Genomic DNA, 288,358 nt, shown 5'->3' with positions numbered 1-288,358 from the left:
TTTTTATGAATTGACAAATTATGTATCTTGACGAAGTTATCTCTAACGGATTATTTTATATGGATAGCTGTCATAACGATTTTTTTCAATAATTATTGTAGCACTTCAAAAACTATTTCTGATCGCCTCGATGATGATGATGGAATTTTAATATTTGATTTAATAGTATATTAATTTTAAAAAAGTAGTCTACAAAGGTTTGAGCCTCGCGCGCGTATTACGGATATAGAGGACTGAATTTAACATTTGATAAAAAAATGAAATTTTGATGTTCATTTGGAAGATACCTTGAGTTAGTAGTAAGTTTTCTGACAAATGTTGGGGGTTCGTGAGCATTCCTGACATTGCTGAAAATTATGATAGCATCAGATTGCGGGATTGCTAGTGTAATAGGATGCTTTGTTGATTGTTCATTAACTCTTGATTGCTTGTAATACTTATGAATATTTTAGGTGGACAAAAAGGTGAACTAAGAGGTGGACGCCTGAGCTTTTCCACATTTATATCGCTGTGAAGCAACTGTAAACTCTAGAGAGAATTTATATCTGTAGCTGAAAACAGTTCGATTTTGTTTGCTAATCTGGTTAAAATGTATATTTAATTAACTTAAAGATAAATTGTCCAGCTCAAACCTTTGTAGAGGTGGGACCATCATCATCATCATCATCTCTGATTTTCAGAATATACCAAACAGACAAGAAAAATGATGGAGGCATATCTATAATTTTCCAGGATGCTTTCAAGATTAAATAATATTAGATTTTTTTTTATCTAAAATTATGAAATAAAGTTGTGATTTTAATGTTGGTACTGAATTTTTACTTTTAACTATCCATCATATGGATGAAAATTATGAAACAATCTATTGATTTTCAACTTCCTTTTTTCGCCAATTTGAATACTATCATCATATTCATCATTGCCATCATCACCCCTACGAGCCAACCTGCACACATGACCGTCGCCGATTGGGCAGCCTCCAATAAGTTCCTTCGAGCTGGACATGAGCGTGATAATTGAATTTTGTAATTTTACAACAGCTTACAAAAGGATCCAGCTGGCATGTGCTGTGTGTGGTGGAAAGCTGCTAATGTACAAATTTCTCTATAATCTACCACCAACCCATTCTAGTAGTTCTTCAAAGTAAACCCCCTTCTTCCCTTGCCCCCTCCCCCTCAGTCAGGGAAATTGCGAAACGAAATGGGAAGCACCCAACAAGCTTTGATTTATGTAAAGCGCACTCAAAAACATTTTTGGGCCCACCCATCTCACCCGTTGCTCTCGCTCAAGAGTAAAAGTTTGACTCGAGCACACAATTCGTAGAGTAACCGGAAGTAGAGGGCCATTTTGTAACAATTTAATAATTTGCACATCATATATCTACGTTGCCGTCGGGACCGGGACCCGACTGCAAGAAAGCAACAGCACCAAAAATAACAAGACTTTGCCTGGCTGGCTGGGAAAACTTTTGTTTGCGTGATCACTTGAAGTATATTTTTTGAATACTCACCCCACACTTTTTTTTTTTTGGTCGATGAGAAGTGATGCAATCAACATCACCACCCTGGTCGTCGGCGTCGTTGTCCGTTCCGATAGTAGTAGCAGATTGCATGCATGTGCTTTTATTGTAACAGGCCGAGTTCCATCACCATCAGAGGATCGTGTCATAACTCTGGTTTTTGCAGCCTTCACTCTCTCTTGCTGATTCTGGTGATGAGTGGTGGAACCAATTGAAAAGTTTTATAAAACTATTACCTATAGTAACTGTTTGCTGCTGCTGCTGCTGCACAGTAGTGGCTAATTTGTGAGAGATTCGGAAGAGTTTTCGGGGGTTATTGAAAGTTGTTTTCTGTGGAAAGCTAACAACCGAGCTTGTTAGGTTGATTACTTGAACTGACGATAGTGAAATGTATATAGGTTAAAAGCGCTAAGAGGGAGAGTATTACATGAGTTAAGTGCGTAGTACGTTTCCATTTTCTCTATGTTTACTATGAACTTAAGAATTAATGTTAATATTGTCTTGTATGATATGTTGTTCTTTCGCTTGCTCCTAATAATGTAATAATTCTACTTAATTGTTCACCTCGTTATGATTAGAGATTGAGGAAGAGAGTTTAAAGCACTACTACTGCTACCGAAATTGAATGTCTATGAGTAGGTTGCACGCAGGCTGTGGGATTTCCAGGATGCTTTCTGCAAGTATCGAGTGTACGTTATACAATTGACGCCAATAATTGATCGAAGATTCTAGTCTATGTTTCATTCACACGAACTGTAATTTGTATAATAATAAAGTATAATTGAATGATATTTTTCGATTCCATAATCAATGCTTTTAAAATATTTCAGATATTTCTATAAATTGACATTTTTAAATGCAAATTGACACCGTGAATTAGCATGGAGTTAATTAAAAAATGAAGCGTTTCTTAACATATTCTACTGCTAGATCCTCTGGTTGCTTGATTATTTTTACAAACTGTTTATTTACTGTTAGCAATCTTACTCCTTGTATGGTTTCAGTGAATTTCATAAATTTTCGACCTAATCTAAACGACACTTCATTCATGTCAATCATTTTTAACTTGAACCTCTAGTACCCAAAATATCAGAAAAGCGAGTTTTTGGTAGCCTTACCTTATTTGCTACTTTGTTTCGTTCTGTTCCATGCACTAATTGCACTAAATGACGTTTGGTTCAAATTAAAAAGTGTTCAGATTAAAGACGGTCACATAACCAGGTGTCTTACTGCGCTACGGAGAGGCTGAATTCTCTTGTAGGACTTGTTAAAATTTTAAAACGTCGGATATCCCCATAAACTGCTCCACCTTTTAGTAGGAACTGACTTCCGCATGACATCTTCAAATTATATTGAAAATTCCTACTGAAGTGTTCTTATATTGAAAATTTGTTTGAATTTGAAAAAAAATCATGAGCAGTTTTTGAATACACAAATACATTTACGAAATTTTCAGAACTTCCGGAGCAGAACTGTCATGGTAGTTTTAAAGCTGATTTCTTAGAATTACGTCATGACCATGTGGTCTCATTCAGGGCTAAAATATTTCATAGAGCACAACAAATCAAATTACCATAGCAAACCCATTTGAATATTCCAATTCGAATCATTCAGGAAATTGGAAACACATTCCTTCGTACGGGATCTGATACAGGTTCTCCGAAAGTAATTTTGAACTAATGGTCCTGGCTGAAATATTCCATGGAGTGCAACATAAAAAGCCCAAGTGAATATTACAATTCCAACGTTTCAGCTGGTTACTGGCGTCAGTAAGCAACTGTCCAGTCGCGTCTTTCATAGGCATCTTTGGATTCATTCTTGCTCCAATCAGACGTAGTGATATATTGTTTATTGTTGTTTTACATCAACAGGCTGGATGAAGCCCCAATGATTTTAACCTTATCAACTATGGTAAAAAAAATACATTCAAGCATGGTCATAACATAAAAAAAACATTAAAAAACGTATATCTTATAGTCAATATCTTAACTCCTGCCGGCGAAAAACAGAAGAAAACTTTCGACGAAGCGCATCACGGGAGAGATGAAAGTCGAAAACAGATGCAACTCTGTTGAATGTTCTCTGCAGTCCGCAAATCGCACCGTACGCTCCATAATTTGTGCGACGTAGAGGCAGTCTTAGCATAAGGTTATTACGAAGCGGTCGGGGTTGAACATTCAGGTAAATTTGCCTCAGGATAGCCTCACAATCTGTCCTTCCTTGTAGGATATCGGCCACGGTTAGGGCCCTGTTTGTGTCTCTTCTAGTCCGGAGAAGTTCTAGGTCGATAAGTTGACAACGGCTTTCGTAACTTGGTAATCGAAACGGATCATTCCAAGGCAATCTACGCAACGCAAAACGAAGAAAGCGACGTTGAACAGATTCAATTCTCTCGGCACCGTTGTTGTAGTTTGGGTTCCAAACCGCTGAACAATACTCAAGCGTCGATCGAACAAGCGAACAATAGAGAGATTTTAGACAGTAGATATCAGTGAAGTTTTTAGCTATCCTAAAAATGAACCCTAAAGTTCTTGACGCCTTATCAACAACATATGCAATGTGTTGCTTGAATGAAAGCTGCGAATCCAAGATCACACCCAAGTCTTTCACCTGATTCACGCGTTCGATTGTCGAGCCAAGCAGGTCATAGCTAAATATTATCGGTTGTTGTTTTCGTGAGAACGTAATAGCGGAGCATTTGGCTGGGTTCACTACCATTCTGTTTAACTTGCACCAACTAGCGAATACATTCAGTTGACGTTGAAGAAAGTGACAGTCAGCAATGGAGCAGATTCGTAGGAAGATTTTAGGTCATCTGCATATGATAACCGAGGAGCTTCGATGACCAGATGCACGTCGTTGAAGTACAGTATAAAAATTAACGGTCCCATGTGGCTTCCCTGAGGTATACCTGATGTGGCGAAGAAGCTAGCTGATCTGCAATCTCCTATGGCAACTTTTAGTTGCCGACCGGTAAGATATGATCGAAATCAACTCAGAAGATTACCGCATACACCGAGCCTGCCGAGTTTAGCAATCGCAATAGCATGGTTCAACTTGTCGAATGCTGCGGATAGGTCTGAATAAATAACGTCCGTTTGAACCCGATCCAACATGCTTTCGGTTATATACGATGTGAGACACAGCAGATTGGTAGTTGTAGAGCGGCCGACAGTAAACCCATGTTGATCAGCACTCAAATACTGCTTGCAATGGGACAGCAACGGTTCCATAATCACTAGCTCGAATAGCTTCGAAACGGCACTTAACGATGTAATTCCTCATATATCGCAGAGGAGTTGGATATCGCCGGTTGTTGCGGCATTCTCTCCTTCGTCGGTCAGGGAGTCCACCCACACTTGCTTGTCCCGTCTGCAATTGCGGCTTACTTCCTTCTCTAGAGCCGACTACCGTTGAAAGGCTTCGTTGTTGGCTCCTCTGGTTCTCACCCGCTCTATCGCGGTTTTTGCTTCTCTACGCTCCACAGTACTCTGCCAATTTAACCATGATCCATTTTTTTTTTCGCTCACCTAATGCAATGTATTCACAATAGGCAATATAATTTCTATAGTGATTTGATGTGTCGCACTCTATGCCACACTCATTGGTCTGGAATGATTTACAGGGAACAACTTTTTCATACAAGCGATCATATGGAAAACGATCAATTTCGACTTCCCCAAAGAGGCCCTTGAATCAGATCCCGGAAGGTGGCAGTAATCATCAGGGTCATAATTATATTGGCATCGTAATAGTATTCAATTGGATTTGATGTGGTAATTTAACGTGTCATACTCAAACCAAGCAGCCTGTTTATGACTGATACAAGTCATATAGAAGTTGCCACGAACGATTAGTACTAGGGTATGGAGTATTTTAGGCATGACCATAAGTCCAAACTGATTTCTGGAAAACTTTGGAACAGATCCCGGAAGTTGCAAGTGTCCTCAGCATCATGTTTGATTGGAATTGTAATATTTACTTAACTTTGCTGTAGTGGGTTGGAGTGCCACACTCCATGGAATATATTAGTCAGGATCATAAGTCCAGAATGACTTCCAGAGAATCTGTATCAGATTCAGATTTCCGGAATATTTTAGCTCGGACCGTTTTGTTTTCCTCTGTTCGGGACCTAACACCACTGCGACCAGTAATTTGATCTAATGTTGTATATCCCGTGTCCTTAGTTTAGTGCATGTTCTATTGCTCCATCACTATTGAGAGATGCTGAAGTATACTTTTTTTTTCAGTTGTCATTCTTGCATTTATCGCAATGATTCGACTATAATTGAAAGGCCTCACTATTTATACACAGCATTTTGATTTACGGTTTAGCGACTTTGCAGTCAATTTAATTGTTTATAAGAAATCTGCTTACCTCTCAGTTTATCCAAACTTTCTTATATACACAGCAATACATAAAGTTTTATTATTACATCCAAGAGGTTGCACTTGAATCATGTTGAAAATCTCATGTAATTTTTATGGCCACAAAAATAAACAAATGCAGTAAAAGCAGCGTAATGTGCTTTTTGGCAAGTAATATTACACCATATTTTTGACACGATTGAAGTGCATCCACGTGATATCAAAATTATGTTTTTGCTATGTATCTTTTGGAGAGTTGAAACACCCTCCAAAGCGCCCCTTTGTCAGTGAAACTTGCATTCCTTAGCAACAAGATTAAACAATGACATCGATAATGACCATGCATCAGAACCCTAGTCTTAAGCACTTCAAACTAGGGAACAACGAATAGAAGATTAGGAATCACATAGATGAAGACTAACTAACTAATTTTTTCCTTGTTTCATGATCATCCTCGGTAGACAAAGCCGACCCAAGTAACAATTCAGTAACGATTTAGCATCCACTCTGATTTATGATGGTTTTATAACGGCAATGAACAATCCATTTAGTTTAAATATAGCATTTCAAAGTGTAAAACATTCCTGCTTAGTAATTCAGCTTTTTGCTGTTTTAAAAACCTTTTATATCCTGGCAAGGAAGTCAAAAACTGTCTTGTTTTAAAAATAAATTTAAAACAGTTATCAATCCCTCCTTAAAACTGTTCTGTAATTCAAGCATGAACGTCCAGCAACCATAAAACCATTAGGTTTTGCATTAGAGCAAAAAGCATTTATTGGTGCTTTTTAGGCTTTTTAAGTGCATCATTAAATCCCCTATTACTCTGTTTACAAATTGAGCTTAAAAGATGGTTCCTGATAGTTAATAAATGCCAAATTTATGACAAGGAAATCTCGAAGGATAGACAAGTAGGATGAAAAAATCAAGTTAATTTCAGATAAATTTACTTCTTTAGAAGAACCAGCACTGACCACCTGGCGGAGAAGAGCAAACTGAGCGGGGCCCTCGAATTCATAAAACATTGTCGAAGGTTAAAAAAACATACCAGCCTTCTTCAGATCTTGCGAAAAGATGACAACCGACAGCAAACCACTGAAACTGTTAGTTAGCGGAGATTAGCTGGTTTCCGATCATCCGTAGCAGCGATTTTATTCGGCGAAAGAATCAACTCTTCGAAAATTTCATTCAAGCGAACATCCCTGCACTTCTGTAACCATCCGGAAGAAGGGGATCTTTTTCGGGAACGATTGCGCTTTCAGCTGTTCGAAATGCGAAATGTTGTAACTTTGCCTCCCTAAATGCTGCCATAAATCTGAACGGGTTAGGATCAAGCAAAATGGCTTTAGATAAATACAATTCAGCCTGCAAGTTTTCTTCATAAAAGCCATTTTAAAACCTTATTAATTTGTTAAGGAATTCTTGAAGGCAAAACAACTTTTTCACAAATTACCCATGAAAATCAACTTTTATGCCACCGCTATGTTACAATTAGTTTGCTTGTTTTTTTACAATCTACGATTTTCAATCTATATTTTCTTAGATATAACTATATTTTGGTAAATCTAGAAATAAGTAAACATTTAAATGCGAGAATAAAAAAAAAAAAAAATCTCAGCCAAGCTCGATCTGAAGAATATATATTTTTTTCAATGTTAAATAATTAGTCAAATCGACGTTTAACGAGGGTGGGCTTAATTTTTTCGATATTTTCACGTACATTTCACACAAAATTTAATATGGCACTTAAAATTAGCCCACTTAATGAGAACTATATTGTAATACATTTGGATATTCAACAAGATTTTTATACCATCAGTTTCTATTTTAATTATTTTGATAAGATCGGATTCATAAATCATTTTCTATCTTGATTGATGCTTTCCTAGTGGATTCAGCATGCGGCTAGGGGAAATGGCTCGGAAAGGGTTTTTATTGTTGCTAAATAGCTTTTATTGTAGCTTAAATACGGTTTTGTAATGGTTCTCAATGCGTTCGTCATACAACCTTTTGCAGTAAATCAATCTTGAAGAGCTTCGAGAATACACCCTTCAGAACCTTCTCCAGGGTGGGCCAACTAGACATATTCTAGTCTTAATGAGGTTTTGATGGATGCATTAATGACAAAATAGCCTTGACCAGGGTTTTATGAATGTTGTTTTATAGTTGCTTTCAGCGTTGGAAAAGATCGCGATATTTCACGAAGTTCACCAAGGGAAAAGTTCGCGAGTGGATGTGTGATTGTTTTCTCAAGTATATCTGTTGCGTATAAAGTGATAATGATTGACAATCGGAGCAATCACAAACAAGTAAGAATCTTGCTATCGCAATATAATGATGATGACTTCAAGGATGATATCGTCCTTGGCTGATCATCAACGTCCGCGTTGGCATCTGTCATGCTGACACCTGTCAGTTATTGAGCCCTCGTGGTGAAGTTGGCGGGGAACACCCAACAGTTTCAATGTGCACTCAACAGATGGAACTGCGATCACATAAGGGTAGTAATTATATGCCTTGTATGAAGTATTGATTAGTGGGATATCTTGTTAATTAGATATCTTTGCTATGGCCTAAAGAACTGGGTTTCAGGATCACAGGTAGCGATGTCAATGTGACCATGTATCACAGGATTCATCTCAAACTGTTTTCATTAGGCATACCACCACATGATATGGTTTTCATGAATATGATTATACCTTACCGTATCGTATTTTGGAATCTATGAAATGGAATTCCGGAATCCTCGAGCCGATGCCAATGTGCCCATATTTCATCAGATACACTACAACCTGATTGATTGATTTGTCTTTATTTAGGAGGATTTCAGCCTGAGGCTGGTTCGCCTCCAAGACTACAACCTGATTTCATTGATCATAGCTTGTCATTTTGTCATAATATGATATCATAACCTCAATGTAAATATATTCCAACAAACCGTTCGCCGGAATTCACAGATCCGCATTCCGGAGCCGATGCCAAACTGGCCAAAATCATCTCAAATCATCTTCATTCACTTGATTCTACCTATTTGACATGATTTTACATGCCACAAGATACTTTTGCCTAAGATATTACTATGTCCTACAGAACCGATTCCCGGGACTCCCGGAACCGATAATATCGTAGCCATACGTTATGGAAATATCTAAATTCGGTCTTACTAATCATGTTTCATCTATCTGATATCATTTGCTACACCAGACAACCGATTCGCGTGAAAATTTAAAACATCAAACTGGTTAAAAATGTACAAAAAACACAGACATATTTGCATCTCCCAAGAACGAGGAGGGTTCTAAGGGGATGGTACATACGACAAAAGTTAGTGCAACTATTCCCCTTGAATAAAAATCCAAGTTTATGAAAATCGGATAAGGCATTGCTAAGAACGAGTTTGTTGAAAAAAATTCGTTCGTCCTTGTACTTTGCGGGTTAAACGAAGCCCCAGAAAGTTGATTTTCGCTAAAAAAATAACTTTCGATTTAACATTAGATCTCGACGTTTCAAGCATTTTCAAGTAATTTGGTATCAACATTTTTTTTCCGATTTCTGAAATTTTTCCAAGTTTCAGATATTCGATTTTTGACAATTTTTTTTGAGATAACACTAGATCTCGACGCTTCATGGCTTTGCAAGACATTTGACTTCAAAAAATAATTTCATTTTGCAAAATTTCATGTATCCTTGGGATATTTTTCAGATGAAAAAAGTTCAGAATTTCACTGATGTTTTCTGATCTTTCCTGGTTCCTCCGGAATTCTATGAAACTCCCGCAGTTTTCCTGAAATTTCTTAACTTCCCTTAAGTTCTTTGGAATTTGCTGAAATTTTTGTGTTTTCTTTAAGTTCCCTGTGAAAACGAAATAATAAACATCGTTGTTATTAAATTTCCAGTTAAGTTCTCAAAATTTTCCGGAAGTTAAAGAAAACGCGCTAAAATTATGGAAACAAATTCATCATCATTTTAAAGCTTCCCCAATAGTAACTTTTCTGATGTTTAATGTGCTTTCCTTATATTATTGGGACTATCAGAAAGATCTTTGATCTTCACTGACGTTCTCTAAACTTCCCTGAATTTATCAACATAGTTTTAAAAGTTCCCGTTACTTAACTGAAGGTAATTTCATTGCCTTGAAGCTTCTTGATGTTTCTTGTAATTCCCGTAATTTTTCTTAAGTTTTTAAAACTTCTTAAAAGTTTCGGCTAAAATTCAGATTTTCCTTGATTTTTTCTGGACATCCATTAAGTTTTTTAAGTTCTCGGAAAATCTCATTATTCCTTGAAGCTCCATGAAACATCCTGCGATTTTCCTTAAATTAATTCTGAATATCAGGGATGCCAGAGGTGAAATCCCCCACTGATTCTCCCTCCCCTAATATTCAGGATTTTGTAAAATTTCACAAGATCCCTGAATTTATTAAAACTTGCATGAGGTTCTCTGATCTTCCTTGAAGTTCACGAAACTTCTCCAAAGTTATTGAAATTCTAGTGTTATGAAGTTCCCAAAAAAATTTCTGAAATTTTACACACATCTCTGAACTTCTTGACAATCAGGGAATTTCTCCTAATTTCCCGCTAATTTTCTGATATTAATAGATTTGCAATAATCTTCCGTGACGTTTTCCAATTCTAGATACAGCCCTGAAGCTTACGGTTTTTGCGTTTTCCTGATGTTCTTAGAATTTGTCAGAAGTTTTCAGATCTTTCCGGACATTATCCGGGATTCTATGAAGCGCTGGCAGTTTTCCTCAATCTTTGGAATTCGCTGAAATTTTTTAAATTAAAATGAAATAATGAAGTTCGTTCTAACATTTCCACTTAGGCTCTCAATTTTTTTTTCTGAAAACGCTCTAAAATTTTGGAATCCAATTAATCATCATTTTAAAAATTCACCAATAGTGATTTTCCCAATGTTTAATGTATTTTCCTTATGTTTTGCGGACTTCTAGAAAAATCTCTCGTTTTTTCTAAGTTCTCTGAACTTCTATGAAAATCAAAAAAAAAAAAATTCTAAAGATTTTTAAACATCTCTAAAGTTCTCTAAACTCCTTGAAAATCTCGGATCTTCTTCAAATTTCCTACTATACTTCTGAAATAAATAGATTTGCAATGATCTTCCGTGACGTTTCCTCAATTTTCGAACAGCCCTGAAGCTTACGGAACTTCGGTTAACATGTTTTTGTTCTTAGAATTATTCTGAACTTTTCTGTGCTTTTCTTATGTGATGGGGACTTGAAGAAAGATCTCTGAACTTCCTTTAAGTACAATATAGTTTTAAAAGTCTCCATAATTTTACTGAAGCTCAGTTCCGCGCTAAATCACAAGAAGTTTAAAGTTATGACCAAAAGATGGTGTTCTACGATTTTTGTAAATATTCTTTATTTTAGAAAAAATATTACAAAGTATAAAATACTTATTGAAATATTTAAGTGTTTAAATATTCCGGGTAAAATTAAAATATAAATTTCTGGATGTCAAAAAATAAAAAATAAATTTAATCCTCCTCCAATTGGGTCAAAAGATGAAGTATTTAAATTTCGATCTGTTAATAGTGCTGTAATAGCTCCAGCTAAAACTGGCAATGATAAAAGTAATAATACACCTGTAATTACAACAGATCATACAAATAAATAATTAAGTATGCAACATTTTTCCTGAATTTTTATTCAAATAAGTATACAAAATTTACCGTGTAAATTTTCTCCAGAAAAACTTTAATGTTCTAGAAAACTTTGTATCGGAAGTCATTTCAATCAGAACTGACGATTTCGTGCTACAATTTATAGACAAATTTCAAAATCGCCGTTTAGAAAAAAAAATCTAGGTTTTGGCCAATTTTTTGTAAAAATGTGAATGATTGTTAATAACACACAATTATGCAAAGTTTCATGCCAATCGGAGAAGGTTGATTCATTTTTTGTTGTTCCATTTGGCCTAGAGCTGGTCTGAAGTTAATTTCATTGCATTGAAGTTCCTTGATATTCCTCGAAGTACCTTAAGTTTTGAAAACTTTTTAAAGCTCACGGAGCTTCGCCTAAAATTCTTATTTTTCCTGAACTTCTCTGGACACCCATTAAGTTTCTTAAATGCTCAGAATATTTCACAATTCCTTGGAGCTCCATGAAACTTCCTGTAAACTTTCCTTTAATTAATGAGACTTCTCTGAAGATCAGGCATGCCAGATGGTTTTAGAATAAGATTGAAATAATATCTTCAAATGTCTTCACCACCAGTTTGTTAACATGGTGTCTGGGGGCGGGACTCAGATGTGGTAAGGATAGGTGATAATCCCACCCTCCCCCTACTTCTGATTCCCCCCTAATATTCAGGATTTTAAAAAAACTTCAAGATTCTGAATCTTGAAAAAGAGGTTGTCTATAAACTACGTTGACAGCTGAAGGGGAGAGGGGAGGTCTGGCAATTTTGGAAATATGCACGGGATAAATCGAAAATCGAAAATTGCAACCGTCACGTAAACGTGTTAGGTTTTGAACGGTTATAACTTTGTCATTTATAGATGAAATTTTAATCCAAATACTCCAACCATAGTTCTGCTTGAACCTGTAAAGTTATAAAAGAGCGCTGCTGTCGTACCTCCACTTGCTATCAAAATATTGAACTTGTAGAGAACCTGTAAATGAGTTTTTGCTCTGATTTTGAAATTGAATAACTGATTCCCCCTAATTTTCAATTAATGTTGCATTAAGCAAATGCTTATTGGAAAACAAAGGTTTGCTTTGAGAAAAGTCACTTCTACTTCTACTGTATTTTGAATCAATATCAAGAAAAATGCACAAGATGTTCAATAAACAGCTTAAAGTAGTCTACGTCAAGCATGCAGTTGTGTCTTGTACACAACCCCACATTTTTTTATGAATCACTGTCTACGGGTTTAGTTTGAAATCTCTCAGAAACAGTCTACATACTTTATAGACTTAAGATAACAGCAAATTATCTTACTCCTTGACAAGTTTCTTATGGGCAGCTATGGAAACGTAATTTTAAAACGATGAAATGCTACTTAAACCTTGGAAAAATGCGCCTTTATTGCGTAGCTACTCAGAATTACTGTCCTACCCGTGTTTTTTTTTCTTTAGAAACTTATTCTAGACGTTTGCCCGTCGCTCCACTCCTCTGACTATACAAAAATGGGCAGGACTGTCAATCGGAGCATTTTTACTAGGTTTAAGGAGCCTTTAATCGTTTTAATATTGCAAAACCCATTTTCTCGCTGACAGAACTTACGCTTACGCCTATAACTTCCCTGAAAGTCTGGAATTTCCTGAACTTCCCTGAAGTTATTGTAACTGCTCATATGATCTCTGTAATTTCTTAAACATCTCTAGACCTAGCTTCTCTGAGGTACTTGGAATCCACAGTTTTCTTTAAGTTATCTCTACATCTATGACTCTTGACATCCCTGGAGGTATTTTGACTTCCTTGAAGTTCACTTGACTTCCCTAAAGTTCTCAGAATTTCTTAAAAGTTTCGGCCGTTTTCCTGAAGCAAATGAGCCGCTTTGAAGTTCATTAAATTCTACTGAAGTTTCTAAAATGCTCTTGCATTTTTTTGAACCTCCCTTATGTTTTCGCAGCTTGTTTATGAAAGTTCCTTTAAGTTATCAGCATTTCATTTAATTCCGCAGAACTTTTTCAAAATTCCAACATTTTTGTGTGAAGTGGAATGGTACTACCCTGAAGATCTATAATTTTCTTCCAGTTCACGAACCTTTCCTAAACCCTTCCCTAATTTACTGATGATTATCTGGATCTTTGGATCTCTAAGCCTCCCTGAAGTTTGCTGGTCATCCGTGAACTTCTTGAAATTTCTGTGAAGTTTCTGAAATTTTTCTTAAGTTCACTAAACTTCCCTGATGTTTTATGGACTATACTTTAATTCTTGGAACTTCTCGGACGTTCCCGATCTTCTCCTGAAATTAGTAAAACTTTTCTAAAGTTCTGGAAATTTACCTTAAGTTATTAGAACTTCCCTGAAGTTCTCGCAATTTTCCTTATATTCATGAAACGGTCTTGACACTTTCAGAACTGTATCAGACTGTAACAGAACAACTGTAAAGTTCTTGCAATTTGCAATCTTCCTGAAGTTAATAAAACTGACCTGAAGCTTTTTGATATTCGATGAGTGAATTTTTGTGAAAACTATGGAACCGTGTTGCTATCGGAACTTACCCTTGGAGATGCATATTTAAATTTGCCCGTAGGTCTTCTAGACGTTCGTGATGTTCTCGGATATTCCCTGATGTTCCCGGAACGTCCTTGAAGTTGTTCAGTAACTCATTTTGTACAATATGTATTTTGGAGCGCAACTTTTATAAGGGAACCGAATATTGATCGATATTTCTGCCCCAGTTTATATTTATTAAAGATACTATAAATAATAATAATCGGCTTTCGAAGGTGGTTACTCATAGTCTAACCATGAGTAACTGGCATGACAGGCCTATTCCGGAGACTCAACGTTTTGAGCAAAAACATCAAATTTATTTCAAACCGACTGTCATATATTATTCATTTTTCAACTTTTAAATCCATAAAAACCGAAAATATTTACTCTCCGACCTACTCAAACGACCCCAAATCCAATCTGTCGTACCAAAATAAAACCCATCACAGAGCACAAACACACAATGCATTGAATCAACAGTTTTCCGCAACCGAACCTACCGATATCAGATAATATTTAGATTACGCGTTATAGGCTTAACGCACCATCAAAAATTCAAATTGTCGAAAGCGATTGCAAAATGCAAGCCCCAATTGCCATATAGGTATGCGCACAATAGCTATTCCGATGATGACCGACTATATCGTACACAGCAGGGTGAAGCTGTCACCGCTGGCCACCAAGCGGGGATCGTATTGGTCCGGCTTAAAATTGGTTCCGAGTAATTTTCCAACACTCGATCCCTCTGTACCCCAAATGCCACATGCCAAACGACCACCCACTCAACTCTAGTCCATTGAGGCGAAATTGATGATTTTTGTTACGGACGCAACAGCTTATCGGGATTGACCCCAGTTGGCGCTCCCGGCTTCCTTCTCCAGCAGGCCTCCCAATAATGCAGTACGGTTGTCGGCAACATAGGAAAAAAACAGCTTTCAGTGTTGGAATGGAAATTTCATGCTACCAACTAGATTCTGGAGCAGTTAATACTTTTTTTTTTATTTTTCCCGTCAATTGCGAGTGCTTCGTTGTTTTGATTCAATCCGTATTAGCATTGCAGGGATATTTGTTCGTCTGAAACGGGCTGTAGTTTTCATTTTCCGCTCCATTTTAGATTTTATTTATTGTTGGAACGGAAGATTGGACGTTTTGTATGTTTTATTTAATAAAAAATGACGATCTCGGTTGGGTCAACTGAGTGACAATTGGTATTTGGAACGATGTGATTTTGCAACTAGTTTTCAGCTATCAAACGCATTCATTTCATGTTAGTAATCAACTTGTCAAAAAGGTTTTGATATTTGTAACATGACTAATTATTGAAAATGTTCTGTATTAACGTTGGTAACACTTTCACAAGTCGATATAGGCCCATGAATAATGCCAGCACCAGACGAACTATAATGGAAAGGCATTATCTGATAAGCACACGATTGATTTCGACAATTCCGATACACAGCAAAAAAACAATAGTGATCTGGATCGCACTATTAATGTGCCAGTAACGTTCTGCATGCTCAATGGCGTAACCAGGTTTATAATAATCTCTAGGATGTACTTAGACTTTTTTGCTTTATAATTATTTTATTGAACCTTTTACTGTACAAAAAAAAAATATAAAACATACTAACTTTAGAACGAGAAACGAAACATGTTTTATGAAATTCAATACCCATGTCATGATGATGATCATGATGGAACTATCACTCATTGTAGTAAGACACCTGTCAGTAGCTGTGGGCTGTCCTCACTGTTAGACTTGATCAAGCTTAATAACTTCGAATTGTACCCAACCTGCTATTGTATGAAGGGCAAATAACGGTTTTGGTAGATCAAAATCGCCTACGTGCATCTACGGGATAAATGAGAATCTCCTTCCAATAACAGGATCATACAATCGGACAAAAAATTAGCCATCTAACAGAAGGATGCCCCAATGAGTAAGGAGAATAGCCCGCCCTCTTTTCACGATATGTTAGCAACGAGGAGTTGGCATTCTCACTATCCCCGTCAAAATCGCTTCAATTGGGTGCCCTGATGGTCCCTCACGGTCCCCGATATTAAATAACATTTTGTTTAAAATTCTACGAAAAGCAGCCAGCTGTCACTGCAGTATTTTTTATGTTAGAATTGTCGGTTATCGAAGAATAATTCAATAATATTTTGGAAGATGTCAGAATCCAAGAAGTACACTTAAGGTGAAAATTACTCACTATTGTATTAAGAACAACGCGCTAGTGCTCATGTTACAAAAGTTGGCGCGAGTTCTGAAATGTTAATAACCAGAATTTTGTCAGCTGCTTATGATACACACTTAGAAATAACTAATTTTACACGTGACGCAATCCGTCTTTGACATAAAAGATGAGACGTAAACAAACATGTCATGTAATATTAAGTGCTCCGAGACTGAAAAGATCGTTGCTCGACGAAAAGTACGTTTGATTGAGCTATATTTCGCGTCTGTTATGACTCAAATTTATGTCAAAAATGACGCTCGTATATGTCACTCTCAGAGCACCTAAATTTACATGATTTTTCTAAGTGTGTAGTGAAATTCTTCAAAAAATTGAGTCCTAATTTTCTACTGCAACTATTACTGCCAAGGTAAAGACAGAGGAAAGTAAGTCGAGAATTATGTTTCACATTGCAAAAAATCTGGAACTCATCTGGATTTCTACTCACAAATCGGATTTCTCGTCACAATTCTCATAGAGTTCTCTTCAGAATTGTATTGAAATTCTTCTAATAATGCACCAGGGTTTCTGCTCGAAATTTACAAGGATTTAATTGTTTTAATCACTTGGAATTATCCTTTGAATTGTTTTTAAAGTCTCCTCAAAATTCCTTTGTAATTTTTCTACTTCTGCATCTCATAAAAATTTCGAGGTTCAGAATCCGCGAATTTTTTTTGGTACATTGCCGGACTGATTTGAGTAACTGTTATTGTAAACAATGGCTTCATTCACCGATTTCTTGCGAATAAAAGCTCGGTTTCACAAACAAACCATACATTCTGCTAGAAGAGTCACTGCCCTTCCCCTGGTTAAGCCCTGCCTTCCACTGGTTACGCCTATGAAGCATGCTAACTCACCTAGCGTACAAAATTGAACCGTCTAGCTATAGGCAACTGCAATTATCGGTGAGGCATTATCTTACTCATCCTCATAAACGCCACCGACACTTGCACACAATCTACATAGCGACAACACACCAATCGATACGTGGTAAAAGCTCCACCTACCGATGGAACAGTAAAGTGTAAAACAGAATAAATTGAGGCCTCAACCTCAACCAGAGCAGGGCTAGCGAAGGACGGAACAGGGGCGAACGGAGATGGACACAAATCGAAATTTCACTACTGGATTGCTGGCCGGCTGAAATTGAATCATCATTTTATCGGAAATATTATCTTCATTCAATTTCCGAATGGGATTCGGTGTGGCGCATCATTGCATCGGTTCGTCAGTCGGGCTGCGATGGATTTGTGGGGTATTTAAATGAGTGTTCGTTTTGCGGTGTAGTGGGATTACGGTAGCTGGAAAATATTTAAGACATTTTTTACTGCATCAAGTTCATCAAATTCATCAAATTTTGTTTTTTGATTTTTTTTCTCATCTTAAACCACAATCACTCAGTAGTTTTGGGTTTATTCAATCCATCCGGCAATGAAAGTTTTAAAGTTAATTCTTTCAAGAAAAATTAATTGAGTAATCTTTTGAAGCCAAAAATTCAACAATCAAACTTTAGAAAAATCATGAACTTTTTCTGGATAATTCCAATAGAGTTAACCACCATACTATCTATGGATTATGAGCGCATTTCCATGATGTTCCTAACCTGAAGAGGCAAACAAAACGATGACATCGTAAACCAACATAACGCCCTGCTGATGGAAGACATAATAGCTCTATTGTAGATCCAGCGACCTATTTAAACTTCCGGGTTCGAATCGATGCAAGATCGTATTGATAAGTTGCTTACTTACTTAAGGGCCCTGTACACCCCCGGAGGTGCAAAGGGCCAACGTGAAAAGGCCGCAGATAATGCATGGCCTAACTGTCAAAAAACCTGAAAACGTATCTATTGTGCGCCGGCCTAAAGACTTCCATCCTGGGCGGCTGCTCGCTTTTGCCTTGACCTGGGCCCATGCTGGCATATTTCTCCAAGGAGATGGCCAGCCTAAGTCCGTTGACAAACTATTCTATGCTCAAAACTGCAATTAATATGAATCTTTGGTGGTTTCATGAAGTTGGTGTCATTTTTGAAACAGAAATCGAACGGCGACGGTTCGAAAAAGTCGAAAATTTCCACCAAGGAAAACCTTTTTCAATTTTTGAAGAACGCCAATGATAACATATATTTAGCGACGAAGGAAAGGGGTATTCAACTCTGCACACCTTAACCGGTGCCGAAAGATTTAGTTGTTGAGAAAACTGTGCCAAGCGCTATGCCGAACGTGCCGAAGTAGGCCGAAGTGTACCAACATAATGACAAAGTGTACCAATTATAATGACTTTTGTGATTGTGCTTATTTACAATTCAACAGTAAGTACCTTCCACAAAGTACTACCAACCTTCAAATATCCCCCACACCAGATCTGTCATACTTCGGAAATGGTGTGCGATCCATTGCTTCTGCAGTTCTACTGCAGGTAGGACCCTGTCGATGTTGTTGCTCATCTTGCGGGAACCTTTGACCCAACCTAAACCCCCTTCTGTCGCGAATCAAATTTTAGATAGCTGGACTGACCGGTAAGCCTCTTGATCTACATCAACAGAAGGATGATGACAGAGGTTGCCGTCGTACAGAGGATTTGCATCCATACAGTTCACCGTTCGCATTTCATATCGTACTATCGTATCAGACGACCACAGTCATTCGACCAACCGTCGCTGGAGGTATCCCATTTCAGCCGTCTTGACTGCCGTATCAACGAGATCCTCTCGACCGACCATAGTGTGGAAGAACTCTGCAGGAGTGAGGCCCGAACAGAAGCTGTTCTGGACGAAACCACGAGTCGCTGGGAGTTTTACTATGAATCGGATAAGATTTTTTGGCAGAGTTGCGACCTATCACAATCACGATCGTCAAACAGCTGATGGTAGTAACGCTTAGTACATTCCTATCAATGTGTTTGTCAACTGATGAATGTCCTCTTCGGTGTTGATCCATCACCGATCTGGTCATTCTCGACAATCACGACACTCATTTGTGCTCGTTTTGAAGCAGTTGCTGCTTTGCTTGCTTATGTGAGTGTGTTGGTGAGTGAGCCAATCAGCTTCCATTTAATTTTCCCAGCTTTTACTTTGACTTTATGTTTAGTATTACTTCTGCGTGAAGTCAACGATTTACATAGTTGAAGATGCTAATTTCAAATAACAGACTAAAGTGGTAATTATTATACGATAGATGAGGAGGAGATGAAAGTATAGAATTGATAGTTCCGTTTAGAGTACGGCAGTGTGAAAATTGCATATAGAGAGTAGACAGCGAGCTAGGACAACTTTTAGGAAGGTACAAATCAGTTTATCATCTCTCTTTACCAAACTCCCCCTTTGGAGGGAGTCTGGCAAAAAGTGATGATCGCCGACCGCTCAAGTACCAACGATGATTTGTAGATATAAGCAATAGGGGAAATGGCTCTAATGTTGACCTATGCATCTAAGATTGGGCCCATCGCTAAAAATCTGCTATTTATCAATTTTATCTAGATGCGATTATCTAATGGATATTTTTGGTCGCTATCGAAAATTTAGTCGATTGCTGAATTCATGTATGGGCCGAAATTAGGGGCATTTAGGCCGACATTACATCCATTTCCCTTATGTTGTTTTTTTTTATATGTTTCCTTGACAAATCAGCGATGTTTTTTTTTTAGTTATATTTTTTTGAAGTAATCAATTTTTGGATTTTCACTCAAAGCTCCTATGGGACTACACTACCATGCGTCGTGACCATGTTACAGTCGCTATAAATCGTAGAAATTCACATTGGTTAAATGTTGGCTTCGGTACCCAATGTTGATTTCGGCATCAAAACACTTCGCTTTATGTATTTAAACGATTCCCTAGTCTTTCAGCTTACATCTGATTAGATTTTTACGACTAAGCAGGGTTTTCTTGAAATAAAACACGCGTACTATAAAATGCTGCTGATTTCGAGTTGTCGATAATAGTACAGCAGGTTAACATGCACTTCAAATGGAAAGTTTGCCGACGAAAAAGAGGTTACCGACAATATTCACACTCACCTGAGAAGTTTGGAGCGTTGTTAAACCGTTTTAAAATAGTTTTGGACAATTCTATCGATTGGAATTGATAGAACAGCAGGCAACAGATCAATGTAAACAAATAAACACTGCAAATGTGTGCGTTAGGTCGTGGCTGCTTAGATTGACGAGAATACTTAAATTCCCGAACATTTTCCGAACGGTGTAGTCCAAAATTTTAAACATATCCGCATGCCAATAAACATCTTCAAAGTATGGGAAAACCTTGTTGCATTGTTCTATTGTAGTATAATGCTCGTGCATTTTTTTTTTCGTTTGCCTTCCATCCATGAAGCAACAGATTGCTCGGTATTCAAATAAGCATGGACACGAAACTGAAAAACTACACCACCCAAGATGCAAAACCCCCGAAACGAGAAGAGGGCACTTGTTGTACTTTCTTTCTCTACATTTGTAGGATCAAACCGCCCGCCCTCCTAGCAGCTCTCAACAACCATTAGGGTCACAGTTGGGGCTGTAGCTTGCTTCATCCCCGCGAGTCCGCAAGGCTCGAGGCCAACCAGTTCACGACGACCCCCATTGGCAGCAACACTTGTTTCTTGTTGCTCGCGCGGGCACCAGCAAATAGCGAAACTTGGCCCGAACAAAAGAATTCCTACCCTTTCCCACCCTCACGCTCGTCTGTTTCACATCTTGGGATGTGTTTTCTCGTCTTTGGCACCATTGTTTGATATTCTTCCCGCCCGCCGCCGTGAACCATTGTGTAAGACACTATTGTTTGCACGGATGCATTTTCTGCGGTGTGGGTATAAGTGCCACGACCACCACCATCAGCCCTCGGTCCGCTTTCAAGTTCCGGCTTTTGCCTTATTCCTCAAGGGGATATCCGTAGAAAAAAGGACGGAAATGCTTGCTTCTGCAGCGCCGCTGAGGTACTAATTTAATGAGAAAACAAAAATTATTATTGTTTTTAATCCAATTAAAACTGGAAGGGCAAGCGTGCACTTGTGTGCAGGAGCACAGCACAAACAGCGACGATGGTCATGGGAAATGGTTCTGACAATGAAGACAATGCTTGAGGAAGATGAATGTCACCGGTTGGAAAATGATAGAATTTTGGTTTTGGTTTAGTTGGATTTTTACTGTAAAAATGTGAAGGTCGTGCTTGAGATAGACTTGAACTGTAATAAACAGTGAATTCAAATTCCTGGGTAATTGCATTACATCATTATCGAATGTACTATTTTTATACGTTTAAGCTTCTTCTTTCTTCTTCTTGGCATTTCAAGCTTACTAGCTTATTGCGTGCTCTCGACTTAGATGCACTTCCACAGTTATCAATTGAAAGGTTCCGAGAAATTTACCAACACCTAAGAATTCCTAGACCGGACCGGGAATCGAACCCAGCCACCTCCAGCATGGTCTTGCTTAATAGCTGCGCCTGTGCTGACTGCGCAAAGCCATAAGCAAAGGAAGTTTAAGCGAACAATTATAAATAAAACAAGGTTTGTTTTAAAACCATCATTTCTTATTCACAATTCTCATTAGATTTTCACTATGCAAGAATGTCTTGTTCCAGCCCCGGTTATTGTTTCTACCATTAAACTCAGAACAAAAGTCTGCTGACCCCCTTCTCCCATTTCGTTTTATAATAATTATTTAACTGCCTCAGTGGTAAAACTCGTCGAGCTCCAATTCAGTCTCACTTTTAATGAGCCTCTCCTGGAGTCATGCAAATTGAAATCAAGAATCAAAAGGCCATCGAAGTTTCCCGCCTCTACCGCAAAACAATTGTTATTGTTGTGCTACGGTCCTTCAGAATCTCGATGCTTCTGGAGGGTTTTGTCCTACACTCCAAGACGCGAACAGCCGGGTTGATTCGGAATTCAACGAAAAGTGGCGAAACACCACCGTCACCCACTCGACTTTGCTATTTCCATCCAACAATAATAGGACAATCGCACACAATAGAGCAATTCCGAGTTCCATCGATGTGCAACAGCCGAAAAAAAGTCCGGGTCCAAACTCACGCTCTGGGACAGAGGAAGCCCAGAGCAGCCAAATTCAATTAAAAATAATTACATAATTTCTCTCCTTTCACGAGCAACAGACGGTGGAGGCGAAATTGCGATTTTATAATGAAGAGCAAAGAATGGCATCCAGAATTGCAGCACCACAGCGCCGACCGACGAACGATGATGGGAGCTTAGTGGGGTGGAAATGGTAGTAGGACAACCGAAAGGAAGCATCAAATGGCATCTTTTCCTATCCGACGGTTGTTCCCGGGGATAGACGGGAGCAACAAAAGCAACAGTCGAGGAGAAACAAGTGCATCTCTCTCAAACTTAGCGGAATCAATGGAAAAACAGAATTCTTTGAAACCGGGACGGTACTGCTTAAGAACAATTGAAGCACACAAAGTGTGAGAAGAGGAAAAAAACCCACCGAAGGATGAGCGGAAATTTCAGCTTGCAAGGAATTTGGTTTGCTATGAAATATGTTCGGTGTGTAGCTATCTAAAGACTTTCATAAATTAATCTTAATCCGGAATCTCTAACCGGACTTCATATTATTGCTCATAAACATTCAAAGGTGAATATCTCAATAAACATAACTTAAATCGCGGTGTGGTTTTCAGAATTTTAAGCTGCAAATGAGCTGTTCCACGCCAAATTACGGATCGATAAAATGTGACCTTGTTTGCTATGGGCAATCGTTCACATTTTTGCTAAAATTCGCAATTTGTTTCAAAAAGACGCCTTTGACGTTTTTCAATAAATTGTAGCAAGCGGCGCAGGTGGTGCGTGATTGCCTCTAACTCCAAAGGGACTGGGTTCAATCCCAGTCGGCGCAGTCTGAGGTCACGCCTTTCTTCGAAAGGAAAGTAAAGCCGTTGGTCCCCGGTCCGTGAGTTGATGGGTCACGTGAGAAGAGGAATAAAATCTCACCGTAGGATGAGAGGCTTGCGAAGAATTTGGTTTGCTGGGAAATATGTTTTTTTGTATATTGCTACCTAACGGTATTCATAAATTAATCTTATTATGGAATCTCTAACCGGAGATAATATTGTTGCTCTTAAACATTCAAAAGTGAATATATTAATAGAACTAACTTTAATCGTGAGACGGTCTTCAGCAATTTAAGCTACAAGTAAGCAGTTCCACGTCAAATAACGATTCGGTAAATCTCGACCTTCTCCGATTTGCATAATTGTTTGTAATGGACAATCATGTACATTTACATTTACATTACCGATAAATTCATGACTTCTATTTGACAATCACATGCAGTGTTCGAAAAATATTAAAAACTCAAAACTAAAAATTGTTAGAATCCACTAAGTTTAGTCAAAACATGGAACGGAACATATCAAAAGTTTTAAGATATTGCTTTTATCCGTTTTTTTTTGTTGTTGTCCATCATCGCCAAATGCTGACACACTGACATATCAGCATTCATTACATATTTGCCCACCAACACACACCATCAATACACTGGAACCTCCATTTACGAACAAAACCGGGGGTGCTTAATCGAATTAGTTCGTAAAAAACTATTTTAAAAATACTGTCAATACCCTACAACATGGGTATTTTCGGAATCAGGGTGACGTGTAGGAGCTGGAAATCCATGCCTGACGCCATTTTGAAATCCAAGATGGTGGCATCCGGTTCATGAAAACCTGGAAAATACTGTCAATACCCTACAATATGAGTATTTTTGGAATCGGGGAGACGTGTAGGGACCGGAAATCCATGCCTGACGCCATTTTGAAATCTAAAATGGCGGTATCCGGTTCATGAAAAATTGAAAAATACTGTCAATACCCTACAACATGGGTATTTTTGAAATCAGGGTGACATGTAGGAACTGGAAATCCATGCCTGACGCCATTTTGACATCCAAGATGGTGGCATCCGGTTCATGACAAACTGGAAAATACTGACAATAGCCAACAATGTGGGTGTTTTTGGATTTCAAAATGGCGTCAGGCATGGATTTCCGTTTCCTGCATGTCACTCCGATTCCGAAGATACCAATATTGTGGGGTATTGTACATTTTTTTCCAGATTCCGAAAATCGCAAAAAAATCGTTATTTAGAATTTACTTCGTAAAAAGAAAACTCGTTATTTAGGATTGACTTCGTAAAAAAAAAACTCGTTATTGGGAATTTACTTCGTAAAAAGAGGGACGTAAATTGAATACTGCGCAAAAAAAAAAAAAGATTTCGTAAACTGAGGTTTCAGTGTACAGACAAAGATCTCAAGAAATATTAAATTCTGAAATAAATTGATTGGGACCGGGCTGCTGAGCCAAGACATTTACAAAAATTCCTTCGGGAAATTATGGTCATAATGTTTAAAGACTGAAAGTCTTGATACCACTCTGATGTGGGAGTGGGTCATTTTACCAAATCCAATTCACCGAATGGGTCCTTTCGTCGTAGGATATTTTGCCATCAAAAAAGGTTTTTTTTTCCGTGTTGGGTATATTCAACACTGCGACCATCTATTGTGATATTCCCCGTTTTTATATTGCTTTATCAGTTATGTCGTATCACTATGTTGTGAAGGGACCGGCATTGACTGACCAAAAGCATTTTCCAAGCCAGGTATTACATTTTGAATGAAATGTACTACTTGACTGGGACCTGCATTCCAAATATCAAAGGGTTCTGCCAGCCCCTTATCCAGAAAAATACGCCTTTTATTGAAGATTGCTGCACAAGAGCATAGCAGGTGTTCAGAGTCTTCCTTTTCAATGCCACAGAATCGACACAAATCCTCTTGAAGTTTTCCTATTCACTTCAAAAACCAGTATAGACACTGAGATCATTCTTTGATAATTTAAGAATTTTGCTAGTCATTTAAATGTTCAGAATTATGAACCGTTTCGACTGCCTAGCAATGGAAGCGTTGTTCCAATTGGTCTCCACTTTCATTTTTTTCCATTTCTTGATCTCCATTTTAAGAGAACAAGCAGAAACTCTGGTTCCGGATTTTTCATTCCCTTCAATTCCACAGTGGCCAGGAACCCAATATAGGTTTACTTGGTTTTGACAGGCCAATTTCTGAAGTGACATCGCACATTCGCATACGAGTTTTGAATTGCATGTTGCTGATTTTAAAGCATTTAATGCTGCTTGACTATCAGACATAATGCAGATATATATTACAGAGCATTCAAGAATTGCTTGGAACACGGTTGGCCAGTAACTCATAGATATTGAGATATCCCTGGACCAGTTACCCCTGCTCCCACACGATTGTTCAATCTTGAACCGTCTGTATAAAACAAAACAGTTGAACCTGGTCTGATGTTTGGTCCCAAAAATGTTTGTTGGCATCCTGATTTTATCCTAGATTGACATTATACATTCTTTGCAAAAGCAGGATTCAAAAGTATCATGAGATTAATGTTTCCAGTTTTTTTAAAAGTGGTACGGTAAAACGGGGTATCTTCGATAATGCGGGTAACTTTGATAGCAGAATATAATGATTAAATTTTTTCTCTGCACTTATTCCGAATTTGAAACATCGGTTCCATATTGTAGCCTAGGGTATTTCCGTTGATATTGTATATATTTTGTATATAGTATGTATTACATATTTTCCAAGCATATTAAAAAACAATTTTCACTTGTTTGAAAAAGCACTCAAACCATCACTTATGGAATGTATTTCCGATATAGCCATTACAAATTCAATTTCGTCTTCTTATTGCTTATGATGTTCTCTGATTGTATAATCATTCAAAGATTCATATTTCTTGAAATAAATTGATTGAGTTTCACACATTTTCTCCTACATTCATCGAGCATTAACAAAGTAACCCAAAAAAAAAACTGATGTTAGGTGACAAGACACACAATAATTTCCCTTAAACATATTACTAACGAATTGACTTCAGTAACCTCAGTACTTGCTTAAAAAAATAAAATTTGGAAAACCTTCATTGCTGTAAAAATATTTAGAATATGCTTCAAAAAACTATCAATGTTACCCCGTTTTACGGTACTACTTTCATATAACATCTATACATGTCTTACCTTTATAGACTTGAAAACTACTGAACCGATCGGCGTGAAAATTTGTATGCAGGGGTTTTTGGGGCAGGGAAAGGTTCTTATGGTGGTTCGAGACCCCTCTCCCCTCTGTAAAGGGGGGCTCCCATACAAATGAAACAAAAATTTCTGCATAACTCGAGAACGAATTAAGCAAATGGAACCAAATTTGGCATGTGGAGGTCATAGGGGGTAGCCCCTTAGATAAGAGGGGGGATACGTACAATATAGCATGTTTTTTTTATTGGCGCATAAACTCAAGCCAATGTTGAATCCCGAGCAAGGCAGGGCACACTCAGCTAGTTATTTCATAAAATGTATAATGCTTTAGGAAGTTTTCCTTCTTATAAATAAGATCAGTTCTTCCTAAATTTAATATTCTTGTAATTACTATTTAGACCCAGCATTTGTTAAATTAAAAGCTGTCCGTTCTTTTCATATATTTTTTCATCCCAAATTTAATGGTTTATGAAATTTCTCCTTCTCTGTCCAAACATCAGCAGTTATTTTGGAACTGACTGTTCTCGTGTTAACCTTTTATTTGATAGTTTTAAAAAATATAGCTACTCATTCCTTTCTTAAAATTTGTTCGATCAGCATTTAATTATTTATGATATTGTTCATTCTTTTAAAAATGAGCTTTTCATCCAAAATTGGATATTTTTGTTTGAATTAATTGCATCCAAATTTGAATACTTATTAAATGAAGCATCAGATAGCGAGATGTCGGGAAACTCACTAGGTACAGATGAATCATCAAACGAAAGCGATGATGGTTGGATGAACATTATCAATGGTTGAAGCAATAAATACGATGGAAACAATAATGAAAATCATTAATTTATATTGAGACGGCTGAGGTGTTAAAGTAAGGCTCATTTCCGTATTTCCTTTTCCTCTCCTTCCCTTCCCTTCTTTTCTTTTCAGAAAACGAGTAATGGCGCTATAACCATATGCCATATAGGGCTAGGACAAGAGTTAGTGCTCAGGTCCCAACCGCTAGAAGAAAATGAAGCATCACTTAACTTTTTTAGACTAGATGCTCCCAACGACAAATGATTTATAAATAACAATACAACGGAACGTACGGTACGAGATGTCCACGTTTCATCCATTTATTGGATTTTGAAGCATCGTGTTTAAGTCTTGGATTTAAACAGGCCCGATGTTTCTAAATCATCTTGCCCCTTAAATGCTGCACAGTAGGCCTGGCCGTTTTGATATATTTTGCGCATTATGATGTGCGTGTTATGATATACCAAATAGAATAAAAGTGATGGAGATATATCTATCATTTTCCAGGATGCTTTCATGAACTGGCTGTGTTGGTGTTAGATTAGATTAGATTAGATTAGATTAATTGCATCCAAATTTGACGTTCATATGATATTTTTCCTTCGTTCAAACATTAGCAGATCTTTCTAATTTTATTGTTTTGATCTTTCTAGCATTGCAGGTGAAACATGAAGTCAGACTTCTTTTGAAAGGTGTTAGTTTTTTGCATAGCTGCACTTGTTAATTTAGTCGTTGTCGACATTGCCTCTTGATTGAAGTTGGCCGCTAATTTGTTGGCTATTATATTTTTATATATATCCCGTTCATAAAAGAGTTCATATTTCAAATTGCACTTGGCGAAATGACCCATTCGGCGGAACGTCCTTCGGTGAAATTACCCAGCCCCAGTATTTCTTCTCACAGTTGCCGTAGGCGTGTTAGTAGTTTCGACAAATTGACGTTTGCTACTAGAATTTCGCCTAGAATGGCTTTATTTATTTATTCGTCAATCAAAAACGTAGACAACATAATAACACTATAACTTATAATCTATGATTTCGCAGTGCTTGGAAATATTTTTCAGTTTTAGGGGCGACATATAAAAGACGCCATTTGCCGCCATTGCACAGTGGTCCAGGATGGAAATTTAGCAAGAAAAAAGTCCTAGTACTTTTGTCTTAAGTTTTAGAGGTTTAGTGTCTTCTGAGAGCTTAAAAGGATCCTTTTTTGATGTACAGTCAACTCTCCACAGCTAGATATTTTCTATAACTCGATGGATTCGGTGGACGCTTAATTTTTCGATGTATCTTACTCTCCATAAGTCGATATTTCCACAAGTTGATGCCTCCTTTGGTCGATGTTCTATGTAGTGTTATTTTGATTCCATGATTTGATACGTCAAAAGCAGAGGTTCTGAATTATGTGATTTTGATGTTGAAATCAAAAAGGTTTTGAAAACATGATTACTGGTGGGCATATTGAGTACCCAGAACCCATCGGCCCACCTGTTTCTAGTGTCCATTTTCCCAAGGTCCTTTATCTTTAATTATCACCTGAATCTATCGTGAGGTAAATCAAACTTGAGTACTCAGTGATTTGAGAAAAAGACTTCAACGAGATCAAATAAATCTAGATAAACATTTCAAAAGGTCCTATCTGCATTCATAGATTCTCTTCATCGACTCGCTTTCGTTGATAACTCAGCATTCCTTGCTGTGTTCAAAGTTCTAAGTGCAAGACAATAACATCTGCTATCAAACTGTGAGCACGAAATATGTAGGCGTGGTTATCAAAAGAGAAATATCTTCACCGCATCTGGTTCAAGTTGATGGATGGGGGAGTTTGTCTTTTAACGTATAGTGGAAATGGATGTAATGTTGTCCTAAATGCCCCTAATTTGGGCCCATACATAAATTCAGCAATCGACTAAATTTTCAATAGCGACCAAAAATATTCATCAGTACCGTCCCAATGACGCGTTCATCTAGATAAAATTGATAAATAGCAGATTTTTAGCGATGGGCCCAATCTTAGATCCATAGGCACACATTAGAGCCATTTCCTCTGTATCATCATAAAATCAGAAAAGAGGGATACAGCCCAAGTAACAATTCAAGCTGATTATTGGTTGATTTAAGGTGTACAAAGGTGATTAACACCAGGCTGAATATATAGTTGATTAGTAGTGCATAAGGCGAATTGTATCATTATAATTCAACCTCAATAAGTTAGCTGAACTAAAGACTGAACGAGGCTTATTTAAGCTTAATATTACTCAGTAAAATGTTGATAGCCTGATAGAAGAATATTAATCTATTGCACAATATTGTTAAATGCCATCAGTGTCAATTGTTGCATTTCCGGAATTTTAGTTCTTCTAAATTCACTGCCTACCTTACTAATACCAAGCAGCACCAGCAGTAGAGACAAGGAAGAGGAGCCTTTTGGGAATATCTTCAGGTAGAAGTGGACTGCGACGACGCATTCCTGTGTTTTTTGACTTGGTTATATAAACTCACTGCACTAAATTTTCAGACCACCTTTCAAAAATATAACCCAATTATGGCACTTAAACAGCATTCAAATGACCATTAAAAGAAATCGCGCACTTGTTTACTGCACTTGAATTTGAGAGGAATGTTTTATTCAATTTAAATTTGTAGACAACACATATGCCACAACAGTAGGCATGGTTGACGCCTGTAAACCAACAACTGCCAGTTGGAATCCCGAAATGCAAAGGTAATTTTAAGACTTATAATAACAATGTAAATATTTTAATTAAATTTTTTAGCAACAAGGTAAAGCAGCCCCATAACAATTATAATATATGACGAAGTCTTCCATGAATTTTTTAAAATTAAAACTAGAAGGCTCAACAAGGTTTAAAAAATACTGTCAATTTATGCCTTAAGAAGCTTATAATTAAAATTATATGCTGAATGCTTAGGCTGACTAAAATCACCAGATTAAGATGTTTAAAGGCTGAACAAAATACGGCTGGTAAAATACGGTACGTGGTGATGTAAAACAATTATTCAAACTAAGGCTGAATTAAAATCGGGGAAAAAGGGTTTGTTAAGCATTGCTACCTGGGAGGGAGAATGCTATCCCTAAAACTTAATAAATTTTCAGATTTATTTTTAAATTTCGGAAGTTCAAGAATCTTAAAACATTTTATAATTTTAGTTAGGTACCTACATTTGTTCGACCTCCAAAGCATTTCAAAGTCTCTGATATTTAATTTTTCGAAGTCTGTGAACGCTACTGGGATAAATTACGATTCTCAACAACAAACATGAGTTTTGCTAATAGAAGGAATAAAGTTTGAAATTGTGTGTGACATTTTGGAATTGAATTAATTGAGATCAAAGACAAATTTTTCAGATTTGATTGAATGAAGAATCTTCTAGACTGTGACATTTAATGTAAATTTCAAAATCATGAGTCAGATCTGAAATAAAGAAAAATTTATAGAGCTGAAGGACATGTTCTATTCCTGGGAACTAAAAAAAGAATAATCCATGCTTGCAGAAATTTTCAAGATTGTCGAACATAGATTCAGGTGTCGGATCTTGGTTTTTTTTCCAAGATTTGAAAACAAATGTCAATATAATGGATCTTAGAATATTTGTAAGGTTAATGCGCATGAAAAATATATTTATGATGGCCTTACCATGATAATTTGTGAAGAGTTTTGGGGTCAACTTAAAGGGAACTTTAAGGAGTATTCTAAGTTTTGAGGAGAACCTAAAGCGAAATCCATGGAATGCTTCCAAGGTAGTTCTGAGGACCTTTTGGTACATCTAAGGAGAATTCAAATGAGCTTCGATTTAATTCAGGAATTCAGGTGAGAAGAAAATTTAAAATTTTATTTAAGCATAATTGCTAACCAAATGTGAGAATTATTCCAAGGGAATTTTGAGAGCGTTCCAAGTGAATTCTGAGGAGTAATTCAACATGGTTAAACCAGAGAAGAGAGAAAGAAAAAAAAAAACTTACTGAATGCCAAGGAATTTTAAGGAAAGTTTTAAAAGAATTCTGAAGAAAATTCCAAGGGAGTCCTGGCAATAATTTCAGGAGAAGTATAGTAAGAATTTTATGGAAGTTCTGGGGATGAATTCAAATAAAATTTAAGGTGTATTCCAAAAAATTTTTGATGAGATTTTCAAGGGAATTCTTACGAGAACCCGGAAGGAATTACATGGAGTATTCCAATGCAATTCATATGATAATTCTATCGAAACTAGAAGTGGAATTCCATGATAATTTTGAAGCATGTTTTAAGGAGTTCCTAACCAGATTTCAAAAGTAGTTTAAGGAATAATTCCATCGAAATTTTGTTGGAATACTAAGAAAATTCTGAAGTACATCCCAAAAGAATCAGAAAAATAGTAAGGTAATTATGCTATGGAAATTCGAAGTGCATTGAAGACCGAATTTCATGAGTTTTCTTTGGATAATTTCTAGAGTGTGGTGAAAAAAAAATTGTGGGTTTTACCATTGATGGATTTTAAAGAAATCGTAAAGAAATCCTGTGAAAGATTCCAAAATAAATCTCACTTGGAACAAAAATTAAGATTCTGAGACTTCAGATAAGTTTTTACTTAAAAAATTGAGATCCTATATGAATATACTGAAGATGGATGATTTATTGAAATATTAAAAATGCTGGACTTTTTAACATCACACTAAAAAAATCTGAATTTTACTGGTGATGTAAACATCCATGCATGCAAACATTCATGCATGTAAACTTCCTTTTCACGTAAACTAGCAGCTTGCAAGAAATGTTGCAAACAAAGGTGGAAAGTTGCATACAATATATGGAATATTGCATGACATGTCTCATAAATTTACACGATTTATAATGTAAATTTGTATGATTTATGACGCTCCATTTATGTGCATCATAGTAACGGAAATTTACACTACTTTTTTTTAGCTGTGATTGCTTATTTAAAATGAATCAAAAACCTTAGCATTTTAGGGTTCATGTATTAAAAAAAATATGAAACTGAACTCAAACAATTTTTCGAAACTCTCGGGCACGTATAATTTTTAGATCGGAGATTTAAAACAATTTTCAATATTTCGAAATTTGTGCACATTAAAAAATTCAGACTTAAAGAATTTCTATTCAAGTCTCCGAGACAATGAATTGATTTTTCGTAGCAGATTTACCTTCCTTTGAAATATGATCACTCCATCACTGAAGCTGCTTAAAATATGTAGCCAAAATCTACTTCAATCTCCAAGTGTCTTCATATGGATTTAATAGTCTTCACAAAACATGGAATATCTTCAAAATGACTGCGGAAAATAAAAGTCTTCACAGGATTTCAAATAGTTTCAAAATGAAGAAATGTTTTCAAATCTGGCATCCCTGACTCAGGGCGATAGAGTCACCTACACTCAAAAAATTCCACACGTCATCAGCATGTGTCTCACACTAATTTTTCCCTTATTGTGAAACACATCCATTTTATGTGTGGACCATGCCTCAACACTATTGGTTCGAATTGCGACACACTTGGAGTCTATATGTGCCTCACATGGTGATATCAATAGCTTTGCACATCATAGTTCAATGTTCTGCAATATTCTACCTTATTGACGTCTTCTTTACCGACTCCAAAATTGAATCGACAAATATATAAACAAAGCTGCCAGAGGACAAAGCTGCCAGAGGGCAGAGCTACACATACCTTTTTTTAATGGGTCTGATTTGAGAATTTATCCTGGACTGTTGGGGGTGTGCTGCTGCCATTGTCTACGTTCGATCTCACTGGGCCCCAGTCGATGTTTACCTTGTAGGACAAGCAATTCACATAGCATTGAAATGCAAAACACTTCAAATCCATCTGTTTTGAACAGAAGTGTGATTCAATGTGTACACTTGGATTGATAGAGAAAGATTATCAACATTTCAAAGTTTGAAACACTAGAAATCAACGTGTAGAACACATTTTACTGCTCCTTGGTTCGTAGCGTTCTTGATATGGAGTACAAATCTGGGTTCATATCATGCTGTGCACCTATCGCGCATCGAAAGAATCCAGAAACCAACGACGACGTTGCCAAGCGAGCCGAACTGATCGTCGATCAGTGGCGCAAAAAGTCCGTTCTCTACAAGACGAAAAGCGTTCTTATCCCGCTCGGCGATGACTTCCGGTACACTCAAAGCAAGGAGTGGGAAGCCCAACGCGTCAACTGCGAAAAACTGTTCGAATATATCAACAACGAACCTTCGCAGAACGTGGAAGCCAAATTCAGAACCCTGCAGGACTATTTGATGGTGACGGCCTTGGAGAATTGCAAGCTGGTGATGCAGCAGACGGTTTGAAGGTGAGTTAGTTTGAGTCAATGATGTTTATCAAGCATGTTACAAAAAAAAAAAAAGACGTTGTGTGATTGTACATTGAGCGGGAATTGCAAATTGGGTGTAACTATGGGTAATGTAACTGTCTGAATCCAGGCAATTTCAAGGCCAAGGTTAGTGAATCTCAGATGTAAGTCCCGAGGACGTAGTTGGAAAATTTGGAAGTCAGATAAACTAAAGGATCTCAGAGGCAAAAATATTCAATGCTCAAGGAATGTAAAAACAATGACCTCTTGAGTTGTTTAAAGAACTACGTGATAAATCTCTGGAAATTCAAAAGGTAAGTTTAGTTGATCGTGAAGACTGAAGTCTTCACATGCAAGCCCAGAGGACTTAAACCCAGCCTTAATATGCAACACGATAGACCAGTTTGAAAATCTCAGGAATAATTCTGAAGAATATCAAAGACAAGTTCAGGTGCAGGTGCAAGCCTAGAATTCTCGCTTAACATTTGAAAAGGGCCTATCCTATTGATCGATTCTCTTCATCGACTTTCTCTTTGGTTGAACACGGCAACATAAACGAATTCATCGCTAAGCTCGCAGCACAGTTCGACAGAAGATGATGTTAGGTTGCACCTGAAACATTACACTCAATGGGAAATTCATTTGGAGTCGGGTTATTCGCGAAAATCGATCAACAATGATAGGCCCTTTTCTCGTGTTACGCGAGAATCTCTAGAGAAACTTTAGAAGATAAGCCAGAAGAACCTCTAAGACAAATGCAGATGACTTTGTTGGTGGACATAACTTTGTGTTGTCAGATCCAAATAGAAAGTATTTCCAAACAATCGTAACAGGCTTCTCCCAAGCTAGCCTTTGAGTCCTGCATATTAAATTTGGCTTGAAACTTTATTTAAAGTTCTATGCACCTTCTCATATATTGCACAGTCAATTTCGCATTCTGCTGTGGCGGACGAATACGAACGGAATCGAATGAACGCGTTTGTGTTTGATAATAACTTTCTTTTTATTCACTGCAAATTACGCGGTTGTTCTTCTACTCTCATACCATAGACGTTAACGACTTTGAGTCGTTTTCGCGAACTGTTTTGGTCTTGACCTTTTCTTTCTTCTGCTCTGCCTTACCGCTGCTCTCCGCTAGAAACGCCTTACGTTCCGTGATTCTAAAGCGGTTGTCAGAGGATTGAACAACTCTGGAAGACCCCGCAAAATCAGCGCCACTTTAAGGCCCTCCCCTTTTCCAGACGTGCGTACTGCTTCTCAATTTTTTCCAGATAGGTCTCCATGTTGTCCCCTACCTTAAAGTTCTGGTTCGTGGTCTGCCGCAGTAGGGTCACTCGGTGCCCTATCGTGGTCTTCTCATGGTGCTCCTTCAGAGTCGACCAAGTGTTCTGCGTGGTCGTTTTGTCACGAATCAGTCTATATTGGCTCTCACCCATCATCAAATGAATCGTGGCCAGCGTTTTCTCATCGCCGTCCCTCCAAGCGTCCGTCATCGGTGCCGTATGAGTACCTGGTTCGACATTCTGGAACCATGTAGCAACGCTTTCACAGAAAACGACCATGCTTGGTAGTTCGAATAGGTCAATTTGACAATTTTTGTCCACTCCATCACTTCGAGAAAAAACAGCAAACTTTTCACGCTTCAATTTTCCGATCAAGAGCTTCCGCCTGGGCCTTGGTTGTTCGAGGTTTCAGACACAAGGAATAGACTATTGGGGAGAAATAACTTAAGACATCTAGTCGAGTGGAAGGTTGAACTGCTAATGAAGAAACACTCTCTTTCAGGTCAGTATAATATAGCAACGGAATGATGATACATTTCCATTGCTTGCTTCGACTCTTCAGCAGAATTTATAGTTGTTTGGTCACAATTTCGAAAATCAAACTGAACATTGCATTAAGTCCCAAGTAACATTGACAGACTCTCTTCGTCGACTTTCTCTTTGAATCCCCACGGCTATGTAAAGACATTCCCAGCTATTTTCAGCACACTGATCGATAAAAGCAGCTTTTATCTAGCATCTTATATGAAAAACATATAAAGAAACGGTGCTGTGCTCAAGTTATTAACGAAAGAGAAAGTCGATGAAGAGAATCGATCAATGTTACTTAGGACCTAATGCAATGTTCAGCTTGAAATGTATTCAGTTTGACAGATGATTTCGGACACATTAAGGTTCAATTTACTTTCATGCTTTTTTGAAAATTTCAAAAGCAGTTTTTTTCTGACGCATTATTTCAGATTGCAAAAAGCTCGCACTATTCGATTCCTTTTGATATTTTACACAAAATGACGCGAGCTTTTTGCAATCTAAAATAATGCGTCGAAAAAAACTGCTTTTGAATTTTTAAAAAATGCATCAAAATAAATTGAACCTTAATAATAAAGTTTACACGTTCCATTCACATTTAAATCCAGCCTAACGACCGCTTGAAGCGACCTGTACTTGCTTTAAATAAAACCTAATTGCATTTTATGATTCCCATAACTGACTCTTTTCCGTATCTTATCTCTTATCCCCATCTCACAGGCTCCTCACGAAACCTCAGTCTACCAGACGGATCCCACCTTCTCCTACCTGAGCATTGATGATTCGCAAACCGTCGACGGAGCCGACACGTTCCGGCCATCGATCATCATCGGTGACGAACTCCCAATCAAGCACGTAGTCGTGCACATTTCCCTACCCTACCAACGCCAGGAACTGGTCGAAGTCTACATCGGGAAACCCTTCGTAGCCATCGTGTTTTTTTTTATGGTTTTCATGGTTTGTAGACAGAAGGCGCAATATGTTTTGATATTGTTCCTTAAAATTTTAAGCTTTCTTACATGACATATCAAAAATTCAGTGATGTGTTTTTTTTTTTCGTTTTTGAGTTATAATTTTTTGAAGTTATCACGATTTGGATTTTCGTTCAATACTCCTATGCAACTTGACTACCATGCGTCATGACCTTGCAAAATTCCCATTCCGGGCTAACTGTGGATTGTTGTTTGAAGCTTCTGGCTTCCAAGCGATAGCTTAATTGCACAACAAAATAGATTAATATTGTTTTAGGTGTTCGTGCTTCAAGTGCTGCGGTTTAAATCTACTACATAAAACATCTAAAAGGGTACGGAATCTAATCTTGGCCCATGTTCCTAATTTGAGCCTATGGTTAAAACCCATGATTTAAACAACTTATCCTATCATGCTATCTGTGTCAAAGATATTCTGAAATCCCTTCATCCTAATTAAAGTAAAACAGCTGTAGTTATGAGAAACATACGTTGTGATATCACGAATCTAAAGACTGATTGATCGTGAAAGTTTTTCCTCCCACGACTCTCTGGAAATCCCTAAAGTAGTTACCCTTGTTTGGAAGATTTGATTGAATTGCTTTTAGTTGATTAACCACGCTAGCTATTTTACTATTTGGTTTCAATTTGGTTACCAGCTATTGATTATGGAATCTGTATCGCAAACATGGAAGGAACTAATAAATGTAACTTTGTAACACTTACCTTCGTATGGAATTGACTGCGGTTGTTTCTGGTGAAAGCACCTGGCCTGGCCACACCACCCAACGTGCAACCCAATTGACTAGAGAGACTCGTAATAATCACTACCATATTGACTGAACTAATGGTGCTACTGTCGCACTTGTATTCTGGATGACTAGCAGTAGACTTATATTTAGCAGAACAGTCGTAGTCTCAAGCTGCGTACGGTATAATGAGCTACTTCCTGTTAGTAGTATATTCCTTTAAAGAAAAATAAACCTACTACGCGCCTTGGAACCTAATCAAAACTAGATTTATGAGTATAGTTTTCTCTAGGAGTCAGTGTAGTAATAGTAATAGGTATTAGGAGTAATGCTTACTCGATTCGTCTCGCAGAACTGCTACGATACTTGGTGATAAATATGTAATGATCGCATTATAGTCACTTTTTTAGCCTTTTTCTATATAGGTTTACAATTTTTAAACATCCGAACAAACAAACTAATCGTGAGAGTTTTTCTTCTTCTCCTTCATCTTATAAAATCAAACAGGATCTATCATCAACTAATTTCGTTGCATGCTTTTTGCCATGTACATGTGGTATTGGTATTGCTTCAGGGCGTGTGAGTATGTCATATGCCGGTGCTCGTTTAACCCACTTTTTCTCCGCTGCTGTCCCTCAATTTTAATGTCATTTCTCACTCACGTGTCAATCAACATCCCTCAACACTGCCGGCCGGAACCACTTGAGTGACCATTTATCTTACCATCATTATGGGGCGTGGGTGTGGGTGCTTGCTGCTACACTGCTACTGCTGCAAGTGTCACATAAACTCTTCGGTTCGACCCGCTTCTTGCATGTGCGGTTCTCTGCTGCTGATGCTACTTTTTTTTGGGATTGAAAGTGAATGGTACTTGAAAGTTTTTTTTTTGTTGGTTTGACTTTTTGCCCCCGGGCCAACTCTTGGGTCGGGAAGCTTGTTTGGAGCAGTTTCAAGTGCCGAACTTTGCACCCGTAACGAACCCCGGGCTCGAGTAATGGGTTATTAATTATCCTTGCTTGTCAGGTTTTTGTTCTCATATTATCGTTTTTTTTTATATTTTTGTTATTTCTACACCATCTCTGGTAAATGACCTAGATTTCTTAACAGCTAAAACTGGCGCGAATTTGATTAAAATGATAAATAATCGCCACCCATCCGGATTGTTCTACGGTACTGCGCTACAATCCTTTATGTCTACAGCAAAATGGGGGAAATGTTGCATGTGTATGTGGAATGTATTGCTTTTACTTGTTTGTTTGTTTTTGTTAATCTACTTGGTAGCGGAATTGCATTTACTTCTTTTTAGAGTGTATTTTTAAAATACTACCATTATCACCTACTATGTATAAGAAACTGAAAAAAATGGCTTTATAAAAATAGCTTTCATTTGAATTTCTTTTGTTAGTTATCGTCGATGCATTCTTTTTTTTAATTACATTTATATTGCATCTTGCAGGATGATCTTTTTTCCCGTTGAATCTTCTTCTGTTGCTTCAATATCTTCGATTGCTCTTACTATATTCATCAAAAATACTACACTTTGATATTCATGCTGTTTTTTTTTCTGGTTTGCAATCGGAAAAGTACATACATTTAATCATTGCTCTGTTTTTCTTTTATTTTGAGGACTGCTGAGATGTACCATGGTAAAGTGCAGTGGTGCCAGATAGCTTGAATTTATTTTGAATGGCTTGACCATAAGACGTTCAACTAAAAAAAAATATCCGATGGTATTCCGCCGTTGGAAGGAAAGTCTTATTCGAAATTGGGATCTCTCGATAGTCTAGACAGTATTGGCGGAGGGAATTCGTGTTTTATTTTTTTCCTTGAGAATTGGGTATGATTAAGCCTGTCACACAATATGTAAAATCTTGCCAAATCTTAGGCTTAGAAGGGCTTCAAATGTATTCAATTAATAGAAAAGTTGGTTTATTTTGTGAAGTGACATTCTTTTTCGCATCTTGCATGGCAGTTTAGATGTGGTCTTGTTTAGTTGTTTAAGTGTTTCCAGTGATGTCAGATTTCTTAGAAGTCAGTGCTGTAGATTAGAGGTATTTAACATGACTACCCCCGATGACTTGGGGATACCCAAGGATTATTTTAAGGGTGTCCAAGGATTTTTTTTGATGGAACACTAGAATAAATACAGATAACTTCAAGGCCGAGCTCACAGGGCTATATTCCATATAACCTTAAACAAGACAACGTGGGGCTTTAGGTAGTGATAAACGTCACTAGAACTATTCCACAGCCGCAGACAGTATATGAGTAAGTCAAACGTTCCCTCTTTTGCCTGTAGATTTGAGAAAATACCTCAAAACTCCTCACCTATCAAGTGAGCTATGTGAAAGAGTGCGCATTTAATTAGTATTGTCGCACACTCACTGCCTTAGAGTACGGGACTATCAATATATCCTCTTCAGAACTTTATAAATCTCAATCTAGCTCGGTAAAATCTTCAACAGTCGATGTGCTGAGTCTCAACAATTGTTTTACTGAATATCAGCATAATCAATTGCATTACTACTCGGCTGTTGGATTCTCGGCAAACAATTTGAGTGTGAAAACTTCATGTTGATATTAGTATAGCATTTTCTACTAACTCTGAAAATCGTAAACTTCACGTTTGGAGGAAAAAAAAACACTTTAATTGAATCACAAACAAGGGCTGATGAGAGGATTAAGCTCTAAGCTCAGTAAATGACGAATTTCAACCCAGCACTCTCTCAGATTTCAATGAAACATTGTGGGTGTGAAGACTTCATCTAATTAGGCATCTTGTCATGTCCTTAAAACAAATCGAGATTACCATTTGAAAAGAGCTGATAATTTTTTTTTATAAATTTTGCTTACAAAAAATTATTACTCAATGAATATTAGGCTTGCAATGATTGGTAAAAGAATTAATTGCAGGAAAATGTCTAAGCTTTCATCAACAAATAACAACAACATTATTCCGTTGTCTTGCCTTTCAATTATACTACTATTGCATTACTTTCATTTTCACTAAGTCACTAGTCATAGACACTGAAGAAGTTAAAGTTTATTTATAAAGTAATATTGAAAGTGATACAATAGTAGTAGAATTAAAAGGAAATTTTTCTCAACTTCTAAGACGTTCCATCAACTTCTAAGACGTTCCATCAACTTCTACGAAGCTGCATCATTCTCTACGACGTTGCATCAACTTCTACGAAGCTTCATCGACTTCTACAAAGCTTCATCGACTTCTACGAAGCTTCATCAACTTCTACGAAGTTTCATCAACTTCTACGAAGTTTCATCAACTTCTACGAAGTTTCATCGACTTCTACGAAGTTTAATCAACTTTTACGAAGTTTCATCAACTTCTACAAATTTTTATCAACTCCTACGAAGTTTCATCAACTTCTTCGAAGTTTCATCAACTTCTTCGAAGTTTCATCAACTTCTTCGAAGTTTCATCAACTTCTTCGAAGTTTCATCAACTTCTACGAAGTTTCATCAATTTCTACGAAATTTCATCAACTTTTGCGAAGTTTCATCAACTTCTACGAAGTATCATCAACTTCTACGAAGTTTCATCAACTTCTACGAAGTTTCATCAACTTCTACGAAGTTTCATCAACTTCTACGAAGTTTCATCAACTTCTACGAAGTTTCATCAACTTCTACGAAGTTTCATCAACTTCTACGAAGTTTCATCAACTTCTACGAAATTTCATCACTTCTACGAAGTTTCATCAACTTCTACGAAGTTTCATCAACTTCTACGAAGTTTCATCAACTTCTACGAAGTTTCATCAACTTCTACGAAGTTTCATCAACTTCTACGAAATTTCATCAACTTCTACGAAGTTTCATCAACTTCTACGAAGTTTCATCAACTTCTACGAAGTTTCATCAACTTCTACGAAGTTTCATCAACTTCTACGAAGTTTCATCAACTTCTACGAAGTTTCATCAACTTCTACGAAGTTTCATCAACTTCTACGAAGTTTCATCAATTTCTACGAAGTTTAATCAACTTCTACGAAGTTTAATCAACTTCTACGAAGTTTAATCAACTTCTACGAAGTTTAATCAACTTCTACGAAGTTTAATCAACTTCTACGAAGTTTCATCAACTTCTACGAAGTTTCATCAACTTCTACGAAGTTTCATCAACTTCTACGAAGTTTCATCAACTTCTACGAAGTTTCATCAACTTCTTCGAAGTTTCATCAACTTCTACGAAGTTTCATCAACTTCTACGAAGTTTCATCAACTTCTACGAAGTTTCATCAACTTCTACGAAGTTTCATCAACTTCTACGAAGTTTCATCAACTTCTACGAAGTTTCATCAACTTCTACGAAGTTTCATCAACTTCTACGAAGTTTCATCAACTTCTACGAAGTTTCATCAACTTCTACGAAGTTTCATCAACTTCTACGAAGTTTCATCAACTTCTACGAAGTTTCATCAACTTCTACGAAGTTTCATCAACTTCTACCAAGTTTCATCAACTTCTACGAAGTTTTATCAACTTCTACGAAGTTTCATCAACTTCTACGAAGTTTCATCAACTTCTACGAAGTTTCATCAACTTCTACGAAGTTTCATCAACTTCTACGAAGTTTCATCAATTTCTACGAAGTTTCATCAATTTCTACGAAGTTTAATCAACTTCTACGAAGTTTCATCAACTTCTACGAAGTTTCATCAACTTCTACGAAGATTCATCAACTTCTACGAAGTTTCATCAACTTCTACGAAGTTTCATCAATTTCTACGAAGTTTAATCAACTTCTACGAAGTTTCATCAATTTCTACGAAGTTTAATCAACTTCTAAGAAGTTTCATCAACATCTACGAAGTTTCATCAACTTCTATGAAGTTTCATCAACTTCTACGAAGTTTCATCAACTTCTACGAAGTTTCATAAACTTCTACGAAGTTTCATCAACTTCTACGAAGTTTCATCAACTTCTACGAAGTTTCATCAACTTCTACGAAGTTTCATCAACTTCTACGAAGTATCATCAACTTCTTATAAGTTCCTTAGCGTTTTTTTTTTCAAGTTATTCCAACTCGACCATGATCTCAGAACATCCATGACCTTCTCCAAACATCAGGAAAGACCTTGGTCATTTTTGACGTATTTTCTTAAACATCTGCGTGAAACTAAGCTCCCAAAATTTCCTAATCAAACCCTGAAGTTCTAAGAAGTATGCTGATTTTACACAATGCTCCCTGAACTCTTACGAAGTTCCTTGAAATTAAAAATACACTCAGCACTTCTATAAAAATTTCTTCTCGAATTGCTACATAATTTGCTTGACTTTTACAAAATTCTCAGAGTTCCTATGAAATTTTCTGCACTCCTAGAAAGTTCCTTGAACTTTTTACAATTTCGTTGATTTTCTACAAAATTCCATGAACTTAAGTTTCCTGAATTTCTAAGGATCTTCCTTATCTATTTTAAGTCTTAAGAATGTTTTAAGATATGCCCTGATGCTGAAAGAAGAACTTTTATGAAGTTTCTTAAAATAATCCAATCTAACTTCAACAAAGTTTCCCAATCTTGTATTAGGTTTCCAGTTATTCATAGTTTACCCAAATCTGTACAAAACATCATTAAATCTCGAAAATTTTCGGAATTTCCCATAGAAATGAAAACTAAGGAAATGAATTCATTCAATCTGGCAGCACTGCTTTCAGCTTTAGCGCTTCCGCATCCGTTAGGCATCTCAAATTTTTCTGTTGATTTTTATCGTCTTCAGTTTTTTTTATCATCTTCTTTCATCAGCTGTGTTACGTATGTACTTCTTCTGATAAACATCCTCTCTCATCCCCGTGTTTCCCCCGCTAGGGGCTGATGAGGCACAACAAAAAGTAGCATTTCCACTTGAATGAAAGTGGATTTTTTACAACCGTTTCGCTTCTTTTTTCTCCGTTCATCTTGTTTTCCCCGCGGTTCCCTCTCGTCCGAATTTAAATCTCCTATCAACATGACGACGAGGACGTCGCACGGTGCCATGGTATGATGACGACGACGATGATGATGATGATGGCGGCGTGTGGTGCGCGCGTGTTACCGAAGGAAAAACTCTTCTCCTACCGGGGGGCGGTGACGACGGGGCGATTTCCGAGGGAATCATCTCTTCTTGGTGCCTAAATATTTATTTTTACAATTTTGCCTTTTGTTGTTTTCCATCGTTTTTACAGCGGGGATGGGCGCGAAAAATTGTTCCAGCTTCCGGACTTATCGATTAATCGATTAAAAACGTATATAAAATAATTGACATTTGCGATAGCACTTTTTTGTACTTTGCTGCTGCTGGCGATCATGATAATGCTGCTGCTGCTGATGATGATGATGATGACGATGACGATGGTGATGATGGAAGATGATGCTCTTTTTCTTTCGTCCGTAAAAAAGCGCGGGTTCGGGAGTGGGTTTGGTGTTTTTCTTACGATCCTATTCTCTTGGATTGGTTTTGGTCCTGTTTGGTTGATAATGGTGATTGATAATGACTTGAAGGTCCAGCGATGGCCGAAACAGTGTGGAAGGATGGCCGCGGCAAGTGTTTTCCAAAGCGAGCCTTCTTTCGGCTTTCGTCCTTTTTTGCATCTATGCCATCCTCCTCTGTTTGTTATGGCCAGTGCTTGGATCTTCAAGTGTTCGGTTCTTCTTCCTTTTTTTTGCGCTTAAGGACTTTCTTTTACGTGGAGAAACCGAGAATGTCTATGGCAAAGAGAGGACAAGTAGCTGAAGATTGATGAGATGTGTCATTATTTAGCTTTTTCCCATCGTTTCAGGCTTCCCGGTGGGGGGGGGGGATATCGGAGAGATGAGGAGGGTGTTGTGAGGATATGGACTTTGGAGTTTTGGTGACTACCGACGGGTGGCTGTTGTTGTGGTTGTTGGCGTTGAGTGGAGCAAGGGGATTGACTGAGAAAAAAAAAGTCCGGGATTGTAATGTGATGATGGAGCGTAGGATTTCGGTGGACGGATATAAAGTAAGGATTGAGGGCTTGAAAGACGAGGCTAGACAGATATATCATTCGTGGGGATTTGAATGTTGGAGGAAGGTTACGCGTTCATTGTCGGAGGGGATTCAGCACTTCATGTGGGAAGAGCAATGATCATTTTATTTTTGGTAAGATAGAAGAAGCAAGGAATTTCCGTAAAATTATTTTCATAGCACTAAATCTTCTAAGGATTTTTTTTTATTGAAACCCAAATTTTCAGAATAGAGAGTTGTGATGTGTTATATGCGGGTTTTGTGATACTAAAACAATGTATCGAAATTGTTTTTGTGTCACGAAAACCTTTTTTAACGCATTACAACTCTCTAGTTTGAACATGGCATAATGCTACAATGTGAATTCCGACTTGAGATTTGGTTATCTGGGAATGCTATATTCATATGTAAAGTCTGTAAAGAGCCCACGTAACAATTTTGGTTTCATGCGGCCTCTGTAGACCATGAATTACGTTAGTAATAGTAGCAAATTAGGTTGAGAGTTGACTCAATTATTAGTAATAAATCATTTCAAATTGAACTCTCGAAAAATCCAGATCATAATTGCATCCCAACCTAAGTTGAAAGTGAATAAATCCAAATTCCAGTTGCAGAGTTTTTCATTTGAATAGAACAAGTGACTCCTAGTGGTGGTTGGTATTTAAATCAGTAGTTATGAAGTATCTATCGTTCTGTATGATTACTTATCCTATTGAGTGTTTTGTTTATTTTTAAATCTGATATTTGAAAAATCGATATGGAGTGAAAGTGATCAACCCCTGAAGCAGGCTTCCGATGAATTTTTGTTTTAAAATTTTAAGCTGGCATATGAAGATTTTTGTTAAATAGGACGGGGAGGGGCATAGTGAACAGGTGGGGCATAGTGAGCATCCCGCAGTTTGGCCCTGGATCTCTAGCTGCATGAAACAAATCAACTGTTAGTATGCTCAGTATCATTATGATGTTGATCCTACCACCAACCAATTTGTTCCGAACGGCCGGAAGTCCAAGCTGTACACGGAATGCTCACTATGCCCCATCTGTTCACTATGCCCTTCTTAACCCTAAATGAAGTTTTTGACTTCATATTTTAAGCTTCTTCCTGAATATGTTGAATATGAATAATGTAACCAAAATGGGATATTTCGGTATAAAACTTGATCCAATTGAATATTCACAGGCAGGGGTTGAAACGGTTGACGTTTTTTACTACACTCGCTTCGTTGCTCTACCGTCGTATCTCTTACACAACACAAATGGTAGAACAACATTCGAGGAAAAAGAAAATTATCAAATAACTATCATATTTCATTCTAATTCCTCCATTTGCTGTAAATTAAACCATTTCTGATCAAAAATGTTATGACTAGGTCATCGTTGCTGGCTAGTTTCAGAATTCACACAAGCACAACATCAGTAGCTCTTATTATGAGAAAAACTTAAATGCATACATTCGTGACGGTCTTCGGCAACAGTGCCGGATGACAGAGCCTGTCATTTGACATTTTAGTTTGGTACTGTAATTTGATAGCTTGTTTTGCAAGCGTCGGAAGCAAACGCAGTCGATTATCATAGAAAATGTGTCGACTACGGTGACCGCTTGCAAAACTGTTCACAGGACTTCACTGAAATATTCAATTAGCTGGAGATTTTTTGAATACTCCCTGATCCACGTTCAGTTTTGGGACAATATTTTCACAATAATACTTGATCAACCTGAAGCCTTGAAAAATATCCAGAGGACTTAATTGAAATCTTCGATCAGCTGGAGATCTTTTAAGTACTTCCTAACCGATCTGCCATCTTGAGAGAGTCAATTAAATGTTTGACCAGTTTAAGATCTTCAGATATCCTGGTTTGAATTTTCTAAGCAGTTGAATATCTTATGAATAATAATTGATCAACCTGAAGTTTTGAAAAATATCCAGAGGTCTTTAAATCTCCAACCAGCTGTATGTCCTTTAAATACTCTCTAATCAATCTTCCTTCTGGGAAGGATGTCGAAAAGACGTAGTTTGAATTTTTGAACACTTGCAGATCTTCTGAACATTACTTGATTTAGTTGGAAAGTCTTGAATAATATCCAGAGATATCATCGCAAATCCGTGAATATCAGTTATACGAAGATTGCTGTAGTTTCAAGAAGTTTCTTGAATTTAAACTTAGTTCCATGAACTCAAAGCCTGTATAAAGTTCCATAAATATGTAGAATATTCGATGAAATCCTGCGATTTTCCGTCAAGTTCTTCGAAGTTCCCAGCACTTCAAAGATTTTTCCATAGCTCAATTTTTCGATAGGTACAACTGAATTTCTGCCCAGCTTGCTGAACTTTCAAATAATTCATGCGATGTTCCGTAATCATCGTCCACGAAGTTGTTTAACATTTTACGAAGTATCCTGAAGATCTATGATGGCCCCTGAACTTTTACGAAGTTCCATGAACTTCTATGAAGTTCTCTGAAAAAATGAATGTCTCTTGACATCTAAGAAGTCCCCTAATGTGACGTGATGTAATGTTTGTCAGCCAAATTTCACACACGCGATCCCGCCAAACATCAAACACGCGATCCCGGGATTTATAAATTTATTTCCCGGGATTCGGAAATCTCGGGAATTGTCACAATCCCGGGATTTTCATCCTAGCTCTAGATGATGGACAGCTAAGTTCAGAATTCACTCACCATGTGATGCTAGTGTGCAATTTGACATCTTATTGCTTGCTTTAACTTGACAGTACGACTAAATAGAAGTTTGCTGTCTTCAGTTCTGAATGACAAGACCTATCGTATGTGTCTCGAAAAAATCACTAACCACTAGTGCAATTTGATACTAATGGCTTGCTTAAGTCGACATCTCGAATAGATAGAAGGTTGCTGTTAGTGCGCAAAACAGTCAGGTTCAATGAGTCATTTTCATGTGAATATGAACAGCCATCCGCCTCATCACTCACTGCCCCGTGTGAGTCTGAATGATTGGGAAGTAAACGAGTCACTGACAGTCGAGCACTCAGTCAGTAGCTCAGTCATCTCGTTGTTTTTTCCATGATGGTACTCAACCCTTGTTTTCAATGACTGAGTGTATATTTTATATGGAAAAATGCCTCAATTACATGCTGTGTGAGTGAAGGCAAGTGGGGTGGGTCGCTTGTTGGTGAGTGACTGAATGTTTTTGTTGGATACGGTTGTGCTTTAAGTTTGTTCTCTGTTTTGTGCGTGCATTCGCTTTCATAGTTTTCGGCTGCATTTACCGGATTAGCGCTGGCACTCTGCCTCCCGGACGGTTATACGTGTGTGAGTGGTGGTTTTCTCGCTTTCCGAGAAGTTTTAGAATCGAGAAAGAAAACATGATTCATCATGTTTGCAAGTAACAGAAGATTTGACGCTATCTGCGTTGTTTGATTTTTTCTCCCGGTCCAGAAATTTGTGGCATCGCGAGTGATGATTTAAATTTTAGTTTATTTACGCGGAGATGATGTTGGTTCAATCGCAACTATTTTTGAAAAAAAAAATAAGTGTTTTCGAACGAAAGTGTACGGAAAGTGCTTCTGAACGTGTTTCGCAGTTGGGTGTGGTGAAATTCGTGCATTCCCGGTTGATTGTGGAAATCCGTATCATAAAATTTCCCACCGATTCCTTTTTTTGCCGTTCGACGACGACGGGTGTGCTTTCGCGAGAGTGACGTTTATTGGATCCGTTTCTTTGCACGGGTGTGTTTTTTTCGTAACTAGCGTAAGTGTGCCTGCGATTTGCATTGAGTGTCGGAGATTGTGAGTAAGCTGAAGGATGTCTCGCTGGATACGCCCAAGACTGGAGGGGCGGTAGGTGGTGGCCGTGAACGGTTCACTAGATGCTACCCTCCTCCCAGATGACCATGGCAATACAGGAAGTATTACAACAAAGGTAATTGCTATTAAATATTTTGCAAACAGTGACAGATAGCGGCCCAGTGGAGGTGCCGGGCAAAGGTGTTTATCCTAGACAAATGGTAAGTTACAAATTCGCTATTGTCGTTATCGTAGGCGCCGTCGTAGTCGCTGTCGTAATCGCCGTCGTAGTCCATCAACCGCTGAAAATATGAATTATCGCGTATTTCTGTTGAACGTAATTTCATTTGAATTTCATTCGGTCATAGCTTGTTATGATTGCCTGAACCATGCGTAAAGAGAAAATCGAAACATTGAACGTCGCGTGAAAGTGGATCTTAATGAAGGCCTAAGTACTCTTTCGTAGCTTTTAGTTTTAGGATTTCAAAGATCGTCGGTTTGCTTACTGAGCAGAAAAACGCGGTCCCAGGTCCTCTCATATTAAAAATGTATGGTAAGATCGCTTGTTTATCGTGTATTTTGTAAAACTTTTCGTTGTCGTCGGTGCCGGGTGTGAATAGTTATGAAAACTTGAGTAACGCTTTAATGTGATATGAGGGGCTCGGTGGCCTTAGAGCAACCGGTTTTGCTTACTGAGCAGAACATCATGAGTCTAATCTCAAGCCCATCCACATTCAAGATTCGTCAATCGTTTTATTTGTTAACATGACTACAACAGCATAACATAACAGCAACTCGATGATTAAAAAGGAGCTCGTCTGCCTAGTGTCAAACGTTTTTGCTTACTGAGTTGAAGACCGTGGGTTCAATCCCAATCTCCTTCGCGTTTTATGATTGTTAGGACATCAATTCAGCTTATCGTTTACCAAAACGAACCCTGCTGCAAACCCAACCCTATTACCCAATATCCCAGTGATTCCTCGTGGAAGTGCAGAGGTGTTCTCGACTTCCATCAAAGCGAGTGTCACGTCAACACATTCCTACCCATTCCTTTCTTGACCTGCGTTCAGGCGCGGCTGGCGCTGGTATTGCCTAATTCGCGATCACCAGTTTTTACACATTGAGGATGATTGCTAGTCCCAAGCATCGTCTGTTGGTTCTCTGTGTAATTACAGCTGGTCTGGCAATAACAGAATAGCAACCGTGGGCGGTCAATCATGCTCATGCTCATGCACAAGACCTATTGGATGACGCACAGTTTAGTTCAGTTTTCTGTCACCAGGGAAGTAAAGGTGCCTTTGAAGTAATAATTCTTTAAATCGAAATTTTGATAATTTCTTCCTAATATTCATAGTTATTACGTCCCAACTGGAACTGCTTTTGTCTTAAACTTTCATTTCATCTGCAGTTTTGGGACTGCCGTCGTTACTTATACAATGGAGATTATACGAATGTAACGTATTGAATTGTCAGTATACGATTTGCTACTTTCATGGCATAATCAGCGAAACAAAGCCGGACAATGACTTATCAAAATGGTACCATAATGTTTGCAAATTTAAATACAATAATGACCCGATTTTGACAGCCGCTCCGTGCATCAGACTCTTATTTTTCAATAGTTCCACGTAACCGTAATTCCAAATCTTTCTCATTGATCTTCAAGATGGATGCTTAAGGTATGCTTTGGTGCAATAAGACGACTGAAAAATCAAATGAGTGTCGTAGAACATTAGAAAATGTTTTCAAAAAGGGGGCTGACAAAATCAGGTCATTACTGTACAGTCCTATGCCTTGTGTAAACGAGGATTCATCCGTTCAAACTCACAAAAATATGTTAATATGAATAAATTGATTTAACATAAAATTTATTGAATTACAGCGTTCGCTATTTGATAGATTTTTGTTTGAACACAGATAAAGGACAAACTCAAACGAAATTCAGTTTATCCGTCATAATTTAGCAACATTAAAATGTAAAAATACGATGTGACGTACTTATTTAAACCGGTTTGTTATATGAAATGCATTTCAAATAGCGAATTTTCAGTCCAGTTATTGTAAATAAACATTATTCAACTGAAAATCGGTTGTACATCTTTGGAACCTAAGTTTGAATGGGATAGGAACTGAATTTTGAAATATGAAAATTGAATTCAATTAAGGACATTGAATGTCCCCTAATTTCAAAACTTTGAATTGAATGTTTGTTTATTTTAGAATAAAATTTATAAATTAATATTTTTAATTATTAAGTAAATTACTAAGCAAAATAAAAATCTCGTTGTCCTACGCTTAGTTTAACGACAAATACCGCTTTATGATTATGTTGAATGATATTGAACGTCAGTTAAATACAATTTATGCATGCATATATGCAATGAAAAACTCGTGAATGCAATCATTGGTAATCTCATGATGAGATTCTATCAAGATTTATCTTGATATTCGTTGAAAATTTTCTACGTGACAACTAAAAACACAACTCCATAATGATCAATTTCACCCCGGGTGATCAATTTGTCCCCGGATTGCGGTACAATGCATTCGAACCGTCTGGCCACGTTAAGATCGAACCGTATTGGAAAGAATACTATCGCATTTCAGAGCACCTTGAACTCAAATGATGAATGACAAAATCTGTGTAACTGTTACGAATAAATTTGTTCCCCTCTCTTCGCCGCATCACGGAGGCTTCGGGGGTCTGGTGGGGGTGTGAACAGCCCCCGACGACGATCCTAAAATAGCTCCCGCGAGTGGTTGGGCCAGACACAAAAGGGCTTCGGCGCGAGTCATCAATTTCCAATAACGCAATTTTTCAAAACCAAATTGAGGCGAGCGCTTCGTAGGATGGTTGTCGGGGAGTTTTATTTGTCCCATCACGATCCCGTTCCAAGCGAATAGCGATTTTTTTTTGCGTTCTGCGATTCTAATATTGGGTAGAAATATGGAAGCCCTTTTCTCGTCGTCGTCGTCGTCGTCGTCGTCGTAGCTTGAAACTCCCCCTCAATTGGTATGGTGAGAGGCTTCGAGGAAATTGAGTAGTCGCTTATACCTACTTCGTTCGGGTGGGAGGAAGGAGGGTGAGCTTTCAGGAAGGTTCATTAATAACACTGCTCGCGCTCCCATCCTGATTTGGAAAGTAGAAAGTTTGAAGGAATGCTCGGAGGCAGGTGGATGGGTCTTCTATCTCCTAGTTCGGTGGAGTGCAGATTCGCGAGAATTTGCGCGAATGGCCAGCAACTCAAGCGGGCTGTAAAATAGTGCCTGCTCCACCGGAAGAGATTCGAAAGTCAACACCGAAAAACCTCGGCAATGAGTCATCATTTAAAAGTAATTTATTTTCCTCCTTAAAATTACTTTTCATCGAGTATTTTTTCGTTCCTGATCGGTTCGTTGTCGGAATGTGGGTGGGGAATGTAAGGGAACTGTATGATTGGAAAGTCCTACGCTTTGGAGCGAGTGATTCACTAATGCGTTCGATATTTTCCCGATGATGGGATGTCCTTCCTTAGGCGGAATGATATTGGATCATTTGGCGAAGTGGAAGAGGAGGCGGAAAGGACAAAGGGAAGCATGAACGTTGCAAAAATAGAAAGTAGCAGATATATAGCTTATGAGGCGTGTAGGGTAGCTATAGTGTGGCAAAGCTGGGCTTAGGCTGAAAGCTATTTCGCGTTTCCGGAGAGGTTTTTTTTTGCAGAGTAATGAAAATTTTCCAACGCGTTACGTGTGCTTTGCTGGAGGCGCATGTCACGTTGATGGGTTTCTTCAGAAATTTCTAGAGGAAAGTGTAGTATAAGTGATGCAATATGATGAAAGTTGAAGAGATCCGACGATCTTACCCTGTTTGATTCCAAAATGGATCAAGCTCGGAGATGCCGTACAACTGCAATAAAATTAGCCTAAAAGCAACCTTACGCCGTAATGACATCGATCACTTCATCCTCGTCGATATCATCATCATCATCATCGTCGTCGTCGTCCCCATCACCGTCTTCGCTGCGAGCCGTACTACCGCTTCTTGCGGTCAACCCTTCGAACCCACTGCAAGTATTGGTCGTCGTCGTAACGACATCGATCGTCATGCTACTATTCTCGTCCTGAAGCTGCAACTCCCTTTGCCGCGCCTCATCCCGATCGATATCCTGACTACTGTGGTAGATCTTCCGCCCGCCAACCATGTCGTCTTCCTTGTAGCACGCCGACTCCAGATGCTTGTTCAGGTAGGACTTCAGCGCGAACGTCTTGTGACACCGTTGACACTCGAAGTTCTTGTCGGTAGAGTGTGTCTGCATGTGGGCCCGCAGATTTGATCGATCGGCAAAGGCCTTGCCACAGTGGCCACAACCGTACGGCTTTTCACCGGTGTGTGACCGGAGGTGACCCTGAAGCAGCCACGGACGGGAGAACAGCTTACCGCAGACGCCGCAGCTGTGCGACAGTTTGTGGGTGAGTAGATGCATTGCTAGGGCCGGCATGGAAACGTACGCCTTGCCACAGGTTTGACATTTCTTTGCGGACTGGGAATCTAGGCTTCGATGGGTTTGCTTGTGACGCGAGAGATTACTGGAAGTGGCATAGGTTTTTCCGCACTCTGGGCAACGGTATTTGCCTTTTGGGGACGTGGCTACCGGAGCCGGGTTGGTGTCCGCTGGAGGTTGATTTTGGTCGACGATGGGACTGGATAAATCCTTGGGTGGTGAGTTCGTAGGCTTCTTGCGATTTTTGGACCGTCCATCACTGGAAATGAGATCATCGTACGTGTAGAGCTCTGCTGCTACCGGTTTATTCTGAGGTTGATGGTGAACGGTTGTAGAAGACACCGATTGTTCCGATACAGTAAGATTGGCTTTTTTATTGCCTTGTGCGACCAGCGTTGTCGAGGGGCAAGCTTTTTTCCTCTTGATGAGCTGGTTGGAAGACGATACGAATGAGACCACCGACGTTGGAGCGGTTGGGGAAGAACCGTTGCTTTCCGTGTCAGACGAATGCTCCGAAGTGGGTGGAGTCAGCGGGGCGGCCGAAGCGATGGTCTTCGCCACAGGAACTGTCGTGGTTGTAATTTCGTAGCACGGTATAATCATCGATATCGGCCCCGATCCTGGGGGATACTGGTAGCTTCCGTCGACGATGTTTATGATACTGCCGTTCTGGACGAGCGTCGCTGCCGTTGGTTGGTCCGTGGCTAGCGGGGTGTGAGTTGTGGCGGTTGAAGTGCTAGACGTGACAAAGTTCACGGTCGGTTCCGAGCTGGGATGAAGGATTGTCACGACGCACGGAGCCGGAAGTGGGGGCAGGCTCTGCGATAAGGACAATAAATCATGAGCGGCTTCCGTTTCTTCGATGCTTCGATCGCGGAATATTGGCGAGGTGGTATCGTACTGGAATGGGCCACCCGAGCACGATTGACGACCTGTTGTACTGCTGCTGCTACTGCTGGAAGATGAGTTGGTGCCCACGGGCATCACAGGCGAGGGTGATTTATCTCCTTTCTTATCTGATGGGGGCTGCGTGTAAATTAACATCTGTTGTTCTCTTTTATTCGGATAATTATTATGGCTACGGCCGGATTTTAGCACCGTCGTCGGTACCGCTATGGCTGCTGCTGTCGATGATGCCGAAGGCGACTGGTTGACGACGGAATGGTTTGAGGAAGCACTTACCGTTAAATGTCTTGAGGAATTAGCTTTCACGTGGCTAATGCCGTTGCTGTTGCTGTTGCTGTTGATGGTGTTATTGTTGTTGTTATTGTTGGTCTTGATATTGGTGGTTGGTTCACATTTTACGCTCCGGTAATCGCTTAGCTGAATCGAGAATCCTGCAAGAGAGGAAGAAGAAAGGTAATTAAAATTAAAGCCATCGGGTCGGAATCCAATTAGTGTGCCGGTGTAAAAAAAAAACGGACAGGCCATGATGGTAACAAATTAGTGAGCCAAATTAATGTAGGGAAAAGATTTTCAATGGGTTGCCATTTTGAAGATGGATGTCGCTGTTGGCAATGATTAAGAAGGGTTGTTAGCAGAATTATTTCGATACGTAAATCACAGCTTTGAGCTGAATAAACATAAAATAAAGCCAATCGGCCGAAGGTCTAGAGGACTTGGAGTGTACTTTGGAAGTTGAAATTTTCATTAGAATGCAATCAAACTCCTGTCCTGGAAGCTGCTTGAAATCCGCCTTCACATAAGTTTCGCTGCCACGTCCGGATTACGATTTGGCCACATCCAGCAATTTGGCCAACTCGGCGTGTGAGAACGTCGGATTCTCTTGCTGCGCGAGCAAAATTTTGACACGCTGCTCCTCTTGCTTGGACGTCATTTTGAAAACTGGAGAGCAAACGGTGAAAACTCCTCATAGCAACCATTGTAGATACACTCAGCTTCCAAATGTAGCATTTCAGGTTTATTTTATGCATTTTTAACAGAAGTACACCAATTTGAAGTTGACCAATTTTTGCGCGTTCCAGACTTTATGACGTGTTTGCATTCATCTGATGCTTGCTGCTCTATCCACTTCAAACGATCAGAATTGTCCAAAATTGTTCGAAAATGTTTTTACAACGCACCAAACTTCTCAGGTGAGTGTGACTATTGTCGGCAGGCAGCAGCCTCTATTTCTTCAGGAACCTTTCCATTTGAACTAAGTGTCAACCAGCTATTCTATTATCGGCAACTCAAAATCAGCCGCATTTTGTAGTGCGTATATTTAATTTAAAGCAAAATCTGGCATAACAGGAATGCTCAGTCGTAAAAATGTAATAAGATTGAAGCTGAATGACTAAGGAATCGCTTGAATACATTCAGCGAAGCGTTTTGAAGGGAAAACAGTAAAATTAACGTTTAAGTTTTGGTTGCCGAAAACAGTCAATGGGTTGATTTATTTTGATTTGTGAAATTGTGAAGTGTAATGTAAAAATGGACACTAAAAGGAATTAAGAGCACGGATTGAATCTATTGGCGTTTTTTGCTTCAAATCATTCTGGTTGAACCCCCATTTTTTTTTCAGTGTGAAACTGGACCCGAGTCAAATTTCAAAAACTGATTTTATACGAGAAACGATTGGAGATCTATATTCCTGCGCCAAGTTAATTTTGATTAAGGTGATTTCTTGTTGAGTCCACAAATGACCACTACGTAGGCTATACATGCACTTCCACTTCAAATTTTCAATTACACAAATCTCGGAAATCAGTGCTCAATTTCACCTGAAATTGCTACTTCATGCATGCTGCAGTGCAGCAAACGTGGAGTAACAATTTGAATGTTGCACGTGTCGTAGAAGCTAATATTTGTGCACTTAATGTTTCGAAGTGGTTCCGAGAATAAGGATGTCACAGCGAATCACCTTAAATAATCGGTTTTCGGCGCTTATTACTCATGGAGTAACCAGTAGACCTGTTCATTTTAACAGAAATGTTCCGGATGCACCGGGTCAACCGTGATTACTGTTCGTCATATTAATTTGAACTTCTGTGCAAATTTTCAGCAACATCGGTAATGATTTAGAGGTGCTTCAAGTTAATTTTATGTTTTTTTTTAAAGTAATTTACGGCTTATATTATTTGTATCTCGAAACTGAAACAACGAAAACTGCTGTAACAACTTTCATAGCGAAGCTTAATGAGTTATCTATCAACTTTGTGATTTGAGGTTGACTATTCAAAGTGATTTAATTGAAGTTTGACTTAGTTTCATGCTCGAAGATATCTTAAGAAGTGAAGAATTTTAAAGTATTTGTTCTACGAAATTTTCACCCATATGATATAAAAATGTGTAGTCTACGGCATAATGTTCCTTATACTGTTTTAAAAATTTCGTTCAAATATAGTTTTCGTGTAGATTCCATAGATTTAGAGATGAAAATCAGGAAATATGCTAAAATAGAGACAACAGAGCCAATAAAAGTTTCATTTAGATTGACAGAACAAAGTTGCATTGCTTTTCAATGACGACCGATGACTGTTTCATTGATAGATGATATTTTTAGAAATATGAATCCTCAGTAGACGTGTTTTTTTTTTGTTTCAAAGGCAAGTGTCACTCGAGCCATCCAAAATGGAAGGTTTGGAAAGGGCTACAATCCCTCGAGTTTGTAGTTTGACCCACTATGACAGACTTGATAGTTGAGAGAAAGTGTGCTACCTGGGTACTAAATTTAGTAACATCATCCTGCACCAACCAAATCAACAGCATAAACTATGTATTTTTTCAGCACTGAATCAAACTAGATTGTCCTTTGCTACATTGTCGAACATTTCCACTCCACACAAGCCTACAGTTTCTCACTGCTGCACTACCGCAGAAAAGCATAAAAAATAAATCCAAACGAATGTCAGTTTTGGCAGAACCTTGTTGTATGCCTTCAACGGTTCATTTGTTGCCATTTATCATATGGTTTTCGTTAGTACCTAGTTATTGCCATCGTCGTCGTCGTGGTCGTCGCAGAGGTTTGAGAATCCGCATGGCGCGCGCGAATGAAGAAAATCGAGAAAATGTAGCTCCTCGGTATCGTCGTCTCGTAAAACATATCGCTTCAACCGCCAAAGACCTCATGTGCCAACCATAAATTGCCGCCAAACACGCGCGTGGCCACCCCCAATCTGTCGACCGGTGGCGGCGGTGCGGTGGTGCTCAACGATGGATGTGTTATTTTGCCTACCAACAACTTGCTCCCACCAGGCTTCTCCCACAGACAGAGAGCAGCGTTGAAGCGTGCGGCGAAGCGGAAGCCCATCGGCATGCAACACATACGGCCCTACGGTTTGTGATTTGAATATTTTCGGCATAAATTCTGATTATTCAATCAGATTTATTATTGAAATTCATTCATTTTATAACTATATGGCTCATAATTTCAGCAAATAATAACATCCAACCGCGAACTGGTTTCCTGAATCGTGGAGGAACGGAGCGCTGCTGTTGCTGCTGCAGGTGGGCGATCCAGGAAATAACAACCGGCAAAAAAAGAAGGGTAAACAAACGGAAATGATCCACCGGTTGTGATGATGTTGATGGAGTTGTGAGTCGTGCCAGCCCTCGGCGGCCGGACCCCACCGTCGTCGGAGTAGCAACAGCGCGCAGTGAAATCAATAAATTCATTTCCCGAGCACATAAATTTCGTGCTAATGGTGTTTTCTCCGATTTTTATGTCTGCTCACATCTGCAACTTGTTTGCAAGGACGTGGTCACTGCCCTCTTGCAGATGTTGGGACTCTGTTGTAATGGGTTATCCTATTTGAACTCAGGATGACGCGTTTTAGAACACCCAAGCTTAGGATGCAGATTTTTTTTACGGTTTTGTGTAAAAGATATCTATAATAGATTTACACATAAATTTTCTATATTGATTATGTACTGTAGTCTTCCAAAGGCTCTTCAATTAATTATTTAAAATTGCATTAAATCAAAGTGTTTTGATACTTCATATGTGAAGTTTAAAATTTTCAGAGTTGGGAGGAAACGCTGTACTAATATCAACATGAAGCTTTAGTGTGACAAGTTATTAGCTAGAGACAGTTCTGAAGAGGATAGATTGATAGTTCCGCTACAGTTCGGCAGTGTGAAAATTGAACAGTAGTTGAAATTGAGCGAGGGTCCATTATTTCGACAATACTTATCAAATGCGCACACTTTTACCTACACACTTAGAAATAAATAATTTTACACGTGACGAAATCCATATTTGACATAAAGGATGAGACGTAAACAATCATTGAATGTAAAATTAAGCGCTTCGAGACTGCAAAATTCATAACTTGCCGTAAAGTTCGGTTGATTGAGCTGAATTTTGCGTTTGATATGACTGAATTGTATGTCAAAATTGACACTCGTATATGTCAGTCTCAGAGCACCTAAATTTAGCTGAATTTTTCTAAGTGTGTAGCTCACTTGATGGGTAAGGGGATTTGAGGTATTTCCATTTCCATTTCTATGCCACAGCCGCAGACAGTATCAGAGCAAGTCAAGCTCGCACTCTTTCGCCTGTGGATTTGAGGACATATCTCAAATCCCCTCAGGAGTGCGCATTTGATGAGCATTGTCGCATTAATGACCCTTCACTCAATTTCAACTACTGTTCAATTTTCACACTGCCGCACTCTAACGGAACTATCAATCTATCATCTTCAGAACTTTATCTACCAAATAAAATATCGCACTAAAGCTTCATGTTGATATTAGTATAGAGTCTATACTAATATCAACATGAAGCGTTAGTGCATTAATTTATTTGGTGGATAAAGTTCTGAAGATGGTTCGATGGAAATCGAGCATGATCCGATTTTCAATTTGTCGTAAACTGTACAGATCGTGATCTGTACAAACTACGACCAACGATTAGTCCTCTCCCACCTTGAAAATACGTTATTGCATAGGCAACTCACAGATAACAAATACATTGTTAGATTGTGTCAAGCTCAGAGAAGTGAGTTACCCTTTTCGCTCATTATATCCACAAATCGCAACATGTGCTTATTTTACGAGACGAGAGTGAGTGTCTTTCTGTGAGTCGCATTCTTTGGGGTTACAGAGCAATAGCGAATTTGTTTATTCCCAGGTAGGAACCAGTTCCAACCCAGTGCAAGCCCGAACTTTTTGTCAGTGCGAAAGTCGACCCGTGCCAGGTTATAACAACAAACAATCAAACTGACGTTTGCTAGAAAACAAGCCCCTAACTTGATACCCAATCCAGGTTGGAATTGGATGATAAACAAATTCGCTATAAGCAAGCATCAGCAGATAGGGGCTGAGCAGGGGTAAAATGGCCCCGTGCGGTTTTTCGTTGCTTTCCCATTACTAATTCTGTAAATATCATGCGCCAGAATGTTAGTTCAAGAAATGAACTAGCAATGCTGATTGTTAAATTCACGAATTGACAATCGGAAAGCTATGAAAAACAACTCAGGGCCATTTTACCCCAGGGGTGCGTTTTTCACTCCACCGAAAGGACCAATTCCGTCAACGCGAATACATGCGTCTTTCATAATTGACTACTTTGTCAAGCAGTTTTGGCGTGACTTTCTACCAGCGATTTCACAAAACTGAACAGACTAATTTCTATTTTTTTATGAAACGCACAAATCTTGGCTACTTTTCTCGAGGTTCTTGAAGAAAAAATCTCAAAATTATGTTTTATTTCAAAGTTCGAGTGGTAGTAAACGTCATTTCGACTGCTCGAATTAAGTGGTTAATTCACAGACTGAAAAAAAGCAAAAAAAAAAAAAAACATGATCATTATGGCAATGATCATAAGATCACGGTTGTTCATCAGTTGTGCATAATCCGAACAACTTCTTGTACTCAGCTGTACGCATTGAGATCTATAGTTTGTAGCGTGCACTTACAACAAGCCTTGCGTAGTATAAGTAATGTATCGTCAGTGCATACAGCTCGAGACGGTTTTATGATAGGTGTGCAGGAACTCACGGTCTCCCAGTGTTAGTGAGTTCTTTGCCGTTAATTTTCACAAAAAGTTCACTATTGTGCTATACAGAAATTCAAAACAAAATTTTTTATCTGCGGATTTGGACTGTTATGGACCTGTTTCATACCACCGGAAGGTGTATGCTCGTCACAAAAGCCGTGCCAAACTGATTTCCTACGCAATTAATCTAGCTTTGATGAGAATTTCGCTAATAAACACGAGCAGCATTTCTTATAGCAAAACTTACCATAACAAAATGGGCGATTCATTTTAGTAAACAAACTAACACTTCTTCCGACTGTGGCACCTATGTATTAGGCGCCGAGCATACAGCTATGATGTTGTTATCGTCTTGCTCTCTTGAGATCTTGGTAGCTCACTGTTCGAAATGCTCTCTGCGTATTGGTGTTAAGAGTCAGATTCCATCGCTAGATGCCCTTATGGGTCTTATAGCAGGTGTGTGCGTATTAATTGATCGACTATTTTCCCATCGCGGTAATAGAACAACAGCAATGCGTTTGCAGTTCATTCTTCGTGTGTGATCGCTTATATTGACGTAGCAAATCGTGTTATTTTATTTCTCCCACCTTCCCTTCATTCGCTGAGTGACCACATGTACCCATTGAGCATGGGTCACTCACTCTCAAATTTACAGCAACGTGATCCCAACAGTCGTTCTTCGCGCGCAATGCCACTCGTAGAAGAACACAGCCGGATTGATCCTCTTCATGAAGAGCATCATTGCTATTATCGTTTCTCTCACTTACGCTGTACGCGTTGACGTCATTAATTAACTCATTACTGGCGTTAACGAGTGTCTTGATTTTGATAATGGGTTTACGTGAGCTAGTGCAAAAGGGATTTTTTTTTGTTTCATTTACACAAACATTAATGAGAAACACCGTTAGAGTAAAAATAGCTTCCGAACGGAGAGTCGATGTCAGCGCCAATACGCTTCGTGTGACATCATTAGAGCATATTAAATATTACGAAACGCGTAGCATTCAAAAACTATTCAATGAACAGTTTTACCGGGGTCTTCCCGGTTTTATTTTAAACGAATTTCTATGCACACATTTTCAATTACCACCATTTGTTTTTAAATGTGTTTATTTTCCTGGCTGTTGCAAAACTTTTGTGAGATTCCTTTCCGGATACTACCCAGTAATAGTCTGAAAATTTATCCTGAATATACTTCGTGAGGATCAAAGCATGAGCATCGCGTTGATGCGAAAAACCATTCGCATCGTAATGAAGACTCAAGCATACGAAGAACGCTCTCCACCGCTCGCGATGCGAACGACGAAGAGAAGAAGAGCACGCAGCCCGAATATTTGAGTGGTGCACTGGTACTCACACTCCTCTCTCACAGAGCATTCTTTACGATTTGCTTTTATGTGGGCATCTACATCATTCAAGAGTTTTACTGAGATACCGATGCTTCGAGTACCGTCGTACACGATGAACAAATATGTGAGAAATCATGCGAATATCAGTAATCTGTTGCATTTATTTTATTTTGCTAAACTACGGTTAAATAAAAACTCGCGAAGATGTTATTCTATCAAATTGCGTCAAGGCAACTTTTTGTTGGGTGTGACCAAAAATATGACATTGAGTTTGGTGAAACAATAAATTTGATTATGTGTATGTCATAACAACAACTGGGACCTCATTTGGGAAAGCCTTAAAAGCTTACTGATTTTGAACAAGCAATGATCGTTTGTTCATGCTTTTTGTAATGAAATCACATAGCGTCCGTAGGAGTTTTGATCTAATTTCCATCCTACAAAGCACGACCCGCGCATTACCTTTCATTTTTGAATGGGTTTGAACAAAAAATTGAATGTTTGTATCAAAGATGACTTCTAAATTTATTCACCTTTCCATACGTACCATTGGATTTGATAAAGAGTCACAAATGGTTGAGATATTGTTTAAAATCTAATACTGCTCCTTGATTCTAAATTCTTTCTAAGAGTTTCAATTCCGTCCTAACGCATTGAAACGCCATTAGATTTTCTTCGTTCTACGGATAAACGTAGAAAAGGGGCAATCGATAGGAGCGCTTCTTTTGTTTTGAGAACAATGAGCGTAAATATTCATACAATGTGCTCTAATAGGATTTATGTTGTAGCTAATGAACTAACTCATCGGAACAAACCTACTATTGATTTGTGCACGGTGAAATCATTGATATTATTGATCTTTTCTGATCGATAGAACGGAAATAGGTGATTACGACGAAGTAGCGCTCTACCCTATGTCATAATACTAAGCATCTCGAACTTAAGAAAATTCTCAGAGTTAGGTAATCCCATGAATTTTGTTATTAGGTTTTTATTTAGATTTTGAATATTTCATTATCAGTTAAATCTCAGACATAGGAATCAAAATTAAATTGTAAGAGTTTGAATTTTATAATTTTATAATGTTCTGGATTTGAAACACAGTACAGTGCACACAGAATAAATTTCATACATTTTGGGCTTAGGAAAATGTTCAAGATATATGTCGATGCCCAATTTTTAACATTCTGAATATTAAAATAAAATAGTTTTGAGATCCCACACCCATATGATTTCATGATTTTGTAACTAAAAAAAAATCTCTGATTCACGTTTTCTTTTTAATAATTCGTTTATTTTTCCAGGCTCATTTGCTGTAGCTTTGCGGAGCCGATATTTATTGTTTAGATAACAAAATTACTTAGAACTAACAGAGTTGGTTGGAAATGCTAACATGAAGCTTTAGTGTGATGATTTATTAGCTAGAGAATGATCTTTAGAAGAGGGTAGGTGGATAGTTCCGTTAGAGTACGGCAGTATGAAAATTGAATAGAAGTTGAAAATGAGCGAAGGGCCATTAATACGACAGTTTTTTTAAGATCGACGCACATTTTTGCCTAACCCGTACGATGTACGCGGGGACTTGAAGTATGTCTCCAAGTCCACAGGCAAAAATGTGCGTCCCTCTTTTTGCTCATAAACTGACTGTGGCTGTGGAATAGTTCTAGCGACAAAAATGTGCGTCGATCTTAAAAAAACTGTCGTATTAATGGCCCTTCGCTCATTTTCAACTTTTATTCAATTTTCATACTGCCGTACTCTAACGGAACTATCCACCTACCCTCTTCTAAAGATCATTCTCTAGCTAATAAATCATCACACTAAAGCTTCATGTTAGCATTTCCAACCAACTCTGAAAATCGTTAACTTCGTGTATGAAGTAACATAAAAACACTTTGAATGTTAAAACTAACGTTAGTAAAGCGGGGGCCGATTACTCGCGGCTATCTCGAGGCTAGGGGTAACACATTGTAACAAATGGATGGCAGGGTAGGGATTGTGAACACAAGGTTTGGAGAGCAATGTGCTCTTGATCTCGAGCTAGGCGACACTCTGATGAAAAAGACAAACATGGGGGTACACTGATGGGCAGCTAGCAACTTGGGAGAACACAAGATGACACTAACTAATCAAATCTATCCGTTTTAAAAACACATACATTAAATTCAAATAGTTGAGGTCTCGGCTCGCCAAGACATCTCTAACGGGTATCGCGGGTTGTTTTCCTCGGGCCCTGAGGGATGTAGATAACTCAGATCTGGCTTTGATATAGGTTGTAAGCATAAATTCTTCAACTATAAATGTAAATAAAAGCCAACGAAATTAGATCAATTGTCATAATTCTAAGGCTAAGATAAAATTGAGATCCTTCCTAGACAGTCATTTCATAAAAATTCTAGTACATAAATATCAAAAACAAATGAAATGAGAATTTCTATAATTATAACCTAATCAAAAGATTCATAAAAACTCCAAAAAACAAATATGCCCGAAAAAAATTTGATGAAATTTTGTTGAAAATAAATTTTAGGTATTGAAAAAAGATTTCGATATCATAGGCTTCGACAAGCTTTGAATCTCCTGGACTTCAAAATTCGCAATTCACGATCTTGGGAAACTTACCTAGATTCTGAGACTTACAACATTTTTTGAGGGGAAAATTCTTAGCGATAAAAGTAAAAAATAAATAAATTGCAAACATTTCGAAAAATCTAGACATTTCCTGAGCACATTGTGGTTAGGGTGAAACTAGCAAAATGTAAACAATTGGAGAAAAATCGAGCAAGTTTGCACGTATTGATTTAATTTTTAATTGAATGCTAAGCCATATTTTTTCTATTGGAATTACATTTATGATCGTAAAATTGATCCATTTTTATTTGTGTTGAGTGTAAAATTTCCTTTTTATTCATTTTCTCTTAAAAACTCATCATTTTTATAATTTGGCCCATAAATGCGGAACGTTAAGAATACGCCCTCATTAAATCGCCCCGAACATGTATGACAGCAACAATTCGCCCAATACTATGCGCCTTGTTTTGATTTCCTTTAAAGTTTCGCCCTTCACTTTTCGCCGTGTTTACGTTTCAGCTAAAGATGAGCCTCTTACTATTTTCGCTTTTGTTGGTAAACAACTTTGATTTCACCCGTTCATTGAAATGTTTCAAAATTGCGCCCTGTACTATCGTAAACAAAGGAAAGAGCGTAATCTATTTTAAAGCTTGTTTTGAGATAAATTTTTTTTCGCCTTTCGCTTTGCATGGATTTTTCGATAGTGTAACATTAAAAAAAATGTTTGTGGTTATTTGTTAGTAGATTTTTGCCTGTTTCATCTGATTGCAGTAAAATTTCCGTTTGTTTACATTTAGTTAGTTTCGCCCTAATCACAACTTACTCCGGATTTGACAAAAATTATGATAATTATTTCATTTTATAAGGTTTTTAAGATACCAGATTTCGAATGTCATTAGCATTAGATTCAATTAGCTGGAAAACTTTTGAATACTTCCTGAACAAGTCTTGAAAGAATATTTGAATGTTTAAACAGTTAGATATCCTCAGAACTTGATCAACCAGAAGTCTTGGAAAAATGTCCAGAGAACTTTACTAATATCGTCGTCTATATGGAGATCTTTTGAATATTTCCTGCTATCTAGGAAGGATGGCTCGAAGAATATCCTGTAACTTATACAACGTTTCCTGAACATCTACAAAACTCCCTTAAGTTTTACAAAATTTCCTCATCTTCTTCAAAGTTCCCTGAATTTATTCCAAATTCCATATTTTCTTTACATTTTTCGTAATTCTAAGAAGACTTCTGAACATATTGGCACTTCTGAAAAGACACCTATCATCTACAAATATTTTTGAACACCTGGAAAGTTTGTTGAAATTGAATGAAGTTCCCATAACCTCCAGGAAGTTCATGGAGATTTTTTGAAGTAAGATCTCTGACAAACTGCAACGGAGTTCCCTAAACTGAAGCGAGGATCCCTACAAATTTCTACAAAATTCTCTGAACATTTTCAAAATTCCTTCTTCAACGTTTACTGCACTTCTACGTTTCTCGTGAAGTTTCACGAATGAAATTTCTTGAATTTTTACATAATTTCCACAACTATTCCAAGTCAATGAGACTTCAAAAAAGTGCCATGGAATTATATAGAGATTCCCGAAAGGACTTTAAAAAAATCGTTATTTGAGGTTTAATTTTATCAATCGCTGTCAAAAAGTAACATCGAATTTGACAAGCTTGACAAAATACCAGCGAGTCAAAAAAAAAGGTCAGAGGTTGTATCCAATCGTAGATTTGACAGGATTACGAAAGGTAGTTTTGATGTCACAGCAAAAGTATAGCATACATTAAATTGATTTCTTAACTCGTTATCAGAGAAAAAGTTCGATAGGTTGAAATTCAGAAGCAATTTGAGAGTTCTGAATGTGAGGTGCTCTGTTGATGTCCATGTAGTACAAGCCAATCCTGGACGATTTGTCTTGGATACAAGCTCTTATTTGAACTCTTTAGTTAACTCTTTTATCAGTTATTTGTGGTCCTGAAAAGGACCAATGGGTTGGAAGTTTGGAAGCCAGTTTTAAACAATGCTGTGGAAATTTCCTCGATGTTCTTGGAGATGATAGCGGTGCGGAAATGAAATATGTATTAGGGAAAACTTGTTAGGGAAACCACTTTTCCCATCACGGAAACGCGTCGTCTTGTGATGTTAAAATTACACAATTTCCTGCACAAAACGCACAGAACTTTTATTTATTCAATAGATTGTAAAAAAAGCGAAAATTAATTGGAGGAATTTCTTGTTAAAATTTTTCCAATCGCTAGATATTCGCGATCAATCATATAAATTCGAGATTTTTTTTGCTTTTTCTAGCGTCCTGGAGAAAACCTTACAAAGTTTTTTTCTGGTTCTTTGACATGGTCATGTGGTATTCGGTCATTGCGAGAATATTTATGTGCCACTTCAATACTTCACGCATTTGACCACAAACGTTAGGTTGCTGGGTACATTATCAAAGAGCTTTGGGAATGATATGGCTGGCAGAAAGGTGAGCGAACGTGCAATGAAAATTAACTCTTAAACAACAAAATTTATGGTGGTTTTATGATCATAGCAACATTTGCACATTCGTGCAATTTTCAATAGTGACATTTTGAAATATGATAAATCCTTAATTTTAATAGATTCGTAGAAAAATTGATGACGCTTGACAAATGTCCAATAAATACTCTTTATCAAATTTATGGTGCTCCTGAAAAGGACCGCTGTGCTATTAGGGTGTTGAACATGGATGAGGCTGGCGAGCTGTACGTTGTTTGGAACGAGGGTGACGTGTTTGGCATAGATGGCCCACAGCGACTCACGAAGATGGATCCCGATTAGTAGCCGTGAGACTTTTTCCTCCTTCTTCGGTGAATGGACGCTCATATGGGCTGCAGCTCGCTGCTGCGGGCAGCCTTTCGTTGTGTACCATGTTCAACGCTACACGCCGAAAGCACTGACGACTGACTGGACACCACCACACACGGGGATTGAATAAGCACTAGACAGGAGACAGGATCGAATTCGATTTTGAAATTTGCGTTAGGGAATTCGCTGTTTGCAGGCAATCGGTGATAATTTTGATCACTATTGCAACAGTTGAACATTTGTGTAATTCTCAGTAGTAAAAATTAAAAAAGTGTTCAATTTAGCAGATTCGTAGAAAAATTTCTAATCGATTGGCTTGTTTAGAATTAAAATCCATCCGCTATTGATAGAGTTATATGTGGTCAAAACCTGACCACTTTTCGTAATGCGGTCAATTTTGGTTTTTAGAAATTGCACCCCCTATATGCTGCCGAAAGACGTAATCCTACGTCAAAAATCCAAAAATCCTGGAGGTGCCTAGATAATTCTGGAGGGGGACTGGCCCTCTTGGCACCCCCATTAGCTACGCCAATGGGGAACAGGATTTTTCAGTAATCAAAGGAACACATATTAGTCCTTGTTGCTTTTTATGCCTTGTTCATACCCAACAAACAATTTTAGCTGCAGACTAGCTTATACAGGCAAAAATTAGCTGTATAAGCCAATTTTTGGCTGTATAAGCCAATCTGCAGCTAAAATTGTTAGTTGGGTAGTGACAAGACTCGGGTAGTGACCAACCCCGTTATGAATTTTTATATTGTATATTTCAAATTAAAAATATTATTCATAGAGTATATATAATCATTTCCCTTTGTCCTTCTCCTTTTCCTTTTCTTTTTCATTCCCTCTTCTCTTTCCAGAAAGCGAGGAAAGGCGCTATAATCATACGCCAGAAAAGGCTAGGATAAAAGTTAGCGCTTATGTCGCCACCGCCAGAGGAAAATGAAGCATCACTTAACCTTTCTAGCTTATATGCTTTCAACGACCAATCAATCACATGATTTCCAAAAACGTACGATACGGGACGTCCACGTTTAATCCTTTTTTTGAATTCTGATGCATCGCGTTTAAATCTTCGATTTAAATAGACCCGATGTTTTTCTGGGACTTTGGAAAAAAAACCTTGAGGTAGTTTAATTAGACTACCAGGTCCCAGGACTGATCTGAATCTTTACCACATTGCAAAGTTGCACACTAATGTTGCCAGATCAGTGTTGATGCTTACCAAAAGTGCATTTGAACCCGTTTGTAAAAGCATATTAAAAAATTAATCATCACCCAGGGCTGAGATTTGTTATTGTCATTGACAGACTTTCGCGCGATATTGACAAAACTGTTTTTCACATAGTCACTGTCAGACTTGATCCTCAAAAAAACCTTCGTCAAAATCTCATTCATTTTTCGTCAATGACAAAGATTCACCTGGTAACAAAAAGTGTAATTTCGTGGATTATGTGTCACATTATTGTTATCCATGCAAATCAGGACGTACATGCTTATTCAAACGGCTCCATGTAACTGTGTTGTGTCCCCAAGTAACCAAAAGTTCTGATAAAACGCTATTTGTGCCTTAAGCAGCTTGGTTGAAGGTGGTCTATAGAATTCTAAGCAGCCTCATTTTTAAGTCGTTATAAGAACTTCAATGTTCTGGTACCATAAATGAAGAGCATTCTAAACAGCTTCTGGCGGAATTTGAACGGAACTTTTAGAAAATAAATTAAAAAAGGTACACCAATTTCATATTTAGTTCGCACTTTTATGAAAGTTAATTCTAAAGTCCTTCCCAACAAACAATTTGAACTGATTAAAAGCTTAATAAGCTAAAAAAATGCTGAAGAAACTAAATTTTGTATCAACAAGCTCTTATTCAGCTTTCAATGTTTGTTGGGTTCTGCGTGAGAGCCCCAGCACGAACCGCTACCTCATCTGATATATTAAAGTGAGCTGATATATTGGTGCTTGCCCGCATGGTATTTCAACATACTTGTGGCGCAATGTTTAGCGTTCGTAGATCGCATACCGAATACACGGGTTTGAATCCAGGAAATCACTCTTTATTTTTTTTTGTTTATGTTTGGATGGAAAATTGATGCGCTGCATAATTTTGATTTATTTGAGCCACTGATCATTTCATATTTACGTACATTAATTTTTGTTCTTAAAAAAGACTTGTGCGGATTACTTCATGTGGGCTATGATGGACCTTTTTAGAAACTTTAAAGTTGCCAAGAAGTTCCGCAGGGAACTTTTAAGATACTTTAAAGTTGCTAAGAAGTTCCGCTTGGAACTTGTTCGGAACTTTGTTGTGGCCATGTTTTCAGCGTTGCCTGAAGTTCCTAAGAAGTGCTTAGAGCGTTGTGTTGGAACTTTATATGCACTTTATGGAACTTGTAAGTGGGTTTTATCGTTGAATCCGTAACATTTGGTTGCTTGGAAAGAAAGTACGGTCGGAACTTTAATTGAACTTTATGGAACTTGACAGTTCTGTCAGAACTTTATTCGAACTTTATGGAACTTGGAGGTTCTGTCGGAACTTTATTTGAACTTTATGGAACTTGGAAGGAAGTTTTATCATTGAATACGGAACTTTTGGTTACTTGGGTCAGGTCATTTAATTTCGATACAAACTTAGTTAATAAAAAAATCTACACATGTCGCTCACTGGCAGCATTGTCATTGACAATTGACATGGTTTGCCTTGACGATGGCTGTTAGCTCAAAAGAGTGACCAAAGCAGAATTGTCAATATCACCGTGTATCGTCGAGACTTTGCAGCACTGAGCGAAACGTATTACACCAAGCAGATGAAGACGAATGAATGTTGCACCATAAAATGACACACAACAGCGATTCCATTTGGCGCGTATTCTTCACGTTGGTTACTGTAATACAAGCTGCAATAGGAATTCTCGTGTGACTTTTCAGAAGGTTCTAAGTAACAAATGTAAACAAATCGAGTTAAGCGATACAAACTATTGCTCTTCTATCATGGTATGTGATACAAAAACATCCATCCAAATTTACTTTCATTTATTTAAGATAATCATAGGTCAAAAATTGTCCAATGTAAAGTTTGAAATGATGGGTACATGATTGTTACTTAGGTCATTTGAACTGCCTAACATGATTAGTGCTCATTTTTCAAAGGCGGGGCTAATTTAAAGTTAGGTACTCTACTCTGAAATCTGTGAAAGGGAATCTAGAATCATGTAATACTAATTGATAATGTCATTGGGAAAAATCGTCCAATGTACAACTTGACTTGTCAAAACGTCCTATGTGTTTTTTTTTTCTATATTGTAGCATGAAGTTCAAAGTAAAATTGTGATTTTACCGTTTCTACTAAATTTTCAATGTTTTCTCTGACTACATTAAAAAATAGTATTGCAAAATGTATTGCTTCTAAACAGTTTAAATAATAATCTGTCGAATTTCAACTTCGATTTTCTCAAAATGGTGGATATGTTACATTGGCCTATTTGAAAAGTGACGCGAGAATTCCATTCCTACTGTAACCAAAGTATGAATACAACGCAACGTTGAACACTGAGCTCGGAACAATAACCAAGTTGGGTGGTGGCGCTCGGAGAGGCTTTTCGCATCGCACCATTTTCCACCACCATCACCACCAGCGAACCGAGGCAATGATGTTCAGTGAATATCTGCACGTGAAAAATAGCAGGACGCGCACTAATGGTGATAATTTTCAACAGAACGAAAAACCCATCCTCCGTGAATAGAGCCTGCTGCTGGGATCAGGAGCAATTCGTGATTTCTTGCAGGCCGCTGAACCCAGCGTAGTTCCGCCGTACATAACCCCACTGTCGTAGTGTACGAAAGAGCAGAATGGGTTTTGCGATGCTATTCGTACGTGCGTCATGAATCAAATGGCCGTATGCAGTCGTCGTCGGTCGTCGTCGTCGTCGTCGTCGCTTTGCAGGCAGTCTGGTGTTGGCGTTGATTTAAACAGTGTTTGCCGGCATCAGCAGATTGGGGCGCACTGGTGCTCGGCGTTGTATGCTCATCCGGCTCCTCGCGATGAACAGCAGATAGTTTACGTATCGAGGGGATTCCAATAGGGGCGGAAGAACGACACGAAAGCACATTGTCGTAATTTTCCGATAGGTTTTCAATTTGTTACTCTTTTCGCAAAAGCAAATGGGATCGCTTCAAGCCGGATGATTTAGGATTCCGAAACAAAAGACAGTCGGAATCGATTATTGGTTGGATGCAGGATGCGATTTGTTTGTCAGATTGTCGTATTTTCTGAGGAAATTCTTTCAATTTTCATTTCACGAGTGTTAGCTTTGATAATCAAGAAAACTTGACCCTGCGGTAGAATGAAACAATTATCATAAAAACTTAACACTGTTTCGAAACAGAAGCACTTTGCTCCCTCGGGCCATCGGCATCGTCAAAACGGTACCTATACAAATTAAAGCAGCAAATTAGGAAATTTGCGCTAAATTTATTTTACGACAGCTTCGCGATGGCACCGCGGCCTTTCGTGGCGAGAGAAAGCTTAGGTTTGCCACCTCTCAATGCCGCCCTAATTTGCGCGGAAATGGCATAAAAATTATACCACACTATAGCGTGGTACACTGCGAGCCAATTTTGGCTGAATGGGAGACAAAAGCATTGAGATTTCAACCCCCCAACATCGTTTTGGAGTGGTGCATACTACACATAGGTTGCTGCTGTACTTAAAATACTACTAGAGCCAAGCAGTAATTACCGCGTTCCAACCAAAGAAAGTCAGTCAACCAAGCCACCAACGACGACGACGACGACGGCGACCGAGTACTTGCAGAGTAGATCAATTAGGACTTTATGGGCTGCCATAAAAATTTATTTTACTTCAATTTTGATAGCGAATTAATTGCTTTCTGCCTCTTGGGGGCGCTTGTTGGCTGTTTGGTACAGCAAGGAGGATGGTTTTTAGGGTGGTGTGTTGCTGGAAGAGCTGTTTTTGGTTGTTTTTTTTTCGGACCGAAAATAATACAGCGATCGGTACATTGATCTATTTGGCGTTCGGCTATCGAGAAGCAACGAAGCATTCAACCAAATATACAGAGAGGTATCGTTGTTTATGGATTTTTTTTCGATATAATGATACCTGTTTTTTGGTAGTAAATTTACCTTACCATTCTTACTACCAAAGATCAGGCAGCTATAAATTGGGAAAAGGGAATGTCAGCTAAAACTCTAACTCTAAAACGAATACCTTACAAATATGGTTATTTTATAAACAGGGACGTCGTGTACAGGATGGAAATCGATAATTGAAATCATTATGGACTCAAGATGGCGACTTCCGGTTTGTGAAAAACTATCAAATACCTTACAATCAAGGAATCAAAAATATCTCAAAATGACAAAATAACAAGCGATCAACGAACCGAATGATAACGCTATATCAGAAGTGGAAAGCAACAATGATATAATCTTCTTCCTTCTTTTTTCATGACAAGCAGCCCGTGCGACACAGCTCACTCAGGGCGGTAGAAGGAAACAAACAAATTGTTGGCAAGCTGCTTCACGAAGTAAAGCCGAAGATGATACACGTGTGTTAATGGGATTTTTTTTTTATGTCTTTTCTCGATTCAGATCAAGCTATGTCCTCATCGGTGTATATTTCAACAAAGCAGGCAAGCAATACAGTCAGGAATCCTTATTGCCGGGGTAATAGGGGCGTGAATAAGGAACCGCGAATATTATTATTATTTATCTTTATTAGGGAGGCTTTCAGCCTTGGGCTGGTTCGCCTCCAAGTGGAACCGCGAATAAGGATACCCACAGCTTAAGGGATTTTCACTAATAGGGGCTGTGGTGGGTTATCTCATTTGTTACAATATATAGAGCTATACTGTCTTGGACAAAGTTGTTGTACTGAGATAGACCAACAAGCCTGTGTCATTGCATTCAGGTTTAATTGGGAACTACGCCGCTAGGGACGCTTCACTTTTATGTTACTTATGACGGATACTGCAATATATGGATCTTAGGTCCAACATATAATATTTCGTAATCCTGGCCATATAGAACGTTGCTGTCTTCAGCAAAGTTGTTCAAGTGACCAAGTTCTTTCGGATGGTGGTCATATTATTTAAGAACTCTCTCACTACGCAGCGCTAGTGTGCACATGAACTTCCTTAATATGTTATTTCTGGAAAGCTTGTCGATATAAGATGTTGCTGTGCAATTTGAGAACACAAAACGGAATAGGGATGACGTGTAGAGAGGCTGTAAATCGATTTCGGACGCCATTTTGAAATCCAAGATAGCGGTCATCGATTTAAGAAAAACTGTCAAATACCCTGCAATATGGGTATTTCCGGAAAGGGTATGACGTGTAGAGTCCGGAAATCGATACCAGACGTCATTTTGGATTACAAGATGGCAGCCATCGGTTCAAGAAAAACTGGCAAATACCATACAATATGGATATTTCCGGAAAGGGGATGACGTGTAGAGTATTTCCGGAAAGGGTACGACGTGTAGAGGCCGGAAATCGATTCCAGGCTACATTTTAGAATCCAAGATAGCCCAAGTAACAATTTCAGTTTTATCATGGTCTTGTAGACCATGCTTTAAACTTGAAAAATGCTTTGAACCCTCGAAAAAACTTGCAATGTTACTTGGGAGGGGCCATCGATTCAAGAAAAACTTTTTAAATACCCTACAATATGGGCATTTTCGGAAAGGAGACGACGTGTAGAGGGCGGAAATCGATGCCGGATGCCATTTTGAAATCCAAGATGGAGGCCATCGGTTTAAGAAAAACTGTCAAATACCATACAATATGGATATTTTCGGAAAGGGGATGGTGGTCATCGATTCACGAAAAACTGTAAAATTCCCTACAATATGGGTATTTTCGGAAAGGCGATTACGTGTAAAGACCAGAAATCAATGCCAGACGGCATTTTGGAATCCAATATGTCGACCAAAAGTTCAAAAAAAAAAAAAAAACTGTCAAATACTCTACAATATGGGTATTTCTGGATAGGGGATGACGTGTAGAGACTGTAAATTGATGCCAGACGCCATTTTGGAATCCAAGATGGCAACAATTGGTTCGAGAAAAACTGTCAAATACTCTAAAATGTGGGTATTTTCGAAAAGGGAATGACGTGTAGGGGACGACGGAGGAGTTTTGCGCAGCCAAGAACATTAGCTTCAAGGCTTTGCTGCTCCGTGATAACGCTCCGTTGCATCCGCCCACCATAAGCAATCCCACCATAATGGTTCTATACATGCCACCAAAGATCACGTATTTGATTCAACCCCTTGATCAAGGCATCATCAAAAATTTCAAGCTGAAGTATGTCAAGAGAAGCTACAGTTCTATTCTGGAAACAGCCGAGAATGAAGGCCTTTCACTAGCGAATACATGAAAAATTTCAGCATCAAGAATTGTTTCGACTGCTTGGATTTGGTTTTAAAGGATATTAAACAAAGCACGTTGGTAAACTGCTTGAAGAAAATTCTTCAGTCGTATTTCGCAAATTCACAATGCAATGAAGACGACAACGAGGATTTGCAGATCATGTGTGAAATTCAACAAATTCACGGAAACTTTGGTGCGCCGGGATAAGAAACACGGTGAAATCAACGAAATCATAAGAGATGCACCGACTACAGCAGATGAAATTGTTAGCGAACTGGACCCATCTACAATGAATATGGATTATATTTTCATCCCACCATGGCAGAAATCGAGTTCAAAATAAATCAACTCTCCGAGTTCGAAACATTGGACAGTAATATCATACAGAGTGCAAAAGCTAAAGGATGTCGAAACGTTGCCATCACGTCATCTCCATTAATAGCTTACGTTAAAGCAAAGGCCGCCATTTTCAATTTCAAAATGGCGGGTGGCATCGATATCCGACCTCTACACGTCGTTTCCTATCCGAAAATACCCATATTGTGGAATTTGACAGTTTTTATTGAACCAATGCCCGCCAGCTTTGATTCCAAAATGACGTCTGGCTTTGATTTCCAGCCTCTACACGTCCTTTCCTTTCCGAAAATACCCATATTGTAGGGTATTTGACAGTTTTTCTTGAATCGATGACCGCCATCTTGGATTTTAAAATGGCGTCCGAAATCGATTTACAGCCTCTCTACACGTCATCCCTATTCCGTTTTGTGTTCTCTTATTGCACAGCAACATCTTATATGGACAAGCTTTCCAGAAATAACATATTAAGGAAGTTCATGTGCACACTAGCGCCACGTAGTGAGAGAGTTCTTAAATAATACGACCAGCATCCGAAAGAACTTAGTCGCCTGAACAACTTTGCTGAAGACAGTAACCTTCTATATGGCCAGGTTCTCGAGATACAGTTTATATAGGAAGTTCACATGCGCACTAGCGCTGCGTAATGAGAGAGTTCTGAACTAATATGCCCACCATTCAAAAGGACTTGGTCACCTGAACAACTTTGCTGAAGACAGTAACCTTCTATATGGCCAAGATTTTGAGATACAGCTTATATCTCTCTTATAATAGCAAAGCGATATAGTTGTTCTCAGAATTTAATAAAAATTTGTATTTTTTATTTTGTCATTAGGGTGATCATTTCCATGTAAGGGTGGATCATACAATTTTTATCAAAAGTGATTCTTTAAAAAAATCACAACTTCTTTAAAAAAAATCACAAAGATAAAAATATCGAATGAAAGCAAGTTAAAAATACTTAATAAATCAATAGTACCTTGTATAACTGGAACTGGAACTCACCTAACATAACTGGGACTGGAACATAACTAAACTAGGTTCTTTAGTGAAACAGCGAAATTTATTTTGAAGCTTTATTTAAAGGGTCTACTTCAGGACATACCGCGCACTGGTAGTTGCAGTTGAAGCGTTCATAACTTAACATCCACGATGTCCAATTGGCTAATAACCGATTTCAGTAACAAAGTTTCTTCAATCACTGGGTTTCATTACCTTTGAATAAGGGCCCATGCATTAATTATGTCACGCTAAATCGAGCAAAAAAATACCCCCTCCCCCCCTTATCGTGACGTTTTTCCTATACCTAATGCATTGCTTGTCACAAAATCTTAGACCCCCGCCCCCCTTAGAGCGTGACATAATATATGCATCAACCCTAACTATTTGGAATTTCAATTCTAGTTCCAGTTATGTTAGGTACTATTGAGGCCATTACCACTAGTTAGAAAACCTCTAGTGCAACATGCATTCTACAACCTAGTTGCTGGTAATGCTGTTAAACATTCAATTGAAACAGCTTATGGCCCCGGAATCGCTTAGTCCCAGAAGGGAACCAGCCTAAGCCTCGAGATGATGGTATTGAGCCAACGGCAGCTCCTGGGGTGGGCACTCAAGGCCTCTTTTGGTTCCGGGTCCCATGGCGTTTTTGCGTGGGGAAGCTTTCGGATTGTGGGGAAATTCTATCCAACTATAAAAGAAGAATTTACCTTACATTTATTTGTTATGCGAACCAATATGATGAGCTTGGCATTGTCTAGATAGTGGCGGCCAGTTACTGACAGCAGGATGTTGGCGGCTAGATGGTGGCAGCCCAATACCGTATGGTCGCAGCCGAAGGGAAGCACCCCTATGGTGGTAGGCCGATGGCGGCGGCTGGATGGCGGTGGCTGGATGGCGGTGGCCGGATGGTGGTGGCCTGCTGGCGGTGGCCTGATAACGGTGGCTACATGGCGGTGGCCTGCGGACGATGATTTAATAGTGGCTGCCTGATGGCTTCGTTCCGTTATGAGACCAACGATGATCATCTTACTGCAGTGACGCGAACCTCGTGTTTCGCATCTCACTTCCATTACCGTCTCTACCATTTTTCCACCGAACGTCTGCCCAGAGGTATCGCTACACACCGCCTCCTCCGAACTCTCTAACCTCCTCACCATCCACCCATAGTCACACTCACACCACTCAGCTCTCTCGTTCGCTACCACATTTCCGTTCCAATTACTGCAGCCGACTTCACTCGTCACCCACAATAGTTATCGGTGCTACTGTTCGCAATTCAAATTGGAAGTTTGCTGAACAAATGGTGCCCTACGTTCCCACACAAAATAAAAATACAAAATGTTACCATTTAGCATGTTTGTTACTTTCAAAATTTCAAAAAACATATTTCATGGTAAAATGCTTGATATTCGGGACAAACAGAGTTCTTTGATATCATACATAATTGATCCGGTTGTGATTACATAGTAGTGTCAAAGGCAAACATACTTTTGAATATAAAAACCAATAAATGATCCATAAAATATTGGAAAACGTTCCATAAAAAACATCCAAATGATCCATAAAACATCGGAGAAAATCCTTAAAAAAGTGTGAATGATCCATAAAAAACATCAATATGATACATATTTTATGTAAAATTTAGCAATACAATTGTAAAAATGTGCCGCTCAATTTCTAAAGAATGAGCATTGAAATTAAACGAATTACCCATAAACATTAGAGTGATGCAAAATTTGAAATTTTCGCTCTACAATACTTAAACGATTCCAAATCGGATCCAGACTAACCTCTCAAAATTTGAACCCATTTGGTGAGAAACTGAGATGGCACAAACCATTTTAAGTTTGTATGGGAATTACTATGGTAAAACCAAGATTTTTGTTCATGTCTATCTAAGAATTCACCATATCGATCTGCTTCAAAAGCTTTCAATTGTACTGGTATGAAATTTTTCCAGCTACAACTTTGCTCAAGACCACTTTTTGATTAAATGCAAGGATCGAAAGTTATCAATGGTTCAATGCGCTGATGTATTATGATCATGCTCAATCAACTGCTCAGCAGGCAACATTGGTGGTTCTGGGGCGTTGAATAGGACACAAAAATCATGGCTACTATGTCACACTGCAAAATACAGTGTTGCCTGCAGAGCAGCTGCTTGATCATGTCATAAGTTTACCAATCTCTCAAATAATTAATAACTTTTTCCTGTCTCGTTTTACATAAAAACGATTTTCAGCAAAGTTGTAGCTGAGTTTTCTATCAGAATGGCAAAAGAAACAATTTCGCAGCTCAATAAGGAAAAAGACTAGAAGGCAATGAACAAAAAGTTGAGATTTCCCATAGTAATTTACATGTAAACTTTAAAAGGCTTGTGCGAAATCTGTTTCTAACCAAATGAGTTGTAACTTTGGAAGGCTAATCATTACCCGATTTGAAACCATTTAAGCACTGTGGAGCGAAAAAGTCAAACTTTTCATCAGTCTAATAAATATATTGCAATTGATCCATAACACATTCAGCAGTAAACCTTAAACTAAAGAAAGTGATCCATAGAAAATCAAGTTCGCGCACTTAAAAATATTGCCATGTTCGGATTAAACTAATATAAAGTCTAAACTAATCTTATTTTAATGCTTATAATAAAACCTATTTCAGCTTAAAGCTGTCCAAAACTAGACTGCTCTGAGGAAGTTGCTTTCATTAATCTGAACATTCTTGAAGAACAACATCGGATATAATCTCAAAATGTCAGACGGATCCAACACCAACGTTGATTGAAGAACAGAACAGTGATCGAAACTGTACGATCGGTCCAGTGTGATGTCTGCGATTTCTGGACCCATTAAAGTTGTGCTGGTAAGACAACATCTGTAAAGGAAGTTCCAAAGAAACCACCTAGCAGAAAGAATAGTGCGAGGAGTGATGCCGGATCCGAATCTGGAAAAAGGAAGAACCAATGAGGTCAGGTTGGAGGAATCCCTAGACCAGTTGCAGCAGGAGAAAAGCGCAATGGAGAAAGCGCTGGAGAAAGAGAAATTCCTCCATGAAAAGCGATAGGAGGCTGAGCGGGAGATTTTTCAAACCGAGAGTTATCTTCCGTCACTCTTTCAACAAAGATTTGGCTAGATTAAGGATTCAATTATTATTTTAGTTAAGAACGCAAACGATGTAGAATGAGCTACTTATAGTTACTTAGGGTAAATCAAGTATATAGCGTTTAGAAACAAATTGTAGGTTACCAGATTTTAGGTTCAAATTGTAGTATCTAGATTAAGCAAATATAGAATTGTGAGTTCACAGTTCCGTTGAACCAAACCTGACGTCTGTAATTTCTGACAGCGACCGTTACCGCAGCTCTCCAAATCTCCCACAGGGTTGTCGCTAACGTTAGATGTATACTATTCACGTTTGAGGCACTATATTATTATTGTTGATCCATAAACCATGAAAAATTGCTGTATTACTGCGTAGCTACTTAGATTTACTGTCCTGCCGTGTTTTTCTAGATAGAGGTGCGGATAATAATCTTCTTAAGAAAATATTAAAAATAAATGTTAATTTTATGGATCATACCTAGGGTAGGTGTTCCAGTTATTGGTAGACGTTCTTATTATGGTGTGTTACAAATATAGTCAATGGAATATACATTAAAAATGATTAAACCTTGGAAAATTGCTACATTACTGCGTAGTCACAACTTGAATGATTTGTCCGATTGAAAGTTGTTGGGTTTCATGCTTGAATCGAAAGTACCTGATGATGTCTAACTCCGACGACAAACGGTTTCTGGGCAAATGCTTCCTCGCAATGCCGGTGATGAGATCCGACTTGAGCTTGGTTTTTGGTGACATGATTTTCTTTTTTCGTTCAGCTTGCTACGGCAATCAAATGGAAACTAATCAATTGTATGATCCCTCTCTGCTCATATATCCTCCTATTGCATTCTAGAAACTTCGAAACAAATTTTATCAAGTGATTTGCAACAAAGTAGGTGATTTGTATTTATCGATTTCAATCATAGTTTGATTTGCTGGTGGACATACTGCAAGTATTGAAATTCTGAACTTTTCTTTCCACAGTAAATCACGAATAACTTTTTAACGGTTAAAAATGAGGTTAAAGTGTTTTGAGCAAAGTTTTTCCTTAAAAAATTTCCCATATTTCTGTTGCACTTGATTGATAATAACGCTATGTTTGATACCCACTTTTGATGATAGAATGCAGTGATGTACAACAAAAAACATAATTTTACAGAATTTGAAAAATTGTAACTAACAAATTGGACACAGAACATGCCGTAGCATTTTTTTCTCTTATAGTTTTGACCCTTGGTAATCTGCGAAAAGTATAAAAGGGTGAGATTTCACAGAAATTTAAAGAACTAAAAATATTTATTGGATAATACCTATGAAAAAGGGACTTTTTTTTCAAAAATCTCGTCGGAGCGACCTCTAAACAACATTTCCTAGAGTTGCCGCCATACAAAAGTTTGTTTGTAACACCCTTAGCTATCATTTGGAGGGTGAGCCCCCAGATTTCCAGACATAGTGCAATTTTGGGACACCCTAGTAAATACTGATGATCTAAAACTAGGCAATAGCAGCGCCGGTTACGTCCGAATGCTGGTCAAAAAAGGAATTAGTAGGAATATGTTGATGTAATACTCGCTTTAATGAAAGCCGAAAACACCTCTGCACGTCAGGGTTGCTTCCACTCACTTGCTATAAAAACATATTTTTCGGAATTATGCAATCATTAGATGATATAATGATATGTTGTACTTGTATGCAGGGTTGCTTCCACTTACCTGCTATTAAAACATGATTTTCTGAATTTTGAAATCATTAGCTGCTATTATTATATTTTGTACTTGTTAGATACAAGAAAAGGTTGAAAGACAAGTGTTTGACACATGAAACCTTTCAAATTCGCTTTCAGATAGTCACAATCAGCGATTTTCTGACTCGCGAGCGCTCACTCTGAGTGAACGCTCACGAATCATAAGATCGCTGATTGTAACACTCTGGTAGCGAAATTGACAGGTTTTATGAGTCAAACACTTGCATTTCAACTTCTCCTTGTATCTAACAAGTACAAAATTTCATTATAACATTTAATGATTTCAAAATTCAGGAAATCGTTTTTTTATAGCAATTGAGTGGAAGCAACCCTGCTTGTAAGTATAGAGAAGAGGGTGTAAAGTATGTGTTTGACTCATAAAACCTGTCAATTTTGCTTTCAGAGCGTCACAATAAGCGATCTTATGATTCATGAGCGTTCACTCAGAGTGAGCGCTCACGAATCGTAAAATTACTGATTGTGGCGCACTGAAAACAATATTGACAGACTTTGTGTGTCAAACACATACTTCACTATCTCTTCTTGTAGCTTACAAGTTCTAATTATCACTATACCATCTCATGATTTCATAATTCTGAAAAACATTTTTTTATAGCAAGTGGAAGTAACCCTGCTGCACGTCCACAAAAAATCACTGGGATGTTGGATAAAAGGGTTGGGATTGCAGCAGTATTCGTTTTGGTAAACTACATGCTGAATTAATGTCCTAACGATTCAATTGAATGAAGGAGCGTGGGATTGAACCCACTACCTTCTGCTCAGTAAGCAACATCGGCCGCCACTAGGCCACCGAGCTCCTTATATCACAAAACATTTACGATCAAGATTCCGTTCAACTGGTTGTTATTCCGGCGGCGACCTTACCAACGACGACAACAACTGCTCTTGAAAGGAACACGTCTTTTCTGAAACTCAAATATTACTTCTTATAAGTACTCGGCCCTTCAACCGAATTTCTTTACGCTTTACATCATATGATTGAGAGAAAGACGATTTAAAGTATAACTTTATAATGTGAAGGAGCTTGAGATTGAACCCATGATTTTCTGCTCGGGAAGCAACATTGATCGCCACAAGGCTACCGAGCTACTTATTTCGCAAAAAAAAAACGATCAAGTTCCCGTTCTACTTGCTGTTACTATATTTCGGTCCCGGAAGCGACCTGACAGACGACGACAACAACTGCTCTTGAGAAGAATTTGGTATAGATTTCCGATCAACACATCTTAACTAAAAAGTTAACTTTATTGCGTTTATGAAGAGCTTCGAGTGGGTTGGTTTATTTCCTTTAAATTCCGTTATATTTGTTTATCTTTTGACAGATACGCGTATTTCGTCTACTACTTCCACACAGCAAAAAAATAATTTTGATATCTCGTCAAAGTGGATGCACTACAATCATGTCGAAAATATGGTGTTATATTACTTGCTAAAAAGGACAAAATTATCATTAATACAATGCATGAACTGACATTACGCTGCTTTTACTACATTTGTTTATTTATGTGGTCATAAAAATTACATGAAATTTTCGACATGATTGTAGTGCATCCACTTTGATGTGATATCAAAATTATTTTTTTGCTGTGCAGACTTCATGAGTGCCAAGTACTCAACACCACTCACGCCTCTAGAGAACATTGGTGCGAAGTTTCATGGAACTCTGAGAAGAAAAATCTAAAATTTGTTTACTGCTCTAATTTTACAGTGACAGTTATTCCGAATTACGCTGTATGAGAATTTTTAAATGTTAATTTCCAGTACCGAAAATAACGAAAAACCACCCGCGGGATCGTATACCTTGTCTAATTTTACGTTCATGATGCTATGTGAAATTGGACGACGTAGACGATCCCGCAAATACAAAGTATATTTCGTCATAAGTCTGTGTCACCAAGTTGTTGTTGATCTGGATAATTACAAATTTTAGATTAATTTTCTCATTTAAAGTTCTGATTGTAATAGTTTGGACTTTTCGCTCAAACTTAGGCTTGAACTTGTTTGAAATTCTGGGACTGGATGAATTGTACATTCTTGTTGGAAACGCTAAATATGAGCAATCCTCAGTGTTGGGGTTGAGTATAGATCCCATAAGTCTTGCCTAAGATAAATCAAATCCCACACAAACATGCAATATTCGGCCCTTTAAATTGCTTAAAACCATTTCAAATGGGGCATTCCTCACACGTGAATTCTTGCCATCCAAACTGGATTGAACAATACGTCACGATCAGACAATTGCCATGGAACAAGGAAACCGTTGTAACGAGCAGTGCAATAGCAACAGTAGCAGAATGAAATAAGTTTATCGTTTATTGCGGCAAACACGCAAAGCGCACTATTTTATGCGCTAGTATGGCAAAAATCAAACCTCACACTGCTGCTGCTCCTCCCATATGCGGCCGAAAATTTTCACATGAGTCGTACTTTCAGCACCGTAAAATATTACTCATCGTAGCAGAAAACGTTATAGATCAGCAACTATGGTAGCAGCAGCAGCAAGCAAGCAACAATAGACCAGCAGTGAATGCGTACATCCGCCAGGGCTTCCGCTTCTATGGCCACAAGAGAGTATGCCCTAGCAAACACACGCTCGCGCTGGAATCCATTCCGGCCGAGCCGTCACCATCACCAAAACACCACCACCACCACCACCACCACCACCGCTACTAGTGTTGTTGACTGCAGCAACAAACCGCATGCACTCATCCCTCCACCCGCGCTGTCATGGACGATGTTTCCTGCCATGGACTGGGGGTGGAAAACATCCATAAAACAAAAGCATCCGAAATCAGAAGGAAAGATAAAAATAACCACGTTTTGTTTTCTTATGTAGCAGCATGTTGAATGCTTTCGCGCGCGCTCTCCATCGCATTGTGGCACACAGAAACGGCCTTTGAGCTTGCTGCTGTCGCTGCACCACCACCTCTCGGGTGGTTTAGTGGATTGGCGGGGGCTTTTGGGCGAGAACAAAGAGAGCATATAAAATATCTATTTAATTTAAATGTGCAAAAACATTATATTTATAAGCATAAATCAAAGCATTGTGCTCGCGCTAGGCAGCAAAGAGGTACCGTGGCTTTGATAGGGTTACAACCAGAATGTCGGCAGGGCAAACAAATTCTACGTTCTAAAAGGTAAAGCAGATGATCCGGTTTTTTTTTGGGAAAACACCGATCTACCTACCCTTGCTTGGTCCCGAACTGTCCGTGCTACACATTAGGATAGGAAGAACAATGGCGAGATCGGCAAGTACATACACACACAGTCTACTGTTACCAGTGCAGTATCAGTGCGTTTCTGCTTGCATGAGCTCGCTCAGCCGGATGTGCACGGTGGGAAGCGTAGATTCAAATACATGGCGCATTTTCCTTTGTATAAGAAACATCAGCCCACAGTGTCACACGGAATCCAACAAGTCGACACATTCGAACCACGGACGCGGAACAAAACGCGTGCAATATAACTGTGTACGACGTGCGATATGGATGCTCATAACAATGGTAGATAGCTATGCACGTTGCATTGGTACCAGGGTAGAAGCAACGGCAGTAGATAGCTGTAATATCTACCAGTGGTAGTGATAAAATAACATCATGTACAATCACATTCTTCGACGTGAGTCGCATCGTCGATGCGAGACTGACTGCTGCTGGTGCGCACCTCGCACAACCTCTCAACCGTTTTCATGTCAGATTTGGGCGAAAACCGCTGTTGAAATCAGCGGTAGGGTACTGCATTTTAGCACTTGGACAAATAATAGAGCATTATGTTATGACAACAGCGCAACACAAAGCTGGCAGGAGTAAGTGCGGTGGAAAAGTAGATGAAAGGTGTGCAGTAGATTGTCACGTTTGAAGGATTGCCTTTGTAAAGCTATGTTCGAAAGGTAGTTACGATCTGAATATGGGGATACATGAGGTGGCGTAGCGTATTGAGATTCCTTCAATACCCAATTGAGGTAGACAACCGGTTACCGAAAATTATTTGATAGTTAGGTTGATGCAAATTTTAGTTTTAATATTTGTCACCAAATATTGAACGGGAAAAACAAAAATGTTCCCTATATTCAATCAAAGTATTAGTGATTTTCAGAGTTGGGAGGAAATGCTATACTAATATAAACATTAAGCTTTAGTGCGATAGTGTATTAGCTACAAAAAAGTTCTGAAGAGGATAGATTGATTACCGTTAGCGTGCGGCAGTGTGAAAATAGAACAAAAGTTGAAATAGAGCGAAGGGCCATTAATGTGACAATACTAATCAAATGAGCACTCCTTTACCTAGCTCACTTGATGGGTGAGAGGATTTGAGATATTTCCTCAAATCCACAAGCAAAAGAATGCGCGTTTGACTTGCTCATATACTGTCTGTGGTTGTGGAATAGTTCTAATGACGTTTATCACTACCTAAAGCCCCACGTTGCCTAAATCATTGTGTCATGAGTCATGACCATCGTAGTTATCTCAGAGAGATGCAGTAGGGTGGTATTGCGTGCTATACCATCATCAGCATTGCTAACGGTAACTCCCACCCTGAGTTATTACATTCCATCAAAGTGTTTTGTTACTTCGTGCTATGTGAAGTTAACGATTTTCACAGTTGGGAGTTTGCCTGTGGATTTGAGGAAATACATCAAAACCCCTTTCACATCAAGTGAGCTAGCTAAAGGAGTACGCATTTGATTAGTATTTTCGCATTAATGGCCCTTCGCTCAATTTCAACTTCTGTTTAATTTTGACACTGCTGTACTCTAACGGAACTATTAATCTATCCTCTTAATAACTTTCTTATAGTCAATAAATAATCGCACTAAAGCTTCATGTTGATAATAGTTTAGCATTTCCTTCTTCTTCTTCTTCGCATTTCAAGCTTATTGCATATCGCATACTAGCTTATTGCGTGCTCTCAACTTAGTGTTCTAAATGCACTTCCACAGTTATTAATTGAGAGCTCTCGATGCCTGTACCATTTTTGCATTAGTATAATTGTGTGGCAAGTCCAATCATACTTCTATGCCCAGGGAAGTCGAGAAATTTTCCAACCCGAAAAATTCCTAGACCGGACCGGGAATTGAACCCAGCCACCTCCAGCATGGTCTTGCTTTGTAGCTGCGCCTTTACCGACTGAGCTAAGGGAGGCCGCATTTCCTAGCAGCTCTGAATTTTTCCTATTCCAAATCGTCTTTCGCTCTGCGCTTTCTCTTAGAACTACACAAATTTAAATTTTAATTTATGAATTTATCATTTAATGAGTTGTTTTTCGTTCCTTGTTATTAATTTGTCAGATTTATCTGTCAGTAAAGTACGGGCAGAAGTGGTATGCTGATCATACGGCGTGATTTAAGCACCACTTTGTTCTCCAATTAATCATATCGTCCGACCATTTTCCACAGAGATGGCGCTGTTTCGCTGATAGGAAGTGATAAAAATCCCCATATAGTATTTTAGAAGAGTCTAGAATCTAACCTAACCTAACCTAACCATATAGGATTTGAGAGAAGTGGGAATAATTCGCTTACGGTGCATATTCAGGTCAAAAACGTAAACGACAACCTAAAGAAATTAGACAGGGACTTTGTCGTAAATTATTGTAAAACAAGCTACAATTAGGCCGGAACAAATCACAAGTTTTTCTTTTTTGACTCGATGCTCGTACTAGTAAAGGGGTGGGGGAGGGGGGGGGGTGTTTGACTAAAAAATAAACTAAACTAAATAAAGCATTCAAAATTCGTTTTACATCACATCTAAACCGTATATTTCAAGCGTTTACATTACTTCTTAGCCTTCACTTTAGTCTTATACTTCTTTGAAGCCGTGATTTTTGACAATAATGAATAACAGAAGCGACAAATGTTGACTTTATTATGTGCAACACTCGAGTTATCAACAAGACATTTTGCGCTTAAATGTGATTTTAGGGTTTTGATAAATTCCGGGTAAACCATCGAGTGGAATACCACAAACGTAATAGTTCTTATAAAAAAAAACGTTCTAATTTCGATAGTTCCTCTTTATTTAGATATAACATGGCAGAACCCAAATTGATATGAAAATACCTACTTTGTAAATCTAAACTCAGTTTTCTCAACAATTCCGCGTGCTTCAAAAAATCTAACAAGACGCATCGATTCAGGAAGGTCAATTGAACAAAATCCAAGCCTAATGTTCAGAGGAAGGAGCCAAAATCCATCTTGGCTGAACATAAAAACCAATTAAAAATAAATACGTAGTTTTGTCAATTTAAACCTGGCTTTGTGAGTGCTTAAAAAAATAATCATCACGCATGAATTCAGCAAGGACAATAACTTTCATAGGACGGTATCAAAATCCAACTTAGCAGAAAAGGAAACCCAAATTTCTAAAAATATACTTTTCGAATTACAAACCTGGTTCAACCTTCACGTAGGGATTCAGCAAGGTCCATTCAATAAAATACAAGCTTATTTTTCAAAGCTATGAGCCGAAATGCAATTTGGCAGAACCGAAAAACAACATTTCTATGAAAATACGTATGGACTTAGCAATTTTATAAGATCCACGACTTTTTGCAAAGGAAGGTGCCGAAATTCAACTTGGCTGAACAGGAAACACAAATTTCTTTGAAAATACGTACTTTTGAGATTTTAAAGTTTTCTAAAAAAATTGCATGCTTCAAAAAATGTACCATTACGTATATATTCCTTAACAGATTACAAAATAGAGTATCTGACACTACAACAGTAGTAGTAAAATTATGTTTATTTCTGTTGATTATGGTAGAACATTGATTTATCATTTTAATTGATTAGCCTACTTGGCTCTTCATCTTTGTTTAATTTGATATTCTAATTTAATATTTACGTTTTTTCAACTAGTTTACAGAATATCCCTTTGGGGATGTGTTTCATTTGATTTGAAAAAAGTGATAACCTACCTAACTACGAATATAACTTAACCTAACGTGCTAGATCACGTATGATCTGATGGTTTGATCTCAGACAGGTGTCTCTGAACCTTTCCAGGATGAATACTCTCCGTTCTTCTAATGTTTGAATTCCAGCCAGGAAGTGGATATCAGAATTTCTAGTCCGCGGGGGACTGTTTAGGACCATCCTAAGGATCTTGTTCTGGATCCTTTGGAGTTTAAGGTGATGGCATTTTGCGCAACTCTCCCAGATTGGTATACGGTACTCGATTACAGGAAGGATGATTTGTTTGTAGACAGCAAGCTTATTTTTCAGGGACAGGGTTGACTTCCTGTTGATAAGTGGATACAACGATCTTATCAAGATGTTGCACTTGGTTTTCGTTTTGTCAACGTGCTCCCTGAAAAGAAGCTTGCTATCAAGTGTTAGCCCAAAGTACACAACCTCTTTGGACCATTCCACCACTGTGCCGTTCAGGCAGATCTTGTTATTCTCCGATGGAACAAGTCTAGGAGATTTAGAGTGTGGAAAGATAATGACCTGGGTCTTTGTCGCGTTGATACGGATCTTCCAGCTGTTGAAATATTCAGACAGGACGTCCAGGCCTCTCTGAAGTTTGGCAGTCAGAGCTCCGATGACCCTTGTAGACGATGGATGTGTCATCTGCGAATAGAGACAACGATCCACCATCAGGGAGAGCCGGCATATCGGAGGTGACACTACAAAACATGTCTGGTACCTCTATATATGCATTTAGATTAACATTCTACTCCTCCTTGTTTACATATTCTGCACAAAAGATACTTTCTGCCCCGCCCCATTCATAAAAATCGGCGGAAAATTATGTGAGGGGTGAGCTATTTTGTGTGCAGAATGTGTAAAAAAGGAGGGAATATTAATCTAAATGCATAGGGTAAATTATGGCTTCGGCACCCATTGACTGTTTTCGGCAACCGAAATCGAAACGTTTATTTCACTGTATTTTCCCATCAAAACTCTTCGCTGAATGTATTAAGCCGATTCCTTAACTTTTCAGCTTCAATCTGATTACATTTTTACGACTGTGAATTCCTGTTATACCATATTTTTCTTTAAATGAAATATACATACTACAAAATACGGCTGATTTCGAGTTGCCGATAATGGAACAGCTGGTTAACACGCAGTTCAAATGGAAAGTGTGCCGAAGAAAAAGAGACTGCCGACAATAGTCACTCTCACCTGAGAAGTTTGGAGCGTTGCAAAAACATGTTCAACCCGTTTTGATCAATTCTGTCGATTGGAATTGGTAGAACAGCAAGCAGCAGATAAATGGCAACAAACAAACCTGTCATGTATGTGTGTGACGCTGAGAAATCGCTAATAGAAGTTCGGACGCTGCTTAGATTGACGAGAATACGTAAATTCCCCTATATAGAGGTACCAGATATGTTTTGCACTGCAGTGTCCTCTGTGAGCAAATAACGGAAAACAGATTGTGTGTTGTTTCCGATAGATGTCTCCGCAACCAACAGCAGTAACATCTGATGGAACATGAATGCAGAAGCTTGACAAAATGATTAATTTGGAGGACAAACCTAATAAAAAAATTATCATCGTTCGTAGTATCATGCAAAATATAGGTAGAATATGTAGTCCATCCTACTTGGAGAGTTATGCAATGGAACGGCTTGCTTTGCTCCACCCCCATCAGGCGGGACATTTCAAGCCGTTACAATGCTAATCTAAAAGCTTTAATAGAAGTACCAGCTGATAATTTCAGTGCTTTATACTGAACTCTGTAATCTGTGATACGGAAATGACGTTTTTCCCATCACATGAACACCCCGTTTACTTATACCAAATTATGAATGTGCGTTCACAAAACGCACGATATAAAAAAGCAATATTTAGTGATTTTTTTTTTACTCAATCGGTAGATAACACTAGTTTACAGCATTTTTGAACTCGGTAAGGTGATGATCATTTCCAATGCTAAATCCTACGCTAAATTCAATGCCGTGGTCAGAAAAAATTAAAGTAGAGCCATTTTTGAGATATACAAAAATTTTGATTTTTTGAATTTTGGACAAAAGTACGATTACTAAAATGTCAATATCTTTGGAACTAGTGCACCAATTTTAAATCTTTTTTTTTTATGAAAGTGAAGCTAAATAAATTTGCTATCGTTCACTAGAATATTATGTCTTAATTAAAAATTTAATTTTGAAGTAATTTAAAAATTTACAGCAATTTTTTTTTTATTTCTCCTGCAAATTTTCCATAAAAATCTTGTTTTAATCAACTTTTTTAATGGGATAATAAGATTCAAAAAATCATTCCATAACTTATTCTTAAAGTCCATTAAAAACTGGAGAAAACAAGCCTTTAATGAATGAAGACGGTTGGAAATTGTCGAAGTTATGAGCATTTTTGTAAAACACTTAAAAATGTTGCTGAAATACAACAGCTTTAGAGTTCCTTTTCTATGTGTCGTTGTAAGCATCCAAATCGCATGTAAAGTTTTCATGGGATATTCTTTTCTCTACATATCAATTTGATTAAGGCATATCAGGATTTAAAACCGAGTTGATACAAAAGAAATTTATTTAGGTTTTATTAAAAATGATTGAGAATCGAATGACTTTGTCTTCGATGTTTTGAACTTGTTTCTCGAATCAGAAACCAACAATAGTCACCCATCATTGCTTCATCCCAAAACCCTTGGTAACGACGTTCCATCATCTTCATTTGTTGGTGAAAACGTTCGCCGTGCTCATCACTCTCGTCACCAAGATTTTCCGGGAAAAAATCCATGTGAGAATGTAGGAAATGTATCTTCAAAGACATATTCACACCTGTGTTCAGTGAAATAAAAGGATTTGAAATTAATTATATATAACAAACACAATATTTTTGATTTATACCTATTTTCTCATAATTTTTGAGCAATTCATCGACGGCTTCCTCATAATCTGGGCTTCTGAAATTTCCTGAAAAGGTTGTGACAACACGCTGGAACGATTTCCACGCTTCTTCCTCATCTGGTGTCAAAACTGTATTGAATGCGGAATCATTGAGCAGTTTTACACCTTCCTTTATCTTTGCGTCAGATAAATTTGGAAATACTGATTTCAAGTACTGGAATGCCGGCCCTTCTTTTTGCAACGCTTTGACGAAATTTTTGAATAGCCCAAGTTTTATATGTAGTGGTGGAAGTATTATGCGTTCTTTTACCACAAGAGGATCATTTTTAACGTTGTCTTTACCAATTGTGAAATTATCCCGTTTTGGCCAATCTTTTTGGACGTAGTGTTCCTTACGAGCTCGACTGTCCCATTTACACAAAAAACACATATATTTTGTGTATCCCTGTTGCAATCCAGTCAACATGGCAACCACTTTAAGATCGGAACAAATTTTCCAATTGTGTTGATTGTAATTTATCAAATTGAGCAATAGAGCCATTGATTCATACGTTTCCTTCATATTAACGGCATGAGCTAATGGAATAGAAGGTTTCTCATTCCCTTGATGCAGTAAAACGGCTTTCAAGCTCAACTTGCTGCTATCGATGAATAAACGCCATTCAGCTGGATCATATGGCTCACCAAACTCTTCAAACAAGCCGTTTACGTCATGGCAAAAACATGCCTTGTCCTTTGTAGAATAATATTTGTCAAATTTCTTGTGACGATTCCTGTGACAAGAAATTTTGACCTCCTTGCTCAGCATGTTGTGTTCTTTCAAGCGTGATGCCAGCAATTCGGATTTCTCCTTCGATAAGTCGAGATCTCGCACCAAATCATTAAATTCGGATTGTGTAAACAGTTTTGGGTTTCTTTCCAATTCCACCTCGAAGTCTTCCTCGCATTCCTCCTTGAATTCCTCCTCACTTTTTGTAACGGTCGATTCAACAGAGGGCGCTCGTTTCCGCTTTGGATAAACAGGATACGGGACCGAACTTGAATGTGGAACAGGTTTGGTCATAGAAGCCACTTATGGATACTCAACTGTTTTGTGACGTCCTTGTTGCTTAACTTTTGTCAAGCAGAAATAACAATCCGTTGCATGACAAAACGGTCGACGCCATATGGTGGGCATGTCAAAGGACAAATAGCGACTGACAGATAACAAATAAGTGAGTTAGTAAGTAAGACATTAACACTTATCAAAAATAGATGAAGTAAGATAATGTCGATCAGGAAAGAACAAAGCACTACCATGCTGTACATAAATTGTTTATATGAAAGTTATTCAAAAAATAAATTTACCTTGCGCCTGACATCCACCTAGCCAAGCACGTTTTGCACGAACTACATAATACTTTTGGAATCCACGGTTCGTCAAAGTCTCCAGGATCAATTTTAAAATAAAGCCTGTATGCAGTTTGCAACGAAGCAGTGAAATTGACCGATTTTGTAAATATATAGTCGCCACACGCGTAACAAAACTTTTGAGGATCATTTTTACACTTGAATTCACGTTTTGTCGTATACATCGTTAAGCAATGTTAAAGAAAGAAAGCTGTCAAATTGAGTTGGTTGCGTTAGGTTCTCGCCGAGCGGTCTCACAAACACTAGCGTAAATTATATTGTTGAAAATATCCCATTTAATTTTGCGTGACAGCTGGTAGTGTTAGTGAAATGCACCATATGCGTACACGTCCGCAGAAAGGCTTACTGGAAGTGGTGCATGAACCTAGGAGCGGGACAACGGCCAATCTTGAAACATTCAATTTCCATGATTTTACAAAAAAATTAATAACTTCGGCAATTTCCAACCGTCTTCATTCATTAAAGGCTTGTTTTCTCCAGTTTTTAATGGACTTTAAGAATAAGTTATGGAATGATTTTTTGAATCTTATTATCCCATTAAAAAAGTTGATTAAAACAAGATTTTTATGGAAAATTTGCAGGAGAAATAAAAAAAAAATTGCTGTAAATTTTTAAATTACTTCAAAATTAAATTTTTAATTAAGACATAATATTCTAGTGAACGATAGCAAATTTATTTAGCTTCACTTTCATAAAAAAAAAAGATTTAAAATTGGTGGACTAGTTCCAAAGATATTGACATTTTAGTAATCGTACTTTTGTCCAAAATTCAAAAAATCAAAATTTTTGTATATCTCAAAAATGGCTCTACTTTAATTTTTTTCTAACTACGGCATTGAATTCAGCGTAGGATTTTGCATTAGAAACGTTGGTCAACTACTAAAGTTCACACTTTTTATGTTGTTTTGTAAACTAGTGTAATAGATGTACCAAGGATTTACTGTTGAGATTTGAAGCTGATATGCTCTGATCGCGATTAATTACGTTTTGTGTGTGCTTTTTTATCGTTTTGGAGAAATCCCTACCTGAACTACCTTGAAATTTTACTCAAAACGCTTTTACGCTTCACAGGATTTTATTAGAATGTTCCCCAGCATTTCCTTTGGAACCATTTCCCTTCATAGAGATTATTTCAGATTTCTTCTAAAATAAGTTTGAGATTCTCTCTGGGAGTCCCTAAAAAATATATTTATGACAGTCTAGAAATTCTCTGCAGCTCAATCCAAAAAAGCATGGTAATGGATGGATGTAATGTCGATGCTCCTAATTTGGGCCTATCCATACATTCAGCATTTATCTCGGTAAATATGGCTCTAATCGTGAAAAGAGGGGTGTTCAGATGCTCGAAATTTTTATATCCGGATTTCCCAGTATAAAATATTCCAAAAACTTTTATTTATCGGCTGGTGGGCCAACCAAAACTTTAAATCGATTTATCTCCGTAAATATGGCTCTAATCGCGAAAAGAGGGGTGTTCAGATGTTGTATAATTTTATAGTGTTCTTTAATTTATTTAAATATTCTAAATATACATCAGATATTTTTTTTTAAATATTCGATACGTAGCAAAAACAATCTGGAGGATCATGGAGATGAGCCGAGATACTTTTTTCTTTAGAGGAAGAAACTGATTGACAGCTTGACATCATTCTGTTGAGCAAGATGAAACAAACAGTTTGTTTTTGTTAAAGAATATAAAATGTTATACTTACATCTTGCCACTACCGAATACCGAACAAAAGCACATCATGATGCCGCCATGATTTGCAACGCTCTTAGTGTACGTAGCACTCTTTTTTTAGATGTGAAATCACATAAGCTTTACGTGAAACGCACATGGAGTCAGTGTTATGGGAAAATCACGTACATTTCTTTGATCATGAAGGTGTGTTAAAAAAGAACTTCATGTGAAATTCAATGGACATCACATAAATGAGAGCTTACGTGATTTTTCACGTAGCTTCAACGTGTAGATTATTTTGAGTGTAGATTTCCTCGAAGTTTCTTTCCGTAATTCTATTTATATTTCACTTGAATTATCTTTGCTCTTCAAACTTTGTTCAGAATTATCTTGGAGTTCTTCTCTAATTTTTCAAAATTTTTGCTAGGAACTTTTCATAAAATTTTCTAGAAATCCGTTTCATGATGCATTTGCAATTCCCTTAAATTCTTCTCAGAATTCTTTGGGAATTTTACCATCAACATTGCATTCCCTTTGTATTTTTAACGGATCCTGGGATCTTCACAATCGACTTGGGATTTTCTACAGAGCTACCAAAAAAATCTACTCTGAATCTTAACTCACACAAGTGGTTTGGAGCGAAAATCTTAAATCTCTATGAGTTCTTTCTAAAACTCCCTTTAGTTTTCGCTGAATTACCTTGGTATTATCCTTGTCCTTAATTCTAAAATCTAAATCTAGTCTGGTCCAAGAATCTTAAAAAAATTCAAAAGCTCAAGATCTAATTTTTATGAAAAAAAAGATTAAGTAATGTTTTTCTCTACTTGTCAACGAAATTCACGGGTTGTTCCCGGTGACTTTAAATTCCCGGCTTTTTTACAATTTTCACGGTTCACTGGTCTTCCTGCTGATCCCACAGCTTCTCAATATAATCCGATCGACTCTTCGCAAAAGAGAGAGCAAGACATGTAGCCGGATTCGTGCAATACTGACACAATTCAAAATCTGTGTATTTTCACAAGCAATGTTTGAAAAGTTGGATTCTAAAACCTTTTGCATTTCTGAGTTAAATTTCAATTTAATGAATCTTTGCATTTTCATTGTGCTGAATCGAGTGTATTTCATTCATTCTATCAATTTTTTTTAATTTTTTTTTTTATATATTTAATATCCGATTAAAAAATAGACAGTTCAACTATTTAAACTGCTTATTTTTCGAGTTGTGTTCATTTGTCGTGCAAACTGGGTTTACTTTTTTGAGTTGACACTCACGTGACACTCGTCTTCGCATCAACCGACTATCGCTGACAGAACGTTTTGTCACGCAGTGAGAGGTAGAGCCATGGCTAACAACAATCACCAGTAATGGTCGCTGCTCACAAGCAAAACGTTACACTCGCTGCTGATGATGAAAAGCACAACGAAAACAGTGAAGACTTCTGCAGTACGATCATGACAAAAAGCGAAACGACAGAAGAAAATGAAAACAGTGCCTACCCATTCCAAGTTCGTCTCGGCAGGCGCGATTGTGTGAGTTACAAACAAAATAGGCAACATTAAACGGAATCTGTTGGGCTCACTCACCAACACACTCACATAAGCAATCAAAGCAGGAACTGCTTCAAAACGAGCACAGATGAGTGTCGTGATTGTCGGGAATGACCAGATCGGGGATGGATCACAACCGAAGACGACATTCACCAGTTGCTTTTAACTTCTTTCGTCAACTTGATGGAAAAACTCAAAATGTGCCTTTGATGCCACTTTAATTTTGGCTTTTCTGAAAAAAGTAGCAGAGACATACCTATCTTACCTATTACCACATAACACATGTGGAACATCATGCAAAAAGCTGACCCCTTTTTTGTTTTGCCTCAATGGCATAAACTGGTATAGTTGGACATCGATCCATCAAAATAAAATTTTCGTAATATCGACACTGAGCATTCATAAAGACCTATAAAGACCAATGTCGAAAACATAAATAATGGCTTCTTTCGTAAATGTCTCGTAGGTCAAAGTCAATCCATGTAAGCCACTAATTTTATCGGATAGGAGGACTCTTTCTCTACACAATCATGGTATTCGTTTTCTTGAGTGAGTTTTCTTTTTTGAGAAATTGACGCAAAAAGTAATTTTGCAGCGTTTGCAGCATTGGCCCTTAGGATAGTAAGCATTGACGTTGATGGCGACTCTGCAACTCTTTACTCCTGGTAAAATCCCATAAGCATCTGACAATCTGTGCATGAAATCTAGCGGACTTTGTCTTACCTCTTCATTCCTCCAGCAAGCCGCCGTTTATTCACGCAAAGATTGACAGATTCATATGGGATTTTCATAGGAGTGAAAGGGCAAGGAAATGGTCACCAAGTTTCACGCACAGACTGATGTTTGCTTATGGGATTTTGCAATAGGAGTGAAGAGTTACAGAGTGAACGAAGAGGCGAATTGTCAATAGTCACGGTAATGCGTAATGAGATGGTGTTCGTCCGCTGTTTAAATTCTTGATGGAGTTTGACGTGATTCTTTTTTCGACTAGCTAGACAGGGGGCTTTTCAAAGGATTTTTTAGCTAATATTTTCAAGTCGGTCAGAAGCCAATCAAGAGCGTTGTTATTCAGTAATATTGTCGATTTATAGATGCATTATTTCTTCGTCTTATTGGTTTGCATTGGATTCATGACGGAAATTATTTTAATTGAATATAGTTTAATGAAAACAATTCGATTTTTTCGACAATTTTGAAAAGGTTTAAAACCACCGACAAACAGACGTAACACTTCATTGTGTATCTTCGTTTACGCATCTAACGGTTGATTTGAATATTATCAGTTCCGCGAACTTCTCGTCGCAGCGCTGGTATCGGATCACTTTGACGTTTCATTCTATAGAACTTGTATGCAATATTGTTTGCGAGTTAGCGAGCAAGATTATTTTCCGCGAGAAGCCCGAGCGATGTCGTTACTGAGGTTCTGTGTTTTGAGATACTATGTTTTAAAGAAAAACATTGTCAAAGAGTTACGTCTGTTTGTCTGTGGTAAAACTATCATTTTGTCCGTGGTATGTTGAAATATTGTTAACTGTGCTTTTAGTGATTCAACTTATGATTACATCATGAAATATCGAGTTATTTCGTTAGTAAATAGTGCCTAACTTTGATATAGCTAGCTAGGAGTCTCACCCTGGGACCTTAGCCATAGTGGTCGAAAAAAGTTTGTTATGATTGTGTGTAGCTCCTTTTTGGCCTTTTCAATCAACAAGAATCAACCTTACCATGTTTTTTTAGTTAAAAATTAATTGGATTAGTTATTTTTGTTGGGATTTTTGAGGAAATTTTCATTTGACGGCTATTGAGAAACATAGGGAAATCTTGGATATTGCAGGTATCGATAAGCACTCGATTTCATTTATCGTTCTGCTTACAAAATTCAGCTCAAAACAATGAATATTTTTCAAATGGTACTTCTGACTCTGGTTCCAAATTTTGCTGTTTCTCTCTAGACTTCAAAATGTAAACACTTTATTCCAAATTTACGCGGTCATGTTTTTCCTCTTACGAAACCTAATGAAATCAAAGTTTGATGCAATTGGTCCCAAAAAAATAGAAAGTGTTCAAAAGTGTAACATACATGTTTCTTCTAAGTTAACCACAGTTTTGCTGTGTGAATCAAGGTGATGAATTTGTTAAAGTTAGCTATATAATTATAAATAAAGCACATAAATGGTTAATGAAATAGTAAGACATGAGTTCAGGAGCGCTAGGAACTCATAGAATTATAAACCACTGTAGAATCATTGAAAATAATTGAAAAGCCCCGTGATCCCCTTTCTAATTTTACAGCTGGTATAATCAATTTGAAATGGGGTCGATTTTTGATGATCGAGTTCCATATATGTTATATGCTATTACTTTCGCTTTTTCACGGATTTCACATGGGTTTTTGTGGGATGAAACTTCACACTATTTGCCGTCATTTGCCATCAAAATCTCAAAAATGAAAAATTTCGACTTGCGACAGTATTGCACGAAACCGATGATAAATAGAAAATCGTCAGCTGGATCGGATGATATCGGGTAGATGCGAAATGAGTTCAATACAAAAACAGCTCATAGTAGAGGTGAGTCTCCGCTGACGCCGTCCGCTACGAGCAAGTTTTTCTGCACAACGGCAGAGAGAGGGAAAAATTCCACCTTTTACCGCTGGCGTGCTTATTGCTGGTACCTTGACTGATCAGCCGTCCGATGCAAAAATGAGTGGAGGTGCGACAGTTTTTAAATGAAAAATTGCAAATATTTTTTTCCCCTTAGATTTTTTATATCAGCCGTATTATTATATCCGTAGCAGACTAAAGTTACAGCACGATCCCTTTTAAATAATTTCATTAATGCTAACTGATAAGTGTTGACAATTTGATGGAACGGTTCAATTAATAAATGTTAAAATTTAATCTTAAAAATTATGTCTTATGGAAAAACCATTCTGATTTACAAGGCATTGCAAAAAACTGAAAGTTCAATTCAACAGCTACTAAGGAAAAAAAAAATGCTCTAGCAGCATCAAGATCACTTTTCCAATTTAATCGCATAAAAGCTTCTAAGTGATGAGAGCACAATCCTACCACCACCCCGGCCCCAACAGACAATAATCCTGTGGAGCTTGCACCAACGCAGTTTCAACAGAACCCTGCTGACTGGAGGAAGATTGTCTATTTAGAGTGAGAAGTGCAACACACCGAGCAATTAAAAGAAACCGTACACAAAGAAGCAAAACGCTTGTTGCGAACCATGTACTATACTCTATGCTCGGACGCACTTCCTTCCATATACTCTACCGCCGTGGCTTCTGCGTCGGAGCAGGAGTGGAGGTAAACTTTTTGCGTTCACCCAGACGTGTGCATTGTTGTACGCTTTTGTAGATATGTACGTGCAAGTCTCGGTTATGCGATATATCTCTTGGAAGAGTGCGGAGATGCAACATGCTGCTCATGCTTGGTCCACGGGGTGTGGGTGCTGTTCTAGCTCCGACAACAAGCTTTCGCCCTGAGTCCATGGTGCTGGATCTTGTGGACGTTGTATTTGGAATACAGGATGCTTGAAGGCGAACACGCGTGTAGCACACAGCGACCGATTCGGATGGACCACTTTATGGTTACGAATAAGGTGCTGGCTGTAATCTGCTAGAAGTCCAGACCAAGGACATGCACAGACCGCAACCATCGGAGGCGGAGGGGAGGGCGTCCGGCTTTAATTGTTACCTTTATGCTGTATCATCGATGCTGACGAGCTACCATAATGGAACTCCACCATCATCGGATGGGTTTGCAGCTTAGGAGGGAAAACATGAACACGGGATATTGGAGCGTTTTGCGTGCTGTGTAGCACTAGACGCGATTGTGTTCGGTGAAGATGTACAAGTGCTTGTACAAAGCTTTTTGTTTCAGGTCGCAGGACGAGCCGGGCCGCCGGGATGGGTTAATCTTAATTGAGTAGTTTTATGATCCCATTATTTCAGACAATGATTAAGGCATCGATAGCAGAGTAATTTATGGTTAAATTGACCGAGCTTAGTTCCCGCACTCAATAAAGGTCTGTATCTAATCGTATAGCTGAAAAACGGATTAGGGAGCAGTAGTGGAGTGGTTGTCCTTGTCCATGTCTGTGTGTTTTGGATCGCCTGGTTCTCGGTCGGTGTGGCTTCGGAGTCAAATGTATAGATTGATTGTACAGTCCAGAATTCAACCAATTGGATGCGTGTGCAAGGTTAATAGCAATGTGTTGCGCCCGGAACTGCAACCGATTACACACCCGACATATTTATTTCGTACATGTTTGATCAATAAATTTATAACAATTTCACTCGTATTTATTTGTACGCCAGTTTTCCCATTGCCCTCTGTTTGATTTGACTTCCCCGTGTATTGTGTGAGTGCTGCAGCAGTCTCGACCTCGGCCTGCAATAAAAATTCAACTTTCGACTGACAGCTGCATTCACGCTCCCGGGTTCTACCTGCCTGATGCCTCCCCCTCCTCAACTGCAAGTGTAGTGCTGAGCAGAACCCTGAGAAGAGCAACAGTAGTGAGTGGCAATAAACAGGCAATTGGTCCTGCTGCCACGCTAAAAAGCTGTCCGTGTGTCGGTACTGTGAGTTTGCCTGAAGCGCCCAAAAGTAGTAGAATGAAAATATTTACTATGGCACAGTGGGGGCCAGTAACTGCTCAACTGGAACGGATGTTGCAGTTTTTCTGCGATGGTATCTAAATATACCTACTTTCATTTCACAACCGCCATTATAGGATCGATTTCCAATTCGATTTCAACCAAGAGAATCGACTTGAGTAATTTGTCAAATTTTAATTAAACCCTCGTAGCTTTTTCAACAACAACCAATATCGCAATTCTAAACCAGGGAAGTCATTTTCGACTTCTACAAAATATTGCCACATAAGCTACATAAGCAAATTAACCTTTCTCTCGGCATAATCGGAGAAAATTGCATCGAAATATGAGCCTTGCACTTATTGGCATTGGCATCATATCCTGGCCGTGTAGAAGTATGGTGCTCATTTTTGTCAGATGGCTTCATTAGCCGAGGAGAAAGTTATTGGAGTGTAAAGTTCATTTAAAACATACAAATATTCAGCCATTCCATACCATATAGTTATCAAGTTTCGAGTTTTCACTCAATACTCCATTGTGACTAGAATACCATGCGTCTCCATTCATGCATAGCACAGAGAGAGATTTGCACAGCCGAGCTCGGTAGAAAAAACTTAGGGGAAATGGATGTAATGTCGGCTCAAATGCCCCTTATTTGGGCCCTTTCATAAATTCAGCAATCGACTATATTTTCAACAGTGTTAAAAAATAGCCATAAATACCGTCCCAATGACGCGTTCATCTAGATAAAATTGATAAATAGCAGATTTTAAGCGATGGGCCCCATCTTAGATCCATGGGCCAACATTAGAGCCATTTCCCCTATATATTAATTTTCTAGTCGCAAAGGAGAGCGAAAACCCAAAACTTGATAACTTCAAAAAATATATCTCAAAAACGGAAAAATAACACATCGCTTATCTTTTGATACGTTGTGTAAGAAAAGCCTAAATTTTCAAGAAAAAATTTAAAAACATTTTGCGCCCTTTGTCTGCAAACCACGACAACTATAAAAAAAAACAAACACAATCAATGTTTTTGTATAAAATTCAAACTTAATATCAATATATTTTTTCCTGAAAATTATTTGGTGGTTCAAAAGTAATGCATTAAAAAAAGTTATTTTGAAAAAAAAACGATTTTTTGGACCACCCTATATTTTGCAGTAAGGATCAAAACAACTAATTTTTACGAAATTCTGAGAACCACTACATCGTTTTACTATGGAATGGCTGTATTATTAAAAATATAGTTGGATTGAAATCTTATTTTCCATTTCAATTCCAATTTACATTTAAATTCTGGCAAATTTTTAAGGAAAAATAGATAAAGTGCAATTAAAAAATAATAAGCTGTATACAAATTTATTCCAGCTTCAGACCAACTGAGATCCAAATCCAATTCAAATATAATCGAAATACAATCTAATTCCAATCAAAATCCAATTCTAATTCAATCCAAATTCAATCGAAATCCACTCCAAATCCAATCAAATTTCAATCCACTTTCAATCCAATTCCAATCCAATTCCAATCCAATCCAAATCCAATCCACATCCAATTCAAATGCAATCCAAATCCAATTTAAATCCAATCTAAATCCAATCTAAATCCAATTCAAATCCTATCAAAACCAATCCAAATGTTATGCAAATGCAATCAATCCAAATACAGTAAAAATTCAATCTAAATCCTATCCAAATGCAATCAATCCAAATACAGTAAAAATTCAATCTAAATCCTATCCAAATCCAATACAAATCCAATACAAATCCAATGTCAATCCAATCCAAATACAGTTCCAATCAAATTCCTATCCAATTCCATTCCAATTCCATTCCAATTCCATTCCAATTCCATTCCAATTCCATTCCAATTCCATTCCAATTCCATTCCAATTCCATTCCAATTCCATTCCAATTCCATTCCAATTCCATTCCAATTCCATTCCAATTCCATTCCAATTCCATTCCAATTCCATTCCAATTCCATTCCAATTCCATTCCAATTCCATTCCAATTCCATTCCAATTCCATTCCAATTCCATTCCAATTCCATTCCAATTCCATTCCAATTCCATTCCAATTCCATTCCAATTCCATTCCAATTCCATTCCAATTCCATTCCAATTCCATTCCAATTCCATTCCAATTCCATTCCAATTCCATTCCAATTCCATTCCAATTCCATTCCAATTCCATTCCAATTCCATTCCAATTCCATTCCAATTCCATTCCAATTCCATTCCAATTCCATTCCAATTCCATTCCAATTCCATTCCAATTCCATTCCAACTCCATTCCAATTCCATTCCAATTCCATTCCAATTCCATTCCAATTCCATTCCAATTCCATTCCAATTCCATTCCAATTCCATTCCAATTCCATTCCAATTCCATTCCAATTCCATTCCAATTCCATTCCAATTCCATTCCAATTCCATTCCAATTCCATTCCAATTCCATTCCAATTCCATTCCAATTCCATTCCAATTCCATTCCAATTCCATTCCAATTCCATTCCAATTCCATTCCAATTCCATTCCAATTCCATTCCAATTCCATTCCAATTCCATTCCAATTCCATTCCAATTCCATTCCAATTCCATTCCAATTCCATTCCAATTCCATTCCAATTCCATTCCAATTCCATTCCAATTCCATTCCAATTCCATTCCAATTCCATTCCAATTCCATTCCAATTCCATTCCAATTCCATTCCAATTCCATTCCAATTCCATTCCAATTCCATTCCAATTCCATTCCAATTCCATTCCAATTCCATTCCAATTCCATTCCAATTCCATTCCAATTCCATTCCAATTCCATTCCAATGCCATTCCAATTCCATTCCAATTCCATTCCAATGCCCCTAATTTGGGCCCATACATAATTTCAGCTATCGACTAAATTTTCAATAGCGACCAAAAATATCCATAAGTACTGTCCCAATGACGCGTTCATCTAGATTAAATTGATAAATAGTATATTTTTAGCCATGGGCCCAATCTTAGATCCATAGGCCAACATTAGAGCCATTTCCCCTAGTTATGGTTGCGAAAAGAGATGCACACAATAACAGAAATTTCGGTCGTTCCACAGAAATGGATGGTCCAGATAATAGTAGAAGATCGCAATTAATGGCGATAGAATTTGGTCTGATTTGGTGCGTGAAATAATTAATATCCAATAAAGGGCGAACACGAAATTATTGCGACACCGAAAATGTCATGCCAATTTTCTTATAATGTTTAGAATCAAACCAAAATTTTAGGGTAGTTTTATACATATATTTACTTCAAAAATCAAAAGAAAAGTTAATCGATGGAGCCTTGAGTGTAAAATTGAACGCATTTTTGCTTGATGCCCTCCATCAAAGTCTTTACAGTGTCATCCGGTACCAGTTTCTCAGTTTTTTTTTCCATTTTCTTAACATGTCCTTCTCGTCTTTGACTGTCTTCTTGCTCTTCCGAAGTTCCCGCTTCATTATTGCCCAGTACTGCTCCACCGGGCGCAGCTCCGGACAGTTTGGTGGATTCATGTCCTTTGGAACAAAATGGACAGAATTGGCCTCATACCACTCCAGGACACTTTAAGAATAGTGGCATGATGCCAAATCTGGCCAAAATAACGGAGCTTCGTCGTGCTGCTGCAAGAACGGCAAAAGGCGCTTCTCGAGGCACTCAGATTTGTAGATCTCGCCATTTACTGTGCCCTTTGTCACGAAAGGCTCACTCCTCAGTCCGCAAGAGCAGATGGCCTGCCAAATGAGATATTTGGAGGCGAACTTCGACATTTTCTTCTTCTTAAATTTGTCGTCCACATCGAACTTGCTCTTGCCGGTGAAAAACTTCAACCCCGGAATTTGCTTAAAATCGGCTTTTATATACGTTTCGTCGTCCATCACACAGCAGCCATATTTTGTCAGCATCTTCTCGTAGAGCTTCCGTGCCCGAGTTTTAGCCGTCGATTGTTGCCGCTCATCGCGGTTTGGGAAGTTCTGTACCTTGTATGTATGTAGTCCAGCTCTCTTCTTTGCATTCTGGACGTAGCTCTGCGACATGCCGATCTTTTTAGCCAAATCACGGCTTGAGACGTTGGGATTTGCTTTAATCATCCGCTTCACCTTTCCCTCCGTCTTTTTGTTCTCCGGTCCCGGTTTTCTTCCAGCTCCTTTGCCGTGGTCCAACGTCAACCGCTCCTGGAACCGCTTCAACGCTCTGGAGACGGTTGAATGGTGAATGTTCAAAATTTTTCCCAACTGCCGGTGCGACAGGTCAGGAAATTCCAGGTGTTTGGAAAGAACACGACTTCGAGTTTGACAGCATGTACACAATACACATCAATGAGAAAGTTTGCAAAATTTGGTTGATTTTTACCCAATGGTAAAAAAGTTATGCCCTGTTGAATGTGTCGCAATAATTTCGTGTTCGCCCTTTAGAAAAAAGAACCTGTTCTAGATCTCTGATGACTAGCACAGGAGCAGAAACAATGGCCCGGCTTGTGGATGGATTAACTCTTCATCAGCCTTGATAAATGCTGATAAGTTTCGGCTGTCATCGAATTGGAAAATCGTCACGAGATTACTTAAAATATTGTATTTCGAAGTGGATTGTACAATAGTTGGTACAATTAGGGATATCAGGATTAGCTCAAATAACCGAATTCAGAAAAAATATTAGGATAATGCAAAATCAATAAATCAATGCATTTAATAATAAGGGACGATTAGTACGATTAATAATAAAATCCACGTGCCCTTAAATTTAATGCTTTTGAGACGGTTGGATCATATTAGCTCACCTCCTATAATTGACTGAATAAAATTTTATGACAAACCTCGATTAATTTTTTGTAGGGACGTATTTGCTTTTGTAAACAATGCACTTGATCGCCGATTTGGCGTTACTGGTAGATCGCCCACGTATACTAACATCACTAGCGTGGGTGAGCTAAATCTTCGATAAAATGCATTGTTTATAAAGCGAGATAGAAGGATTAGTAATTTAGATTAAACGGAAAATAGCGAAATGAAGAAAATTGGAGAAATCGTGAAGACTTAGAAGAGAAAAACAAGGCAATGAAAATAAAGTAGGATTAAGAAATGAAGAAAATAATCAAAAGTATGGAGAGAAGAAAGAAGAAGATAAATTAAATAGTGAATGTAGAAGAATACCAATAAGCAACAAAAGATCAGATAGCAGAAGAAGTGAAGAAGATACAAGAAAACGATATAGCCGATTCAGCTAATCAAGGAGCTGAAGGAGACCCGTCAATAGGATGTCAAGATAAGTGATTATCACAATGAATAATTTTTGCCATGATTTTTTTTTCATCGATCTTGTTTTCCGTGCTGAGCACCAATGCTATCGACGTGCCAGGAAGGCAGCTCCCACACCTGGACCCTACCTATCGACTAATCAACTTATGAACCGGGGACCAACGGCTTTACTTCCCTCCCGAAGGAAGGCTTGATCAGAGATGTTATGCCTCAGAACATCCCGGCGGCGCCGACTGGGATTGAACCCAGGCCTGTTGGGGTGAGAGGTTATCACGCTTATCACTACACCAACGGTGCCGCTACAATGAATAAATGAATATGACAGAAATGCATGCATGCATGTAAAATGTCAATAATAAAAAAAAACTTGTCCACGGCTTTAAAAGTCATGGGGGAAATGGCTCTTATGTTGGCCTATGGATCTAAGATTGGGCCCGTCGCTAAAAATTTGCTATTTATCAATTTTATTTAGATGAACGCGTCATTGTGACGGTCTAATGGATAATTTTGGTCATTATTGAAAATTTAGTGGATTGCTGAATTTATGTATGGGTCCAAATTAGGGGCATTTAGGCCGACATTACATCCATTTCCCCTTTAAGTCAAATATTAGGGACATATAGAATGACATTAGAGACAATATCCCTAATTGCCGTGAATGTATGCTCATATTCCACCATTGATTAAAATTAGTATTAAGAATTAGTGTCCGGATACTGACTAGCACTGACTATAGAATTACATTTTGGAGCGATCTCTGGACTGAAAAAAGTTTTCACATAGTTTCTATTAGGAACGCACATTATATTTTTTCCGATAGGAAAATTAATGATTTTTATCCGAATATCACATCACATAATAAATTCTAATAAATAATAATTTCAAAGTAGATTTCATTGGACACATAAGGTTTATTTGTTTATTAATTATAATTCAACTGATAGTTTATGTCTAATGAATCAAACTCAAACTAATTAGTTAGGACAACGATAAGTATCGCACTCCATCGTAGTTGTTTTCAAAAATTAGTGTGCTGCATGCCTATATTCCGTTTGAGAGATTTCACTGATCACTGGTCCAGATTTCATCTACACAGCAAAAAAAGTTGTTGAATATTACATCGAAACAGCTGCACATAGGTCAATCCGTCGGTTGTGTAATATTACGATGAGTGATGCAATACAAAAAAAAAAACCGATATTATTTTCCCGCTGTAATAAATTTGACGTACACGAAGCGATATACTCCAGGGTCTTTGGTACAATTCATAAAACCGACGTAATTTTCCCGATGTAATAAATTTGATGAACACGAAGCGATGTACACAATTGGACACTTAAAAAATTCCACACGTCATCATCATGTGCAATTATGCACTTATTGTGAAACACATCCATTTCATGTGTGAATCTTATGCTTTGAGCCATGCCTCAAAACTATTGGTTCGAATTGTGACGCACTTGGATTCTATGTGCCTCACATGATAATATCAATAGCTTTGCACATCATAGTTCAATGTTCTACAATACTCTACTTTACCGACTTCTACTTTAACGACTCAAAAATTAAATAGACAAATATGTAAACAAAGCTGCCAGAGGGCAGAGCATAAACATGCCTTTTTTAATGGGTCTGATTACACTAGTTTACAAAACAACATAAAAAGTGTGAACTTTAGTGGTTGACCAACGTTTCTAATGCAAAATCCTACGCTTCAATGCCGTGGTCAGAAAAAATTAAAGTAGAGCCATTTTTGAGATAAACAAAAATTTTGATTTTTTGAATTTTGTACAAAAGTACGATTACTAAAATGTCAATATCTTTGAAGCTAGTGCACCAATTTTAAATATTTTTTTTATGAAAGTGAAGCTAAATAAATTTGCAGCTTCATTTTCATAAAAAAATATTTAAAATTGGTGCACTAGTTTCAAAGATATTGACATTTTAGCAATCGTACTTTTGTCCAAAATTCAAAAAATCAAATTTTTTGTATATCTCAAAAATGGCTCTACTTTAATTTTTTCTGACCACGGCATTGAATTCAGCGTAGGATTTTGCATTGGAAATGATCATCACCTTACCGAGTTCAAAAATGCTGTAAACTAGTGTTATGGAATTGATCCTGGCCCACGGTTGTTCTCATATATGAGGCTGGTTGACAAGTATGAAGTCACAATTCATGTTTTCAATGTTTACCTTGCAGAACAAGCATTTTACATCGCATTGAAATGCAAAACACTTCAAATCCATCTGTTTTGAACAGTAGTGTGATTCAATGTGCAATAAACTTGAATTGATAGAGCAAGATTATCAACATTTCAAAGTTTGAAACACAAGAAATCAACGTGTGGAACACATTGAACCATGGTGAAATATACTTAAAATAAATGTGATTGTGCTTATGAAATATCAAGTGTTTAAACACTTCGATCAGACGTGTGGACTTTTTTGAGTGGATGTAATGGCAAAACGATGTACACGGCCGTTCAATGTTACTCTCTATAGCTTATCAACCATTCTCATTATAGATACTATAGATTCCACAGATAAGCGGAGGCAAAGTAGAATGTAGCCAAACGAACTGTCAGTTAGTGCAGCCAACCGAGCATGACGTCATCTTGGTGTTTTTTACGGGAGAAGTATTGTAATATTATGAGCACAAAACGCTTTCCACACTCCACATTCCGATTTATTTCGTGTAAAACGAAAGAAGGGAATATAACACAAACCACTCCTCGATTCATTGTTGTAAAGATTTGCTTTGCGCTTAATTTTGAACTTTTGCGCTAGAAACAAAACAAAACTGCTCAACGAAGAGCTCTATGATGGCATGAACATTTTTCATGGATGCTAGTAAGATCATTTATTTTGCATGGTTGCTAAAACAACGTTTTGTGTCTCCGAAAAACTCCTTTGCCACATAGAATTAACTGATGAGTCTCTCGCCATGTTCCGTCGGAGAGAAAAGTGGTCTTCAGAAACTGTTTAGAAAACACCCGGTAAAAGGTTTAAGATACGCTGATAGTTTTTTTTAGATAGAAACTTGATTCATATGCAGGATTTCAGTTCTTAAACATCAATTCAATCAGATGGATCAGGTGCACGATTCCAAATGTTTTTCTTGCTTGGAAGGCATCTCGATCAGCGTTGCCAGAATGTTTTCAAGCTTATCGGTATCAAAGGTTTTAAAAAATCGGTATTTATCGGTATTTACTATTTTAATTAATTTTATATTTTCACCGTTTTTGAAAGTGAAAATTTTAACTTTTGGACTATGATCGGAAAATTCCGGAAGAAAACTCCGGGGAATGTTTGAATTAGAGGAAGCTGAAAACAACATCCAGCGAAAGAAGAAAGAAGCTCTCCTGGAAGAAATTTGAGGAAAGTTCTGAGACAAGTCGGAAAAAACATTCGCGGAACTTCCAAGACATAAATTGAGAAACTTCTGTCGAAAATTTAAAGAAACTTTCAGAAAAAATCAGATGTGATTTACAGGAAGGCAGAAAAGTTTCGGAAATCGGAAGTAAATTCCAGAAGTAGTCATTTCCAGGGGAAGCCAAAAGAAGCTCGGAAAAACCTTCGAATAGAAGTTCAAAAAACCAACTGGACAAAATTCCAGAACTAGACGAAAGAAATTTCTGGGAGAATTTAATTGAACTTCCAGGGGAAGACGGAACAAACTTCCTGGAGACGCTGGCAGAAACTTCCTAAGGTAGATTGGAAAAAAAAAATTCTGGAGAAGTCGGAAGCCAGATCGCTTACGGAGCAGTCGAAAGAAACAAGGAGATAATTCCGGAAGAAATAGCTCCTGTTCTAATGATCCAGAAAGTGTTCCAAATGGTCATAAACATCCCTGAAGACCCAGCAATGCCCCTGAAGTTATTGGAACATTCCTGAAATGTACTTAGGGATTTTAGGCTGTTTTGGAGTACTCTGATCATTTTTGAAATACTTGAAACTGCCCTAATTATAATGAGACTACCGGAATATATCTAATCAACTTTGAAGGTCTCTAGACTTTCTTGAAGATTACGAAATTTCTAAAGCGCAAAATTTTCTTGAATTTATTTTGACATGAGCATTGAAGTTCTCTGATCTTCCCGATTTTCCTAATTTTTAAAAGTTATCGACACTGTCATTAATAAGCACTGAACTTCCCATAAAATGTTCTCACAATGCACTAATGTTCATGTAACTTCCCTTACGTTTCTTAAATTTGCATGAACCCCTCGGAACATTGCTGAAGTTTTCGGAAATTGCCTGAGTTTCTCTGAACTCCTTTAAAATTTCAGCGATATCATTTAAATTTATTGATCTGTCCTGATGTTCTCGGAGCTTCCTAAAGTTCTCTCAATTCTCTTGAAACTAATGGAACTGTCCTGAAAACCTTAAATTTTCCAGAATTTCTATGGACTTGTGCAGTATCCAAAATATTTATGATGTTTCCTGGAGTTCGCTGGACCGGGTTTTAGAATTTTAACAGAAGTTATTGAAACATTCTTCAATTTATCGAAACTTACTCAAAAGTCTGGACTTTTCCGAAGTTTCAAAACTTCTTAAAAGTTCCTGCAGCTAGTGTGGATCCGCAATCAAAATCTGGAAGCATCTCTGAAGTTCCGGGAAAGTTGAAAAACTGGCGGGAGAAGATGGAAGAATCATTCGAGCGAAGGCTGAAGAAGCTTCCAAGGGAAGTCAAAATAAGTTTTCGAGAGGAATCGTAAAATAATTTACGATGTAAGGAAAGTTGGAAGAAAATCCAAGAAATAATGTTTAAAAAGTATTTCCCGACTCCCCAGGAATCACCAGAAAGATCCATCGACTGTTTATCGATTCATTGGTAGCCAACAGCGGTGAGGAAATTAAAACATTAATCGAAAGATTTGAAAACATTTTTGAAAATGATTTTTTTTTTAATTTTGAAGGTTTAAAAAATTTGAGATATTCGAAAAAATACAAGTCTTACACAATAATTTTCTCCGAAATTCGAGAGCAGGCAGGCAATAATCATTTTGATTATTTAAATAAATCGGTATAAAGCGGTATAAAACCTCAAAAATCGGTATTCTGAGGAACCTTATCTGTATATCGGTATCTAGTTCGGAAATCGGTATAAATACCGATAAATCGGTATATCTGGCAACGCTGATCTCGATAACCATTTGACAGATTATGACGAAATTTTGTTTTTTACACTCTAAACTAGTTTTACTCAAAATTTCATCAATTTTTACCAATGCAATAAAAAGTTATACACCAAAGAAAGTGTTGCATTTTTTTCGAGTACAATCTTTAGTTGTACAGATAGGTACATTAGACCTTTTGGCTGACAGATAGGTTAGTTCACAATTTTCCCGGTATCCGACGCTAGTGTGTTTGCTATACCTCGAGATCCCAACCATTTAGGAAGTTTTGGTCTTGGGCAGAGTTGTTCTGGTAAACAAGTACTTCCCAATTGTCCCACACCACGACGTTAGTGTCCAGTATGTGTTATATCTTGACATTCTGGCCTGCTGGGCATGCTTGGCATGCACAGTTATACACACCAACTGCTCATTTGTTAATAACTTTTCACTCAGTTATTGAAAATTGATTTTCTTTAAAGTAATTGACGGATTAGGATCATAGCTTACTATAGATATGCAAAGAGTAGGTAAATCTTAACATTTGAATCAACACTTAAAGTCCGAGATGTGCAGCGAGCATTTCTCACTTGATTTTTACAACACAAAAACAAAAACAGTTTATTACTAGAACTAAAATCTACCTTTTCTTACGTACTTATTACAAGCTTAAACTTCATTCTATCAACTGCTTCAAAAAGAACTACGTTTTTTCTACTGTGTGCAAGCATGCTGCTGGAATGTGACTGTCTTCGACAAGCTTGTTCTGGCTTTTCGAATAGCGAACAGGTGTGTGCAAAGATCTCTCACAACGTGGCGCTTGAGTGCATATGATCCTCCAGTATATGGTATAGTTCGTGATAGTGACCGTCTCGTTCTTACCAGTAGTAATGGCGAAGGATTTGTATTTTGGGGAACCATTTCCAATAATTTTCCTACCCTACAACATGTCACAATGGCACATCTCGCACCACCCGACAGCAACTATAGAGTCATCCAGCATCCACCGTTCGAGGGAGGCGGACCAGCCGGTGGCAGGCACTCGAGAGCAACCTCATTCGCCACTGTTCCAATTTGGCTCGTCTCATCTTTACGGATTATATTTATAAATCGATGCTGATGTACATACTAATGCCACCTCTCATACGAGGTAGACTCATATATCTATTTTGGGCGAACGACCAAGCACACGGCGGAATAGTGCAGCCAGCCCAGGCCTCCAGTCGGAAAGTTTTCGGCTGTTAAACTTTTTGTCACGCTGCTGTTGCTGCTACAGCTTGTTCCACAGAACCTTTCCAGCCAGGATGTGACCTCTAGGGGTGGTTTACGCTACAACCGAGAGAAGTGGTTAACTCGATTTATTGATCAACCCTAGTGCAGCTCATGGGGAAGATGATTGGGTCATGCCGGGGAGAAAGTGAACACAATGCATGATGTCATGTTGCCATGCAGTCAGCAGCAACAGTGCGCGACTGGTTCAGCTCAGCTCTGCTCAGCTCAGCCACCGAACGACTGCAACGATGGCATATTTCGGTTGCATATAAATAGGTATTTATAGCGACATGCCAGACTGAAAATAATCTAAAATTCATACAGTTTTTCCCCGATCGGGTGGTTGTGGTCCTGCAGTCGAGATACCGAGTGAAAGGAGTGCGTGTGGGGTCGATTTTGAGGGAGGCAAATACGTGTGCTTGGGCTTGGGCTTGGGCATTGCTGTGGTTTCGTTCTTTATGCTCTGCTAACGAGAGGCTGTTGGCCCATTTATGCTTGTTGCCGTTGGATGGTGGCTCCGTGCGATTGGATTGCCTTTTTGGCAGTTTTCGGATAACGCAAGGAGAAGTCGGAAACGTTATACTTTCTGTTCAGGATCGTTCGATGATGATTTCCTTTTTTACAAATCAATGTTCTGTTTTACAACATGTAGATAATACATTTGATCGGCTTAGCGAAGAAAGGTTCAGAACCACAATCGAAGTAAGACGCACGGTTAAAAGCAAAACAAGCAATCATCACCACCCACTTAACCTCCATCATCGCTTCCCACACCAACACGTCGGGATCGGATTCCATGCCACCACTCAATTCCAGTGAAACAATTTCTTCCAATCAGCAGGAAACTCGACCCCGGTGGGTACTTTTTTCGATTTTCCCTTCCATCTCGCCGCACCAAAACGCAATCGTCAGGTACTTGCGGTGGTGTCTTGGCGTCGATGATGCCGAATGGTGTCACTTGAACAAAGTCGTCGTCGTCGTCGAAATCTCATCGCTCCTCTCGCACAGTGTCAAAGTGAAAACAATATCCTTTTTCGACTTTAAGTACCTCCTCGACGTTGCGTTGGTTGCCTTGTCTCTCTGTTTTTCACTTCAGTCGCTGCTCGCTCGTTCTCAGATTGAAGAGTCTTTAAAATTGAGTAAAGTGATCCCATTTCGATGCCCCCTACTCCCGCCTCGGCTGCCATCAGCGGTGCCGAAACGATAAATAAAGCATCGAAAGACGGCAGCCAGCAGCAGCGTCCCGGAGGCTCGTTCAGTTGGCTTGCTTCTTAAGGAGGTCATTAATCTTGCTTATAAAAACATATAATCCTTTATAAACGTGTATTAAATAAATATTTATTGGAGTGGATTTACTCCTTTCCGGAGTCGTCGTCGTCGACGTCGTCGTTTCAGTGGTTGAGCCGGGAGGAAGCCGTGTTGTGCGTAGAGACAAAAGATGTATTTCTCTAGCTCCCCCACAAGGAAAGAGGAATATCTGAATTGGTTGTTGCTCGATGGGAAACGGTGCGTTGGATTGAGTGGAAGCCAAGAAGGATCGCTCAAAGGATGAAGCGATTCCGAGAAATGTATTTCAAGCTATCGTTGCTGTCGATTTTATAGCCTACATGCCATAACACAGGTAATGTTTAAAGCGAAACAATCAACTGCCATGAACAGCTACTAATGTAACAATTGCTACGGGGTCTATAATGCCAGAAGAACGTATGGAAACAAGTGATGGAAAGGAAGTTCACTAAAGTAGGAACATATTAACAAATTTTTAGGATTTCCAGGCCAGCAATCGATTTTATCATACAGACTTAATTCCAATCACCGCAGTTGGAGGAATTTTGCCCAGTTCTGAACAGCAGAAAATCAATTTTCAAATGACCGTTCCTCGTGGGAAAGCATTTAAATTGACAAATGTTTTTTTTCACAGATTTTTACACTTTTACCAAACAGTTCTGTAGTTCATAATTTACCGAACGTCGGAGGCCTGAGTCATGGAGTCTTCGTTCAACAATTGCGATATATTTCCATGCATTTGAGATGTTGCAGGTTCTCCAAATCATCCTGGAGTTCACATCAACTGATCTTCAAGGGACTGTAGTATCAACATATGCTCAAGAAGAACCAATTTGCATAATTCGTGATCCATTATTATGCATATCAGATGATTCAGGTTCTCCAAATCGTCCTGGAGCTTATGTTAGATGATGAACTAGATCAACCAAGACTGGGGCAATGTCTGTAGCATCGAAATGTGTCCAAGCAGATTCATGGAACCAATATACACCATTTGTGAAACACTCTCATGTGTACCATATATTCTGGGGTCAGCAAATCCTCCAGGATGATTTTGGACGACAAATATATTCAAACAACATTTTTTGTTTATTTTTTTCCAGTAATACATTATTTTTCTCTACAACTTTGTCTGTGGCGGCATTTCGATCAGAAATGCCGTTTTCGTGCTATAATTTTTTGAAAAATGGATGCCATTTTTAATTTTTTACAATATCTAAAATGGCCGAGTTTCACCAAAAATGTGAATCATTGCCCTTGAGACACAACTACGCAAAGTTTCATACAAATCGGAGAACATCGATTCTTAAACTATTTTTCTTGCTATTTTACCAGGAATTGCTCTATATATTTTTTGTAGTGTAGCATTTGTTACAAATGGTCTCGTTTCTTTGAACCTCTTCCCTCAGAAACGAGCGACGTATTATGAATGAGTACTTGGCACTGAGGGAGTCTACGTGTAGTGGACGGATGAATTAAGCGTGTCTGTCAAAAAATAATGGCGGAATTATAAGGAAATTCTCAACCCACCCCAATAGCTCTTCAGCTTTAATTAAACGAATTCTAAGCAGTTTTTCATAGGCTATCAGGAATGTTAATCATGAATCATGAAAATTCCTAGATCGTGAACATGTTTCCAAGTCTGGGATGTGTGATTGTTTACGTACAACGGAACACAATTTTAAAATGAACCACAGACAAACATACATAACACTCGCAAGTTGTTCATCGAACACGCATTTAACGATCAATTTAAATGTGTTTTAGATGGTACACAGCAAAAAAATAATTTTGATATCACATCAAAGTGGATGCACTACAATCGTGTCGAAAATTTCATGTAATTTTTATGACCACATAAATAAACAAATGCAGTAAAAGCAGCGTAATGTCAGTTCATGCATTGTATTAATGATAATTTTGTCCTTTTTAGCAAAGAATATTACACCATATTTTCGACATGATTGTAGTGCATCCACTTTGACGTGATATCAAAATTATTTTTTTGCTGTGTAGTACCACCACCTGTGGTGCGCATAGTCAATTCCCTTGCGTGTGACGTTCACACACTACCGCCGTTCAGCGTACTGCCCATCACAGTATACTCAACAGATGGCGGTAGTGTTTTAGCGATTGTGTTTTATATTGAAAAATATTCAATGTGTTCCCAGACAACCAGAAATCGTATTACAATGTAAATTTTCGACGTATATGCGATGGCTCATTTTTCCGTCGTACTGTATCACAAATCAAATCGGATTGCATCGTAAGACTTTTCAAAGTGAATTGTTTATTACAGATTAAATCGTAAATGATGTTAAATCAACTCGTTTAAAATTAAATTAAAATTTGGACGTATATGGCCTCCACTTTTGTACGTAAAACCCATTTCTTTGCATTCCATACGATTTGTTTGTTTGTATATATGTTTGTATACCACGAAAACAACTTTGAATATACGTGCATTCTGGTTGCCTGGGTTATGTCTGTTTGTCTGTGGTTGAACACTGTAGCTGCTGACACAATATTCTAAATATTAGATTTTAAATATTTTCCGAGAATCCAGAAATGCTTCTGATTTCGGAATCTTGCAATCAATGCTGATCCAAGAGTGCCTCGAATATTTTTACTCTTGAAGTTGCGGAAACAGATATTATTGGAAATGGAGTACTGCTGTTGCAGGTTTTATAGTGAACAAATTTCCACTGATGTCCAAAATTTATATCAAAGACAACAAATCAAGAAGACTGGAAACACTTCCATTTCTCATACGAACGCTATGAGACATCTGCCGCTCAATCGAAAATGCTTCGAACGAATTTGATAGCAAAGATTACATCCTCAGAAGAAAGGTTTGTGTATTTGCTAATTATTCTATGCGTTGCTTCCAACTTCACTCAAGTGCAGTGCTATTGCATCTGTCGCTTGTATTCTGGCAAAGTTGCCTGTCTTCTTGATATGATGTCTTCGGTTTATATTCAGGTCATAACTCCACACCATTCCACACCAACTACAAGTGTTTAAAAAATATCTACGTTTTACATTCAAACTGTTTTATGTTACTTCATACGCGAAGTTAGCGATTTTCAGAGTTGGTTGGAAATGCTAACATGAAGCTTTAGTGTGATAATTTATTAGCTAGTGAATGATCTTTAGAAGAGAGTAGGTGGATAGTTCCGTTAGAGTACGGCAGTATGAAAATTAAATAGAAGTTTGAAAATGAGCGAAGGGCCATTAATGCGACAGTTTTTGAAGTCAGACGCACATCTTTTGCCTAGCCCGTACGATGTACGCGGAGACTTGAAGTATGTCTTCAAGTCTACAGGCAAAAGATATGCGTGTAAACACCTTGGACAATTTTCGAACTTTGGCCTTCATTATGGCCCAAATTCTTTCCACCGGACGAATCTCTGGTGAAATTGGGGGGTTGGCGGTTTTTGGTACAAAAACAACGTTATTGTCTCTGTACCAATCCAACGTCGATCGCGCGTAATGGCATGATGCCAGGTCCGGCCAAAATAATGTCTCACCTCCGTGGGACCGCAGGAAGGGCAACAGACGCTTCTGGAGGCACTCGGTGCGGTAAATTTCGCTGTTGGTGGTACCCATTGTGATGGGTGCACGACGTTAGGCATACGGTCGTTAGGCATACGGACGTTAGGCATACGTACGTTAGGCATACGGACGTTAGGCATAATGTACGATAGGCATAATGGACGTTAGGCATAATCTACCGGAAGAAGGAAGATAATGGAGACCGTCTATTGATTGCTGACTTCGGTGACAATAATGAAAGAGCCTTAATTTTTGGAACTCATGAACGACGTCTTGGACAGGCAAAGTATTGGGTTACAGATGGTACGTTTGCCACAGTTCCTTGTTTGTTTCGGCAACTCGTCACTGTTCATGGAAGTATCGCTCCCTCACATCAGCAGACGGTTCCGCTAGTTTTCATTCTGATGACAACAAAATCAGAATCGTTGTATCGAAAAGTATAGCAGGAAATCCTGGAAGTAGGAGGTATGTTTTTTTGTTATTGAATGAAAAACCACAGAATTAACCATTCTTGATTTCATGAGCTGTTCTTTGGCATCATATTTTATTCAACCTTGGCTGTTTTTTTGTTATTGAATGAAAAATCACAGAATTCACCATTCTTTATTTCATGAGCTGTTCTTTGAGGAAAACCTTTTCTTCTTTGACTTTTGCAATATGTGTGTAAGAATATATTACAACAAATGTGTGATTTTTTTATTTCTAGATGCGATTGATTTCAAGATATAGTTCAAAACTAAGCTGAGTTTTCATTGTAAGATTACTTAACCACTATCGCTACTAATCATGGATCTAAGTAAATATGTAGATACGTCACTTATGATATGATAAATAATGGATTCCAAACTGTGCTTTTTAAATAAACTATGTTTGTTTAACTTGTAGCATTTTTTATTCAACGCTAAGCCTAATTTAAGCATTGTTTACAGGTTTACAGGTTAAGCAGGATTCTAGAGTTGCACAGCAGCAAGGTATTTTATGCCTAACGTCCATTATGCCTAACGTATATTATGCCTAACGTCCATTATGCCTAATGACTTTATGCCTAACGTCCATTATGCCTAACGTCCGTATGCCTAACGTCCGTATGCCTAACGTATTTATGCTTAATGGGGTACACTCCATTGTGATGTACGGTTTACTCAGTTTACCGCATTGGCATATGGCCTGCCAGAGCAAGTATTTTTTGGCGAATTTGTCCACTTTCTTCTTCCTTATGTCTTCCGGAACATCAAACCGTGATTTGGCAACGTAGAACTCCAGCCCCGGTATCTGCTTTGCCTCTGCCTTGATGTAGGCTTCGTCATCCATAACCACACACATCGGTTTCGTTAACCACTCTCGATACAGCTTCCTTGCGCGGGATTTGGCCGCCGTGTTTTGTTGATCACGCCGGTTCGGTGCCTTCCGGACTTTGAATACACAAAGCCCAGCTCGTTTCATGGTTTGCTGAACGAACCAGGCGGAACACTTTGCCTTCAGAGCCGCGTCGCGAATCGAAAGGTTCGGATTACGCTTGAAATAATCCAACACCTTCCGGGCCTTCACAGGGTCAGCAGTCTTCGATTTTCTTCCACTTCCAGCCCGCCGCTCGGTCGTCTGGGACTCCTTAAACGATTTTACCACCCGAGACACAGTTGTATGGGTGATTCCCAGTTGTCTTCCGATCCATCTCATGGTCGCAGTCGGATTTTCCATGACGGCGCGCAAAATTCTTCGGCGATTTTCTTCTTGTTTCGATGACATCTCAATAACCACTGAACCGATAGTTATGAAATCTTGCACATGTAAACAATTCACTCCAAACTAGTTATACCCAGATTTTCATCAATTTTTACCCACGGATAAAAAAGTTACATACGGATAAAAATGGTGCATTTTTTTTGAGTTCCAGCCTAAGCCAGTACATTTTGAAAATTTGATTAAGTGTGGGATCTGAAAAAAGTTTGGTTAACTTAGGATATTTTCTTTTTTTTTCGCTAAGATCTCTCCAATCCGGTGATGTTCCAAAATATATATATATATATTTTTAATCTTTATCTGAGAGATTTTTAGCCGAAGGCTAGTTCATCTCTTTGTTGAGAGTGTGAGGTCTCAGAGGGAGAGCCTCCAACGGAGTTGTTGAACAGAGTTTTTTCTTACTTTTAAACGTTTACAATAAATTAATTCCTAGTTAGTTTGTTACTACGGGTGGACACCATCATGAGGGCCGAAAAACTCATCCCATGTGGCGCCCCACTAGCTACTAAGGCTGTACAGCCTTCCTGGCTCTTCATAGGAGAAGGAGAATTACCAAGTTAAAACGTGTAACATTGATCTGAACAAAACGGCACCGTCATGAGGTCCAAAGGCCCAAAGCCTCATCTCGTGCGGAGCCGTCCCGACAGCCGAAGAAAAATAACAAACAGAAAATAACAAAAAACTATCAAAATACCATGGTACAACATTGATTCTCTGATGAATATTAGGAGGGCGTCAGCAGCGGGCGAGTTGTCTCCGAGAAGGTTCCGGATGCTCGAGGTAATCCCGTAAGTCTCCCTGAGATTTTCGAACTTGGAGCAGACGCAGAGGACGTGCTCGACGGTCGCAGACATTTGCAGGTCTTGCAACGGTACTTTGTCCGTGAACCTGGCGCCGGATGGTCCAGATCCAGCAAGGTGAGGGGTACATTGTCGAAGGATAGGAAAAGCGATGGAGCTTGGGGTAGGGTTACGTTGTCTCATCAGAGTGATGTCGCCAGTATGAACAGTAGTGTGGTTCTAGATTCGTCTGGAGTTCAACCGGCTATGGTGACCAGTGGGCGACGATGAGCCGCATCGAGACGGAGGACAAGACAAACCAAAAGTAATAAAGAGATACAAAAGACAAACGAATTAAATTCTTATAGGGTAGAGAACTACTTCGGCCTAATCGCCCATTTCGAGCAGAAAACTTCAAATAAATCCATGATTTCAGAGTTAACAAGTTAATTATGCGTTTGGTACGATACTTTAGTTAATAAGCTACCGAACAAAGTCAATGAGAACGCGTGATATGAAGGTTTGCACCCATTATTCCCAAAAACAAAAGAAGCGCTCCGACCGAATCAATTTTTTATCTTCATCCGATAGGCCGAAGTGAATTCATTAGCGTTTCAATGGCGTTTCAATGCGTTAGGCCGAATTTAGAATCCGTAGGCCGAGTTTGGCGTCAAGAAGCAGTGTTAAGACTTTTGACAATATCTCAACTATTGGTTTCTTTTTATCAAATCTTACGGTACGTGCGGAAAGGTAAATAAATTTGGAAGCCATGAGTAATAATAACATTCCGTTTGGTGCTAAACTGCGCTAGATTAAGAACGACTAAGTGCGGGTTGTGCTTAATAGGCCGGAAATGGGGTAGTTAACCCTACTAGACATTTGCAGAAACACATAAATCGACTGCATCTAGCAGACATCGCGGGTACCCAACACGTCTCTGATAGGAAGATAGGGTTGTCTTCCTTGGGCCACGAGGGTATTCAAAAGTCGCTCTCTGGCGACGTCATTATCCGTACATTGCCCAACTGCGTGATCGATGTCATCGTAACCGTTTCCACACCGACAGATGTTGCTGTCTACGAGGTTTATTCTATTGAGATGTGCATCTAGCGAGTAGTGGTTCGACAAAAGTCTACTCATCACGCGAATGAAGTCACAACTTAAGCCCAAGCCGTTAAACCACGCTCTCGAAGAATCATTAGGAATAATTGAATGTAACCACCGTCCAAGATTTCCAGTGTCTCAATTGGTTTGCCAACTCGAAAGGGTACTCTGACGCACTAAATGGTAAAATTCATCGTGTGAAATCATGTTAAAATTTGCCTTCCTGCGCGCCCACCGTTGCGAGAGAGTCCGGCTTCTCATTGCCTGGGATTGATCAATGTGAGAAGACCCATACAAAGGTAACTTTAAATTGTGTTAAATTTCACTGTAGGTTATTAATCTAATTGTAAACTATTTATATTTAGAATGGAGATCAATTTATGAGAACAAAATATGAAAGTGGAGACCAACTGGGGCGAAACTGACATTGCTAGGCAGTTGAAACGTACCATAAATCCAAATATTTCAATGACTTGCCCAATTCTTGAATTATCAAAGAAAGGTCTCAGCGCCTTCCTGGTTTAATAATAGAAAATTATCCATGTAACTATTATTTGAAGCTAATAGGAAAGCTTCAAAAGGATATGTGTCAACTCCGTGGCATAGAAAAGGAAGCAATTTTCAATAAAAGGCGTATTTTTCTGGATGAGGGGCTGGCAGATCCCTTTGATATTTGAAATGCAGGTCCCAGTCAAGTAATACATTTAATTTGAAAAGTATTACCTGGTTGTGGTCGAGGTTGGTCAGTCCATGTTGGTCGCTTCACATAATAGTGATACGACATACTGATAAAGCAATATCAAAACGGGAAATATATCATAATAGATCAAAGTAAGTGGAAATACTCCGCGTATTTCAATAACTTATTCATCATATCTACAACAAAATCTGAGCATTGGCAACATTTCAAGGCTCTTAGACTGGACTCAATTTCAAGAATACAGTCTTTTTTAAGGAATTTTAATAGATTTAAAAGAAAAGATTTTAGAAACATTAAAAATAACACCAAAGTATTTCAGAGATAAATTTCTAGGGAGTTATAGAAAGAACTGTAAGAGAGTATTAGAAGAGATCAGAACTCAAAGTCAATTGGATGAAAGAATTCCACGGTAATTGTGAGACAAGCTCCAGATGAATTTTAAGGCGAATTCAGAGTTGAAATGTTCTGAGGAAAGTTAGATTATGAGAAGACGATTATTATGTAATTTTGAAATTATGACAATTTCTTGAAAATTCCAACGGTATTTAATTCATAAGATAAAGGGTGTTACGATCAAAATTGTTCGATTTAAACTAGACGCATTTATTTTAATCGACCATTTAAAAAACCTGAACACCCCTCATTTTGTAGGTGTGTGCGTGCAAAATGATGCCTCTATTATGATTTTGCCTTTTGCTTTTCAGTTATCAAAATGGCGTCCAAGCAACTCATAAAAATTAATAAACTGTCGAAGTTCGCTAAGAAATGTTTGATTTGGCAGCCAGGACATTTACGTGAACGAGTGTCTGGAAAAACGTCTGTTGCCTTTCTTGAAGTAACACGATTGCTCCGTGCTGTTCTGGCCGGAATTGGCATCATGCCATTACGGAAAAAAGAACATGGAGTGGAATGCTGCCAACAACGTGCAGGTGGTGTTCAAGGACAAGAACCCTGCCAACACGCCAGAGCTCCACCCAATCTAAAAATATTGGGCCATCGTGAAGCGGAACCTGAAGAAAACCCAAACAAACGAGGATGAATATTGCTGAGCTGGTAGAAGTGGTTACATGAATAATATCCAAATACACATTTTGGTAGCGGTCCAGATGACCTGTTTTATAAAAAGCAGTTACCTAATGACACGTGGTATCTGAGATCGTGCAACATTATTTCTAGATAGAGCTGGAATTAGGGCGAAACAGCTTTTGTAAACAATGACGTCTATCGATGATTTCTGGGAACTCAAGGCAAGCCCACGCAGACCAACACAACCATCGAATAGTGGAAGTCTTTCCCTACCCGATGTGGATGTTGGTTTGCGTGGGCGAGCCTTGAATTTCTAGAAATCATCGATAGAAGTCATTGTTTACAAAAGTTGTTAGGCCCTAATTCCAGCTCTATCTAGATTTGCTTTTCGTTATAGTAAAATATTTTTTTTTGTTAAGGTTCAACAAACCATCATTGTTTTTTCAATCATCATCAAAACACAAAAGCAGTTTTTTCGTTCAAATTCAAAATTCTGCCAACGAAAATGTCATCATTGTATTCTACCGGAACACAGTGATGACATTTTCATTGGTAGAATTTTGAATTTGAACGAAAAAACTGCTTTTTATGATTGAAAATTCAATGATGGTTTGTTGAATCTTAATTACTTTACTTGTACAGGCTCAATCGAATAAAATTTACAGAGCCAAGTCATCATTTTCTTTATACATTATAAATGTCTTCAATCTAAAATTAAAGGATTTGACCGATTACTCGCGGTCTTCTCGAGGTTAGTGTATGACAATTGTTTGGATCGGGAGAGGGAAAAGGAGATTTGAAATATGATTTATGATTAAAAAATTTCACTTTTTCTAAAACATCCTACCGACGTTATTTTAACTCTGTAATTATACAATTATTACAGAAACAAATATACAAAAAAAAAACACACACATACAAAATACAAACTAAACACAAGGTTAATCAAACTTACAATCTATGGTTAATATTCTTAAAGAAAACATACATGATTTGCATAAACTCCAGATCGCGTCTAGCCAAAATATCCCGAACTGGGACATTAGGTTGTCTACCTCGAGCCCGAAGGGAATCGGTGCTCAACACATGACCAAATAATGTGATCTGCGTCCTGGTAGCCTTGTCCACATTTACAGAAATTACTGTCCCCCAGCCCAACACGGAACAAGTGAGCGCTTAGCGAATAGTGATTGGACATGAGACGAGACATCACACAAATGAAGTCTAGACCCACCTCCAAATCTTTGAACCAAGGACACTTCGACAATAGTAAAACATGACATAAGAAATTTTACAAAACTAAAATCAGCCATATCTTCAATTACAGAGACCACTTCCATTCGATTCTCCAGACATTTTGACATAGAAGTAGCCCCATTGTATCGATCGTACATCCCTCCGAGCCAATATATCCATGTATAATTGAATAAAATAGGGGTAAGTGGGGTAAAATCAGCCATAGCTTCATTCACAGAGCCTTGCGGTGACCAAGACTACTTAAATTAGATTCTTCAGAGATTGTTACATAGGAGTAGCCCAATTTTAACGATCCTACATCCCTCCTAGTTAAGATATCCATGAATAATTCAATAAAATAGGAGGAATTAGGGTTAAATCGGCCCTATATCCCTACTAGAAGCTTCGTGTGGTAAACAAGACCAGTTCCACTCGATACTCAAGAAATTGTGGAACTTGCTTTTTTGAAAAAAAAAAAAATAAACAAAAATAATAATAAAAATAAATGTATATCGCTCAACCGGATTTCTTTGCATAATGTCGGGTAAAGACAGCAAAAAATGCTAATCGGCATTAGCTGGTACGAACTCGAAAAATACTTATGAAATTTTATAGATATTTCCATTTCGGTAAAATGACTCATTTGACCTAGTGACCTAATCACATTTCACATTATAGCGTTTGGTCTAATGAAGATTTGGCCTAATCGACCATTATCAAAAAATTACCCACCCTCCCTTTTTGAAACCTGGCTACGACCTTGCTTCAAGGGCCTTCAGTAGGTTCACTCGTTTGTAAGCAATGTACCTCTTTTCACCCAACTTCAACTTCAACTAGTCAATATTAAGTTCTACACTACTAACTCAATACTAAAGGGCCACCCATATCGGATTCGTGTGCGTTTCGTTGACGTACATTTGACAGTTAGACAATAGTTTTAGCTGTCATTTTGCCGCAACGATTTAGTCCCGTATCTAATAAGGATGGCTCTTAAGCCATTCAGGCATGTTTAGGGGGCCACTGTGATAGTGAGCAGAATAAGAAATGCTTGAGCTTGAGCTTGAGCTTGAGCTTGAGCTTGATTGACCGCCCACGGTTGCTACTCTGTTATTGCCAGATCAGCTGTAATTACACAGAGAACCAATAGACGATGCTTGGGACTAGCAATCATCCTCAATGTGTAAAAACTGGTGATCTTAAATTAGGCAATACCAGCGCCGGCCGCGCCCGAACACAGGTCAAGAAAGGAATGGGAAGGATTGTGTTGACATGACACTCGCTTTGATGGAAGCCGAGAACACCTCTGCACTTCCACGAGGAATCACTGGGATGTTGGATAAGAGGGTTGGGTTTGCAGCAGGGTTCGTTTTGGTAAACGATAAGCTGAATTGATGTCTTAACGATCATATAACGCGAAGGAGCTTGGGACTAAACCCACGGTCTTCTGCTCAGTAAGCAAAAACGTTTGCCACTAGGCAGACGAGCACCTTTTTAATCACCGAGTTGCTGTTATTACCATGTAGTCATATTACACAAATAAAACGATTGACGAATCTTGAATGTGGATGGGCCTGAGATTAGACTCATGATGTTCTGCTCAGTAAGCAAAAACGGTTGCTCTAAGGCCACCGAGCCTCTCATATCACACAATACCGTTGCTCAAATTTGTGTATCCATTCAAACCCGGAACCAACGACAACAACGAGATTCGCAAAATACACGATACACAAGCGATTTTACCATAAATCTCTTTGATATGTAAGGACCTGGGACCGCGTTTTTCTGCTCAGTAAGCAGGCCACTGTAACCGACGATCTTTCAAATCCGAAAACTAAAAACTACGAAAAAGTACTTAGGCCTTCATTAAGTTCCACTTTCACGCGACGTACAATGTTTCAATTTGCTCTTTACGTATTGTTCAGGCTAGGCCCTTTTCAAAATTTACGCGAGAAATACGCACAATCGTCACTTACCTCGCAAAACTGGTTCCAAACGACAACAAAGGCATAAGCAACGATGGATTGTTGAACTTTGCTGGCTCCGGTGGTGTAGGGCACAGCAAAAAAAAAAATGTAATATCGATCAACGTAATTCAAGCTGATGTATGGAATAATGATGTAATTGTAATTTTGTGATTTATCAGCACACACCCTGGTCGACCACTGTAAACCAATCTGCCGTTCAGCGTTTTCGGTTTTTGTTTCTGGATCTTTAGTTGCCTCTGTGATATACTTACTTGCGGCATACTATTTTGGGAGTGTATATGAGCGTGTACCATGTACGGTAGCTCATCTCTCATCGTGATGGTGGGACATAGTAGACAAATTAGAGAGAAAACAAGGAGGTATTAGTATTAGTTATATGTAAACAAACAAAACAAAAGTTAGATAATGCGGCACTGTAACTACTACTATTTTAGAGGTATGATTCGTCATGTTTAACTCAATGTTTCAATTGAGGCAAACTATCTATCTTACAATTACAAAAGCAAACCTAAACTTACAATTATATGCAAATGCAAAATGAAACTTGACAAATCATCGTCAATTCCCTTATTCCAGGGCAGGGCCTGACGATTTGAATCTAATTTTGATCAGTGAACGGGCACCATATGGTACATTTTCTCACCATGAACCTATCATTTCCAGCCTATCTGAACTATTTAATAAATGGAAGCCATAACATGGGTTACGCTCCCCCTAAGCGGGCCCTCCGCATCCTGTCTCTGTCTTATCTCAAATACAAAATGCCAATGGTATGAATGTATCTATATATAACTTGGAAATGACGTACAATCAAATAAACCCGTAACCCACTCACTTGGTCAGGCTTCAGAATCGTCCAGTGGGCAGTGCACTCTACACTCCAAGTTCCCTTTTTTCAATTTTACCGCAAATTTGATATTTTACCCATTGAGTGTTGATTAGTCACAATGAAACATTGTGACAGAAGTTGAGGTTACTAGTGTATTAAATAATCTAGGTCCTATTTAGGATTATATCTGAAAAATCCAAATCTGGCCAACGCCCACCCTAAACCTAAACCTGTTCTAATCCTCCTGAAATGACTAACGAATGGAAGACTTTGACTACCCAGCCATGCAATAGTCTCATTCCGTGCTTTATGGCAACTTGATGATTCTATTGCGCTCATCTTCTGGCACCACCCAGGGGAGACTTGGTCCTTTACCCAATGCTTAACTTATCTCCATTCCACTCAACTACTCGCAATTTCGTGTGATATAGTGGGCGGAATATTATTATATGAGACAATTCAATGCAGACGTCTTTCCAAATTTGGCAGATCGACAGGTAATCGGTGAGTTACCACGATAGTTGCTATTCAACAACTCGACAACGTCCCATCGTCAACGCCTGCTATGAGAATTTCCCATAGCAGATGCCAACGAAATGACGTCATCGAGCTATCGATCAACTACCCTGGTTATCGCCTGGTACCTTATAGCACGATGCTAGGAGGCGAACCGGAAGAATCGATGAGCTACCTCCCCCTAGTGAGCAGAATAAGAAATGCAATTATTTACTGTTTAGAAAGGCATTTGTCATCGATAGGTGGTTTAGTCAGGGTTTTTTTTTCTCTTAAACTTAAATATACAACACGTCAATTTGAATTATAATTCGTCAGTTGGCGTGGAAATGCTCTCATAGCCATGAATAATCAAACAGTGTCTTCGAAAATTTATAACACTGAGTTTAACGCCATACTCCACGCAAAACCTCGCCATATCATTCAGCGTCACGCTCTTGGTTCAGTGTTCAGGAAGCACTTCTTGAACCAAACCCTGATGGTCATTTTATTGATGATATGAGTTGTATGGCTTGTTCAGTAATTTAGCCAATTGTAAAAAAAAAACATTCTTTGAACAAAGCACTTTCAGCTAAATCCTCCAAGTTCCATTTCACAACAAAGGGATCTGAAATTCATCCATGTCGTCCTAATTTTAAAGCTATCCCCCCCCAAAAGAGCAGGATAATCACAAAAAAAGAATTAAGTTTTTACCGCTAAATCCCTTGGCATCTGCACGGTCGAGTGCACACTGTGTTAAAATCACAAGAAAATAATAGCCACTCAGCGTTTTCGGACTAAATCATGTTTCCACCAAACAATGTTCCCCACCCCTCCCTGGTGACCACCTCATCCTCTTCCTCGACCAGTTCATACTGCAAGAAAGCAGCAGCGAAAAATAAAGCCTCACTGGGGATTTTCCCTCGTTTTTTATATTATCTCGAAATCCCCACCTTCCCTCCCGTCGCCACTTCGACTTTCGCTCGTGTCGTGTAGTAGTAGGTATCTACGCCTTCAAACAGCGAAAATGAAAGCTAACGAACTCACGTACTGTTCTCAACCCTGCCGTAGCTGGCTCGGCTGGCCAATTTTTCCTCGACTCATCCCTTCCACGCGACCGACGACGGTGACGGCGACGCAACAACTCCCCCAGTCTCACTTACACTTCATCCACCGACCAGCCAGGGCTATCTTCATGATCGTGTTGTTCGGCGTTGGTTGGGGTCCGGCTAAATTTTATTTTTAATTAAAATATATTTGAATTTTATCGCGAGTCACCTCTCACTCTCACTTTCTACCGCTGCTGGTTAGAGTTCCACTCAACTTGACTAACATCGACTCGAGTAATGTTCCTCTCAAGTCACTGGTCTACGATGATGATGGCGACGGTGACGACGACGACGACGACGACTGTTGCGTGAGCAGGAAAAACATTCATTGGCCATAAAAAAAATCAGCTCACCACTCGCTTTCCGTCGGAGAAGTCCGTCCTTCCCGGGACGCACTGTGCGTTGTTTCGGTGCTCTGGTGCGGTCAAAACAAGTGGGTGGCTCGTCGACATGCCCCAGCAGCAGCAATAACAACAGCAGCAGCGCAGTAAATGAGGAGTTTTTCCCTTTCTCTTTTTCGTGGGCGGAAAAATAGGAACTTGTTGGCTTTCACTCCACGACATGAATAATATATTAGGAGAATAATTTTCCAATTAGAAATTCAAAAACAAGTTTTTTGCTCTCTGCCGTGGTAACAGCCGAGCGACCCCCGAGTCCTAATGCGCGGTGATACTCTCTGTTTCCGGGGGTGGGGTTGGTTGGGAAACTGGCATAAAGTTTGGGCCGTGGAATTCACTTTCGGCGAAGGGCTTCGCCATTCAAAATGGGTTTGCCTAACTTTCGAATCAATAGGTTGGAGGAGTTGTTCCACCAAAAGTGATGAATTCTAATAGGAACAATAACTTTTGAAGCATTGGGGTTTTGTGGTATACGTAGTTTGCACCAAATCCATTAATTTGAGATAACTAGTGTCTTGGGGAAAGTTCTTTCATTTGTCTCAGCCAATATAGTGATTTGAGTGAGTTTTGTGCGGTTCGGAACTAAATTTTTCCATCAACATAACTCCGTAAAATGATGTATGAAGTTTTTGTAGGTTTTGATATTAGCTACAACTGTTGTCGTATACTCAAATCTGTGTCTCTTAGGCATGATGAACCAGAGCGAACTGAACCTACCATATTTTTTCAGTGAATGTAAATTACATTCACTGAAAAACAATAACAAGTTCTACCCACTCTAGCTACTCTGAGCCTAACCCGATTCCAAAAATACCCATATTGTGGGGTATTTAACAGTATTTTCAATTTTTCTCTCTAACGGGAAACCATCTTGGATTAAAAAAGGCGTTTGATCAGGATTCCCAGTCCCTACACGTTACATTGATTTCAAAAATACCCATATTATGGGGTATTTACACTGAACATAAAATTTCGTTTATACTATGAATGCGTTCGTTTACCCCACGAAACCATTCGTTGTTTTCTGCAACGAAATAAATTCGTACCATATAAGAAGCTAGATTCGTTAATACTCGCAAAACTAGCTATATAGTTTTATATAGCATATAAATAGTAACATTTTTGTATTTTACGAAACGTTTCCACACTCACTACGAATGTTCCATGAAATTAATACGAATTATTTGTATCTAAAAACCTATTGATTGAATATAGTACGAAACATCCATACACACAAAACAACATGCGTGCAATGTACGAATAACAGTACGTAGGGTTACGAAAATTGCGTTCAAAAATAGAATTTTGTTTTGGGTAGGCAAAACAAAAACTGTATTAAATTTTTTCCAATAACTCACATAAAACTTTTAGTTTTACCATAGAACCATTCCCGAAGTTGCAATCCTGTGACATGTGAAAATTAAGCAACTCTTCCTGTGGGAGCATGTCACCGATGATCGAAACCCGCTTCGGTTGACACACTTAAAACTACTCCAGTAGAAAGTAGGTCAGGGCCTTCCCGATCGGTAGCAGGGTCCAGAATCTCGATCCTCGATGGGGGAATGAAGTACAGTCGAAGCTCTTCATAGCGACATCGCAGGGGACTGTCGTTATAGAGAACTGTCGTTATAAAAGATAGTCATTTTATAGAATTTCAATGTCCCCTCACCATCTTTCTCCAACTGGGGAGTTTCGTAAAGATAGATGATCAACCCGATTCGTACCTTCCTCCAAGTTGTCCTTGCTCGCTTTCTACTTTCTATATCCAATTTTTCACACTGCCGTACTCCTCATCTATCGTATAAAATGACCACTTTAAGTCTGTTATTTTAAGCTGCTCGACCGAAATCCTCAAACAAGATTCATGAGTTTGTAATATGAGTAAATGCCGCTGGAGGTTGGTCCTTCTTCATTAGTCTCCAATGGTGATTGCTTTCAAGCCTTCTATAGTTCCTCTGTAAATTTTGATCTGACCATGATGCAAGAAATCCATGGAATACCAGAAAACCATCGGTCGATGGTTGTTCCCTCAATTTTTGCAATCAAGTACCACCATGTAAGTAACGATAAAAGATTTTTCACAGATGGGTCAACCATAAATGCTTCCCCTGGATTTGGTGTATTTAATCAATTTTATAGCGCCTCCTATAAACTGCAGAAACCATGCTCCGTATACGTTGCGGAACTCGCAGGTATATTTCACGCAGTAGAGAGAATTGCCTCACTACCTTCTGACCATTATTTCATTTTTACGGATAGTCTTAGCTCATTGGAGGCTATTCGTTCAATGAGGCCGATGAAGCACTCTTCGTATTTCCTGTCTGAACTGAGTGCTTTGTCTAACTGCCATCTCATTGCTCAATTCCGGGTAATGAGAAAGGGGACTCGTTTACTAAGGTAGGCGCTATTTTTGAGCGAAAAATCGCCTTCAATGAATTTTTCTCCATTGCTCATCAGTTGGCAAAAAAAAAAAAAAAAAATGGAATGATGGTGAATTGGGAAGATGGTTACATTCTATGTCGAACAAACCATGGTTCAAAGGGTTGGACATGAGCCGCGACTTTATACGCGCTATATCAAGGCTTATGTCCAATGACTGCTCGTTTCTATCGAATTGGGCTCTCAGGCAGCAATTTATGTGCGTGAGGCAGTGGTTATCACGATATCGAGCATGTTGTTTGGTCATGTACCTTACGCCGTGTTGCCAGATCTGAGTTTTCCACATCCCTCAGGGCCCGAGGAAAACAACCCGCGATACCCGTTAGAGATGTCTTGGCGAGCCGAGATCTCGACTATTTGAATTTAATTTATGTGTTTTTAAAACGGATAGATCTGAGGATTTAGTAGTTAGTGTCATCTTGTGTTCTCCCAAGCTGTTAGCTGCCCATCGGTGTACCCCTATGTTTGTCTTTTTCATCAGAGTGTCGCTTAGTTCGAGATCAAGAGCACATTGCTCTTCAAACCTTGTGTTCACATTCCCTACCCTGCCATCCATTTGTTACAATTTGTTACCCCTAACCTCGAGATAGCCGCGAGTAATCGGCCCCCGCTTTACTAACGTTAGCTTTAATTAATTTTGTAATCTTAACAATAAATATCGGCTCCGCAAAGCTACAGCAAATGAGCCTGGAAAAATAAATGCTTTATAAAAAAATTCTGTTATTTGGAACTTAGCATCGCCAAGTATTTCTCAGTTTTTCTGTGATAGGATGCCTTCATGTTGGATTTTACAATGGCGTCAAACATCGATTCCCTACAAGTCACCTCATTTCTAAACATACTAATATTGAGGAGTATTTTACGGTATTTTCATTTTTTCTGTAACTGGAAGCCGCCATCATGGATTACAAAATCCAATACATCGATTTTCGGTTCCTACACTTTGAGGGGTATTTGACAGTATTTTCAGTTTTTCTGTAACCAGAAGCCACCATCTTGGATTTCAAAATGGCGTCAGAGATCGATTTACGGTCCCTGCACTTCACGTCGAATCGAAAAATACCCATATTGTGGGGTATTAGACAATATTTTCCAGATTTTTTCTAACCGGAAGCCACCATCTCGGATTTAAAAATGGCGTTGGATATGTATTTCCAGATTTTGCACGTCACCTCGATACCAAAAATATCCATATTGTGGAGTATTTGATAATATTTTCAAAAATCTTGTTTTGTGTAGTAAATCCCAAATAACGAGTTGTTTTGCACGCACTTAATCAATTTACGAACCCCCAGGTTGTTCAGTAAATGGAAATTCCATTGTATCAAGTTATAATACCAAAAAATAGCATGCCAAACAATATTTTCAAATCAAATCCTGATATTTGCATACCAAACAAAGACTTAAACTTTAGTATAGATCAATTCCAGGCCAACTGCCAAAATTCATTCACATGTTTGCTAAAATTTTGAATTTTGTGATCTTGTATTTTTTTCAAAATGACATCTTTGACAATTCTTAATAAATTGTAGCAAGAAAACGTCACTTCTGAGTGGAATGACATCTAAGACAAAGTTATAGCGAAAAATAAAAGGTTTCTGGGAAAATATGAACGGTATTTTTTTGTAATGTTTAGTTAAACTTTCATAAAAGTGTTAAATACTCAAATTCCTCAAAATGTTCTGTTCAATTTTTATAATAAGAGGGCGACCCCGGCGTAAAATTTAGCATCCATACGTCTCACGCCAAAGTCATGAGTTCAAATCTCACTCCCGGACAAGTCACGAATGACCCAAGAGCGTTCAAGCGGCTGTAATAAAAAATATAATTATTTTTCAATGAATAAGCTGAAACAACATTCAAACTTTTGGAATATTGAAAACTTTGGACATTTGACCAAGAACTAACTATTGTTAAAAATTTTGAACATCTTGTTAGCACACTATTAAAGTATTTTTTCAGAGATTCGTTCTCAAAATGTCTTAAATATTTTTCCCTGTGTAGAAATTACATAAATAAGCGAACAGACAAAAAGATCTTTTTCTACGATTTTTGTCAAGTTACAAATGTGTTCATCCTTTTAAATACTTCAAAGAAATTTTAGTTTTCGTCAGCTTTTATTGAAAAAAAAATTAAAAAATAAAAATTGATCATGGGCATTTTAAAATATTTGAGTGTTTTACACTTTTTTTTAAAGTTTTACTCAGAATTAAAAAAATAAACTATTTTTTTTTGTATATTTTTACGAAACACTTCCGATCTTTTTTTCAACGGTTTTGTGCTACAATTTAATTAGAAATGATAACAACGATATTTTGGAAAAAAATAAATAAATTAAAAGATCCAAAATGGCCAAGTTTTAGCAAAAAATGTGATTGATTACCCATAGCAAACCATTACCCATATTATTATGCAAAGTTTCATACAAATCGGAGAAAGTCGAGTTGTATTGATTCGTCAGTTGGCGCGAAAGGCTCATTTCGTTAATGAGTTGATACCGGGATTGCTTAATTTGATAATGGAACGATATTGTGGTATCAAGATCATAACTTTGTACAGTGTTCACTCGGCTGTCGACAAAAGCAGGCCACTCTCGATGTGTGCTACGCGATCGTCTGTTTTCTCGGCAGCAACCATTGTGTGGTCCTCCTCATTGTTCTTCATCAGCAGTTCTTTCGGTCGATGCGTCGTCGACTTTGGAAATCAACCGTTTCGTGATGAGTGTGTGAGTGCTGACCACGTTTTGCGTCCATTGCTGCAATGGACGCGCTCTGACCCTCGTTGGCGTACAACAATTTGCCATACAATGAAACTACTAGAAGCGGCTCCAGTTCTGATCGAGGAGGCTTTTTGGATAGCGGAAGATAAAGTGTTTATTGTGTTGTACCTTTTGACTATAGTTTTAAGATGTATTGTATAGTGACCAAGAATCCTCGGCTCTGTAAAGTTAATTCGGTTGAGCCTTATCAAATAAATTAATAAAAAAAAAAAAAAAATCATAACTTTGTACTGCTGCGACATTTTATTCTATACGGGTGGCAAATGTGATGTGAAATGATTTACTTGTTTTCGAACTGACGAGCACCATTTGCGTGAACCATGCTTTCCTAAAACGTTATCTAGAAAACTCTATCTATTTTACGCAACGCGGCGCGACATGTACCAAGCTTAATCATAGAGGAAAAGTAGGAGCTGCCAAATTAGTACCAGAGCACCAGAGAAATTTGGCTTCACTCGAGTTGTTCGCAGATGACAGGCGTTGCAGTCCTGTGCGCACACCGTGTCGTGGTGACGAAGATCAGAAATCTGCTTAGATAACCTGAAAGTCATCGTAGAAAGACTTTTATCGAAGCACGATCCAACGACCTGGCCACCTACATAGTACGGAAATGGAGAGGGAGATAACGTCGAAGTCACCAACGAGCAACTCGTAGCAGTGCCTGCTGGCTACACTCGGAAAACTCTTGGAGAGGATAATCCTAAACAAGCTGACGAAATGCACGGAGAGTGAGCAAGAATTGTCGGAGAGGCAGTCCGGATTTCGAAAAGAAAGAGCAAAAGTGGATGCAATTCGGACAGTTGTCGAGAGAGCCGAGAAGGCGTCGAAACAGAAGTGTAGAGGAGATCGATATTACGCCGTGATAACGATCGACGTTAAGAATGCACAATGATCCCAAAGCCGTATTTAGGAATACAAAAATGTTTGCGCTAAAACCGTTGGTTTTAGGCATATAGTGTCTTCCGAAAAACTTCTTCATATATTTTGGCCAATTTTTTCATGTTAGTGAAATTAGGGTGGTCCATAAAATTGGTGAATTGCATATGTGAACTTTTTTATTATTTAAGATAGACCAATGCATTGTTGTAGAAAGTTGCAGAACAATCAATTTGCGGCACTTTTGCTCAACACACCAAACTTCCATATCTTTTGGTTCATGAGTTATGATTTATTTAAACAATCAAGTTAGGGTGGCCCCTGAAAAATTGATTTATACGTTCATTTCTCGTAAAACAAATCATCTAGACACTTTTAGAACTTTTTATGATACATATTTTTGATGGAGCAACTAAGTTTCTATCTTATTTATTGGAAAGTTATAGGCGATTTTCTTTAAAAAACTGGCATTTTTTAATTGTCAATATCTCTAAAAGGAGCAAACCGATTTTCAAGTTTTTAATTTCATTCGAAAAATCATTATTTTGTTCATTTAAGGTGGGAAAACTGCGAGAGTGATTTTTGTTTAAAGTATTTAATTTAATTTTTTTTAAATTCATATTTTTATGCAAAAAACTTCTTTACACTACCTGCGTTTCCGGAAACTCCGATAAATTTTTGATGATCTCTCCTGCGTCTCGAAGGCCAGAATTTGTTGCATTGGTTCCCTAATAAAAATTGTATGGTTAATTTGCTTAACGACGTGTTCTGGGTATCATCCAAACCATTTGTGGAATAATTCAATGATTTGGGTTATCGTTCGTTTATGGTTATTTTTTATTAGGGTTGCCACTACAAACATTAACTCCGCATAAGGAACTTCTACGCTGATATCGTGCACCTTTCTAAGCTTTGATCTCATACTTGAGGTCTCGAAGGATTTGCGTGGTCTTCCTTTTCCAGCTTTCGGTTCTGCTAATTTGCTTACAGTTTCACACCTACTCAGCCCTTTTATACAGCAGGACGAACTAAAGTGACTGCATATTGTGTTCTCTTTCTATTACTCGTTTTGAGCACGTGGCTAATCAAAGAAGGCTTTGCCGTTGCGTAGCGCACTTGTTATGAATCAATTTTGCTTGACGGTTTCAAAGATACCATAGCTTGCTATTATCACTGCTTTATATGGACGCTAAGATTCAAATGTACTGTGGTATGCTTTGGAATAATCTGTCAAAACCTCACCATTGATTTCTCGCAAAATTTTTGTTCTAGACACTTTTAGAACTTTTGATGACGCACATTTTTACCGAAGCAATTAAGCTACTATCTCCTTCATTTGAAGAGTTATAGCAGTTTTTTGCATAAAAATATGATTTAAAAAAAAAATTTAATTTAATTTTTTAAACAAAAATCGCTCTCACAGTTTTCCCACCGTAAATGAACAAAATAATGATCTTTCGAATGAAATTGAAAACCTGAAAATCGACTTGCTCCTTTTAGAGATATTGACAATTAAAAAATTCCAGTTTTTTTTAAGAAAATTGCCTTTAACTTTCCAATAAAAAAAGATAGTAACTTGGTTGCTTCAGCAAAAATATTAGTCATTAAAAGTTCTAAAAGTATCAAGAACATTTGTTTTCCAAGAAATTAACGTATAAAAATATATTTATAGAAAACCAATTTTTCAGGGGCCACCCTAACTTGATTGTTTAAAAAAATCATAACTCATGAACCATAAGATATGGAAGTTTGGTGTGTTGAGCAAAGGTGCCGCAAATTGATTGTTCTACAACTTTCTAGAACATTGCATTGGTCTATCTTAAATAATAAAAAAAGTTCAGATTGCAATTCACCAATTTTATAGACCACCCTAATTTCACTAACATGAAAAAATTGGCCAAAAAATACGAAGAAGTTTTTCGGAAGATACAATATTTGAGGCATACGGTTTTAGCGCAATCATTTTTGTCTTCCTAAATACGGCTTTGGGACCATTGTGGAATGCGTTCAACAGCTCCAGCCTGCTGGAGGCCGACGCTACTTCCAGGACCGGGTTCTGATCTACAAGCCAAGTATGGGGCAGAGATCGATTAGGATCACGGTGGGAATTCCACAAGGCTCCATCCTTGGTCCAACGCTCTGGAACGTGATTTAAAACGGCGGTCTAACGCTGAAGCTTCCCAAACGAGTTGAGATCGTTGGCTTTGGGGACGACGTCATCTTACGGTGACAGGCAAGACGCTGGAATAGATGGAAATGTTGGCGACCGAGGCATGATTGAAGACCAAATGCATGGAGCGAAGCCCACAACAAAAGCGAGGTGGTATTGATCAGTAACTTTAAAGCGCTGCAGCGGTCAGAAATTACCGTTGGGGAGCACGCAATAAACTAGAAGTGCGTGTTGAAATGCCTGGGAGTGATGGTCGACGACCGTTTGGCTTCAATAGCCACGTAGAATAAGCCTACGAGAAGGTAACGAAGGCCACCAACGCGGTAGCCAGAATCATACCGAACATCTCGGGACCAAGCAGTAGCAAGAGACGGCTCCTGGCTAGTATATTTACGTTGATACTTAGGTATGGAGGTTCAGCCTTGGTGGCAGCGCTGAAAACCATGCAGAATTTAAAGAAACCGAACAGTACGTACCGGCTCAACAACCCGTACGCAAACTTTTCCAGACGTTTGGTGTTCCCTTTGTTGTAAGAATAGTACACAGATATCAGTATTTCTATTATTATTATTATTTAGCTTTATTAAGGAGGCTTTCAGCCTTAGGCTGGTTCGCCTCCAAATCAGTATTTCCATTAATAGTGGATAAATAATGGTTAAACTTAATTTCAAAATCATTTTGCTGACAAAAACGGGAAACAGTGTTCACTCGGCTGTCGACAAAAGCAGACCACTCTTGATGTGTGCTACGCGATCGGCTGTTTTCTCGGCAGCAACCATTGTGTGGTCCTCCTCATTGTTCTTCATCAGCAGTTCTTTCGGTCGATGCGTCGTCGACTTTGGAAAGCAACCGTTTCGTGATGAGTGTGTGAGTGCTGACCACGTTTTGCGTCCATTGCTGCAATGGACGCGCTCTGACCCTCGTTGGCGTACAACAATTTGCCATACAATGAAACTACTGGAAGCGGCTCCAGTTCTGATGGAGGAGGCTTTTTGGATAGCGGAAGATAAAGTGTTTATTGTGTTGTACCTTTTGACTATATTTTTAAGATGTATTGTATAGTATACCATGAATCCTCGACTCTGTAAAGTTAATTCGGTTGAGCCTTACCAAATAAATTAACAAACAAAAAAAAAAAAAAAAACGGGAAAGTACTGCATTTTTAACTTTTACGATACGTATGACCACCGTGTGTTTTCGAAAACTGGTACCTTTGATTTTGCCTAAAATATCATCTCAATAGTCCTAGAACTGCTATGAAAAGTCGAGTTCTTATTAATAATGAGAAATAATGCAATCTTTAACCGGTTCTCACATTTTACTTAAGAACAAAGATTTTTTCGTCCTTGCGTAAATTTCAGCATGACGTTTTCACTCAAAACCAATCACGTTTTTTATTAATTCTGAGCTAAACGTTTCTCTCGGCGTCACATTTACAGAGCTGGCCCGGTCACAAAATCTCCAATTATCAACGTGCTTGAACCGCTAGACACCGAACACACGCAGCGATAAAATTAATTTATTACGCAGCAGCAGCAGGAGCGGAACCCATTTCGTAAGGTCAAAGTGGCAAACGGCCTACGATGGCAAGGTTCAACTCCCGCAGCCCATTCGAGAAAAGCCTATCGCAAACCGTTGAATTAAAGATATCCAGCCAGTTTGTATCCTTAACTTATGAATATTTCATATTTAATCTGCAGAGTTTAATTGCACACATTACCTATTTAAATGGTACATTGTAGACTGCTGGCTTCGCTGCTGCTGCTGCTGCTGCTCATGCCACTGCTGCTGCTGGAGCCGCAGTCACTTGATGCGGATGCAAAATGGTCACACAATTCATTCGCACATTCCAATACAGCACCTTGCCAGGTTCCGGAAGCTGGCATTTATTGGTCTAGGCGACTGCACATACCAATATGGATGTGTGTCTTTGACTCGGCCGAATAATTTCTAAACGAGAACGGTTCTAGATTACACTGCTAGCTACCCAGTTATAGCCCTCCCTCACAGTGCATTCAGGCTAACTGCTGCATTGAATTGATCCTCACAGCTTCCGTTGCGTTGTCGAGACAAACAGCAAGAGAGAGAGAGAGAAAGAGAGGGGGAGACGGTCACGCAGAAGGACTCTCTGCCACATCAGCATAATGGGAGCAGCAATTTTCATTCAAATTCGATTAAGCTCGTTAGTGTTGTTGCCTTTTTCCTGCTTGTGGCCATTGGAGTGTCCTTCCCTTTGCCGTTTTTACACCATCCCCTATGGGACGAGAACCCTCCAATTTCGTTGACCATAGCGAGAGACAGAATCGAGAAATCCTTCCCAGGTGCCAAAGGGTTGCTCTGTTCGACGAATTTGCATTAAATTTCATTTTGCTTCAATATTTATTGGAACAATCATGTGGAGCCGGGTTCTTCCAAGCTGCTTCTGCTGCTAGTGCCATCGTTGTGCTGTTGCTGGACCGATGGTTCAGTACCGTCTCGGAAAAGGAGTCTAATTTTAAGTGTATTATTATCGAACATTAATTGCAATTAAAAGAACATTATCAAGGGCTCTGTCTCTCTGTTGGATATGCCATTGCGACAATTAGAGGAGCGAAAGCAGATTACTGTCCAGATAATAACGGCTTCATTTGAATATGACTGAACGGAGGGGACCATCCCTCGTCGTCATCGTAGGGACAGTTTTTTAAGGCTCGGTTTATGGTTCGTACCTAATCTGATGCTTATGTCCAAAGGGATTGAAGATTTTGCACTCACTAACGGAGGTGGCAATTTGCCAGACGGATTAGAATCAGGGGGAGTGTTCCTGTTTGGATTATGTGATTTTAAATCGAAAAGTACGAAATTTTGCGTGATCATGAGATAGGAATTTGCACTTAGAGTGGGACGGTGAACAACGATTTGAAGCGCTGCAGGACAGAAGTGTAACGAGTCGAACGCATCTCACTATTGAATCTTAATAGTTTCTTGTATATTGAGAGCTATGTGCTAAAGAACTATGTTACCTTTTAGCTCATAGCTATGACTACAGCTATAACATAGAACCAAAATCGTAGTCGTGTGTACACTCTAGCACTAGTTTCTCTGTTCATAGTTCCATCAGGACGAAATTGTTCATAGTTTGTTGGTCGAAGCTTTATGGCAGTTCGTTTGTTCGCACAGTCTTTTAATGGATCATTGACCACAGTGGCCAATCTCGATCTTGTCGACGACTTGTCAGTTGACATGTTCTCTAATCTTCTTCTTCTTCTTCTTCTTCTTCTTTTTATTCGCTTTTTAAAGCTCATTGCTTATAGAATATTAGCTTATGGTTCAATTTACTTTGATGCTTTTTGGAAAATTTCAAAAGCAGTTTTTTTTCCGACGCTCGCACTATTCGATTCCTTTTGATATTTTACACAAAATGACGCGAGCTTTTTGCAATCTGAAATAATGCGTCGATAAAACCTACTTTTGAAATTTAAAAAAATGCATCAAAGTAAATTGAACCTTATTGCGTGCACGCAACTTTGTGTTCTAGATGCACTTTCACAGTTATTATTTAGTTATTTTTTTATAATTGAGCACTTTCGATGCCTATACCATTTTTGCATTAGTATAATTGTGTGGCAAGTAGTAATCATACTCTATGCCCAGGGAATTCGAGAAGCTTTCCAACCCGAAAAATTCCTAGACTGGACCGGGAATCAAACTCAGCATGGTCTTGCTTTGTAGCTGCGCCTTTACCGACTGAGCTAAGGGATGCCCCATATGTTCTCTAATGGTATTCCCATAAAATTCTGAAAATTTTGTTATGCCTATGCAGTGATGAGAAAATATAAAAAAGTCATCTCTCAACCTCTCCGATCGCTTGATTTTTTAGCTGTGGTATCGTAGCTCAAAATATCAACCTAAACAAACTCACCAGCTACGATTATCACCAAAGTGGGGTGAGTTTGAGTTTCCAGATTTTTGCTTTAGACCTGAACGCATCCCGAAACTTCCATCACTACTGGCAGCAGAAGCTTCGTGTCTTCCATCGGTGAAGAGTAAAGAGAGATAGCAAAGTATACTTTCTCTTTCCAAGAGAAAGATGTGCAACGGAATCAATTTAGCAGCGAATCAACTCTCAGAGCTGCGATTTGCGATGAGCAGTCTCACAGTGGCTTCCGGAACCTGTTCTGTAGAATTTGGGTGGCTATTGTTACTCTGCTCAATTGGCATGGTGTTTGGTGAATTTTCCTTGAATTTCTGAAGATTGTGACTATAATGAATGAAATCATAGATTGGACGAAGTGCGTAGAACTTTGGAAAAGTTCGCAAAAGTCCCTGGAATTCGAAAACAAATATCACTTTACCTTAGAACTATTCTAAGGTTCCTTGAAAACTTTCATGATTTTTGCTGTGAATTTTCATAAAGTTCTCTGAACTTCGTAAAAAGTATTTAATCTTTTTCTAAAAACTGATCCGAATTTCCCTGAGAACTTACCTAAAGTTTCCTGAGATCATCCTGAAAGTTTGCTGAGACTAAAGTTCCCCGAAACTCGCTGAATTTCGTTAAGCATTGCACTAAAGGTCTCTGAAGACTTCACCGCTGTTCTCTGAGAATTTCGCTGACGTTAGAAATTAAATCTTACATTAAAGAAAATTAACAAACTTATGGCATTAAAATCATTTAGGTTATGATGATGCTATCGTTCCGCATGATTACTTATTGAGTGTTCTGTTTAGTTTTTGGTCATTCTTGAAATCTCAAATTGTAATTTTTAGATGTTGGGTGAAATTTGCAAGTGAATTTCTTAGAAATATTTTATTAAATTTGGGTTTTATAAAACCTTGTTTGGAATTTATTTTCAACAGATAGGGGAAATGGCTCTAATGTTGGCCTATGGATCCAAGATTGGGCCCATAGCTAGAAGTCTGCTATTTATCAATTTGATCTAGATGAACGCGTCATTGGGACGGTACTAATGGATATTTTTGGTCGCGATTGAAAATTTAGTCGATTGCCGAATTTATGTAAGGGCTCAAACTAGGAGCATTTAGGCCGACATCCCATCCATTTCCCCTATTGTGCAAATACAGCCATTTCATAGCAAAAAGATATAGTTATTCTCAGAATTTCGTAAAAAATTGTAGTTTTGTTCCTTATCGCAAAATATTAGACCCTTATTTGTTTTATTTTGTCATTAGGGCGACCATTTCCATTTTAAGGGTGGTCAAAAAATCGATCTTTTTTTTTTTCAAAAATGACTTTCGAACTACTATGCCAGTTCAAAGATCAAAATATCATATAAAAGGCAATTAAAAATAATTAAAAAATATATATATTGATAATAAAAAATTTAGATTTTGTGTTGAAAGACATTGATTGAATGTGTTTTTTATGCTTTGTAGATAGAGGGCAGCACTTCGATGCGCACCTGAATGGCGAGAAGAACGTAGGCACGGGAGACCAGCGCAATGGAGAAAATGACTAAAGGGTGTCCACGATGAAATTGCCACACTATGAAATTGCTCTAACTTTTTAACCGTTGGGTAGAATTTAATGAAAATTTGGGTGGATTTAGTTCATAGTGCATTATTTACATCCTGCAAAAGTCCTGTGATCAAAACTCGCGGAAATGGAGTCGAAAGAACAGCTCGTGCGTGATAAAATCTTGCGCATTCATCACGAGAACAAGGATCTCTCGCATCGTTCCTTCGCTAAAACGTTGGGAATCGCGAATTCCACGGTGTCGCGAGTGATTAAGCGGTTCGAGGAACGGTTGACCACCGATCGGAAGCCCAGAAGTGAAGGAAAAAGTATTCCGTACAACCCCAAAAATCACAACCGCGTAGTTGGGGCCTTCAACCGAAATCGGCTAAGAAGCTGCACCTAAGCCGAAGTTTTGTCCAGAAGGCCAACACTAAGGCTGGGCTTCGAACGTTCAAGGTACAAAAGGCCCCTAATCGCGACGAGAAGCAGAACAAGTCCGCCAAAACCCGTGCCAGGAAGTTGTACCTCAACATGCTGACGAAAGTTGAATGCTGCATCATGGACGACGAAACATATGTGAAGGCAGACTTCAAACAGATCCCCGGCAACCTGTTTTTCACGGCCAAGGATAAGTTCAGCGTTTCGGAGCATGTCCGCACTCAGAAGATGTCCAAATTTGCGAAGAAATTCCTGGTTTGGCAAGCTATCTGCACGTGCGGGAAGCGGAGTGCACCTTTCGTGACCCAGGACACGATGAACGGACAGGTGTACATAAAAGAGTGCCTCCAGAAGCGGTTGCTTCCTCTCCTGAAGGCCCACAACGTCCCAACAATCTTCTGGCCGGATTTGGCCTCATGCCACTACTCCAAGGACGTGCTGAAGTGGTATGCGGACAATAAGGTCAATTTCGTGCCGAAAATGTTCAACCCTCCCAACACTCCGGAGCTCCGCCCCATCGAGAAGTACTGAGCGATTATGAAGCAGCACCTTCTTAAACGACCTAAGGTAGTGAAGACAGTCGAGGAACTGAAGAAAGTATGGGTTTACATGCAAAAAACGGTTGATTCACAGGTTGTGCAGAATCTTATGGCCGGGTTAAGGCCAAGGTGCGGGCATTTGCGTATGGACTGTAAATAAAATACGAGTAAAATGGTAAAATGAAGTTTAATAGTTATTTCTCAATCCCTGAAAATTTGATGGCAATCGGATGAAAACTCGAATTTTGCGAATCAATTTTGTGTGTGGCAATTTCATCGTGGACACCCTTTACGTCAGTGCAGCAGAGGACGGAACTGACCCAACTCCCACGCTGAGGGAAGTTAAGGATGCCATTCAGCAGCTCAAAAACAACAAAGCAGCTGGTAAGGATAGTATCGCAGCCGAACTCATCAAGATGGGCCCAGAAAAGTTGGCCACCTGCCTGCCCCGGATGATAGTCAGGATCTGGGAAACAGAACAGCTACCGGAGGAGTGGAAGGAGGGGGTAATCTGCCACATTCACAAGAAAGGCGACCATTTGGAATGTGAGAACTTCAGAGCGATCACCATTTTGAATGCCGCCTACAAAGTGCTATCCCAGATCATCTTCCGTCGTTTATCACCTAAAATGATTGAGTTCGTGGGAAGTTATCAAGCCGGCTTCATTGACGGTCGATCGACAACGGACCAGATCTTCACCGTACGGCAAATCCTCCAGAAATGCCGTGAATACCAGGTCCCAACGCATCATTTGTTCATCGATTTTAAGGCGGCATACGACAGTATCGACCGCACAGAGCTATGGAAAATCATGGACGAGAACGGCTTTCCTGGGAAGCTGATCAGACTTATCAAAGCAACGATGGACGGTGAGCAAAACTGCGTAAGGGTTTCGGGTGAACTATCCAGTTCATTCGAATCTCGCCGGGGACTGCGACAAGGTGACGGACTCTCATGCCTATTCTTCAACATCGCTTTAGAAGGTGTAATGCGACGAGCCGGGCTCAACAGCCGGGGTACGATTTTCACGAAATTCGGTCAATTTGTGGCTTTGCGGACGACATGGACATTACCGTAAGAACATTTGGAACGGTGGCAGAACTATACACCCGCCTGAAACACGAAGCAGCAAAGGTCGGACTGGTGGTGAGTGCGTCAAAAACAAAGTACATGCTAGTAGGCGGAACCGAACATGACAGGATTCGTCTAGGAAGTAATGTCACGTTAGACGGGGATACTTTCGAGGTAGTGGAGGAATTCGTTTACCTTGGATCCTTGGACGGCTGACAACAATGTGAGTCGTGAAATACGGAGGCGCATCATCAGTGGAAGTCGTGCCTACTACGGGCTCCAGAAGAAACTACGGTCAAAAAAGATTCACCCCCGCACCAAATGTACCATGTACAGAACGCTTATAAGACCGGTGGTCCTCTATGGACACGAGACATGGACTATGTTCGAGGAGGACCTGCAAGCACTCGGAGTTTTCGAGCGACTGAAGATGGAGAGCGGCAGCCGCAAACCGAGTATTGTGGCGTACTATTGTTGATTATGCCTTATCTTAAATGTATGTAGGGTATACGTCCCTAACCTCGGTCTAATATGCAGCCATAGATTACGTTTTTAATCATAACTCATCAATTAATTTACCTGCAAACGATATTCTACTGCTAAATGGTATGCTTAGATATGCTTATCATGTCGTTTGCTATCAGGAACCGCAAAAAGTTGAAAAACTTACTTTTTTTAAGACAAAAACTCACCAGGGAAATGTATGTAATATGGGTCTATTGTCCCCAAATTGGGTCTATTTATGGATGCAACTTCGTCCTATCCTGTTTGATTCTCAAAAAAAACGCTCTTGGTAACGTTTTCTTATGTATTTTTTTTTATCACTATCACTGTTAACTTAATACTCTTCATTCCTCAAAACATTTCTTAGAGAAAATTTTACGAAAACTACATTAAATCACTCAAGTTAAAAATTAAAAATTTAAAATTTCGCTTATCGTCTTTCGACCGCAGAATATCTAAATCAAAACATTGTGATGTTCATTATACAGATTTGGCAGAAAAAATCTCCCTTCCTGTTCGTTCCTTATCATCCAAATGCAAACCACATTGTTGACGTTACTCTTATTGCTATATGCTGTCAAATGAATTTCATGGGCCAAAGTTAGGAACATAGAAAAGAAATGTGTCCCTAAAGTTGGGTCCATGATTTACTTGTGAAAACGTTGTTAAACAATTAAAATAAACATAAAATATTCAAACAGTAACTGTGAGTTTTACGTCTAGTGTGTATTATCAGGTAATTCCATTCAATAAATGCCATAATCAGGCCATTTGATGATCGTCAGTGCAACCTTCCCATCTTAACCTTAGAAGTCATGGCGGCTAAAAACTCCGAACAGAGTGATATTCTCAACCAGTTTTATTACTTACGAGAGCTGAAAATGTATTGAAATGTTGTGATATAAATTGATTTGTGTGTGGTACACATTTATCAATCATCAGTGATCAATATTTTCCTTATTTTTTGTGTAATATTCCTTAATTAATTATTTATTTGCGTGATAGGCCGAATGAAAGGACTAGACCCACATTACATACCGTAACCCTATGTATAGAGGGTGCAATATGTTTTTATATTTTCCCTGAAAATTTCGGCTTGTTTATTATCACAAAATCAGCGATGCATTTTTTTTTTCGTTTTTGAGCTATATTTTTTGAAGTTATCAAGTTTTGGCTTTTCGCTCAATACTCCTATGTGACTAGACTACCATACGTCGTAACCATCACTATAAATCGATACATACTCGGTCGGGAACGTCAGCAAACTGTGTTGAATTTGATTGGAAACCATGTACAAATCTCCTGGAATATTTTTCACTGGAATAGTCTTTAACCTTCGCTGGCAGCATCTGAAGCCTTCAAAGAAATCGTCTGGAACATCCTCGTCAGCAAACTCCGCTGAAATTGTCTTGAATCTAGGTCGAAATTGTCTGGAATTTCTACCACCGGAATCAACTAAAACTTTCGTTGACATCATCCTCTGTCAGGAAAGTCAGCAAATTCCGTTGAAATTGCTTATATACAATGTCAAAATCGCCTTGAATATCTTTTGTTGGAATGGTCTGGATCCTCCTACGTTGGAATCGCCTGGATCCTTTGTTGGCAGCATCTGAAATCTCCATCGAAATCGTCTGGAGCCTCCACTGTTGGGAGCGTCAGAAAACTCCGTTGAAGTAGTGTCAAAATTGTCTGGACTCTCCATCCGTTAGAATCGCGTGGAACCACCAATTGTCTGGAACCTTCGATGGCAGCATTTGAAATATTTGAAATATCCATTGAATTCGCCTGGAATTCAAACTCCTTTGAAATTGTCTGGAAACCATGTTGAAATGACCTGACCGTCCGTTGGAATCGTATGGAACCTCCTATTTCGGAAATGTCTGGAACTTCCGTTGACAGCATCTGAACTTCTCCCTCGGGAACGTCCTCCTTTAGAATCAGCTAAATAGAAACTTCATTGTTAGCATCTGAAATCTCCACTGAAAATAGCTGGATCCTCCTCGATCGTGAACGTCAGCAAACTCCGTCGAAATCACCTGGAATAAACGTTGCAGTCATCTGAAGCCTCCTCGATTGGAATCATGTGGAACCTTCATTGACAGCATTTGATATCTCCACTAAAACCTCCTCCGTCAGGAACGTCAGCAGAGTTTGTTGAAATTACGAAATCGCCTTGAATCTCTTCCACCGGAATCGTCTGGAATCTTCGTTGCCAGCATCTGAAATCTCTAACGAAATTGTCTGGAACCTCTTCGGACAGAAACGTCAGCACATTCAGTTGAAACTGTCTGGACACCATGTCGAAATCGCCTTGAATATCCTTCTTTGGAATCGTCTGCATCCTCTTCTGCTGAAATCGTCTGGAACCTTCGTTGGCAGCATCTGAAATATCCATCGAAATCGTCTGGCATCTCCTCCATCGGAAACGTAAGCAAACTTCGTTAAAATTGTCTAGGAACCTCTTCGGACAGAAACGTCAGCACATTCCGTTGAAACTTTCTGGACACCATGTCTAAATTGCCTTGAATATCCTTCTTTGGAATCGTCTGCATCCTCTTCTGTTGCAATCGTCTGGAACCTTCGTTGGCAGCATCTGAAATATCCATCGAAATCGTCTGGCATCTCCTCCATCGGGAACGTCAGCAAACTTCGGCGAAATTGTCTCGAAACTATGTCGAAATCGGCTGAACTCTCCTTCCGTTGGAATCGTCTGAAACCTCCTCCGTCGGAATCGTTTAGAACCTTCGTTGGCAACATCTGAAATATCCATCGAAACCTTCTGAAATCTCCTTCGTAGGAAACGTCAGGAAACTCCGTTGAAATTGTCTAGAAACCATGTTGGAACCGCCTGGTTTCTTCGTCTGCCGGAATCGTCTGGAACCTCCGTTGGTAGCATCGAAAATCCTCCCTCGGGAACGTAAGCAAACTTTGTTTTTTTTTTTTTTTTTTTTTTTTCCTTGGATTTGTTTTCCGTCGATCTTGTTTTCCGTGCTGAGCACCAATGCTACCGACGCCAGGAAGGCAGCTCCCACTCCTGGACCCTACCTATCGACCCATCAACTCATGAACCGGGGACCAACGGCTTTACTTCCCTTCCGAAGGAAGGCGTGATTACAGATGTTATGCCTCAGAACATCCCGGCGGCGCCGACTGGGATTGAACCCAGGCCTGCTGGGGTGAGAGGTAATCACGCTTACCACTACACCACCGGCGCCACTCAAACTTTGTTGAAATTGTCTAAAATCTTTGTTTAAATCCTTTGGATCTCCACCTTTGGAATCCGCAGGAATATTAATTTTCAGTATCTGAAATCTCCACAGAAATCGTCTGGAATGTCCTACGTCAGAATCGGATGGAATCTCTTCCTTCGGAATCACATGGAAACTTACATTTTAGGATCGCAAATCTCCACTGAAATTGTCTGGAACCTTAAACGTCGTGAACGTCAGCAAACTCCGCTGTAATCGTCTGGAACCTTCACTGGCAGCCAGGCATGGAAAATCATTTGTATTCATTTCATACATTCATTTGCCTTTAACTTTTTTCATCAACAGCATTCCGCAAAATGATGTATAAAGCTTTTGTAGATTTTGTTATTAGCTACAACTTTTGCTCATAACTCAAATCTGTTTCTTTTATGCATTACGAACTAGAGCGGGCAGAACTTGTTACTGTTTTTCAGTGAATGTAAAATACATTCACTGAAAAACAGTAGTGGCTTCTGTTCACTCTGGTTCTTCATGCATAAGAGATACGGATTTGACTTGTCGACACAAGTTGTAGTTAATAACAAAACCTACAAAAGTTCTATACATCATTTTGCGGAATGTTGTTGAAAAAAAAAGTTAGAGGCAAATTAATGTAAATGAATTACTACAATAGATCAATTTACTGGTCGCAGAAGTGTTAGGTCCCGAACAGAGGAAAAAATGTAAATGAATGCACGAAATGAATGAAAATATAAAACGATAAGGGACAGCCCTATGGGGTTGTACGCAATGGTGACGTAGTGGTGGTATGTTGGCTGCAGTAGTGGCAGTGGTGGTATTTTGGCTGCAGCTCGCTGCTTGCAGGCAGCCTTTCGTTGTGTACTGGAGATCACCACCACTCACCACGCGGTGATTGAATAATCACCGTTAGGTGAGACCGGATCGAATTTAACTTTGAAATCTGTGTTAGGGAAATCACTTTTCGCAGGCAATCGGTGATAATTTTAATAATCATAGCAACAGTTCCACATTCGTGCACTTTTCAATAGTGACATTTTGAAGAATGATAAAGTGCTAGATGCGTGGAAATATTTCTGATCGAATAGTGATAAAATTGTTGAAATTGGTCCAGGGGCAGCTGAGTTATTAACGTTCAAAATATTTCATAATTTTGTTACATGTTCCATTTTCTGTTTTCACAAAGTGTACTTTTATAACAAAATCACAGACGTTGTCCTACGTCAAAAAAAAAATTAATCAAATCTCACCAATGCCCAAGATCACGCTTGATTTTCGTAGACAAACATCAACAAGCATACAGCTGCGGTTGATTTTGCAAGCTGTGATATCGCAGCTTGAAATATCAATCTAACAAAACTCACCAGCTGTGGTGAGATTGAGTTTAATGATGTTTGCTTTACACCCGAACGCAACCGAAACTTCCATAATGGCTGCCAGCAGTCTGCCATCGGTAAACAGTAAAAAGAGATAGCAAACTATACTTTCTCTTTCTAAGAAAACAATGTGCAACGGAATCCTTTTTGTGTCTTGTCAACTCTCCGTTTGATTTTTTCACGTTGTGAATAGTCTCGCAATATCAAAGGGGCTTGTAAAACCAATATCAAGCATGATATTTTGTTCCAATATCACGCGTGATATTGAGAGCGTATGAGAGCGGAAAAATATAATTTGATTGATGATTTTGCCAACACTGCTGGCAACATTTGAAATCTTCACCGAAATTGTCTGGAACCTCCTCCATCGGGAACGTCAGCAAACTCCGCAGAAACCACTTGACATCTTTGTCGTAATCCTCTGGAACCTTCGTTGACAGCATCTGAAATCTTTCCAGCAATAATTTAGTATGATGCAACTTAATGAAAGCAACAAAATCTGTACAAAGAAATCCAATCGTGTGTATACTGGATGCTAATTTATTTCATAGTAGTACATCACTACTGTTTCCCGGATCTCATAGAACTATGACATAGAGATCTATAACAGCTAAATATATCTTAGAGAACGATAGCATAAAAATCTTGTGCCGTGTGACGGCACCTTTAAGGACCATATGCAGTTAGTGGAGATTTTGATTTGGATTTTTATAATGTTGACAACATATAAATTTTCAAGCCTAATCTGTAAGAGCTAATTTTTCTGGGCTCGGTCGAGGCTCTGCGAAAATTTAACGATGTCATCACTTCAACGATCGATTTCCTTCGTTCTATCTAAAACGAAACCTCTTACCTTCTTGATGAGCGGAAAATTGTTGTTACGGTTTAATTTAGACCAATCTCCTCTTCAAACTTCACGAGTGTAATCGCAATAGCTAACCAGAACTTGTGTAAGTCCCACTAGACTGATCAATTACAAGAAATCAAACCCTGTTCCCCGTCCAGCCAATCAATCCTACACACATGTTTTCCTCCCCAACAAGTAATCCACTTCGTGTTCCTCCGGAAACGAAAGTCATCTCCGAAATCATTACAAAAGCACTTCCCTTGATCAACGTTTAATTACTTTATTAGCAAACCCAGGCAACCACGAGAAAAATTCCACCCTCAGTCTCGATTGGAACACGGACCGCATATACAGCAAGTGTTCCCCGGGCACAGCAGTGTCAGACACGAGAATGCCATCTCCGGCAGTGTGTTGCTCCTTCCTGTGACCCACAAAGTTCCCAAAAGGCCAAACCGATTCCACTGGTTCCTCTTGATATCCCCCTTTTTCTGTGTTTCCATCTCCGGTTGACCAAATCACGCACATGCACGACCGAAACTCTCCCACTTCATATCTGGGCTGGGTTCGGTTCGGCCTCTAGCTAGGCGAACCTTCATCAACTTTATCAACACCCTAATTGCGGCTATTCAGGTGTAATTAACAAAGATTCGTTTCCTTTTCCTCCTGCACCACTCCCCACCTCACTGTTTTCACTGTGTCGCGTCGCTGAGTTTTCCCCCTCGAGGGCGAAACTTTCTTACGTTCTCCTGTGCTTTCCCTGCGATATGCTTTTTATTGGAATAAGGTTTGATTGCGCCTCCGCGGGCACGGCAAAACGTGCCAGCAACACTCACCTTCGTTTCTACTAGTGCCTCTCTATTCTTTTTTTTTTGCTCTACGAGCCTGTCTCTTAGGATGCGCCCCAGAGGCAAACCGGAATTGGTCGTCATCCACGAGAGGAGCAGCAGGACGAACATCCAAAACCGCAACCGCCCAACCAACCGACCGAGGAAGTATCCTACCATTTGTTCGCGAGGTACGCCCCTTCCGGTCAAATCGTTTCCGCTTCGATAATGAAGATTTTCGGGAAAATTTAAAGCGCTTGACCCTACTTCTGGTGAGGTATGGCAAGAGAAACAAAAAAAAAAAACAACTTTCCACCTGACGCACCACGGTGGGTTTGTTGCCGGCTCACAAGTCCTCTTAAAAAATGATCTTATGTGGACATGACCTACAAATTTCGTTAATATAATTTTCGAAGCACTGTTATAAATGTTATTTCAATTTATCTTAAAAGTCCAGGAATTTTCAAAAATCTATCTAACTACACTCCCACCGTGCAACTCCACTCGGCTGCTTTCAGGTCAGCTCCTTTACACCAGAGGGGATTGCAGTAAGGAGATTAAGGGGATTTCATAATTTTTTTTTCGACTTCGAGGGTTGTTGGATCCCACAGGTAGGTTCGTTGTGATGAATCGTTGAACCCCAGCGGATCGGGTGCCAGTCAGTCGGTTGCGGCGTGTAACTACTCGAAAGGTAAACCTACCCTGGACTGGCGGCTGAGAAAAGTTAATCGCTTAACAATTACCTCCGAAAAAAAATATAGAAGCCGGATGTGGGCAAGAATTGTTGTTGTTGGTGTAAGGTGCTTTCTTAATTTTTGAGCGGTTTGGAAAGGGATTTTTTTTTCATCGCGCCGATGGTGGACGATAGGTAATTAATATTCGTTTATGTATTAATAATGACTGCTTACTACTATCAACGATAACGATAAGTTAAAAGAAAGTAAGTGAAGTCTTAACTACAATGTAGAAGTGAAACAAAAACGACCGTGTATATTTCGGATTAAAATTGGCAAATCTAATGTTGGGCTTTATTTATTTATTTATTTATTTATACTTCACCACCTTTGACCACATTGTCGTACAGACTGCTTAAAATCATATTAATCCTTTTCTTATAGACTAATTTACTAATGTTGAAATCAAATACATGGACGACTTCATTGAAGGCTCTGCAGCAAGCGTCTAATGGATTATGTTGGACGTAGTTGGTTCGGTGGATAGGAATCCACATGGTTTGCTGATTTCGTAGCTGGCGGGCAGGTTCATGTAAGCACATATTCTGAAGTATACTGATACAGTCGATGTTGCCGGCTAAAATGTCGAAGATGTACAATCTCTGGAGCTTCAACCATCTGCTTTCTAAGGTTTGCATTCCAATAAGCGCACACCGTTGATCGTAAGGTGATAGGTTGAAGGGACCATTCAAAGGTAGACCCCATAAAGCGTTTGTGAACTTGTTCGATTCGTTGGACATGAACATGATGATACGGAGTCTAAACCTGTACGGTATACTCTAGGACACTTCGGGCTAATGAGCAATACAAACCGCAACTTATTATCAAAAATGACTCCTGAATCCTTGTAAGGGAAAATCTATTGATGGCTTTACCATTTACCTTTAGCATTCATTTCGTAGACTCCCAACATTTCTCAATCAACCTGGACTGGGGACAATTGGGTGGGTTAAGTCCATCTGAACAATCTGGATCCTATTGTAGCACATCACTGCTGCAATAACAACTCTCAAGATCTGGTCAGAACATGTCGGGGAACCGATGAATGACAATATTAATTTCTGAAGACAATAAACTTCCGAGTATATTGTACTATTCGAGCTGATAAACAGCAGCACCGAATAGCACTATTCGGCCATTGGCCGAATACTAAATGCATGCTCTATGCAATACACGTAAACTGAATATTCGGCAGCATACTTGAAAAACCACCAGACTATCTTTTGCTGCATTTGTAAACAAACCGTACTGAGACCCTTTCATCACAATGCGAAGGCCGCCCACGCAAACCAACACTATCATCGGGTAAGAAAAAGTTTCCCCTATGGGCACGAGCATTAGAACGATTTGTTTACAAATGCTAATAGGTCCTTTTCTATTGTTAATTCAGATATGATAAGCCACGGTTAAAATTTGCCACGAAAAAAAAACTCGCTTGTAGCTTTTATTATTTTTTTTCTCGGTGTCAGGAACTGTCAAGATTTTGCTCGCCGACCGCAACGAAAAATAAGCTTGCTTTCTCTTTCCGCTGTTGGTTGCGTTGAAGCAAAGATATTTAATTAACAAGACATCCCACTAATCAAGTCCTCGAACAAAGCAATGGAAACGCCATCCTTATGTGATTGCAGTGCCATCTGGTGAGTGCACATTGAAACAAGTGGGAGTCCCCCGCCAACTTCACCACCAGGGCTCAATAAATGACAGGTGTCAGTATGACATATGCCAGCGTGGACGTTCATGATAAGCCGAGGGAAGAGGATGATCGATGTCATCATCATTATATTGCGATAGCAAGATTCTCACTTCGTTATGATTGCATCGATTTTCATTACCACGTTATACGCATCAGAAACGCTGCGTTAGGGCAATGAAAACTGCCTATTTTATTACGTTTGTTTAGCAATGATTTCGATAAGTTGCGTTTTTTCCATGTATATTTCTATGCAATTTCTATTATGTTGAGCAACAGCTTCATAAATCTTCAATTCTCGATTACTTTTTCGAAGGGACCTATCTGCATTTATAAACAATGCATCTTCCTGATACCGGTGGTGATTGTTTTCTCAAGCGTTTCTGATGCGTATAACGTGGTAATGATTGAAAATCGATGCAATCATAACGAAGTGAGAATCTTGCTATCGCAATATAATAATGATGACATCGATCATCCTCTTTACTCGGCTTATCATGAACGTCCACGCTGGCATATGTCATACTGACACCTGTCATTTATTGAGCCCTGGTGGTGACGTTGGCGGGGGACTCCCAACTGTTTCAATGTGCACTCACCAGATGCCACTGCGATCACATAAGGATAGTGTATCCATTGCCTTGTTCGAGGACTTGATTAGTGGGATATCTTGTTAAATAAATATCTTTGAAAAAAACGCAACATATCGAAATCATTGCTAAACAATCATAATAAAATATGCTGTTTTCATTGGCCAACACTGCACGCTATTGGCTTTTCAAAAATTATGTTGAAGTACTGATTACTTTTCTATTTTATAACGAAGGTATTTTTCAATGACGGCGAATGAAATCGTAAACTGATACCCTGTACAGACTATGGCTTATATCATGTAATATAGGCTGTCTTGTAAAGAGCACTTATACATAGGATTTCCAGTGAAAACTAGATGCATGAGTGCCTATGGCAAGACAGCCTCTATTACATGATATAAGCCATAGTCTGTACGGGGTATGAAGCTGCCGAAGCTGAGTGATGACGATGAGTGTTCAAATCTTTGGTACGTCTTCCTTCGGAAGGGAAGTAAAGCCGTTGGTCCCGGCCAATGCGTGATGAATGGGTGCGATATCCTACGCAGGTGTGGAAGCTGCCTTCCTGCACATTCGATTGGCGTCAATGGATAGCAATCGATATCTGTCGGTCATTGGTACTAGATTGCGGAACAGAGACCGACGTTAAATAAAGAAATGAAGAAGAAGAAAATGAAGTTTGTGTCGTTATCGAAGTTTTCAATTTTCAAATCAAATGAGTAAAATGAGTGATAAGCGTTAAGCAATTCGGGAATATTTTCAAGAAATCGACGGTGGAAAAAATGCCAAATATGTCGAGTGCAATTCCACACTCTCCCGTCGTGGAATTGGTAAGAATGCAACGAACTCGGCGATGATCAATCATCTGAAACTGCTTCAGGAACTTCACGAAGTATACCGCGCTAAGGAATTGGAACGAAAATCATCGAAATCCAAGGATGGACTTACTCAAACGACAATAAAGGAATGTTTTAGTGCAGCAGAAAAATGGGATCCTAAATCTTGCAAAGCTGAAGAAGTTACCACCGCTATTGCTGAGATGTTTGCTTTGGATATTCAGCCGTTCAGGATATTCAGGTGGAGAACGAAGGTTTTCGTCTATTAATGGCAACAGTGCAGCCGAAATATCAGGTAAAGGGTGATACGGTTAAAATTTGGTCAATATCAACTTGACGTATTTCTTTCAATTTTGCATTTAAAAAACCTGAACACCCCTCATTTTGAAGGTGTGTGTGTGTAGAATGTTGCTCCTATTTTGATTTTGGAATTCACTCTTCAGTTGTCAAAATGCCGTCCAAGCAAGAAGAGCAGCGTATCAAAATTTTGCTCGAGCATCGCGAAAATCCGAGCTACTCGCACGCAAAGTTGGCAAAATCGCTAAAAGTTGCCAAATCAACCGTTACAAATGTAATTAAAGTGTTTGGGGAACGTTTGTCGACAGCCAGGAAGTCTGGATCGGGGGGAAATCGAAAACCGGAAGCCGCTGAGACGACAAAGAGAGTTGCCGGTAGTTTCAAGCGAAACCGTAACCTCTCTCTCCGAGATGCCGCAAATAAGCTGGATGTATCGTCTACAACCGTGCATCGAGCCAAAAAACGAGCCGGACTATCGACTTACAAGAAGGTAGTGACTCCAAATCGCGATGATAAACAAAATACGACGGCCAAAGCGCGATCCCGGAGGCTGTACACGACGATGCTGACGAAGTTTGACTGCGTGGTAATGGACGACGAAACCTACGTCAAAGCCGACTACAAGCAGCTTCCGGGACAGGAGTTTTATACGGCAAAAGGAAGGGGAAAGGTAGCAGATGTTTTCAAGCACATGAAACTGTCAAAGTTCGCAAAGAAATATCTGGTTTGGCAAGCCATCTGTACCTGTGGCTTGAAAAGCAGCATTTTCATAGCTTCCGGGACTGTCAACCAAGAAATTTACGTGAAAGAGTGTTTGAATAAACGTCTGCTGCCTTTCCTGAAGAAACACGGTTGTTCCATACTGTTTTGGCCGGATTTGGCATCTTGCCATTACGGTAAAAAGGCCATGGAGTGGTACGCCGCCAACAACGTGCAGGTGGTTCCCAAGGACAAGAACCCTCCCAACACGCCAGAGCTCCGCCCAATTGAGAAATACTGGGCTATTGTCAAGCGGAACCTAAAGAAGACCAAAAAAACTGCTAAGGGCGAGCAGCAGTTCAAGGCAAACTGGCTTTCTGCGGCGAAGAAGGTGGACAAGGTGGCTGTACAAAATCTGATGGCAGGGGTCAAGCGTAAGGCCCGGCAATTCGGATTTGGAAAAGCGGAAGCCTAACTGAATATTTTTTTCTGAATTTTATATTAATTGAACTTGAAAAAGAAATTTAATTTGATTTTTTAAATAAACGATTTCACCGATTTACACGCGTTTTCCCTTGACCAAATTTTGACCGTATCACCCTTTAAGTTAAACACATCGCAAATTTTATATTGCCTATAAACCATTTTCTTGTGGTGCAGATTCCCAGCCACAAGCATTTCTCCAAGGTGATCCGATCTTATTTTTTGCAAAATGCAGAAGAACTATACAGGAACTACTGCCTCGAAAAGGAATCATCTACTACAGACATTTGGTCTTGGCCAAGCAACAGAGCTGTCATCAGTTTAATAGGTGATTAGACGACACATGTTGCAGACATGACTGGCTAGACGACAAATGAATTCATGCGGATTGGTTTAAAAATTCACGAAATATTGGCTGAATGGAACATACTTGTGCATCTCATTCTATGTGATAACGCTGCCATCATGATTGAAGTACACTCAGGTCTTTTTAACACGGGGGATACGTACCGTGTAAAAAAAAAACCTACGAGATTTTGATTTTTCGCATGCTTAAATATTTTTAAAAAATCGGATTTTGATGCCATTTGTAATTAAAGCATGATATGGTCCATATAGACATATTTTAAAAATTTCTGTATTTACACCAAAAATTGTGATTTTTTTTAAGTATGCCATTCGATTAGAAATAGCTTGAAACGGATAATGTGACAAGTCGATAGGTGGTATCGTTGTCGAGAAATCGTTAAAAACGTACCGTGTAAATCGTGGAAAACAGTGTAAAAAAAAACCGTGTAAAAAAACCGCGCAAAAAAAAACCGTGTAAAAAAAGACTTCAGTGTATTGGACAGGGCGGAGTTGCCAAATGCTGGTTGATTCATTCATTCTTTGTAGCTGGTAGATGTTGACGCCCTCGAGTGTCAGAAATCGGTAAGTAATCTGGTTACTACATCTCGTAACATCGTAACCATTCTCCGTTGGCCTGCAACAAGTTGCGTGAAATACAAACCAAATATGAATTGCCAGAACGTAAACTTCTTCAGGATGTCTGCACCAGGTGGAATTCTACGTATTATTTGTTACAGCGGTTGATGGCTCAGCGAACAGCCGTAATCTACTACGCGGGAGAAGCTGCCAACATTAGGAAAAATGGCTTCAAAAAGGTTTTTATTGTTGCCAAATAGTTTTTATTGTAGCTTAAGGGGAAGCTTACCGGCCCGAAAATAAAAAAAAAAAATATTTTCGGTACGTTTTTATTTTTCTAAAAATATCGGAAAAAATTATCAAAAATCAAGTTTCTTCCTTACATTTTTGTCAAAAATTACATGTAAAAATATGTTTTCTATCTCATCATGAAAAAAAAATTGGACTCTCAGAAAAACCAAAAAGTCGATGTTTTGTGGTTTTTTAAGTCCAATTTTATGCCATAATGAATGTTTATGCTCGTGAATTTTCTTTGAAAAATTAGAAAAAATGTGATTTTTTAAAATTTTTGATACATTTTTTTTTCAATATTTTTAGAAAAATAAAAACGTTATTATTTTTTTCGGAGCGGTGAACTTGCCCTTAAATACGGGTTTCAAATGGTCCTCAACCGTTATGCAACCTTTTTGCAGTAATTCAATCTTGAAGAGCTCCGAAAATATACCCATCAGAACCTTCTCCAGGAAGGGCTATCTAGAAAGATTCTAGTCTTAATGAGGTTTTAGTGGATGTAAGTAGCAAAGTAGGCTTGACTAGGGTTTTATGAATGTTGTTTTATTTTAGCTTTGTATTACTCTATAAAACTTAAAATGTTACTTGGGACGTATCTGTCATGGATACCAACATTAATTAGTTAATTAGTGGCTGTTGATTAACTACGACAGCTTAGTGAGGGGGGGGGGGGATTATTCACGGCCCATGCAAATTTTAAAAATTGTTCATGGACAATTTTCTACAAAGGGGGAGGGGTAGGGCAAGAATAAAAAAAAACTTTCTACGTAGTTGAACACCCCTTAAGTGGAATTAAACGGAATATAAGGTTTTTTTTCTGTTTTATTCAACTTATTTATTTATTGAATAGCGCATCTGAAAACACAAATCTTTGAGTATTTTTAGTGATTTCAATAATCTCCACAATCGAAATGCTTGTCTGTTTGGCTCCACATGTTAACAGTTCGTTTGACTCTGAAATTCAATTTTGTTTGGCTATATGGAAAGAAATGCTTGCCAGCAAGCCGCTCGCTTGTAGAATTTTATATTTTCAATGGGCTTACGGGTCGACTCTTCTGTTTGTGACCTTTCATGCAGCGATATTCGAGCCGCATTCAAGACAAAATCTTTTGGAAAGAACGGCAGAAAATGGCCGCCTTTCACCACATGATTCATCGAATGCAGACTCTTCCACTCAGCGATACAGGAAAGGTTAAGGAATTACAGTACATCTTCGAAACAGCAACACTCAACGGATACAAGGAGACCACAATCCAGGCAATCATCGATAAAACAACGAGAATTCTACAAAGGAGATTACTTACAACCTTCATCGCAGCACCAGAACCATTGAAATGAGTGTCCGTTCCATTTGATCAAGATATTACTTGTAAGCTAAGACCATAGTTAAAACAATTCGGATTAGATTTAGCATTCACCAGTAGACATAACCAGTTGAAATCATTGTTAGGATCCACTAAAGACCCAGTTAATGTTTTAAGGGAAAGCAGGTGTATATAAAATAAGCTGTAATCATTGTAACAAAGTATATGTAGGACAAATCAAGAGAACTTTAGATTTAAAGAACATATGGCGGAGGTTAATAAGGCCAAAAAGTAAGACGAAAAAGGCCTAACATATGATTTAAAATCAAAGGTTGCAGAACACATCTTCACAGAGGACCACCAACTATCGACGGAGGACATCACGATTTTACGGACCGTATCATGGAAATTGCATGTTGCAGAGAACCTCGAGATCAACAAACATCGTAATTCAACTTTACTCAACAGGGATCAGGGAAACGGACACACATGGCTTTTCAAGTTACTACCTAGGACACATCAACGAGTAAACAGCGGAGTACCTGTTCCCACAGGAAATTAAATTTAAGTTTACCTAGTTTCTTAGTGAAAATGTATCTGTGTTAATATATATTCGGTAAATGCGATGTTTTTCTTCAGTCGAGTATTAGTACAGGACACTGAAGAAGTCTGCACATTGTAGACGAAACACGCGTATCTGTCAAGGATAAGCAAATAAGGTAGGTGATACTCTAAGGAAGCCTTAGCGTGAAACTTTAAAGGCACAAATGTCAGCCTCCACAAAACATACAAATTTGAAATTGCTACTCCTTGTTTGCTGCGCTAGTACAAACAGAGAGTAGCAGTTTCAAATTTGTATGTTTTGTGGAAGCTGACATTTGTGCCTCGAAAACGAAATTCGCGCTGTACAAGACGTTGATTCAGCCGGTAGCCCTTTATGGCCACGAATCGTGGGCATTGAAAGAGGCCGATCGGAGAGCTTTCGGTGTCTTTGAGCGTAAAGTGCTGCAAACAATACTCGGCGGTAAACTGGAAAATAGCATCTGGCGGCGTCGCATGAACCACGAGTTGTACCAAGTATATAACGGCATGGATATTGTGAAGCTTATAAAACACGGCAGGCTACAGTGGGCTGGGCATGTGGCACGAATGCCGGAAGAGCGTCAAGCAAAGTCAATGTTCAGCAGGGAACCCGAAAGAGGACGTCAGCTTCGGGGTAGGCCACGCACGCGTTGGCTTTGTGCAGTTGAGGAGGTCATTAGGTCCTTGAACGTCCAAGGCGACTGGAAGCGATTGGCTCAGGACCGAGACCAATGGAGACGGTTACTTCGTTCGGCGCAGATTTGAATTCAACGAATCGTCGCCCATCAGGTACTCAGGTAGGACATTTGTGCCTTTGAAGTTTCACGCTAAGGCTTCCTTAGAGTATCACCTTAAATCACTAATCCTTCTCTCTCGTATTATACAGGTATTCCACTAAGACAGCCCACATTCATCAGAATTTGTATAGGTATTTTGTGGCTAGCACAATGATACTCGATGCAAATTTCCATCCCGAATGATTTCCTCAACCCAACCGGGGAATCGAGCCCACCACCTCCGGCTTAGTAATACCGTACCTTTACTGACTAGGCTATCTGTTGCCCCTACATTAAATCCATACAAACAAGATTAGGCAATCCCTCTAATCGCATGTATATATAAATAAATTAGACATAAATTGTTTCTTCTCTGAGCATCAACAACAGCTCCTCGATAGGCGTACATACATAGATTAATGGTTTAAATTATTCCTTGCTGATGTTATAAGTGCTAATAGAAATATTACCCAACCACCCAAAAACAACTAACATAGCTCAAACGCATCTGGCTTGTGTCGCTAGCTCCCATACCTGCTTGCAGTCCCAACCCAATGTCGCGTTTTTGTTCCAATTCCAGCTAGACCCCACACCGCCGCACCGCCGTAGTCGTCATCCTAATGAGCCCCTGCGCCTGTGTGGAGACGGAAGTGCACCCGGTCGGAAAAGGTCGGTGTCCGTGCTCGTGTGGTTGCGTGTGTAACGGAGCTTTTCCTTTTTCCGTGTTACGAGTTAGTGAGTCCTTCTTGGGCCTCGGCCGTGGGCTGGATGGGCGGACGAAAGGGAAATTAATAAAAACGTCATGTTCAATTCTAAATTCGGTTAATTGAATGTGACACGAGCACTAATTAATGGCAACGGCCAACGCGAAAGCCTGTGATTATCGGGTGATTGAGAAGAAAGTTGCAGTTATGGTGACGTGGAAAATCGATCACCGGGTGCGTCTGGGAGGAGTTTTCAGCCAACTAGGCGTTAAAGTTCTGGACGTCGAAGCTTTCTAGCAGAATATGATGGTGATAGGGCAGACTTTGTCATTCTTCTCTACTTGAAGTGAGCAACAACGTAAATTTGTCGTGGCGTGCCACAATCATTTATGCTGACCTCGAAAGAGAACGTTCTTCCACTAACACCAGGTCATAAAGTCGTAATCTTGAGCCTCTGATAAGCTTCCGAGAAACTACCGGCTAGCCTAGGCTAGAAGGAAAACGCTAATTAACTAAATATAAATTTGACCAGCCGCCTCCTATCGGTTGCTTTAGATCCTTAAGAAAGCCAAAAGTCCATCCACCCAAGCAACAATCTTTCGTCTACAGCGTGCTGCGTGTGCAGCACCCATGGTCAAAGCACAAACTTTCACTATCATCACCGACTGTCGTGTTCAAGTCGGGCGAGACCAACAGGCGGGTCTGCATTCGTGAGCATTTCCTTCAGCGGGGTGGACGATTTTTATGGCAATGTCCTTCCTCCGGGCGGTGCGTGAGCCGTGGAGTACAACTTCACAACGACCGACGGACGCAAACTAATTTGATAACGCACACGATAACCGGGTTGCAAGTTATGCTGATTGAATTAAACCATTCAAATCCTTATCGCGGACTCGTTATTGTCACTTATCTGGGTACAACTGCGGTGAGCTAGTAGGTTTGAACTGGATGGCGGAGATGTTTGTTGTTTATTTGGCGGAATGACTTGATTTATTTTGTGTCTGCTAGAACTGGCCGAAGAATTGATAGGGTAGGGTAGAGCGCTACTTCGTCGTAATTGCCCATTTTTTTACATTGTATCGTCTTGCTAGGGTTTGCGTTTCTTTCGCTAGGCGCACTTTTCGTCGCACTCCCCATGTGCGCAATCCACTATAAATAGTACTAAATAGTTCTTATAAATTAAATAATGAGCATTTAATTGTAGCACACATATTTCATAAAATAAAAGCACTATAAGCACCACTTCTTTCGTTTAGGTCTAATTTTGTCTCGATGAAATGTATTTGCGTAAGTAATTTTATTTCGTTCCAAATTAAGCTAAGTGGTTTTTTTTTAGTTTAAAGAGAAATCGGTCAAAATGGACGCTTTCTTGAGTGATCGAAGTAGGTCACTCTGCGAAAATGACGTGTTTTTGTTTTGCTGCGTCGTTTTCGTTCAAGTGAAAATCTTATAAATTTACAATTTCATTTTTAAGAAGTGTTAATTTGAAAGTACAGAAGTGATGTTGAAAAGTGCATTAAGTGAAAATTTTCAAATTCTTAACCGTTCCATGTGATGCCGACTGTTTTAACCTACGCGTAGTTACGCTCACTAAGTTTATTTACCTTTTCGTTCCTCTGTCTTCGATAGAAAATATCCATCTAATTCAAGATGATCATTTCAAAACTTACTAGATACGCGTCAATCAAGTATTGCACTACTGCTTGATTGAAAGTTTCAGTACATTATCAACGGTGTATATTTGCATTGATAATGTATTGGACTGGAGCTTAAAGCTCGATTCAAAATAAATCTGGACGCACGGTTTAATACACCACCGCGCCCCTGGTGGTTGGAACAAAAAACGTTTGACAGGTATTTGTTGATGTTTCATTGACGAAGAAATTGGTGAAAAGTTTTTTTTTCGAAAAGAAAATTAATTGTTCACAAACATCTAGAGAACCCTTCGTGGTCTGCCTCAAAAATAGCAATAGTGTTAAAATTCCCAAAGTCAACGGTGAGTCTTGTAATCAAACGTTACAAGGATACTCTGAGTGTGGATAGAGCACAGTGCATCTATCATAAAAGTGGCACTAGGGACAAAGAGCTGAGGAGAAAGGTGTCTCCATACGTGATTTGGCAAAACAATACGATTCCAACTTTTCCACCGTGCGTAACATCCTTTCAAGAGAAGGATATAAGTCTTTTTGTGCTAGTTAACATCCGAATTACTCCCTGAAACAAAATTTAGTGGCCAAAAAGCGAGCACGATTACTATACGAACGAGTTTTGACGAAATTTGTTGGCTGTATTTTAATGGATGACGAAACATATGTCAAAATGGATTATAAAAAAATCCCCGGACGAAAATTTTACCTGGCAACTGGTAGTGGGGATGTCCCTTCCAGGTATAAATTTGTTTTTGGTGATAAGTTTGCTCGGAAACTAATGATTTGACAAGGAATCTGCAGTTGTGGCCTGAAAACCAAGGTTTTCATCACATCTCACACAATGACGTCGAAGGTTTACATTAAAGAGTGTCTGAAAAAGCGGATTTTACCCTTCATTCGGCAACACAAGACCAAAGTTATGTTTTGACCGGATCTAGCCAGCTGCCACTACTCTAAGGAGGTACTAGAATGGTATGCTGTAAACAATGTTAATTTCGTCGCCAAAGAGATTAATCCTCCGAATTGCCCTGAGTTCAGACGGATCGAAAAATATTGGGCAATTGTTAAGCAAAAACTTCGAGGATGCGGTAAATAAGTGACAAATGCACAACAAATGCGTTTAAAGTGGAATAAGTTCGCCGGTACAGTGTCACCAACGACTGTGCAGATCATGATGGCATCAATCACAAGTAAAGTGCGACAGTTCGTTCGAAACGGTGAAATGTAATAACTTGTTATATATCGTTTGAAAGCTGAATAAATACCCTTTTGTTTGACGTTTTGATCTACCGTGTATATTGTTTAGTTCTTGAGTTATGATCACTTGAATGCGTCCAAATTTACTTTGAATCGGGCTTTATTATGTGTGAAAATAGCTTCGGAATGCTTGCGTTCTTGAAATGGGCTATTGTAGCTGCGGTAGAGCTGTCACTTTCTAAATCCCAATCTTTGAGTTCAAGAGGCACCCGAACCACTAGTTAAACGTAGGACTGACCTCGAGGGAATGGCAACCTTTTTCGAAAACATCAGCTGGGACGATGAACTCCGAGATCGTGACGCGAATGCTGCCTCTTTTATTTTCTCGAATATTGTCGTGTATGCGATCGACCAGTTTGTACCCATGACAACTCCACCCATATCTAGAAACCCTCCTTGGACCAACCACCGACTCAAGCGACTGAAGTCATCCAAACGAGCTGCCTTGAAGACATTTTGTAAACTTTTAACGGATGCATCGAAGAGGAAGTACAACCTCGTTAACAAACAGTACAAGCGGCTCAACAAACAGCTTTATCAAGCCCATCAGTGCCATCTACAAACTAAACTCAAAGCAAATCCCAAGAGCTTCTGGAACCATGTGAACGATCAACGGAAGGAATCGGGCTTACCCGGTGGTGTAGTGGTAAGCGTGATTACCTCTCACCCCAACAGGCCTGGTTCTGAGGCATAACATCTCTGATCACGCCTTCCTTCGGAGGGGAAGTAAAGCCGTTGGTCCCCGGTTCATGAGTTGATGGGTCGATAGGTAGGGTCCAGGTGTGGGAGCTACCTTCCTGGCACGTCGGTAGCATTGGTGCTCAGCACGGAAAACAAGATCGACGAAAAAAACAAACCAAAAGAAAAAAAAAAATAAATAAATAAAAAATTCAGCAGTGTCTTCGTCAAAGAAAATTTACCTAACGAGCACATCGTAGCCGCCGTAAGTGATGTTCCCGTACTTTATGGTGTACAGCAGGCCTTCGTTTGAAACATTCTTTCAGCACTGGCCCTGATGGAATCCCTTCCGCGGTTATTAAGAACTGTATTGGAGTGCTGGCCGCACCTTTAGCATCCATCTTCAACCTCTCTTTGGATTCTGGGATCTTTCCCGACTGCTGGAAGGATTCTTTTGTTTTCCCTGTCTTCAAAAATGGCAATAAGCAGTCGGTGTCCAACTACCGTGGTATCGCTGCTTTATGCGCAGTCTCAAAACTTTTTGAACTATTGGTGCTAGATTATTTAAAACACACATGCTCTAGTTACATCGCGACTGAACAACACGGTCTTATGCCGAAGAGGTCGACCGCTACAAATCTCGTTCAATACACATCATCAATCATATGCGAGATGGAAAGAGGTCATCAAGTGGATGTTATCTACACCGATCTTTCTGCTGCTTTTGATAAAATCAAGCACGAGATTGCAGTGGCCAAACTAGAGTGACTTGGTTTTCACGGTTCCCTGCTTGATTGGCTTCGCTCATACCTCACCGGTCGATATATGTTAGTGAAGATTGGAGATCATTTTTTTCAACCGTTCGCTGTTTCTTCTGGTGTACCTCAAGGCAGTCATGTGGGACCATTCATATTTTTATTGTATCTGAATGACGTCCACTTTTTGATCCGTTGCCTGAAGCTGTCTTATGCTGACGATTTCAAACTATACTATACTATACTATACTATACTATACTATACTATACTATAGCAAATTTATACACTTAAATCGAACGTGTGGATTTTCTTTTAATGTAAACCAAAAAAAAAAAACGGTCCAAAAAGAACGAACATGATTTTCTGAATGCTTGCAGGTAGATACTTAGAAATAACTAATTGTACACGTGACGGAATCCATCTTTGACAGAAAGAATGAGACTTGAACAAACATGTCATGTGCTCCGCGGCTGAAAAGTTCGTTGCTCGACGAAAAGTACGTTTTATTGAGGTATATTTCGCGTCTGTTATGACTCAACTTTATGTCAAAATTGACGCTCGTACACACTTGATTCAGATCACCGAAGTCGGTAGGAATTTACCGGGTTTTTGAACAGCAGAACAACTCGGTAAAATTTTCAAATGACCGTTACACATGAGAAATCAAGAAAATATATAAATTTTATTTTTTTGTACAAGTTCGGGATAATTTTTTTAATAATTGGATTTTTCACTGATTTTTAAACTTTTGCCGAACAGTTCTGTAGTTCAAAATTTACCGAACGACAGAGGCCTGGATTAGTGTGTATATGTCACTCTCAGAGCACCTACATTTAAATGATTTTTTCCAAGTATGTAGTACATTTGCAATACTTTGGTCCCATTTATTGATCCTATTCATTCCATAATGTGATAAAAGATAGATATAGACTTACCATTTTGATTTTCGGTCAAGTTGGTGTAATAGATCGGTGCCACACAAGCCTCCGTCGGGCTGGTCGGTCCCGTTGGTCCTGCTGTTTCATCCACTATTCGTTGTATCACTCCTCCCGTTCCCATTCCCGTTCCCCCTAATCCTCCGCCACCAGCACTGCCATTGATGCCTGCACCGGTGCTAATCACGCTTCCCAGTTGCCCCGGGCCACCAGAACCACTACTGATCACACTTACACTGTTCAGTATAATCACATTTCCGGTACCGGGTCCGGCCGGGGTGGGACTACAGATCACTCCCCCCGGGACTACCCCACCATTGCTGTTGCTGTGACTAGTATGCTTCACAATCACATTTCCCACTTCCGTTGCACTGTTTGTGCCACCACCCCCGATAATCGTAATCTGGCCGTGCTGCTGCTGCTGCTGCTGCTGGTGGTGGTGCTGTTGCTGCTGTTGTTGATGATGATGATAGTGGTTGTTGTTGAATTGGATGGCGGCGGGCTGGCCATTAGTAGCGAGCCGTCCATAGGGAATCACCCCACCTCCGACGGAAACGGTCGGTGGCGGAGCTGCTATTTGCTTCTTGACGATGTAGCAACGAGGCATGCTGATGTTGTTTGGATTGATCCACGTCCTAATAGTGTTATTTATTTCGTTGTGGACTGGAGGTTGCTAGCGTTAAGGCTGAAGAACCACCCACGCAGGTGGTGCGCCCGCTCGCTTCCGGATAGAAGGCTAATAAATCGATAAAAATAAAACCTGCTTGGAAGGTAACCTTGTGCCGTGCTGAGGTGAGTGGGGGTTGCTAGTGAGAATCAGTAATCCAGGAGACGATGGTGGTAGTAAAAAAGGCAGCAGGAGGTACGGTTCCGAAAAACAACACACTTGTTGGATTTATGAAATATGTTTTAATGGACCCCGCGAATCCTTCGTCGTGCCGCCCCGCCAGCGTCGTGTCGCGTCGCGTCGGGGGAATCCAGGGTCGGGAAATGTTCGCGTTTCACTGACGACTGTTGGTTGGTGTGTGTGTATGTGTGTTGGTGTGCAGAGCACTTGTGCAGCGGAGCGAGACGGGTTGACCTGCTGCTCTTGCTTTCGGGCGCTTGATGGTTTGCCCTGGTTCGAGTTGTTGTTGATTTTTCCTGGTGTGTAATGTTTGTATTTCGTACTGCCTGACTCTGTGTGGGTGAGCGTTTTGCGGCTCCTGTGACTTTGCCGCTGGGGGTGGTAGCTCCTGGGGGTGGTGGACACAGAGTTGACAAAGGGGGTGACAGGGGACCAATATAGGTGAGTCAATGTGTATATTTATGTGTTTAGGGAAAACAATCGTAAAACACTTGTTGTTATGGGGTAGTTTTGGGCGAGTTCCTCACTTCCTTCCACACGTTTGGCGATGCCACCTTGCTTACTTGCTTGCTTTGCACGATTTGGAGATTGGAATATTGCTTTTCACTCGATTTAGTTGCACCGGTATTGATTTATTTTTATTTGTTTAGTTTTAAAAGTTTTCGAGTATAAAATATTTATTGCTATAATCTTTGATCGTAACGCTTAAAAACGGGGGGAATTTCATTCCAAACTACTGCTATCGGTTATGTAGGTGTTTGCTTTTTATTTTGCTTCAATTTCACAGGATGGGTATTGCTTTCGTTGTATTTTCGAGTAATTTTCTTCAATTGCTTTTCGTTTACCACTGCGTTACAGGAGTTTTTTTTTTATTCGTTTGTCAAAGTTTACATATTGAGCCGGACAGTGTCATCCGTTAATGTATGTATGTAATAATTACAACTTGATGCAACAAGTAGCCGAAAGTGGAGTGCAGCTTACCCCCCAATATACTACGGCGAGTGGCGACTGACGACAATGACGAGACGATGATTCCCGACATGGCTCTTTACTGGCGGATATCCGGGGTGGAACTCTAACAGGTGAGGATCTAGCAGGTGTTCTTCGGTAATAGCAAGCACTCGCACTACCGGTTGGTCCATTCTTCCTACTAGTTACAAGGCAAAATTACACAACACTTTATAGCTACGCACTAGCTGTCGGGGTGGACTCATGAGTCACTGCATCTTCCCTCGTTCGAACGGATTGAGGCCACGCTCCAAGGCCTTTCATCCAAAAATTTCACAATCCTCCTCTGAATTCGACAAACGTTACACCTTGGGACCTCTTCAAAGGTCCTTTCGATCCATTCTGGTTCACTTTTCACCAATTTTCCTCCCGAAAACGACGGAACACTGAACCGGGCCCGGCGGCCATGCTTGCAAACTCGAATTTCTATAGCCAATTTCAGCGCCCGTTCACAAACACACCAGTTTTTCCGCACCAACACGGTCAGGAAAAAAAATCCTTTGTAAACCGAAAGTCCTCTAACAAGTTGTTGGTAGCTCGAACAGGTTTCCACCAGCACTCACTCGAACTCAAACTCGACTTTCCACACCACTACACCCAAACAACAAAACTGCTGCAGCTGCTAGGCCAGGACGGAGAACCATTTTTCCAAGCGAAGAAAAAGCGCCCACTTTCAACCGAGCACTTTTCGCCACTTTGCACCATCCAACTCAATCGAACTTCACTTCACCAGCACTCGCGACAACTTTCCCATCCAGTTGGTGCCGGAAAATAGTACTTACAACGAGAAAGAACGGAAAAACGGTCCAAATCGAGAACGTAGAGGAACAGGAAGCACACAGCGCTCACAGAGGAAAGAAAACATATAGTGACGATCGGACGACGCGACGGATTCGCTTCAGGAAACTCCGGAGTGAACCCACATTCCGCTATCTCTTTTCCTCATTTTAGCCACGCGCTCTTGGGTGCGAATGGCCCGACTAGCTATTTCCACCCTCCTCGAGGACACTCACCAAGGGAAAAATCGAGCAGTTACCACTCCCTTACACACGCACGCATGCATGGATGCAGTAGACTGCTCAAAAGGGACAAGTTGCAAGCAAACAAGTGGTGGTAGTGTTCACACAGGTTGCAAAAAAACCACCCCATCGCATATCGGTTCGACGTCGGTTGTTGTTTGGCCCGACCGACCGAAAGCGAACGGAGATGTGCGCATGATCGCTGGAAGAATGGAACCACGTAGCCGCGTGTGTTCTATAAGGGATTCTTCCGGAGGCAACTCAACAACCCAAGAGGCTGCTGGTGGGTGCCAAGGCAAAAACATCTACACTCTTTGGAAGGGTTCTGCTGGGTGGCGAAGATCTGTGCGCTGAGAAATGCTGAAAGTTGTTTCCCTCAGGGACGCGGTGCGGTGAGAGGGGATGGGTGAATTTATTGGCTCTCCGATTGATGATTACTTCTCGGAAGTGGTGGGATGATGCGATGCGAGTAGAATCAGATTTCTCACTTCGTAATCCACCCTGCCGGGGGTTGCAGTTAGCGTATTTGGCTCTATTTACTAGCAAATTTAGTTGTTTAGTTTATATTTACTGCTGCAATGCTACTTAATGATTAAATTCTTTTCTACAGTGATTCAACAATTTGCGAGCCAAATCCAATCTTTTCAAAATTGGTTTAAAATTTTTAGAAGTGAGAACAAATCAGAAACGATTCAGGAAATTCCTAATTGAGGTGACACTTTCCAAAGCAGATTCAAAGCTGAGTCTGAACTTTTTAGAAGTGAGTTCAAACTTTCGAATAAGTCATCAACATTTTTCTAACTGAGTCCAAACTTTTCTGTTATGTTATTCAATTCTTTTTTAAGTAGTCAAAGCTTTCCTGAAATGATCCAACATATCCAGAACCCTAGTTTAAAAAAAAAAATGGTTTCGCATTTTCTGGAGTGAGGCCACATTAGCTAATTTAATCCCTTTCCTAAATGAATCCAAATGATTCAACTTTTTCCGAACTGAATCCAAACTAGTCAGAACTTGTCAATGAGTCCCAGATTTTTGTTAACTGCTTTGGCATTTGACAAGTACACAATCTTGTTTAGGTCGTCTAGTTTGTCGACGTTTTTTTAGCTTAATTTTTCCAAACGGAGTCAAACCTTTTCTGAAGTGGTCCTTCCTTAGGGAGTCCAAACTTTTCTTTCTTTTGAATTATATTTAATGTTAGTCTGAGATTTCCTGAAGTGATTTAACTAACTTTTAACGTAGATTCCGCTCCCTTAGACCCCTTCCTCGTTCTTGTGAGATTCACATTCTTTGAAAATTAAGCTGATATTAAAAAAATGAAACTTCGTGTTTTCATACCTGATGGTAGATTTTTTAAAGCAAGCACAATTGTTGAGAAAACTGGGTTTACATCAACAAAAGTACGTATTTTTTATAGAAATTTGGATTTCTTGATCAGCCTAGTTGAAAAACAGGCTTGGATTTTATAGAATAGTTCATACGTGATGGAAAATTTTCTGAAGCCAGGTTGAATTTTGGTTCTTTTTTTTTTTTTTTTATAATTCGTTTATTTTTCCAGGCTCATTTGCTGTAGCTTTGCGGAGCCGATATTCATTGTTTAAATAACAAAATTACTTAAAACTAACGTTAGTAAAGCGGAGGCCGATTACTCGCGGCTATCTCGAGGTTAGGGGTAACAAATTGTAACAAATGGATGGCAGGGTAGGGATTGTGAACACAAGGTTTGGAGAGCAATGTGCTCTTGATCTCGAACTAGGCGACACTCTGATGAAAAAGACAAACATGGGGGTACACCGATGGGCAACTAACAACTTGGGAGAACACAAGATGACACTAACTACTAAATCCTCAAATCTATCCGTTTTAAAAACACATAAATTAAATTCAAATAGTCGAGGTCTCGGCTCGCCAAGACATCTCTAACGGGTATCGCGGGTTGTTTTCCTCGGGCCCTGAGGGATATGGATAACTCAGATCTGGCAACACGGTGTAAGGTACATGACCAAACAACGTGCTCGATATCGTGATAACCACTGCCACACGCACATAAATTGCTGCCTGAGAGCCCAATTCGATAGAAATGCGAGTCTAACGAGCAGTGATTGGACATAAGCCTTGATATAACGCGTATAAAGTCGCGGCTCATGTCCAACCCTTTGAACCATGGCTTGTTCGACACCTGAGGGAGAATAGAATGTAACCATCTTCCCAATTCACCATCATTCCATTTTTGTTGCCAACTGATGAGGACTTGCTGACGAGCAATGGAGAAAAATTCGTTGAAGGCGATTTGTCGCTCAAAAATATCGCCTTCCATAGCGCCCACCTTAGCCAACGAGTCCGCTTTCTCATTACCCGGAATTGAGCAATGAGATGGGACCCAAGCTAAGGTGATAGTATAGGAGCAGTTAGATAAAGCACTCAGTTTAGATCGTATTTCAGGCAGGAAATACGAGGAGTGCTTCATCGGCCTCATTGAACGAATAGCCTCCAATGAGCTAAGACTATCCGTAAAAATAAAATAATGGTCAGACGGTAGTGAGGCGATTCGCTCTACTGCGTAAAATATAGCTGCGAGTTCCGCAACGTATACTGAGCATGGTTTCTGCAGTTTATAAGAGGCGCTATGAAATTGATTAAATACACCAAATCCAGTGGAAGCATTTATGGTTGACCCATCTGTGAAAAATCTTTTATCGTTACTTACATGGTGGTACTTGATTGCAAAAATTGAGGGAACAACCATCGACCGATGGTGATCTGGTATTCCATGGATTTCTTGCATCATGGTCAGATCAAAATTTACAGAGGAACTATAGAAGGCTTGAAAGCAATCACGATTGGATATTAATGAAGAAGGACCAACCTCCAGCGTCATGTACTCATAGTACAAACTCATGAATCTTGTTTGAGGATTTCTGTCGAGTAGCTTCTCAAAATTTTCTATTACCAATGGGTTCATTACTTCACAACGGATAAGAAGCCGGAAGGACAGTTCCGCGAAACGATCTGTCAGTGGGAGAACACCCGCGAGTACTTCGAGGCTCATCGTATGCGTCGAGTGCATACAGCCAAGCGCGATTCGGAGGCAACGGTATTGAACCCGTTGCAGCTTCAAGATATGTGTTTTTGCCGCGGATTGAAAGCAGAAGCTACCGTACTCTAGAACCGACAAGATGGTTGTTCGATACAACCTGATCAGATCTTCCGGGTGTGCTCCCCACCAAGTTCCAGTAATTGTACGAAGAAAATTAATTCTTTGCTGGCATTTTTGTTTCAGATACGCAATATGTTTTCCCCATGTGCATTTGGAATCGAACCAGACACCTAAATACTTAAAAGAAATACTTTGAGTGATTGTTTTACCCATTAGCTGAAGCTGTAACTGTGCAGGATGGTGCTTCCTAGAAAAAACAACCAACTCAGTTTTCTCCGGAGAGAATTCGATACCCAGCTTCAAAGCCCAAGTAGACAAGTTGTCTAAGGTATCTTGCAATGGTCCTTGCAGGTCCGGTGCACTTGGCCCTATAACAGACACAACGCCGTCATCTGCAAGCTGCCTTAGCGAGCAATTTTCATCAAGACAACCATCAATGTCTTTGACATAAAAATTATAAAGAAGGGGGCTTAAACATGAGCCCTGGGGGAGACCCATGTAACTAATTCGTGAAGTTGTCGAGTTTCCATGAGAAAAGCTCATATATTTCTCAGACAACAAGTGGCTCAAATAGTTGTTCATAATTGGTGAAAGCCCACTATCGTGGAGTTTATCCGAAAGGACATTGATACAAACAGAATCAAAAGCCCCCTTAATGTCCAAGAAAACTGAACCCATTTGCTGTTTTTGCGCATAGGCCAGTTGAATTTCAGTTGAAAGCAACGCAAGACAGTCGCTCGTTCCTTTGCCTCTCCGAAATCCAAATTGCGTATCTGAAAGTAAACCATTCGACTCGACCCATTTGTCTAGACGAAAAAGAATCATTTTCTCCAACAATTTCCGTATACAGGACAGCATCGCGATGGGACGGTACGAGTTATAATCCGACGCGGGTTTACCGGGTTTTCGAATGGCGATAACTCTTACTTGCCTCCAATCATCCGGAACAATGTTGTGCTCCAGAAATTGATTGAATAAGTTCAACAAGCGTCTCTTCGCGACGTCTGGGAGATTTTTGAGCAAGTTAAACTTGATTCTATCCATTCCTGGAGCTGAGTTGTTACATGAGAGGAGAGCAAGTGAGAATTCCACCATCGAAAACGGAGAATCTATTTCGTTATTACCCGACGGACGATCACGAACGTTGGTTTGAACCGGCACCGAATCCGGGCAAACTTTCCGCGCGAAGCTGAATATCCAACTGTCTGAGTACTCCTTGTCTTCGTTGACCGGTGATGACGCGTTTCGCATTCTCCTGCCGACATTCCAGAGTGTTCTCATGGAAGTCTCTCGCGACAAACCATCGACGAACCGACGCCAGTAACCGCGTTTCTTGGCTTTAATCAAGCCCTTGAAAGTTTTCTCGAGGTCGGTGTACCGCTCGAAATCCCCGACCTTACCGTGTTTGCGGAAGCGTTTAAACGCGGCGGACTTCTCGCTGTTCGCGTTGGTGCAATCCTTATCCCACCACGGAGTGAGAGGTCGTCTGCGAATGGAAACACCCGGAACGCGTTTCGTCTGTGCTTGAAGAGCGCAGTCAACGATAAGTCGCGATAAAAAGGAGTACTCATCCAGCGGAGGGAGTATCTCAACCGATTCAATACCACCGAGAACCGTGGCCGCAAATTTTTTCCAGTCGATGTTTTTCGTGAGGTCGTACGCGATGTCAACCGAGCGAGTGGAAGATGAACCATTGGTAATAGAAATTTTGATTGGCAAATGATCACTACCGTAGGGATCTTGGATTACTTTCCACGAGCAATCCAACGCTAGTGAACTCGAACAAAGTGAGAGGTCTAATCTGCTTACTCTTGCTGGAGGTTTGGCTACTCGTGTTGCTTCCCCGGTGTTCAGAATTGTCATTTTGAAGATGTCGCACATGTCGTATATCAAGGTTGAGCGGTTGTCGTCGTACAGTTCCCCCCAGCCTGTACCGTGAGAGTTAAAATCTCCTAAGATCAACCGAGGCTCAGATAAAACTGAGCAGATATCTGAGAGACCTTGGCGAGAAATCGCAGTTCTCGGAGGAAAATATACTGAGGCAATACTGAGGCTTTTACCTCGAATATTTACCTGACACGCGACAACTTCAATGCCTGTCACGGAAGGCAGATCGATTCTATAAAAGGAATGGAGCTTATTAATCCCTAGAAGCACCCCTCCATACGAATCTGCTCGATCAAGGCGAATAATGTTAAAATCGTGGAAAGGGAGATCGGTGTCTGAAGAAAGCCATGTTTCACAAAGAGCAAATGCGTCACAAAGTGAGTTGTGAACTAAAAATTTGAATGCGTCAAGTTTCGGTATAAGACTTCTACAGTTCCACTGAAGAAGAGAGATCATATCTCCGACCTCATTCGGAAAATTATCCATCAAAAGATATGATCGATGCAAGGAAGGACCACCTAGAAGCTAGTTGCTTCAAAAGAGTTTTCACAAATGGAAGCACTAAATTAATAATGTTCCTAGTTGAGTCAGAGACGTTGAATATATTGAAGATGCTCTCCACAATTCCAGAAAACGTGAACATGGCATCATGTTCTTGCTGGTTATTTAGCTGATTTTCTGGCTGAAAAACTGGGATATCTGGGGTTTTAGATGATCCCGGAAGTGGCGGAAAGTTTTTGTTAAAATTACAAACTTGAAATCCCGGTGGTGGGGGTTTTGCTACATTTCCGCTACCTCTTAAATTTGTCAAGGTAGGTTGAGAGTCCGTACGAGAGGCCTTACGAGGTTTTTGGGTGACGTTTGTTTTGGACCGCTTCCTCGTGTTGCCGTTAAAGACAAAAGGACTACTCTCACCAACCTCTGAGTCAGAGCCCTGATCATCATCTGGCAGGAGGTGGAATGTGTTGTTGCTTTTTGGGGTGGTTTGGGAAGATGAAGCGGTCGTTTTCAAAATTTCTGCTAACGAGCGCTTAGAGCGAGCTTGCAAGGACCGCTTTAGTTTTTCTCCCTGCTGTTTGTACTTCGGGCAATCACTCAGAGCATGCGGAGCATCCTTACAGTAAACGCATATTGGTGTAGCATGACAAGGACCCTCCGTATGCTCCTCCCCACATTGATCGCACCGCGGTTTGTTGGAACAAAAGTCCGCGGTGTGACCTAGTTGTTTGCATTTCAAGCAATTCATTACCCTCGGTACAAACAAGCGTACAGGTAGTCGAACCTTCCCAATTGTGACGTAGTCAGGTAATGCCGATCCTGAAAAGGTCACACGAAACGAATCTGAGAGGGTATACTTTTTGTTTGTGCCTATGTGCGACACTGACTGCAGTTGAATGCAGTCCAGTATCTTGACTTTCGGAAGGGCACGGTTTTTGAAAATGCCGAAAGATTCGACTTGCAGGAAATCCTCACAAGTCAGACTCGAATCGGTGACCACTCCTTCAATTTCTACGTCACAACTGGGGACGTAGACTCGATATTCGATCGAAAAAAGCTCACAGGCAACAATTCGGTTTGCCTGTTTCAGGTTATCAACGGTAACGCGCAGTTTGTTTGGCGTCACCTTAAAGATATCGGTTACGGCCGAAAAATGTTTTGTCAGATCCTTCGAAATCCGAGAAATATTCAAAGGTTTTTGTTTGGGCCGGAAGAAAACAACCCACGGACCTTTCGAGTCATCAGGGTAAGCCTTGTGGCGGGGGGTCGCTGATATTTTCGGGGGAAGGAGTGGAGTAGGGGGCACATAAGGACAAGGCGGCGATGGTGGACAAGGCGGCGATGGAGGAGAAGGGGGCTGTGGTAGAGATTTCACTTTTGGATAGGCTCCAGTGTTCTTGCTGGTGGTTTGGTCAAGGTGCTCTTCGAGGGTATCCATTTCCTCAGAGCTATCAAGCTTTTCAAATGAGGGAGACTTTATTGACTCATCATCAGAGATGTCAAGCGACAGACCCCCGCCTTTATTTGTATCATCCATTGCGGTGACTTAAGATACCACCGCAACGGAATTGGTTGCAATCTTAGTTATTAAATGTTTATATTTTCCACAAATTTCAAATATATGGATTGAAATTGGAAAGGAAACAACAAGAAAAGGAAGTCAACACTGTGAGTGAATTGCTCAGTGTTAAAAAAAATAAAAATAAAATAAAATATGTGCAAAAAAAAAAACTAAATAAGATAATGAATAATAATAAAAATAATAATTTGTAAGAAAGGAAATTCAACGCTGCAGGGGGATTACTTAATATTAGCAAATCAAAAACCAAACAAAAAAAAAATTATTTACAAAAAAAAAAAAAAGAATTAGGCTGAGAAAAAAAAAATTAACTTATCTCTATATGCCGGGATGGCGCGTTTACAAACTCCACTGTGCGATGAAGCAGAGATGATCGCTCTATTGTTGCAGCACGTGGCTTAGCACAAAGGGCACCGTCTGGTCTGTATAGACCGTATCTGCAGTTCTGCTGCTTCGTTGTACGGTGTATACGGGTGATGACCTTTTGATGCCGTATGATGCGATGTCTAGGTGGTGGTTGATAGTTTTACCGTTGGACAATCCAATCTTCAGACTCGGCTGAGATGGTTGCTTCCTCCGGGGAACGTTTATGTCCGCCTGTGGCACTGCACACCTGAAGGTGTAAAAAAAAACTCCGATCGGGGAGAGAAAAAAAATCCACTTTTTTCCGAAAAACACTTTTGTGGCGGCGGGAGAGTAGCGTAAGCAAACTTGCTCTGTCGAACGTTCGACGAGGAATGAATTTTGGTTCTATCGTTTGAAATTTGTGCTTCGATTTTATAGAATGAAACTTGCTGAATCCATGCGAGAAGGACAAACCTGGTTAATATTCAAAAAAGTAGGTATTTTCATCGAAATTTGATTTTTCTGTTTTGCCGAACTGAATTTTGCCTCCTATCTTTAAAAAATAGGCTTGTATTTTATAGAAAAGAACTTGCCAAATCCACAAGTAATGGTTGAATTTTTCAATTTTTGATAAAACTGAGTTCACAAAAGAACGTATATCTGCCTTCCTTTCAACATAGGCGTGGATTTTATAAAATTTCTGAATCCATACGTATTTTCGTAAGTTTATAGATTTTATAGAATGGAACTTGCTGAATCCATACTTGAAGGACGAACCTGGTAAATATTCACAAAAGTACGTATTTTCATAGAAATTTGATTTTTCTGTTTTGCCGAACTAAATTTTGGCTCATATCTTTGAAAAACAGGCTTGTATTTTATAGAATGGACCTTGCTGAATCCATACGTGAAGGTTGAAGTGGGTTTGTAGTTCGAAATTATATTTTTCATAAATTTTGATTTCCTTTTCACCTAGGTTGGATTTTGTTACCGTCCTTTGAAAGTTATGCTTAGATTTTATAGAATGCGCCTTGCTGAATTCATAGGTGATAATTATTTGTTTAAGCATACACAAAGCCATGTTCAAATTGACAAAAGTACGTTTTTTTTTTTTTAATTTGGTTTTTATATTCAACCAAGATTGATTTTGGCTCCTTTCTTTGAATATTAGGATTGGATTTTGTTTTAAAAAACCTTCCTGAATCCATGCGTCTAGTTAGATTTTTTGAAGCACGACCATTCACAAAGTAGGTATTTTCATAACTATTTGGGCTTCCTGTTCTGCCATGTTATATTTGAATAAGAAGGAACTATCGAAAACAGAACGTTTTTTTAAAGAACTATTACGTTTGTAGTATTCCGCTTGATGGTTTACACGGAATTTATCAAAATCGAAAAATCAGTTGCTTTGATCCACTCATCTACATGATTACCAATGTCCTTCCTTAAAAGGATACAAAAACTTTTGCGCGAAATGTCTTGTTAATAACCCGAATGTTACACATAATAAATTCAACACTTGTGGCTCCTGTTTTCCATTAGTGCCAAAAATCATGGCTTCAAAAAAGTATAAGGCTAAAGCGAAGGCTAATAAGTAATGTAAAAGTTCGAAATAAATGGTTTAGATGTGATGTAAAACGAATTTTGAATGTTTTTTTGTTTATTTTTTATTCCCGCCCCCTCGACTGGTGTGAGCATCGAGTGACAAAAGAAAAACTTGTGATTTGTTCCAGCCTTAAATTGGATTTTTTAAACATACTTTCGGTGAGAGTTTCTTACATCTGTTGAGTGGTACTCCTCCTCAGGGAAATCTTTGTTACATATTCAAGAATGTGTTGGCACGGGGGTGTTTTTTTCATTCTTTATCATATATCTTACTTATCATTACGACACCATATAATTTTTTTTCGTGAAACTCCCGGAAATGATATACAACTATTAAAAGACCACATGCTTACCATGCTCTAACAATTTATAGCAGAGCCTTATGGCCACCGGAGAATCGGTTCCGGATATCTCAAATTATGGCTAAACATGGTCAAATTCGTTATCTATTATAGCCACATCAAATCACATCTTCTCAACGAAATTTGGCCAATGGCACTCAAATCAACAATCATAGAGCCATATGGCCACTTAAAAGCCGATTTAAGATGTTCCGAATATTTATGGCATAATATAGTTAAACTGAATCCGACATATCCGAAGTCGATGTCAACAAAATTTCAGAAACATTAGTTGATGATGATGATGATGATGGTCCCACCTCTTACCCCTCAAAGGTTTGAGCTGGACGATTTATCTTTAAGATAATTAATTATGACATTTTACCCAGGTTAGCAAACAAAATCAAACTGGTTACAGTTATAGATATAAACTCCCTCTAGAGTTTACAGTTGCTTCACAGTGATATAAATGTGGAAAAGCTCAGGCGTCCACCTCTTAGTTTTCCTTTTTGTCCACCTAAAATATTCATAAGTATTACAAGCAATCAAGAGTTAATGAACAATCAACAAAGCATCCCATTACACTAGCAACCCCGCAATCTGATGCTATCATAATTTTCAGCAATGTCAAGAATGCTCACGAACCCCCAACATTTGCCGAAACTTACTACTGACTCAAGGTATCTTCCAAATAAGCTTCAAAATAGCATTTTTTTTTACAAAATTTTAAATTCAGTCCTCTATATCCGTAATACTCGCGCGAGGCGCAAACCTTTGTAGAATTCCTTTTTTTTTTAATCTACTAATATTAAATCAAATATCAAAAATCCATCATCACCACCGCGGAAAACAGAAACAGTTTTTGCAGAGCTACAATAATTATTAAAAAGTCGTTATGACAGCTATCCATATAAAATAATTCGTTAGAGATAACTTCGTCAAGATACATAATTTGTCAATTCATAAAAAAATCACTGGATAACTGTTCAAAAGACAGTTTTAACGTGTGAAATGCAGTGTCTTTTAAATTCTGTAAGTGTTGCTGAACGTTTGATATGTCTAGACATCGAATTGAAAACATTTATTCCTTTACAACATAATGAATTTTGTGAAGCATAAGTCAAGAAATGTAGTGTTTTTATTTCAACCGCGTTTCTAGTATTATATCTATGAAAGTCACTTCCTCTTTCAATTCGATCACACAAATATCGAGGCAGCAAACCGTTAACTACTTTAAAAATGAACACCATAGTCAAATATACAATTCTTTGCTACACCGACAACCATTGTAAGGCGTCTAGCTTCAAAGTTGAGGAAGTGAATTTATTACATCTCAATATTAAACGCATTATTTTACACTGTAAGCGCTGTAATCTCGATATTTGTGTTTCATTGGCCAAAAATAGAATGAAAGGGCAAAAGTCTAGATGAGGAAAGTTGGTTGATTTGTTTAGCTGTATTTTGGTAATAGGTAAATCGTTTTTCTATCGACATAGAATTTCATACTTCTTGGCAATATTCTTGATGACATTGTCAATGTGAGAGTTGAACTTAAGTGTGTCATCAATAATCACGCCAAGACATTTAATCTCCCGAACGCGATCAATAGTCTCATCATCAATGACAACAGAGACGTTCTCATTTAATCGATTCCGTGAAATTAACATAAATTTAATTTTACTTGTATTCAATTTCAACTGCTTATACATCAACCATCTACTTAGGGAACGCAAATCTTGATTCAAGTGTAAACGACATCATTTACATCCTTAGCTGCAATGAATAACACTGTATCATCTGCAAAAAGAATAATGTCGCAAAATTGTAAAACACGTCGCAAGTCATTAATATACATAATAAATAACAGGGGCCCTAATACACTTCCTTGGGGCACTCCAAAAATATTCCCCACGGGACTGGAAACAGAATTATTAAAAACAGTCCGTTGAGTTCTGTCAGACATTTATATGCAGTACTCGTAATTCCAAAGCACTTGATTGATCTTAACAATAAGGGCCAAGAAATTGTTTCAAAAGCGCGTTTGAGATCCAAAAAACAGCAACCATCGTATCTTTACGCTCCAAGTTGTCTTTTCACTTCGCGAATACCAAATTCAAAGCGGTTTCACAAGAATGACCTTCCCGATATCCTGATTGTTGTGGTATCAACTAACTATTACTATTCAAATACTCCAACAGCTGGCCTTTAACAACAAGTTCTAAAATTTTCACTAATGTGCGCAACATGTTTATGGGATGAAACTCTTCGGCTTTAATCGTTCCAGCAACTTTATGAATAGGGACTATTAAGGATCCAGTTTGCAATGATTCATTAATAAGGTCCAGCAAAATGTGGCCAATGACATGAAAACAATCTTGAATAACTCTAGAATTAACATTTTCTACTCCAGCCGATTTTCCTAATGAAAAACAAATAACTCAAAGTTTATCTAATGTGATTGGGTGAAAACTATAAAATCTACAACTACAACTGGGTGTGTTATTTCGTCACGTTCATCGACCAATTCAATGGATTGATTAATCAATGCTAAACTTTCGACAAAATAAGTACTAAATTTAGATGCAATTACTAGTTCTGACTGTTCTAATGTGCCATTAAAAGTTATGGACCGCGGTTTGCAATTACTAGATTTTAACCCTCCGTTACTCGCGCTGTTGTACTTTGTACAACACACATGAGTTTTCCATTGCCATTTTGTTGGTGAGTTACCAATCGATCTGAAACCAACGAGTATTCCTCAAAACACTTGTTTTGATCTAAACAAGCTAAACTTTGATCACAGTAAACACCTTAAAATGCTGTCGCTGGTGGACAGTAGTTCAGATGAAGTAATGAAATTGGGTTGTTAGCTTAGAATGCTTAAATAAAACAGCAAAAAAGGTTATCTTCCATTTAATTCCACTTAATTAATTTTGGTATCCATGACAGATACGTATTTCGACTACAATGTGCAGTCTTCATCAGTGTCATTCCCACTAAAGAACTTATTGTAGGATGGAGCGCATGGACCAAATAAATAAACCAAGGTATTACTCTGACTCACCCCCGAAACGAAACGGAAAGAGAACGAAGGAATGCTGACTCAACTGAGCGGAAACGAAAGAAAACAGAACGTAACGTAGTAAGTGTGTTTTATTCAGGGAGTAGCATTCAAAACGTTCGAAAAACTAATCTTCAACTTTTTCTTTAAACTATATTCTAGCATTCATTCGCATTGGATTTCTGAGAGGGGTTTACGGGAAAGAGCAAATCATGGCCATGAATTAAACATGTTCTCACATACCTGCGCAGGTTTTACTTAACGAAGTGATGAATCGCTGACTGCTGTCCGATGAGGGCTCGACGACTCGATGATGGCGGTGTAGCGATGGCGGCGTAAACGTGATGGTGCCGCTCACGTGCGGCAGTATGGCGCGCAGCAACGGAAAGGTGACTCGTACGCGGTATGGCCGAATTAGAGTTGCGGAGGGAGTGGCGGCTGGACGGAAGACTTCCGATTTGGCAATCGAGAGCTGAGCTACGACGAGAAGTCGTGCTGTCCCGGGAGATTCGCTCCGCAAAGAGAAGAGGCCAACTTACCTTCGGACGGCTTCGCGTACTTTGTTTCCGCTATGACCATCCGCGATGAAATGAACCCCCTCTCCCGTTGGATTGAATCCGGACCGTGGCACGTTTTTGGCGACGCACTCACACGGTCCGAGCTCTCGGAAATGATGGTCCACGGGGTTGTAGTGGAAGGGACCTCGTCGACGGATGATTGGCGACCGTCGGAAGATATTTCGCTTCGAATATTAGCGAACTTCACCCACCTCCGTTTAGCTACCTTCGAAAAGGCGGGCCTTAGCAGGGCGCACGAGTCACAGAAAATGTCCGTCTCCCACGAACGATGATGGCGATGCCACAGATGGAACCCCCGATACGGCGTTGACGATAGCCGAACGGAACGTATATCCAGCCCGTACAAAAAAAGCGCAACGCGCTGGAAATCCAACGCGAACTCACATTACTCATACAATTCTAAATTTTAACAAAATTCAATAAAATTACCTTTTTTGTACAATATCACAAATAAACGCACTGAACAGACTACGCGGAACTTAATACGGACTTATGTCCACTGTACAAAAAGAAAGAAAACGTTTAAAAAACCACTGGTTGATAAAAACTCACTCACTACTATTTAGTACCTTTAGAGAAACTTATCGCACAAAATCAATTTCATTTAATATAACTCGAGAACGTAAAGTAATTCGCGCACTTCTGTTATCCAGCCGATTCGAAAGCGAAATGGATGAGTCAGAATAATTTTGCGAGCAGGAAAATTCCTAACGACCTTTTCCTATTCAGATAGGTCATCTTTTAAAAACTCTCTCTTTATTCGAGAGTTGCGCCAAACCTTTCGAATGGCGACGGACTTCATGGCGCCTCCAGAAAGCATGTACAATATAATACAGCTCCCTATAAGTTGAGCTTTTATGGCGAAGTTGTAGCCTAGACACAGTAAATATGGCAAAGTTGTTAAATCGACACAGTAATGGTCTGATTTTATTTACACGGTTGAAATATTTCATTTCTTAGCAAACTTGACATAAAAAGGATTTAATTGTTAATTAAATTAGATTTCAACGAAAAACTATTTACAAATAAACGTAAAACGTTACAGTGGTCAAGGTCTTTTGGCTGGTGAACAGTAGTTCAGAATTTTCTCACTGTACTGCGCTAGTATACACGTGCAATTCTCATATATGCTACAGCTCGAGATCCTGAACAGCTAGAAAATATACTGTCTTCGGCTAAGTTGTTTAGGAGATCACAGCTTTTTGCTGGTGAACAGCAAATAGTTCAGAATATTTTTGGTATGCGGCGCTAGTGTGCATGTAAAATATTTGTATATGCTATAGCTTAAGGCCAGGAAGTAACTGTAATCGGTAAAGTTGTGCATGCGGCAAAGTTCTTCCGGATAGTGAACATGCAAATGTGTTTTGTTCAAAGCTCTCTCATTTTACGTCCAATTTTTGATCTCCTGAGGTTATTTGAATTTCTACTACTACTTTTAATTTTTTTTTCAAGTCAATTTTGAGAAAATTAATTATGATTCTTCAGAGTAAATTTTGAAAAATAGTGTAACTTTGGATGAACCTTTGTTATACAAAATTTGAAAATGATATTGATCAATTTGCCTCTTCGTATTTCCATTCAAAATCTTTCAAATATTCTAAAAAGAACGAAAAGTGGACGTTTTTAGGGGATGTCCTTAAACTTATGATCGGGAGTTTACGGTTTTATAAATTTCTCCATTCAACTGAGCAAAAGTGCCTCACTCTCTGAGCTAGTCTCGTTGTCCGTGCACACGAAAACACAGAGATTTTTTTTTGTTATAGACCCCTCGATAAGACATTTTGAAATTAGCCTTAAATGAAAGGGAGACTCTAAACATTCATTTGGTGGAAGTTTCAGCGATATTGATCTTTTAAGATAATGTTTTCCATCTGAGATACGTGTTACCAATTTATCAGAGTGGAACGACTCACCCAAATTTATGTATCCACAAATCTGCACGAAAATCTTCACCAGTAAAAGAAATCCAGAATATATTTGTCTTATCCCACTTAGGCTGATGTAAATTGTATTTTTATTTTATGATATTTGATATGCGAGAATCGCCCGCCAAGTTTTGAGAAATTTCTGAACTACTGTTCATCAGCCAAAAGATCTTTATCTCCTTAACAGCTTTGCCAAATACAGTAAATTTCTAGCTGTTCAGGATCTCGAGATATTAAATATGCGAAGATTTCATGTATATCCTAGCGCTGTATAGTGAGAAAATTCTGTCGACCAACGAAATAGTTTTGATCTCCTGGACAACTTTGCCGATGACAATTTAGCAGGTCTCGAAATATATCTAATGCGAGAATTGCACGTGTATACAAGCGCAATGATATGACAAAAACAATTGAATTTCTGTCCACCAGTCAAAAGGCCTTGGCTTCCTGAATAACTTTGCCGAAGACAGTAACATTCTATTTGGTCAGGATCTCGTGATATTTAATGTGTGAAAACTTCACGTGTATACTAGCGCCGCTAAGGAAATTCTCAACTATTTTACACCATGCAACAGGCTTTGATCTCCTGAACAACTTTTTCAAAGACAGTAACTTTCTATCTGGTCAGGATCTCGAAACAAACCGCATACGAGAATTTCACGTGTATTTTAGCGCTACGTAGTGAGAAAATTTTGAACTACTGTCCACTAGTGATATCTATCTGATCAGAATCACGAGATATTTTACATGCGAGGATTCCGCGTGTATACTAACACCACGTATTGTGAAAATTCTTAACTATTGTGCACCAAGATTGCTTGGCATTGACCTCATGAACAACTTTTTCGAAGATAGTAATTTTCTACCTGTTCAGGATCTCAAGCTATTATATATGCGAGAATTGCATGCAGGGCTACTTCCACTCACTTGCTATAAAAAAATGTTTTTCGGAATTATGAAATCATGAGATGGTATAATGATAATTAGTATTTGTGAGCTACAAGAAGAGATCGTAAAGTACGTTTTTGACACATCAAATCTGTCAATATTGCTTTCAGTGCGTCGCAATAATCGATTTTACGACTCGTGAGCGCTCACTCTAAGTGAACGCTAACGAATCATAAGATCGCTGATTGTGACGCCCTGAAAGCGAAATTGACCGGTTTTATGAATCAAACACTTACTTTACGCCCTCTTCTTGTTACTTACAAGAACAACATAATGATTAAATAGCTCCGAAAAAATATTTTTTATAGCAAGTGAGTGGAAGCAACCCTGATTGCATGTGTATACTAGCACCGAGTAGTGAGAAAATTCTGAACACCTGTCCACCAACGAAAAGATCTTGACTTCCTGAACAACTTTTCCAAAGACATTTACTCTCTATCTGGTCAGGATCTAGTGATGTATCACATGCGAGAACTTAACATGTATACGAGCACTACCTAGTGAGAAGATTCTGAACTACTTTTCACCAACAAAAAGGCTTTGATCTGCTGACTTTGCCTAAGATAGTAACTTTCTATCTGGTCAGGATCTCGCGTAAGTTCGCGTAAGTGTAGTGCATTTGTAGTGAAATACACAAGCACACTTACCCACACAGATAACCGGCAAATCACTTACCATAATCCCCAAATTAGATATTGCACACTCTGCCATCCCTAGTAACAATTCTGGTTTTATGAGGGTTCTGTAGATCATGATTTAGACTTGTAGAATGCTATAAAACCTCCATAAAACATGCAATGTTACTTGGGATATCTATCCACATAAACTTTACATGCAACACTATACAGAAAAAATCTGAATTTTAACTATCGCGTGAAATCTCCCTTCGTTTAATTTTGAGCTACACTTGGCATAAACAGTGAAATCGTTTATAAGCTTGCATACAATATTGCTAATTTATGCGGTATTGCGCTTAAATTTACACGAAATATAACGTAAATTTATGCCAAATCTAGCGTTAATTTTATGTGCACTATATCCCGCAGAAATTTACATGAATTTTTCGAACGGTGTTCAGAGACACAAGTAAACATGAACGAAAGCAGATACAGTGGTGACCCGATTTTGTCAGCCCCCGATTTTGTCTACCCCCGATTTTGTCTACCGCCGATTTTGTCAGCTTTTTGACCCGATTTTGTCAGCCTATATGATTCAATTAGTTTTGGTTGAGGTGGACTGTTTTGTACAGTCGTATTCGTATTTTATTGATTGTCGAGCTCAATAATGACATTTTTCGAGAATTAAATGTGCAGTGGTGGCAAGATCAAAGCATGGGGAGGGGGGTTGAGGGGCTAGTTGAAAATTATGTACGTTATGCATGGGTTTTTTTTCTTTTTTTTATAGTAAGGTTTAGGAAAGCTTCAAGAAGCCTCGACACATTTCAACGACGACATTCTACACATTACGACGACATTCGCACTGCCTCGAACCTTGGACAGTCGAAGACCACATGCTCCGGCGTTTCATCGACGTTGCCACACTCCGGACAGAGGGGTGACGCTGCGTGTCCGAACCGATGCAGGTATTTCCTAAAGCAGCCGTGGCCATACAGGAACTGCGTTAGGTGGAAATTGACTTCTCCGTGTTTTCTGTTCACCCAGGTCGAAAGATTCGGTATTAGTCTTTGTGTCCATAGACCGTTCTCCGTCGTGTTCCACTCTTATTGCCACTTAGCCAATGACTCCACTCTCACAACTTTCTGTACTCTTCCGGCTTCTCTCCGCCTGTAGCACTCGCTGTCCTCCGCCAGGGTGATGCCGATTGGGATCATACCGGCGATAACGCATACTGCTTCCGACGAGATGGTTCTGTACGCACTCACGACTCGCATGGCCATGAGTCGGAACGTACTTCTCAGTTTCCTTTGGTTCTGCTTCGTTTCCAGCGCTGGAACCCAGGCTGGACCTCCATATCTCAGTATCGATGATGACACGCTGGCCAGAAGACGCCTCTTGCTACTGCTGGGACCAGCGTTGTTCGGCATGATTCTAGCTATCGCGTTGATGGCCTTCGAAGCCTTCTCACAGGCATATTCGACGTGGCTGTTGAAGTTTAGCCGGTCATCGATCATCACTCGCTTCGAGGCTATGGTGTGCTCCCCGACGGTGATTTCTGCCCGTTGTACCGCTTTACAGTTACTGACCAATAACACTTCCGTTTTGTGGTGGGCTATCTGCAGCTTCGCTCCTTGCATCCAGTTACCAATCATGTCGATTGCCTCGGTTGACAACACTTCCACCTCTTCCAGCGTCTCGCCTGTTACCGTCAAGACGACGTCGTCCACAAAGCCAACGATCTCAACTCCTTTGGGCAGTTTCAGCGTTAGCACGCCGTTGTACATCTCATTCCAGAGCGTTGGACCAAGGACGGAGCCTTGTGGAACTCCCGCTGTGATCCTAATCGATCTCAGTCCCATGTCTGTCTCGTAGACCCAGAACCCGGTTCTGGAAATAACTCCTCAGGATCCTATACAGGTAGTCAGGGACCCTCATTCTATGCAGTGCTTCGGCGATGGCCTCCCAGCTGGCGCTGTTGAACGCATTCTTGACGTCGATCGTTATCATGGCGCAATATCGATCTCCTCTCCGCTTCTGTGTGTGTGTGTGTGTGTGTGTGTGTTGTGTGTGTGTGTGGTTGTGTGTGGTTGTGTGTGTGTGTGTATGTGTGTGTGTGTGTGTGTGTGTGTGTGTGTGTGTGTGTGTGTGTGTGTGTGTGTGTGTGTGTGTGAGTGTGTGTGTGTGTGTGTGTGTGTGTGTGTTTTTTTTTTTTTTTTTTTTTTTTTTTTTTTATAGTAAGGTTTAGGAAAGCTTCAAGAAGCCTGGCCTGTAGTGAAGGTGGCACTGTGTGGTATCCACTAGTTGCCTAGTGCAGCTCCACTAAAACCCATTCCTTACTCTCTCCTCTGCCTGGATCCCCCCGGGACCACTGTGAAGCGACTACTTCGGGGGGTGGCTGTGCTCATGCACTTGTCGTACTCTCAGCGCTAGCTGGCGTTGCTAGATCGCTGCTCTTCTCTCCATTTACGCTGCAGCTCTGACATAATCTGTGTGACTGCCCTGCTGACGGCATTCCAAGAGTCCTCCTCTCGACACATTTCATCAACGACATTCTCCACGTTAAGGACGGGCATCTCCGTTCGCACTGCCTCGAACCTTGGACAGTCAAAGACCACATGCTCCGGCGTTTCATCGACGTTGCCACACTCCGGACAGAGGGGTGACGCTGCGTGTCCGAACCGATGCAGGTATTTCCTGAAGCAGCCGTGGCCAGACAGGAACTGCGTTAGGTGGAAATTGACTTCTCCGTGTTTTCTGTTCACCCAGGTCGAAAGAATCGGTATTAGTCTATGTGTCCATCTACCGTTCTCCGTCGTGTTCCACTCCTGTTGCCACTTAGCCAATGACTCCACTCTCACAACTTTCCGTACTCTTCCGGCTTCTCTCTGCCTGTAGCACTCACTGTCCTCCGCCAGGGTGATGCCGATAGGGATCATACCGGCGATAACGCATACTGCTTCCGACGAGATGGTTCTGTACGCACTCACGACTCGCATGGCCATAAGCCGGAACGTACTGCTCAGTTTCCTTTGGTTCTGCTTCGTTTCCAGCGCTGGAACCCAGGCTGGACCTCCATATCTCAGTATCGATGATGACACGCTGGCCAGAAGACGCCTCTTGCTACTGCTGGGACCAGCGTTGTTCGGCATGATTCTAGCTATCGCGTTGATGGCCTTCGAAGCCTTCTCACAGGCATATTCGACGTGGCTGTTGAAGTTTAGCCGGTCATCGATCATCACTCCCAGGTATTTTAACACACGCTTCGAGGCTATGGTGTGCTCCCCGACGGTGATTTCCGCCCGCTGTACCGCTTTACAGTTACTGACCAATAACACTTCCGTTTTGTGGTGGGCTATTTGCAGCTTCGCTCCTTTCATCCAGTTACCAATCATGTCGATTGCCTCGGTTGACAACACTTCCACCTCTTCCAGCGTCTCGCCTGTTACCGTCAAGACGACGTCGTCCGCAAAGCCAACGATCTCAACTCCTTTGGGCAGTTTCAGCGTTAGCACGCCGTTGTACATCCCGTTCCAGAGCGTTGGACCAAGGATGGAGCCTTGTGGAACTCCCGCTGTGATCCTAATCGATCTCAGTCCCATGTCTGTCTCGTAGACCAGAACCCGGAAATAACTCCTCAGGATCCTGCACAGGTAGTCAGGGACCCTCATTCTATGCAGTGCTTCGGCGATGGCCTCCCAGCTGGCGCTGTTGAACGCATTCTTGACGTCGATCGTTATGACGGCGCAATATCGATCTCCTCTCCGCTTCTGTTTGGACGCCTTTTCAGCTCTCTCGACCACTGTCCGAATTGCATCCACCGTCGATCTCCCTTTCCGGAATCCGAACTGCCTCTCCGACAATCCGTGCTCACTCTCCGTGTATTTCGTCAGCCTGTTTAGGATGATCCTCTCCAAGAGTTTTCCGAGTGTATCCAGCAGGCATATAGGCCTGTATGATGCTGGATCCCCCGGCGGTTTTCCTGGTTTCGGCAGCAACACTAGCTTCTGTATCTTCCACCTGTCAGGGAAGTGACCCTCGTTCAGGCATTTCTGCAGCACCATCCTGAACATGTCCGGGGATGACTGGATCGCCGCTTTCAACGCTACGTTGGGGATTCCATCCGGACCGGGAGCTTTCTTCACCTTCAATCCTTTCGCCACTACTACGAGCTCCTCGTTGGTGATTTCGACGTTATCTCCCTCTCTTTCTCCGTACGGTGTAGGTGGCCAGGTTGTTGGGTCGTGCTTCGGGAAAAGTCCTTCCACGATGACTTTCAGCTTCTCTGGGCACATTTCAGCGGGCATCGTTGGACCTCTGATCTTCGCCATCACGACTCGGTATGCATCGCCCCAGGGGTTGGCATCAGCGTCTTGACACAGCTCCTTAAAACAGTTCGACTTGCTCTGCTTAATCACTCGTTTAAAAGCGGCCCTGGCCGCTCGAAACACTTCTCTTCGTTCCTCTCTGTCTGCTTCCGTTCTTGCTCTCTGAACACGTCTTCTGGCTCTGAGACAACTAGCGCGGAGAGTACTAAGTGCCTCGTTCCACCAGTAGACTGGACGCCGTCTGTTATTTGGCTCCAGTTTCTTCGGCATGGTCGTGTCACATGCTCTCACTAACGTTTCTGTCAGCTCGTCCGCATTTAGATCTACGGGACTCCCGTCCACACGAAGTGCCTCAACGAACAAATCCTTGTCGAAAGCTTTCGTCTTCCACTTTCGGTCACAAGTTCTCGTCCTCCGTACTGCCACAGTATTCCGTTGACCGATGCCATATCGTATCGCCTGATGGTCGCTATGGGTATATCCTTCGCACACTCTCCAATCCATGTTTGCCATCAGCGACGGACTGCAGAAAGTAACGTCGATAATGGATTCTCGGCCATCTCTGCGAAAAGTGCTGCTGGTGCCTTTATTGGCCAGCATAACTTCCAGTTTTGCCAGAGCTTCCAGCAGACTGTGCCCTCTTGCATTGGAACACCTGCTTCCCCACTCCACTGCCCAAGCATTGAAGTCTCCTCCGATGACTACCGGTCGTCGTCCGACCAGCTCTTCGGTAAGTCCATCAAGCATCTTGTAGAACTTCTCAATCGTCCATCTGGGGGGTGCGTAACAACTACACATGAAGATTCCGTTGATTTTGGCGATGACGAAGCCTTCGTATGAGCTCGCAACCACTTCTTGAATGGGGTATCTGCCCATAACTTGTATAGCTGCCATCCCAGCTCTATCCGCAACCCAGTTACCGTTATCGGGAGGGACTCGATACGGTTCCGCAATGATTGCAACGTCGCACTTTGTTTCTGTTGTCGACTGCCACAACAGTTGCTGAGCAATGTCGCAATGATTGAGGTTTATTTGGGTTACCTCCATTACTGTTGGCCTGCCATCGCCTTTTTGTATGCTAGGCATTTGAAGCCTCCCGTCGTATGATCGTTACCGTCCTCTTTTTTGCAGAGCATACACCTCGGATGCTTCGTGCAGCCTCTTGCAATATGGCCTTTCTCTCCGCATTTCCTGCACAGATCAGATCTGTCAGGGCCATTGCAGTTCCTCGCCTGGTGACCGAATCCCATGCACTTGAAGCATCGCTCCAATTGCTTGGTAACCCGAGGAGTGGCTTTCAGCGAGCACAATGACCAGCCAACCTTGACCTTGCCCGTCTCCAACAGCTTATTCGCTGCAGCTGTCGAAAGCCGTATAACCGCCGTTTGCATGCCGCCGTACGCCTTCCTCATGCGGATTGACATCGGGACATCTCCCAGATCGCAGTGCACTCTCAACGCACTTCTTAGCTCCTCTTCTGTGGTGATCTCGTCCAGGTCCCTGCACTCGACCACTGTCTCCTGGGATAGAGCTCTTACGCTCGCCCCTTCGCCAAGAGACTTTTCGACGAGCTCCTTGAAGGCTGAGCTCTTGATAGCAGGATCCTTCTTCAGCTCAAAGAGGATCTCGCCTTTCTGGGTTCGCCTGGTTTTCACCACGTTCTCTCCTAGTTGCTTCAACTCCGGATCCTCTCGTACCTTCCGGAGGAGTGCTGCATACGACGTTTTGTCCTTAGCTTCGACGATCAGAGCATCGCCCTTACTTCGCTCCCGACGAGTCCTGGGTATCACCTTCTTCTGTTCAGCTTTCTTCTTCATGTCTTTTTCCTTCCGTTTTTTCCACTTCTCCTTTGGCTTCTCGACGGTACGCCAGCCTTCCTCCTTGTTGTCTTCTTTGTCGTTCTTGACTTTTTTCAACTCCTCTTCCTCTCCTGGAGTTTCCCTTTTCCTCTTCTCCGAGCGTGGATTTCGAGGTCCCTTTGGCGTCTCCTGTATTTCAGCTGCTGCTTTCTCCTTGGCCTCGATCAGTGCCCTTTCGGCAGTTACGGACCTCGTCCTCAGCGCATCCTGTTCACGTTCGGCAGCAATAATGGCGGATTTGATGCCCGTCACCATTTCCTTTATTGCCTTGTGGACGTTGCTCTTATCCTTGATGAAGTCATGGAGTTCATTGATCCTCCTCCTGACCTCCATCAATTTGGTCTTCCCAAGCTGCAATCCTTCTTGGGGTGTGCTACTGCTGGATTTCGGTGTGAACACCTGGCTTAGCATAAGACCTAGCTCTCCTTGGTGTCCTTGCTGCTCACCTTGGGGCTTACTGCTGCTGTTGGAACTCGCTGTTGCCTCCAGGTTCAACACTGGTGATCTCTGCAATATCCCGCTCCTTGCGAACACGTTCGCTCCTCCGTTTTCAATTTCTGGCGTCTTGCCGTCGTCCTTCATATTTTTTTGGGTTTTCTCATTTTCTTCTTTTTTGTTTTTTTCTCCGTTTTTCTCCATTCTGTTGGGTCCCCCCTCCGGGCCTCTATCTCCACTCGTTGTATGTAGTCGCCTATCGTGATCCCATGGTTATCTATGCAAGCAGGGAGGCCATGCTAGGGTTGACACGGTCCTTCATGGGGGCCGTGTTCAGAGCCAGATCGGCGTAAGTCAGGAATGTTACATCTGAGTCTACTACTCACCAATCACCAATTGGTGACGAGTTTTGAACGTATCCGGAGGCCTGCCAAGGTTTTACCGGGACGGGGGCAGCCGCACTATTAGCCCACTCGCCATTTCAAGAAGGTGTCACCCTTCTTTACTTAGGGAGCAGAATAGCACGACTGTCAGCCCTGTAGCGTGGTATCCAATCCATTGTACCGTGTCGTGTCCATAGTTCCATGCCGTATCCAGTATGCCATAATAAGGATCTTACTGGCGTCGATCCTAATGTGCCGGTTGGCACTCCTGCGGATTGACGAAGCATTTCCTCGATCGCCGTGTTATGGTTACCGCGCCAGTGTTCGCGTCGCACCCCCTCACTTTGCTATTGTCAGAAGGACAACATTGCCCAGGCTACACCACGGGGAGGTGTGAGGTAGGAACTTGTGAGGACCAGAGATAGGAAAAACGCTCTTCCCAGGTTGTCAATTCACCATTTGTAGCCCTGTGTGTGTGTGTGTGTGTGTGTGTGTGTGTGTGTGTGTGTGTATGTGTGTATGTGTGTGAGTGTGTGAGTGTGTATGTATGTGTGTGTGTGTGTGTGTGTGTGTGTGTGTGTGTGTGTGTGTGTGTGTGTGTGTGTGTGTGTGTGTGTGTGTGTGTGTGTGTGTGTGTGTGTGTGTGTGTGTGTGTGTGTGTGTGTGTGTGTGTATGTGTGTGAGTGTGTGAGTGTGTATGTGTGTGTGTGTGTGTGTGTGTGTGTGTGTGTGTGTGTGTGTGTGTGTGTGTGTGTGTGTGTGTGTGTGTGTGTGTGTGTGTGTGTGTGTGTGTGTGTGTGTGTGTGTGTGTGTGTGTGTGTGTGTGTGTGTGTGTGTGTGTGTGTGTGTGTGTGTGTGTGTGTTTGTGTGTGTGTGCGTGTTAAAATCTCTACAAATTTCATTCAGAGAATTTTAATATGGGGTCCATGGGACATATGCAAGTCTTTATTATGCACTATGTATTATTATTGTTGTCCTTACTGAAAATGCTTAACCACACATGCACTGAGTGGCCATTCAATTCTTACCTAAGTTCATTTAGCCAATTTTGACCTAAGTTCATATGCATACGCTTGGGCAACGTTTCATATCAGCACTTCCACTAAATTTCCTTGAGAGCTTATTTGCAAGCTATCAAGTCACTAAGATTTTCATTGATCCAGAATACAATGTTGTTAAAATTAATGGAACTGCTCAACGGACGTACAGTGTGAGTTGGAATGAACATTAACGTTAAAACAATGGTTAAATTGAACATAACCCTAACTCACACCCATCGACCTCCGTTCGTATGACCTGTCAGGAAAACCTTTTCAAAAGCTAGTGCAAACAATTTGCAAATTTCCCTTGCGCTCGGAGTTTCCCGTACGGTAGGGCATCTCATCACGAATCACGCAATCGTGGACACACTAAACAACCACGGAAGAGGTAACCGTGGGTTTGTTTTCGCACCCACGCTTCTAGCTACCCACCATACTAGGACGAAAAACTCCTCCATGTGCCCATCATCATCAACAGCAGCATTTCGCATGGATGGGATTTTGGCGGGTGCCCTCTTTTTCGACGTTTGCAATTTCCAACCCATCAGTCAACAGTAGGTATACCTCCCTAGTGAGTGAGTCGACGCGTCGTTGCTCGTCGTCAGCTTCAGCAACATGGTTTGGTGGGTCTAACGAATTATAAACGACGACGAGGACGACAGTGCGTTCCATTCGCGTTACGCTGTCAGCCACTAAACTGCACAGTAGACTTTGTTGTGACTGGTTGTTGTTGCTGTTCCACGCCAAACTGCGAAAACAGCTTTAGTGTGAACGAAAATAAACAAAGTTGCAGGGGCACACGTCCCAAGCTCCTAGACTCGACTGGTTGTCGGCGGAAATTTTCTAGAGCCAATTTCACTCGCGAAGGGATTGCGGCTTTCGAAGGGTTTTAGTGAATGGGTTCTGGCTTAATTAATTGTGTTTTCGAGCGAGCAGGTTAATTACAAGGATATGTTTTGAACAGGGCTTCTGAATGCTTCTATGCAAAGCAACTAAATTGGAATTCAACATAATTTTATAAAATGCAGTTAATTTTAAATAAATTTAGAAAACGGCATTCCACACTCAACTAACACAATTACGCGTATTCTTTTACTCTGCCAAACTCAAACACTGATTGCAAAATTCCACGCTCTAGCGTAAGAAGTTGCTGAACAAGATGAAAAACCAAACTCCGAAAACTGAAAACTTTGCAGTCGAAATCGTTGCCACACACATGTTCTCGCTCACAGAGAAGCGCAAAAAAAAAATACAGCAGTCCTACACGAGCGACGGTAAATAAATACATGTTGCGTGCTATAAATTTTCGTTCTTTCCATTGCAAACAACAAGTGCTGCGGAAAGTTTTCCTCCTTCCCGGGCTCGTTCGTTCGGAGGGACAATGTTGACGCGATTTGATTGTCGAAGGATCCTAGCGGGCGCTCGCAGTGCTTCCGAATCCTTGCCGCCGCCGTCTTCTCGCTCGTTCCCATAGATAGCGTAGGTAGTGGAAGCCGACAAGAGGGCAGAAAAGGGACAGGGGCGTTCAAACAAGCTAGAAAACGCCCCAAGGAAAAGGGTGGAAAAATTGCTACAGTAGGTACGTACCTACTTTGGGATCGGTACTTTTTGCCCATTTTTTATACGTTGTTGTTCTTCTACTGCTGCAATCGAAGGAACGCTGTTCTACATCATCATCAGTTCACAGCAACGGCATCAGACAGTAGGTATATTTAGGTGCATGGCGTGGCGGTTGCTACTGCCAAACTGCTGCTGATGGTGTACTATTTAGACGGTGCGCGTTATTTGTTGCCTCATCAGCACAAAGTTTTTCTTCAGTTTGAATTGTGTGAAGGAGAGTGAAGTTCTGACTGAAGCCATGATGAACGATTTGGATTGTTGGATGTATGATGATTGTCAATTTGATACAGTATACAGCCAGTTCTAGACTTGGTCCACTTCGAATCTGGAACAAACCTATTGATGAACGCTCTTCGTGGCTGTATTTTTAATTTTCTGGCTTTAGTTTGTTTAGGAAAGGTTCCTCGCCTTGTCTTGAAATTATCAAATACCGATATTTTCCGATGCAATCTGAGATGAAGATCGAAAAAAGTAAACCAACTTTGAACATGCACCTTCAAAACCCAAGTGACATTGCAAATTTTATCGAGGTTTTACAGTATTCTACAAGTCAAAATGGTGGTCTACAGAGCTCTTATAAAGTCAAAATTATTACTCACCCATCCCACATGGTCGGTAAAAGTTAAAAAAAAACCTTAATGTTCCTTAAGGTTCAAATCTTCCTAAGAGAATAAACTTGTGATTGAAATTCTCATGCATTTTCACGCATTCACACATACAACGCCGAAAAATCATTCCAGCTTAAAACTCATAACAATTGCTCAAACGCCAATTGATAGCATGCTTATTAGGGTGGTCTAAAATAACATATTATCTGGAAACTTGGGGGCTCACCCTTCAAATGATAGCTAAGGGTGTTACAAAAAAAATTTCATGTTGCGGCAACTCTGGAAAACGCGATTTAGAGGTATTCCGAAAGAGATTTTTGAAAAAAGTCATAACCCAACTCTTTTATATTTTCACATATTCTTTGAGTTTCTAGATGGGGCTAAATGCTTAATTTTGACGTAGACTACGTCTTACAGGAAGGTATAGGGAGTATAACGAAAATCTAAAATTGCAACCGCCAAGAAAAGGTGTTAGGTTTTGGGCGCTTATAACTTTGTAGTTTATAGATGAATTAAAAATAAAAATATTTCAATCGATAGGAAATAACTCTACAAATCTGCTGAATAAAATGCTTCCCAATTTTCCATGAAATAAAAATAAATGAAAAATGTACAAATAAAAAGTAATAATTTTGTTGTGTTGTGTGACAGCGCAGCTTTCGTGCCTCCGCTCATTTTCGCTTTGGACGGCGTGGTAAGTGATGCCAGCAGCAAGCAGGAGCAAGTCAGCGGCTAATGGGGTGCTAAAAGAGACGGAAACTATTTCATGTATTAAAATGACCGTCTTGATGGAGCCGGTGGTGGTGGCGTTGCCATAATTGTTCATAGGCGTATCAGACATCAAATCCTTTCTTCATTTGAAATCAAAGTTTTTTAAAACTTTGCGATTTTATGGCGAAACAAAATTTGCACCACTTGCGTTTATATCTGGGGTGACCTTCAGAAACTTACCCGTCATAGGTCTGAATTCTTCATTATTGGTGAATAATGCTTAAAGCAATTCCAATGGTTCTGCATGTTATTACACTATTCAATATCCAAACAGCCCAACATGCTTTTTTTTCAGCAAGAAATCCCTCAACAATTGATTTGGTCTTAACTGCTTCATGTCAACTTTGTAGCCAATTGGTTACCCATGCTGACTTCGGTTCTGATCATCTTCCAGTAACTTTTGAAATATCACAAGAAATAATTTCCAATCCCAGCATTTCTACTATCAATTACTATAGAGCTGATTGGGAGCAATATCGAACATTTATGGAATAGAACTTTGATCCAAATATTCCTTTGCAAACCAAAGATGATGTTGATTATGCTCTTGAATCTTTGAATCTCTAAAGTTGAAGTAAGAGCTGCCTCAGTACCAAAATGCGATGTTAAATTCGATTCAATTATAATAGACGACGATCTTCAGCTCATGATCCGTCTGAAAAATGTCCGTAGGCGGCAATATCAAAAACAAATTTAAAAGTGATTCTCTGAGGAACAAACATTTAAAAAATAATATTTCGAAATTAGATCCAAGTTACAAAGCCGTTTATCAACGCACAAAAAAATCAGTTTGGGTCTTACTAGTCCTATTGAGAGTCAGGTTGCACGGAATTTTCTGAATATTGACGTCTCTTCGCACCAGAGATGCTATTTTTTTTTGTTAGAAGTCAAAAATGCGAAATTTGAAATGTCATTAAAGTCATGTTAAAGTCATGAAAAAAGACCTGCTTTTAACGAATTGAACCTAATTGGAGTTGGGAATGCATCCATTTACGCCGTTTATATGATGTTTTATATGATAAATCACTTAAATTTTATTTGACACACAAGGTTCATGTGATTTTGTGATGCAATTCCCAATTATAATGGTTGGCGAAATGGTTATGTACGCACTCACGACTCGCATGGTCATGAGCCGGAACGTACTGCTCAATTTCCTTTGGTTCTGCTTCGTTTTCAGCGCTTCAATCCAGGCTGGACCTCCGTACCTTAGTATCGATGAGGAAACACTAGCCAGAAGACGCCTCTTACTGCTGCTTGGACCAGAATTGTTCGGCATGATTCTGACTATTGCGTTGATGAGCTTCGCCGCCTTCTCGCAAGCATATTCGATGTGGCTGTTAAAGTTTAGCCGGTCGTCGATCAGCACGCGCTTCGAAACAATGGTGTGCTCTCCAACGGTTATTTCTGCCCGCTGCACTACTTTACAGTTACTGACCAACCTAACTTCTGTTTTGTGTTGGGCTATCTGCAGCTTCGCTCCTTGCATCCAGTTACCAATCGTATCTATCGCCTCGGCCGCCAGCATTTTCACTTCTTCCAGCGTCTCACCGGTTACCGTCCAGACGACATCGTCCGCAAAGCCAACGATCTCAACTCCTTTAGGCAGCTTGACCGTCAGCACGCACGACTCCCTACCATCTTTGCGGAAGGTGCTGATGGTTCCTAAGTTGGCCAGACTAACGTTCAACTCTGCCAGAGTTTCCAATAGGCTATACCCTCTTGCGTTGGTACACCTGCTCCCCCAATCCACTGCTCAAGCATTGAAATCTCCTGCGATGACGACTGGTCTCCGTTCAATGAGCTATTCGGTAAGCCCATCTAGCATCTGGTGGAACTACTCAATTGTCCATATCGGGGGTGCGTAGCAACTACATCATAGATTCTATTGATTTTGGCGATTATGAATCCTTCGTATGAGCCCGCCACCACTTGTCGAATAGGACCTGCCCATGGCCGCCATTCCTGCTCTATCCGCCACCCAGTTACCATTATCGAGAGGGACTCGATATGGCTCTGCAATGATAGCATGTGTGTGTGTGTGTGTGTTTTTTTTTTTTTTGGCAAAGAGTAAACCTTCAAAAGGCTATCGTGCCACCGCTTGAAGACTGGGCGCACAGTCGCGGTGACATGGTGTGTGGGATTCTTACCGCACTAAAACCCCCTTGGACGCCTTGCCCTTTTCCCCCGGAACCACTTGTCGTATTAATTCGGAGGGGGCCGTGCATTACGCACCTCACTTTACCTCAGCTAATTGGCGCTTCCAGTTTGCTGATCGTCTCTCCAATTTGTGAGCCATTTTGCTCACAGCGTCGCGTTCTACTCGGCTAACCCCCGGTGGTGGATTCAGCCTACTCTGACGGAGAGTTCTCCCGGCTTCGGCTTTCACTTCGCACTTGTGTGAGTACATTACTACTTCCTAGCTGACCTTCTTGCCATTTTCCCTGCAGCGCTGGCATGATCTGTGTTACTGCTCTGATTACGGCGTTAAAGGTGCCCTCTTCTCGACACATTTCTTCGACGACATTCTCCGCGCTAAGGGCGAGCATCTCCTCTCGCACAGCATCAAATCTCGTACATACGAAGACCATGTGCTCTGGTGATTCTTTCACATTCCCACACTCCGGACAGAAGGGTGACGTTGTGTGTCCGAACCGATGCAGGTACTTCCTGAAGCAGCCATGACCAGACAAGAACTACGTCAAGTAGAAGTTGACTTCTCCATGCTTCCTGTTCACCCAGGTCGAAAGAATCGGTTTAGCCTGTGTGTCCATCTACCGTTCTCTGCTGCATCCCACTCCTGCTGCCACCTAGCCATCTCACCATTTTTCGTACTCCTCTGATTTCTCTCGTCATATAGCACTCGTAGTCCTCCGCCAAGGTGATGCCGATTGGGATCATACCGGCGATAACGCATACTGCCTCCATCGAAATGGTTCTGTACGCACTCACGACTCGCATGGCCATGAGCCGGAACGTACTGCTCAATTTCCTTTGGTTCTGCTTCGTTTTCAGCGCTTCAATCCAGGCTGGACCTCCGTACCTTAGTATCGATGAGGACACACTAGCCAGAAGACGCCTCTTGCTGCTGCTTGGACCAGAATTGTTCGGCATGATTCTGGCTATTGCGTTGATGAGCTTCGCCGCCTTCTCGCAAGCATATTCGAAGTGGCTGTTAAAGTTTAGCCGGTCGTCGATCAGCACGCGCATCGAAACAATTATGTGCTCTCCAACGGTTATTTCTGCCCACTGCACTACTTTACAGTTACTGACCAACCTAACTTCTGTTTTGTGTTGGGCTATCTGCAGCTTCGCTCCTTGCATCCACTTACCAATCGTATCTATCGCCTCGGCCGCCAGCATTTCTCGCGTAACATTTGAAAAGGGCCTATCCTCGTTGATCGATACTCTTGATTGACTTTCTCTTTGGTTTACCACGGCAACATAAAAGCTCGCAGTACAGTTCGACAGAAGATGATGTTAGCTTGCGCCAGAAACAACACACTGAATGGGAAATTCATTTACAGTCGGGTTATTCGCGAAAGAGAAAATCGATGAAGAGAAACGATCAACAATGATAGGCCCTTTTCTCGTGTTGCGCGAGATTTCCACTTCTTCCAGCGTCTCACCGGTTACCGTCAAGACGACATCGTCCGCAAAGCCAACGATCTCAAATCCTTTAGGCAGCTTGAGCGTCAGCACGCCATTGTACATCCCATTCCACAGCGTGGGACCTAGAATGGAACCTTGTGGAACTCCCGCTGTGATTCTAAGCGATTTCTGCCCCGTGTCTGTCGCGTAGACCAGGACCCGGTTCTGGAAGTAACTACTTAGAATCCTGCAGAGGTAGTCTGGTCCCCTCAATCTATGTAGCGCCTTGGCGATGGCCTCCCAGCTGGTGCTATTGAATGCATTCTTCACATCAATCGTAATCACGGCGCAGTATCGATTTCCTCTCCGCTTCTGTTTGGAAGCTTTCTCGGCTCTGTCAATCACTGTCCGAATTGCATCCACCGTCGATTTCCTTTTCCGGAATCCAAACTGTCTCTCCGACAATCCGTGTTCACTCTCCGTGCATTTCGTCAGCCTGTTCAGGATGATCCTCTCCAAGAGCTTTCCGACAGTATCGAGCAAGCATATTGGCCTATACGATGCAGGATCCTCCGGCGGTTTTCCGGGCTTCGGTATCAGCACAAGCTTTTGTACCTTCCACCTATCAGGGAACTGACCCTCGTTCAGACATTTCGGCAGCACCATCCTGAACATGTCTGGGAACGTCTGGATCGCCGCCTTCAACGCCACGTTGGGAATTCCATCCGGGCCGGGAGCTTTATTCGCTTTCAACCCTTTCACTGCTGCTATGAGTTCCTCGTTGGAGTCTAGTTCAACGTTGTCTTCATCTACCTCGCCATATGGTGTAGGTGGCCAGTTCGTTGGGTCATGCTGTGGGAAAAGTCCCTCCACGATGACTTTCAGCTTGTTGGGACACATTTCAACCGGCATCGTTGGACCTCTGATCTTCGCCATCGCGACTCGGTATGCGTTGCCCCAGGGGTTGGCATCGGCGTCGCGGCACAGCTCCTTGAGACTATTTGACTTGCTCAGCTTTATCTTTCGTTTCAGTGCAGCCCTGGCCTCTTGGAACACCACCCTGCGCTCCTCTCTGTCTGCTTCTGTTCTTGATCTCTGAGCACGCCTTCTGGCTAGAAGACAAATAGCACGGAGGCTGCTAGTTTCCTCGTTCCACCAGTAAGCTGGACGCCACCTATACGTTGGCTCCAGTTTTCTCGGCATAGTTGTGTCACATGCCCTTACTAATGTTTCGGTCAACTCGTTCGCGCTTAGCCCTGGACGCTGCTGTCTACCCTTAGAGCTTTGATGAAGAGATCCTTATTGAATGCCTTCGTCTTCCACTTCCGCTCGCTTACTTTCGTCCTTCGCATTTCCACCGGTGTCCGTTCGCCGATACTGTGCCGGATCGCTTGATGGTCACTATGGGTGTACTCGTCGCACACTCTCCAGTTCATATTTGCCATTAGCGACGTACTGCAGAAAGTGACGTCAATAATGGATTCCCTACCATCTTTGCGGAGGGTGCTGAAGGTTCCTAAGTTGGCCAGACTGACGTTCAACTTTTCCAGAGCTTCCAGCAGGCTATACCCTCTTGCGTTGGGTACCCCTGCTCCCCCAATTCACGCCCAAGCATTGAAATCTCCTGCGATGATGACTGGTCTCCATCCAATGAGCTCTCCGGTGAGCCCATCTAGCATCTGGTGGAACTGCTCAATTGTCCATCTCGGGGGTGCGTAGCAACTACATACATAGATTCCATTGATTTTGGCGATTACGAAACCTTCGTATTAGCCAGCCACAACTTGTTGAATGGGATACCTACCTACCTGTTCTATCCGTCACCCAGTTACCATTATCGAGAGGGACTCGATATGGCTCTGCAATGATAGCAACGTCGCACTTTGTTTCCGTTGTCGACTGCCACAACAGTTGCTGTGCTGCACACTTAGAAATACCTAATTTTACACGTGACGGAATCCATCTTTGACATAAAGGATGAGACGTAAACAGACATGTCATGTAAAATTAAGTGCTCCAAGACTGAAATGTTAGTTACTCGACGAAAAGTACTTTAGATTGAGCTGAATTTCGGGTCTATTATGACTCAATTTTATGTCAAAATTGACGCTCGTATATGTCAGTCTCAGGGCACCTAATTTACATCAATTTTTCTAAGTGTGTGTGTTTGAATGATTGAGATTTATTTGGGTTACCTCCATTATTGCTGGCCCACCATCGCCTTCTTGAACTCTGGGCACCTGAAACTTCCCGTCACATGGCCGTTTCCGTCCTCCTTTTTGCAGAGCATGCATCTCGGTTGCTTTGTACAGTCTTTTGCAACGTTCCCCTTTTCTCCGCATTTCCTGCACTGATCAGATCTGTCAGGGCCTTTGCAGTTTCTCACCTGGTGACCGAAGCCCATGCATTTGTAGCATTTCTCCATTTTCTTAGATACTCGAGGAATAGCTTTCAACGGGCACACTGACCACCCAACCTTGATTCGGCCAGTCTTCAGCAGCTCGTTAGCTGCGTCCGAAGAAGTCGTATCGATGCCGTCTGCGTGCCACCATACGCCTTCCTCAACCGAATTGCCATCGGTACGTCTCCCAGGTTGCAAGAGATTTTTCAACGAGCTCCTTAAAAGCTGCGCTCTCAGCCGTAGGGTCCTTTTTCAGCTCGAATAGCATCTCGCCTTTCTGGGGTCGCCTATTTTTCACCACGTTCTCGCCTAGTTGTTTCAACTCCGGATCCTCTCTCACTTTCTGGAGGAGTGCTGCGTAGGACGTTTTGTCCTTCGCCTCAACAACCAGAGCGTCACCCTTGCTTCTCTCCCTACGAGGCCTAGGCTTCTCCTTATTCTTCCTGTCTTCCTTCTTCTTCTCTTCCTTCTTCCTCGCTTCCTCACTTCATCTTCCTTCTGTTTTTTCTTCCTCTCCTTCTGGTTCTTGACTTTACGCCACCCACCATTTTCTCCCATCTCCTTGATGCCTTCCTCGTCCTTGCGTTTTTTGGGCTCCTCCTCATCTTCTGGCGTGTCCCTATCTCTCTTTTCAGGACGTGGATTTGTGGGTCCCTTTGGCGTCTCATGTGCTTCAGCCAGTCTTATGCTCTCCTTGGCCTCCCGGAGAGCCTTTTCGGAATTTTCGGCTCTTTTTCTCCAGTCTTGGAATTCCCGATCTGCCACTGTTATGCCGGATTGGATTCCAGTCACAAGTTGCTTGATCTCTTTGTGTACGTTGTTTTTATCCTTTATGAACACATAGAGATCATCGATCTTCCTCCTGACCTTCGCCATTTTGTTTCTCCCAAGCTGCAATTCTTGCTGTTTGCCACTGCTGGATTTCGGTGTGAATATTTGACATGGCACCGCACCTACACAGTTCAAACAAAACCTGTAAATTTCCGTTTAATTAAATGTAACAAATGAACTACATGATTAATAACGCATTTTTACATGTGGTTTGAAATTTACACGTCTTTCGTTTCATAATAATGTAATTTTATACGTGCTGTAAAATTCAAATCTCATGTAATATTAGCAGTATGAAATGCTCTATGGCCATAATTGAGGTTATGTACCAAAATCTCATTGGGGTTGTTTCTTTCAGAATGCAATCAATAAAATAAATGCTGCATTGTTTTTCCGCTGTAAAAATTTATTTTTATCATTATTTTTTAGAACATACTTGGATTGACGCTTTTTTTTTTTTTTTTTTTCGTTATAGTCACTTTAACACTCTTGGGTCATTCGTGACTTGTCCAGGGGTGAGATTTGAACTCGTGACTTTGGCGTGAGAGGTATGGATGTTAACCACTACGCCGGGGTCGCCCCCAGGATTGACGCTGATTTTTCAACGATAGATATTGAACATTTCGTTATTTTTTTTCCGTTTTGTCTCTTCGAAAGTGCATGTCGGAAGTGTACACTTCTGCAGAGGGGCGTGCGTTGCTTCTGAATGTTGCTGTCTCAGATGTTTTCGGAAAGGTTTATAAACACTTAAACACTGCTTCACAATTTTCGCCCAAGTATTTTATCTTCCGGTGTACCCGAATATGTTCCGAGAAGCTTGAAATGTTCTCACACAGCTTGTTAAAAAAAAAATACACTGCATTTTCACTTTTAATATTTTTTTTCGACACTTACGCTCAACACGCACCAATGATAATGGCTGCCGCGATAATTTTCAGGCAACGCCAAGCACAGCATCTTTACGTTGAATGCATGTAAATTTATATCGTATGTAACTGAAAAGTTAATGTGTAGCGTAAAATTATGTGTCGTAAGAATGAAATTTAAATAGCAACTGTAAAATTAAATGATAATGGATACATTTTTAAGATATTAGTAATATTATTGTTTTTTAAGTTTGTTTAAATGGAAAGTTGTATTAGATTAAGCATTACGTTACTATTTATTACGATACATTACAAATTACGTCATCTTTAATTTTCAAATATTTTTACTGTGATAGCTGCTCTCCTTGGGGTCCATGCTGTTCCACTTGGGGTATGCTAGATTTTGGTACATAACCTCAATTATGGCCATAGAGCATTTCATACTGCTAATATTACATGAGATTTGAATTTTACAGCACGTATAAAATTACATTATTATGAAACGAAAGACGTGTAAATTTCAAACCACATGTAAAAATGCGTTATTAATCATGTAGTCCATTTGTTACATTTAATTAAACGGAAATTTACAGGTTTTGTTTGAACTGTGTACTGGAACTCGCTGTGGTCAGCTGGTTCGACGCTGGTGATCTCTGCAACTTTCCGCTTCTTGCGAACACGTTCACTCCTCCGTTTTCACTATCTGGCGTCTTGCCGTTGTCCTTATGTATGTATGTATGTATGTATGTATGTATGTATGTATGTATGTATGTATGTATGTATGTATGTATGTATGTATGTATGTATGTATGTATGTATGTATGTATGTATGTATGTATGTATGTATTTATGTATGTATGTAAGTTCGTATGAGTGTAGCTCACTCCATTTTCGCATAGATGGCTGGACCAATTTGAGAGGAACACCTCAAATCACAATTGAATTTTACTATAAGATCATTGGTGGACACATTCAGACCCAATTGATTAAAGGTGTAAGACAGTGTAACAAAATAAATTTTAAAATTTTCCCTTGATTACAAAAGTCTGTAAATATCTTTGAAAAAAACTAAATAGTCTGTAAATGTCTGTAACGAAAAAAAAAAATGTCTGTGAAAAAAATAAAAATCTGTACATTCAAAGACATGTCTGTAAATCTGGCATCTCTGCTTCGCATTAGAAAAAATCTATAAATTGAATGTATGCAAGCATGATTGTACGAAATGTTCTAGTACATACGATAGCCAGAAAGATGAATGTATTTTTCATCGAAAATTGTTTGTTCCTTTCGTATTATTTTTTGCACTATGTATGCAAGATGATTTATGGGTGTACTAACATTTCAAACTTTTTGTTTAATTTTCACGAATAATTCGTACTTATTCTATGCAACATTCGTTATCCATACGTACGATAATCACTAGGCATTCTTGGTTTCTACGAAACAAGCTTCATAAAAAGTACGAATCTATTTCGTTTCAGAAAACAACGAATGGATTCGTGGATCAAACGAGTGATTTCATTATATTCATTTGATTTTCAGTGCACAAAGCGTGATTTTCAAAATTTTCAAGAATATCTTGATTTATCATCAGCTTACGAGAAAATATTATATCGTTTGTGGTTATACATTTTCGCGTATTTATTTATTCTGGTATTAATTATGAATTCTATGAAGTACATAGGTTCAGCTTATCCCGGGAAAAGTTCCTTGTGCTTGTGGTGCATAGCAAAGTAATTTGGATACTTGCTATTATATCACATTGAGCTATTGATTTGTTGTTCAATAAATCAACTCAATAACATACTAATAACTCCTTCTGTTATCATAGCAAAAATTATTATGATAATTTTTATATTTTGTTTTGAAAAAATATGGAGAAAAATAGCAAGTTATGTAATGATAACAGAATAAATTGTTAATATGTTATTAGGTTGATTGATTAAACAACATACAAATACCATACTAGGGCTTTAGGCAGTGATGAAACGTCATTATAACTATTCCACAGCCGCAGACAGTATATGAGCAAGTCAAACGCGCACTCTTTTCCCTGTAGATTTGAAGAAATGTTTCAAGTCTCCTCATCCATTAATTTATTAGTTAGGTAAAGGAGTGTGCGTTTGAATAGTACTGTCACATTAATGGCCCGTCGCTCATTTAAACTTCTATTCAATTTTCACACAGCCGTTCTCTAATGGAACTATCAACCTACACTTTTCAGAGCTTTCTCTAGCTAATAAATTATCACACTAAAGCTTCGTGTTATTAGATAGCATTTCCAACCAATTTAGAAAATCGTAAACTTCACGTATGAAGTAACAAAACACCTTGAATGTAACATAATAAGATCTGATAGCAACATTTGATTTAATTTTAATATGATTTCGCTATGCACCTCTACACGGGTAGCTTTCCTGAAGGTGAGCAGAATAGTTAGCCAAAAACGACTGGAAAAATGTATTAAACGCACCACCTTTGTTGGGTTTCACACTGTTAAACTGTTGATGCTTTTAGTTTGTTTTCTTCTTTATTACAGGTAGGGTAACGCATATATTTTGGCCATGATTTGAATATATTTTTCGTTATTTACAAGTTTGTGATCTTGAGCTAAGTTCAGATTGATGATTCTAATAATATTCATCATCACCGTCCACAAACGCAAGAAATTTGTGATTTAATTATTTTTCTGATGCATGGAGCCAAAATAGGAAAAACTGGTGCACTTACCCTTTTGTTAGAACAGTGCTTCAGGAGGGGTTTCTCATGCTTTCGAGGAAGGAGACTAACTGCTCCACTGATTCTGCTTTAACTCTTCAGGCATCAAACTGAAAATGAATTCGACACTTTTTTCTCAATATGATGTAGGGTAGATGTACCAGTTATGACTGAGCGTTCCTATTATGATGTGTTAAAATTAAGGCCTATAAGAACCCCATAGGCCATAACTGGAACACTCTATAATATGAACGTATGAGCACAACTGGTACACCTACACCTCGGATTATATTTATCCGTTCTTTAATGTTTTTTTACCGTTGGAAAGGTTATTTCCTCAAATTTACTTTTATATGTTGGTCACGCCTGTTTTTTGTTATTGCTCCGTTAAATCAACATTATTATGTATTAACAAAATTTTACATGCAAGGAGAAATTAATCAACGACAAAAATTGAAAATCCATGAATTAAACTAAAATGTGTTACAACCACCATGTGACATGACTAATTGAACCATAAGCACTTATATCCTTTGGGAACATGCATAAATGACGTAGCATTTGAGAGGGGAGGTGGGGGTTTCAGAATTTGTGACCGGCCATGTATTGGATATAGCCAAATACGCTACGAGGGGGGGAGGAGGGGTCTAAAATTGATCAAAAATATGCTACGTCATTTATGGATGCTCCCTTTCCAATAAGATAATAACACGAAATCCACTGAAGATTACCGAAGATATTACGCAAGAAAAAAGTGAAAAATGTGATGTTGGTTTAGTGCTCGAAGAGTTAAACCACTAGATTTCAGTTCAAAAAGTAGGTAGGTGGTTTGCCTACTCATCATCGTTCCCTATTGTCGATCGTTTTGGCGTCGGCGACGATGGGGGCGCTCGGTGAAAAGCACTTGATGCTGCAGTTGCTCTTAAACTTGCACTATTTCTGCCCTTTTTTGCTGGGTGCCTTTCGTTTTTCGTACATCCATATCTACACAGCGGACGCAGACGACGGGTTGGTTTGGTTTACGTACCTACCTACATTCTTCGCTTTCTTCAAGTGTGGAGTGTAGTTGTTGTTGTTGTCGACGGTGGTGCCTGAGAGAGCAAAGCAACTGGAGCGACGAATACGACGCCGGTGATATATTATGCTTGTGCCTGCAAGTCGCAACATAAAAAGCAAAGTGCAGGGCAGCAAGAAGTATAGTATCCATAAAGAACCGTTCTTTTCAACAGCCCAAACGAGGCCATCCCGAAACTTTTGCCAGGGATAGGCCGGCTTCAGGGACGGGGTGCAGATGCGAGTGCACTGTAATATGGCTATGTGTCGCATATATAGGAAGTACGGTTGGGATATATCCTCTGCGCGCTGCTGTCGTCGGCAAGTGTGGAAGAAGTGCACGGAAATTAAAATATATGTACTTAGTTAAGATATGTGGGGGTCTCTTTTTTCGGTGCTCCTGGAAGACTGCATGTTGCGCCGTTGCTGCCGTCGCCACCACCACCAACGCCGCCGCAGCCATCGGAAGCAGGCCAAAGAATGAAGTTATTCTTTTTAAATGCTCTTATCCTGGCACGTTGGGGATTGCACTGGGACCTAGGAAGGATCAAAAGAGAACGAGCAAGAACGGCCAGACCGAGGATCCTGCTGGGAAGGTTGGAACGGTTATGTCAACAGTACTTTGGACCCATTATGATAAATTATGCTCCAGATTGGGACTATCTCTTGTTTGGGGAATTAAACTGTGCATGTACAGCTTGGCACGAAAGCTCATTTTAAAATTCTTACCCAACAACTGTCTTTGTAACACAAATCTTCAACCAAGGAATTAGACAAAGAAAGCATCGTTACTTTGTTAAGTCAGAAAAGTACATCTCGAGGATATATGGCAAAGAACGCTGGAGAAAAGAAACATCTCCAAGCGTTCAGAGAAGGGAAAAACTTTCATTCTCTCCCTTGTTACATCCAAAATTAAACACATGTCAAGGTTTCAATTAGGGGATTTTCTCGGATGTCATATTTGTTTACGGAGCAAATCCCGACGCAGAGAATGAGCTTGAAGCAGCAAAAAGTTGAACGTTTAGAGGGATCCCAACTTTGTCACTGCTCGGAACGAGACGAATTACAACCGACTACTTTGGCGACATCCACTTAGAAAACCTCCTGCAACTATGACGACGACGTCGACTAGCTTCGGTAAGTTCAGTTCTGAGAAAATGTCATTCATCCTCCGGCAATAGTGAAACAGTTATTTTCCGACTTACCAACTACACACATATAAACTAAATAGCTCTGGTTCTATGTGTGAAAGGGGGCGATGGATGGAACAGCGGAGGGTTATTCGGAAAGGATTCGCACATGAATGTCAGATTTTAATCTTTCATAAGCATAATTAATTTCAATTTGAGAAATTATGCCACCCTTGTCATGCACACAATGTGTGGAGCGTTTTTTCTTGGCTGCTGGCGTTCTTGGATAGAGGTTTAACTTTTTGCCAAACGACGGATTGTGTAACTTGTGTTCTACATTGTCGAAAGCAGAACGCAAACATTCATGTACAACGAACTTGAAATTTATCTAAAGAGGAATGAGATTGAAAGAAAGAATTTCATGCTCTGTATGTCTTGTTTCTTATGAACGTATTTGACTTTGACTTTGGGTTTATAAATACGAATATTAGGGTGCACAGATTTTTTTTAATTTTAACGATGTTGTAAACATCACGTAAACCAGCATCTTGCAAGATATGTTGCTTACAAATATCGATGGTTGCATACAGTATTTGGAATATTTCAATAAATAAATTTATGTTTATTATAGTAACGGAAATTTACACTACCTTTTCAGACTATGTGGGTCTGTTTTATAAACCCATGAGGTCCCCGAAAACAGTTTCAAATGTCAACCAATTTGGTTGAGAGCTGGATTTTCAGGAAATTTTTAAGTTAGGAAAATGCATGGGAATTGGATGGAAAATATGCATTTGCTTGCCAAATGTTCATTAGGGTGGTTCAAATATCGAGTTTGCTCCACCAAAAATCGATTTCAAATCTGTTCCTGACTATGCCATACAGCGTTGCCAGGTCATTTTCAGAAAAATCTGGACCAGTTAAAATTATAAAATCTGGAAAAATCTGGAATGCTCCAAAAATCCTGTTTTCAACATAATTTTATTGAAATCAAAGTGATGTGCTGATCTCCCGTAAAACTCGGTCAGCATGATCATCTGGAATTTATTTAAAGTACTATAATGGTTATGAATTACATGTTTAAATAAATTATATAAATAACTAACTTGTTAGCATTGCTAAATCATCCAAAAGTTGAAAAGTATTGACACAGTGTGCCCAAAAAGTTTAAATATCCATTTCACAGCAGTTCAAAAATTAAATTAAATGTGGGTAAAATACTGCAAAAAATATTTTTTAAATTGTTTTTTAAACTGTAACTGTTTTAAATAGAATAAGAAGCAAAGAATTAAGCAAATTTGATGGGATGGATTCTTTTAAATTAAAAGTCGATTTAATCCTTATTGATGCAGTACTAGAATATAAAGATTTTTTTAGTTCTAAATAATTCTAACATTACCCTGAGGTTGATTAGATTTACAATTTAATTCTTGACATCATACAACACACAACACCCAATAGACAAGTAGGCAATTTTATTTTGCAGCAAAATTCACCTGGCTGAAGTCTGGAATCAAAACCTAACATCGTGGCACAAAGTTTACCTTAACTACGAGTAACTTCACTATTCGCGCATGACCATTACGAATAATTTTATGCCAAAGAATAATTTTATTATATTACTAAAATGAAAGTATGATGGCGTCATATTTGAAGTTTCAGGATCTTAAAATGATTATAAATTCTGTTAGTCTGAATTTTCTTGGGACTCTTCATAGGATATCTTCACCTTTTTTCTAGTTCCATTAGAATGATCCAGAATTTCATTATACTTATTTTCTGGATTCCCCTAAAATAATATTGATAATATGCAAACTTGTCCAGTAACATTCTAAGAGTTCATAGTAATCTCTTATAAATTACTCTCGAGTTCCACAATTCCCTCAAACTGGTAACAATTTCCAAGAATTGGCATAATTTTGTGCCCATTTTTTTCTATGAAATTCTTAAAATATTCATAATAATTTCCTTGGTGCACTCTTCAGAATGACCGTCACACTCTTCTCAGACACATCCTATAATTCAATTTGAAATGCTTCGTAGGTTAGGTCAGAAGTATTTTGTAATCCTCTTCAGTACTTCATAACTAGTCTCCCAGAAATGGCGCATAATTCCGTTAAAATGACTTAAAATTTTATTAAAATGAATCTCCATAGAAACATTGAACAGAATTCCAATTATTCTCACGATTCGTATCAGCATACTGCTTAACTTTCAGCATAAAAAAAATTCTATGATTTCTCTTCCGGATTGTATTTCCTATATTCACAAAATCTCCATGCAATTGTCATCAGAGTTGACAAGACAATTGACACCGTCTTCAACCAGAGGTTGCACAGACTGAATATTCAACACTTGACAAGGGACAACGCACCACACGCAGTAAACCAGTAGGGAAATTTTCAGGTTACCAAAACTTGCACCGGCTGGAGCGGGATTCGAACCCTCACTTCGTGGCACTCACAATACGCCTAAACAACGGGTGACGCCGCATGACCACTGTTGGCAGCAGCCAACATCTCAACCGCATGGGTTGGAAGGATGAGCTCCAGCAGCATCAACTTCTTTAGCCTTGACTGTGAACTGCGCCACAGCAAAATGGCGGATCCAGCCATGCCACGTACGGAGGACGATGTGCAGCCAAAGGCTACCTGCGATCGCTGTTTGCCCTCTCAACCTGCACCCGACTTGCATTGATTAACTCTTTTGAAGAAAATTCTATAAATTCTATAGCAAGCGGGTTGCAATGTCGAGAGAAACAAAAGGTTACTAGCAGGAATTAGCCTGCGCCGAGCGTGCCAAGCGAATTGCGAAGATGCCGGGCGAAAGCGTCACAGTAGCAGACTCCTCAGGAAACACCATCAGGATCGTCTTCGGGTTCGGGAAATAAAAAACACTTTATCTTCTGTTCCTCTTCGATATATTCACCTTGATGGTACGATTACAAATGACAATGAGTCCGGTTGTGACCGGCGCTTTTATAGAAAAAGGGTTTACAAAATAAATGAAACGCTGTGATTGGCTGCCCGACCAGTGACGCTTTGGCAGGAATGAGATACCGGCTGGTGTACAGCAATGATACATAGCGTTCGATGATTGGCTGTTGATTTCGGGTTGATGATTGAGGTGGTCGTTCACGCAACGACGGCAGACTCTCGTTCGCTGCAGCGAACATTCTAGCCCGCGCCGGTTCCCAGTAGATCGGCTTCGCCTTTTTTCGATGACATTCGTTGACGGTTATCTTCAATCGGCAGCAGTGAAACTTTCACAATCGACCGCCGATAAACAGTGTCTCCCACTCTTACGTCTACAACTCTCACTAGACCATCCTCCCCAGGGTACACTTGGACAATCTTACCCAACTTCCAACACTGTGGAGGCAAACTCTTGTCCGTGAGAAGAACTATATTTCCAAGTTTAACGTTTGAGAGAACTATGCGATTTTTTGGTCGGGGTTGCAAACTAGTCAAATAATCACGGTGCCACGATTTCCAAAAATGTTCACGCTTAGCCTGCAAGAGCTGCCATCTGGAAAGACGGTTTTCATTTATCCCATCATACGATGGCTCGGGGATCGCGGTCATCGGCCTTCCGATGATGAAATGGCCAGGAGTAATAACTTCTCCTTCGGCGGGGTCGTCAGAAAGCGAGAACAGGGGACGCGAGTTTAGTATTGCCTCTACTTGGGCCAACAATGTGCTAAACTCTTCAAAAGTCAGGGGGGTTGATTTTAGGATTCGTTTCAAGTGGAATTTAGTTGATTTTACAGCGGCCTCCCATAGGCCGCCGAACTCTGGAGACTCCGGTGGGATAAATCGCCAGCCGATTTCTTTACTGAGACAAAACGATTCGACAAGATTCATTGCAGTTTCATCACGGAACATGGTAAACAAATTATGTAACTCGGTCTTGGCACCGCGGAAATTGCTCCCATTATCTGAATGGAGCTCCCGAACCAAGCCGCGTCGGCTAACAAATCTCTGAAGAGCTGCAATGAAGGCTGAAGAAGTCATGTCAGAAACACACTCTAGATGAACGCATTTAGTCACAAGACACACAAATACCGCTATGTAGGCTTTAACGACGACTGGTTTTCTGATTCCCTGCCTGACGAGAAATGGACCTGCATAGTCCACACCTGTTATTTCGAAAGGGGCAGCAGGCGTGACTCGGCTTGCCGGCAGGTTCCCCATGTACTGCGAAACAGCCTTCGGCTTGACGCGAAAACACTGGACACACGACCTAGTTATTTTTCGAACGGCGGATCGGGATCCTAGCAGCCAAAATCGTTGTCTCAGGGAGGACAGCAATCCTGAGGGACCAATGTGAAAATTTTCCTCGTGGTACGCTCTGATAATAAGATCAGTAAGGGGATGACGTGGTAAGATGTATTGGTGCTTGGACTCGTAGGGGAGGTATGAATTTTGAATTCGTCCACCAACTCTCAAAACTCCATCTTGAATGAAGGGACCAAGTGATCCAATGTGCTTGCAAGGTTCACCGTCTTCCACTCGCTTAAACTCATCAAAAAGGGCCTCATGCTGAATGACTTGAACGATTGTATGCAAAGAGGCACGCAGCTCTGGAATGGTAGGCAAATTATGCGAAACGCGATTTTTAGGATTCTTTTGCCGGCAGTTGTAAATAAAACGCTTTACATAAGCAAGAACACGTTGAAGCTTCCTAAGCGAATCGAACCTGGCAAACAACGGCAGTTTGTCGTTGTTGAGAACTATCATTACGGTTGCATTCGCTGGTTTCAGGTCGGGGAGCTCGAACTCAGGAATGTCGTCAACACTTTGAGCATGGAAGTGAACTGCGTGAAGGAATTGGGGACCGTTCCACCACATTTCGTTGGTGTTCAGAACGCTGGGCAGTTGGCCACGTGTTATCACGTCGGCAGGATTTTCCTTAGAGCGCACGTAGTTCCAGCTCGTGTGAGCATTTTCCTGAACGATCTCAACGACCCGGTTTCGAACAAAAGGAAGCAGTTGGGACGGGGATTTTTTGAGCCAATGGAGCACAATTTGACTATCACTCCAGAGCTGAACATTTGTGAAACTTACTTGAAGAGCGGAGGTTACCTTGAGGACCAACCTTGAAAGCAGCACAGCTGCACAAAGTTCTTTACGCGGTATTGTCATATCCTTGGTTGGGGCAATTTTGGATTTGCTGCAGAGTAGTTTGACGGACACGGAACCATCGGATTGAATGCTCCGTAAATAGATGCATGCTCCGAAAGCCATTTTCGAAGCATCAGAAAAACCATGCAATTCCAGAACAACGCACTTGGGAAGGGTAACTGAACGAGGGATTCGAATGTCATTCACATCAACAAGAGAACTGCTGAATTTCAGCCAAGACTCCAACAGAACTCCTTCCAAAGGGGCATCCCAATCGATATGCGCGATCCAAGCATCCTGGATCAGCTTTTTTCCCAATACTATTACAGGGGACAGAAGCCCAAGGGGATCGAAAAGCTTTGCGATACACGAAAACATGCTTCTCTTGGTAACTGGGAGGACTTGATTCGACACAAAGTTCACGGCAAAGAGAAACTCGTCATTTCGAGGGTCCCAAACGAGACCGAGCGTCTTGATTACCTCATTGGCTGAGAGTTGATCAAGCTGAATTAGGGTTTCTCTCTGCGACTGTGGAACATTATTGAGAATGGGTTCATAGTTACTGCACCATTTGTGGACAGGGAAACCACCGAGCTCTAGCATTTCTTGAATTTGCTTTCGAATTTCCTGTGCTTCTTCGACAGAGTCGGCGCCAGACAATACGTCATCGACGTAGCAGTCATTACGGATGGCACGGTTTGCCAACGGGTACTTATCTCCTTCATCGTCGCAGAGCTGGAGCAAGGATCGTGTTGCTAGAAATGGAGCTGTAGCCGTCCCATAGGTTACAGTCAACAATTCTAGAATTCGCAGTTTCTCGGACGGACTTAAACGCCAAAATATTCGCTGAAGGGACGTTTGAAGGGGATCAAGAAATACCTGGCGGTACATTTTTTGTATGTCTACTGTTAGAACGAAAAGATACTTGCGGAACCTCAACAGTATGCTTATCAGGTCACTCTGAACTGTGGGGCCGACCTGCAATACATCGTTGAGAGACAGATTTGTAGATTCTTTAGCCGATGCGTCAAAAACTACTCTTAACTTTGTGCTTAAGCTGTCCGGCCTGAGCACGGCATGGTGAGGCATGTAGTACTTCAGTAAGTTTGGGGGATCATCAAATTCGAACACCTCTTTGCAATGACCCAACGACTCATACTCACGAATGAAGTTTGAATACTGAAGACGGAGGTCCGGATCCTTGTTGAGTCGTCTTTCCAACAAATGGAAACGGCGGAGAGCTAACGACCGATTACTTTGCAACTGAGTGGAATTCTCCTTCAAGGGAAGCTTAACAATGTATCGTCCAGTGCTGTCACGGCGATGATTCTGGCGAAACGATTCTTCGCATTGCTCATCGTCCTCAAATCGTGAGCGTTTTACTTCTACTTCCTCTACTTCCCAAAACTGCTTGATGGTTCTATCAAGCGAGGCGAGCGACACCGAATGGACCTGCTGATAATTAGCAACTGCATCTGAGTCCGTCACGACCTCTCCTGATGCGACCCAACCGAGATAGGTTTCGCGGAATTCTGGCAAACCTCTGGAAATAACTACGCTACCCGGTTTCAACAATTTGAAGAAATGTTGGTTACCAATAAGCAGGTCAACCTCGGAAGGACGGTGAAAGTTGGGATCAGCCAATTGAAAACCGCAAGGAAGTTTCAAATCAGACACATTAATCGGTTTGCATGGAAGAAGACCGGTGATCTTCGGGGTAACAAAACAATTGAGGGACAAACGGAAGTCACTGTACATGGATTGCATGTCCACTGTCACGAAACGATTGGATTTACTCTGAGTATCGCTCACACCGAAAATTCTCACATCCACTGACTTTCCCTGGAAACCGAGCTTCTCATACATGGGCAACGACAAAAGATTGACCTGCGCACCGCAGTCCAGGAAAGCACGACACGGGACGAACTGCCCATTGCAGTCAACGAGATTCACTTGTGCAGTTAAAAGCAGTACGTTCGGCAGAACGGCTGAATTGGCGAGAGAGTACGACGAAGAAACGGTGGCGGACTGCACACTTTCACTGGAGGTTTGACTGGACATCGAAGCCATATTTGGCACGACCGTGGGACGATCCTGCAGAGTTTCGGGTTTTGGATTGACATTGCTTTCAAATTTAGAGCCTTCATCATGGATGAGAGAATGATGGTGTCTGTTACACTTCGCGCATGTTCTCTTGGATAAGCAGTCGACTGACCGATGCCCGTGACGAAGACAATTGAAGCAAAGGTTTGCTTCCTTTACCTTAGTGACGCGTTCGGGAATAGACAGCTTTTTGAATTCGGGACATTGGTAGTTGAAATGCGATTTTGAGCAGAACTGACAAGACACTGGTTTGGGATCTGGGGTGATGGTGTGCACTTTCACACCTGCGGGCTTGTTTGCGTGTTGTGGGGGCTTGGGTGGCGCATTTTTCATGGGAATGGGAAGATCGCTTTCACACCTTTCAAGGACTTGGCACTGTTCTTTGAGGAATTTGAGGGTATCATCGAGCTTTGGTAGCTCCCCATGGGCAAGAGTTCGCTCCCACAGCTTACGAGTGTTTGGATCGAGGCAAGATATCAAAATTTTGTTAACAATCAGACCGGATGTTCCTTCGGTCGATTGTTGCATAAACTTCAGACCTTCAATGTGTCGCGTACAAGAGTCAACTAATTCCCTAAGTTCTTTGTGAGACTCCTTACTCATCTTTTTCAAAGAAAGGAGCCCACCAATGTGAATGTCCACAATGACCCTGGGGTTTTCATAACGCTCCTCAAGTATTTCCCAAGCATGGGCATAGTTGTTGTCGGCTAATGTTCTCGAGTCAATGATGTTGGCTGCTGCGCCAACAAGAGATTTCTCCAAATGATGCAACTTAATGGCATCCGAGTCTGAACACCGGCCAACGATGTCCAAAAACATTGACTTAAATCGAGGCCAACTTTCATACCGACCATCAAAAGTCGGTATGGGAGCTTTCAAAGGCTGCTGCTGCACAATAATTTGATTGTGACTGGAAAATGGAATCTGGTTGTCAGGATTGGCAACCGGCTTGGAAACTTTTTCAATTAACCATTCGAGACGCATCATACACTCCGTATGAAGCTTGTCAAATTCATCCAGCTTGGCATCTTGTTCTTCCATCTTATTTTCCGGAACAATGCCCAAAATTTCTTTGTGCAGCGCAGTATACTCAAGGTAGTGAGAGTCTAGCTTTTTGGAGTAAACTTTGAGTAACGGGAGACTCACCTGTTTGTCATCTTCGGCTTTCTCGAGAGCGTGGGAGATTGCTGTCACTTTGCCCTTCACCTGGCCGCGTTGGTGGATGAGCGGCTTAGTGTCAGCCATCGTCAATTTGGTTGGTGTCCGGTCAACGAAAACGACGTTACTGCAGGAAGAGTAACGAAGTCACTACGGATAGAGTGACTGGAAATGATATTGAGGGATTGATCCGGAACCAGGAGCACTTCGAATGGTTTTAGCACTGATAGTTTTTTGTCGTTTTTAGCACTGGATTGTCTTCTTTTTGTCACTAGTTCATCTGCTTCAGTCAATGCTCCACTAATTCTTCTTGAGTTAATGTTATTCTCTTTTTTTTCACTTCACTTTTCAATTTTTTCCGTCATATCCGGTTCGAAGGACCAACATGTTGGCAGCAGCCAACATCTCAACCGCATGGGTTGGAAGGATGAGCTCCAGCAGCATCAACTTCTTTAGCCTTGACTGTGAACTGCGCCACAGCAAAATGGCGGATCCAGCCATGCCACGTACGGAGGACGATGTGCAGCCAAAGGCTACCTGCGATCGCTGTTTGCCCTCTCAACCTGCACCCGACTTGCATTGATTAACTCTTTTGAAGAAAATTCTATAAATTCTATAGCAAGCGGGTTGCAATGTCGAGAGAAACAAAAGGTTACTAGCAGGAATTAGCCTGCGCCGAGCGTGCCAAGCGAATTGCGAAGATGGCGGGTGAAAGCGTCACAGCAGCAGACTCTTCAGGAAACACCATCGGGATCGTCTTCGGGTTCGGGAAATAAAAAACACTTTATCTTCTGTTCCTCTTCGATATATTCACCTTGATGGTACGATTACAAATGACAATGAGTCCGGTTGTGACCGGCGCTTTTATAGAAAAAGGGTTTACAAAATAAATGAAACGCTGTGATTGGCTGCCCGACCAGTGACGCTTTGGCAGGAATGAGATACCGGCTGGTGTACAGCAATGATACATAGCGTTCGATGATTGGCTGTTGATTTCGGGTTGATGATTGAGGTGGTCGTTCACGCAACGACGGCAGACTCTCGTTCGCTGCAGCGAACAACCACGAAGCCCACAAAGATAAATGGAACTCTACTCAGGATTAGCTTGAAGTTCTCCTTTGACTTCACAAGGAATTCGCCTCACACTTCACTGTGAACTAAGTTCAGAATTACTTTAAAATTCCAATAATGTTCAACGTTGATGGCCTTTAATAATTTAAGTAGTAAGTTTGCTTTTTATTTTTTTAGAGGGTAAATCAATTGCAGTGATATTTTCAAAACAACATGTTTAAAAACTCTGGCGAAATCTGGAACACATTTAAAAAATCTGGAAATATACGTGGTCTGTCTGTGTATCTGACAAGACGACTAAAAATCTTGAAAATCCAGATAAATCTGGAATACTGGCAACGCTGAGTGAGAGAATGATTTTGCTACCCTCTCCTTGTCATTTAATCTAACTGCCATGGATGGCTTTTATGAAGACGGTCTAGTGAGGTAGAGGTGTTTCCAAGTGATATGCTAGTTGACCGTCATTTCTGAGATGTGACGGTTATGCGAGAATGACCGTAAAGGTACAATAACCGTTATGATAATGCACAGCACTGCACATGGCTTTGAGGTGGGCTGGATGCGCGCATCTAAGAAATCAGTGAGTAACCTGATTCAAATTTACCAGGACAGTACTGTTCTGGAGCCTGTTGCAGGGGCCTTTGGGGGCCATGGTCTCTCTACTCAATTGGTAGAACGCACCAACCACTTTCCTTCAAGGAAAAGTTGACGGGTGAGATGGTCTACGTGAAGCAGCCATAGGTTTGGTTTTTCTTTTGGATCAACAACTTGTGCTGCAACAACATCTCTTGACAATCATTGATTATGAGCATCCCATATGTGTAGTGAATTGATGTTCCACTTTTCTTTCACTTCGAAAAATCCAGTCTCCAGGGAAAATCATACTTTCTGAATAGAATCAGGATTGGGGGGGTGACTCTGACAGAGGACGACTATTTACGTGACTAGAACCGGTTTCCCTTCAACAGTAGTCAGCCGTCATGAAGATCGTCACAGAGTTGCCGTTTATGTGTTTTTTACCGCTGTTGTCTAAGTCTTATTTTTTTCCCTTGCTATGAAGTTCCAACATTTGCCAACACATATCATGAATAAGAATATTGTCAGTTTCTTGTTTCATTCAGTGAGGGGAATGGTGCGACGAGGACAACGGTTGTCGTGTTGTATGCGAGTGTGTCTAAATATGTCGGTGGTGGTCGCTAGCAACTCTATCGCGCTATATCATTGTGTACTCCTGCCAGACAATCTTTTCCATTAGGCAAAGTTCTGCTCTAAGTAGCTATTGGTGAAATACAAACAAAAAAGTACGACAAGACTTTTGTTGTTCTATATTAGCTTTAGCTAGTCAAACTCGGTCATGCGGTAAAATACTCGAACTCTCATGCATGATGACATGGAGCTTAGAAACAATTCCTCATTTGAGGATTCCGGAAAAACAATGTTAGCTATTTGTGAATAATTCAATATTTCTACCCGTCGGATAAATAACATTAAACCGAAAGTTGAACCTTTTCCAATCTCTGAAAATCCATGGGCCAAAGCTACCGGTCAAAAGCACCTACACTGCTTTTTCTTCCTCGGGGCAGCTGTGCCTAATTTATGGTTATTATGTTCTAAAGCTCCTTCTAAGCTGACTTTAATTTATTGGACAGTTTCTTCTGCCTTGGGCGCCTAGGAGAAAGCAGCAACGACGACGACGACGATGAGGAAGGGGCTTAACGTTTTCGGTGGCTCTCGGGATCGGGTAGCCAAAAATCGAACACCCTGTTGACTATCGTAAGCTTCGTGGGAATCGATACGTCGTCGTTTGTTCCTCGATTGGAAAATGTCACATGGAAGGTTCCAATAACGGCGAGCCATTGAAAAACGATTGCTTCTTTTCATCTGAGCAGACGCTTGCTTAAAGTGTTCGATATGGCAAAGGGGAACGGAACCAAGAGCTGGTGTGGATTTTGTTTCTTTCTTGATGTCTAGAAGTGCGGGCGTTGCGAGCTATTGATTCGCAACATGTGGCAGACTCTTGGATTCCTCTCACGACTCACTCCCTTGGGCGCTGTAGGTGGGGGTTGGGGGAAGATGTTGACTCGCACCTTGAATCACTAGCAAAGAGGAGTGCAAGTGGTGAAACAGACAATCTTTTTCATCTTTAAGTGGTGCACATTTCGACGGGCGCGTTCACATTGCGGATCACATCACAAAGCTAGCAGAATATCAACATGGTCGCATGTCTTACCGTTAAGTTACAAGACGAGGTTGCTGCGGCGGCGTGAGAAAATGGCCAGCGGTGGTGGCGTGGCGCGATGGAGCAGGTTTACTTCAAACGAAAAGGTGAATTTTCATACAAAATGTATAACATTTGTACTGGCCAGAACTTTTTGTGAAATTCGTCATAACTTTCAAATCATAGAGTTAATGTCACTAATGTCGGCCTTAGTGTCCCTAATATTAGGCCCATACATACATGTTGAAGGAAAGCATAGTATCCATCCTGTTTTTTGTTCAAATAAATTTTGCAACAAATCAGATTATTAAATTTTGTTTATTCAAATTGGTTCACAAAGTTTTATTGAAAAACCAAACTTAAAGAATATGGTTATAATTTCTTTCAAAATTGGACTCAATTGTAAAATGTATTGGCAACAACTTCAAATGGAATTGATCGCAATTTATCACAGCTTCTATTGGAAATATTTCTTTAATTTATTTTTATTAATCTTTCAATGTAATTAATCAAACTTGCCGATAAAAATGGACAATATTTTTGCTATATTTAATGAAAGCAGTCGCAATTTTAAAAGGGAATTTGGAGCAAGTTCTTAAAAAATTTGGCCATTTTTATCAAATATTGACAAAACTTTTGAAGCTGGTTCCAAATGTAGTCATAATGTAGTTAAATATTTTGGCCATACTCTAAACCGTTTCAGTCCCAATGCTTTGCAAGGTTTATTTGAAGGAACTTCTTATGCTTCTTGTTAGAATTCAGTTGTAATTGTATTAGCAATGAAAATAAATGAAAAAAAAAAAACTACAGCAGACAGCCCTATGGGGTTGTACACAATAGTGACGTTGGACTATGTGGTCTTACGCTGACATCACACTGTTTGACAAAACGTCAAATATTTGGCAAATTTAGACAAATATATTTGACCAAGGTGTAATGGTCAAATATATTTGACCAAATATGTTGTTTGTATTTGTCATTTCAGTTATTTGGCAATTTGTCAAAAAGTGTGAAGGCTATTTTATTTTTTGCCAAACATGTTTGCTGAATACAGCCTAATATTTTATTTGATACTCTTGAAATTCTTGAGTAGCAAACAACATCAAATAATCGAACGGCGCCGGTGGTGTAGTGGTAAGCGTGATTACCTCTCACCCCAGAAGGCCTGGGTTCAATCCCAGTCGGCGCCGCCGGGATGTTCTGAGGCATAACATCTCTGATCACGCCTTTCTTCGGATGGGAAGTAAAGCCGTTGGTCCCCGGTTCATGAGTTGATGGGTCGATAGGTAGGGTCCAGGTGTAGGAGCCGCCTTCCTGGCACGTCGGTAGCATTGGTGCTCAGCACGGAAAACAAGATTGACGGAAAAAACAAACCAAAGGAAAAAAAAAAAATAATCATATAATCGTCGCTTGTTGTGATCGTACTTGACCACTGGAATAGACAATTTATGTGATATGACACATCAATGCATATGAACTTTTTATCTCCCAGACAAGTTCCTGCAGAAGCAGAGAGTCGAGTTTGGAACGCCTTTGGATACGGTTGTGTTTTAAGTTTGTTCTCTGTTTTGTGCGTGCATTCGCTTTCATAGTTTTCGGCTGCATTTGCCAGATTAGCGCTGGCACTCTGCCTCCCGGACGGCTATACGTGTGTGAGTTGTGGTTTTCTCGCTTTCCGAGAAGTTTTAGAATCGAGAAAGAAAACATGATTCATCATGTTTGCAAAATTGCAAGCATCAGAAGATTTGGCGCTATCTGCGTTGTTTGATTTTTTCTCCCGGACTAGAAATTTGTGGCATCGCGAGCGATAATTTTAAGTTTAGTTTATTTACGCGGTGATGATGTTGGTTCACTCGCAACTATTTTTGAAAAAAAATTAAGTGTTTTCGAACGAAAGTACCAAAAGTGCTTCTGAACGTGTTTTGTAGTTGGGTGTGGTGAAATTCGTGCATTTCCGGTTGATTTTTGGGAATCCGTATCACAAAATTTCCCACCGATTCCTTTTTTTGCCGTTCGACGAGGATGGGTGTGCTTTCGTGAGAGTGACATTTATTTGATCAGTTTCTTTGCACGGGTGTGTTTTTTTTGTAACTAGCGTAAGTGTGCCTGCGATTTGCATTGAGAGTCGGAGATTGTAAGTAATCTGAATGATGCCTCGCTGGATACGCCCAAGACTGGACGGGCAGTAGCTGGTGGCCGTGAACGGTTCCTGGGGAAAGCACTAGATGCGACCCTCCTCCAAAAAGACCATGGCAATACAGCCTGTATTATACAGGAAGTAGTACAACGAAGGTAATTGCTATTAGATGTTTTGCAAACAGTGAAAGCTAGCGGACATGAAGAACCAGTGGAGGTGCCGGGCAAAGGTGTTTATCCTAGACAAATTCGCTGTTGTCGTTGTCGTAGGTGCCGTCGTAGTCGTAGGCAGTATCGTTAGTATATATAAAATTAACCACCAACCGTTGAAAATATAAATTATCGCGTATTTCTGTTGTTCATTACATGCCAAGTGAAATTCGAGAACGTAATTTCATTTCAATAGCTTGTTTAACCAGGTTTTAAATAATCGTCACGTCGGTCATAGCTTGTTATGATTGCTTGAACCATGCATAAAGAGAAAATCGAAACATTTAACGTCGCGTGAAAGTGGATCTTAATGAAGGCCTCTTTCGTAGCTTTTAGTTTAAGGATTTCAATGATCGTCGGTTGCAGTGGCTTGCTTACTGAGCAGGAAAATGCGGTCCCAGGTCCTTTCATATGTTTATCGTGTATTTTGTAAAACTTTTCGTTGTCGTCGGTGCCGGGTTTGAATAGTTATAAAAACTTGAGTAACGCTATAATGTGATATGAGGGGCTCGGTGGCCTTAGAACAACCGGTTTTGCTTACTGAGCAGAGCATCATGAGTCTAATCTCAAGCCCATCCACATTCAAGATTCGTAAATCGTTTTATTTGTTAACATGACTACATGGTAATAACAGCAACTCGATGATTAATAAGGAGCTCGTCTGCCTAGTGGCAAACGTTTTTGCTTACTGAGCAGAAGACCGTGGGTTCAATCCCAAGCTCCTTCGCGTTATATGATTGTTAGGACATCAATTCAGTTTATCGTTTACCAGAGGTATTCTCGGCTCCCATCAAAGCGAGTGTCACGTCAACACATTCCTATCGCTTCCTTTCTTGACCTGTGTTCGGGCGCGGCCGGCGCTGGTATTGCCTAGTTTGAGATCACCAGTTTTTACACATTGGGGATGATTGTTAGTCCTAAGCATCGTCTATTGGTTCTCTGTGTAATTACAGCTGGTCTGGCAATAACAGTCAATCATGCGCATGCTTATGCTCATGCCCATACAAGTTCCTGCTGAATCAGTTCTGGATCAAGTTGAGTAGGGGAAAAAATAATGCATTACGGTGTACTATTTCAAACGAATTTTATATGAAAAATTGATCATTTAAAGTCTCTCCCGGTTGCCGGAGCGGTTCTTCTGAAATCTGTGTGGGAACAAATAAAAGATTTATTTGATGTAATAAAAAAAAACGAGCTAAGAGGCTTTCATAGGACTACTCGGATAGTTTCTTTGACTTTACTGGGATATTCGTTAGGTTTCTCAAGGAAGTCCTTAAGGACCCGAGGCTTCCTATGATAACAATAAACTCCTCTACATTGACCTGCATGACCCTCTGGTTAAGCATTTTCAGAATGGTCGAAGCAAAACTCTTATATTTACCTCTCTTTCGACCACTTGACACCAGCATGCGTATGATAGGTACTCGACTACTATGGAGCAAACTCGCTGCTCTTTATGCATGGCTCATATAGGCTTACTATAAAGGCGGCAAGTCATCAGAACTCTCCTATCCTCCCTATAAATTTGTGTTGTTTAAAGAGAATCCTCGTTCAATTGACTTATAAAATATCCTTATACATGCGGCGCGATGTTCCAAAGAGGTGAGAATATTCCCCTTGGAACACAAATCGGACAGTTAAACCTAGATCTATGGTTCACCGTGCAAGACCCTTAGTTCAAATTTACCCTCTCAAAGGTCAACTTTACTCAAAAATATAAAACTTCGAGCGCTCATTTCTAATGATAACGTTTCATCACTAGATATTTTTATTTATTTTCGGTATGAAATATCAATGTTGGCAGCCCTACAAAATATTTAAATTGTAGTTTGCATTATTTACATGGACAATTGAACTTCTCCAGTTAAAAATTATATAGCATGGTTACTCTGACCACACATCAAAAAATTCTGAATTTTACTGGCGATGTAAACATCCATGCATGCAAACATTCATACATGTACATTTCCTTTTCACGTAAATTAGCAACTTGCAAGAAATGTTGCAAACAAAAGTGGACAGTTGCATACAATATATGGGATATTGCATGACATGTCTCATAAATTTACACGATCTATAATCTAAATTTGTATGATATATGACGCTCCATTTATGTGCATCATAGTAACGGAAATTTACACTACTTTTTTTTAGCTGTGCATGCCTCAGATCCGGAAATATTTTTGAAAGTTTCCAAAATCACCAATGGTGTTTCCGGGCATGCCAGTGGACATACGTTAGTATATTTGAGGTGAGATATGTGTTATTCCTAGCCAAGGAAATTTTAAAATTGTGGTTTTCATCACTTAAATGAACAACTGACTTTCCTTAGCACAGAACCATGTAGAAAAGTTCCTATGGCTGCGATCCGGGAAAAAATCAATTTTTTCAGATGCCAATGGACCTATTTCTATGATGTGAGGTTCTAATCTATCCTAATCTATGAGATTATCTATATGGACAAGTGACCTTCGCCAAAATTGAATCAGCAGCATGGATCCTTTGGCCATTCCTGCAATGCATAATGTCAATGAACCAACTTCATTTACATTTGAGGTGAAATGTCCATGATCTCATCCCGATGGAGATTTGAACCTCGTCGACACAGAACCTTACTATTTCTGAGATCCAAAAATAATGTTTCAAGTTTTCGAAAATGGCTAGGCAGGTTTTTAATTGTTATTTTCATTATTTATGTGGAGTACTTAATCTTAAAATTTAATTGTTTGATTTTAGAAGATTTGGAAACTTTGTTTTGCCATTGAACAGGTTCAAAGTCTTTCCTAAAGGGAACATTAGAGCAATTTTTCCGCTCCTAAGTATTTATTTTGGAGCAAATGCCATCTTCGCCATCTGCTGAGTACGGCGATGTACATAGTACATTCCCTATTCACCGTTCTAATTGAACTTTAAACATATAACCTTTTCCGAGTCAAAGTTTTATAAAAAATTGATGTGACGCAGCAATCACATCATATAAATCCATTACTTCTGTAAATATGGTTCAGAATTCTGAAGGAGTTGATACGAGATCCGCAAACAAAGAAACATGAGATGAGCATTATTTACCTGTCACATGGAAGTTTTCTCCAGATTTTTTATTCTAGAACCAATTCCAGTGGACCCAGAACCTGATATGGAACATTTGATCTTCAATCTGGGAATTGGCCCGAGAAATTCGCTTTTTTGATGCAAATTAAATTAAACCAAATACCACCAAGATTAATAAAATATCAAATCAATGGGCAAATTTATAAACTTGGTTAACTGAAAATAATGTAATGCGTCAACAAATAGCATGACAAATAGCTGGTCAAATAACCGTTTTGTAGAATTTGGTTAAATATTTGTTGGTCAAATATTTGTTAAATATCAGACAAGTGTAATGGCTTAGGCAAACAAATATGACAAATAGCATGATCTGTCAAAACTTAACGAGTCAAATATTTGTCGTGCGGCCAAACAGTGTGATATCAGCTTCATATAATAACTTTATTTGTTAACTGCAGCAGGAGCTTGTGTTCAGGGTTACTTCCACTCACTTCGCTATAAAAAATGATTTTCGAGATTATGGAATCATTGGATGCTATAATGATATTTTGTACTTGTCAGATACAAGAAGAGGTTGGAAAGTATGTATTTGACACATAAAACCAGTCAATTAAGCTTCCAGTGCGTCATGTAACGTTTGACGTTTTTTGCAAATAGTTTTTCGTTGAAATCTAATTTAATTAACAATTAAATCCTTTTTATGTCAAGTTTGCTAAGAAATGAAATATTTCAACCGTGTAAATAAAATCAGACCATTACTGTGTCGATTTTACAACTTTGCCATATTTACTGTGTCTAGGCTACAACTTCGCCATAAAAGCTCAACTTATAGTGAGCTGTATTATATTGTACATGCTTTCTGGAGGCGCCATGAAGTCCGTCGCCATTCGAAAGGTTTGGTGCAACTCTCGAATAAAGAGGGAGTTTTTAAAAGATGACCTATTTGAATAGGAAAAGGTCGTTAGGAATTTACCTGCTCGCAAAATTATTCTGACTCATCCATTTCGCTTTCGAATCGGCTGGATAACAGAAGTGCACGAATTACTTTACGTTCTCGAGTTATATTAAATCAAATTGATTTTGTGCGATAAGTTTCTCTAAAGGTACTAAATAGTAGTGAGTGAGTTTTTATCAACCAGTGGTTTTTTAAACGTTTTCTTTCTTTTTGTACAGTGGACATAAGTCCGTATTAAGTTCCGCGTAGTCTGTTCAGTGCGTTCGTGGGAGACCGCCGCCGTCGCCATCATCGTTCGTGGGAGACCGACATTTCCCGTGACTCGTGCGCCCTGCTAAGGCCCGCCTTTTCGAAGGTAGCTAAACGGAGGTGGGTGAAGTTCGCTAATCTTCGAAGCGAAATATATTCCGACGGTCGCCAATCATCCGTCGACGAGGTCCCTTCCACTACAACCCCGTGGACCATTATTTCCGAGAGCTCGGACCGTGTGAGTGCGTCGCCAAAAGCGTGCCGCGGTCCGGATTCATCACGGATGGTCATAGCGGAAACAAAGTACGCGAAGCCGTCCGAAGGTAAGTTGGCCTCTTCTCTTTGCGGAGCGAATCTCCCGGGACAGCACGACTTCTCGTCGTAGCTCAGCTCTCGTTTGCCAAATCGGAAGTCTTCCGTCCAGCCACCACTCCCTCCGCAACTCTAATTCGGCCATACCGCGTACGAGTCACCTTCCGTTGCTGCGCGCCATACTGCAGCATGTGAGCGGCACCATCACGTTTACACCGCCATCGCTACACCGCCATCATCGAGTCGTCGAGCCCTCATCGGACAGCAGTCAGCGATTCATCACTTCGTTAAGTAAAACCTGCGCAGGTATGTGAGAGCATGTTTAATTCATGGCCATGATTTGCTCTTTCCCGTAAACCCCTCTCAGAAATCCAATGCGAATGAATGCTAGAATATAGTTTAAAGAAAAAAGTTGAAGATTAGTTTTTCGAACGTTTTGAATGCTACTCCCTGAATAAAACACACTTACTACGTTACGTTCTGTTTTCTTTCGTTTCCGCTCAGTTGAGTCAGCATTCCTTCGTCTCTTTCCGTTTCGTTTCGGGGGTGAGTCAGAGTAATACCTTGGTTTATTGATTTGGTCCATGCGCTCCATTCCTGTATTACTGAAGGACTTGGCATTTCCAGAAAGTTAATAGTTTTTTTTCATTGCCGTTAGTAACCAACGACCGTTCAAGAGGTCCTCTGAGAGAAAAGTCTCATTTGTCGGGCAAAGCTTTAACACGACCAGTGGTCTCTCCTAATCGAGAGTGGCGATTAAGCCACTGAGTTAAATCAAAACCTCAGCGAAATTTCACGAACGGCACAAGCAGCGAATTTATGACTCGTGGTCGTGAGCGTTCACTCAGAGTGAGCGCTCACGAATCGTAAAATCACTGATTGTGACGCAATGAAAGCAATAATGACAGGATTTCTGTGTCAAACACGTAGTTTACAACCGTTTCTTGTAACTAAAAAGTACTAATTATCATTATAAAACCTAATGATTTCATAATTCAAAAAAACATTTTTTTCATAGCAAGTGAGTGGAAGCTACCCTGCTTGTGTTTTGTGTAGGAACGACGCGCTTGCCATAGATGGCCCAATCGCGGTGCGGCTTCTTCTTCCTTCTATGGATGCTCATGTGAGCTGCAACTCGCTGCTTGCAGGCAGCCTTTCGTTGTGTAAGGGTCAACAATGTTCAACGCCACGCGCCGAAAACACTGCTGCTGCTGCTGCTGCTGATGCCGACGATCGGACACCACCACACACGATGATTGGAACTGAATCCAGCCTTGTGATAGGTAGCTGCTTGCGGCGAGCCTTTCTTTGTGTCCTGGAGAACACCATCACTCACCACGCGGTGGTTGACTAAACATCGTTTGATGAGACCGGATGGAATTCAACTTTGAAATCTGTGAAATCACTTTTCGCAGGCAACCAATGATAATTTTAATTATCATAGCAGTGGTTGTACATTCGTATAATTTTCAATAGTATCCATTTGAAAAAAAAAAATGATAAAATCTTATATTTAACAGATGCGTAGAAATATTTCTGATCGATTGGTGATAAAATTATTGAAATTGGTCCAGGGGCTGCTTAGTTATTAACGTTTGAAATCTTGCATAATTTTGTTACATGTTCCATTTTCAGTTTTCACAAAGTGTACCCCCATATACCCCCATATAATCACAGACGTAGTCCTACGTCAAAAATTGAATTATCTAGGACATCCAAATTAGTCTGAAGCTTAGACTTTTATCTCTAGATGATCAACAGAGACTCAGAGGAGCTGTTATCCAAGGATATGTGTTCAAACACCTCTCAGCAGTGATGTGCTTGAACGCGTTTATACTTTGTTCAGCATCTATGAACCGAACCGAAAGATTACACTTGCACACCCTCCGTTCGGTTTTCGTTTTGCAAACATAACCGAACTATGCGTTGGACGAGTGCAAACGGACCGAGCGAATGGGCGAAACGAACGTTTCGTGTGTACGTAGAAAACGCTTCGTGTAGGTTTTTTCGTAGTCAAAACTAACGAACGGTGCGTGCAACTTTTCAAACGGCGTTGATGTACGGCACAGAAAAAATTAAGCTCATAGAAAAATTAAAACAATATTAAATTGATGTGAGTATAACATGTATAATGGGGTGTTTACATCTGTGCGGATTTGCTAGCGCTAGTGTACTAGCCAACTAGCACGAATTTCAGTTGCTCCTGAAATTTCATGCTGGTAGATTCTAATGCCCTGTCTACATTATGCTGGTGAGCTTTTTTGCTAGCAGCTGGCTCATTAACGCTAGTAGAATAGCATAAGTGTAAACACCCCATAGGGATGTTGAAGGAATAAGTGTATATAAAACTCTTCCGAAATAGAAATACGTTGTTAGTTAAAAAATGACCCCATCCGTGTCTCCTACACGGTAAGAAAAAAGTACCCAGCGGCCAGTTCACTTTTACTTATTTTTGACTATTTTGTCTCCTTTCTCCTTCTAATGTTGTCAAAAACGGAGGAGCAAAATCACCTTACTAGTACATAGTAAAGTGTGGGAAGCCATGGTTGAGTATAATCATATTTATCTACTTTTGGGTACAACTGACCTATTTTTGGGTAGAAATCGAATGAATTTTCCATACGAATTGCACACAAGTAAATGAAAACTACTTTGACCACCTTTACCTACTTTCGTCGTCCTGCACGGAGATGAAAAAGCACCCAAAATTAAGTACTTTTGCTTCAACTCCCGGGTTCAGCCCAAATTTGAGTAAATCGCATATAAAGTGATCCAAGTGACGTTTCTTAGTGGAACTGACAGCTAGAAATCTAGAGTGTGTGTGTGATCTGGTGTTTATGGTGCTGGATGTAAACATAAACAAAGCAGAAATTCATATGAGAATAAATTGCCAGTTCTACTGTGATCTGTCAATAGTTCTTAGTAAACTTGGTAAACAGCTGTTCGCAACTGTCTCGTGGAAAGCCTTAAAGTAGTTTCCATTGAACACCAGCGAAAAAATTACTTACTAAGTTAAGTTTATTCTACCCAAAATTAAGTAAAGTTAACGTAAATTTGAGATTATCCAATTTACTCAGAAGTAACTTACTGGTCTGAACTATATCATTGGGTCGAATCTCTCGTTCCTTTTTTGACAACAATAACGGGTGCAAGTGAGAGACTCAACTCAAAATTAAGTAAAAAGAACACAAATTTTGGGTGATATTTTTTCTCCGTGTGCACTATGTGCCGAGATGGGTGAAAAGAACATACTTTTGGGTACCTTTTTTTACCGTGTGGTCTAGAGAGTGCTTAAACGCGGATAAAATAAAGTCACAAAAAATACTGTCTAAATTGTCTAAGCTCCCGTGTAGGTAAGATGAGTTTGGTTTTAAGCTATGAATTAAAAATTATTACTTATTTTAAGAACAATTTTAGCCACAGCAACAGTCCAACAATGGCTCCGTCTAAACGGAAATTAACGGAGGAAGACGTCAGCAAGATACTAAACCAGTTCGAAAGCCTAGAAACGCCACCAGCAAAATGTAAATTGTGCAGCAGGATGTTGAAAACGACATCAAAAAGCAATCTAAAAAGGCATCTCAAAGATCTGCACCCGGAAAAGTTCACAGAATTTGGTCTTGACCCCGATGATGAAGCGGAGAGTTCATGTTTGGGCGAAAAAAAGATGCCGAGAGTTGGTGTGCACATGAGCTACAACTTCTACATGACCTCCGGCATCAAAATGGTAACAGAAGGTGGACTTCCATTGTCAGTCTTCGAAAAACCAGGGATTTCCGACATTATGTCAAAAATTGAAGGAGCTCTCAAGGCGAATCCCGTTACCCGGAAGAATATTTGCGGAAGAATTGGAGAGGTCGCCAAAAGGTTCCGAATCCAAATCACGAAGGATTTGGAAGAAAAGTTCGTGTGCTTGAAGCTGGATTCAGCAACAAGAAAGGGACGAAGCATTCTAGGTGCGAACATACAGTACCTGGAAAAAAGAACAATGGTGGTAAGGACCCTCGGTTTAATAGATATGAAGGTAGCTCAAACCGCGGAAAACATTCGTGACGAAGTTTTCAAACTTTTGTCACGATTTGGTCTGGAAATCGAGAAACTGTACTCAGTCACCACAGATAACGGGGCGAATTACGTGAAGGCAGTTTCCCTCATGAAGAAGGCACAGGCAATGTTGGAAATGGAGGAGGATACAACAGATGATCACAGCACTGGAGTCGACTCTGGAGATGAGAATGATTGTGAAGAGGAAACCAACGCAGATGTAGTGGCGGATATATGCAGTGACGAGGAGGAATCTGGAGATAATGAGAAAAGTATTGAACGTGAAGATTATATCTACGCAGAGTGTGCAGACGAAGAAGAAGATATTCAAATTGTGATGGATGGGATCGTGGATGGAGTAAGATGTGCGGCCCATACTCTGCAACTCGCCGTCTACGACACGATTAAAAAGTTTAAATTGCGATAAAGTTAGACGTCGTGAAGAAAATTGCAGCCGCTTTTCGTACCAAGTCATGGCGCCAGATCTTTGCACTTCATAAGAGACCAATCGCAACTCTAGAGTGTGAGACCCGCTGGAACTCGTCATTCGTTATGATTTCATACTTCCTGAACAATGAAGACTTCATCAAGGACATACTGAAACAAAACAAAAAGGTTAAAATTGGAACCAAGCTGTGGAAATTTATGAAAGACTTCCACCAGTCGTTTCAACCCGTTTTCAAAGCGACCGTGAAGCTACAAGAAGAATCCATAACAATGGGAGATTTTTATTTCGTTTGGCTCACATGTCTACTGGAGCTGGATGAAATTGGAACGACAATGGCACTTGGAATTGCGCAATACATGAACGAAAGGCAGGTAATGTTGAAGGGAGCAAATTGATTTCTGACATCGAGAGAAGCGCAGCGTTGGTAAGATCCTGCTTCGTACACTAACTTCATTCACTTATTTTTTCATTTGAATGTTTTCAGGCTCATCTGTTGACCGTCTGGCAGAAGATTAAGAACAACCTCAACGATACAGCCGAGGCACAAGAAAATGTTCCCTCTTCCAGCGCCTGTCCAGTTTCGAAAATCGAATTGTTGTTGAGGACCAAGCATTCAGCATTGAACGTCGTGCAGCAAACTGTGGAGCATAAACTGAAGAAATTATCACACCAGCCGAGAGTATGTGCTGATCAGTCGGTTATAAAATATTGGAAACAAATCAAATCCGAAGAGCCACAATTATACGCATTGTCCGAGGTAGTCCTTGCGGCCCCGTGTACCCAGGTATCGGTGGAGAGGTCATTTAGCGTCCTCGGATTGATCCTCACAAATAGAAGACTGCGCTTGGGGGATGAGAACCTCGAGAACATTCTGTTTGTAAAACTGAACAGCGACTTGTTCAAGACCGTTGAAATGAATTTCACAGAAGTATGAACGGCCTCGTTTCGCATCTTTTTTTACTTCCTTTTCTTCTTTCGCCTACAATAAATATTAGCATTAACTATACATACTTGAAATAAAATACCTTCTAAACCACGAAGCAAAATTGTTTACTGTTCTGATCAAAACATATTGACGACTGTCTCATCTAAAGTGGACCTCACACGATTACTTTTATTGACAATAATCGTATTGTCAATACATTCTATATTGACGTCAATATATCGAGATTGACAATATTTCTGAATTCACATCATCAATATTATTGTCAATAATTCCCCTTCGCGTCAATATATTGATGCGTGTGGGGTTTGCTTAAAAGTCTAGCCTACTTGTTTTAGGTGTATTCAGATCTGAGCGATATTTCACGCGCGGAGAGAGATTTTGCGAAGGTACGAGAGAGAGAAAAGTACTAGTTGTCTCTCTCATTCACCGTTTGCACTCGTTCAACGCATAGTTCGGTTATGTTTGCAAAACGAAAACCGAACGGAGGGTGTGCAAGTATAATCTTTCGGTTCGGTTCATAGATGCTGAACGAATAGACAGAGCATCACAACCGAACGCAGGGTGCTCGTTCGTTGCTCGCTTTCGTTCCAGGTGACATCTCTGCCTCTCAGAACCGAAACACACCATAGGAAATCAAAAAGAGCATATACGAGGAATTATAAGATCTTCAAACCATCGTAAAGAATTAATATTGAAGTTCTACATGCTCTACTCCCGATCTAATGTACGACTTCAGTGAGATTTTTAAGAGCTTATTACATCAGAGGATATACATATATTTGAGTTAACAAAGATCTACGATACTCCAAATCATCCTGAAATTCAGATCTTGATGTTTTATAGCCTCATCGAAATTTTATACGTTGTTGAGACTTAATTTTGGCATTTTTTGATCCAAAGTCTGGCACGACGACTCTTCTGTAACTTTTGAACCGTATTAGTAAAAAAACCTGAACACTTGAGTAAATCTTATTCATAGTGTATTGTTTACATCTGTCAAGTTTCATAGTTATTTATAAGTAGTTCCAGTCATGTCGTCGAAACAAGAAATTGTCAGTGAAAAAATTTTGTGCACTTACAATCAAAATCCAGAGGCGTCCCACCGATGGATCGCTAAAAAGCTTGGAATTGCAAATACAACTGTGTCTCGTGTGTTAAAAATCTTCAAGGAGTGTTTGAGTGCCCGAAGGAAGGAAAGGAGTGGTCGTAAAAGTAGGATCCAATGGACAGTAAAATGGCCAGGTGCAACAGTTCAAGAACCGTCCTAACATGTCAATTCGAGATGTCGCTAAAAATTCCAGGGTGTCAGTCGGTTTTGTGCAGAAAACCATGAAGCGTGCTGGGTTACATGTTTACAAGGTGCAAAAAGCCCCAAACCATGCTGAAAAGCAAAACATCACTGCGAAAACTCGCACCCGGAAACTTTCGTGATGGATGACGAAACCTACGTCAAGGCCGGCTTCCGTCAACTTCCTGGGCAAGAATGTTTCGTTGCCAAGTCTTAGTTCGATGTTTCGGGGGATGTTCGAAAGAAGAAATTATCAAAATTTGCAAAGAAGTTCCTGATCTGGCAGGCGATTTGCGGATGTGGTGAAATAAGCGCTCCCTTCATCACAAACAGTGAAGTTATTATTTAGCTTTAAATCTTTATTTAATAATCGAGATGAAAGTGAGTGGGTTCGAAAAAAAAAAATATCGCTGTGCTCAGCAAACGAAGCTCTTTCAGATGATATATAAAAACCGATATATTTGTCAAAATTAAAGAACCCAATTGGGCGGAATTGAGGGCAGTTGGGTGAATTGATGTCCTTTTCGAAGAAATCTACCCTGTTGCCTCGATACCACTGTAGAACTTTTCCGCTGTAGTGGCAGCTTGCCAAATCAGGAATACGTTTTTTCAGGCACTCCTGCTTGTTCAGCTGCAAATACCTCGCCAGATCATATGCTTTCATACAAATTTATCGGCAAAAACGAATTTGAACTTGCTAGGGATATCGTCTTGACCAGTGGCTTTATAGAACTTTTGTCCAGGAAGCTGCCCGTAATCCATCTTCACGTACGTTTCATGGTCCATGAGGATGAATCCTTCGTACTTTGTGGAACCTCATTGTACAACTTCTGGGCACGTCTTTTGGCCACTAGATTCTGCTTCAGTGTCCTGTTTGGTTGCTTTACAAGCCCGGAAAGATCGAAATCCTTCTGGCTCACGAATTCTTCTGCCGGTGCTTTGGCTGGCATTGAAATTCTTGGCAATATCTTAATCCAACAACCCTGGGTTTGCTCTAACCGTTCTCAACACCTTCAACTGCAGCTTTCGATCCTTGGTTCCACTACGACGCTTGCTATGATCCTGCCGATCGACAGAATGCCGCTCACGGAAACGGTTGAGAACTCTGCACACGGGCGATTCAGCCAATTTCAACGACTTCGCGATTTTTGAACCTGACCACGTCGGATTTTCGAAGTGGGTGTCCAAAATTAATTTTTGGTTCGTGGCTTCCATCAAGTATAACTTTTTTTTTCAAATAAAATGAATCGTGACAAACTTTTCACCACTGAAAGAAAAAAACATTTCAAAACAAACTGCTGTCAAAACATTCCAGATTCGACTGCTAGGAGCACTGAAGTAAAATAAACAGTGTGTCCAGATATTAAATGACTCAAGCTTTATGTTAGTGTTCATGAGGCACTCAAATCCAATCTACTCGATTATGAGCCAAAAGAGTTGCACGTAGACCAAATTTTGGGACGCCCTAGTTTAAAATTATTTTAAAACAGTCGAAGTCAGAGTCACCATCGGTACTTTTTCTTCGACTTCGACTCCGACTCCTTATGTTAACAAATGCGTCAGACTCCGATTCCAACTCCACAGCCCTGATTTTTTCTCCGTGCATTTCTACCAAAATCCCTATCTAAACTTTAAATTAAAAGCGCCGACTCGTGTTACATCCGAATGAGCTGAAACTTCCAGAAAGTGGAAAGTGAAAAATTAGATACAAATTTTCTCCATTATAATGAAAGTGTTTTCAGAATGATCGTGTGTTTCCAAGCATTACTGAGTAGTTCAGTCCAACTTTCTATAAGCCTGCTATTGTTCACGTTAGTTCAAGTTAGTTGAAAATACGTTCTGCTTCTCATATGACATCCTCTTATCGATTACGTTAACCAAAGTTTACCACTCAAAACTAATTATAGTTTACTTCAACTTCAGCATTCTCCTGTCATCGAATCATCATCCCAAAACGATTACCCACCTCCGGACAGGTTTGTCCATGAAGCTACTGCCATTGAATGTATCCCAGTTCCAAGTCTCCAAGCCCTCAACCGCCAAGCAAATCCTCACACAAACAAGCTCACACACATCCCCTCTGTTAAAAGCCTCAATTAGTTACCGCACAGAGTGCCACTTAACTTCTGAATCGTGTGTCATTAAAATATTTGCCGGCTCAATTCGTGGAAAAGTGTCATAAATATGAAACATGCCACCTCCAACATGTCCAACAGCCAGCCAGCGTTCAGCTCACCATGATGGGAGGATGTCATTCAGTCATTCCTGATCAGTCATGTGTTGGAGTATGCATTCCACGTTTGCTTATCAGTAGATATTCCCCCATTCTTGGGTTGTGCATTTCGTGGGTTCTGAAGTTTCAGTTTGGAGAATGCTTTCAGAACTCGTTCCGCAATTTCTTCCGCAGAAACGTTAATTGGTATCTATGGAAGTGGTTCGATTCCTTCGAATAAGCTGTTACCTACGCAAGTTATAATTATCCTGGCGGGACATCAAACCAGCGCTGGGTATGGCCTCTAAGTGCCCACTTGCAGAGGTTGTAATTACCATTCACGTCAAATCAAACTTTTGCCGATACGCAACACTGGTCATCACAAATGTAGCGTTCAAGTTGAAATAGACGTTTCTAGTATGTCATTTTGTACACCGGTGAAGTTGTAACCGAATACTAAGCGTTACCGCATCGAGCACGCGAATTTGTTCGTCCAAAGGTACAAGTTATACTTCTTCAATGTCGAATGCCCAGCAATTGAGTGGACATGGCAACAGGAGCAAAGAGGGTAGCCGTCGCTTCCCATCGATAATAAGTTCATGGGAAATTGGTGAATAATTCAGCACGGCTGACAAACTGTTGCTGGGGTGGAGCTAGTTTGAATGGAAAAGTTGGACATGGAACACTCAGAAGTCACCAAATATCCGCTCGTGTTCGGTCGCTATCTGGAAAGGAGTGGAGGTAATCGCTTTTACGACTGACACGAGAGCCATTCGTTTTGAACATAGTAGCACAATGATGCACAAGCATCAATGCTTCCAGCTCACCCGCCAGGTTCGTAACAAGTGCCAAAAGTTTCCAGACAGAATCATGCCTTAATTATTCAAATCAGAGTTGTTTTACACGAGCTCTTGCAATGTTCTGCAGCGAACGTGCGATACTCTTGAGATGAGTCTCTTAAACATTACTATCAAGCATATCGTTAGATCTAATTCAATGTTTTCTGGGCATTAAAATCCATATGAATGCAATAACATAATTTTAGTCATTGGTCGCATTGCACGGGGAAATTTGACATAGAACCATTGCCCGATAAAAGTACAGGAAACTTTCGTGAAATTCCAAAACTTTCAGGGTAGATCAGATATATTTAGAACAGTTACATTAATTTCAGGGTTATTCCAGGAACATTATCTGGAGAAATGTGTGAACTTTAGGAAAAATTATAGCAGTTCCTGATGAATATAGGCATCTTAGTGGAATACCTGTTTAAAGAGAGAGAGCAGGCTTGATGGAGCGCGAGTTAGAAATGAGTCGAGCGTAGCCTTTTTCTGAGGAGTAGAATGCCTACTGCCAAATCATTACACTGAGCTTTAAAGCTTGTGAGCGAAGGGGGAAAAATGAGAGTGAGGTTTGCTGCCAATCATGTTCATGTTTTCTATCACACGATCTTACTCTCACTCTGGGTGAACTCTGAGCTTCTTGCGTCGAACAAAAAAGTCATCCGAAGTCTCGAAAAGCGCACCTAACGTCAAGTCATCCTCTCGCTGAAGTTTACTCTCCCTCTTTCTCGAGGAGTTTTTGTTTACTTCTTCCATATTCCTGCCGCCACTCACTCGAGGGCTGAGGGCTGGCTGAACTCGCAGGACAAGAGTGTTTTAAAACCTCCAGTGAGTTTGAGGAGTTTCAGAGAGAGAGAGGGAAAGATTCATAATTTCCATTTAATTCCACTACCTTATTTGCGTATCCTTGACGGATACGCGTATTTCGTTTACAATGTGCACACTTTGTCAGTGTCGACTAAAGTATCTGTTAAGGATAAGCAAATAAGGTAGTGGAATTAAATGGAAATTACTAATCATTCTCTCTCTCTCTCTTTATAGAGAATTTCATTTAAGTTAAAGTTCCTTATACGTTCCAAAAAATAAAAGGACGTTCCGAGATTTTTTTTAAGATTCTTGAACAGACTGCGGGGACATGACTGCCTTGTGGAAAAATTCCGGGCTCTTCTAGGAAGCATCAAGTACTTCAAGACGGATACATTAGCATAAGTAAAACTGCATACTTACCTTACCAATCAGGCTAAGGCCTTGTTGTTCTCTGCTGTCCGAAGAAGTCGTCTCCGCTCTACTCGATCCATGGCCACACTTCGCCAGCCTCGACGCCTGCGAAGGGTCCGCAGGTCGCCTTCTCATAGATTAACTTATCGCAGCCCGGGAAGCCGAGCTATTTGCAGTTCCATGTTCCGAGTTTCCAATCGTAGTCCTTATTTCGTCGTGTAAGTCTGTGCCGATTGTTCCGATCCGTATATCTTGCTTCATTAAGGCTTGTACTCGAAAAAAATGCACCATTTTTATCCGTGTGTAACTTTTTATCCGTGGGTAAAAATTGATGAAAATCTAGGTATAACTAGTTCGAAGTGAATTGTTTACATGTGCAAAATTTCATAACAATCGGTTCAGTGGTTATTGAGATATCATCGAAACAAGAAGAAAATCGCCGGAGAATTTTGGTGGTAAAATCGTTTTAGGAGTCCCAGACGACCGAGCGGCGGGCTGGAAGTGGAAGAAAATCGAAGACAGCTGACCCTGTGAAGGCCCGGAAGGCGTTGGATTATTTCAAGCGTAATCCGAACCTTTCGATTCGCGACGCGGCTCTGAAGGCAAAGTGTTCCACCTGGTTCGTTCAGCAAACCATGAAACGAGCTGGGCTTCATGTATTCAAGGTCTGGAAGGCACCGAACCGGCGTGATCAACAAAACACGATGGCCAAATCACGCGCAAGGAAGCTGTATCGAGAGTGGTTAACGAAACCGATGTGAGTGGTTATGGATGACGAAACCTACATCAAGGCAGATAACGGGGCTGGAGTTCTACGTTGCCAAATCACGGTTTGATGTTCCGGAAGACATAAGGAAGAAGAAAGTGGACAAATTCGCCGAAAAATACTTGCTCTGGCAGGCCATACGCCAATGCGGTAAACTGAGTAAACCGTACATAACAATGGGTACCATCAACAGCGAAATTTACCGCACCGAGTGCCTCCAGAAGCGTCTGTTGCCCTTCCTGCGGTCCCGCGGAGACGAGACATTATTTTGGCCGGATCGGCTAATCGATCATTCTGCAGACCTCCAACCGACTTCGTTCGACCGCCTGTTGGTGTATTACCAGAACGTTCGTGGCCTGCGAACAAAGATTGATGATTTTTTCCTGACTGCCGTTGACTCTGACTACGATGTCATAGTTCTTACGGAAACTTGGCTCGATGAACGCATTAATTCATCTCAATTATTTAGCAGTCTATTCACGGTATTTCGAAACGACCGCAACCACCAGAATAGTACCAAATCGCGTGGGGGAGGCGTCTTGATTGCGTTATCCAAACGCCTAAGCTCCTGCATCGATCCTGCTCCAGTTTGCACTTCTCTAGAGCAGCTGTGGGTCAAAATAACGACGCCTCGTAGATCAATAAGCATTGACGCTATGTATCTACCTCCAGACCAGAAATCTGATTCGAGCAGCATTGCAAACCATATCAGTTCGATTGGTACCGTGTTCTCTCGACTAGAACAAAATGACCTAGCTCTGATATTTGGTGACTACAATCAGTCTGGGCTCTCATGGAACGTTCCTTCAAACGATCTTCCTAGCATTGATGTTCTTCGCTCGAACATGCCCGCATCATGCTGTGCTCTCCTTGATGGTTTCAATCTGCATGGCTTAACGCAAATCAACTCGATACTGAATAGCAACTCTCGGCTGCTTGATCTCGTTATGGCGAACGAAGCTGCAGGACTGGAATGTTCTATCTTAGAAGCCCCAGAGCCTTTGATTGGCATCGACACCAATCATCCTGCGTTGGAAGTTTCCATCAACCTATCTGTTCCTGTTCGCTACGATAACCCCCCTGTTGATGTACATGAGCTCGACTTTCGTAGAGCAGATTTCGTCGCGCTGAGTCACTCGCTTGCCCAGGCAGATTGGCAGTTCCTTGACACGTGTTCATCTATTGATGAAGCCGTCAACTACTTCGCTGAGGTCGTCGGCCGGGCAATAACTGATTCTGTCCCATTGAGGAGACCCTCTCCCAAACCCGTATGGTCCAATGCTCGACTACGGAATTTGAAGCGTCTGAGATCGAAGGCCCTCCGTAAATACTGTCGTACTCGTAACCCATTCACCAAAACGATTATTTTCAACAGCGAGCAACGAATATCGCACATATAACCGCATTCTTTACAAGAGCTACACAAGGCGTGTGCAGGCTAATTTACGGCTTAATCCAAAGCAGTTCTGGTCATTCGTGAATACCAAACGAAACGAGGAGGGGCTACCAGTCGAAATTCACCTGGGTGATAGAATCGGCAGCAATTCCCTTGAGAAATGCAATCTTCTGGCAGCACATTTCAAAAGCATTTTCAATGACACTACGGCTTCGTTGTCCCAAGTTGCTGAAGCGGTGAGCGACACTCCCAGTGATGCTTTCAATTTTTCGATTACCTTGGTTACAGTAGACCTCGTCGAATCCGCCATCAAGAAGCTGAAATTTTCTAATGCTGCTGGCCCTGACGGGATCCCCTCAAGCATCCTGAAGCGATGCTGTTCAGAGCTTGCAACACCGCTTTCGAAGCTGTTCAATATTTCATTACAGCAGGGGGAGTTCCCTACGCGTTGGAAATCGTCATTCATGTTCCCGATCTACAAGAAAGGAGACAAGAGAAACGTCCAAAATTACCGAGGGATCACATCACTCAGTGCCTTCTCTAAAGTTTTTGAAATCATCATCAACGACGCATTATTCTCTAGCTGCAGAAATTACATTTCTCCTGACCAACACGGTTTTTATCCCAAGAGATCAGTTTCAACAAATCTAGCTCCTTTCATTTCTTTATGTCTTCGGAGTATGGAAGCTGGAACGCAGATGGACGTTGTATATACAGATCTCAAGGCTGCATTCGACCGGGTTGACCACTCCATACTGCTAGCTAAACTTGAAAAACTCGGTGTATCCTCGGGTTTAACTCGTTGGTTCAAGTCCTATCTGACCAATCGGGAACTTTGTGTTAGAATCGGATCAGAGCAATCGGACTATTTTACAAACAGCTCCGGTGTTCCTCAAGGTAGCAACTTGGGACTATTGCTATTCTCGATTTTTGTGAATGAGGCCGAACTGATCCTCCCAACTGGTTGCCGATCGTTCTACGCGGATGATGTGAAAATCTATGTGATTGTTCGTAGCTTCGCCGATTGCTTGCGGCTTCAGCACCTAATCGATACTTTTGAAGAGTGGTGCTCAAAAAACTATCTCACGTTGAATGTACAAAAATGTAATATTATCTCATTTCATCGCAAGCTGAAACCAGTGGCATTCAACTATACGATAAATCACCAACTTCTGCAACGTGTGGACAATGTTCGTGACCTAGGAATCACGCTGGACTGCGCCTTAACATTCAAGCTTCATTACTCGGGCATCGTTGCGAAAGCTAACAGGCAACTCGGGTTCATTTTCAAGATCGCTGACGAGTTTCGCGATCCTGCTTGTCTAAAAGCTCTATACTGCTCTCTAGTGCGATCGATCTTGGAATTCAGCTCGGTAGTATGGTGCCCGTATCAAGCAGTTTGGATAGCGAGGATTGAATCTGTTCAAAGGAAATTTGTTCGGTATGCCTTTCGTCACCTTCCTTGGAATGACCCTGTGAACCTTCCGCCGTACGAAGATCGTTGTCAACTCCTGGGTCTTGAAACACTAGAACATAGGCGGACGATTAGTCAGGCCGTGTTCGCAGCGAAAGTACTTATTGGTGATATCGACTCTCCAGGAATCTTGGCTGAATTCGAAATCTACGCACCCGAACGAGTTCTTCGGTCGAGGAGTTTCCTGCATCTTGGACCTCGTGCTGCGAACTACAGCTTGCATGACCCAATACGTTTCATGTCTGGGCGTTTCAACGAGTTTTACGAGTTTTTCGACTTCAACTGTGCAGCGGAAACCTTTCGTCACCGTATTCAACGCATACTTCTGAGAAGGACGAGGACTTCTACCTGATTCACGGACAACTCTATGCCATAGGAGGATAACTTTTTTTATGCTATAGACTTGATTAATGTTCGTTGTAATTGTATTGTATTGTATTATTGTGATTCATGTATTTCGAAAAGATATGGGGTTTTTACGCCTTTTCTAGGCTTTTCCCCATCAGGCTTCATTTAGACACGTTAAGTCCGATGAAGAAAAACAAAATAAATAAATAAATAAATGATGACAAAAATAAATAAATAAATAAATAAATAAATGCCATTACGCGCGATCGACGTTGGATTGGTACAGAGACAATAACGTTTTTTTTTTTTTTTTCCTTTGATTTGTTTTTTCCGTCGATCTTGTTTTCCGTGCTGAGCACCAATGCTACCGACGTGCCAGGAAGGCAGCTCCCACACCTGGACCCTACCTATCGACCCATCAACTCATGAACCGGGGACCAACGGCTTTACTTCCCATCCGAAGGAAGGCGTGATCAGAGATGTTATGCCTCAGAACATCCCGGCGGCGCCGGCTGGGATTGAACCCAGGCCTGCTGGGGTGAGAGGTAATCACGCTTACCACTACACCACCGGCGTCGCTAAGTCAAATTAGTTGTCGTCGAACGGTTAAGCCGAGGATTCTTGGTCACTATACAATACATTTTAAAACTATAGTCAAAAGGTACAACACAATAAACACTTTATCTTCCGCTATCCAAAAAGCCTCCTCCATCAGAAATGGAGCCGCTTCCAGTAGTTTCATTGTATGGCAAATTGTAGTACGCCAACGAGGGTCAGAGCGCGTCCATTGCAGCAATGGACGCAAAACGTGGTCAGCACTCACACACTCATCACGAAACGGTTGCTTTCCAAAGTCGACGACGCATCGACCGAAAGAACTGCTCATGAAGAACAATGGGGAGGACCGCACAACGGTTGCTGCCGAGAAAACAGACGATCGCGTAGCACACATCGAGAGTGGCCTGCTTTTGTCGACAGCCGAGTTAACACTGATATACTGCTGGATGAAATCCGTGTTCTATTTAAATAAATAAAAAAGAGTCTTTAAATCACCACAATAAACCTGATTCAAATTTTGATATCAGGCATAACATCTGATAACGGCACAAAAGCATTTGTAAACAAACTTTCTAAGGCCCTTTACACGCGAACCAAAGTACGCTCACGCAAACCAACTAAATGAAGAAATCTCAAAAACACAAAAATATACCTCTCTATTATTTTGATAGCTTGTTTATCGAGTATTGTTTATATTTTTGCTGAAAATGTCAGATTGCGATTTTTTGCGCTCTGGGAGATATTTAAGTTCAAAATTTGCTGTTTTTTCGTGTTTTTCTTTAATGCGTTTGCATAAGAGAAAAATATAACATTATATGGTCGTAAGCAAAACAACCGAAACAGAAGGAAAAAACCATATTTTCGCAATTTTTTTCTTTAACTTCATATAACTCGGAATCAGCAGGCTGTGGAAATTTTACGTTTTCAAAAGTGTTGTTTAGTTTGTCAAGATAAACAACTTTGCTGAAGACATTAAGTCTCCAAAACGTCAGGGAAAGAAGTTAGATTGTGGCGCCATCTTTGCGCAAGAGTTTTGAACTATTTGTTTATGTCAATAGATGGTCCTTATAATGGTGAGAAACTTTGCCCAGGATATCAAGTCACGGAAATGCTTCGTTTCGGAGTTATTTTATTCCTGGCCCAGTGTGCAGTGGAGGACTGGATTAGTGTGCAGTTAATGTGTTTAAAGCAGAGTTATTAACGAAATGGAAAAACGCCAGGGCCAGACCGAGTTTATTTAGAATATCTTAAAAATGCAGATCAGAGCACGATAGAAGAGCTAGTTGAAATTATGAAGTTGGTATATGTAGAAAACATTATGCCCAAAGACTGGAACAAATCGACGCAAATTCCCATTCCAAAAAAGGCAGGAGCTTCAGAAGCCGATCATTTTCGTAGAATATCTGTTTGTAATGTGGCTTATAAAGTATATGCTAAATGAATAGGTAACCAGCTTCGAAAATTCACAGGAGATCCAGGGTTCCATCAAGCAGCATTTACAAGAAGTAGATCAACAGATGATCATATATTCATTGCTAGGCGAGTCATGGAAGAATATTGGAATGCAGGAAACAATCTAATTGTTTTAGCGTTGGATATCAGTAAGGCATTTGATATAGTAAATGTGAAGAGTTTAAGAGAAGTTTTACTTATTATTTAAATGTTCCATCTAGATTAGTTGACAGGATGTTATTATGTGTTAAGAATGAACTCACTAGAGTTTTATCAATTTTCTAAAGAGTTCAAAAGAGGTAAGGGAATTAAACAAGGATGTCCCCTGTCACCTAAACTTTTTAATTATTTAATACAAGATGTTCTTAAAAACGTTGCAAGAGATATTCCTGAATTAGAATTGATAGATGTAGATTGCTTAAAACTGCGGATAATTTTAGCACTTGCCAATGACATATTAATAATAGCAAGAAGTATAAATGAGTTAGAGAATATTCTTAAAGTACTAGAAGAGGAGCTATCCAAAGTAGGTCTTAAAATCAATAGGGAGAAAAGTCAAATTTTAGTCAGATACCCAAATGACAAAGCAGTACAGCCAAACGAATTAATGCTTAATGGAACTGCTTTTAAAACTAGTGAATATATTAAGTATTTAGGAGTTTGTCTGACAGCAACCCTAAACAGGAAATTAACCAATAGGCATAGATCTATAAACGCTCTGAAAACTTCAAGATTAGTAGTAGATTTTTGTACAAGATTTCATCCTAGCTGGGAATTAGGAAAGCTTATATATAATACAGTTTTGGCACCAGCGTTATTATACGGAACTAAGGTAGCGGTATTAACAAAGAAAAACAGGGTGGCACTAGCAAACTACGAAAAAATTATTCTAAGGAACATTTTTAATAGCTGTAAAAAACCAAGTAATATGAAATTTAATGCAAGAAAATTTTTAGCAGGAAAAACAATAAATAGACGGGTTAGGGTAGGCAGAATAAGTTATTTTGGACATATCAGAAGAAGAGAGATGAATCATCCACTGCAATTAGCGTATAGATTCAAATTCAACAAGAAAAAGAGGGTAGACCAAGCCTTACTTGGAGAAAATCATTAAATCAGGACTTTGATAGATATGAAAAACTTAATATAGAAGAATGGGAAGAACTAGCTAAGGACAAAGAAAAATTAAAAAAGAAAGTGGAAGAAATTTATAATAATGAGGATAGCGAAATTTCAGATGGTGTATCGACAGAGGAAGAAGATCGAGGAAAAGGAAATTATAAACACTGGAAAAAAGGATAAGACAGAGAATGTGTAACAAGGACTATTAAAAAAAAACTAATCCTGGTTGTATATATTTTTTATTTGCATGCATTCCGGGTGACGAGCGAACATGATGAAGAAGATGGCTTTATCACAGAGCCCCGTCTCGGAACGAGTGGATTGTTGAACGACATGGTCTACGATTCAAAATTGGTTTCTGTAATGATAAGTATCACGATTTTCATCGAAATGTAAGTATTATTGACAATAATCATTACAATCAACTCGTATATACATTGAAATACATAAATGAAAGGAAAGGGACGGTCCAACAGGGCACCCGATTGAAGCGATTTGGACGGGGAGAGTGGGAATGCCAACTTCCTGTTGATAACATTTCGTGGATAAAGGGCGGGCTCTTCTCCCCACTCATTGGGGCATCTTCCTGTTTGGGGGCTTGTCTTTTTGACCAATTGGCTGATCAAGTTGCTGGAAGGAGATTCTCTTGTTCCGTAGATGCGTATAGGTGACTATCGATCTACCCAATCCGTTTTTGGCCCTTCATACAGCGACATGTTGAGGACAATCAGAGGTTATTAAGCTTGATCAAGACAAACAGAGAAGAGAGCCCACTGCTGTCGGACTTAGTTTTCGTGCTACAATGGGTGGTAAACCACTATCATGCATGTATCATGCAAGCAGAGTTATTAACGAAATAGAAAGTCGATGACAAGAATCGATCAAAGCAGATAGGACTTTTGGAAATGTTTGCCTAGGTTTTATGTTTTCTGACAGCTGATATTTGTGCTCCAAAAATGCGATATAACCACCGATAAACCGACATGAATGACCATAGCAAAAACAATCAAATTTCTGACCAAAGCACACTACTGACATCTGGCTCTGTGTTCACGGGAAATATTTGGCTCAGCCATGAACCCGCTTACAAAAGTAATGAATTGGTTAGTGTCTGATCTATTCTGAAGAAATAATTTTTATCTAGATAAAATAATATCCTATGGTTTTGACAGTTCGGATCATTGCACATTTAAATCGACAGTTAACGATTTTCGGACATAAGTCAGAATTAAGTGTCATGTCGGTTTGCCGGTGATATAACATCCGAGCAAAGGTTTCCAACCTTAAGTAAAACCTTAAATAAAGGAATGAATAAGAAGAAGTAGAAGATATTGTTAAAAAAAAAATGACATTAGCAAGTAATTCATGGGCTGATAAGTATGCATATTAAATAAACAATAACCACCTAGCATCACTACGGATGGAAAACGCATGGCCTTTTTAATTGATTTCAAAATCAGGTTCAAAGCGTACATATGTGCTTTGTAATTTAATTCTGACAGATGTGATGACATAATTGCTTCGATTAGCTGTGATGGTTTCATGCCAAATAAATTTGCTTGGTAGAAAGCAATAGTAGTTGTTCCACAGCTTCTAACAGTTCATTGCTTATATTAAATCAATTGTCAGTGGTGATTTGGTGCGTTTTCCAAAAAAATAGAACTAGTTTTTTCTTCGACGCATCACTTTGTATAGCTCCGACATGCCGTCATAATATCCCATTTGTCATTTTTCTTACCATGGTGACGTATCGTAGCAATCCCGAAATGATGAGCTGAAACAATCCGGGTTTTCATTTTTGAAAAAACGCACCAAAGCAAATAGCCCCTTAAAGTATTCCTTAAGGGATTAGTGTTCAATTGCCATTCGTCAGATCAGCTGCACGAAGATAGCTTTTCAGTCAGTTGCCAGACGAAAACACTTTTTGCAATTCGACCAATCAAGTGATAAATTAGGAAATAGAAAACAAACGAAAATCGACGGAACATGGAACAAATACCGCCGAGCAAACAAGCCAAGTTTCCAGCACCGTCCACCTCGTCGGCTCGCCAAACATCCATCAAGAACTACGTGATAGTAACAGCACGCAACAACTGTCAAAAGATCAAAACAAACACTAGAAGCTCATCGGATCTTCGTTACCAGATGAAGGTGATCAAACATGATCTCCAGCCGCACCTCTATTTCAGCAAGAAGCTTCGTAGATTGGTTCACAGGCCAGTAGCGGTACCCGGATTCGACGAAGAACTTGTTTACTCGGAGCTAGCCGAACCGAAAATTATGGACAAAGGCCAGGGCGTCCCTAAGGTAGAGAACTGCGGAGAAATATATGATGGCATCATTTCGGTACTGGCGAAAAATGCATTCAAACTGCGTCGATCACGTCGTTTACTTCTTAGGAAAATCCGTTATTTCCGGGAAGGGTGAATTGTAAATTAGTTTTGTGGTTTGGGGGAGCGCATAATATTACCCATTAATATGAATAAATACTCTTGTTAACTTACTTAATCCACTCCTTCTTTATTTGATATGCATTATGCGTACAGAACGGATAAGCATTACTAACTACTTCCCATTCCATTACACAGAACCAGTTTATTTTTATGACGTACCTGCTAAATCATCTTCTGTGCGAAAGTTATCCGAGCTTCTTGTTGCATTTTCTTCGTTCATCCCGCCAGCCATCATTTTTCATTTAACTACCCAAGCGAGTCGAAGAAACCCCATCCCGGTGAGCCACCGTCAAAGTGAAAAGTTAAACGAACAAATAATTCACGAATTAGAAATGCACAAAACGACTTCGGATAGACGCAGTCTAGTGTGTTGATCCATCTAAAGTTGAGAAATACGCAGAGAAAAAGTTGCTGCAGGCAGCCCTTAGGTAGTAGACTCTCCTTCCAAGATGCAATGGTGTGTGCGGTGGCGGTAATACTTCCGTACCAGTCCAGTGATGCCAGATTTATGGATGGGTCTCAGCATGAGCGTTTTTCCTGGAGGAATGTTTTAGGTTGCTTCTATGCTGGAGTTGTTGAATAATTAGGCAAATTTTGTTCAAATCCAAGAACTAATGAAAATTGGGACCATTACAGCAGTATGGGTTTTGAAAATTTAATAATCTATTTATTTTTTAAATTTTATTAAGCTGGATTATGATTTGGATTTGCAATTTTTAAATAACATTATTTGATCTGGTTGGTGGAGATTTTGTAAATTTTCCATGTTCTAAGGAATTTCAAACGTTCAAACGTTCTGAATCATAGAAAATAATTGATGATATAGGTCTAGTAGACAAGGGTCGCCCGGTTGTTCTAATATTATTAGAACTAAAGCGTTATCTTTTTGTGCTCTTAAAATGGAGTTCAATAACTGGGAAAGAATAAAGGTACAGTGCAACTGGAATAATACCTTAAATGCCCGGCAATCAAAACGTTTCATAGAGCCCAACGCTTTGCACACACACAAACTGCTGACCTCATCGAAACACGATTTGAGTACATATACTGGTTTGATTACAGGACACTGTCCTAGTAAATATCACCTTAAACTTATCGGAAAAGTTGATGAAGACAGATGCCGTTTTTGTAAACTAGAGAGTGAGAGCTCTAAACATATGCTGTGTGACTGCGTTGTACTATTTCACAAACGACGTATATATCTAGATAAGGGGCTTATGGAACCCTGGGAAATCTGGGCTGCTTCTCCCAATCAAGTTATACATTTCATAAGGAATGCATTACCTGTTTGGGATAATTGCCAACAACAGTAGTGGTGGTTGCTCATATAAATAGAGTCTTGCCATTGCGTTACGGCAAAATCAAAAGAGGATACACCACAATAGATCAAAGTTATGGTCGCGGTGGTATTATGTCCCCAACACAAGAAAAAAAAAAGTGTTTGATACTGTGTTGCATAGAATTTTATGTCAAAAACTCAGATCAAATTTTGGTTTTTCCGATCATTTGATTAATTCTTATTTAAGTATGCGAACACAGGCTGTATTTAATAATGGAGTTTTTTTTCTCAATTTATTTCCATAACATCTGGGGTTCCCCAGGGTTCTCTTCTGGGGCCAATCTTATTCTCATTGTACATTAATGATCTCCCTGAAGTAATAAAGAATTGTAAATTTCATCTGTTTGCCGATGATGCTCAGGTATACTTTGACTGTGCAAGTAATTCTGTTGCTGAAATTTCTCAGAAAATTAATGAAGACTTGAAGAGGATCCTTGATTGGTCTGTGAAGAATATGCTTAGCTTGAACTCCAAGAAAACAAATTTTTATTACACATAGTTCTTTTCAAAATATATTTAAACCTTCATTGCTTTTAGACAATGAAACAATTGAATACGTCGATAATGCTACTAGCTTGGGTATCCGTATTCAATCCAATTTTGGATGGGATAAATATGTGTTGTGGAAAAATTTATGCTTGTTTACGTTCACTTCACATAACATCATCATTTCTTAGAACTGATGTTAAAATTAAACTATTCAAAAGCCTCCTTCTTCTTTATTTTTTGGCATGTGATTTTCTCCTCGATGATGTGTCTGCTGGTACGTTCAATAAACTTAAGGTGGCTCTTAATTCATGTGTTCGATATGTTTTTAAATTAAGTAGATATTCTAGAGTTTCTCACCTGCAACATCATCTAATAGGATGCCCTTTGGTAAACTTTGGCAAGCTACGCTGTTGTTTATTTTTGCATAGTCTGTCGAGAACAAAACAACCTGGTTATCTACACAGAAAATTGCAAACTTCACAAAGCAATCGGTCCATTAAATATATTTGGCCAAGACATTGCACGTCAAAGTACGGGAACTCATTTTTCGTGCGAGGTGTAGTTCAATGGAATTCTTTACCCTATGGTCTAACTAATGTAAATTCGTTAACAGCATTTAAGAGAGGATGTATTGAGCATTTTAGTTGAGTAGTAAATGTAGTTCAGTTTGTGTTACGTATCAATTATTTTTTTTGTTTTGTAATATACTTGTGGCGCTTGATATACTTTGATATAATCGATGTAACAGAAGAAAGACATAAGTCTTAAGTTACATTTTACAAGTCAATAAATAAATAAATAAAAATAAATAATGAGTTCTAAATCACATAAAATGGGTAAATAATAACGTTTCTAAAAAAATCGAATGTTTCTGTAAAAAAATATTTGATCTATGGATTTATAAATTCGTGGAAATTATTTTTTTTTTATATCTTTATTAAGGAGACGTGGAAATTATGTATTATTTTCCATCATCAAATCCGACCGATTTCGCCCCACTAGTGATGGATAAACCAGTTTCGCTTTATGGAGAATTTCAAAAAATCATCAATTTCTCTCCTCTCATGTTACAACTCAACTCCAGGAATGGGTAGAATCAAGTTCAACTTGCTCAAAAATCTCCCAGATGTCACGAAGAGACGCTTGTTGAACTTATTCAATCCATTTCTGGAGCACAACATTGCTCCGGATGACTGGAGGCAAGCAAGGGTTATCGCCATTCGAAAACCTGGTAAACCCGCGTCCCATCGCGATGCTGTCCTGTATACGGAAATTGTTGGAGAAAATGATTCTTTTTCGTCTAGACAAATGGGTCGAGTCGAATGGTTTACTTTCAGATACGCAATTTGGATTTCGGAGAGGCAAAGGAACGAGCGACTGTCTTGCGTTGCTTTCAACTGAAATTCAACTGGCCTATGCGCAAAAACAGCAAATGGGTTCAGTTTTCTTGGACATTAACGGGGCTTTTGATTCTGTTTGTATCGATGTCCTTTCGGATAAACTCCACGATAGTGGGCTTTCACCAATTATGAACAACTATTTGAGCAACTTGTTGTCTGAGAAATATATGAGCTTCTCTCATGGAAACTCGACAACTTCACGAATTAGTTTATAATTTTTATGTAAAAGACATTTATGGTTGTCTTGATGAAAATTGCTCGCTAAGGCAGCTTGCAGATGATGGCGTTGTGTCTGCCAAGGGTCAAGTGATCGGACCTGCAAGGACCATTGCAAGATACCTTAGACAATTTGTCAACTTGGGTTAAGATGCTAGGTATTGAATTCTCTCCGGATAAAACTGAGTTGGTTATTTGTTTTTTTAGGAAGCATCATCCTGAACAGTTACAGCTTCAACTAAAGGGTAGAACAATCACTCAAAGTATATATTTCAAGTATATAGGTGTCTAGTTCGATTCCAAAAGCACGTGGAGGAAAACATATTGCGTATGTGAAACAAAAATGCCAACAAATCATCAATTTTCTTCGTAAAATTACCGGAACTTGGTGGGGAGCACACCCGGAAGATCTGATCAGCTTGTACCAAACAACCATCTTGTCGGTTCTAGAGTACGGTAGCTTCTGCTTTCAATCCGCAGCAAAAACACACATCCTTAAGCTGCAATGGATCCAATGCCGTTGCCTTCGTATTGCGCTAGGCTGTATGTACTCGACTCATACAATGAGCCTCGAGGTACTCGCGGGTGTTCTCCCACTGACAGATCGTTTCGCTGAGCTGTTCCTCCGGATTCTTATCCGTTGTGAAGTAATGAGCCCATGGGTAATAGAAAACTTTGAGAAGCAGCTCGACCTAAATCCTCAAATTCATGAGTCTCTATTACGCTGGAGATTGGTCCTTCTTCGTACAATTCGAATCGTGTTTGCTTCCAAGAGTTTTATAGTCCCTCTGTAAATTTTGATCGGACCATGTTGCAAGAAATCCCAGTACACCATCGGTCGATGGTTGTTCCCTTATTTTTTGCAAACAAGTAACACCTTGTCAGTAACAATAGGAGTTTTTTTTCACAGATGAGTCAACTATAAACGCTTCCACTGGATTTAGAGTATTCAACGAATTTTATAGCGCCTCATATCAACTGCAAAAACCCTGTTCCGTATGTGTTGCGGAACTAGCAGCCATATTCTACGCAGTAGAGCAAATTGCCTCACTACCTTCTGACCATTATTTCATTTTTATGGATAGTCTTAGCTCATTGGAGGCTATTTGTTCAATGAGGCCCATGAAGCACTCCTCGTATTTCCTTACCGAAATCCGAGAAAAATTGAAAAATTGGCTCCCATCTCATTGCTCTATTCCGGGTATCGGGAAAGCAGAAAATAAAAAAAAATTCAAATACCCGTCAGCATGTCCTCACCAACTGGCAACAAAAATGGAATGAGAGTGATCTGGAAAGATGGTTACATTCTATTCTCCCACAGGTGTCGATCAAGCCGTGGTTCAAAAGGGTTGGACATGAGCCGTGTCCAATCACTGCTCGTTAGGTTCGCATTTCTTTCTAATCGGGCTCGCAGTTAGCAATTTGTGCGCTTGAGATCGACCACGTGCTTTGGTCATCCACCCTCCATTGTGTTGCTAGATCCGAGTTATCCGCATTCCTCAGGGCCCGAGGAAAACAACCCGCGATACCCGTTAGAGTTGTCTTGACGAGCCGAGACCTCGACTATTTGAATTTAATTTATGTGTTTTTAAAACGGATAGATCTGAGGATTTAGTAGTTAGTGCTATCTTGTGTTCCCCATGTTGTTAGCTGCCCATCGGTTTACCCCCATGTTTGTCTTTTTCATCAATTTGTCGCTTAGTTCGAGATCAAGAGCACATTGCTCTCCAAATCTTGTGTTCTCAGTCCCTACCCTGCCTTCCTTTTGTTACAACTTGTTGCCCCTAACCTTGAGATAGCCGCGAGTAATCGGCCCCCGCTTTACTAACGTTAGTTTTAAGTAATTTTGTAATCTAAACAATGAATATCGGAGCTTGTTGGAAATGTCGCAAGCTTCGCGTATGAAGTAACATAAAACACTTTGAATGAATATCGGCTCCGCAAAGCTACGGCAAATAAGCATGGGAAAATAAACGCATTATAAAAAAAATAGAGGTGAATTTCTCCATACATTTTCCAGATGATCGAAGGTGGTTCGCCCTCTGGTGGTGAGTGCTGTCAGAGGCAGCACGAAACACTTAATTGATCAATTCCGCAATTCTGGCATCACTTCCGTAGCACCGCACCCGCAACGTTCAACTCTTCAGGCGAATGTCTTTGTGGAGTCACAAAACGAATGTATGCGGCTTAGAGCGACAGACCCGACATCGTCACTGTCGGTCGTCTTCGCCGCCCCACTTCCATTCCTTCATCCGTCCGCTTCTCTAATCCCTAGCCCCATGCCGATCGAGTGGAGCAGCTGGTGCAGTATGATTTGTTCCGAGGTCGGTGATACATCAAGCAATTTACCGTTGTTTTACAGGGTCGGATTAGTTTGGCAATCGGAAATTCGTTAAGTCATGCATGGTGTCATAATTTGAAGTTCAAGAATAATGGAGCATCCATTAATTTTGTAACAATTTTTTTAGAAAGATTAACCCTCTTCCCACAATTTCTACTTTCCTATATATCTTATGCGTTGCTTGCCACCAATTTATAAAGCCCTCACACCCTCACCCTTTGAGCCTACTTTATGGATTCCCCCTAACTTGCTGTGTTGAAACCCAAGTCCCACCCTGCGCTGAACGAATCCCCTAAATGTCTGCAATTTCCCACCCCTAGCCACATTGCTGCGGTGTGCTTTCACTGTATGCTGCTGGAATAGGTACAGGCGACAGGGTCCAGGATACAAACGTGCGAGCGCAACAGCCAGCGTTCTCGCGTCATCGTCGTCAACTTGCTAAATGCGAAAACATTTATTTACTCAAGCAGCGATGCATCAAGAACTCTCCAAACTCCTCAACCAACAACCGAGAGGACTGTTCAGAAAGTTCCTACCGCACCAACGGCGCATCGCATGGCACATCAGCTGTATCCTGTAGGGCTGCCATGCTGAACGCGACACACGATGGAAATGGGTCTGGTTGTATTTTAGCTGCACCAGCGAACGAACGGGAAGGCATCTCGCTGTTTCGTTCTTCTGAGAGGGTTCAAGTGAAATTCTATGTTACTGTCATCCAATGTAGGTGCTTCGAGCTTGGGGAGCTGGCAGTTACGTTAGTGGCACATGTAGGACAAAACTTTCCGAAACAAATCGTTGTCCTTGGCGATAAATGATGGCGTCAGTTTTGAGGCCAACATCATTCACCGTTTCGGGGGAAACATTTTTGGGAACCGGTAGGGGGTTATGAAACAATTAGGCATTTACTTTTTTCCAACTTGGTAAAATCAAAATCAATCAAAATCCCAGAGTAAGATCTTTAATCGAATTTTTAAATGTTCTGCATTTCTCGCGTAACATCAAAAAGGGCCCATCATCGCTGTAAATTTTTTACTTTTGTGAATATCATTGCTGCAAATGCTTTTTCCATCGTGTTTGTTGTTTCAGGTATAAGCTAAAAATAGCATTGCCTGAAATTGAAACTTTAGACTAAAAGTCTCTTCTACAAAGTTGTTCCTTATAGCTAGGCCCTCATTTTAATGACAATGAATTCTAGGGTGGTTCTTATTGTCATCGAAATCAAAAATCTAACTTTGTTGTTTGAATAAATTAAGGTAAACATTCTTTGGCAAAGTTATAGCTTACCTAATTTCAAGGAACTTTTTTAACTCTCTAACTTTTTTTTCACCTTTTTTAACTCTTAACCGATTTAGAGCTATTTTCTCGAATTGAGTTAGGGTACCTCTAAAAAAACAGTTGTTTTGCTTTAGTTTTCTTATTTCAAATTCCTCAGCAAAGATGTGTTTTAGTTAGCTTGTCGATATCTTTTGCCGATCAAGAGTTATTGACATGTTTCTACTAAAAACATGCATTTTTCAAATAATAATGTCTCTGGTTGGGGCAAACAAAAAAAAAGTTTTTTATGGCGTTAGAAAGGGCGTAGGTTTTTTCTCAAGAATATACAAAAATAGAGTTATGTTATTTTTTAAACTCTAATTAAATCAATTTGAATTTATTCATTTTTTTCACTATATTAGAAGAGATACAAACAACCACTTTCCATATAAAACATTCATCTTAAAGAACTTTAAAAGTCGCTGTGACATGACTTTCATTAGAAATTTGAAAAAAAAAAAAATTAGTGCTTTTTTCTCCAGGAGCACCATTTACATCATTTACATTCATTTTGTCATGGATAAGAGATACAGATTTTAGTTATTAGCAAGTTATTAAGCTTTATACATCATTTTACGGTATTCTGTTGATGAAAAAAGTTAGAAGCAAATGAAAGTAAATGAATGCACGAAATGAATGTAAATGATTTTCCATCCCTGAGCCTACCACTCAACCGGATTTCACTCAACAAGCTCCAAATGAAAGGTACACCAAAAAAGATATTGACTACTTTCAATCCTCATGTAAATGATATAGAAAATTTAATTTTAATGTTATGTTTAATTGGCAGAGTATGAAAAAATGGTGTTCTTATTTCATAAATTTTTATTTTATCTTATTTAGAGAATAACTTGTATATATATATTATTTCTTAACATTGTCAAACAAAGTAATTTTTTTTTATGCTCCGTTGAATTTGAATATTTTTTAGCTGCAATAGTCTGAAAATTGTGAAATTTTTGTGTACCAGATATCGTCTTTATATGGTGAAACAAATCTTCTAGTTCTTCTGACATTTTTTCGTATTGCTCAGTAGATATATAACAGAAATTCAATTTTGTGATGCTTTTCACTGGTTGTTTAACAGCCTAGTCGTAGGGCTCTCGTGAGGTTGTAATAGTATTTCCGTATTCTTGGGCAAGCCTTGCTCTTTTTGCCAATCGTTTTAAAGTTTCACCAATAGCATCACAGGGACCTTTGCCATGAGATGTTGCAAAGAAATGCCAATCTGCTTTCAATTTGTAGATTGATTTGAAGTTACATATACTGGCAAAAATATTTCTGTTCTTATAATGAGCAGCTGCTCCATCTGACATAAATGTAATTTTGGAGAAATCTATTGATAGGTTCAAGAATTCTATCAGTTTTGAAATGAACAATTGAACTGCTATTGTATCATGGGCCAATACCTCTGATATTGTTATAAAACTAACGTTTTCTATTTTACTGTCCTTCATATAATAAACCACAAAAGGGTGAATAGTTGCCTGAACGTTATTCCAATTGTAACCTTGAGCAGCGTTCTGAATAATAAATGAATAGTTCTCAGAGAAATCGCAAATTACTATTAATTTATCTTCTTTTAGAGAATCTTTTTTGTTCCTTAAATATAAAGACTGTTCTTTACAAATAAAGTCATGAGTGATTAACTTATCAAATTGTATCTACGAAGTACGTGCAAACTCATCTGCAGGTTTTATAGTGTTCTCCAAACTAAAACGATCCGTAGTTAGTCACTGTTGAAAAATTACATCTTCTTTGCCACTTTCTTCTAATAGTGCAATATGTTCGTCTGCAACTTCTTCATTGGTGGCACATTTCTTGCATGCTCGAGAATAACACTCTGTCGTCCTAATAGAAAAATTATCAAGCAGTTTATCCATTATTTCTTCCAGGGATACGATTCCTAAACTATTTATATTTTAGTTTTACATTTTCGTGGTTTGTGCACACACATAAATTATGAGTACCTTTACTATCAAGTAGCTTACAATGTTTAGGTCTCAACGTAGTAAATAAGATGAAGCCAATTTTAATACTCGCATACGTTTCTTCAAATATTGTATTTGCATCTTTGAGAGACATCATAAGAAGTCGCTTCTGAACCCGTTCTTTCAGGCCATTTCGGAGTTCAGACACGTAATCGTTAATTCCAGGCATTGGCCTGCTACTATACTTACTATAAAAGAAATTTATAACAGTCTTTTTGTCTAATTCACTGATTTCGGGTCTACTTCGTGCACTAGTGGTACAAAGAATACCTTGATCTTTGACTATTTTTGCATTTGTCTTACCATATATACCGGTGTATTGAACTCTTCTACGATTTTATTTATTGACCAAGAGTGCGTTAACGAAACCTTACACTCAAGCTCCTCCCATGATCCTATCCTTCGACAATGTACCTCTCTAACCTCGAGTAAGCCGCGAGTATTCGGCCCAACTCCTACTAGACATAGAATTAAGTGAATTTTGTTACAAACAAAGAACAATGAACTATCGGCTCCGTAAAGCTAACGCGATTGAGCCTTCCAAATAAACGAACTAGTTAAAAAAAAGAGTGCGTTAACACTGATAAAACTTTTATCAGATCATTTCTATCATCAGGATATGAATTAAACTTATTTTTTAATTGTGTTACCATTTCGTCGAATGCTTCTACTTTACTGATGTCTGTTGGATCCATATTAAAATTTTTCTTTCGAACTGCTTGTGTGATGTTTGCTGATTTTGTTACACGGTAATCCATGGTACTCATTAGACTGATGCAAAATTTGACTTTTTCGCTCCACAGTGCTTAAATGGTTTCAAATCGGGTCCTGATTAGCCTTCCAAAGTTACAACTCATTTGGTTAGAAACAGACTTCGCACAAGCCATTTGAAGTTTACATGTAAATTACTATGGAAAATCTCAACTTTTTGTTCATTGCCTTCTAGTATTTTTCCATATTAAGCTGCGAAACAGTTCGATAGCCATTCTTATAGAAAATTTACATTTTTGCTGAAGATCGTTTCTATGTAAAACGCGACAGGAAAAAGTTATTAATTATTTAAGAGATTGGTAAACTTATGACATGATCAAGCAGCTGCTCTGTAGGCAACATTGTATTTTGCAGTGTGACATAGTAGCCATGATTTTTGGGTCCTATTCAACGCCCCAGAAACACCAATGTTGCCTGCTGAGCAGTTGATTGAGCATGATCATAAGACATCAGCGCATTGATCCATTGATAACTTTCGATCCTTGCATTTAATTGAAAAGTGGTCTTGAGCAAAGTTGTAGCTGGTAAAATTTCCTACAAGTACAGTTGAAAGCTTTTGAAGCAGACCGATATTGTGAATTATTAGATAGACATGAACAAAAATCTTGGTTTTACCATAGTAATACCCATACAAACTTCAAATGGTTTGTGCCATCTCAGTTTCTCACCAAATGGGTTCAAATTTTGAGAGGTTAGTCAGGATTCGATTTGGAATCGTTTAAGTATTGTGGAGCGAAAATTTCAAATTTTGCATCACTCTAGTAGGGTAAACGCTCCTATAGTTGCGGTACGTTAGAAGCGTTAGGTTCCTATAGTTGTGTATTGAGTCTCCATGCACAACTATAGGAACCTAACGCTTCTAACGTACCGTAACTATTGGAGCGTTTCCCCTACTCATTTTCTTTAATAAAATTGGTGAAACATTCAATGTGTGAACGATGCTATTGAATATTTCCACATTATATGGTCCCTGTAGCTGGTCCGCTGATGCAATTGATTCTAATAATGGAATTGACGGTACTTCTGTAAGCCAAGAAAAGTTAAACATGAATTAATAAGTGTGCAAGGTTTAAACAAGTAGTTTTTTAGCCTACAAATAAAAATGGTGTAAATTAATATTATCGATCTGAGTATTCTTACCTGGTATATCATCAGACTGGTGGCCACTTGTTGATGGTTGTTCATCACTTGTTGGTGGTTCATACCCACTTGTAAATGGTTGTGGATCGCACAGATCCGACCGCGGTTTTTTGGATGTACAGGGTGTGTGACGAATTTTTGCAGTAAATTTCAAATAGTAATTTCTCATGCTTGTGCATGAGATATATTTGGCAGCACTGGATAGCTTATACTGTTAGATGTAAAATGTAAACAAACAATGTTGAGTAAACGTAAAGATGTCGAAACAAGAGAGCAATCTGTCAGCAGTTGTCGCTTTGTTGCGCGCCGGAGTAAGCATAAAAGAAATAATTCGGTCGGTAAATGTGTATGAAAGAACAGTGTATAATATAAAAAAAGGCTTGAGAATGTGATAAAACGGAGCACCTGCTCGTACTGCTAATAAAGCACAGAAATGGCTTGCGGAAAATATTTCAGAATTTTGGGAGGAAGAAATTTGGCCCCCAAGCAGTCTCGATATCAATTCGTTGGATTATTTTGTATGGGGCTTCGTCGAACGGGATACCAATAGAACCCCTCACACCACACTTAATTCGCTTAAAGCTTAAATCAAGGCAGTGATGACATCTATGGATCGAAACATTGTTAAACGTGCATACGGCAGTTTCCGGAAGCGTCTAACTACAGTCGTCAAAAGGGAAGGCGATTTTTTTTGAATAAAATTACTTACAACTTCCATATGTTGCGAAAGAAAATACATGACATAACATTCATTGCTAGAATAACTAACTGGTGTAATTTTTCTCAAATATGTCATTTACTGCAAAAATTCGTCACGCACCCTGTATATCTATTGTGCTGAACCAATGCACGGCATGACTCACAAATGCGCATCTGTACATTCAGTTGGTGAGTATATCCCATAGATTGTATTTTTGAATTAATGCTGGTGTTAATTAACGTAGTTTGTTTCGGCTGCACTTGAGATTCGAAATACCAGCACTGCATTTAAAAGCACTTAAGGCATCCATGATAATAATTGTTATTAACCGTTACAGTAATTTTCTGTTTCTACACAAGTTGTGTAACACAACAATGAATAGCAAATAATGTATACCTACAGACAGGCTTGTGGTCGTACCTACATCGTACCTTTTTTGTACCTACATCTTAAACGGGAAATAATATATATTTTCTAGGTACATTTTGTGACATTGAAACTGGTTTTCTCACTCGTTAAAAATATCTTGTTTGTGATTTATGTGATTTGATGTATTGACACCCATATTTACCATAACATGTTCCGTCCATATCTCCGAAACTAGTTGACCCTTCCTTAATATTCAAAAGCTTTATAAAAGATCATTTTATTTTTCATTTGGAGTTTAACTAAATCTTATTTAGTGGTAGACGAGAAAGACGTCTTTCAAAATTTTAAATTTGTCGTTCCCACCCTGAAAAAAAATCATAGATTTTATTCAGTGCGATCATGAAAAAGTTTTTGTTGAATAACTTTTATCCTTTAAAAGTTCCCATCTTGTGATGTATCAATGAGTATTAGATAAATTGTATGTCTATCTTTAGAAAAAGTTTCAGATTAAAATATTTTTTTTTTAGAAATCCCATTTTTAAGTTTTAAACATTATTTTTTCAGTGTAGAAATTTTTTTTCAATGTTTTCGTATTTTCTTACAAAAGCTTTATTATTTATCTACAAATCATCCTTTGGCAACATTTTTGTAGGACTTGACATTATAGATTTTTGAAGAAAACGATGACAAAAAAGTTCTGCCCTTTCCAAATGTTGGTCTAGATTTTTTTTAAAGAAAATAAGTAATTAAATATATACACTTACAAAGTTTCATTGACATCTGAGAGGGTGATGCCAACTATTTGTCGAGTTAGCGTGAAATGTAAAACAAAAAAAGTAAGTTTTTAAAAAGTCTCTAATTTGAGGACCACTCTGACGTTTTCAAACACCAAAAGAAGGGAATTTTAAGGCAAAAAAAAATCTCTTAAGACACTAAATGTCCAAATATTGAAACAAATGTACTAGCACATTTTATTTAAATTTGTCTATAGAGTAGTCCTCTAAAAACCATGTTTTGCCAATAACTTTTTTATTTAAAATTTCTCATGAAACTCATCTTGTAGAGACGTGTAGAACTCTCCAAGACAAGTGTTTTACAGCGTAAGTTGTTGCCTGTATCTCTTCTAATAAAAAAATATGTACCCAATTATAGTAAAAAATAGCTTACCTCTCATTTGTTCACATTATTGAAAACAATATACGCCCTTGCAAATGCTGTAAAAAAAATTGTTAGCTTTAACCAGGGATATTACCATTTGAAAAGTTCATATTTTTAGTAGAAAAACTGCAAACTCTTGACCTGCGAAAGATTTCGAAAAGCTCTGAGCAGCAAAAATTTGCGCCTTCTAAAGATCTTAGAAGTTACTTGAAGACATCTTTGCGGATATATTTGAAATAAGAAAACTTGATAATTTTTTTTTAGAGACACCCTAACTCAATTTAGGAAAATTGCTCTTAATCGGTCAATTTAAGTTTTTTGTTTTTTACAAAGTTGCTTGCCACAGCTATAACTTTGCCGAAGAATGTACACATTAATTCCTTTACACAAAAAAGTTAAATTTTTGATTTCATTGATTATAAGAACCACCCTATAATTCATTATCTTAAAAATAAGGGCCCAACTATAAGGAACAACTTTGTAGAATACACTTTTTGTCTAAAATTTCAATTTCAGGCTCAAAAAAACTTATGCTTCCAGCTAAACCTGCATTCTGGACTACTGTGCACTGCGAGACGTTCGTTTATGCTGAAGAGTGGTAAAACAAACAGCAAGTCGATGAAGATAATCGATAACAATGATAGGCCATTTGCTCGTGATACGTGAGATCTGATTTATTCTGGCTTACGTGAGACTCCAAATCTACTTACATGGCCCCTAAAAGATTTGTATAATACCGGGGGTCTTTACAACTGAGGTAAACAGTAACGCAATGATGCATTTTCCAACGGACGTATCCGCTTTTGTAAAAAAAAGTGATTCAAACATCAATTTATCGAAACTCTTAGCCCACGCAAACTAACACAACCATCAGATTAATTTCATCCTTGAATGCCTTGTTTTCAAATAAATAGTTCCCTACCAGAAAGAAATTATTAACAAATCTTGTTTCAGGGTCCCGGTGTGAAAAAACATCAACAAAATTAAATAAAAATAAGTGTTATTATTACAAATTAAAATTAACATTGATCTAAATAAAAATTATGAATGCCCTCGGCTTTCTCGACGAATCGCCACTTCGAGGGCTTATTGACCTGCTTGTTCCTATAGTCGGAAACTACTTCAAGCAAAGGACTGCATCATGGCCCCTCATTGGTGAATTCATATCTTTCGATGGATAATTCGTCGAGTGAGGATCAAGATATGATCACTTTATTACAATGGAACTGTCGTAGTTTAATACCTAAATTAGACTCGTTCAAGTATTTGATTCACAATTCTGATTGTGATATATTTGCACTCTGTGAAACTTGGCTTTCTTCTGAAGATGAACTAAAATTCCACGATTTTAACATTATCCGCCTGGACCGAGATGATTCATATGGTGGCGTACTTTTGGGGATCAAAAGTGCTACTCCTTCTATAAAATCTCAATCCCAATAATTTCAGGCATTGAAATTGTCGCTTGCCAAATAAATGTGAAGAACAAAGATCTTTGCATAGCTTCTGTATATGTCCCTCCAAGGACTTCCATAAACCGCCGTCAGCTTTGGAGTTCAGTTAATATCCTTCCATCTCCAGTTCTAATACTGGGCGATATGAACTCACACGGTACTGGTTGGGGCGAATCATACGATGACAATAGAGCGGGTATTTTCTATGATTTGTGTGACGATTTCAACTTGACTATCTTGAACACTGGTGAAGCAACACGTATAGCAAACCCTCCTGCTCGAGAGAGCCGTCTTGACATTTCTTTGTGCTCTAACTCACTATCATTAGATTGTCTGTGGAAGGTTATCAATGATCCCCATGGTAGTGATCACTTGCCAATTATTATTTCAATCAAAAGTGGTCGTCTAAAAACAGATGAGTCAATTCAAGTTCCTTTTGACCTCACGAGGAACATTGATTGGCAAAAATTTGTATCGGCGGTAACTCTTGGTATTGATTCTACCGATCCTCTACCACCACTGGAAGAGTATCGTTTCTTTACCGAGCTAATCTACAAAAGCGCATTAGAAGCTCAGAAACGACGTGTTCCAAGTGCATCCCTCAAAAGAAGACCCGCCACCCCTGGATGGGATGACGAATGCACAAAGTTGTATCTTGAGAAATCCGATGCCTTTAAAGATTATCGTAGACATGAAAGATCTGAGCTTTTTGAAAAGTATCTAAAGCTTGAAAAAAAGCTTAAAAACTTACTAAAAGCAAAGAAACGAAATTACTGGCGTACTTTTATCGAGGGACTTTCTAGAGAAACCTCGATGACAACGCTTTGGAAAAAGGCTCGCTATATGCGAAACCGCTCATCTTCCAATGAGAGTGAAGAATACTCCTCCCAATGGATATTCGACTTCGCTAAAAAAGGTTTGTCCAGATTCTGTTCCAGCACAACCAACTTTACGGGATACAGCCCGAAGTAACGGTTATCTGGATGAACCATTCACAATACTGGAATTTTCAATGGCACTTCTTTCATCGAATAACTCTGCTCCGGGAAGCGATATGATCAAATTAGACCTTCTAAAAAACCTCCCCGATATCGCTAAAAGACGATTACTTAACCTATATAATTCATTTATGGAATTCAATACAGTTCCACCAGCATGGAGACAGGTTAAAGTAATAGCTATTCAAAAGCCTGGGAAACCAGCGTCTGATCACAATTCTTACCGTCCGATCTCTATGTTATCATGCCTGAGGAAATTATTAGAAAAAATGATCCTATTAAGACTTGACCATTGGGTTGAATCAAACAATCTACTTTCAAATACGCAATTTGGTTTCCGAAGAGTAAAGGAACAAACGATTGTCTAGCGATGCGTTCATCTGATATTCAACTGGCCTTTGCGCACAAGGAGCAATGGGTTTCAGTCTTTTTGGATATTAAGGGCGCATTTGATTCGGTTTCCATAGACATACTGTCAGACAATTTGCACAGTAGTGGATTACCCGGTATTTTGAATAATTTTTTGTATAATTTGCTGTCAGAAAAACAAATGACCTTCAATCTAGGTCAACTGACAACTTCTAGAATTAGCTACATGGGCTTACCCCAAGGTTCATGTTTAAGTCCCTTACTTTATAATTTCTATGTCAAAGATATTGATAACTGCTTAGATAATCAATGCACGCTTAGACAGCTTGCAGATGATGCCGTGGTTTCCATGAGAGGTCCACGTGCAGAAATCTTGCAAAGACCATTGCAAAATTCCCTAAATAATCTGTCTCTCTGGGCAAAAAATTTAGGGATCGAGTTTTCACCGCAAAAAACCTGAATTGGTAGTGTTTACAAGGAAGCGGTTTCCAGCCCAACTGCGTCTAAATCTTTTGGGCAGAGACATTACCCAATCTGTAACCTTCAAATACCTTGGAGTCTGGTTTGATTCAAAATGCACTTGGGGTACCCACATTACGTATTTGAAACAAAAGTGTCAACAAAGGATCAACTTTCTACGATCAATTTCCGGGACATGGTGGGGTGCTCACCCGGAAGACCTCATTAAACTATATAAAACGACTATTCTTTCAGTTCTTGAGTATGGCTCTTTTTGCTTCCACTCGGCAAGAAAAAGCCACCTAATCAAATTGGAACGTATTCAATATCGTTGTTTACGTATTGCCCTTGGCTGTATGCATTCAACACACAATATGAGCCTAGAGGTCCTAGCGGGCGTAAAACCCCTGCAGAACTGTTTCTGGGAGCTCTCATTAAGAATATTGATTAAATGTAGTGTCAGTAACAACCTTGTAATTGAAAACTTCGAAGAAATGCTCGAATTGAGCATCCAGTCTAGATTCGTGCGAATCTATCTTAATTATATGTCATCGGATATTAGCCTTCCTTGCTATAACCCCTCTCGTGTATGCTTTACTAACTACAGTTCCCCCATTGACTATGATCTCTCCATGAAACAGGCTATTCAAGGAGTTCCAGATCAACTTCGACCTATCTCAATTCCCCACATTTTTGCTGAAAAGTACCAACAAGCCAATTGCAATAGAAGATTTTTCACTGATGGATCACGCATTGATGGATCCACTGGCTTCGGCGTCTTCAATGAATACTCAACCGCCTTTCGGAAACTTCAGGAACCTTGTTCCGTTTATGTTGCTGAGCTAGCAGCAATCAACTTCGCATTGGGGATGATTTCCGATATGCCCATAGACCATTACTTCATCTTCTCGGATAGTCTCAGTTCGATTGAGGCTATTCGGTCGATGAAACAAGGTAGGCACTCATCTTATTTCCTTTCAAAGGTAAGGGAGCAGATGTGTGTGCTGGTCGAAAGATCATATATGATTACCTTTGTATGGGTCCCCTCACATTGCTCAATCCCAGGCAATGAGAAGGCAGACTCTCTCGCAAAGGTGGGCGCACAACAAGGCGAGATTTATGATAGAAGAATTTCACATGATGAATTTTTCCCATTAGTACGTCAGAGTTCTCTTTTAAGTTGGCAAAACGATTGGACAAATAATTCTCTTGGGCGGTGGTTACATTCCATTATTCCAAATGTTTCTTCGAGAGCGTGGTTCAAAGGTCTGGATGTAAGTCGGGGATTCATTCGAGTGATGTCAAGACTTATGTCCAACCACTACTCGCTAGACGCACATCTCTATAGAATAAACCTCGTTGACAGCAATATATGTAGGTGCAGAACCGGTTATGATGACATCGATCACGCAGTTTGGTATTGCCCGGGTAATGACGCCTCCAGAGCACAACTATTGGATACCCTAGTGGCCCGAGGTAGACAACCCTTCCGTGAAGTAAGAGATGTATTGGGAACACGTGATCTTCCCTACATGCAAGCGATCTACGAATTCCTTTGTTTGTCTGATGTTAGAGTTTGATGTGACCATCCCATCCTTTCCAAACAATTTCCCGCCATTGTGTCCCAGTCTTATTATCCTCCTGTTCCTGTGCTACTTGCCCCTGCCCAGCCAGGATTTGGTCAACCGTCCGAGAGTAGTATCTGAAGGAGGCTTCAGAAACCAGTTTCCTACCTAGATCCTTCCAATTGAAATTGTTACCTATTAACCTCGAGCCCGCCACGAGTAATTGGTACCCAATACTAACCTAGAAATACTGCTATTTAAAATGTAAAATCAAACATTACTGATTTTGGCTCCGCAAAGTGTCACACACGACTGAGCCTAGTAAATAAACGAACTAGTTAAAAAAAAAAAATAAATAAAAATTGATCGAACAAATTTTTTAGATTAGGAAAAGAAGGATTGAACTAGAATGTTTGTTTTTTATTATAATTTCGTTTTGAAAGTTTTTTAAATATAAGTGCTACTTTAATCTAGGACGAGGTTGTGCATAGAATTCTTTGACAGGCTCTGTAATAGGTGACGAAGTGTTAAGTGAGGGTCAATGGTATAGCCAGAATTTTGGGTTGGGAAAGGGGGGTCGGGGGAGAGTTTGCAAAACCGAAGACAACAAATCAAGAAGACTGGCAACTCTTCCATTTCCTCATACGAACGCTAGGAGCAGAGCTGGCAAATATCACGGCCGTCATGTGACGATGAGAAAACAGGTCCTCTCACTTTCACGAGACGAAACTACCTATCATTAGTTTTCTTGTCATTTTTCAATGATCAAGCACTCATGAGAATAATTCTCATGCGGTTTTGACATCCACATTTCTAACTTATTTAGATGAATTTAAGCAAACAACCGTATGTAATCGGTAGAGTGAATATATTATTAAGATTTCCTCGGTACAAGTAACTTTAATAGCATGAAATGAGCTAGTAATTACGATGATCACAATATTGTCACGTTCTGTCATGACCAAAAATTCGATGAGATTTTGAAGAAAATCTCCATCATCGTTTTCTCATCCAATTATGACAGATGTATCTCTGTAAATATCGCGTGAGATTTTTCATTGAAAATGACATTTGCCAGCCCTGGCTAGGAGACAGGTATAATTGCGTCATCTGTCGCTCAAAGGTAAATGCTTCGAACGAATTTGATAGCAAAGGTTACATCCTCAAAAGAAAGGTTTGTGTATTTGGTCATTTTTCTATGCGTTGCTTCCACCTTCACTCAAGCGCAGCGCTATTGTATCTGTCGCTTGGATTCTGGAAAAGTTGCCAGTCTTTTTGTTATGATGTCTTTGGTAAAACTGACGTGATGAAATTTTAAGATTTAATAACTGTGTTAAGTGTTTTGTTTTCCTTGATTTGTTTTCCGTCTATCTTATTTTCCGTGCTGAGCACCAATGCTACCGATGCCAGGGAGGCAGTTCCCACACCTGGACCCTACCTATCGACCCATCAACTCATGAACCGGGGACCAATGGCTTCATCAAGCGATCAGAGATGTATGCCTCAGAACATCCCGGTGGTGCCGACTGGTATTGAACCCATGCCTGCTGGGGTGAGAGGTAATCATGCTTACCGCTGCATCACCGGCGCCGCTGTGTTAAGTGTTTCCTACAAGTACAGAGGAATTGCTGCATTATTTGCTACGTCTTAACTATTTGAGCTGATTGTCCTCGACTTCCTCAAGCATCATTGTCTCAATTACGTTTCCGTGACTCAACGTGGGTAAATGCCAAAGAGATGCACCAGCACCAATCTGGTTCCATACACGTCCTTTATCATCAAGACTGCTATCGATAAAATGAACCATGAACTCTTGATAGCAAAGCTTGAACGTCTTAGTTTCTCTGGTTCGTTGATAGATTAGCTTAACTTCTATCTGGTTGGTCGTTCAATGTCGGTCAAAATTGGTAATAGGGAAAATGGATGTAATGTCGGACTAAATATCCCTAATAGTGACCAAAAATATACATTAGTACACAGCTAAACGTTCGGTAAACAATTTTACAGTTTTTCTGTAATTATTTACAGATATCTGTGAAAAATTCACAGATATTTGTAAAAAATAACAGGAAATCTACGAAACTGTTAACCGAACGTTCAGCTGTTGAGATTTCGGTAAAATTTTACAGATTTCTGTAAAAAATTCTAAGTGTGTACCCCAATGGCGCGTTCATCTAGATAAAATTGATAAATAGAAGATTTTTAGCGATGGGCCCAATTTTAGATCCATATCCTGATGAATGTGGGCGTCTTAGTGGAATACCTGTATAATGAGAGGGAGAGAAGGATTAGTATTTTCCATTTAATTCCACTACTTTATTTGCTTATCCTTGACAGATGCGCGTATTTCGTCTACAATGTGCAGACTTCTTCAGTGTACTAATACTCGACTGCTGCGAACTGCCTTCTGGAGGTTCGTAGGAATGTCACTGAGACTTATTTCATATCGGATGTTGTCCAATCTCACATAGATTGTCCTGCAGTTTTACGTGAGTTGAATTTTAATATTCATCGTCGAACTTTGCGTTCTCACCAATTTATTCGTATATCGACATTCCGTACTAATTATGGCTTTAAGAGCCTTTTAGTAGTATGTGTTGTGTATTCGATCATTGTTACCATGTCTTCGACTATCATCTGTCTTGTTCAATTAATAAAAATAGGTTCCGTGAAGCACTCAGTTAGTAAATTATAGGTAGCTGTAAGAAATAGAATACGTTTATATTTGGTATCGTCTTAAGTTAAAACTGTATCAGTTGGAATGTACTGTTCTGTTGATGCGAAAAGATGAGGAGGTTTTGTGCCCATTTGAAAAAAAGCTTTAATAAGTATTAATTATTAAACGTTATTATGAGTAAGCTCCACTAAAATGCTTGTTCAAAGCTTGTTCAATTTCCTGGGAAATAGCTACAAATGACATGCTAGATATAGAGGAAATGGATGTTATGTTGGTCTAAATGCCCCTAATTTGGGCCCATACATAAATTCAGCAATCGACTAAATTTTCAATAGTGACCAAAAATATCCATTAGTACCGTTCCAATGACGCGTTCATCTAGATAAAATTGATAAATAGCAGATTTTTAGCGATGGGCTCAATCTTAGATCCATAGGCCAAAACTAGAGCCATTTCCCCTACATTTTTACTGAAAAAATAGCACACGAACCTGAAAGCCACTTCCGGCTAATGTTATGATGGTAAATGTACATGTATCAATAAATCGACATAAATTTCAAATGGAAACTTTTTGGAGAAGTTGAAAAGAAAATTTCCAGAAAAAAACTTCCATCGAAAGTTTGGAACACTTAGTTTTTTCTACCGAGCTCGGCTGTGCAAATTTCGGCAAAAAAAGTTTTGCTGAGATCTCAGCAAACATTTCATTTGTTTGCTGAGATTCAGCTAAGCTTTTTCCGAAAGTCAGCAGTCAAATGTCACTTTTGCTGAGATCTCAGTGAAACTTTTTTTTGCCGAGATTTGCACAGCCGAGCTCGGTAGAAAAAACTAAGTGTGTAGTGCTGTTGTCGTAAAATTTGAGCTATGAAGCCATTTTTTCATTTGGTGCCACAAATGCAAGATCAAACTGACTCTAACGTGATTAAAATCTTGGCGTCAAGAAACATCCGATCGTTTATTTTCGTACATTTTACCGTTGCCAAAAGTTTAATGACATATTTTAATAGTTCATAATACTTCATTATCGTCAACTGGTAGAAGGTGATGTAACCGGGTGTCTTCTAGTTGAAAAAAAGTTAAGGGTTCAGTCCCAAGCATGACCGCAGTATTGACGTAGGACTACGAGTAACCTCACTTTCTACAGTTTTTAAAGAAATCCTACTGAATTTTGATTACGTCTCATCGGCCGTGTACGACATCTAACGATGCGACAACCACCACCACTACCAGATCCGCAGACGTACCGGCAGGGTGGCCATACCTACCGATTTATCAGTAGTCCAACTGGTTTTTGGGATGCCTATCAATTCACAGACGAAAGGTTCGAAACTACCGATTTTTCACTTTTCCTATCGAGAATCACAGATTTTAAGGCTGTGCTCCATTTAGTGAATTTTCACTTAAACTTTACACTTCGAAAATAAATTATAGTGATCGAAAATCCCTCTGTTGTTGATCGTCCGATTTTTGACAAGGTGTTTGTTAAGATTAATACCTGATTGGTCAGAAATAAGTCTGCTGGAATAGCAGGTTTATTTGAAATTTTTACATCTGTAAAATTTAAATGAAAATTCACCATTGGAACACAGCTTTAGTAATCTTGAAAATTGTTCAAAACCTATATTTTGTTTTCCGTGTATTCAGTCAGTGTGATCGAGCGCGATGTGATTTGTAGCTCCATTTCAACGTATACGGTTAGAAAAAGCACCCAAAAGTAAGTTCTTTTCACTCTCCTCGGCACTATGGTGCAGGAACCAAAAAGTAGGTAAAGCGGGTCAAAATAGTTTTCATTTACTTGTTTTGAATTCGTATGGAATTTTCCACTAGTTTTCTACCCAAAAGTAAGTATATTGTACCCAATACTAGGTAAATATAGTTATATTCAACGTTGGGTTCCCAAACTTTACTACGATGGCCGTAGGATTTCTTTCGGTTTACTTTGTGTTTAAAACTAGTAGAATGTCGGACAGCTAGGAAATCGTATAGGTATTGAAAAAACATCGGTTTGAAAGTCCGAAATTGCACGTGGTTTTTTGTCATCGGGAAAAGGTTGAATAAGCGCTTTTCAAGTTCACACACAACTAAACAGCAGGATAACAGCTGTTTAAAAGCGTAAATGGATATGCAATAAGAGCTTGTCCCAACCAGTCCCAACAGCCATAAGTAGCTGACTTAATTCGCCAGATTTGCTTGTAAAAAGGTTGAGTAAAGGTTTCCTCACATCGTTTAACATTTGAATACAGCTTGAATGAAATGAGTGAAGCGTTTACAATGCGAAAATTGTTAGTTGGGGCAAGCACGTGATTGGTTGATTGCGACCAAATAGTTTGATAGATTTGCAATAGTTGATGATGCATTGCCATAATTTTTATACCAAACCTAATTTAAGAATTGAAATTCATAAATAAATGGCCAAGTTATGAGCGTTGAAAACCTAACACTATTTCCACAGACAACCAGACATAACACATTGAATATTTCTCACTGTAAAACATCGTCGCTAAAACATTACCGCCATCTGTTGTGTATACTGTTGTGGGCACTACGTTGAACAGATGGCGGTCGTGTGTAAACGTCAAACGCAAGGAAATTGACTGCGCGCTACAGGTGGCGGTACTACCAACTACGATACTTTTGAATTGTCCGTGAAATTCTTGTTCGATGAACAACTTGCGATTTCGTTGCACTATTTTTTATTTAGTCCACACGAATGTAGTTCTATCACCGACAAACCGACATGACACTTAATTCTGACTTATGCCCAAAAATCGTAAACGCCCGACATAAATGTGCAGTGATCCGAACTGTCAAAACCATAGGAATTTTTTTATCTAGATAAAAATTATTTTTAAAGAATAGATCAGACACGAACCAATTCATAACTTTTGCATGCGGGTTCATGGCTTAGCTAAATATTTCCCGCGAACACGGAGCCAGATGTCAGTAGTGTGCTTTGGTATGAATTTTGCTATGGTCATTCATGTCGGTTTGTCGGTGACCCTATGTCAAAACCTTGAATACCTTGAATTTTCAGGAAATCGCAAAACGCAATGCATTTTATAATGTTCTTTGAAACTGATGGTACTGCTTTGAAAATCTTACGGTTCCATGAAGTTTCCCATATTTTCAAGATGGTTTAAGAACTTCATGTAGCTTGTTAATTAGGCTTCACTGAAATTCTAAGCATTTCCTTCGATTCATCAGATCTTCTGTAAAGTTGAAACAACTTTGTTAGTTTTTTTTCAATAATTATGGCAATCTGAATTGTTTTCCATATTTTGAACTTGTACTTGAAGTTCTAGATAGAGCTGGAATTAGGGCGTAACAGCTTTTGTAAACAATGACTTCTATCGATGATTTCTAGGAACTCAAGGCACGCCCACGCAGACCAACATAACCATCGGATAGGGGAAGTCTTTCCCTATCCGATGAGGATGTTGGTTTGCGTGGGTGAGCCATGAATTTCTAGAAATCATCGATAGAAGTCATTGTTTACAAAAGCTGTTAGGCCCTAATTCCAGCTCTATCTAGAGTTACTCTACCTATATGCTATGAAAAATCGTAATCCCACACCAAACATTTGGAAATTCGGTTAAACTGACATCACTGTTTTCTTGATTGTACCATCGACAAACCAACATGTGTAGTGATGAGCGTGATTACTCCTATCCCCGGCAGGCCTGGGTTCAATCCCAGTCGGTGCCGCCGGGATGTTCTGAGGCATAGCATCTCTGATCACGCCTTCCTTTGGAAGGGAAGTATAGCCGTTGGTCCCCGGATTGGTCAGACAGAACGGAAAACAAACCAAAGCCAACATGAAACTTAAACTGTACTTTTACTCAAAAACTTATAACGACCGAATCAAATGTGCAGTGATCCGATCTGTTATAACCATAGGATTTTTAATCTAGATAAAAATAATTAGTCAATAATAGATCAGACACGAACCAACTCATACCTTTTGCATGCGTGTTCGTGGCTAAGCTGAACGATTACCGCGACCATGGGTATAGATGTCAGTAGTCAAATCACACTAGCTGAAACTTCATGTAAACTTCTATGGCCAATCATGTCAGTTTGTCGTTGGTTGTATTTAAACTCAATCAATCACGTTATGCTTCATTTGGTTCTACCTATCGACAGAGGTAATTACTGATTGCTTTATAGGTAGAATTTTTCGACCACTAGAGCTACCGTACTCTACCTGAGGGAAGAGTATATTATAATTAAGAAAACATCAATTATTAGAGATATGACTTTGCCCACACCATGATGTTTAACAGCTCGATGATCATGCATTCAAAACAATCGAACAATCTTTGGACGTGTACACCTGTGATGCTATCCCCAAAATCACCATCAGCAATGTCTAAGGGGTTTAGGCGATGGTTTACTTTTAGTTGAAGGTTGTAGTGGATTCCGATGGAGTCCGTTATCGCAATATCCTTTACAAAGATTAAGACACATAGAATACTGATCCCGAGTCTTGAAACGTATTCATGGACCACAAGTTATTTGCTCTTAGTAATAAGAATCTCCATGAATTCTAGTTTTAGCATATGCCTAAAATTGTGTTGTAGGGTAGTTAACATATTATTGAACATTGTTTGTATTGACAGATTATTTCACCGTATGTAGACATTGCATGTTTGCGTTCTAGCCTATTTGGAGATCTTTGTCAAACGTTGTATCACTATGCTTGCTCTGAAGACAATCTTGATTAAGGTATCTTAAAAGACCCTTGAAAACTACTGATTGTAACATGTTTATTTTGTTATTTGAAATTTCCTTGAATAGGTCATGGAGCAGTTGAGAATATGGGGGTTAGTCAACTCAATTTACCTGGAATTTATTTCAACCATCGTCGTTTCCAACGGCTTTTTTTTCTTCAAACTAGGTATATGTTAATAGGTAGATTACAGTTCCATACCACTAGCACTACCTGTTTGGTATATAATGTTCCGTCTATCGTAGCAGGGCAATCACTTGTCACTTCAGTAATTTATAGCTCATAAGCATAAATCCTTTATCCAACCAACCAAACCCAGTGAATTTCCAACCCAGTAATGGACCAACATCAACCCTGCTGCATCCCAACGCTATCGGAATTTCTTCATGCGGACGTAAAGCTGTGCAAAATCATCGTTCAATCACCGCCGCAAGACCATGGCGAGGATTACTATACTCCGGCAACGGGATTCCACGGAATGTTCGATTGTCCAGACGAACCCGAGGGTCAGCTTGTGATTGATTTAGAGCTGCACGACTCGAGTGATAGGCTGTCGCAAAGTGCAACAGAGAGCAAATCGAACGATTCGCAAATTAAATCGTCGTCCAGAAGGAGATCTGCCAAGAGGAAAGCCAACGAGTGCTTGGAAGGACCGGTACGGAAGGTTCGCAGATCAAATCGATTGTCCGGAAAAATATACGAAGGAATGTTTAACGAAAGAGAGATGTAATAGTGGTGAAGGGTGATACTTGACGATACCAGTTGTATATTGTTTGTTGTTTATATTTTGATAAATAAATATTCCATTTGAGTGAATTTTAAATAATCCTACTATTGCTGTCAACCAATCAACCAACCTGTTATGGAAAGGAGGTGTTGATTTGTGCGAAATCATTTCAACATTCAGTCCAGACCTCGATTTAACGTCACGTAAAATCAACTTCCGCCGAGTGTTTGTGATGGGTTGCCATCGTTGAGGAAGCAGTTTTTCGCACTGGCTGAATAGTGAAAACTAGCAAAAAAGTGGGAGTCTCCATTCGTTCCGTAGAGGAGCATCCAGAATGGCACCAAATGGGAGGCAATATTGGAAGCCAAGAATAAACACCAACCAACGGTCGTCATCGGCCTCCCAGCACCCTGCTCTAAAATCCTTTTCGGTATGTTGGACCCGCGTCAGAATCAGTCAAGCAGGAAAGAGTGATAGTATGAAAAATGGCTCTATATTCGCCACGTGTTACTTGCTCTTCTCCCAATCAGCATCCAAACAGCAGTCAGCTATAGTTGAATGAAGGTGGGTTGGATGATGCGAGTGAAATGCTGCCGAGGACGATGATGATGGCGAAGCTAGACTTCGAACTAAATCCGTCAATATTTCACACCTCAAACGATATCAACTCTCGAACTTCGACGACGACGTGAAAGAGGTGAAAAAAATCGAACCGAGCTGGAAAACAGATTAAAAATATTCCACTCACATCGTCCGCACTCCATTGGGAGCGTTTATATGGGCGATTTTTTTCTCGCTAACCGATGATGTAAGCGAATCCTCAGTTCTGCGAAGAGTTAGGTTCGGCGAAGAGAAGCTAGTTTTTTTTTTTGCTGGCCACCTTAGCTCCTAGTTCGATTGAGAGGTGTTCCATCACCGTCATCATTGGCGTCGTCGTCGTCGTCGTCATCATTATGGACCGTCATTTTTACTCGCCCGCCACGGTTGGGACTTGTGAGCGTGTGGCACTTATTGATGTACTGACGGGTTTGCCATAAGGACGATCGGCATTTCCGGTTGCGGTAAAGGTTTTGGTGGATTTACAGGGAATGTTTTTATGATTAACCATAATTATTGTTTGCCACACACTCTTCTCACACACAGAAAGAGCAATTGCAACCTACTCATATCAGCTAAAACAATGTTTTTTTTTTAAATTATGAAATAATAAGATGCTATGATCATATTTTGAATAGATAAAATACAAGAAAAGGTTGCAAAGAATGTGTTTGTTTCACTTCATGAGAGTCACAATCAGCGAATTTTCACACACTCACTCACTCACTCAGCGATCAGCAAATCGCTGATTGTGTCTCATAGAAAGCAAAATTTACAGGTTTTATGTTTCAAATGCATACTTTGTAACCTTTTCTTGTAAGTTACAAGTAAAACATGTCATCATACCATCTTTTGGTTTTATTATTCCGAAAAACATTATTTTAGCTGAAATGAGTAGGGTAATTTACGAATTCTCGGCAACCTAAGCAGCGACCTTCTTTCTATAGCCTTTTTCTCTATGGAATGCACACATATGCAGTATTGGTTTGCTTACAATCGTTTGCTGCCAGCTGCTCTAACAATTTCAGTCGAAAGAATTGTCAAAAACTGTTTTGAAACGCTTTTACAAAGCTCCAATCTTCTCTAGTGAGAGCGAGTATTGTCGGCAACCAGTTTTTCTTCGGCAACCGTTCCATTTGAACTGCATGTAAATCTGCTGTTCTATTATCGGTAACTCGAAATCAGCTACAATTTATAGTGCGTGTGTTTCATTTCAAGAAAACCCTGTTAGATTGCTTTTTCTCAGTGGTAAAAATATAGTCAAATTGAAGCTGAAAGCATAAAGAATCGTTTGCATGCATTCAGCGAAGTGTTTTCGTAAGAAAATCCAGTGAAAATAGTGTTTCAATTTGGGTTGCCGAAAATAGTCTGTCATGCCGAAGCCGTCATTTCCCCTATTTGCAACCTTGAGAAAGTGCTTTAGAATAACTTTACTTTACTAACATTGGATAATCTTCACGAGCTTTAAGTGAGATTTTGAAAATTCGTCCAAAATAGGGTTAAATTGTACCTACTTAAAGACTGGAACGCGCAAAAATTGGTCGGCGAAAAAAATCGTTTCATTCAGTCAAAATTCATAAAGGAAAAAATGGTCGTTTATTCTTTTGGTTTGCTAAATCCGAACTGCCGTGCCTTTCGCTTAACCCCTTCTATTAAATTTTGCACAGTGGTCTCATCAACCTTATTCGCCGCCGAACGCCAGTTAGATATAAACTACTGCTCGTTTTCAATGGATTTATTAGTTTTTTTTTTGAGATTCCGTTTGACCAAGGCCCAATACCGTTCGAAAGGGCGGAGTTCTGGGATGTTGGGAGGGTTGTGGTCTTTGAGTACCACAACCACGTTGTTCGCATCGTACCACTCGATTGCCTTTTTCCCATAGTGGCAGCTCACCAAGTCCGGCCAGAACAGCACAGGTCTATTATTTTGTTTTAGGAATGCTAGCAGCCGCTTTTCCAAGCACTCCTTGAAGTAGATCTTTTGATTGATGGTTCCCGTAGTAATGAAAATGCCGCTTTTTAGACCACACGTTCATCAAAGTAATTGACAGTTGTTGTTATTCACATCGTCGTGATTGTGCACTGCTAAATTTGTCGATTTTTTATCACACGGGCTATCGTTATTCGTTTTTTTTTCCGTTCGGTATACCTGTAATATTGTACTGGTTGTTAGTGGAAAGTGCAGTTCGTTGCAATAATCGTCTAATTAGAGCATATTTTGTGTTGTGAAAACAGTGAAAAAGTTATTCAATCGGACATATTGTAGTGTATACTGTTGTGTTATTGTCGATATCAGACTAGCATTGGGCGATCTTCAGAATCCAATTCCTCTTTGCGTATTAGAGCATCTCCACCGCTGTTTCTAAATCACTTTTGGAAACTGAGTCAGTATGACTTCCGCCTGTGACCAATGCGCTAAACCAGTAAAAGGCGATGAAGAATCCATCTCCTGCATGGCTTTTTGCAACAGGATGATTCACCTAAAGTGCGGCGGCACAAAGCTGAATAAGGCTTTTTTGAATATTGTCCACACTAGCCCGAACCTGTTTTGGATGTGTAACGAGTGCGCCAACCTGATGAAATGTGCTCGGTTCAAAACTGCCGTCTCGTCGTTTGGCAGTGTGATTAATTCTATCACCGAGAGACAGGAAATCGCACACGCTGAGCTTAGGAAGGAAATGGCTAAGCAAGAACAGCAGATCGCTCAGCTATCGAAACGAATCGCATTGACAACTCCGACAAACTCCGATTTCATGCGTCAACCGCCATTAAAACGGCGCCGCGATGAAGGCTCGCTCACTAGCAAACCACTTGTTGGTGGTTCTAAAGCAGTAACAGGCGACAATGCCTTTACCGAGGTCCTTACTGTCCCTGAACCCAGCGAGCTGTTTTGGCTGTACCTTTCTCGTATTCATCCTAGCGTGAAATCTGAATCAATCGAGAAGCTGGTCAAAGGTTGTGTATAGTGTGAAGATCCGATTAAGGTTGTGCCACTAGTCAAAAAAGGATCCGACATCAGCCGTATGAGCTTCATCTCGTACAAAGTCGGAATGGATCCCAAACTACGCGAAGCTGCTCTTAGATCGGATACATGGCCGAAAGGAATTTTGGTCCGTGAATTTGAAGACGGTTCAAAAAACATGTGGTTGCCTCGTTTGAACACGCCTACCATCACGATCTCTCCTATTCCGGGACCTTCCGAGTTCTCAACTCCTATTTCCGGACTAGACCCAGTCTGCTGATTCAGAATTGGATTTTGCGTTGTGAATTGGAGCGCTGTAGACCAGAACGCACTGCCTGTCGCATTATGGGAGACCTCAAACCACTCGATCCAGTCGCGCTAGCTGTTTCCCGCCATCAAAGCCGTTCTATTTCCTGCCATCAGAGTCGTTCTGGCCCTGCGGTCGAGTTCGGTGGTGGGGTCTCCCGAGCATCGTCGTCAGGCAAGTATGCATACATTAGTTACAGTCATTTGCCTGATCAGTTTCCGTGTTCCAGTGCAACGCTTCATGATGTTTACACGATTTCCAAGAATAATGCTGCTACTTTTATTGCTTCTGGACCACCACCATCACCACCGAGACGCATCGTGGATAGCACTGTGGAAGCCCCTGATTTCTCTGCCTCAGTCACGCTTATTCCAGCCAGCGCTCTGCATAGTCGTCTTGGCCCTGAGTGTAGATGTAGGTCGGGGGTCTTCCAACCAGCTATTACTGGCAAGTATATTGACGATTCAGCTTCTCCTTTGCCTGATACCGCTTCAACTTCTAGCTGTGTTTCCGGTTCTGCGATCTCCACACTAGCCACATCATGTCCATGCATCCGTCCTGCCAACTACCAGCAGGTTTATGCCGCCACCTGCTCTTCCTCGGATCCGGGACACCCTAAAACAGGCACTGAGGAAGCTTCCGAACCTCCCGACCCAGTCGCGCTTGCTGCAGACATCCGCCATCGTCATCGTCCCGGTCCTGTGGTCGGTGATGGTATCGGGGGCTTCCGGCCTGCAACCTCAGGCGAGTATGTTAGTGATTCCGAACTTTCGGTACCTGATGTCCTTTCGATTTCTAGTGCCCGTGATTGCTCCTCGAATGGTCTCCGGATTTACTACCAAAACGTGCGTGGGCTGAGGACTAAAATCGACTCGTTTTTCCTGGCTGTTGCGGAGGCCGAATATGATTTGATTGTGCTGACGGAAACGTGGCTGGACGACCGAATTTACTCATCGCAACTTTTCGGGTCACTCTATTCCGTCTTTAGAACTGACCGGTCTGCCCTAAACAGTCAAAAATCGCGCGGTGGCGGAGTTCTGATTGCAGTATCTACTAGACTAGCCAGCTACGTAAGTACGTCACCCATTTCCAGTCAACTGGAACAGCTGTGGATTGTCTTAGAACTTCCACAAAGCAAGCTTAGTGTAGGCGCAATCTACCTGCCTCCCGACCGCAAAAACGACTGCACGATCATCCATGAGCATGTGGAATCGTTAGGGTCAATTTCGTCACAATTAAGTCCCTGCTCTCCCGCTTTCGTATTTGGTGACTACAATCAAGCTGGTCTACAGTGGCGCTTTACAGACAGTGGCACACCATTAATTGATCCACTGCTTTCGCATATATGCGAAAGCATATATGCCGGTTGCTTGCTGTGCTCTTTTGGACGGTTTTAACTTTTACGGGTTCACACAAGTGAATACTTTTCCGAACCGAAATGGACGTTTGCTAGATCTTGTCCTGGCAAATGATTCCGCACTACCGGGCACTTTTGTTTCCTTGCCCGTCGAGCCACTGATTGATCTAGATGCCGATCATCCCGCTCTCGTCGTGTCATTTAGTTTACCTGCGCCGATTCTTTTTACGCCGTAATCTGAGTGCTACTCTTTGGACTTTCGCCGGGCCGATTATGTTGCATTGAACAATGCGCTTGCGGAAATTGATTGGCAATTTATCGAAACTGCCGCTAGCGTGAATGATGCAGTGGATTTTTTCAGTGCTGCACTGGAAGATGCTATTTTCCGCATTGTCCCAGCTCGACGACCTCCGCTAAAGCCTGCATGGTCTAACCCACGCCTACGCGTGCTAAAACGTCAACGCTCTGCCGCCCTCCGAAAGTATTGTAACTCTCGCTCGCCGTACTACAAACGACTGTTCAATTTTGCGAGTCTTAGTTATCGAAATTACAATCGTTTTCTCTATAATCGACACGTGAGACGCACGGAAGCGAACCTTCGCACGAATCCGAAAAGTTTTTGGTCGTTTGTCAACTCAAAACGGAAGGAATCCGGATTGCCTTGTTCCATGTTTCTCGGGAATGACTCGGCTAATAGTGAAAGAGAAAAATGCGACTTGTTTGCTCGTCATTTCAAGCAAGTGTTCAACGATTTCTCCGCTTCGCCAACACAAGTGCTGGATGCTGCTGTTGGGATGCCACGTGATGTGTTTAGTTTCGTTATTCCGCGCATTTCAGAAGACATGGTGATAGCCGCAACACGCAGACTGAAGCTATCGTTCGCCTCCGGACCTGACGGCATTCCGTCATCAGTTCTAAAACGTTGTGTAGCCAATCTCTGCCTTCCACTTGCGAGGCTATTCAATCTCTCGGCCCAGCAATGTGAGTTCCCCTGCCGCTGGAAACTTTCTTATCTGTTCCCAGTGCACAAAAAAGGAGATAAACGGAATGTCATAAATTATCGTGGAATCACCTCCCTGTGTGCCTGCTCAAAACTGTTCGAGATTATCATAAATGGTGCTCTGTTCGCACGCTGCAAAAATTATATCGATACAGAACAACACGGTTTCTACCCGAAGCGCTCCGTGTCCACGAACCTGGTGCAGTTCACTTCTAACTGTCTGCGATGCATGGATTCAGGATGGCAAGTCGATACTGCGTATATGGATCTAAAAGCTGCATTTGACACGGTGGACCATAATATCCTGCTGGCCAAGCTGGAGATACTTGGCATCTCGTCAACTGCTGTGAATTGGTTCAGATCTTACTTGGTGAATCGCTATGTACATGTCAAGATTGGCGCGTCGGAATCGGATGTTTTCTCAAACAACTCGGGAGTCCCGCAAGGCAGTAACCTAGGACCGCTACTATTTTCGATCTTTTTAAACGATGTCACCTTGCTGATACCATTTGGATGCCGCGTTTTCTATGCAGACGATACGAAAATCTACAAAATTATTAAAAGCCTCTCGGACTGCTGGGATCTCCAGAATATGTTAGGTATTTTTGCTGACTGGTGCTCAAGAAATTTGATGAGTCTAAGCATAGAAAAATGTAACATTATTTCATATCACCGAAAAATTGAACCAATCATGTTTGACTATGTTCTCTACGGACGCTGTCTTGCTCGTGTAGAGCACATAAAGGATCTCGGCGTTACCTTGGACTGCAGACTCACTTTCAGAATCCACTACAATGACATCATCTCCAGAGCTAATCGACAATTGGGCTTTATTTTCAAAATTGCCGACGAGTTTCGTGACCCGCTATGTCTCAGGTCACTTTACTGCTCGCTTGTGCGATCCTTATTGGAGTCAAGTTCAGTTGTTTGGTGCCCTTTCCATGCTAGCTGGATCACTAGAATTGAATCCGTTCAACGCAAGTTTGTGAGATATGCTCTTCGTTTCCTCAACTGGCGTGACCCAACGAACTTGCCACCGTACGAGGAGCGTTGCCGTCTCCTGGGAATCGAGCCATTAGAGGTGAGACGGACGGTCGCTCAAGCTATGTTCGCTGGAAAGCTGCTTACAGGTGACATTGACTGCCCAACACTGCTGTCACAACTAAATATGTATGCCCCTGAGAGGTCTCGCGACTTTCTGTTTTTGGAACCACGGAGCCGGAATTATACACAACACGAGCCAGTTCGAGCAATCAGCCGGCAATTCAACAACTTTTTTTATATGTTCGACTTCAATGTATCAGCTGACGTGTTTCGTCATCGGCTACTTGGCCTTTTCCGTACCGTTGACCGTAACTATTTAGTTTAAGTTTTATTCATTTAGACAGTATTTGTCAGTTGAATTTTTCAATAAACAATAAACAACAACATGGCCTTCCAGACAAGATAGTTTTTCGGGAACTTCGATAGTTTGATGGTTTTGAAAATTCAGCCAACTTCAATTTTCCTGATGCGGTATAAAACTCCTGTCCCGGAAGCTGCTTGAAATCCACCTTCACATAAGTTTCGTCGTCCATGACGACACAGTCGAACTTTGTGAGCAGATTCGTATACAGCTTTCGGGACCGCTGCTTTGCCGACGTGTTTTGTTTGTATTCTCGATTCGCCACCTTCACCTTCTTAAACGTCGACAACCCGGCTTGTTTCTTGGCTCGCTGCACAGTAGTATGGGAGAAAATGATGACCCACCAAAATAATTCTTACTTTTTTCCTAGTTAACTGATTTGCATGAAATTAAAATATGTTATACTTAAAACTATAATGAACAACTTTGTTCAAGACTGCAAGTCAATTTGATGCTTCCGAAAACAGAAATTGGCTTTCGGAACTCAGATTGCAGATTAACCTTGATTTGAGCAGAAAAGCAAGTATGCTGATAGGGCATATTTCATAGTATGCTTTGCCAGATTTTTTTTTACCTTAATTACCATATTATGCTGTCATCTCTGGATACAATAGTGCCATGGAGTTGAGAAGTGATACGGAGAAGTGGTTGATCGGTCAGCCCATTACCTGGTTCACCGGTGGAAAACTTACGAGTAACCGAGAAGGCATTCGAATGAGTCATATCGAAAAGGTTGTCCAATCCTTCGTTAATGGCTTTTCTTTGCTGAACAAATTTTTCGGCAATGCGAGAAATACTTTTTTTAAGCTTGTCCACTGCATTTTTTCGCATGGTACTTCTATATAAACCGGGACACTTGTTTCAGAATATTGCTGTTTTTCTCTGGACTTCAAAATGTATCCATCTAACTCTAAATGTTCTTATTTTTCCCCATTCAAAATGTTTTTGGAATTGGTTCTTAAGAATTAGAAAATGATCATAGAAAAAAAAGGTACACAGGGGAAATGGCTCTAATGTTGGCCTATGGATCTAAGATTGGGCCCATCGTTAAAAATCTGCTATTTATCAATTTTATCTAGATGAACGTGGCATTGAGACGGTACTAATTGAAATTTTTGGTCGCTATTGAAAATTTAGTCGATTGCTGAATTTATGTATGGGCCCAAGTTAGGGGCATTTAGGTCGACATTACATCTATTTCCCCACATTTGTTTTCTAAGTTTAGAACACAGAATGAAAATTGAATCATTTACCGACATAACATTAGAGTTAGAATCTAGGGGTAAGACAGCTTTGGATAATGAATAAAATTGAAGTAAATTTTGAGTAACGCTGAGTAGCTCGAGTTGCTCAATATTCAATGTCAAGGTGACATAGCAACCTGTTTGTTTTGTGTGCATTCCACAATTAATCATTTTGTTCTACCATTTTCCACAGAGATGGCGTTGTTCCGCTGGTAGGAAGTGATAAAAATCCCCATATTGAGAGAAGTGGGAATAATTCGCTTTCGGTGCATATTCAGGTCAAAAAAGTGAACGACAACCTAAAGAAATTAGTCAGGGGCTTTGTCGTTCAGTTTTTTCCCGGAAATTAATACTAAACAAGCTACAATTAAATAAAAATGATTTTTCCCCATACAATTTTACCTGCCTTACTACCAGTCCCCAGAGAGCCAATTAAATTCAAATTTGAGAGAGAAATTCTCTCTCACGAGCTCAATCTCTCAACATGCCATGTATTTTGTTGACACTCGATTTGTGATTTCCCTTTCACAGATTACAAAATAGAGTACCTGACACTACAAAACATGTCTGGTACCTCTATATATGCACTTGCTTTAACATTTGAAGTCCCTCCTTTTTTACATATTCTGCGCAAAAGATACTTTATGCCCCGCCCATACATAAAATTCGGCGGGAAATTCTGTGAGGGGTGAGCTATTTTGTGTGCAGAATGTGTAAAAAAGGAGGGACTTCGAACAATAATCTAAATGCATAAATAGAGATACCAGGCATGTTTTGCACTGCAGTGTCCTCTGTGAACAATTATAGGAAAACAGATTGTGTGTAGTTTCCGATAGATGTCACCGCAAACAACAGCTGTGACATCTGATGGGACATGAATGCAGAAGCTTGACAAAATGATCAATTGTCAAGCAAAGATGTTTGCCGAGGAAAATCTTATCATTGGATGGCGATTATAATAGCAGAATTTTCTAGTTAACATGGAGTAGTGACACAATTTATCATAGTGATGATACAAACGGTTATTGAACACGGTTATTTAGCACTCCATTGCGAACATTTTGGCAGATTGCATAGACACGAAAAAGATTATAGATGGGGGTTATTCCACTTTTGCCACTGGTGAAGTGATTAAAGTCACGTCGTGGTGACGCGTTTCTCCATTTGATTCACACAGAGAGTCACATCACCACGACATGACTTTTCTCGCTTCACTAGTGACAAAAGTAGCTTTGACTCTCGGAATAACCCCCAAAGACTACGGCTTTTTGATTCAAAGACTGTATTGCCTGAAAACTGATCGAAGATTTTACTGATAGGACTTTTTCTCTTCTTTCGCAAATGCACCGTACCATCACAATTCAGTCACGATTTCTGAGGGTAATGTGAAGGAAATTTATTTAAAATAAAACCTTTCCTCTTAGTTTATACCGGGAATAATATACTTGTTCACTTCGAACTACAGCTCACTCACGATTTCGGATTAGTGGTGTGGCAATAAAATGTTGAAATTTATAATTGAAAGAACACACCGTTTGCCGAAAACTTGAGGCTACCCGTCATAAAGCACACCAAATACGAACTCGTTTTTCGTACCAGGCCTTTCCGGATCATTTCGGAAATACATATTCCTGATTTTTCAACTTTGTTGTCCTACCATTGTTCTGAGACTACGCTTATAAGAGCTGAAAAGAAATACACATGGATTATTGAGTATGTGTTGCAAGAATCAGTGCTGAGATTTGTCATTGTCATTGACAGAATTTCGAGCGATATTGACAAAATTGTTCGCCACATAGTTACTGACAGACTGGATCCTCAAAAAAACCTTCGTCAAAATCTTATTCATTGTTTCGTCAATGACAAAGATTCACCTGGTAACAAAAAGTGTAATTTAGTACATTCTGTGTCACATTATTGTTATCCATGTAGCTCAGGACGTAGAAACTTGTTCACTAAAATGGATCCATGTCATTGTTTTGCTCAAGTCATTTAATTTAGTTACAAATTTAGCTAATAAACAAATCTGCACATGTTCGTCACTGACACCATTGTCATTGAAAATTGACATGGTTTGCCTTGACTATGACTGTTATCTCAAATGAGTGACCAAAGCAGAATTGTCAATATCACCGTGTATTGTCGAGATTTTGCAGCACTGGCTAGAATACAAAACTAGAATAAATGATTACTCTGACAGCTTATGTTTGCTTATACTGATTTAATTTTAATTGTTTTACGAATGCGAGACTACTATGATTACTTTTGTGTAATTATGAGCTACTCAAATTTACTCGCTGTGAAAATATTAACTCTGAGTGCAGCCGTCTTGCCCCTAGGTTAGAATAGATGAACAAGTATTCGCATGGAGTTTCTCCACTCTTTTTGTAATAACCACAGAAAAACAATACGTATCGTTTTAAAAATTTAATTGTAAACAGTTAACATACGGGAAATGAATGTAATGTCGGCCTAAATGCTCTTAATTTGGGCCCATACATAAATTCCGTAATCGACAAAATTTCAATAATGACCAAAAATATCCATTAGTACCGTCCCAATGACGCGTTCATCTAGATACAATTGATAAATAGAAGATTTTTAGCGGCCCAATCTTAGATAGATTTCCTCTATGTCAGCAGTATATTACATTTTATGATTTACGCAAGCGTTAATTTATGTTTTGCTGTGTAAAGCGAGGTGTCATTGTTAAAGATAGCTGTATAATTATAAATAAAGAACGTAAATGGTTACGGCAATTCTTGAACTCATTGAAATAGTGTCGATTTTTGATGATCTAGTTCCACTTATGTGGTTATGGAAAACCAAGAGGTGCTTAAACCCCGTATGATCGTTATACCCCTTCCTCCCCTACTTTGCTTACATATGAACCAACATTTTAAATATATTTTTTTAAATTATTTTTATTCATTTATTTGATAAGACTCAACCGAATTAAGTTTACAGAGCCGGGGATTCTTGTTCACTATGCAATACGAGTGTACCCCATTTGGCATAAATACGTTAGGCATACGGACGTTAGGCATACGGACGTTAGGCATACGGACGTTAGGCATACGGACGTTAGGCATACGGACGTTAGGCATAATGAACGTTAGGCATAAATTCATTAGGCATAATGGACGTTTGGCATAATTGACGTTAGGCATAATGGACGTTAGGCATAAAATACCTTGCTGCTGTGCAACTCTAGAAAACTGTTTTGAGCATGGTAAACAATGAAATCCATTATTTATCATATCATAAGTGACGTACCTACATATTTACTTAGATCCAAGATTAGTAGCGATAGTGGTTAAGTAATCTGGCAACAAAACTCAGCATAGTTTTTTACTACATCTTGAAATCAATCGCATATAGAAATAATAAAGCACACATTTGTTGTAATATATTCTTACACATCTATTGCAAGTCCGGGAAACTTTGAGATTTGGGCGTAATTGCTTTTGTAAACAGACATGTCAATCGCTGATCTTAAATAAAGGAAAATTTCGTGAACAAACTATACCAAATGATAGAGGAACCATTCATCTGCCTGTTTGTGTTGTTAGTTTTTGAGATTGAGCTTTAATTCGCGAGAAATCGTCAAATGAAGTGTTTGTTTACAAAAGCAATTACACCCTAATCTCGAAGTTCTCCAGAAATGTCAAAGAAGAAAAGGTTTTCGTCAAAGAACAGCTCATGAAATAAAGAATGGTGAATTCTGTGAATTTTCATTCAACAACAAAAAACAGCTGAGGTTGAATAAAAGATGATGCCAAAGAACAGCTCATCATTCCGTCTCGCACGCTGAGCCGATCAAGTCGCATCGGTCTCGTTGTACGACACTATCATTTAGTTTTGAGTTTTTCCCCACGCGAGGGTTTTTTCTCGCCAAAGTTAATTGGCATAGTGTTTAGACGACTAGTGCGCGAGTGAGGAAGCCGTTAATGATATGCCGAGTGCTTTCATTACGGTCCAGCTTTAACCCAGCATCATCGCAACATCATCAGCAAAATCATCACCACTATCGGTACATCACCCCATCGATAGCAACAACGAAAGAGCGTCATATTGCCTACCGAGTCGACCGAGGCACACCAGCATCGAGGTTATTGACTCTGCAGCTGTTGGATCAAACAATTATATCTCTCCAGTCTGCTGCCGCCTCAGTGCGTTAGGTATAAATCGTGTCGTTTGTATTGTTCTCGCCAGTATAGCATCTTCCTTGTATCCCTGGTCCAATATTAGATTGGTGTTTAATTAGGGTGATCCAAAAATCCAATTTTTTTTTTCGCTTGATTTTTTTTTTATTATTATTTTTGTATTACTTAGGGTGATCCAAAACTCTGTAAATAGTATATAATCATTATTTTTTTTTTGATTTTTTTTTCTTTGCATGTATTACTCGTTAGTAGAGTGAAACTATATATATATATATATATATATATATATTTTTTGATATTATTTGAAATTACTGCAATTATTTGTAAAAATTTTTACAAAAAACACCATTGCGGCGATATTTAACCGCAATGGATGAAAATGATAAAGGCGGGGGATGGTCGCTTTCCATCTCAGACGACGAAACTCTTAATTCCACCTCACACGAAAGTCTCGAGGAAGTTGTAGACATGGAAACCCTTGACGTTCCAGTTGACTCGCTCTCCAGCAAAAATACTGGAGCATATCCCAAGAAAAGGTATCGCCCACAACCCTCTCCCCCACCATCTCCTCCTCGTCCACCTGCACCCCCCACACCATTGCCCCCAAAAACCTCTGCGCTCCCCCGCCTAAAGGCTTACCCAGAAGCCTCGAAAGGCCCATGGGTTGTTTTTTTCCGGCCCAAACAAAAACCTTTGAATATTCCGAGGATCTCCAAGGATCTAACAACACATTTTTCGGCCGTTACCGATATTTTCAAGGTAACACCAATAAAACTGCGCGTTACCGTTGATGACCGGAAGCAGGCTAACCAAATTGTTGCGTGCGAGCTTTTTTCATTGGAATACCGAGTCTACATACCCAGTAGTGAGGTAGAAATTGAAGGAGTGGTCACCGAAGCGAGTTTGACTAGTGATGATTTCTTGGGTCCCGATTCCTTCGGAATCTTTAAAAACCGTGCTCTGCCGAAGGTGAAGATATTGGACTGCCTTCAAATGCAGTCAGTATCCGTAGTAGGCTCCAAAAAAACTTATTCCTTGTCAAACTCGTTTCGTGTGACGTTTTCGGGTTCAGCGTTACCTCACTACGTCGCTATTGGCAAGGTTCGGCTGCCTGTACGCCTGTTTGTACCTCGGGTAATGAACTGCTCGAAATGTAAACAACTTGGTCATACATCGGACTACTGCTCGAACAAACCACGCTGCGATCAGTGTGGCGAGCAACATCAAGAGGGCCCTTGCGGTGCTCCACCAAAATGCGTGTACTGCAAGGAGAGCCTGCATACCCTGACTAACTGCCCGAGGTACAAACAGCAGGGAGAAAAACTTAAGCGGTCTCTGCAAGCTCGCTCCAAGAGAACACTAGCAGAACTCTTGAAGAATACCGCTTCATCTTCTCAGACCACACCAAAAAACAGTAACACGTTCTCCATTTTGCCAGTTGATGATCTAGACTCTGACTCAGAGGGCGGTGAGGGTAGTCCGTTTGTCTTTAAAGGCAATACGAGAAAACGAGCAAAAAAACACACCACCGAAAAGCCTCGTAAGGCCACTCGTACGGACCACCCTTCCACCTTGGAAAATTCAAGAGGTAACGGAAATACACCGAAACCCATTCCACCGGGTTTTAAACCTTGTAATTATGACAAGAACTTTCCGTCACTTCCAGGATCATCTAAAACCCCAGATGTCCCAGTTTTTCGGCCAGAAAAGCAGCTGAATAATCAGCAAGAACATGCCCCCATGTTCACGTTTTCTGGTATTGTGGATAGCTTCTTCAGTATATTCAATGTCTCTGACTCAACGAGGAGCATTATTAATTTAGTGCTGCCAATGGTGAAAACTCTTTTGAAGCAACTAGCTTCTAGGTGGTCCTTCCTTGCATCGATCATATCTTTCGATGGATAATTCTCCGAATGAGGTCGGGGATATGATCTCTGTTCTTCAGTGGAACTGTAGAAGTCTTATGCCAAAACTTGACACATTTAAATTTTTAGTTAACAACTCACTTTCTGATGCATTTGCCCTTTGTGAAACATGGCTCTCTTCAGACAACGATCTTGCTTTCCACGATTTCAACATTATTCGCCTTGACCGCGCAGATTCGTATGGAGGGGTGCTTCTGGGGATCAACAAGCTCCATTCCTTCTACAGAATCGATCTGCCTTCGGTGACAGGCATTGAAGTTGTTGCATGTCAGGTTAATATTCGAGGTAAATGCCTCAGTATTGCCTCAGTATATCTTCCACCGCGAACTGCGATTTCTCGTCAAAGTTTCTCGGATATCTGCACGGCTATGCCGGAGCCACGGTTGATCTTGGGAGATTTTAACTCTCACGGTACAGGCTGGGGGGAACTGTACGACGACAACCGCTCAACCTTGATATACGACATGTGCGACTTCTTCAAAATGACAATTCTGAACACCGGGGAAGCAACACGAGTAGCCAAACCTCCAGCAAAAATAAGCAGATAAGACCTCTCACTTTGTTCGAGTTCACTATCGTTGGATTGCTCGTGGAAAGTAATTCAAGATCCCTACGGTAGTGACCATTTGCCAATCAAAATTTCTATTACCAATGGTTCATCTTCTACTCGTTCGGTCGACATCGCGTACGATCTTACAAAAAACATTGACTGGCGA

The 288,358-nt window shown here is 39.9% G+C and overlaps 2 protein-coding genes across 2 annotated transcripts; both read right to left on the bottom strand.

Moving 5' to 3' along the window:
• Positions 1-51,651: 51,651 nt before the first annotated feature.
• LOC135709461 (myosin-G heavy chain-like) lies at positions 51,652-164,888 on the bottom strand. The gene is made up of 3 exons (XM_065231813.1): positions 164,282-164,888; positions 53,437-53,591; positions 51,652-53,280 (listed from the first exon to the last, which is right to left on the bottom strand). Exons 1-3 carry the CDS (start codon positions 164,886-164,888, stop codon positions 51,688-51,690), a joined length of 2,355 nt encoding a protein of 784 aa, XP_065087885.1. The 3' UTR covers positions 51,652-51,687.
• Positions 164,889-213,397: 48,509 nt separating this feature from the next.
• On the bottom strand, positions 213,398-215,795 carry LOC135709573 (uncharacterized). Its single transcript, XM_065231965.1, has 3 exons — positions 215,697-215,795; positions 213,493-214,541; positions 213,398-213,425 (listed from the first exon to the last, which is right to left on the bottom strand). The coding sequence occupies exons 1-3, from the start codon at positions 215,793-215,795 to the stop codon at positions 213,398-213,400; spliced, it is 1,176 nt and encodes a 391-aa protein (XP_065088037.1).
• Between the last annotated feature and the right edge of the window lie 72,563 nt (positions 215,796-288,358).

The sequence above is a fragment of the Ochlerotatus camptorhynchus genome, unplaced genomic scaffold (genome assembly GCF_037179485.1).
Source record: "Ochlerotatus camptorhynchus isolate MF236.1 unplaced genomic scaffold, CSIRO-AGI_Acam_v1.1 ptg000361l, whole genome shotgun sequence".
NCBI classification, from domain to species: Eukaryota; Metazoa; Arthropoda; class Insecta; order Diptera; family Culicidae; genus Ochlerotatus; species Ochlerotatus camptorhynchus.
This window is presented reverse-complemented; position numbering and strand designations above follow the sequence as displayed.

What these genes read in the sequence shown, in the direction of transcription:
- LOC135709461 (XM_065231813.1), bottom strand. Translation starts at nt 164,888, where the DNA reads ATGCCTCGTTGCTACATCGTCAAGAAGCAAATAGCAGCTCCGCCACCG. An exon ending in CTTGACCGAAAATCAAAATG is followed by an intron (nt 53,592 to 164,281) that starts GTAAGTCTATAT and finishes CCTCTCTTGCAG; the next exon opens with GATTCTCGATTCAGCTAAGC. An exon ending in ATTCCTCAAGACATTTAACG is followed by an intron (nt 53,281 to 53,436) that starts GTAAGTGCTTCC and finishes ATTTACACGCAG; the next exon opens with CCCCCATCAGATAAGAAAGG.
- LOC135709573 (XM_065231965.1), bottom strand. Translation starts at nt 215,795, where the DNA reads ATGGCTGACACTAAGCCGCTCATCCACCAACGCGGCCAGGTGAAGGGC. An exon ending in AAGCCGAAGATGACAAACAG is followed by an intron (nt 214,542 to 215,696) that starts GTGAGTCTCCCG and finishes GAAACTCTGCAG; the next exon opens with GATCGTCCCACGGTCGTGCC. An exon ending in CCGGACAGCTTAAGCACAAA is followed by an intron (nt 213,426 to 213,492) that starts GTTAAGAGTAGT and finishes GATGTATTGCAG; the next exon opens with GTCGGCCCCACAGTTCAGAG.